The 288,358-nt window shown below is 42.2% G+C and overlaps 1 protein-coding gene and 1 pseudogene across 5 annotated transcripts in view; both read right to left on the minus strand.

The window, feature by feature from the left end:
* Positions 1-113,143: 113,143 nt before the first annotated feature.
* LOC127543109 (AN1-type zinc finger protein 4-like) lies at positions 113,144-237,015 on the minus strand (annotated as a pseudogene).
* A 6,815-nt stretch (positions 237,016-243,830) lies between these two features.
* GPR50 (G protein-coupled receptor 50) overlaps positions 243,831-288,358 on the minus strand; it is a 137,190-nt gene continuing 92,662 nt past the window's right edge. For 3 of the 5 annotated variants that reach the window (XM_051968687.1, XM_051968685.1, XM_051968683.1), the window contains 2 exons: positions 260,111-260,308; positions 243,831-244,851 (listed from right to left, as the gene is read on the minus strand). In XM_051968687.1, the coding sequence (XP_051824647.1) occupies positions 243,983-244,851; positions 260,111-260,297 (1,056 nt within the window). In that variant the 5' untranslated portion in view covers positions 260,298-260,308 and the 3' untranslated portion in view covers positions 243,831-243,982. Of the gene's footprint in view, positions 244,852-260,110; positions 260,309-262,378; positions 262,475-281,200; positions 281,542-288,358 lie in introns of those variants that run through there. The other 2 variants (XM_051968686.1, XM_051968684.1) reach the window with 2 other exon arrangements.

The following is a 288,358-nucleotide window of genomic DNA, read 5'->3' on the forward strand; positions in this document are numbered from 1 at the left end:
GAGCATTAGATCACTTCCAAGTAATCTCCCTGGGGAAATTGTGCATATTGGTGAATTTTAGACAGGGAAATGGCATTGAAGGGCCTTCTCCTTTACAAGTTCCTGTATTTTCACCAAAAAAATTCCTACTGGGGGATATACTCCTGTTATCAAGATTGAAAAACAGGAGTCAGTGATCTGAAAGAAGGCCAGTAGATCACCTCCTAGTAAGGTTCCTGTGGAAAACAGTGCACATTGGTCGATTTTCCACAGGGAAATGACAGATAGGAGTCAGTGATCTGAAGGAAGGGCATTAGATATGCTCCAAGTAATCTCGCTGGGAAAAATAGAGCACATTGGTCGATTTTCCACAGGGAAATGACAGATAAGAGTCAATGATCTGAAAGAAGACCATTAGATCACCTCCTAGTAAGGTCCCTGGGGAAAATAGAGCACATTGGTGGCTTGTCCAAAGGGAGATGACAGATAGGAGTCAGTGATCTGAAAGAAGACCATTAGATCATCTCCTAGTAAGCTCCCTGGGAAATTAGAGCAGATAATTGGATTTTCCAAATGGAAATGACAGATAGGAGTCAGTGATCCAAAGGAAGAGCATTAGATCACTTCCAAGTAATCTCCCTGGGGAAATTGTGCATATTGGTGAATTATAGACAGGGAAATGGCATGAATGGCCTCCTCCTTTACAAGTTGCTGTATTTTCACCAAAAAAATTCCTACTGGGGGATATATACTCCTATTATCAAAATTGAAAAACAGGAGTCAGTGATCTGAAAGAAGGCCAGTAGATCACCTCCTAGTAAGGTTCCTGTGGAAAACAGTGCACATTGGTCGATTTTCCACAGGGAAATGACAGATAGGAGTCAGTGATCTGAAGGAAGGGCATTAGTTATGCTCCAAGTAATCTCGCTGGGAAAAATAGAGCACATTGGTCGATTTTCCACAGGGAAATGACAGATAAGAGTCAATGATCTGAAAGAAGACCATTAGATCACCTCTTAGTAAGGCCCCTGGGGAAAATAGAGCACATTGGTGGATTTTCCAAAGGGGGAGATGACAGATAGGAGTCAGTGATCTGAAAGAAGACCATTAGATCACCTCCTAGTAAGCTCCCTGGGAAAACACAACAGATTGGTGGATTTTCCCCGGGAAAATGATTTTTCATAGCCTCCTCCTTTACAGGGGCTTATATTTTCATCAGGAAAACTCCTACTTGGTGATTTACTCCTCCTTATCTACATTGAACAATAGGAGTTAGTGATGAGAGAAAAGGCCATTAGATCATCTCCAAGTAATCTCCCTGGGGAAATGGTGCATAGTGGTGGATTTTACACAGGGAAATGAATTATTGGGCTCCTCCTTTACAGGATCCTGTATTTTCACCAGGAAAACTCCTACTTGGTGATATAGTCCTGCTTATCTAGATTGAAAAATAGGAGTGAGTGATCTGAAAGAAGACCATTGGATCACCTCCTAGTAAGCTTGCTGGGGAAAATAGAGCACAATGGTAAATTTTCTACCGGGAAATGAGAGATAGGAGTCAGTGATCAGAAGGAAGAGCATTAGATCACGTCCAAGTAATCTCCCTTCAGAAATTGTGCATATTGGTGAATTATAGACAGGGAAATGGCATTGAATGGCCTCCTCCTTTACAAGTTCTGTATTTTCACCAAAAAAATTCCTATTGGGGGATATATTCCTGTTATCAAGATTGGAAAAACAGGAGTCAGTGATCTGAAAGAAGACCATTGGATCACCTCCTAGTAAGGTCTCTGGGGAAAACAGTGCACATTGGTGGATTATCCACAGGGAAATGACAGATAGGAGTCAGTGATCTGAAGGAAGGGCATGAGATATGTTGCAAGTAATCTCGCTGGGGAAAATAGTGCACATTGGTCGATTTTCCACAGGGAAATGACAGATTGTATTCAGTGATGGGAACAAAGACCATTGCATCACGTCCTACTAAGCTCCCTGGGAAAACAGAACAAGTTGGTGGATTTTCACCAGGAAAATGATTTTTCATAGCCACCTCCTTTACAGAGTCTTATATTTTCATCAGGAAAACTCCTGCTTGGTGATTTACTGCACCTAATCTACTTTGAACAATAGTAGTTAGTGATGAGAGAAAAGGCCATTAGATCATATCCTAGTAATCTCGCTGTGGAAAATAGAGCACATGGGTGGATTTTACACAGGGAAATGCCGGTGATCAAATCCACATTTCTATATGGATGTATTTCACCAAGGACTTTATTAGGTGTTCAAGATCCTGTGCTACTCTAATCATCATAGCTGCCTCATTTGCAGATTTGGCGATATTCACCAGGAAATTTGTGAGTAGGTAATCTAATGGTGATTTTTCAGATCACTGACTCCTATTTTGCATGTTGGTGTATTTTCACCAGGGACTAGACAGTTTAAAGACCCTGTGCTGCTCTAATCATCATACCTGCATCATTTACAGATTCGTGCATTTTCACCAGCAATTTTACTAGGAGGTGGTCTATGGCTCCTTTTGAAGATCACTGACTCCTATTTTGCGTCTTGGTGTGTTTTCACCAGGGACGAGACTGGTTCAATATCCAGTGCTTTTGTAATCATCATTACTGCCTCATTTGGAGATTTGTGAATTTTGATTAAGAAATTTGTTACTAGTTGACCTAATGGTCTTTTTTCAGATCACTGACTCCTATTTTGCAGCTTGGGGTGTTTTCAACAGGGAGTAGAGTGTTTCAAGATCCTGTGTTGTTGTAATCATCATAACTGCCTCTTTTGTAGATTCGTGAATTTTCAGCAAGATATTTGCTAGTAGGTGATCTAATGGCCTTTTTTTAGATCACTGACAAATATTTTCCATCTTGGTATGTTTTCACCAGGGAATAGACTCTTTGAAGATCCTCTGCTGCTCTCATCATCATAGCTGCATCATTGAGAGATCCGTGCATTTTCACCAGCAACTTTACTAGGAGGTGGTCTATGGCTCCTTTTTAAGATCATTGACTTCTATTTTGTATCTTGGTGTGTTTTCACAAGGGTGTAGACACTTTCAGGATCCTGTGCTGCTCTAATCATCATAGCTGCCTCATTTGCAGATTTGGGTATTTTCACCATGAAAATTGCTACTAGGTGATCTAATGGTCTTTTTTCAGATCAATGGCAACTATTTTGCATCTTGGTGTGTTTTCACCAGGGAGTAGAGAGTTTCAAGATCCTGTGTTGTTGTAATCATCATAACTGCCTCATTTGCACATTTGGGCATTTTCACCAAGTAATTTGCTAGTAGGTGATCTAATGGTCTTTTTTCAGATCTCTGGCAACTATTTTGCATCTTGGTGTGTTTTCACCAGGGAGTAGAGAGTTTCAAGATCCTGTGTTGTTGTAATCATCATAACTGCCTCATTTGCATGTTTGGGCATTTTCACCAAGTAATTTGCTTGTAGGTGATCTAATGGTCTTTTTTCAGATCAATGGCAACTATTTTTCATCTTGGTGTTAATAGACTCTTTGAAGATCCTGTGCTGCTCTCATCATCATAGCTGCATCATTGAGAGATCCATGCATTTTCACCAGCAATTTTACTAGGAGGTGGTCTACGGCTCCTTTTGAAGATCATTGACTTCTATTTTGCATCTTGGTGTGGTTTCACCAGGGACTAGACTAGTTCAATATCCAGTGCTTTTCTAATCATCATAGCTGCCTCATTTGGAGATTTGTGAATTTTGACCCAGAAATTTGTTAGTAGGTGAACTAAAGGTCTTTTTTCAGATCACTGACTCCTATTTTGCAGCTTGGGGTGTTTTCAACAGTGAGTAGAGAGTTTCAAGATCCTGTGTTGTTGTAATCATTATAACTGCCTCATTTGCATGTTTGGGCATTTTCACCAAGTAATTTGCTTGTAGGTGATCTAATGGTCTTTTTTCAGATCTCTGGCAACTGTTTTTCATCTTGGTGTCTTTTCACCAGGGAGTAGAGTATTTCAAAATCCTGTGTTGTTGTAATTATCATAACTGCCTCTTTCGTAGATTCGTGAATTTTCAGCAAGATATTTGCTAGTAGGTGATTTAATGGTCTTTTTTCAGATCTCTGGCAACTGTTTTTCATCTTGGTGTCTTTTCACCAGGGAGTAGAGTGTTTCAAGATCCTGTGTTGTTGGAATCATCATAGCTGCCTCATTTGCAGATTCGTGAATTTTCAGCAAGATATTTGCTAGTAGGTGATCTAATGGCCTTTTTTCAGATCACTGACAAATATTTTCCATCTTGGTGTGTTTTCACCAGGGAATAGACTCTTTGAAGGTCCTGTGCTGCTCTAATCATCATAGCTGCATCATTGAGAGATCCATGCATTTTCACCAGCAATTTTACTAGGAGATGGTCTACGGCTCCTTTTGAAGATCATTGACTTCTATTTTGCATCTTGGTGTGGTTTCACCAGGGACTAGACTGGTTCAATATCCTGTGCTTTTCTAATCATCATAGCTGCCTCATTGGGAGATTTGTGAATTTTCAGCAAGATATTTGCTAGTAGGTGATCTAATGGTCTTTTTTCAGATCTCTGGCAACTGTTTTTCATCTTGCTGTGCTTTCACCAGGGAGTAGAGTGTTTCAAGATCCTGTGTTGTTGTAATCATCATAGCTGCCTCATTTGTAGATTCGTGAATTTTCAGCAAGATATTTGCTAGTAGGTGATCTAATGGCCTTTTTTCAGATCACTGACTGCTATTTTGCATCTTGGTGTGTTTTCATCAGGGACTAGACTGGTTCAAGATCCTGTGCTGCTCTAATCATCATAGCTTCCTCATTTGGAGATTTGTGAATTTTGACCCAGAAATTTGTTAGTAGGTGACCTAATGGTCTTTTTTCAGATCACTGACTCCTATTTTGCAGCTTGGGGTGTTTTCAACAGGGAGTAGAGTGTTTCAAGGTCCTGTGCTACTCTAATCATCATAACTGCCTCATTTGCATGTTTGGGCATTTTCACCAAGTAATTTGCTTGTAGGTGATCTAATGGTCTTTTTTCAGATCTCTGGCAACTGTTTTTCATCTTGGTGTGTTTTCACCAGGGAGAAGAGTGTTTCAAGATCCTGTGTTGTTGTAATCATCATAACTGCCTCATTTGCATGTTTGGGCATTTTCACCAAGTAATTTACTTGTAGGTGATCTAATGGTCTTTTTTTCAAATCAATGGCAACTATTGTTCATCTGGGTGTGTTTTCACCAGGGACTAGACTGTTTCAATATCCTGTGCTTTTCTAATCATCATAGCTGCCTCATTGGGAGATTTGTGAATTTTGACCCAGAAATTTGTTAGTAGGTGACCTAATGGTCTTTTTTCAGATCACTGACTCCTATTTTGCAGCTTGGGGTGTTTTCAACAGGGAGTAGAGGGTTTCAAGATCCTGTGTTGTTGTAATCATCATAACTGCCTCATTTGCATGTTTGGGCATTTTCACCAAGGAATTTGCTTGTAGGTGATCTAATGGTCTTTTTTCAGATCAATGACAACTATTTTCCATCTTGGTGTCATTTCACCAGAGAGTAGAGTGGTTCAAAATCCTGTTCTGCTCTAATCATCATAGCTGCATCATTGAGAGATCGTGCATTTTCACCAGCAATTTTACTAGGAGGTGGTCTACGGCTCCTTTTGAAGATCACTGACTCCTATTTTGCGTCTTGGTGTGTTTTCACCAGGGACAAGACTGGTTCAATATCCAGTGCTTTTCTAATCATCATAGCTGCCTCATTTGCATGTTTGGGCATTTTCACCAAGTAATTTGCTTGTAGGTGATCTAATGGTCTTTTTTCAGATCTCTGGCAACTGTTTTTCATCTTGGTGTGCTTTCACCAGGGAGTAGAGTGTTTCAAGATCCTGTGTTGTTGTAATCATCATAGCTGCCTCATTTGTAGATTCGTGAATTTTCAGCAAGATATTTGCTAGTAGGTGATCTAATGGCCTTTTTTCAGATCACTGACTGCTATTTTGCATCTTGGTGTGTTTTCACCAGGGACTAGACTGGTTCAAGATCCTGTGCTGCTCTAATCATCATAGCTGCCTCATTTGGAGATTTGTGAATTTTGACCCAGAAATTTGTTAGTAGGTGACCTAATGGTCTTTTTTCAGATCACTGACTCCTATTTTGCAGCTTGGGGTGTTTTCAACAGGGAGTAGAGAGTTTCAAGATCCTGTGTTGTTGTAATCATCATAACTGCCTCATTTGCATGTTTGGGCATTTTCACCAAGTAATTTGCTTGTAGGTGATCTAATGGTCTTTTTTCAGATCTCTGGCAACTGTTTTTCATCTTGGTGTGTTTTCACCAGGGAGTAGAGTGTTTCAAGATCCTGTGTTGTTGTAATCATCATAACTGCCTCATTTGCATGTTTGGTCATTTTCACCAAGTAATTTGCTTGTAGGTGATCTAATGGTCTTTTTTCAGATCTCTGGCAACTGTTTTTCATCTTGGTGTGCTTTCACCAGGGAGTAGAGTGCTTCAAGATCCTGTGTTGTTGTAATCATCATAGCTGCCTCATTTGTAGATTCGTGAATTTTCAGCAAGATATTTGCTAGTAGGTGATCTAATGGCCTTTTTTCAGATCACTGACTGCTATTTTGCATCTTGGTGTGTTTTCACCAGGGACTAGACTGGTTCAATATCCTGTGCTTTTCTAATCATCATAGGTGCCTCATTTGGAGATTTGTGAATTTTGACTCAGAAATTTGTTAGTAGGTGACCTAATGGTCTTTTTTCAGATCACTGACTCCTATTTTGCAGCTTGGGGTGTTTTCAACAGGGAGTAGAGTGTTTCAAGATCCTGTGTTGTTGTAATCATCATAACTGCCTCATTTGCATGTTTGGGCATTTTCACCAAGTAATTTGCTTGTAGGTGATCTAATGGTCTTTTTTCAGATCAATGATAACTATTTTCCATCTTGGTGTCATTTCACCAGAGAGTAGAGTGGTTCAAGATCCTGTTCTGCTCTAATCATCATAGCCGCATCATTGAGAGATCGTGCATTTTCACCAGCAATTTTACTAGGAGGTGGTCTACGGCTCCTTTTGAAGATCACTGACTGCTATTTTGCATCTTGGTGTGTTTTCACCAGGGACAAGACTGGTTCAATATCCTGTGCTTTTCTAATCATCATAGCTGCCTCATTTGGAGATTTGTGAATTTTGACCCAGAAATTTGTTAGTAGGTGACCTAATGGTCTTTTTTCAGATCACTGACTCCTATTTTGCACTTGGGGTGTTTTCCACAGGGAGTAGGGTGTTTCAAGATCCTGTGTTGTTGTAATCCTCATAGCTGCCTCATTTGCATGTTTGGGCATTTTCACCAAGTAATTTGCTTGTAGGTGATCTAATGGTCTTTTTTCAGATCTCTGGCAACTGTTTTTCATCTTGCTGTGTTTTCACCAGGAATTAGAGTGTTTCAAGATCCTGTATTGTTGTAATCATCATAACTGCCTCATTTGCATATTTGGGCATTTTCACCAACTAACTTGCTAGTAGGTGATCTAATGGTCTTTTTTTCAAATCAATGGCAACTATTGTTCATCTGGGTGTGTTTTCACCAGAGAGTAGAGTGTTTCAAGATCCTGTGTTGTTGTAATCCTCATAGCTGCTTCATTTCCAGATCCGTACATTTTCAACACTAATTTTACTAGGAGGTGGTCTATGGCTGCTTTTGAAGATCACTGACTCCTCTTTTGCATCTTGGTGTGTTTTCACCCGGGACTAGACTGGTTCAATATCCTGTGCTTTTCTAATCATCATAGCTGTCTCATTGGGAGATTTGTGAATTTTGACCCAGAAATTTGTTAGTAGGTGACCTAATGGTCTTTTTTCAGATCACTGACTCCTATTTTGCAGCTTGGGGTGTTTTCAACAGGGAGTAGAGTGTTTCAAGATCCTGTGTTGTTGTAATCATTGTAACTGCCTCATTTGCATGTTTGGGCATTTTCACCAAGTAATTTGCTTGTAGGCGATCTAATGGCCTTTTTTCAGATCACTGACAAAAATTTTCCATGTTGGTGTGTTTTCACCAGGGAATAGACTCTTTGAAGATCTTGTGCTGCTCTCATCGTCATAGCTGCATCATTGAGAGATCCATGCATTTTCACCAGCAATTTTACTAGGAGGTGGTCTACAGCTCCTTTTTAAGATCATTGACTTCTATTTTGCATCTTGGTGTGTTTTCACAAGGATGTAGACACTTTCAAGATCCTGTGCTGCTATAATCATCATACCTGCCTCATAAAAAAATTCTTGCATTTTCACCAAGAAATTTGCTAGTAGGTGATCTAAGGTTCCTTTCTGAGATCACTGACTCCTATTTTGCAATTTGGATTATTTCAACAGGGAGTTAAGTGTTTTTTTTTTTTTCCAAACACACCTCTTATAAATTGTGGCCTCCTACTTTTCAGATGTTAGCATTGTTATCCAGAGGTTTACTAGTTGGTGATCTAATCCACATTTCCAGATGGGTGTATTTTCACCAGGGACTTTACTGAGTGGTGATGGAAGGCATCTTCTATAGGTCACAGCCGTCTCTTTTAACAGATTCTTGCATTTTCACCAGCAACTTTACTAGGAGGTGATCTAAGGCACTTTTTTCAGATAACTGAAAGTTATTTTGCATCTTGGTGTGTTTTCACCAAGGAGTAGAGTATTTCAAGATCCTGTGCTACTCTAATCGTCATAACTGCCTCATTTGCATGTTTGGGCATTTTCACCAAGTAATTTGCTGGTAGGTGATCTAACGGTCTTTTTTCAGATCTCTGGCAATTGTTTTTCATCTTGGTGTGTTTTCACCAGGGAGTAGAGTGTTTCAAAATCCTGTGTTGTTGTAATCATCATAACTGCCTCATTTGTAGATTCGTGAATTTTCAGCAAGATATTTGCTAGTAGGTGATCTAATGGCCTTTTTTCAGATCACTGACTGCTATTTTGCATCTTGGTGTGTTTTCACCAGGGACTAGACTGGTTCAAGATCCTGTGCTGCTCTAATCATCATAGCTGCCTCATTTGGAGATTTGTGAATTTTGACCCAGAAATTTGTTAGTAGGTGACCTAATGGTCTTTTTTCAGATCACTGACTCCTATTTTGCAGCTTGGGGTGTTTTCAACAGGGAGTAGAGTGTTTCAAGATCCTGTGCTACTCTAATCATCATAACTGCCTCATTTGCATGTTTGGGCATTTTCACCAAGTAATTTGCTTGTAGGTGATCTAATGGTCTTTTTTCAGATCTCTGGCAACTGTTTTTCATCTTGGTGTGTTTTCACCAGGAGAAGAGTGTTTCAAGATCCTGTGTTGTTGTAATCATCATAACTGCCTCATTTGCATGTTTGGGCATTTTCACCAAGTAATTTGCTAGTAGGTGATCTAATGGCCTTTTTTCAGATCACTGACTGCTATTTTGCATCTTGGTGTGTTTTCACCAGGGACTAGACTGGTTCAAGATCCTGTGCTGCTCTAATCATCATAGCTGCCTCATTGGGAGATTTGTGAATTTTGACCCAGAAATTTGTTAGTAGGTGACCTAATGGTCTTTTTTCAGATCACTGACTCCTATTTTGCAGCTTGGGGTGTTTTCAACAGGGAGTAGAGGGTTTCAAGATCCTGTGTTGTTGTAATCATCATAACTGCCTCATTTGCATGTTTGGGCATTTTCACCAAGTAATTTGCTTGTAGGTGATCTAATGGTCTTTTTTCAGATCAATGACAACTATTTTCCATCTTGGTGTCATTTCACCAGAGAGTAGAGTGGTTCAAAATCCTGTTCTGCTCTAATCATCATAGCTGCATCATTGAGAGATCGTGCATTTTCACCAGCAATTTTACTAGGAGGTGGTCTACGGCTCCTTTTGAAGATCACTGACTCCTATTTTGCGTCTTGGTGTGTTTTCACCAGGGACAAGACTGGTTCAATATCCAGTGCTTTTCTAATCATCATAGCTGCCTCATTTGCATGTTTGGGCATTTTCACCAAGTAATTTGCTTGTAGGTGATCTAATGGTCTTTTTTCAGATCTCTGGCAACTGTTTTTCATCTTGGTGTGCTTTCACCAGGGAGTAGAGTGTTTCAAGATCCTGTGTTGTTGTAATCATCATAGCTGCCTCATTTGTAGATTCGTGAATTTTCAGCAAGATATTTGCTAGTAGGTGATCTAATGGCCTTTTTTCAGATCACTGACTGCTATTTTGCATCTTGGTGTGTTTTCACCAGGGACTAGACTGGTTCAATATCCTGTGCTTTTCTAATCATCATAGCTGCCTCATTTGGAGATTTGTGAATTTTGACCCAGAAATTTGTTAGTAGGTGACCTAATGGTCTTTTTTCAGATCACTGACTCCTATTTTGCAGCTTGGGGTGTTTTCAACAGGGAGTAGAGTGTTTCAAGATCCTGTGTTGTTGTAATCATCATAACTGCCTCATTTGCATGTTTGGGCATTTTCACCAAGTAATTTGCTTGTAGGTGATCTAATGGCCTTTTTTCAGATCACTGACAAATATTTTCCATCTTGGTGTCATTTCACCAGAGAGTAGAGTGGTTCAAGATCCTGTTCTGCTCTAATCATCATAGCCGCATCATTGAGAGATCGTGCATTTTCACCAGCAATTTTACTAGGAGGTGGTCTACGGCTCCTTTTGAAGATCACTGACTGCTATTTTGCATCTTGGTGTGTTTTCACCAGGGACTAGACTGGTTCAATATATCCTTGTGCTTTTCTAATCATCATAGCTGCCTCATTTGGAGATTTGTGAATTTTGACCCAGAAATTTGTTAGTAGGTGACCTAATGGTCTTTTTTCAGATCACTGACTCCTATTTTGCACTTGGGGTGTTTTCCACAGGGAGTAGGGTGTTTCAAGATCCTGTGTTGTTGTAATCCTCATAGCTGCCTCATTTGCATGTTTGGGCATTTTCACCAAGTAATTTGCTTGTAGGTGATCTAATGGTCTTTTTTCAGATCTCTGGCAACTGTTTTTCATCTTGCTGTGTTTTCACCAGGAATTAGAGTGTTTCAAGATCCTGTATTGTTGTAATCATCATAACTGCCTCATTTGCATATTTGGGCATTTTCACCAACTAACTTGCTAGTAGGTGATCTAATGGTCTTTTTTTCAAATCAATGGCAACTATTGTTCATCTGGGTGTGTTTTCACCAGAGAGTAGAGTGTTTCAAGATCCTGTGTTGTTGTAATCCTCATAGCTGCTTCATTTCCAGATCCGTACATTTTCAACACTAATTTTACTAGGAGGTGGTCTATGGCTGCTTTTGAAGATCACTGACTCCTCTTTTGCATCTTGGTGTGTTTTCACCCGGACTAGACTGGTTCAATATCCTGTGCTTTTCTAATCATCATAGCTGTCTCATTGGAGATTTGTGAATTTTGACCCAGAAATTTGTTAGTAGGTGACCTAATGGTCTTTTTTCAGATCACTGACTCCTATTTTGCAGCTTGGGGTGTTTTCAACAGGGAGTAGAGTGTTTCAAGATCCTGTGTTGTTGTAATCATTGTAACTGCCTCATTTGCATGTTTGGGCATTTTCACCAAGTAATTTGCTTGTAGGCGATCTAATGGCCTTTTTTCAGATCACTGACAAAAATTTTCCATGTTGGTGTGTTTTCACCAGGGAATAGACTCTTTGAAGATCTTGTGCTGCTCTCATCGTCATAGCTGCATCATTGAGAGATCCATGCATTTTCACCAGCAATTTTACTAGGAGGTGGTCTACAGCTCCTTTTTAAGATCATTGACTTCTATTTTGCATCTTGGTGTGTTTTCACAAGGATGTAGACACTTTCAAGATCCTGTGCTGCTATAATCATCATACCTGCCTCATAAAAAAATTCTTGCATTTTCACCAAGAAATTTGCTAGTAGGTGATCTAAGGTTCCTTTCTGAGATCACTGACTCCTATTTTGCAATTTGGATTATTTCAACAGGGAGTTAAGTGTTTTTTTTTTTTTTTTCCAAACACACCTCTTATAAATTGTGGCCTCCTACTTTTCAGATGTTAGCATTGTTATCCAGAGGTTTACTAGTTGGTGATCTAATCCACATTTCCAGATGGGTGTATTTTCACCAGGGACTTTACTGAGTGGTGATGGAAGGCATCTTCTATAGGTCACAGCCGTCTCTTTTAACAGATTCTTGCATTTTCACCAGCAACTTTACTAGGAGGTGATCTAAGGCACTTTTTTCAGATAACTGAAAGTTATTTTGCATCTTGGTGTGTTTTCACCAAGGAGTAGAGTATTTCAAGATCCTGTGCTACTCTAATCGTCATAACTGCCTCATTTGCATGTTTGGGCATTTTCACCAAGTAATTTGCTGGTAGGTGATCTAACGGTCTTTTTTCAGATCTCTGGCAATTGTTTTTCATCTTGGTGTGTTTTCACCAGGGAGTAGAGTGTTTCAAAATCCTGTGTTGTTGTAATCATCATAGCTGCCTCATTTGTAGATTCGTGAATTTTCAGCAAGATATTTGCTAGTAGGTGATCTAATGGCCTTTTTTCAGATCACTGACTGCTATTTTGCATCTTGGTGTGTTTTCACCAGGGACTAGACTGGTTCAATATCCTGTGCTTTTCTAATCATCATAGCTGCCTCATTGGGAGATTTGTGAATTTTGACCCAGAAATTTGTTAGTAGGTGACCTAATGGTCTTTTTTCAGATCACTGACTCCTATTTTGCAGCTTGGGGTGTTTTCAACAGGGAGTAGAGAGTTTCAAGATCCTGTGTTGTTGTAATCATCATAACTGCCTCATTTGCATGTTTGGGCATTTTCACCAAGTAATTTGCTAGTAGGTGATCTAATGGTCTTTTTTCAGATCAATGACAACTATTTTCCATCTTGGTGTCATTTCACCAGAGAGTAGAGTGGTTCAAGATCCTGTTCTGCTCTAATCATCATAGTTGCATCATTGAGAGATCGTGCATTTTCACCAGCAATTTTACTAGGAGGTGGTGTACGGCTCCTTTTGAAGATCACTGACTCCTATTTTGCGTCTTGGTGTGTTTTCACCAGGGACAAGACTGGTTCAATATCCAGTGCTTTTCTAATCATCATAGCTGCCTCATTTGGAGATTTGTGAATTTTGACCCAGAAATTTGTTAGTAGGTGACCTAATGGTCTTTTTTCAGATTTCTGGCAACTGTTTTTCATCTTGGTGTATTTTCACCAGGGAGTAGAGTGTTTCAAGATCCTGTGTTGTTGTAATCATCATAACTGCCTCATTTGCATGTTTGGGCATTTTCACCAAGTAATTTGCTTGTTGGTGATCTAATGGTCTTTTTTCAGATCACTGACAAATATTTTCCATCTTGGTGTCATTTCACCAGAGAGTAGAGTGGTTCAAGATCCTGTGCTGCTCTAATCATCATAGCTGCATCATTGAGAGATCTGTGAATTTTCACCAGCAATTTTACTAGGAGGTAGTCTACTGCTCCTTTTTAAGATCATTGACTTCTATTTTGCATCTTGGTGTGGTTTCACCAGGGACTAGACTGGTTCAATATCCTGTGCTTTTCTAATCATCATAGCTGCCTCATTGGGAGATTTGTGAATTTTGACCCAGAAATTTGTTAGTAGGTGACCTAATGGTCTTTTTTCAGATCACTGACTCCTATTTTGCAGCTTGGGGTGTTTTCAACAGGCAGTAGAGAGTTTCAAGATCCTGTGTTGTTGTAATCATCATAACTGCCTCATTTGCATGTTTGGGCATTTTCACCAAGTAATTTGCTTGTAGGTGATCTAATGGTCTTTTTTCAGATCTCTGGCAACTGTTTTTCATCTTGGTGTGCTTTCACCAGGGAGTAGAGTGTTTCAAGATCCTGTGTTGTTGTAATCATCATAGCTGCCTCATTTGTAGATTCGTGAATTTTCAGCAAGATATTTGCTAGTAGGTGATCTAATGGTCTTTTTTCAGATCAATGACAACTATTTTCCATCTTGGTGTCATTTCACCAGAGAGTAGAGTGGTTCAAGATCCTGTTCTGCTCTAATCATCATAGTTGCATCATTGAGAGATCGTGCATTTTCACCAGCAATTTTACTAGGAGGTGGTCTACGGCTCCTTTTGAAGATCACTGACTCCTATTTTGCGTCTTGGTGTGTTTTCACCAGGGACAAGACTGGTTCAATATCCAGTGCTTTTCTAATCATCATAGCTGCCTCATTTGGAGATTTGTGAATTTTGACCCAGAAATTTGTTAGTAGGTGACCTAATGGTCTTTTTTCAGATTTCTGGCAACTGTTTTTCATCTTGCTGTATTTTCACCAGGGAGTAGAGTGTTTCAAGATCCTGTGTTGTTGTAATCATCATAACTGCCTCATTTGCAGATTCGTGAATTTTCAGCAAGATATTTGCTAGTAGGTGATCTAATGGCCTTTTTTCAGATCACTGACTGCTATTTTGCATCTTGGTGTGTTTTCACCAGGGACTAGACTGGTTCAATATCCTGTGCTTTTCTAATCATCATAGCTGCCTCATTTGGAGATTTGTGAATTTTGACCCAGAAATTTGTTAGTAGGTGACCTAATGGTCTTTTTTCAGATCACTGACTCCTATTTTGCAGCTTGGGGTGTTTTCAACAGGGAGTAGAGAGTTTCAAGATCCTGTGTTGTTGTAATCATCATAACTGCCTCATTTGCATGTTTGGGCATTTTCACCAAGTAATTTGCTTGTAGGTGATCTAATGGTCTTTTTTCAGATCAATGACAACTATTTTCCATCTTGGTGTCATTTCACCAGAGAGTAGAGTGGTTCAAGATCCTGTTCTGCTCTAATCATCATAGTTGCATCATTGAGAGATCGTGCATTTTCACCAGCAATTTTACTAGGAGGTGGTGTACGGCTCCTTTTGAAGATCACTGACTCCTATTTTGCGTCTTGGTGTGTTTTCACCAGGGACAAGACTGGTTCAATATCCAGTGCTTTTCTAATCATCATAGCTGCCTCATTTGGAGATTTGTGAATTTTGACCCAGAAATTTGTTAGTAGGTTACCTAATGGTCTTTTTTCAGATTTCTGGCAACTGTTTTTCATCTTGGTGTGTTTTCACCAGGGAGTAGAGTGTTTCAAGATCCTGTGTTGTTGTAATCATCATAGCTGCCTCATTTGTAGATTCGTGAATTTTCAGCAAGATATTTGCTAGTAGGTGATCTAATGGCCTTTTTTCAGATCACTGACTGCTATTTTGCATCTTGGTGTGTTTTCACCAGGGACTAGACTCGTTCAAGATCCTGTGCTGCTCTAATCATCATAGCTGCCTCATTTGGAGATTTGTGAATTTTGACCCAGAAATTTGTTAGTAGGTGACCTAATGGTCTTTTTTCAGATCACTGACTCCTATTTTGCAGCTTGGGGTGTTTTCAACAGGGAGGTAGAGTGTTTCAAGATCCTGTGTTGTTGTAATCATCATAACTGCCTCATTTGCATGTTTGGGCATTTTCACCAAGCAATTTGCTTGTAGGTGATCTAATGGTCTTTTTTCAGATCTCTGGCAACTGTTTTTTCATCTTGGTGTGTTTTCACCAGGGAGTAGAGTGTTTCAAAATCCTGTGTTGTTGTAATCATCATAACTGCCTCTTTTGTAGATTCGTGAATTTTCAGCAAGATATTTGCTAGTAGTTGATCTAATGGCCTTTTTTCAGATCACTGACAAATATTTTCCATCGTGGTGTGTTTTCACCAGGGAATAGACTCTTTCAAGATCTTGTGCTGCTCTCATCATCATAGCTGCATCATTGAGAGATCCATGCATTTTCACCAGCAATTTTACTAGGAGGTGGTCTACGGCTCCTTTTTAAGATTATTGACTTCTATTTTGCATCTTGGTGTGTTTTCACAAGGGTGTAGACACTTTCAAGATCCTGTGCTGCTCTAATCATCATACCTGCCTCAAGGAAATTCTTGCATTTTCACCAAGAAATTTGCTAGTAAGTGATCTAAGGTTCCTTTCTCAGATCACTGACTCCTATTTTGCAATTTGGAGTATTTCAACAGGGAGTTGAGTGTTTTTTCTTTCCCTAACACACCTCTTATAGATCGCGGCCTCCTACTTTTCAGATGTTAGCATTGTTATCCAGAGGTTTACTAGTTGGTGATCTAATCCACATTTCCAGATGGGTGTATTTTCACCAGGGACTTTACTAAGTGGTGATGGAAGGCATCTTCTATAGGTCACAGCTGCCTCTTTTAACAGATTCTTGCATTCTCACCAGCAACTTTACTAGGAGGTGATCTAAGGCACCTTTTTCAGATAACTGAATGTTATTTTGCATTTTGTTGTGTTTTCACCAGGGAATAAAGTGTTTCAAGATATCTGTGCTGCTCTAATCATCATAACTGCCTCATTTGGATATTTGGGCATTTTCACCAAGTAATTTGCTAGTAGGTGATCTAATGGTCTTTTTTCAGATCTCTAGCAACTGTTTTTCATCTAGGTGTGTTTTCACAAGGGTATAGACACTTTCAAGATCCTGTGCTGCTCTAATCATCATACCTGCCTTATACGAAGATTCTTGCATTTTCACCAAGAAATTTGCTAGTAGGTGATCTAAGGTTCCTTTCTGAGATCACTGACTCCTATTTTGCAATTTGGATTATTTCAACAGGGAGTTAAGTGTTTTTTTTTTCCCAACACACCTCTTATAAATTGTGGCCTCCTACTTTTCAGATGTTAGCATTGTTATCCAGAGGTTTACTAGTTGGTGATCTAATCCACATTTCCAGATGGGTGTATTTTCACCAGGGACTTTACTGAGTGGTGATGGAAGGCATCTTCTATAGGTCACAGCCGTCTCTTTTAACAGATTCTTGCATTTTCACCAGCAACTTTACTAGGAGGTGATCTAAGGCACTTTTTTCAGATAACTGAAAGTTATTTTGCATCTTGGTGTGTTTTCACCAAGGAGTAGAGTATTTCAAGATCCTGTGCTACTCTAATCGTCATAACTGCCTCATTTGCATATTTGGGCATTTTCAACAAGTAATTTGCTGGTAGGTGATCTAATGGTCTTTTTTCAGATCTCTAGCAACTGTTTTTCTTCTTGCTGTGTTTTCACCAGGGAGTAGAGTGTTTCAAGATCCTGTGTTGTTGTAATCATCATACCTGCCTCATTTGCATGTTTGGGCATTTTCACCAAGTAATTTGCTTGTAGGTGATCTAATGGTCTTTTTTCAGATCTCTGGCAACTATTTTGCATCTTGGTGTGTTTTCACCAGGGAGTAGAGTGTTTCAAGATCCTGTGCTGCTCTAATCATCATAGCTGCCTCATTTGCAAATTCGTGAATTTTCAGTGAGATATTTGCTAGTAGGTGATTTAATGGCCTTTTTTCAGATCACTGACAAATATTTTCCATCTTGGTGTCATTTCACCAGAGAGTAGAGTGGTTCAAGATCCTGTGCTGCTCTAATCATCATAGCTGCATCATTGAGAGATCTGTGCATTTTCACCAGCAATTTTACTAGGAGGTAGTCTACTGTTCCTTTTTAAGATCATTGACTTCTATTTTGCATCTTGGTGTGGTTTCACCAGGGACTAGACTGGTTCAATATTCTGTGCTTTTCTAATCATCATAGCTGCCTCATTGGGAGATTTGTGAATTTTGACCCAGAAATTTGTTAGTAGGTGACCTAATGGTCTTTTTTCAGATCACTGACTCCTATTTTGCAGCTTGGGGTGTTTTCAACAGGGAGTAGAGTGTTTCAAGATCCTGTGTTGTTGTAATCATCATAACTGCCTCATTTGCATGTTTGGGCATTTTCACCAAGTAATTTGCTTGTAGGTGATCTAATGGTCTTTTTTCAGATCAATGGAAACTATTTTGCATCTTGGTGTGTTTTCAACAGGGAGTAGAGTGTTTCAAGATCCTGTGTTGTTGTAATCATCATAGCTGCCTCATTTGCAGATTCGTGAATTTTCAGTGAGATATTTGCTAGTAGGTGATCTAATGGCCTTTTTTCAGATCACTGACAAATATTTTCCATCTTGGTGTCATTTCACCCAAGAGTAGAGTGGTTCAAGATCCTGTGCTGCTCTAATCATCATAGCTGCATCATTGAGAGATCTGTGAATTTTCACCAGCAATTTTACTAGGAGGTGGTCTACTGCTCCTTTTTAAGATCATTGACTTCTATTTTGCATCTTGGTGTGGTTTCACCAGGGACTAGACTGGTTCAAGATCCTGTGCTTTTCTAATCATCATAGCTGCCTCATTGGGAGATTTGTGAATTTTGACCCAGAAATTTGTTAGTAGGTGACCTAATGGTCTTTTTTCAGATCACTGACTCCTATTTTGCAGCTTGGGGTGTTTTCACCAGGGAGTAGAGAGTTTCAAGATCCTGTGTTGTTGTAATCATTATAACTGCCTCATTTGCATGTTTGGGCATTTTCACCAAGTAATTTGCTTGTAGGTGATCTAATGGTCTTTTTTCAGATCTCTGGCAACTGTTTTTCATCTTGGTGTGTTTTCACCAGGAATTAGAGTGTTTCAAGATCCTGTATTGTTGTAATCATCATAACTGCCTCATTTGCAGATTCGGGTATTTTCACCAAGAAATTTGCTAGTAGGTGATCTAATGGTCTTTTTTCAGATCTCTAGCAACTGTTTTTCTTCTTGCTGTGTTTTCACCAGGGAGTAGAGTGTTTCAAGATCCTGTGTTGTTGTAATCATCATAACTGCCTCATTTGCATGTTTGGGCATTTTCACCAAGTAATTTGCTTGTTGGTGATCTAATGGTCTTTTTTCAGATCACTAGCAACTATTTTGCATCTTGGTGTGTTTTCACCAGGGAGTAGAGTGTTTCAAGATCCTGTGTTATTGTAATCATCATAGCTGCCTGATTTGTAGATTCGTGAATTTTCAGCGAGATATTTGCTAGTAAGTGATCTAATGGCCTTTTTTCAGATCACTGACTCCTCTTTTGCATCTTGGAGTATTTCAACAGGAAGTTGAGTGTTTTTTTTTCCCTAACATTCCTCTTATAGATCGCGGCCTCCTACTTTTCAGATGCTTGCATGCTTATTCGGAGGTTTATTAGTTGGTGATCTAATCCACATTTCCAAATGGGTGTATTTTCACCAGGGACTTTACTAAGTGGTGATGTAAGGCATCTTCTATAGGTCACAGCTGCCTCTTTTAACAGATTCTTGCATTTTCACCAGCAACTTTTCTAGGAGGTGATCGAAGGTTCCTTTTTCATATCACTGACTCCTATTTTGTAGCTTTGTGTATTTTCACCAGGCTTTTGAGTGTTTTGTGATCTAACCGTCCTCTTATAAGTCAGGGCCTCCTACTTTTCAGGTGCTTGCATTTGCATCCAAGGGTTTACTATTTTGTGATCTAATCCACCTTTCTAGATGTATTTTCACCAGGGACTTTACTAGGTGGTCATGTAATGTTCCTCCTATAGCTCCCAGTCTCATCTTTTACCAGATTTTTGCATTTTCACCAGCAACTTTACTAGGAGTTGATCTAAGGCACCTTTTTCAGATCACTGACTCCTATTTTGCAGCTTGGTATATTTTCAACCGTGGAGTTGACTATTTAGAGATCTAGTGCTCCTGTAATCATCATAGCTGGATACTAGGATGTTTGCTAGTTTGTGATCTAATGGTCTTTTTTCAGATCACTGACAACTATTTTGCATCTTGGTGTATTTTCCCACGAGAGTTGATTGTTTCAAGGTCTAATCCTGCTCTAATCATCATACCTTCCTCATTTGCAGAATCTTGTGTTTTTAGTAGGAAGTCTACAATAGGTTATGTTAGACTCCTTTTTTAGATTACTGACTCCTATTTTGCAGCTTGGTGTATTTTCAACCAGGAGTTGACGATTTTGACATCTTCTGCTGGTCTTATAACTCACAGCCTCCTCCTTTGTATATTCTTGCGTTTTCCCCTGGTTTGGACTGGTTTTTGATCTGTTCCTCATTTTGCTGATGGGTGTATTTTTTACCAGTGAGTTTACCATGTGGTGATCTAATGATCCTTTTCTAGCTCATGGCCTCCTCTTTTACCAGATTCTTGCATTTTCACTAGGAAGTTTACTAGTAGGTGATCTAAGACTCCTTTTTCTTATCACTGACTCCTATTTTGCATCTTGTTGTATTTTCACCAGGGAGTTTAGTGTTTTGTTCTCTAACACTCCTCTTATAGTTCACAGCCTCCTAATTTTAAGATGCTTGCCTTTTCATCTAGGGGTTTACTAGTTGGTGATCTAATCCTCGTTTTCCTGATGGGTATATTTTCTCCTGGGATTTTATTAGGTCGTGATCTATACATGTTTAATATATCACAGTACATCCTAGATACAGTATATGTGTGCATAACAAAACAGTCCTCTTTTTTACACAAGAAGAATCAGATTTAGAAGGTAAAAATAACCCGGGAAGAGAAACAAAAATGCAAACACTTTACTCTCATTTCCCAGTGTTCATTCTTAGGGTATAGCTGCTTTTGTCCATCATTGATCAATTGGAAGTGAATTAGATCTTCTCTTTGTCAACCAAATCCACTTCCATCTGAAAACATCCTCATACTCTGTTATTGTTGAAGTATATAATGATCTCCTGGTTCTGCTCATTTTACTTAGCATCAGTTCATATAAGACTCTCTATGCCTCTCTGTGTTCATCCTGTTGGTCATTTCTTACAGAACAATAATATTCCATAACATTCATATACCACAATTTATCCAGCCATTCTCCAATTGATGGGCATCCAATTCATTTTCCAGTTACTAGCCACTAGAAACTGGGCTGCCACAAACATTTTGGCACATATAGGTCCCTTTCCCTTCTTTAGTATCTCTTTCGGGTATAAGCCCAGTAGTAGCACTGCTTGATCACAGGATATGCACAGTTTTATAACTTTATGAGCATAATTCCAAATTGTTCTCCAGAATGGCTGGATGTGTTCACAATTCCACCAACAATGTATCAGTGTCCCTGTTTTCCCACATCCCCTCCAACATTCTGCATTGTCTTTCCCTGTCATTCTAGCCACTCTGAGAGGTGTGTTAGTGATGTTGCATTTGTCTTAATTTGCATTTCTCTGATTAATAATTACTTGGATCATCTTTTCATATGGCTAGAAATAGTTTCAATTTTTTGTCTGAGAATTGTTTGTTTATATCCTTTGACCATTTATCAAATGGAGAATGCCTTGATTTCTTATAAATTAGTCAATTCTTTATATATTTTGGAAATGAGACCTTTATCAGAACCTTTGACTGTAAAATGTTTTCCTAGTTTATTGCTTCCCCTCTAATCTTGTTTGCATTAGTTTTGTTGGTATAAAAATTTTTCAATTTGATATAATCAAAATTTTCTATTATGTGATCATAATGATCTCTAGTTCTTCTTTGATCATAATTTTTTTCCTCTTCCACAGGTCTGAGGTAAACTATCTTCTATTCCTCTAATTTATTTATAATCTCATTCTTTATGCCTAGGTCATGAACCCATTTGGCATCATCTTGGTATAGTGTTGAGTGTGGGTCAATGCCTAGTTTCTGCTATACTAATTTCCAACTTTCCCAGCAATTTTTGTCAAACAATGAGTTCTTATCCCAAAAGCTGGGGTCTTTGGGTTTGTCAAACACTAGATTATTAAAGTTATTGGCTGTTTTGTTCTTTGAACCTAACCTATTTCACTGATCAACCAATCTATTCCTTAACCAATACCAAATAGTTTTGGCAACTGCTGCTTTATAATATAATTATAGATCTGGTACAGCTAGGCCACCTTCATTTGATTTTTTTTCATTAATTCCCTTGAAATTTTTGATGTTTTGTTTTTTCATATGAATTTTGTTATTTTTTCTAGGTCATTAAAATAGTTTTTTGGCAGTCTGACTGGTATAGCGCTAAATAAATAGATTAGTTTAAGTAGTATTGTCATCTTTATTATATTTGCTCGCCCTATCCAAGAGCATTTAATATTTTTCCAGTGGGTTAGATCTGACTATTTGTGTGGCAAGTGTTTTGTCATTTTGCTCATATAGTTTCTGATTTTCTTCAGGCAGAAGCTGGAGGGGTCCTGTCCTCTAGATATGGTTAAGTACTTTCCCATCTAAGATTACCTCCCATCTATTCCAGATGTGTACCCTGTTATTTACATTTTATCTCTCACACTAGAACAGCAACAGTTTCTTGCACATAGTAAGTGTTTAATAAATGTTTTTAGATAGACTTGAATCAGGGTACAGGTTGGATTTGGTGACTGCCGACATTCATCTGGACCCCGACATTGTGTCGTCAGAAAATAGGACAAGTCAGGAGCCCAGGCTGCCACTAAAATGAACTCTCAAGCTGTCATGTAAGGCTTTTGAAATACTAGCATTATTTATTTCTGGGAGAGAAAAGGAATATGAGTCAGGACCCCTGGGTCTTAGTCCTGGCTCGGGTTGTGTGACCTTTAGAAAGTCACTTTTCCTTAGTTCTAAAATGAAGGGGGAGGATGGTGAGCTGATCTGTAACAATTAAAGTGCCTTCCAACTCTGACATTTTATGATTCCGTCCTGGTCTCAGAGTGCCACACAGTCCTAATAGGCTTCTGCCGCCTTCCACCAACGCTTCCAGATGCTTATTTGCGTTAATACCACCCAATTCTCCAATGTTTTGCAAACAAACGAAAGGCCAGAGTAAGTTAGGACACAGGTGGCAATTTATTTTTCTACTTTTGCTGTTTTGTATTAAAATTCCAGCTTAATTGGGTGAGACGTGACCAAGTTACCTGATGCGTGAGAGGCAGATGGCAGAGAAGGGGAAGAGGAATGTTTGTGCAGCTTTGTAGTTGGACCAATAGGAAGGGGGAGGCAGCACCTTCCACAGGCCCAGGTCCAGGCCTTTCCTGAAAAGAAGGAAAATGATCTTCCACCTCCATTTCCAGCCCTTAAAAAGTAAGAGAAGTGTCTTCAAACTTCAACCAAAGAGAGAAACCTGGTCCTAATAGGCCAGGTAATTTTGATAGAAAAATAACAAAACACAAGTTTGCTGAATTCAACCAACCAGTTAGTTAGCAATTAACTGCTAACTGAGTTTTTCAAAATGAGTAAATGTATGGGTGTCTGCCTGGACATAGGCACTTCTTTTGGTAGCTTATCTGCTTGAAGCTGTCATTTTAGGACTGGTCATTTACTGTCGAGTCATGGGCTATGCATTTGACCTGAAGACCATGCAACTTTGGCAGATCACGATCTATGGCCAGAAATAATGCCGTGATGTTGGATGGCCATGTTTACTGAATGTCCTGTGAAGGAGGGCATTATATGAGCCCTCTAATTATACCAAAATCATTTAGGAAAATGATGAGTGTACTGCTGGGAGGAGGTGTGTATCTGTGTAATGTTTTCCTGTCTTCCTAACAGGGACTGGTCAGTGGGGTAGTGAGGTGGTGGTACCTATGTTTTGTATGGCCAGGGGAGGAGATTAGTAAAGAATGAGTGTCTCTGTTCCTCCTCTTGCCCCCCCTCCCTGGTCTTCCAAAGGGATGTACAATTCATTGAAATGAAGGTATCTGGCAAAACTCTCAGGGGGGCCCTGTTCCTCTACCCTCCTTGAATCAGGCTTTTAGTGTTTGTGTCCACTTAATTTGCTTGCCTTAAGCAAAATGATGACTTTGTGGTTGCTTGGTCTACCTTCCCGACAAGGGTCTCTATAGTATCTGAGTTTTTCCAGGAGTGATGTGATCGACTGTGCCGAATGAACAGTTTGGAGTTGTGATGTGAATTTGGGAGAGTCCTTTAGAGCAAGGACATAAATTGGTCAATACCTCCAGATACCAATTCTGGCAATTCACTGGAAGGTCAAATACTGAAGTTTAAATACTTAGGCCGCATAATAAGATGGAACTCATTGGGGAGAGACCCTGATGTTGGGCAAGACAAAGCCAAAAGAAAAAGGGATGCAAGAAGATGAGTGTCATGTAAACAATTTAAAATGAACTTGGACTTGGAGAGAGAGAGGAAGATAGGCCCGGTGTGCTATGGTCCATAGGGTCACAAAGAGCCAGACATGACTGAGAAACAGCGGTTCCAAAGGCCTTTTCTCAGTCTTTCAAAAATGACCTTTTTTTAAAGGTGTATTTGACACTGTTGACCAATGTCTCCTCCTATTGGATACTCTTCCAACTGCCTGCTGATCACCTCTACTTTCAACTTAGCATTTCTGAAACTCATTTTCTCCCCACTCTTAGGGGGGAAATTGCCCCATCCTTCAGGCTTTTCTGCTATTGTTAAGGGTACCTCCATTCAATCATCCTTGAGGCTTCCCACTCTGATCCTCTACTATTATATCCAATCTGCTGTCTCGCTAGCATATTCCAAACTTGTTATCTCCTCTAAAGACCCATAGCCTGTGTGATGGACACTCAGGGCCATCAGTCTAGTTCCGAGCCTCATCACTTGTCATGTCAATCAGGGATATGTAACTATGTCAGCAGCCCCAAAGCACTGGCAGAACTCACGAGTGCCACCCAAACTGGTTAAACTATCAGTGGAAATATTGAACAAAATAAATAGAACATAGATACCATTACATTTTCAAAGCATGCCAGTAAGTGGCCCATAGAGAAGACATTCTGTTTGAGTTTGATGCTGCCGGCCTAATCTTTGCATTCGGCTTCTGTCTTGTCTTCCTGCCTCTACAACCTATCCTTCATAGAACTGCCAAATGGACCGTACTAATGAGAAAGGTATCATGCTCTAGTTGATGGAAGGCTGGCTAAAGTGTCGGGAAGCCCTGGGTTCAAGGGCGGCCTCTGAAGCAGACTGGTTGTGTGACCCTGGCCAAGTCACTTAACTGTATGCTGCTGTTGTTGATGCAGAGCAGTTGTCGATCTGCCTTGACAGAGGACGTTTTCTTGCCAAGAACTCTTCCTACCAATAAAATCTCAGGTCTGGGACAAAGTAGAGCCACAGAACTCCTTCCCCAAACCTTCCCTGATTTCTGTCTGCCCGGTGGCTATAATATAAGCTCTTTAACCCGACATTTAAAGCTCTCAAGATAATATTGCTCCAATCTACTTTTTCCCCCAGTTTCATTTTGTACTTCCTCCCCCTCATATTCTCTGCTTTCGCCAAAGGATAATTAACTGATCTCATCTTGTTCTTTCTCAGCTTTGTGCCTTCATGCACAGCTGTTCTCTGTGATCTCTGTGCGTGAAACACTTTCCTCCATATCATTGCCTATTCAGATATCCCTATCCCTTCAGCATGCCGCTGCCTACAGCCAAATGACCAAAGTCTCCCTCCACCAACTGTCGGGCGGAACTTTGGCTCTCTCCTGGGCCCTTATCCCCCTGTTCCTTGGATTTTGCATCTTCAAATTGTACCCGTTTCCCCATTCCCATTAGATTGTACGCTTTTTGAGGGCAGGGGTTATGTGATTTCATCTCAGTCTCCCAAGCCCCTAGCATGGCACCTTTAGGAGCTTTTAAAATGTTGGATTTGATTGAAATGAGGGAAAGGGCATGTTAATGCGAATAATCAGTCCCCAGTGAAGATGGCAAAGGCCCTTTCCCAGCAGCACATTACAATAGCTGCCAGATCCTCAAAACAGAGATATAGAGGTCAATAGGAAATGACTAAAAATAATGGGGGTGGGGTGGATAAGAGAAGCATTGAGGCAGAAGGAGGTGATAGAGGAATTGTTCTTAGCATCAAAAAGAGCTGGATTCAAGTGCTGCCTTAAAGCATAGTAGTCGGATGACCACAGTCCCCAGCCTCTGACTAGTAAAGGGCAGGGGCATCAAACGTGCATGTTGCCCCAAATTAGATTAAAATGCTGTTGAGAAATGGGTAACAAAATAAATGCAAAACAAATGCCATAGAATAGAGAGGTTTTTTTTTAATAGATGTGGTTTTCTGAGTCAATATGCAGCCAGGCAGGAATCCTTATGGAAGGCTTCCAGGCTTAGTTTCTATTTGCCTTTGACATCATCTGCCCTGGATGTAATTCTCTTAGGTGGATGGCATATTGGGCCTGGCATCAAGAAGACCCGAGTTCAAATCTGGCCTTAGATCTTGCTAGTTGTATAATCTTGGGCAAGTCACTTGACCTCTCTAAGCCTGTTTCCCCATCTGTAAAGTGGGGATTAATAAGAAAATCTTATTTTCCAGGATCTAACCTTGAAAGCACCACATAAATGCTACAAGTTGAAGAATTGCCAATCAGTTTTCAGCAGATGGGGTCTCCACACTTGGAGCTGCTACCAGTGATAAAATTATAAGTCTTGGGGGGAACCCCAAAATGATCTTGTGTAGGAAGAAGATAGTACAAATTTAAGGGAGAGGCTTAAGGAGTGAAGAAGGTAGAATTGATTGATAAAGTCAGTGGAGGAAGCTTGAATATTTTGTGAGAAAAATGTTTATTACAGTCTCGGTCATGACTATTATAATCTAACTGATAAGAGTTCACATATAATCAGATAGAAAGCATGTTGGACTTTGTTTAAATCTGCTAAACACTTGAATGTTTACATAAATACTTGAGAATGGATGCCATTGTTTATGTTTTAGAAGGTATAGAAAGTTTTGGTAAACAACAGAATTAAATGGAGATAACTAAAGGGCTTCTCTTAAACATGATGTTTTCGGGTTTTTCCCCAGAGAAAACACTTGTGATAATGATATATTGTAACAGATCCATCAACAAGTAATCATTGAGCACTGATTACATGCTAAATGCTGCATTCCAGGATTTGCTTTCCTTTGTTTTTGTTGGATTTCACCAATGGGGAAAACTTCTGGTGTGGGAATTTCACACTCTTTCCCCCCCCCCCCCGCCCCCAACACACACAGATTGACAACTCCTGTATCATTTGTAAATTTTAGAGAGCTGGCTGGGGCACCGAGCAGTCGAGTGCCAAATGCTGTACGGTTCAGAGGCAGACAAATCCAGGTCTTGGGCCTCCAAGGAACTATGGATGCTGCACTGGGCAGTGCTACATTTAGTGCCGAAAGCCATGGGTTAGAAGTATAAAGGGTGTTCTCTGTCCACCAGGACCATTTTGAAATCACCTTCTTTTTAGCAGTTCTTACGCTCCAGCAATTGCCTGGCTTTCTTACCTAACCATTGCTACCACCTGTTGTTCCAGAGCAATGGAAAAGAACACAGTCTCCTAGATCTCCTTCCTCCCACTCCTGTCCTTGGACACATTCACAGTCCGATCACTCAGACCTTTGACTAATCGAGTCCCAAGAGCCTGGTGCATTAGCAAGAAGCGTCCTGTCAAATCTCGGGGTCTCTGGTACAAGTCATTGCTCACAGGACATTTATATCTGTCATTATAGTTCGAATCCTAGGACACCTGTACCAATTAAAGGGATGAGAGGAAATGTCGCTGGCATTTGGCTGGCTCATTCCTCCAAGGAAAACCCTAAGATAGCCGTTAGCTTTTCAGCCTGCTCTGCTTCTTGGCCCCATCAGTCTGATGGTAGTAGAAAGACAATGGACGAGGAGGTGTCCAGAGTGGGGGGGTGCCTTTAATTCCATTCAAGACAGTGAGCATTTTTATTAAGTTAATTTATAAAGTTATTATTTTATTAAGTGTACTCTGGATTTAAGGACCAAAATAACTGGCCCCTGTTCTCAGAGTTTCCATTCCACTGAGGTTCAAAACATGGTTCTGTTAACTGGTACTTGTGTGACCCCTGGGCAAATCAATTTCCTTCTCTGGGCCTCAGTTTCCTCAGTTTTAAAGTGAGGATTTGGAATGAGAATCTCTTAAGATCTCATTTATTCAAAATCCTGTGGTGCAGTCGAAAAAACATAAAATCTTGGCTCTGGCATGTTACTCTCTCAGTAATCTTGGGCAAGTAACTTCCCCAACCTGGACCTCGGTTACCTGACTATAAAAAAAACTAAAAAATATGTTTAAAAACCTAAAAAAAGGTATTAGACTAGATGAATTTTTAAACTCCCCCTTTACTTTTCTTTCTGAATTAAATACACTTGGTGGTTTTTCTTTTTCAAGAGAAATCTGGGGTTGTTGGTTTTTTCCTCCCTGCTTAGATATTTTATTCATTGTGGTCCTCAGCATAAGCTGGACTCTCCCTGACTGGCTGCACAATGTAATCTGTTTTGCTCCTTGTTTTGCCATAGCTGCCCTTTCCAAAACCTCAGGGGCTCCTCTTCCCTGAAATGCCCTCGATCCCAGGAAACAAAGTCCTGGGACCCCAAAGAGGGGCAAGGATGGAAGCTGGGCTCACTGTGCACTTGCCTCCTGCATTCCAAAGCCACAATGAGATGGGCAAGGGGTGGGAATCGACCATCGATTGGCATTTTATTGCTTCTTTTCCCCCTTTGTAAGTGACTGGGCCCCAGCCATCTTTGAGTTATAGAAATGATGGCTCGTTCCATCTCATTATCGGCTTCTGTGGTTGTTGATGGAGGACTCCTCTAATTTAGGCAGTAGTGTACCCAAAGCGAGCGTGGTTCCCATATGACCCCTTCGAATGAGGGGGCTGAAGCGGAACCTGCTGTGTTCTTTGTTCTTGTCCCCATCTCGACCACCCAGACAGATTCCCTGGAGAGCTGACTGAGTGGAGGAGACCCTTTTCCCAGGTTCAGGACTCAAAAGTTAGGCCAGTGAAGTGGCAATATTGAGAATGTACTGTCTCCTCTTCGGATTAGATCCTGTCATTCACAAGATACTTGAGTTTGTTTATGGCTCCATTTTCGGTTTCCATTATTAGAACAGGCCCTAGGCAGGTTCTTAAGCTGCCTTTGCTGCCCGAATGCATGTATTGTTCGGCGCATCATTCCAGCAGGGAGCCTTCTCTTAATCTCCAAGAGTGGCCCTGACTTAAATTAGGGGGACTCAGAAAAATGTAACAATAACACCAACCAAATTAGACCAGAGGAAGGCCAAAGACAAGAGGCCACCCAGCAAGAGAAAGCATTTCTGTTGTTAAGGTATTGTTGTTCTCCATGGGGCTGCTGGGTCCCAAGCAACTCTGTGCTCTCTATTTACTGGAAGGCACCAAAGAAAGCCTCTGCCTCCCCAAAGACTCGAATCGGTTGTTGGCCTTCATTGGAAGAATTCCAAAAATTGTATCACCCATGTTAGTCAAGTTAGGGTGTCGATTGTGGCCGATTAGACCAGTGCAAGCTCAGAAGGCTCTGCCGCGAGTCAGACACATGGTCCCTTTGAACATTTGACTGGATTCTATTCCGGACAGGGTCGGGTGTCGGGTCTCTAGAGAGGGCTTTGAGGAGGGTGACCAGGTTGAGAGAGCCTCTGCTAGAAACTGGAAATTGAATGGATGCCCATCAATTGGAGAATGGTTGAGTAAATTGTGGTATATGAATGTTATGGAATATTATTGTTCTGTAAGAAATGACCAGCAGGATGAATACAGAGAGGACTGGCGAGACTTACATGAACTGATGCTAAGTGAAATGAGCAGAACCAGGAGATCATTATACACTTCGACAACGATATTGTATGAGGATGTATTCTGATGGAAGTGGATTTCTTTGACAAAGAGACCTGAGTTTCAATGGATCAATGATGGACAGAAACAGCTACACCCAAAGAAAGAACACTGGGATACGAATGTGAACTATTTGCATTTTTGTTTTTCTTCCCAGGTTATTTCTACCTTCTGAATCCAATTCTCCCTGTGCAACAAGAGAACTGTTCGGTTCTGCAAACATATATTGTATCTAGGATATACAGTGACATATTCAACATATATAGGACTGCTTGCCATCTGGGGGAGGGGATGAAGGGAGGGAGGGGAAAAATCGGAACAGAAGTGAGTGCAAGGGATAATGCTGTAAAAAAAATTATCCGGGCATGGGTTCTGTCAATAAAAAGCTATTTAAAAAAAGAGAGAGAAAGCCTCTGATCCCAAAGAGTATCAGTTGGAAGTACTGGGGAGGTTTAATATAGTGAAAAGAAAAGACTTTGTTCAGCTACTTGCAGGAAGGAGGGGAGAAGAGAAACTACAGAGAGGTCCATTTAATTCCTTTGGGGGACCAGTGACAGCTGTCTTGAAATAGAATGGGTTTGCCTTGGGAAATAAGTACTTCCCTTTTACTAGAGATATTTCTTTTTTATAATAGCTTTTTATTGACAAGATATATTCATAGGTAATTTTTCAGCATCGACAGTTACAAATCCTTTTGTTCCAACTTTTTCCCCTCCTTCCCCCCACCCCTTCCCCCACATGGCAGGTTGACCAAGACATGTTAAATATGTTAAAGTAGAAGTTAAATCCAATCTATGTATACATGTCCAAACAGTTATTTTGCTGTAGAAAGAGTCGGACTCTGAAATAGTGTATAATTAGCCCGTGAAGGAAATCAAAAATGCAGGCGGACAAAAAGAGAAGGATGGGGGAATTCTACGTAGTGGTTCCTAGTCATCTCCCAGAGTTCTTTCCCGGGGTGTGTGTAGTTGGTTCAGTTCATTACTGCTCTATTGGAACTGATTTGGTTTATCTCATGGTTGAAGAGGGCCACATCCCTCAGAATTGACCATCATATAGCATTGTTGTTGAAGTATCTCATGATCTTCTGGTCCTGCTCATTTCCCTCAGCATCAGTTCATGTAAGGCTCTCCAGGCCTTTCAGAAATCATCCTGTTGGTCATTTGTTACTGAACAATAATATTCCATAACATTCATATACCACAATTTATTCAGCCATTCTCCAATTGATGGGCATCCACTCAGGTACCAGTTTCTGGCCACTACAAAGGGGGCTGCCACAAACGTTTTGGCTCATACAGGTCCCTTTCCCTTCTTTAGTATCTCTCTGGGATATAAGCCCAGTAGTAACACTGCTGGGTCAAAGGTATGCACAGTTTGATAGCTTTTTGAGCATACTTCCAAATTACTTACTAGAGATATTTCTTAATAATATTTTATTTTTCCAAATAAGTTTTCAACATTCACCTTGGCAAAATCTTATCTTCCAATTTTTTTGCCTCCCTCTCCCCACTCTCCTAGACAGCAAGCAATCTGATATAAGTTAAAGTAAATGTGTGCAGTTTTTCTAAACATATTTCTATATTATTCTGTGCAAGAAAATTCAGCTCAAAGGGGGGAAAGACACAAGAAAGGAAAACCCAGTAACAAAAAGTGAAAATGCTATGTTTTAATCCAAATTCAGTCTACTGGCGATCTTTTGCACAAGGGTGGAAACTCATTCAGGGGAAATTTCAATACAAAAAAAAAAAGATATAATGGGTAGATATGAGAGAGTCACAGGATCCAGGGGAAAAAGAATAGGATTTTGCAGGTCAGAGTGTGAATAGGATTCTTTTGGAGGGATGGAATGCGGTGACCTCTGGGTGGTTGTTTCGACTCTGAGATTGTGACCCTCTGACAGAACAGAGCTATGTTCAATGCTAAGTATTCCCATTGGTGCATCTTCTCTATGTGCATCAAGTTTGGGGTAGGATGGGCACTAGCAAAATTAGGTATTTCTTATACTTGCTTTTTAGGTGCTACCTATCCATCTAGTATTTGTTAGAGAGGCATAGAACATTCATTTGACTTAGATGGCCTTGAGGCCATCTAGTCCAGTCCTTTTCCTTTATGGAGGAGAAAAAGACAAAGGCCTAGGATCACACAGCTAATAGTGGTTAAGCTGGGACTACCACAGAATGTCATTTCCTTTTGTTCCTTGAAACCCAAATCCTGACTCTGGTTCCTCTTGTTCCCGGTATAGACCCTGGCCCCGGCCTCTTGAGGTTTATTTTTCTTTGTGTGTTCACCAAGAGGCTGTGTTTATCTTAAATATGCTGTTTTTCAGCTCTCATCCAGGGACCATCATCTGTCCCTTAAATGTCAATGGTTTGTTCCATAGGGTGGCCCCCTCAGCCTCAGAAGTGGTGGGACCTGATCCTGATTAGGAAGCTTGCCTTTTCCATTCTGGCCAGGCTTTGCTAATCCCCCAGAGGTATTTGGTATCCTTCCCTCCTCACCTTTTTAGCGAGGAGCCAGGCAGGTGTTTGCTTTGCTGGGACATTTCCTGGAATTAGCAGCTAGGTAAGAAAGAACTCTTAATTTCATTAAAGCCATTAAAAATTAAATTTTAATCAAATTTGGAGAACAGTCTATTCATCCCAGCTGCCAATCAATTGTAGTTTGTAATTAAGTCTTCATACAAGAGAACATGAAAAACGATCTCAAAACACAATTTATTAGTGCAAAGGACAAATCTTGAGGGTTGGCTGATTAGCTTCTGGAGGGGGTGTTGCTCTCTGCAGGGCCCAGGACAGATGAGAGAGATGAAGTCAGACCCACCTGTTTCTTTAGTCCCAGGTCCTACCTCAGCATGGGGTCCTTCCTCTCTTTCCCCTCACTGATAATTGAATTCCATCTTTCACATTTTAATTTTTTTCTTTATACAATAGAGATAGAAGTACAGATGCGGCAAGCTCTCTGGTTCCTTTGAGAGAAATTAAGGACATAGAAAAGCTTGAAAATATCCCCCTAAACTAGGAGAAACTTGATTCATTTCCTTCTTGATTGCTTTTTACCCCAAGAGAGAGACTGTGTATAGAATCATTGATGTGTAAAAGTTGGAAGGCATTGTAGATGTCACCTAATCCTGACAAAGAAGGAAATTGAGGCCCACAGAGGGCATGGGATATGATTTAATCTTCTGTGGGAATAATTGGCAGAGTGGGGATTTGGACTCGGGTGCCCTGAGGCAAAATACCCCAGAATCTGGTCTCTTTCTACATTGGATGGCTAGGTGGTATAATGGGTAGAGCACTGGGCCTGAAGATGATGAAGGTTCCATGGAACCATGATGTTTCCCCCTATTCCCTCACACAGCCCCAAGCTTTATTTAAAAACAAAAGGGGTTCCTTGAATCTAGTAGAATGTTTTTCTTACTCCAAAGGCCTAATTCACCTGTTTTGCTCTCAGATTTGGCAGTAAAATCAATGGAGGCAAAATGTTCTCAGAAAAGATCTGCACTTTTCTGATCCTGGATGGTCCCAATTCTTAGGCACAAAAAGAGACAGGCTGCAGGCAGTGAGCTCTGCCCAGATACTGAGGCTCAGCGGCCACCTTGAAATTGTAAACATCTATCTCCAAGTTGAGCAATTTGGGGCCCCATTTCCAGATGGCTCCTTGCGTTGATAATGGCCATATCTCCTAAGACAGCCTCAATACCCATTTTACTTCTCAACCGCACTTACAATTTCTGGTTGCTGGGTTGCCGGGTTGCCAACGGCAACAGTGTGCTTTGAGCTAGTTAGTGCAAATTAATCTGGACCAGGTGCTCTAATGGGGTCTGAGTCTCCTGCCTGACCCCCCCTCCCTGGAACCCCAGGGGTTCAGCCACCTCATCTCCCTCACCCCCAGCTGGGCTCCTGGTGCTTGGAGGAAGAGGGAGAAACTTCCCATTCCTTCCCATGACCAGGACAGGCAGCCTCTGCTTGGCTTTTTCCAGACCACCTGTGTTGTTAAGCTTCCTGGGGTGAAATACAGCCTTGGGGTTCAGTCAGGAAAAGAGCATTTAGAGGAGCCATCGGCCCCTCTCATTTGCTGATAGGAGGATGTGTATGAGGGTGCTTTTGCCTGATGTCTCGATTTGGAGCTGCCTTGTGGTCTCTAAATCAGGAAGGAGTGCCCTCCCCCTCCAGGAACTATGAATTTAGACAGGAAAAAATGTATTTTTTTTTCATTTTTACTAGCTTCTAACTGAAATTTAACATTTCTTCCAATGATTTAAAAATTTAGAAAAGGGGTTTCAGAGTGCCTAAAAAATGATCCTCACCATCTCCCAAAGTTAAGAACCTCTCTACTACAGCTCATGTAAGCCATTGGAGAAAGACCCAAGAATAGATGAAAAATGGAGTGAGAACACATTTGATTTGAAAGATACGATCGTGTTAGGGAAAAATGAAGATAAAATCCAGAGCATGCAGTTTCTATGTTGGAACAATGACTCTTAAGCAGATCATGAAATTGGTGGAGTGAACTCCTTCTGTCACTATAGATTGCTAACTCTATAGCTTTTACAGACTTGGAAAGATGTATGGGGAAATGACAAGGAAAGTGACTTATATAGGGTCATAACTCAGACACTTTTGCCAGAGGCCTGGACTTGAACCCCTAAGCAGGCCATCTTGACTTGGGGGGCGAGCCCCCGCATGTTTCAATTTCCTTGGCCTTATTCTTTATCTCTTTTACTGTGTTCATGTCAAAGATGACGAAACAAGCAAAAGGATTTCTCCATGCATTTCCCTCCCTCAGATGTAAGTCTATTTGCTCTGGGTTGGAAAAATTCATCTTCAATCTTGATAAGCTTTAAGTATTCTGGGAAAGCCAACTCTTCTCCATGTTCCTCACAGAAGTGATAGCTCATAGGATCAGGGAATGAAGACTAGAACCATTCTTGAAAACCATCTAGTCCAATGTGTACATATATTGCATTTAACTTCTACTTTAACATATTAAATATGTATTGGTCAACCTGTCATCTGGGGGAAGGGGTGGGGGAAGAAGGGGAAAAAGTTGGAACAAAAGGATTTGCAACTGTCAATGCTGAAAAATTACTCATGCATATATCTTGTAAATAAAAGGCTATAATAATAATAATAAAAAAAGAAAATTAAAAAAAAAAGAAAATCATGTAGTACAGTGGTTCTCAAAAATATGGCCTAGAGAATCCTGGAAGTCTCTGAAATCCTTTCAGAGGAACTACTAAATCAAAATTAATTAGTCTTTATAATATAGTAAATATCCATAAATAAAACCCAGATAAACAAATTCTTTGGGCAAATCCTCAAATGTATAGTATAAAGATACTGAGGACAAAAAGTCTGGGAACCACTGACCCAGTCCAACACTCATTTCCCGGATCCAAAGAAAGGAGAAGGTCTTTTCCAAAATCCCATAAGTAAAATGAAAGTGTGAAACAGAACTAGGATTTGAATCCCCAGGCCCTTAGCCTCCAAATTCAGCTCTTTCTAGGCCACAAAACAATTGGATAAAAATGACATAGCACATTTGTCTTAATCGTAATCATTTTGAGAGGAAGATGTTTTTCTCTCATAAACATGGCAAGACACATTGCTTTGATAGAGATTATTCCAGAGAGGGTTGTAAACTAGTTGGTATGCTTTGTTCCTAAGGCCACACATGAATAAACTGGGGAACAATTGAAACGTCCAGGTAGAGCCCTTGCAATGTATTTCCTGCTCAGCCCAGTCCTTATACTAGTTTGGGGAGTAGGCTGGTACACCTACAACAAAATTGGGGTCATCAGAGTCAAGAAAACACATTCCTAGCTGTTGGGAGTATGCGATCTTTAAAAAAAAAATCTGAGAAGCTCACAGGACAGAGATTATCCCCATTTGATAGATGAGAAAACTGGTGCTTGGAAGTTAAAATAATTTGCCGGTGAGTAGCTGGGAACTGGAATGACAATCCCTATCTTCCGAATCCAGTGACATCCTCACTCTCCCACTGCCAGTGGGAATAATGCAGAAAACTTAATAGTGTGTGAGAAAACTCTCATCACAAATTCATTGGGGTTTTTAATGTGGATTTAAAAAAAAGAAGAAATCAGTTTGCTTTACCCTCTGGCAGTAGTAGATGGATTTAAGTATTCTTTGTCCTTAATTAAAGGAAGGTTTTAATTTAAGTCCATTTCGACTTCAACAAGCATCTCTTCAGTGTCTGCTAGTGCCAGGCACTGGGGACCCAAAGAAGAGTTAAGGTAGAGTTGTTTTTTGAGTAGTTTGTACTTCCAAAGGGCACAGGTGATCCTCCACATATATACTCTTTTTAAATCATTTCTAAACGGATTCTCTTTGAGCCTACCAGGGCATGGTGTTCTTCCTGACCAAAAGCATGATTTGACCCAAGGAAAGGCCAAAATCAAAATTACAGTTGGTTCGTTTGCTTCCCACTCAACCTCCTTCGCAAACCAGGAGTAGTCCAGGCTCAAGACAAAATCCTCCCTGTGAACTTTACAGAGTAGGAGATAAGGCGTATTCGGTTTTGAAGGAAAGGTGCCCGGGAAACGGGATCTAAGTAAGCCGAAGTGTCCCCTGACATCATCTGATCCAACCCCCCCAGTTTATGAATGAGGGAAAGTGCCTTGATCAGGGCATGGTGTTCTTCCTGACCAAAAGCATGATTTCACATAACTAGGTGGGAATCAAACTGGGGTCTTCCTCTTTTCCAACATCACCTGCTTTACTAATTACCCTTAATTCCCTCAAAGGGCACCTGAAGCCAGGTTAAGTGACCACAGTTTTGATTTTCAATCAAAACCTTGGCGTCACTATTAAAAGACGCTGACTTTGTTGTGGGAAGTTGGACAGGCACTAAAAACCATTTCCCCAAAAAAATAGGGAAATAGGGAGTATGGAAGATAAAGAGCTTCTACTCCCTTGGGGCTTCCATTCCACTTGGGGAAGATTTTGCATTCACACAGTTAAAGAGCAATTACAAAGCGGTTTGTGAGCTAGGGCACAGCATTGTATAAACTTGAAGGGCTTGAAGAGGAAGTAGGGGAGTGGAATGAGAAAGGGTTAATCCAGGAAGACTCAAGGAGGAGGGAGAAAACAGTCATCTATCAAGTGTGGACAAGGAGTTAGTCATTCTATATTAGAAAGGAAGGGCTGTTCTGCCGAAGAGATAATGGCCCTCCGAGGGCAAAACTAGGATTTGGTTGGGGGGAAGGAGGGGGACATTTATAAATTTGATATAAAGCAGTGCTTCCTAAGAAAGTGATTGATGCGTTGACTCAAGACTTCACCCCGTGATGTCATTGGTCCTTTTTGAAAACAGCAACAAAAACAAAAATTCTGAACTGCCCCAGACTACAATAGGAAAGGAGAAGTCCTTCACTGGACACCTTTGAGCTGAGTCCCACAGCTGGAGGACCATTTGTTGTATTTTGCCAAGTGGACTCCCCTGTTCAGGTGCAGGTTATAGTAGATAGTGACCAGCTGGGATTCATCCCCAGGGTTCTTTTAGAAACACAATAAGAACTCTTTCTGTTATTGTTTGCTCGCATTTTTGTTTTTCTTCTCAAGTTATTTTACCTTCTTTCTAAATCTGATTTTTCTTGTGCAGCAAGATAACTATATGAATATATATACATATATTGGATTTAACATGTTTAACATGTATGGGACTACCTGCCATTTAAGAGAGGGGGTGGAGGGAAGGGGAGAGGAAAAGTTGGAACAGAAGCTTTTGCAAGGGTCAGTGCTGAAAAATTACCCATGCATATGTTTTGTAAATAAAAGGCTATAATAAAAAATTGAAAAATAAAATAAAAAATTAAAAAATATGATACTATGGAAAAAAGAAACAGTAAGAATTGGGGATGCTGTATGGGAGGGCAGAGTGATATTTGTGGGGTACTTCCCCAAAGGAATGACTTCACTACCAGGATGAAGAGAGAAAATGCAATGAATGGAGTTAAAAGTGGAAAGAGCCCTGGTCTGAGAGTGAGGAGGCCTACTGTCTGCCTTTTTATATACTGAGGCAGTGTCTGGCACATTAGTTAGGTACTTAATAAATGCTTGTTCCCCTTCCTTCCTCTAGAAAGTGCGTTTGGTCTAGTTGGTCTCTAAAGTTTCTTCTGTCTTAAGGATCTTGACTGCAGAGTTGTGGCTGGGGCCTGGAGGGAACTCTTTGGAGAGATGCTTTTACTTCCCCTTGGTAAAAGTTGGACCAACTCTGAACCTGACACTTCTCTGACGTGTGCTCTATATATGGGCTTTCCAAGTTAGGAAGGAGATACACTTAGATTTGAGAAGCTATCTCCATTCAGTGAACTCTACAAGTGATCAGTTATCCAGCCTCTCTGAAAGCCCCGACTGAAGGCCCTCTCCTCTTGAGAAAGCGCATTCCATCCTGTCAGCTGTGCTTGCTAAGAAATTTCTTCTCGCCGCAAACCTAAACTGGGCCCTTTGCAACTTCTGCACTATAGACCCAAAGAGAACAAGTATAGATCTTCATCACTGTGATACCCTTTGAGTACATGTTGCCTAGGCAGCTTGCCTCCTCCCTTCCCCCCCCAACTTCATCAATTCCTCCTATGACATGGGAACCTCCTCTTCACAGAGCTGCCCTGGTAGAATTGGCCTTGGAGGGAGCCATGTCTTGACCCCATACTTTGACCCTATGGCCTCTCCAAGCTGATTGAACCCAACCATTTGGTTTTTATAGAGGAATAAATTGAAATTCAGGTAGGGGTGGTTACATGCTAGCTCTGAGGAGCAGTATTCATTCAGGGGGCCCTCAGCAGGCCTTGAGAACACCCCTCATATGTTAAGAGAAACATTAGTTTGGTAATGAGCTTCTCCAGTAAATTGACAATTACCAGGCTGCTCTGTACTTGTGGGCACAAGTAGAATGCTTGAAATGAATGAGACCCACAAACCTGTGGCACAGGGTACCTTCTGGGATTAGTTTTCAAGGTGGACACCATTTGGGGGAAGAACAAAGCACCACAAAGATTACAGATGGATAGGCCGGGCACTCTGTTGTCGGACCCTTTCTCTCGGCCAGAATTTGAATCATACACAGCATTTCTATAATACCCAGCCAACCAGGCTCATTAGACAAATGGCTTTTTATTTTAAAAATGTTTTCATTTACTTACTAGACTACTAAGGGAGCAATTGGAGCCCAGAAAGTAATATTGGACCCATTTGGAAAAGCTCCTAATGCCCGCTGCTCCAAATAGCATCAGCTTTTCATTTTAAAGAGACAGCTACCAATGTGCAGGAAACACATTAGATCTTTCTTTTTGAAGGGGATCCCTCCACAATGAACTGGCACTTGTGAGAGCCTAAGCTCCTGGGAGGTGGAAAGCCAGCATTTTGTCACAGCCCAATAACCTTGAATATAAACTGAGTTTTTCGGGGTCAAAAATAGGTTGGTTTTTTTTTTCTCAAGACTATGGGGAACTGAGAGACCTATACCTTCGCCAAATAATCAGAAGAGATCTGCTACATAAAAGTGAGATTAGGTTCACATCAGTCAGCTTGTATTGGGAAATGTCAGCAGATATAACCGATAAGTCAAGTTCTTGTTACTATCCGGGCTTGGGTCGGTACTGATGGGACAGCCAAGAATGAAAACCAAAGAGAGAAGACGATCAGCAAGTTCTATAGGTCTGGAAGAACAGGATGGAGTCGAGTCCAGCAATGGGTAATGACAGGAAGTCTAGACAGGGAGAGGAAGACAAATGGCGTGGAAAGGTCCAGATGAGCAGGTGGTCTAGTAGGCATGGAGAGGAGCCAGCCACAGAAGCTATGATTCAGTGGCAGGCCTGCAGTTCCCAGGACTAGGCCCCAGTCCTAAAGGAACAGACTCGAGATCAAGTTGGAGGCAAGTTTCTAGGACTGGGCATACCGTGTGGGGGCTAGAAGTTCCTGGTACTGTATGGGAGGTCAGAGGGGGCGTCAGTAGCAAGGCTACTTTGGATGGTGACTCACCTGAAGTAGGGATGCAGAGGGTCTGTAATTTCTATCTGGGGACTGACTGATCCCTAAGCTTAGGGCACAGCAGGTGGAGTTTCATGGCCCCATCTGGTCAGACACCAACCGTGAGCCAGGTGAGTCATTAAAGTTCTTTGCAAAGTTTGTGTTCTGTACAGTTCCCAGCTTGTACTTAATCAGTTTGTTCTAATTAAATCATATTCTGGTCACTGCATTTGAAAAGGAAAGGATGGTGGGCAGACAGAATGTTATGCACGTGTATTAGCTAAAGGTACGAGACTTCTCAAGTTCCACTCTGGAGGTGAATTTAATAAGGATAGATTTACAGCTTTTGACGTACACATAGCTGTGGGATAGTAGGTTAATTAGGTGAGATGTCCTTTTTGTCCTGTCGCCCCTGGATCCATTAGGGACTGGGCTGGGGCCAAACTAATAACGCTGAAGTTTCCGGGTGGGGCGCGAAGACCCAAGATGGGTCATTACTGGCAAATCTTTGCACCCCAGGTAAACGACACAAAGGAACCTCAAATCTGCTTTGTAATTAACTATGTGAGACATAATTTGAAAAGAGATTGAGATCAGTTCAGCTGAGCAGTGTAAATTTAATTAACTTCAATGCTGCTAGGGTACCCGTGTTAAATTTTGACCACCTTTCATTTTGGCACTGTGGGACAAAACCCTCCCTATTCACTCTTTTGACTATGGTTCTGGTCCAAGACGGTGCATTTGAAGTTTAAAGCGAGAAGATGCAGAAATGGGGTTTAATTGACCGATGAGTTCACCCAATTTGTCACGTTCAGTGAATTGAGCAAAAGGGTGTTATTTTAAGGCAGGCTGTGAGGCTTAGTGGTGCCTCTCATTCTTCCACGTGAGTAACATCTGGGGATAGCTCCTGGATATTGCCTTGGCCTCCCATTTGTACCTTTTGTCCCAGTGATACTACTGCTAAGTATATACCCCAAGAAGGTTGAAAACAGAACGGAAGGCACCATGTTTAACAAGTTAGCAGCGCTTTGTGTGGTAGGGGAAAAACGGAGAACCGAGCGGTTGACTCCTTGGGGAATAGTTGAATAAACTTGATTGATATGAACGGAGTGGGATACTTTCCATTATGAGAATTTCTTATGGGGAATTCAGAGAAATATGAAATGATGCAGAGAAAAGCAAGAGCCAGAAATCAAACTCCAATCGATGAACTCTCAGCTATATGGACTCTGAAGAAGTCAGCCAGACCCCTTTGGCCTTTTGTTGGAGAGGTGGGAGAATATCCGTTTTGCTCCACTGATGTTATAGGGGAAGGATCACTGAATGGGGGTGGCCTATTAAGAAATCTACGTGGTTAAAAACAAAAGGCAAAATCCCCCAACTCAGGTCAGGTGCTGCTGTAGCTTCTGTCATTCAAAGACAATGAAATATAGAAATGCTTGGAATGAGACCTTCAGTATTTTCAAGTTGGAAGTAGGTGATGCTCTCCCTTAAAGCAAGCAGACCAGATTATTGGGCAGTGTCGTACGTCTCTGGGACGGGGGCTCACTGACCTCTAAAACTCCTTCCGGCTGTAAAGTCACGGAGGAACCCATAAGATAAAAGAATGGGTGAAATGATGTTGATTTCCCTCTAGATGCCTTCAAACTCATCTTGCCACCCATGGCAAGCAATTAGAGCTGCTTCTTCATGGGAGCGGACAGGGGTGTATTGATTCTATCAGGACAGGCCCACTCCTTGCCAAACAGCCTTGATAAAGTGTTCTTCAACTGTCCATCCCCTCCCCATTACGGCAGCTGTTCCAGACCACCTGGGGGGTACTGAGGTAAGCTTTGTCTCTCTTGGGTTCTGACACTTAACTGCTAAGTCCTGTCCTCCCGGTACTGACTGTACCAACAGAACAAAGGGTGCTTTTATTTTCTCTTACCAAAGCCTGCCGTGCTACCACTGGGGTCTTGCTTGCCTAGTGGGGACTACAGTTCCTGACCTCTGTCTCCCTCGCCCTACCCAACACCTCACATTGCATCTCTGCGGTCAAGCTAATCAAACCTATACCCCACAAAGTCATAAGAAGCCAACAAACATTTATTAAGCATTTATTACTTGACAGTGACTAAGAACTGAGCATAGAAAGGGAGCCAAAGCAGGCCCTACTCTTGAGGAGTTTATGTCTAATGGGGAGGGGGGGGAATAACATGGAAACCACTATATATACAAATAAGATATATACAAGATTTGGGGGAACTAGGTAGTACAGTGGATAAAGCCCTGAAGTCAGGAGGACCTGAGTGTTCAAATGTGGCCTCAGATGCTTAACACTTCCTAGCTGTGTGACCCTAAGCAAGTCACTTAATCCCAATTGTCTCAGAAAAACAAAAACAAAGAACAACAAAAAATCAACAACAAACAATAATAAAAAAGATATATACAAGATAAACTGTAGATAATTGAGAAAAGGCAATAGAACTAAAAAGGTACAGGAAAGGCCTCTACCTTGCTTTAGACTTTCTTGCCCAAGCCCCGATGGCTGTTCTTTTGAACATTGCCCCCTTCCTCTTGAAAAACTGGGACCGTGGTCTTGCCTCATGAACTCTGAGGCTTGATAGGTCTTCTTGATAAGAACCGATCTCCTGATCTAGAGCCCCGACCTGCTAGATAGATGGGCATACGCAGTCTTCCAGGTCACAGCTACTGACTAATCATCTCTAGTCCTAGCATTGGTTAGCTCTGGAATATTCTTGATGTAAATGCTTTGGTCCAAATCAATCAATGGCCTCTACAAGATAGAGGCAGGATAAAGGCATGTACCTTGGAGCTCAACATTGGAAACTGGTTTCAAGGAAATGGCTATTGGAGCAGATGACTTTGTCAGTCCCCGTGAACTGTCCAGATGGCCCAGAAAAAGAGCTTTTAAGGAAGCCAGAATACCCTGTTAGCCGCTTAAGAGTCTCCTTAGGCCTGCTGCCCAAGCAACCCCCTGAAGGCTCCTGAACGCCTTACGAAAAGTTGTTAACGGGTCAGGGATATATAAAGAGGTCATTTCTGGAAGCTGGCACTGGAGATGTGACCTTGCACAAAATTGGGCCCTACAGACTAGAATTGAAACTTCAGAAATTTTAGGAGATGAGACAAAAATGCCAAAGAAAATGGAACATTAGCTGAAGGACTGGGGTTGTTTGCGCAAAGGCTGGGACCAGGACAGATCTGTTTTTAACCCTTCAAAAGGATGTCACATGGAACAAAGCTTCTTAAACTTTGGGTTTTGATGCCATATGGAGGCTCGTAATTGAATGTGGGGGGTCACCGAAATAAGATTTTTCAGTCAATGTTGAATTTCTATACCTATTTGGTATACCCATATATCCAGAGTCATTTAAAACTTTCTCAGGTTAGGGGCAGCTACATGGTGCAGTAGATAGCACGCAGGTCCTGGAGTCAGGAGGATCTGAGGTCAAATGTGGCCACGAACCTAACCCCAATTGAGGGCCCCCCCTCAAAAAATTTCCCAAGTGAAAAGGGGTTTTGAGTAGAAAAACTTTATGAAACCCAGACATAGGAGGATTCAGCCTTGTAACTTGGCCCCCGAGAGCACGTCCAAGATTCACTGGTCAGGCAGATTTCAGCTTGAAAAGAAAGAAGTTTTTTCTAATAATTAGACACTCATTTTATCATGAGAGGAGCAAAATGCTTGAGGAGAGCAGAACATTTCACAGAACCCAATTATACATTGACAACTAAACAGCCCACTCTCGGGAACAAAAAAAAATTATATTAAATGGAGATGTACAGCAGTGGCCTAATCATCTCGTCTCCCAGCCAGAGCAGAGAGACATGGAACAAGGACTTTGTAAGAGGGAAATTTGGAGAGTACACCACCTCGGGATTCAAGACCTTTCTTGCTTGTCTTGCAAATTGCTCACTGAGCCTGATGAAGAGCCCATTTGTCTCCTCAGATGGACAAGAAGTACATTTAGTGTCTGTTCTTTTAAATTTTTTTTCTTTTGCTTCAAGTTGAAAATACTTGTTCCCTGATTGACTAAAGAATTAAAAAACTTTTGGAAACAGAAGTGAATAGATGGAGGCACGGGGATGGGGGAGGGTTCCTTTGCTGCAGGAGAGGCTTCCTCAGCATGCTTTAATACAGGGGATGCTCTCTCCTGGATTTTATTCTGCTCAGATTGCCACCCCTTCCCGCCAAGAGAACGTAAACCTCTTCGAGGCAAAGATTATTGGGTTTTGTCTTGATGGTCTTGGCCCCAGTTTGATTGGGGGGCTCTCAAGATACGATTTCACTGGGGTGGGGGAATTCTGGTATAGAAAGTGCCTTCTCTCCAAGCAGATCCCCAGTTTGTAAGAATCTTGGACAGCTTTCTGGGGCAGAAAAGGCTTGAACTCTTGGCCTTTCTAATCTGTGCCTCCTATCTCAGCTGCTCTTAATCCCCTCCCTCCAAAAATTCTATATATGATTTGGTATCTGCTTGTATGTATTTGTTATCTGCTCATATACGAGGTGTCCTAAAAGTCTTAGTGCGGTTGTAAGCTTTAATTACTCTTTTAAGCCAGTTGTTTCTTCAGCTAGAAGATAAGCTCCCTGAAAACAGGGACCCTTTTTTGTATGATGTACTTTTGTATAATGTATAATGTACCCCCCCCCAGCCTTCAGCAGAGTGCCTGGAACACAGGAGGCATTTAATAAGTAATTGATTTCTGACCCCAAGGCGCCACTTCTATCCTCTCACTTTCAGCATCACAGACACCCCAATATTTGTGGGATTTAGGGGTGGCTTGATAGTGCAATGCATTAGAGTACTAGCTCCGAAGGTCAGGAGGATTCAGATGTGATCTTAGATACGTAAGCTGTGTGATCCTGGGAAAGCCATTTAACTCCAAGTGCCTTGTAAAAAAGAGGGGGGGGAAGAATATTTGTGGAATTTAGATGAATTTCCCCTTTTTAAGGCAGGAATTTGAAAGTTTGGGAAAGCTGAGGCTGGGGCAGATGGAAAGTTGCCATTGGCTCCACTATGTTGGTCTGGACCCGCCTCCCCACAGGAAACTGATGGCTGGTTTAAGAAGGCAAGTTGCTTCCTAGAGCTGAGCCCCTAAGCCCAAAGGTTGGGGAGGACATATTTCTGGCCATGTGGGGCCTGGGTTCTAAAGGCATCAGCCTGAAATTGCCCTGAAAAGAGCAGAGTTGACACAGCAGTTCTGATGGAGTGAGTGGACAAACTTCCCCTTACCGAGAACAAGGACGTGGTTCCTCTTCCTTGACTTGCCCTGTCTCTGTTTGTCCCTTCTCTCTGATGTGGAGTTCCCCCCCTACTTCCCTCCCATTGTCCAATCACCCCAACAAGTGCAGTGGAAAGAATTTGGGATCTGAAGCTAAAAGAGCTGGATTCAAATCCCGACTCTATTTTTACTGTATGATATTAGATAGACGTGGCCTCTCTGGGCCTCATTCTCCCCCTGGGAAATTGAGACCCCCAAGGCTTCTTCTAATTCTAAATTGGCCTTCCCAAGACACCTAGACTTGGTGTCCCAAGTACACATACTGATTGTTTTTCTTTCTAAGATATAGAAGCTTCCACTGAGATAAATCAGGAGAAAAATATCTGGGGGGACTTCCCAAGATGGAATTGTGTCCGTTTTCTCTAAGACCCCTCTCTTTACCATAATTGTACCCTCTGCTTTCCCAGTGAGGTCGAGGTACTTAAACTTTTTAGTGCCCTGAGCTTCTTGGGCAGACAGAAGCCTAGGGACATTTTCTCAGAAGCAGGTTTTTCAGTGCATAAAATAAAAAAGGGAAGATCACAACGGAAATCAAAAGGTCTCGATATAGCGATGGCAATTACAACAGAATTTGTTTTTCAAAGGAAGTTTTCAGGGACCCCAGGTTAAGAAGCCCCATCCCAAAGGGGTGAAATGTAGAGCCAAGTCTGACTGGTCCTCTTAATCGCCAGCTCTTCCTGAACTTTATTGTCTCCTGGGAGATGTATCACTGAAGCATCCTTCTGCTAACTCCCCACTTCCATCCCACGCTTAATATACGTTTAGTGTTAATGAGTTATGTACCTCTCCAGATAAATTCATTGGAGGACCAAGAAGTTTCCTTAGTTTTGTGTTAGCTTCTTTGCTTTGGGGTCATTTTTATCACAGGAGATAGTGTGAATAGCAGCTGGCACCTAGTAGAGATTCAATACGTCCCTTTAACAAATGTTTATCACCGGGCTGTTACGTGCTAGATCTTAACAAGATGAAGTCTTTCAGCAAATGTCACGGGTAAGGCCTACTGTGTACAAGGCCCCTGTGTGGAAGACATGGGCCTTCTCCTTGGGAAACTCACAGCCCAGTTGGGGCCAGGGGGGGAAGGGGGAAGGGGAGGCATGTACAAAAAATTAATGAGAATACAAGACAGGATGTGGAAAGTATCAGAGGCCAGGTTCACCCTGCTGTGCAAGGTCACAGGGAGAGACCTCTCCCAGCTTGAAGGAAATCCAGGCAAGTTTTATGGGGAAGGTAGAAGAATTTGAGCTGGGGTTTGAAGAATGGGCAAAGCTGGGAAAGTAGGGGGAAGGGAGGTAAAGAGGATCAAATTATTAGTGAGATTTAGGCAGCTCAGAAGGAAGGAAAGAAAGCGAAAGGACTCTAGTGTTCTTCCACGAACGATGAAAGAACAGAAAGAACACAAAGAACTGCCGTTGCCAGTGGGTTTTAAAGTTGACAAGAGTTTTATGTCCCTCGTTATTCCCATTTTATAGATGTGGAAACAGTGTGCAGAAAAAAACAGCCACTTATTTTAAGCCCAAGGTAAATGTGGGAGGAGCAGATCCCTCCACAACTACACTTATGGTCCTAGCCTGGGCTTAGCTGCACTCTCCTACCAGTTGGACCCCCAGAAGGCCAGGTAAAGGCCTTAAGACTGGGTCTCTGTCTCCTGCCTCGCACTATGTACAGTCTTTGTCCTCAGCCTCTGGTGGGGAACTACTAACCCAGAGTGTTGAATGCTCACCCCACAAGACCCCATTTTCTCCCATGGGGTATTTCTGAACTACCCCCAAGATCAACTGCTGAAAGGAGAGAAAGGAGGAGGGAGAAAAGGGGAGAAGCATTCCTCTTAACACTCTACACAACCCTCGGTTTCCAGAACTTTTACAAATATCTCATTGATCCACACAACTACCTTTTGGGGTGGGTGCTATTCTTATTTTAACAGAGGAGGAAACTAAGAGAAAGGTAAAGTGATTCGTCCAGAAGCAGAAGTAGGAAGTGTCTGGGGTCATATTTGGACTCGGGCCTTGGAATTCCAGTCCTGATGCTGTCAGTTTCTTTCCCGGGTACCTTAGCTTTGAATGACCAATCCAAATGTTCCCCCTCCACCTTTTACTTGACAACATTTTCTGCATAGGGCATGAGGCCATTCTTTTTTTGGTAAGCCTGTACTCTTTTTCAAGCTGACCTCAGAGCCAGAATGACTTGGATTCAAATTCTAGCTTAGGGGGTTTGATCTCAAACAAGTCACTTCAACTCTCTTTAGTCTATACAACTCTTAAGATTGTAAATTGCCAAGTTGATGGAGAGAATTTCCTCTTGGGGAAGTCCCCAGGCTCCATCCTAACTATCTCTCATGCTGCCTTCTTCCCCCTTCCTTTCTCCCTTTTTCTTGGTTGTCCTGCTGTAAAGATTTTTGTCCGTTTTCATTTTTCTCTTCCTCACCTTAAAAAAAAAAAGTAGTTTCCCTTTCCTAAGTCCCTTCTCATTAGGGAGAAAAGTGAACACAAGATGATGCTGTTTCCATGCATTGGAGAGTTAGGATTGGGAGGGGGTGATTGTTTTTTCCTCTGGATTTCTTTTTTTCCACAAGCAATGAATGCCTCGTCTAGGATTGCATCTCTTCATCACTGTTGGATGCCTAGTATTTCCAATAGTCCTGTGCTTTTCCATGGTTATTAAAAGCCATTTGGTTAAACTGTACATTTATGCATGGCTGGCTTAGCCTCGCCTGGCTCCATACAGCTCTAATAACCCCTAGTGGCCCATAACTTGACCATCTCATATTTTGTTTTCTTTCTCAAATTTCCTCAGCTTTTATTCCAATCAGAGTCACTGCAGGAGAAAAAATACATATGCGTCTTTTGTCTCTGTCTTGTGGACAAAGTATAATATTCATGGTTTCCCTACAGCTGGAGACTGTAAAGGTCAAGCCCAGTCTGTCATCCCTTTTTTTGTACCTCGGGAAACTGAGGTCCACACAGGGATGACCAGATAGAGGGCTGGAGAGGGTTTCAGAGATTATTTAATACAACTCCATCATCTGACTTTCTGTGCATAATAAATGTTGTTATTATTACTAGCTCAATTTGTTCATAAATAGCGATTTAAAGTTTATGAAACAAAGCTTTTAGGGCTGAGAGGGACTTTAGATATGATCTCATCTAATACCATTTTATTTTTTTAAATCATAAGTTCTCTCGCTACCTTTTTGTCTTCATAGTAGCTTCATTTCTCTCTCTGCCTTTCCTTAATAAAGAAAATCAGATCCAGTGGACACACTGACTACATGTGGGAGAATCTGCAGCATTCTGCACCTCTAGCAGACCCCAACATTACCAGTAAGTGGGGGGAACGTCCTCATCTCTAACCTGAATGATTAGCACAATTGCTCTGTATAAGCTTCATCTTAGGCAATATTATATATCATAATTTCTTGGTTCGGTTGACTTTGCTCTTCAAATTCACTGTGTTTCTCTGGATTTCTCCTATGTCCAACCTTTTTTTATGGTGCCATCATATTTGATTATTTCAGTCATATGCCACAATTTCTTTAGTTTGAATTAGCCAATCAGTGGGTATGATTCAAACTCAATTTATAGAAGAGGAAATTGAGAGTATAGAAAATGAAGTAGGATCTAATGGAAGTTATCTTGAGTCCAAATATCAGGGCTTCAGGTGGGGACTAGAACCCGGGTTTTCTGGTTCCCAGGCTAGAGCCCATTCTTCTTCAGTAGTTTATCCCACGAGATTTGCACTATGTAGTCCCAGTCCTTTCTTGATAGATGTTTTTATTGACATGAGGAAAATGAACTCAAACCTATTTAAGAGCCCCTATGGTGAAGCCTTTTGGTAAAGTAAATCTTGCAAATCACTTCCCCTCTCTGGACCTCATTTTCCTTATCTGTAAAATGAGGGGATTGGGCTAGATGAGCTCTAAGCTCCATTCTAACTTGAGACGCTATTGTTTCTCCTTTTCTCCCAAATAGACAGCTTTTCTAAATTGGGGCTTTTGTATGTTGGATTTTCTAACCAAGGGGTCCATCTGTAATCCAAATATCTTTGCAATCACTGTTAATTTTCTTAAGTGAGGAATAGAAAAAAGCACTCTAGTTAGACCAGAGACCTGGCAAAACTTTTAATACCTTTAAAACCTTAATGGGGAAGAGAAAGCAGGAAGGGGCCAGAGAAGGGGGGGGGGGGGCGGGGAAGCAGGGAGAGAGAGACAGAAGCAGAGACACACACAGTGTGTGTGTGTGTGTGTGTGTGTGTGTGTGTGTGTGTGTGTGTGTGAGAGAGAGAGAGAGAGAGAGAGACAGACAGACAGACAGACAGAGAAGGGGGGGGAGAGAGAGAGAGAGACACACACACACAGAGAAGGGGAGGGAGGGAGAGAGAAAGAAATAGCATCATCAATTATGGAGAAGGAGCCTGGGCCCCTACGTGTTACAGTAATAAAAAGGAACATTTATTGAACAGATCAGTTTCAGCCTGGCAATTTATCACATCAACAGGGAGGAGGAAGAACCACACACCCTCCTTGTTGAGCAGGCAGGTGAGCACCCTCCCATCCTGGCTTTTGGAGACTGGCCGGGAGCCTCGGCTGCATTTGAGTTGAGTGTTCACATTTTGTCAGCCCCATAAATCACCTTCACATCGAAAAACTTTAAATAAGATAATTTTCCCCGAATAATGGACCAACATTCTCAGCATTTAGCCTTCTGAAGACATAAAACAGCCCGCATCCTCTCTTGCTAGCCAAATCAATCACTTTGCGTTTCAACATAGGATAATTATTAGGTTCGTATATTCCAAGACTCTAATATTTCGATTGAAACAATGGAGGGTGATATCAGCTGGGTTAAACTAGAAAGAGACGGCCCAGATCATGAGAGGCAGCAGGTGGACAATTCAGAGCTTTCCCCTAAAGCAGTAAGAAAAGAAAAGTAGAAGGAGGCCCCCTTCCTCCCTCCATCCCCTTCCCCCACTCTGTGGAGGATTTATGGGAAAGGCATGGCTAAGGAGGTAGGGAGAGCTGGCTATCTGCACTGGGGGAAGGGGAGGTGGGAGGGGGGACACAGCAGGGAGCTCAGATCTGCTTCAGTACCATAGTCAAGTCTAGTTTTTCAATAAGAAAGCTGCTGTCTGGGGCAGGTGTCCAGGCTGTTATGAACAAACACCTGGGTGTTAGGCTAACTATATTAAATCGGGTGCTTACTGGCTCTAATTAAATTAGAGTTGGATTATAGAATGATAGAATGGTAAATCTCATGGACCAGCAAAAAGCATGCTGGATTTGGAGTCAGGATTTAGGTTCTTGGCTCTGCCGCTAATTAGTTATATGATCTCTCTTTGGTCCTCAGTTTCTTCTTTTATAAAATGAGGAGGTTACAATAGACCTCTGAGGGCCCTTTTAGCTCTCTAGGATCACTGTCACGTAAAGTTCCCATGCTACTCTTCCCAAGGCTCTGAGGGCCTTCTTCAACCTCTGCTCTGGCTTCTTTGAAAGCATTCTTCCCTCCTCCATGTTAGCTCACAGAATGGGCTTTTTAGGTATTCCTTGATCTCCATGCTTGAGAGCTGGGAAATCTCTAAAACCCATGCCAGAGGCATTATCTCGTCCTGTAGTCCAGAAGAAGGTGATCGATCAGGCTGGAGCCTGTCCAACAGATCTCGGGTACAGTGGGAGGTACCTTGGGCAGGGAGTTTGGAGGACCAAGATTACTAGTTCAGTCTTTGCTACTGACTGTTTGATCTTGGATAAATCACTTCAGTAAGTAAATTCAACAAACTCCGGGTTTCTTAGCAGACCACACGCTCAATCTGAGCTGACGTGTGCCTCCAGCCAAAAAAAAAATCCCTAATATGATCTTGGACTGAGTCAGAAGTAAAGGTTCTGGGGATAGAGAGGTGAGAATCCTGCTGTACTTTGCCTTCATGAGCACTCATCTGGAGAACTGTATTCTGTTTTGGGCATTTATAAATGAGAATTGGGACAACTAGATGACCCAATGGGCAAAGGGACCAGCTCTGAGATAGCTGAGTTAGTCACTTTAGCCAATTGCCTTGCAAAAACGATGAATGAATGAATTGGACTGGCCAGAGGGGAGCACCCAGGATGGTAAAGGGTGTTGCGTTCAGGTTACATTAGAATTGGTTAAAGGAGACAGAGGTGTTTAACCTATAAAATGGAAGAGTGGGAGTGAGGGGACAGGAGAGGGGATAGTATTTGAAGAAATCAAATCTTGATGAAGGACTATAGTGAGGAAAACATTCTGGACTCCTGCATGTTCTCTAGAGTCTGGACCAGGAGTAACAAATTATAAAAATAAAAGTAAGGTTTGATGTTGAGGGGGAAACTTCTCTGAGGGTAGAATGAATGCCTAGAAAGGTGGCAGGGTCCTCCTCCTTGAAGATCTTCAAGCGGAAGCCAGATGATCCCTTGAGTCTGTTATACTATGGATTCCTTTGGGTGGGGGTTGGACTGATGGCCACTGAAGTCCTTTTCCAGATCCAAGCCATGATTTGGTGCTTAAGTGTATAGAGCTGTGCATGTGTTGGGTGGCTGTGAGAGTGAAGAAACTGAGATGAGCAATAGTCCCTGTCCTCTTAGAGCTTATGGTGTCAAATTCAAATAGAAATTGATCCCTGAGGGCTCTATATTGACTTAGAAAAACACGATATTCCTTTGAATAGTCCAGATGTGAGTTTGACATCTGGCTGGTGGGTTAGACACTGAAATAATTATTAGAACACACAGGCTTATAAGAGCAATATGTTAGAGAAGTGCCGAGTATGGTACCATATGAGGTCTGTGGGAAAGGAGAGAGTGGAAGAGGCCGAGGAAAACATTTCAATTCAAATTGAAAATAAGGGCATAAATTCAACAGGTGACAAGAGGCAATAGAATGAGCAAAGGCCTAAAAGTGGGAGAGCTCAAAGAGAGTTGTCCAGTTTAGCTGGCAGTACCTTTGAGGATGAAAGTAAAATGAGATAAAGCTAGAAAAGCAGTGCACCTCCAAATTGAAAGCCTGGAATGCTAAGTAAAGGCCACCAAATTTGACCCAGGACCTTCTCCATCAGGGTGAAAGCTTCTCTCAAAAGACTTTACCCATACCCTAAGATTTCTAGATAATGTCACTTCCTCATGTGTGCTTGGTTACTTCTTCCACAGCTTCCTTGTTCTGGTACTCTGAACACATGATTAAATGGACTCCGACATTGTTCCTGGATGGGGAATTTCAATCTACTCCCCTTTAGTCCCACTCACCATCGTTGTAACTTTTCTGACCAAAATGCTCCTCCCTGGTCACTGCTCTCCTATGTGTTTTCCCCTATTTAGGAGGGGCTCCTTAAAGGCAGGCAGTCTCTTTGATTCTTTGTTTTAAGAGGATTTTGCATTCTTTCATTAGAGAATAAAGATTCTGGAGCAGAGAAGGGATGCAACTATCTCTGTATAAGAAAGATTTCAGGCAATCCTCGGGTCCTCAGTTTCCATCTTTGTATAAGTTAAAGGGTTGGCAGCTCATCCATTTCCCCACGAACAAGGTCATTCTCATCAGAGACACTGGTGCCTTGGGGTATCTGCATTGTAGTCACAATATAATTCATAGCTTCTCAATTAGCAACTTGGAAACTATTGCCAGAAATGATGTCATATAATGGAAGTGAGGATCATTTATTTGCCTTCATTATTTTTCCAGGGTTTAAAATCTATGGAACTTGATCTTTAAAAAATGATCTGCTAAACTTGAAAGAACATTCACTCTTTATCCCAAAATCCACTCATACAATTCTGAGAGATCTTGCCATGACAATTAATTAAAAAAACCAATTGGGGAGGAGGGGACTGGTTCTCTTCCCAAGGACACTCTTGGGGACATAAAAAAAGAAGTCGACAAGGTTCCAAGACACAAAGGTGGCACTGTCACAATGCTTTGCCGAGACGTGGGTTTTTTTACGGAGGAAATGCCTCACAGGGTTGGTTTGTAAGAGATGTTGACGTGGAGCCTAGTTGAGCAGCTGCCAATCGGTCTATTTTTTATTTTTATTTTTGGGTGATACAATTAGGATTTGAACTCGGAGCACCTCTTCTGAAGTCAGGAGGACCTATCTTCTGCACCATCTAGCTAGCCCTTCGAGTAACTTTAAAAGAAGGAGAACTATTTAACCTCTAACCATTCCTAAGATAATTGGTTCTGAGCCCTTGAGCCCTATCTTGTCCAATCTTTTCATTTTATGGATGAGGAACAAGCCTAGAGAAGGGAAATAACTCAGAGGCACAATATGAACCCAGGGTCTTCTAATTCATGAGCCAGTACACTTTTCTAGCATACCACAGTTTAACTAGGGCAGGCTAACTGGAGTTCTGCTCTGAGTCTACGCCATCCAAGGGTGACGTTGCCCACATGCCTCTTAACCCCAAGGTTCCAGAATTATGGTTTTATCTTTCATGGAATCATGGAGCCTTTTGACTGTGGATTCTCTCTGTATGTAATGCTCAATATCCAAGGAGAGCTCACAGTGGAGTCAAAGGCTAATGGCATCTCTGCCTCTATGTAAATTGAATTCCGCTCTGCTTCTTCCCCCCTCCCCCACCGCTTCTTCCCCCCTCCCCCACCGCTTCTTTCCCCCCAGGGCCCTAAGACCTGGTATGGATCTGTAAGGGAGATGTGTCGATTCTGAAACTTGAAATGATGGTGATTGGGTATTGTCAAGAGGTATGCTGGGAAGTGTTTAACAACTAGCTCCCAAGACACACGTGGAAGATGAATCAGCATCATTAACATTTTCTCTATCACTTTATTAAATCTAGAGACAATCAACAAAAACAATAAATCAAGCCCTAATTTGTGGCATTTGTTCATTTCTAAGGTGTAAAATGCTCACCCCCAATATTTAGCATTTGCCTCCTGGAGTCTGGTTTTGACCAATTCAACTGAATTTGACAATCTATTAAATGCTTATTATTTACAATAAGCATTTTTGCCATCAGGACCATATCTAAGAAGTTGGCATTAATCAGGTTCAAGGTGGGGAAAAAAATATTGGCTTTGGGGTTGGAAAGCCTTGGCTTGACTCTCACTTTTGCTGCTATTACTGGTGGGGCCTTGCTAAAGCCACTTAATTTCTCTGGGTCTCAATTTTCTTCGCAAAACGAGGGAGTTGTTCAGTTGTGTCCTTTACAATTTTAATCCTATGGTCCCAATCATTTGGGGTCACATGGAATAGGTAAAATATGAGGGGCTTCTAGCTGGAAGCCCAGATCTCAAATGGGGAGATCCAGTGAGATTACAGCTCTTTGTCATGGTAGATGGGTGTATAGGTCAGTGGAAAAATTGTTTCAGTTTGAATCGGGAGACCTGGGTTCAAATTCCAGCTCTGCTTTTTACCACCTGTGTGACTATAGAACATGTCCCTTTTCTCTGTCAGATGAACAGGGTCGGTCTAGGGTAGTGGCGACAAATTCAAATAGCATTCTATCTCTATGGGCTGCATCTTGACTTGTTCTTTCGTATCTGACTCTTAACTAACACATTGAGAATTTTCTTGGCAAAGACACTGGAGCGGTTTGTCTTTGCCTTCCCCAGCTCACTTTACAGAGGAGGAAACTACGGCCAACAAGGTGAAGTGAATTGCCCAGGGTCACACAGCTAATAAGTCAGATTTAAACTCAAGAAGAAGAATCTTCCTTATTTCAGGCCTGGTGTTCTACCCACTGCAGCAGCATCTAGCTGTCCTCCATTAAAGAGTTGTCTAGTCCAATTCATATCTAAAAAAGAAATCCTTTGACGACAATCTTGGTGAATGGTCATCTGACCTTTGCTGAAATATGTCCAATGCAAGGGAACTCACTCCTTCCTGAGACGTCCCACTTAGGAATAGCTCTTAGTTCAAAATCCCATTCAAAATAACTCCAGAATGCGTAAGATAGTCAGCCATCAGTCTGCCAAGTACATTCGATACTTGGATATATTCAATTACAAAATGTTCCTTAAAGAAATAAAAAACAACTCAAATAGCTGAAGGAATATTGAGCATGGTGGGCTGGACCAATAGAATAAAGAATTACAATAGGACCAAAATTTAATTTACAGCTTTAGCTCTATACCAATTAAGTTACCAAAAGAGTACTTTAAAGAGCCAGACAAAATAATAACAAAATTCATGTGAAAGAACAAAAGAACTAGAATATCAAGGGAAATAAAGAAAAAATTAGCAATGAAGGGGAATATGACTTCCAGACTTTCGGCTATGTCATAAAGCAGCTACCATCAAAACCATCTGTTACTGGCTAAAAAACAAGTATAGATCAATGGGAACAGACTAGACAACGAAGAATTAGAAGTAATTGAACTTAATTTGGCATTTGATAAACAGAAAAATATAAATCACCTAGGAAAAGACTCCCTTTTTGATTAAAAAGTACTTCTGGAAAAACTGAAGTAGTCTGGCAGAAATTAGACACTGACAAACATTTTGTACCATATTCCTGAAAATCAAATGTTCAACCTGAACATTAAAAGATCACACCATGAAAAATAAAAAGTAAAAGAGGAACAAATCCCATGCTTTGAAAAGCACAGTTGTGGGTAGGGGGTGAGTACTTCACCAAAGAAGAAGGGATAGAGGCAATTGCAAATTTAAAAAAATAGATTATTTCAGTTGCATGAAATAGAAAAACAAACAAAATTTAGGTAACTGACATCATAGCAGTAGATTAAGAAAAATGTCTGCATATGGAATATCTTTAATAAATGTTCAATATGCATGATTTAGAGAACCGAGAGAAATCATATGATGCTAAGCCATTCCCTAATAAATAAGCAGTCAAAGGATATGAATGGAACTCCTCAGCAATTTTAAGCAATTAACAATCCTATGAAAAAATATCCCAAAGCATTAATAAAAGGAAACATACAAGTGAAAACAACCCTGGGGTTTTACCTAATCCCCAGCAAATTGGCAAAAATGGTACTAGTCACTTTGAAAGGGATGTGAAAGGACAGGTTCACTGTCGCATTGTTGGCTGGGCTGTGAATTAGCTGCAAGAATTCTGGAAAGCAATTTGGAATTATGCAAACAAAATAATGCAAAAGAAAGTTTCTAAGAATATCGGAAGCCTTTGATAGAGATTTCATTGCTGGCTTTGTACAGACCAAAATATTTATTGTAGCACTTTTGTGGTAGCAAAAAAAACCAGGAAACAAAAAATATGCCTACTAATTAGGGAAGTACTAAACAAATTGTGATATTGACTGGAATGGAATATTATTGCTGCATTGTAAGAAATGACAAATGTTCTGAATACAGAGAAATATGGGAAAATACATGAAGTGATACAGAGGCAAACAGCCAAGAAAAGTAGCAAACACAATAACTAAAGCAATGAAAATGGAAAGGACAACCCCAAAACAATTGAAAATAAATTCTGTGAACTCATAAACAACAGGCTTGAACCCAAAGACTCACTTTGAAGAAGAGGTGGGACTCCATAGGTGTACAACATTGTATGCAACATTAGATTTTTCCAATATGTCGATAGGTTTTGCTGATTTCTTTTCAAAGAAAATTCTTTTCTAAGAGATGGCTTTAGACAGTGAGGAGGAAGGGGAACTTAAAGGGGAATTATCAGCATAGTTCTTTTTTTAAAAGATGGCACTAAAAATCTTTTAAAAAGAAAAAGTTCTTGCTCAAAATAAACTGCTATTAATTAGCCTCTATGCTTGCCAAACTACACTTGCTATCTGCTTCACCTTGGATATGTCATTAACCCCTTCCTCACCTGCTACATGAGAGGAGTGGACAAGATAGTCTCCCAGATCTCTTCCAGATCTAAATCTCCCGTTTAGGAAAGGTACACATCTGCATCATCTCCAATTTCCCATGCTAGTTGAATCCTGACATTTTGCAGCTGAGTTATAGATTATCAAGTACTGCTCCCCTGCCTAGCCACAAAGGGTAGAAGTGTGGTACTTGGGAAATTGACTTCCCTGAGTTTCTGGAAGACCCCGAATGGACCAGTTAGCTTTACTCTGTCTCCCGGCTATCGAGCAAACCCCAGATATTAACCTCTCCTCTTACAAATGGGACGAAGTGAGGGGAGGTATGGTTTGCCACATATGTGTTCCTCCTGAAGCCAGTTCCTGATAGAAACAATCCTTCCACCCGAACAAACTGCCATTCCTGCCCTCTTTTCACCCAGGCTAGACTAGGCCCTAGTACTTTTGAAAAGTATTGTGGAAGAAAACTTGAAGCCTTTAGGGAACAGCCTTTTGTGCAGCCTTTTGTTTTCAGAAGAAGGAGGGAAGAAATTGTCTGATGTTTCCACCCTACCCAAAATTAATTCAATCAGCTTACTTTCCTTCAGAGGCCTCCCTGAAACCAGAAGCACCAGAAAGAACTAAAGAAGAAAGGGTTGGAGTGGGGGGCCAGCCATAGGTAATTATGGAACACTTTCAAAGACAGGGGAAGTGTGCTTAGAGCCCTGCTAGCAAATGTTAGGCCCATAATTGGAGAGAGCCAAAAGAGTTATGGGAAAATAGGCGAACTGTTCATAGCTCTGGGGTCTGAATCTTCAATTCCCTCCCAAGATTATATTGTTAAGTTAGAGCCTTGAGTCAAGATAACTGATTGGTGGCTGCCTCTCCTCCAGACCTTTACTTAGAAGACTGGGGGGTAGCAGGAGGGGGGGAGGCAGAAAAGCTTCTGGCAGACTAGGCCTTTTAAAGTTTGTTCTAGGAGGAAAAACCACACAGTGCTCCTGGACACTCTCTTCCAAGAACCAGCCAGGGATAAAACAGCCCATGATTCAGAAATATTGTTTTGGATAGAATTTGACCTTCAAAGCTTTTCATCATAGACCACTCTATGCTGGAGCAGGCTGGGGGCGGAGGGAGGGGGTGCCGCCGGATGAATCTGGCTTTTAGTCAGATCTCTGCCCTAGCTCTTTACACTCACTTGAATGCCCCAGCATGCCCACCTGCTGCAGAGCGCTACTCTCCCCAGCATTTAGCCGACCCCACGTTTACCCATCAAGAGGCATACAACCGCATTGACTCGCTCTTCGCTCCCAATTGATCACTCGTTGGAAACGCTAGCTCCAAACAGCCCTCTTCGTTCCCTAAATCCCAATCAGACGCACAAGCTCCACATCCACATGTGCCTTTCCTTCCATCTCGTCAGCTTCCAGCACCCCAACTGGCTCCGAAATTGCCACCCACCATTTAGTAGCCCCGAGGCTGCTTCCTGCTGCTCCCAAATTCTGGGCCCACACCTGCCAACGCGGGTGCCTCCTGCGGCAGCTTTGGCCACAGTGGCAGATGGATAAGGGAACCTCCATAAACAGGCACATCTAGGTCTCTCTCTGTCCCGCGGCTTCTGTAACTTTTTCCATTTGCAACCTCTTTTTGCCTCTGATATTTTGGTGACCCTGGGTATGCAGATATATGAAATGGGAATACAAATCAAACACTTACTGAGCATAAATCGGAATTCCACAACCCTCACATCTAGTTATGGCACTCCATAAGGGATCGTGAACCCAGTTTCTTAAACTCTATCCCACCCCTATATTGTCAGGATTCTGAGTTTCAGATTGCCAGAAGCAGGCTCAGGGGCCAGCAATTTACTCCTCCTACCAGATCTGTACCAGACAGAAGGCGGGGGGCATAACTGGAGTGTACATTAGTATTAAGCAGCCCTCTAAGAGGCAACTGGGTGGGGACGAGAAGGGGGGTCCCTTAGGAAGGATAGTTACTGGAAATGGTTTATAGAGAATAGTCAACACTAAAGAGGTAGACCACCAACCCAAAGCCAGCTGTAATTGCATACCACTAAGCAGAAGAAGACTATTTTGTTACCCCAAGGGACATGCTAAATTCTTCCCCTTAACTGGGGAAAGAGCCTGAGGAGAGGAGTGTCCACAGGGTGGGATGCTTTCATATTTGTCATTGGGAGAGGCGTACAGAAAAGTCTGATGATGAACCAAATCCATATGGAGGTGGTGGAACACTGGGGCCCTTGAGAAGGAAAAGGAGCAACTGTTGACATCGGGTTATGATGTTAGCCAAAATCCTGATGTCTTTTGGGGGGAGGGGAGTAGGGGGAGGACAGGTATTGAGATGTTTGCTTAATGAAACTCACGCTTGGGGAAGTCTCCAAGGCTCAGGAAGAAGCAACTTTGATGTCTGGATCTCCCAGGGGATTTTCCCTGTGTATTCTGACACATAGGAAGATATCATGAGCAGTATTTGCTTCCCACCCCCAACCTCCCCTCAAACTCTTACATTGGGGCCATAATTGGTACCTTTCCCAGTAATAAGGGCTCAGTTTTTCAGTACCTTGAGAATCTGTGATGATGATAAGGTCCCAATTGCTCTCCACTGAATAGTTATTTATGAGTCTTTGAGCCGGAAGAAACCCCATTCCAACCCCCCAATTTTATAAATAGTATACTGATACTTTACTCAGTCACGGATTCATAGGCAGTATATCTTAGAGGCAAGATTTGGGGCCAGATCCCAATTCCAAACCTGGTGCACTTTATACCATGCAAAAGTACTTCCTGGGATTGTAGCTCATCATCACCTTCAAGAGCCTCGGATAAAAAGCTTTAAGCCTTCGCAAAGTACATCTTTTTTTCATTTGAAAGTTAACCCAATGAAATTGTATTAAGACTATATTATTATGCAGTCTTATCCCTGTTTTACAGATGAGGAAACTGGGGCTAGGATAAATGAGCCCCCCCCAAAAAAAGACCTCTGTAGAGAGTTGCCCACATAGTTTTCCATTCTATACTTTGATCTCTGTACCTTATTGGGCTTCCTGGATCAGAACTGCCAGAATGACTGGACTGCAGCTGATGTCTGTACTGACTAATTTGTCATACTTTCCACACAGTCCTAATAACTTTCTCACCTCCCGTGATAGCCTCTCATCTTTCTTAGAGCCTCCTGCAAGCTTTTTATTAAATATGTCCAATTGATCCCTCAAGTTACAGAGAGGGCCCTGCTATTCTAATATCTCTGCCCTTGATGTTCATTTCCTGCACAACGTTCAGAACTGGACATTGCTGTCAATTCCTTAGCCACCTGTGGAGGTCCTCCTACCACAACTTTGCTTTAGGAATTGGGAAAATGTGCCCAAGAAGGGAACTCATTATATACTTTGAAGGTTAGATGCTGGGGAGTTGTACTTAGAAGACCCTACTGCTGAGGGGAGAGAGGCATGGACACCAGAAATAGAACAAAAATATCCGTGTGCCCCTTACTGAGAGAATGAAACATGCTGGAATCATTGCCATTTTCCAGATAACCTCCCTACCATGTAAATGAAGAGATTCCTGGGCCTTAATTATCTGGGCTATAGTTAGCTTTCTGATACTCAGGTTTGAAAAATCATTCTTGAAAGCACAGCTCGGATACAAATTCCTACATGAGGAAATTAACAATCCTCCCCAGTTCCTACTTCTCTCCCTCTAGCAATTGTTCTCTACTATTATGTCTATTTTAATAGATGCAGAAAAAGCTTTTTGACAAAATATGACACTCATTCCTATTAAAAACATAGAAAGCATAGGGATAAATGGAGCTTGCCTTAAAATGATAACCAAATCTATCTAAAATGGAGATGTCTATATTGGGCATAAACTAGAAGTCTTCCCAGGAAGATCAAGGTGAAGCAAGGATGCTTATTTTTACCACTATTATTCAGGATTGTACTTGAAATGCTATCTGTGGTAATAACAAAGAAAAAAATGAAGCAATTAGTTTTGTTTCTTCGTTGTCTGTTCTATCACTCTTTGCTGATTCTAGAGAATCAACTAAAAAACTAGTTAAAATAATTAACAGTAAAGTTGCAGGATATAAAAAAACCCATATAAAATATCACCTTTGTCTCACTGAGAAAGTCCAGCAGCAAAAGATAGAAAAAGAACTTTGATTAAAAAAACAAAAGTTGTAAACAATATAAAATGCTTGCTAAGACAAACCCAGGAACTTATATTAACACTCACAAAATACTTTTTATGCAAATAAAGTCAAAGCTACATTAGTCTGTCCTTGATTAAAGGACATAAACTCTACCATCAGTTGATCCAGGGACATCCATGGGACACTGATGGGGAAAAAGTCCAAGCTGGAATTCTGCCTTTGTGGCAATTTCTAGAATGTCTCAAGTTCTAAACTAGCTTGATGATTTATAGTTGGCCATTTATAGATAGTGAACAAGTTTCAGGAACGTTCTTTCTGTGCAACAGCATTTCTGTGTCGGGTCCTTTTCTCACTTGGTCTAAAGCCTATGATTTACTGATTTGAAATTGTTTTCACTTTAAGTATCTGAGCATGTTGTCAGTTACTTTCAGTAAAGACTCGAGGTGACTTGATTTAGTCACTTAGGCCACCCTAATATCTATGTATTCTCCCATTGCTATATGCACATGGTGAACTCCTGGTGAAGGGTTGTTGACTACTTGCCCCTGCTAGAAAGTTGTGTTTTCATTGGCATCCAGGAGCAAATTATCTTGTGTACCCTCTTTGTAGATTCCACCCGCTCTGGCTTTATCCTGCCTCCTGAAACTTCATGGAATGTCTTCTTTCATCTGCCATCTCATTAGTTAAGTTGGGATCAACTAGTCAATGACCCACTTAATTAATCAGCACTACAAGACCAAATCGCCATATTGGATTATCACCTTATAGGCTGCCAAGCAATCAGCTTGAAATGGCCTGGCATGTAGCCCACTGTCATTGCTAACAAAGCTCAGTATGGTAGAAAGAAATGGCCATGGCCTAGTGATGAGGACATTGGAGTTGGTTAAAGCCAACAGCCTTGGGTGCAAGCCCAAAACTGCCACTTACTGTTATTGTGTGGCCATTGGCAGGTCCTTTCTTCAGTTTGGGCCTATATTTTCCTTCTGTTAAACAAGGGAGTAGGACTAAATTATTTAAACTTATTTCTAGTTCTCTACTATGGCTAATCTCAATACTACCTCCCATTTCAGAGGATGTAGCTGTGGGCCAGAGCAACTAGGTGGCCCATTAGACAGAGTGCCAAGCCTAGAGTCAGGAAAACTCCCCTTCCTGAATTCAAATCTGACCTCAGACAATTAGTAGGTGTGTGACTCTAACCAAGTCACTTGATCCTGTTCGCCTCAGTTTCTCAGATGGAGAAGAAAATGGCAAAACCATTCTAATATCTTTTCCAAGAAAATCCTAAATGGGGCTACAAAGAGTCAGGTATGACTGAAATGACTTTAGAATGAACAACAAATAAAACCCCCTAATAGATGCTTTTTTTATTCACCCTGACTGGCCCATCTCCTTGTTCTGACAAACGTTTTTTAAAACTTGGTTTTATTGTGTAAAATGGTACCAGTTAGAGACTCATTTGGGCTAAAAAGAAGCCTCTCTAAAAATACTGATGCCTAGGCAGACCAGGGAGAACCATGAAGAGGATAATAGTTTGGGAAGAGGGCCAATTCATTTCATGCCTAAAATGGCTTAATAGTGCCCAGTGGTATTTTCATAGGCGCGCACACACACACACACACACACACACATACACCCCATAGAGTATAACCAGGAAGACCAACCCAACCTACTTATCTAGAATTGGTTTGAGTGTGGGGCTTTGGCAGACTCATCACAATCAAGAAGAGAAAGCACCAACCATTAGTCTGGCAGTTATATTGAACTCATAAACAGATTCCTACCATTGAGAAAAACATGCAGCAACCCATCATCTTTTAGGGAATGAACAGAGGAAAAAAGCCCGCTTAAAAATGACCCCCATGTTCGTCTGGATTTGAAAGCGTCCTGTGGAAAATTCAAACGAGAATGTCATTAAGAGAGCTAAATGGACTCAGCAGGTTGCATGGCCATCGGGTCCTTAAAAGGATGATGGGAGTAGTGTTTGTAGCAATTCTGTTCAATCTATTGCATTTCTTCATTTTCTGTCCGGGATGGTGGCAAGGCCAAGTAGGATACTTGGGGAACATAGGGATGTTGTATGAGCTGTCAGATTCCCAAGTGAGGCAGTAGACAAGTGTTTTTCTTTTCAAAGTTTTAAGACTCTTCTTTTGACATAAGAGCTGTTTTTAGATTTCACCCCGCTTTTCCCCTCACCCCCACCCTGGCTCCCTGCCCCTGTTGGTGAACCTTCACAGCCTTCTCTCCTAAAAGGCAATAAGCAAAATTGCTTGATAAGAGCAGATATGGTCTTTTGGTCCCTATCACCCCCAGCTTCAACAACTGAAAAGGAAGAGGTTGCCTTTAGAAGAGGTGATTCGTGATTGCCTACACCTTCAGAGACTCGGTGTTGGGGAAATTCTCATTGGAGAGGAGCCACAAGTGCCCAAAGGCCCTACATACAACCTTGCAAACACTTGTAGGAAATGGCCTCTGAGAAGAGAAATTGGGGGAGAGTCAAGATGGTCCTTCACCTTGGAATTAGCTTCCTTTCCTCTCACTTGCCTAAATCAAGAGGGTGTTGACTTGTAATTTTTCTCCTCTAATTATATTACCTTCCTCCTGAAAAGCCCATGTAGTACAATAGTGGGGGCGGGGAGGGCTTAATCAAGAGTCAGAGAACCTGACTGGGAACTCTAGCTCAGTTCCTTTGTTTGGCACCTTTGGCAAGGCACTTGAGGCACTTTCCTATGTAAAATGAGTGGTTTGGGCTAGGAACTCTGAGATCCCTTCTGGCTTCAGCTCTAGGATCCTGAACTCCAGGACTTGGTCATCAGCATTCAAAGGTGTCACCATATTGACATTGGCCAACCCTTCTGGAATTGTGCTTATTTATCATCCCTATCTTGTTCTTAGGGAACATGCAGATCCTTCTGGACTCCCTGCACATTGAAAGATACCTGATGTCAATGTATATAGGTGGCCTGAGGGATTTCTTGAACGTGCCCTTGACTACAAGTCTAGGTGATTGAGTTGAAACTACTAAAATAAAAAATCCTAATCTGACAGGTTCTCACTGTCTGCTTCCTTTTTCATTTTGCAACTCTTTTATATACTACATGGTAACAACTCTTTAATTTATTTCAATTTATGATAGGTACCTATTGTATGCAGAATAGTGTGCTGGGTGCGAGGGACTTAGAAAAAGAAAATAAAACTGCAATCTCCCCACCTTTAAAAGGGATTATTAACTAATAGTGAGGGTAAAACAAGGGACCTGCTTCCAATAAATCTACATATTAAATGTAATGTATGGCAGGTGAAAGATGGAATGACTGAGGCAACAAAGGTTTGATCTTCTGAACATGGGACTTGCCCAAGAGATCTGGCCCGGACCTCCTCATTTAGTCCTGGACCCCACATACAAGGGGAGATGGACTTTTTTATATTTAAAACAAAGTCAATTACTTAAAAGGAAATAATACAAGAATAGGTGATTTGGAGAAAAGATTATTAGGGACTCTCCAAGTTGGGAAGGGAGAGAGTGAACAGGTGCAATTTCCTGAAATCAGAAAAAGAAATGTCCCATTCCCTCCACTACTATCTTTTGATAACCAAAGGAACATGGAAATAATTGATTTTCCAGCAAGGGGCCAGTTTTTCAGGTAAAACATATGGGTTGCTTGAGATGTATAGTTACAAGAACACTTTTTGCATCAATATTTTGAGTCTGAACAGGGAGCCTGGTCAGTGTAGCTGTAGGCCTTTAGTTAAGGGTCTCTAAGCAGCAAGTAGAGATGATCCGGCTTCCCAGCCATGCAGAATTAGGTTCAAACAATGCAATAAGGTTTTCCCCCAATTCCCACAATTGAAGAAAGTTTTCTCTCAAGACAAAAATTGGACTAGATCCATAATCGAAAGGAAAGTGAATTACCTAGCACCAGAATTGAGTCACAAGATTAAGTCAGTGTGGTTCACTCAGTTTCCACGATTAACTCCTTGCTGTCCTAATTCCCCCAAGTGGAGAAGTCAGAAAAGAGAAGGGATTGCTGAGAATGGGACCGCTTCTTGCTAGAAGAAATAGCAACTAGGAAGAAAGAGACTAATTTTAACTGGCAAGTTCCTTGACCTTTGCAGATGCAGGAGAGCAGGAAGGGCCAGTAGGAGAGAGTGATGAGATGGAGGAGCAGTGAGTAGGCCATTTGGGCTAGAACAAAATGACATGAAGGGGATATTTAGCCTGGAGAAGGGAGGCTGGACCAAAGCAGGAATCAGGAATCTAAAGGTTCTTGGGTCTGAAGGATTAGTTCAGCTCTACTTAGCTGAAGAGGCTAGAACCAGGAGCAAGAGCTGGATGAAATCAAGAAGCAAGCATAGGATTGAATAAAAGAAAAACTACCTAATAAGTAAGGATATCTCAAAATAAAATGAATTCTGTCAGGAGGGTAGGACCTTCCACTCCATTCTTCCCTTACTGGGAAATCCAAAGGATCATAGATCCAGAGCTGGATTGTGACTTCAGAGGCCACTTTTTTCCACTCTACTCATTTTACAGAAGAAAAAACTGTGGTTTCGGTAGGTTGTGACCTGTGACCAAAATCACCCAGCTAGCAGGCAATGGAGATGAGATTTGAACCCAAATCCTCTGACCCCAGAGCTAGTGTTCTTACGACTCTATCACACTAATTCAATGTCTGTTTTTTGGCAAGGCAATTGGGATTGTGACTTGCCCAAGGTCACACAGCCAATAAGTGTCAGGTGCCCGAGTTGGATTTGAACTGAGGTCATCACTCTAGGACTAGTATCCTATCCGCTATAGCACCACAGAGCTGCCCCTGCCTCTTTGTCCTTTGAGTAAAGGCCAGGCGACCACTTGGGTACATTGTAGTGAAGCAATTCCACTCTCTAGAAAGGCTGTTTCAAACTTTTACCTCTTACCCCCTCTGTTCTCTTTCCTATCAGCTCCATCCCATTTGCTAAAAGCCACCCCAAATATCCTTCCTTCATCAAACTAAACTTGTCACATCCTGATGGCCCCATGACCATCAATCTCAACGATTTGGTCTTCCAAGTCTTTGTTGGCTGTAAGTGGGTACATGAAGAGAACTTGGAGCAAAAAGTAGTTTAAAGTAATTGAAACAAAATGTGAGCAGCAATGAATGATGCTGTTCCTGAAAGAATATTTCTAATGAAAGCTATTTTGCAGTCTCAGAAGGCTTTCAGTGATTGAATTGGAACTGGAAAAAAAAAGGCCTGAAATTGTCATCCGCAAGACTGGAGAATTAAGTCTTCATCTCAAGCACAAGGACATTTTCATTAATTTGTCCTTTGATCTGGTAGTTAATGAGAAGTTGTGTTAAGTGAGAATTTGTTTATAGAATAATGCTTCTTCTTTGGTTTTACCTGATTCAAATGGAGATGTTTCCCACAGGGTGGGGGTGATGGGAGAAATATAATAAAGACACATTTTAGAAGGCAGGAAACCTTTGAAAATTGCATTAAATAGAAGGGGGGAAACCCTCCTAACTTTCTGATGCAATATTGACGAAAATACTTAACAGAAGAACAATGTCTAAAACCTCATGATAGGTGGGGGTGGCAGAAACCGGTGGTAGCTGGGAGAGAAAGGGCAAAGTATGAGTTCCAGGAAGGTTCGACAACAGATAGCAATCCCAATCGTGTGTGTGTCCGGGGGAGATTCCAGGTATAGGAATCCAGGGGGTGCTTGCTGAATAATCCTTGATCAGATTGAATTCATTAGGAAGAACAGGGATGGGCCTCTCCCCTAAAAGAATTGGGATGTGGGGGAGTGATGCTAAAATATGGTCTGGAGCATAGAGAACAAAGAAGAGTTCTAGCTTAGAGGACCATGTTCTAGTCAGGAGCCCAATCAGCAGTTCTGTGCACATGTACCATGCCTTCCTTGAAGTCAGCAGAGCTTGTGGCCCCAGGGGGTTTTCTTTCTCTTCGAGTCAGCCACAGAATCTTAGCTTTGAAAGGAGCCCACCTCAATGGTCATCTAGTCTCCACTGTGTTCTTCCAAGTCCCCCAAAGAATCCTTGTGATTACCCATTCACAGGAGGGTAGTAGCTTCCATTCCATTCTTCCCTTACTGGGGAATCCAAAGGATCATAGTCTAGAGCTGGATTGTGACTTGAGTCCATTTTTTTTCCATTTTACAGATGAAAAGATTGTGGTTCCAGTAGGTTGTGACCTATGACCAGTCACTCAGCTAGCAGGCAAGGGAGATGAGATTTGAACTCAAATCCTGTGACTAGCCTTACTTTGAAGATTTGTAGTGAAGGGGGACTCAGCACCTCACAGAGAAGGCCATTTCCACTTTTAGATAACCCCCATTAGTAGATTTTTCCTGCTCTCTAGCTTCATTCTGCCTCTATGACTTCCATTCATTTCTCCCTAGTTCTGATCTCCAGGATCAAGCAAAATATGGAGCCACTTTTGGTTGTGGCTACTCCAAACCTTATCTTCCCTTCAGCCTCCCACAGCCCTGGTCCTTGAAGCCGTCAACCAAGAACCTTGCCTTTCAATAGTATGTATACAGCAGTAGCCTTCTGATTGGCCCCCCGCCTCAGGAATCTCCCTACCACAATCCATCTTCCACTCACCTGTCAAAGTGAGATCTACCTCGAAAGGGCGTCATCCCCTGCTTATTGGATTCTAATGTCTCCCTGTCATCTGCAGGATCATCTATAAATTCACCTGCTTAGTATTTTGAGGCTTTTAGACCCTGGCTCCCCCTTACCTTTCCAGCCTTCTTACACTTGACTCCTGTCCATGAATTGTATGATCCAGCCAGAACGGCCTCTTTGTTCCTGGAACACAGTCAGTTTCCCATCTGGGTGCCTTCCATGCCGGCTGGCAAAGTTCTACCCACTCACCTTCTCTCACTTTCCCCAACTTCCTTCAAGACTTAGTCAGCTCCAATTTCCCCTTTTGTAAGAGGCCTTTGGAACCAAGTTCCACTCATAGTCTATCCTTGCTATTTAGCCTCCCAGCTCTTGGCAGATAATAAGTGCTTAATAAATGTTTGTTGAATGACAAGCTCTAGTCGCTTTTTCAGGAGCCATTCCTTCAGATAATTAATGATGGTCAAAGATAAACCTATCCAGTTTCCTCAACCATATCTAGGATGGTATGGATTGGAGGCCCTTCACCATTCTGTTTGGCCTCCCTTGGAGGTCCTCAGGCAAGTCCTGGGACAGCCAGAGCCTATAGATGGGAGAGATCTAGTGACCCCAGCTGAGAGATGAGTATAGAGGGGAATGTTGATGAGGGAGACAGATGGGTTAATCCAACTGAAAAACACCCTACCCGAAAAGAATGTACCAGAAGCTGCGGCTTCACCGAGTGAATCATGCAGAAGCACTTGGAATGTCTTTTGAGTGGCCCTTCTTCTTCTTCTTGGACAGCTCCGGCTGACATTAACTGCTCTCAAAACCTTAAAGCTGCAGCCCTGATTAGGCTCATTTTCAATAAGGACATGAAAATATACCTCTAAATTGCAACTGTGCTCATGATGAGTGCCTCGTGATCTATGGCCAAGAACTGGATAACTGAAGAAACTTTGTTAGTTAAAATAAAAGTTCGCTCTATGCACTTATTTAAAGGGAGAGCTTGCCTGGGTATAGTGAAAGGGAGAAGGGGCAGAATGCCCACGCACACACCCCTTGCCAGTCTGGACAGCTGGGGAAGTGTGAAGTAAACAGCTGGATTGTTGGCATCGGCCTTCATTCCTGCTCCTTAACCAAAAGAAACGCTAGTAGCCATTCACAGTGATCTGGAATAAGATCTTCCCCTCACTGGGCTTCAGTTTCCCTTTCTAGAAATGGCAGAGGATAAACTGGGTGACTAACATGTAAAATGAAAACTTTCATTTTAGAGCTGGAAGAGGTCTTAGAAATAATTTACACATAATAAATAATAAATAAAATAAAAAATAATAGCCCAAAGAGGAAACTGAGGTAGGGGGGGTATTTATTTAGCTTGTGGTCTTAGATTAAGACACTTCATTTCTCAGGTCTCACCTTCCTTGGTAAAATGAGGAGTTTGGATAAAATGCTCTCCAAAGTTCTTCCAGCTCAAATTCTATGATTTAACTTAGGAATGAAGACCAGAGGAGCCTCCTAGAAAGTTGGATGTTTCCTAACTGGAAATGTGACCTTAGAGACCTCCTAACACTAACCCTGGAGTTCTTAACTTTTTCTGGGCCAGGTCCCACCCCAGATGACAGTCTAGGGAAATCTTCAGATGTCCCCTGAGTCATATTTCTAAAGACCTAACATAAAATACATAGACAATTCTGAAGGATTCATGATAGAAAACATTATCTACCTCAGAGATAGAACTGATGGATTCTGAATACAAATTGAAACAGACTATTTTCACTTTATCTTTTTTGTGTTTTTTTTCTTTTGGTCTTTCTCCTTTTATAATATGACTAATACGGAAATAAGTTTTACATAATTGTACATATATAATCTCTGTCAAATTGCTTACCGTCATGGGGAGAAGGGAGGGAAAGGAGGAACGTAGAAAATTCAGACCTCAGAATTGTATAGAAATTAATGTTAATTGTACTGAAATTGGAAATTGGAATTGGAAAAAAATAAAAATCTTGGGGGGAAAAACATAGGATTATAAAGAAAATCAATTCTATTGAAATAGACATTTTTTTTTCCAATTAAAGTTCACAGGCCTGAAATCCGACCATGAGGTCCATGGACCCCAGATGAATCATTTTGCAGATATTCACATCAAGACCCAGAAAGATGTGTTGACCTGTCTGCAATCATAAAAGTAATAAGCAAAGCTCGAAGACGTAGAGGTCATGAGTGAAACCCATGTCTAGTGTTGTTTCTGAGACACAAAGCCACATCTCTTAAGTCACTGTCATTCACCTGCTGAGATGCAGGATGAAATAGATTTCTGATTCTGGTTTTTGTACTACCCCCATTTACTATTGAGTTTGTATGAAATTTAAACCTTTTGCAAGCATTACAGAGAAGCGCAGGGATGGCAAACACACAGGGAGGCCACAGAACTCCTGAATGCCACCTGAACCACATTAAAATGTCATCAGAGAAGATTGAATAAAATAAATAAAAATAGAGCCGAACATGATGTTAATATATGATTTTCTAAGTCAGTGTGCTCCAGCAGGGATCCTTATATTCTATTTTGAGTTGTACACTGCTATTTGAGAATCATCTTTTTCCCCCTCTCATTTCCTTCCTGTCTTCTTTCTTCCTTCTTTGTTTCAACTGACAGCATGACCTATGGTACAGGGTGCTAGATTGGAAATTGGTGGATCTGGGTTCAAATCCCTACGATTCTGTCGCTCACTACCCCTTTGACCTTGGCAGGTCATTTAATGTCTCTGCTTCTCAGTTTTCTGTCTTGTAAAATGACAGAGTTAGGATAGATGGATCTCAGAACTCCCTTCTAGCTCCTGGATCTGGGATCCTATGAATCCCCTTTCCATTCCCCACCTCGCTTTTGTCACTCAAGCTTAAAATCTTTGTGGGGCTTGGGGTCCGGACAAGTTGGGCCCTCACTTAATCGGTCCCTATCCAGAGCCAAACTAAGTTGGGTTTGTGGATTTCCATAGAAGCATATACCTTCCTGATATACAGTGCAATTCCCTTTAGCCTTTCTATTAGATGTTTCTCTGCAAAAAGTACAGCCTTCTGTTACCATATTCTAGACATGAGTCCCATCCCACCAAATCCCGCTGATACCTATAAAATTGCACATTCCTCCTTATAAATAGAATCTCTCTTCTCATTCACCTTATTTACTGCTCCCAATACTCTACATTGCCATATAGACATCTTGAGGCCGTAAATATTCTTCCCTGTTATTCTTTCTGAGGAGTCCCGGGCACCTTATCCACATCTATTCCATGTCGTGCCTGTTGGCCTCCATTGTCCAGCATCCAGGTCCGCCCCAAGCCCCTTGCACTTGTGGGAATAGAGGAGCCTGAGATGTTCCACTGTCCCAATGGGGAAACCCTCAGGCCATTCTTTGCTATTCTCTGCTTTGGAAAGAGAATTCAATCAACCCAATAACTCCTTTGAATTTTCTAGTCCTGTGCAAAGGCAAATTAAATCAGATTGTACAGAGTCTGGTGTGAAAAGTAGGCAGGTTTGCCCAAAATGATACTTTATTGTTGCAAAACCACTTCAAGCAGGCTAGAAACAACTCCAAAAACCATAAAAGGATCCCAATGCCAAGAAAATGTCCAAGAAATACACAGCCAGAAGGGCAGGATTCTATCCCCTGAGGGGAATAACCAAGACTCAGACTCTGATGTTTCTTGCATATAGGCCCCAACGTAGAAGAGTACAGTTGATACAAGTCCTTGGCTCAGGCCAGCCTCTTGGCTTGACAGTCTTGTTAAACTTAAAGGCTGACCGTGCAAAGATGGGGGACTTCAGATATTTCTTTTTAAGTGACTGAGAAACTAGCTTCTTTGGACAATTCACTGGGTCCTATATGGAACAGGATGAAAAATATTGCCTCCACCTGAAGATTTTGTGCCTATGGGGGAGAAATGACTACTTAGCTTACAGCAAATTTCCTGTCACAAAGGTTGGACTGGAATTTGGCAAGCTGATGTGTTGGGCTGTCTCTTGGGAGAAGGCCTGCGTTCAGGGAGAGGCTGCTGACGGACTTTGTTCTTAAGGTGAAATGGCAATCTTTATGTGCAAGTTTTCCAAGATCGGTTCAGGCCCCCTTGCTTGGGGGCAATTATACCATATTATTATACCATTATTACAAAGGTAACGCTCTGAAAGTGAGTTTTGGCTCAGATGTAAACAGCAGATCAATAACGAAGGCAGGCAAATCAAGCTTTGTCTCGGGGCAAGAAAATATATAGAGGTTGCTGACTAGACTTTAATTCCTTCAGCATTGGAAAAACATTAAGTGCTCTTGGATAGGCCGAGCGAATATAATAAAGATGACAATACTCCCTAAACTAATCTATTTATTTAGTGCTATACCAATCAGACTTCCAAGAAGATATTTTAATGATCTAGAAAAAATAACAACTAAATTCATATGGAACAATAAAAAGTCGAGAATCTCAAGGGAATTAATGAAAAAAAAAATCAAATGAAGGTGGTCTAGCTGTACCTGATCTAAAATTATATTATAAAGCAGCAGTCACCAAAACCATTTGGTATTGGCTAAGAAATAGATTAGTGGATCAGTGGAAAAGGTTAGGTTCACAAGAAAGAATAGTCAACTATAGCAATCTAGTGTTTGACAAACCCAAAGATCCTAACTTTGGGGATAAGAATTCATTATTTGATAAAAACTGCTGGGATAATTGGAAATTAGTATGGCAGAAATTAGGCATGGACCCACACTTAACGCCATATACCAAGATAAGATCAAAATGGGTCCATGACCTAGGCATAAAGAACGAGATTATAAATAAATCAGAGGAACATAGGATAGTTTATCTCTCAGACTTGTGGAAGAGAAAGAAATTTGTGACCAAAGATGAACTAGAGACCATTACTGATCACAAAATAGAAAATTTTGATCATATTGAATTAAAAAGCCTTTGTACAAACAAAATGAATGCAAACAAGATTAGAAGGGAAGCAACAAACTGGGAAAACATCTTTACAGTTAAAGGTTCTGATAAAGGCCTCATTTCCAAAATATAAAGAGAACTGACCCTAATTTATAAGAAATCAAGCCATTCTCCAATTGATAAATGGTCAAAGGATATGAACAGACAATTTTCAGAGGATGAAATTGAAACTATTACCACTCATATGAAAGAGTGTTCCAAATCATTATTGATCAGAGAAATGCAAATTAAGACAACTCTGAGATACCACTACACACCTGTCAGATTGGCTAAGATGACAGGAAAAAATAATAATGAATGTTGGAGGGGATGTGGGAAAACGGGGACACTGATGCATTGTTGGTGGAGTTGTGAACAAACCCAACCATTCTGGAGAGCAAGCTGGAATTATGCCCCAAAAGTTATCACACTGTGCATACCCTTTGATCCAGCAGTGTTTCTACTGGGCTTATATCCCAAAGAAATACTAAAGAAGGGAAAGGGACCTGTATGTGCCAAAATGTTTGTGGCAGCCCTGTTTGTAGTAGCTAGAAACTGGAAATTGAATGGATGCCCATCAATTGGAGAATGGCTGGGTAAATTGTGGTATATGAATGTTATGGAATATTATTGTTCTGTAAGGAATGATCAGCAGGATGAATACAGAGAGGCTTGGAGAGACTTACATGAACTGATGCTCAGTGAAATGAGCAGAACCAGGAGATCATTATACACTTCGACAACGATATGGTATGAGGATGTATTCTGATGGAAGTGGATTTCTTTGACAAAGAGACCTGAGTTTCAATTGATAAATGATGAATAGAAGCAGCTACACCCAAAGAAAGAACACCGGGAGAGGAATGTGAACTATTTGCATTTTTGTTTTTCTTCCCGGATTATTTTTACCTTCTGAATCCAATTCTCCCTATGCAACAAGAGAACTGTTCGGTTCTGCAAACATATATTGTATCTAGGCTATACTGCAACATATCTAACATATATAGGACTGCTTGCCATCTACAGGAGGGGGTGAAGGGAGGGAGGGGAAAAATCGGAACAGAAATGAGTACAAGGGATAATGTTGTAAAAAAATTACCCTGGCATGGATTCTGTCAATATAAAGTTATTATTAAATGAAATAAAATTTTAAAAAAAAATTCCTTCAGCAGCATTGAAAGAACTGGCCTTAGTACCAAGTTAGGAAGATATTGAGACATGGATTGGACCTGTGATTTTGCTGATGTAAGAAACTCCCAGTAAAGAAACTCTTAGTCGGATCCTTTCTCTGCAACTTAGTGTCTTACAAGAGCTGTTTAGAGCAGTGAAAGTAAACTAGTATGTATCCGAGTTTAGGACTTAAAGCCAGGTCTTCCTGATTCCGAGAATAGGAGGCTAGCTCAATATCCACTAGCGAGTAAGCAAAGATGAAAATGGGAAGCTGCCAGATGGCTCACTTCTCTTAGCCCATTCCCTGACTTGCCCCTTGGTAAGTGGCCTCCTCAGCAGCAGACTTATGTCCAGAGCTCCATCTCCCAGATTCAGAATGATGCCCCAGAGTCTCTCTCTGCCTCTTTGCCCCAAACAACTTGGCTTAAAAGGTTGATTTGAGGGTATTTTCTGTGCCCCTTGCTCTGAGTGCCAAAGTTTCCGGTTTAGACACAGAATTGAGGGGAGAAAGAGATCTGGCCTCCATGGTTCAGGTGGGAAGTTTACCTTATACAAGTTTCATAGTCAGGGGCCAGTTCACTACATGGATCTACTGATGGAGGTAGTTGACATACAAAAGTGGTCCTCAAAAGCCCAATTCTTTTTCTTTGATGGAAGGGCTGAGAGACTGTCAGAAAATGGCAGCCAATGGGACCTGCCCCTAGGTTGGTAGGATCCGCTCCTTAGTATTGAAGGCATCCAATACTGGATGCTTCTCTTTCAGGCATGCTAGACAGAGAGAGAGAGAGAGCTTGTACTGAGTAGGAGATTGAGCCTCTTTTTCTGAATCTGGACTCTATAGTTCTCCAGGGATCATCAGAACAGTTGCAGAAAGAAGTTGATTTGAAGGGAAATTTGGGAAGAAGAATGGGTGATGTCATGGATGAAAAGCAGGGATGTGTGGGTAATTTCAAAGTTTTTAGGTTTGATTTTTCTGACTAATGCGAAAAGGGTAAAAAAAGATGGCACAAGGGTTGAATGATGTGCATAGAGAAGGGGAGAATGATGGGGAAAGGTGCGTTTTAAGAGGTTGAAGTGACTGATGAGCTTTCTTCATGATTTATTACTAAGGCCCTGGCAGTACTTGGAAAATTTCAGGGCTAATCTTTTGGTAATTAAGTCTGAAAACGTGCAAAAAGCTGAGCCACCAGATTCCCCAAATTAGATATGAGGTATTTGTCATTTGTGAGTGCTGTCGGATTAAGCAGAAACTTTATAGCTCTATGACTTGATACAGTGGAAAGGGCACTGGATATGGACAACTGGGTTGAAATCTCAACTTCGCCACTTGTTGAGAACCACGCTAAATGTGGCAACCCAGAGAACCTGTAAAAAGATACACCTGATCGTACCAATGGGGCGGGGTGGTTCTCCAGCCCCTCCATAGCTTCACTTTAGAGAGACAAAAGGAAAGTTTTATTTTTTATCTTACTCTTTGAAGTAGAGCTGACAGGCCCAAGGAAAGACGGACATAACCCAAAGAGGCAGAAATATCTGGCTGGAGGTCATTCTTAGTGACGCGGATGTTGCTCGAGAAAAAATATGTATGCTTTTCTTTAAACAATAATAATCTTTGCTGGACTTAGAAAATATATAATCTGGGTAGAGATGAAATAAATTGGAGGTACAGATAAAAGGAGATAAGGAAAAGAATGCAATTGCCTCTCTCCTTGCGTCGTTATTGTCTTCACACATGACATGAGCTATTCTGCTGCTCAGAATTAGAGCACAGTAGTCACTAGCAGGTGGCTCCTGTGACAGCCACTAACCTGAATTGCAGCCCCAAGCAAGTCCCTTCCATCCCTGTGCTTCAGATGTCTCATTTCGAAAGGAGGTTGTAATGAGGATTAAGGATTCTCTTTCAAGTCAAGTCAACAGCAGCCTTCCTACCTATCAGGCAGGGTGCTAAGTGCTGGGGATACAAATAGAAGCAAAACAACAAGAAAAAAACCCACAGTCCCTCTCCTTGAGGAACTTGCATTCTAATGGAGGAAGATACACTACCCTAAATCCTATGTAAAATATGGCCTCAAATCCTCTCTGGGCACAACTTAAACTACTGGCTTTGATTGGTATGGTTTCCAAATTCCCATCTTGGAAAGAGAAAACCATAATGCTGATAATAATTAGTATTTATATAGTGCTTTAAGGTTGGCAAAGAGCTTTTCAAATATTAGCTGAGAAGTAGATGCAGCTGTTATCCCTATTTCACAAATGAGGAATCTGAGATTCAGGGATTTGCCCATAGCCACTATGTGTCTGGGGCTATATTTGAACCTGGGTCTTTCTGACTCCAGGTCCATCGATTCAGTCCCTGCTGAGTCATTAGAGGTGGTCATGTGACCTGGTAAACTCCTTTTCCTTCTCTGGGTTCTAGTTTCCTCCACGATATGAGGGAATATTGAGAATCGGATGATCCCCAAGAGTCCTCCTAGCTCAAAGACTGTGTTCTATGAATCTAAGATGGATGTGTAAGGAACGTGAAGTGACAAACACATATACCGTCATCTGCTCTCCGAGGCTAACTTGTGTAGGGAATCTACCCTGAAAATTGAAGAGCAGGAAATAAAACAATAAAAATTTTACTAACGGGCCAATTGCATTATTGTGGTTTGCCAGTAGCAAAGTAGAGTCACCTTAAGGGTGACTTAAGGGTTCTAGCCTTATTATGGCCACTGGCTTGTTGAGTGACTTTCTTCAAGTGCCTTTTTTCTTGGAGCCTCAGTTTCTCCATCTTCATAAGGAGCTCAGAGTAGATAATCTCTTAAGCATCCTTCAACTGATGATGTATAATTTGCATCTCTGCTTTCTCTTACTTAAGTTACTCTTTTGCTTTCTTCCCAGAATGCCAGATGGCTCCTAATAGTTCCCCCTTGAGCCAAATACCTGGTGATTTCCACTCCCCAAATCATAGAATGCTCATGTTTAAAGCTCAGTAGCTGTCCCCAACACTAGCAACCGTAATACCCCAACTCCCATCTCTAACCCCAACATACCAGCTTGCCTGGAGCTGGGAATAGAAGTCCTTTTCTTGCTTTGATCTGCCTGGATCAAAGGTTTTCCCATCCACCAAATTGATGGAGTAGAGCAGAGCTAGGTGATCCTTGAAATTAATCGGCTTTGAAATTATGGCTGACTCCACTAGCTAGCTTTGCATCAGGTACAAGCTCATTGGTACAGATAACAATAACCATCATCATAATACAGTGCCTTTAACTGTACAATATTTCGGAGTCCGATTCTTTTTGTACAGCAAAATAATGGTTTGGACATGCATACTTATTTTGTATTTAATTTATACTTTAATATATTTAACATGTATTGGTCATCCTGCCATCTAGGGGAGGGGGTGGGGGGAAGGAGGGGAAAAATTGGAACCGAAGGTTTGGCAATTGTCAATGCTGTAAAATTACCCATGCGTATAATCTGTAAATAAAAAGCTATTTTAAAAAATAATATAGTGCCTTATAGTTTACAAGGTGCTTTACAGTGTATCTCATTTTATTTTCATGACAATACTGAAGGGGCAGGTGCTATTGTTATCCCCACTTTACAGGTGGAGAAGCTTGAAGTGGGCCAAGAGATCCCTCGTCCAGGGTCACCCAGCTAGGAAGTATTGAGGCTGGTCTTTCCGAGTCTGGCTCGTGGGGCCTTGTTGTAAGGAAGGTGTTCACATCGGTCCCTATTTCCCTCTTGATTGCCCTGCTATCTAATAGCCCCAGATCTGAGAAGAGCACTGTCTTTTTTTCTTTTTCCTCATTTCTTTGAATTGCCCCTGATTAGGGTAGAGAATGAAACGTGGGCAGAACATTCTAAAAACCACCAGCCATCGAGAGGCTTCCATATGGGGGAGGGGGGAAATTAGAGAGCAAATCAATGGATTTGATCCAGAGTGCGCCGATGATCAAATTCTAAATTGGCCTGGGTGGGTACTGGCGAGAAAGGCGCCATTTGGGGTAGACTATGAAGGGTTCTAGGCAGGGATGTGCTAGTAACTGTTTAACTATCAACCCTCCCTCCCCTCAAAAATGTGGCCCTTGACATACTTTCAAGTTTGATCTGCAGTCTATTTCTGTCTCTTTCATCTACATCGTCTTCATCCCTTACTTCAAACTTAGACAATCAAGCAAACACCTACTCCCGGCCTAATTCCTGGCATTTGGTGATTTCCAAGGTATAAATGCGCACACTGAAAATTTACCAATCTCTTCTCCAGTTTGAATTACACTGGAAGATCATACGCTAGGGCCAGGGAGCGTGTGAGTTAAGGCTTATGTACCTCTTGGGGTAGGATTTTTCAAAGGCATTTATACTAGGAAACCTTTTCGATGCTTTAGAATACTATGCGGATCCGTGATTTCATTGGGGTTACCAATACTGTAATCTTTTTCAATTCTATATGGGGATTCTTTACCATCTGTTAGGAGTTCTGCTCCAGGAAGGGATTTTGGAGCTCAACTGATTGCCCTTCCCAGCCAGTAGTCTTTTACCCAGTGGCTGATAGGCGGTGGGACTGATTGAATCTCTCTCTTTCTAATGCACTGGGTATTTAATGAGGATTTGGGAAGCAACACCTGGTCTTTGGGGAAATTTTTTCATTCAATACAAACATGTAAATTTTCCCAAAATGGCCTCTGTAAATGGAAAATTTGATTCTTAATAACCGTGAAGCTATAGACACACCAGCGTTCCCGTGGATGAGATAGAATTGGGTTCCAAATTGGTCACTCTCCCGGGACCCCCATTGGGCTCATTTGCCCGGCACGAGGTCATGCAGCCCCCCAGCTCCAATCTGAGCAAATCAGACTTAGGGGGAAGACGGGGGCAGGGATGAGTTCAGCTAAACCCATCCATCTGCTTGCCAATGTATCTGAGGTCTTACCAGTGTTTGTCTGCTTGGAGAGCCCTGGGACCAAGGCAACAAAAGAGGGCTTAGAGACACAGACACGAGCTGCGACTGGCATTGCAAAGAGAGATAGAGAAGGGAGGGAGAGAGAGAAATGGAGAGAGGTGAAGGGAGGGACACACACAGAGAAAGGAGAAGGAAAGAAGGCGACAGGGACGGGGAGGGTGGTATGGGAGAAGGAGGGAGAGCACAGTACAGCCCCTGATGAGGTGGGGAGGGGGCAAAGAAAGAAAAGGGGGATGATGCAGCCTTCGGGCTTCCTGCAAGCAAAGGGAGAGTTGGATCTGGGGGGAAAAAAGGAGAATCCCTGAAAGAGAACAGAAGAGCTTCTGCCTTTTTGCCAGGTCCCTTCTGTCCAGAGTGTCCAGCCTAAAGGTTAGAGGTGAAACCCCCATCCTTATGCACCCCCGGCCCTCTGTGAGGTCAAGGGGGAGCACCGCCCCTTTGGAAGGGATGGGTCACTTGTGGTCCAGGGAAGTCCTGCCACTTAGAGCCGGTCCTGTGTCCCATCATCACCTCCCACCCCATTTGCAAAACCCACAACTCTGGCAGGGAGAGAGGGTGGCAAGATTCCCCTTTTTTCCAATTGCTGTAAGGTAATGAGGTGCCTCCAGAGGACAAGGATGCCGGCAGCCTCTTAACGTTAATGTGGGCACTCGCTCTGCCAACACGGACCCCGACCCTTCAGCTTATGCTCTTCAGAGTTGCTATAGCAACCAAAAAAAGTCATCCCCTGGTAGCTAACCCTTTGGTGATGAGCCTCTCTTAAACTTAACTGGGCTGTCCCTCAGATGCCATACACACAATCTATCACAGACCCAGACTTGATGGTTTTTGAGCCTGGAAGGACCTGCTAGATCATTCCCTGGCATGGCCTTTAATAAGCCAGGACACCTCCGAGACATAGTGAAGCCCTGGAAGACGTCAGTGGAGAAATAATCAACAGAGGAAGGGAATATGTATTTATTTGTATCTTAATTCCACTAGAATGTGTGTGTGTGTGTGTGTGTGTGTGTGTGTGTGTGTGTGTGTGTAGATGGGGTTCCAAAAATCTTCATGTACTTGCAAACTGTTAAAGCTGAATTTTGCATATATGCTGATGTAAAACATATCTAGAAATAGTTTAGGAGTAGATGTAATTGTTTATGACCATATAGAAATGTTTATATCAGTGCTTTAAGGATTATGAAGTGCTCTACAAATATCTTTTTAGATCCTTACAACAATCCTGGGAAGTAGTTGCTGTCCCCATTTACAGCTGAAGGAATGGAGGCTGAGATTAAATGACTTACCCAGGCTCACACTGTGTAAGTGACTGAGTGGGGATTTGTAGTCAAGTTCCCATCTCTAAATCCAACACGCTATTCCCTATCCCACCTACTTGCCTGATGCATGTGTAAGAGTTTACAAAACATATCTTTCTTCTTAATTAAGTCTGATTGCCAGTGGATTTATAGGGCAAAGTTTACCAGGATAAGGGGCAATACCTCAGTTTAAATCCCTGGTCAGGCACTTGAGCAAGTCATTTAACCAGACTGGGTCTCAGTTTCCCAATCTGTACAATGAACCGGTTGGATTGGATGGCCTCTCTGGCCCTTTTGGGCTCTCAATCTGTGATATGTAATACCTTGCTTCATTTTTCAAGCTTTTCTCTTTCCCCCCTCTCTCTTACCCACCAAGGGAAGGCCTAGAATCTTAGGATAGAGAGGACCTCAGAGGTCATTCTTCCAAAACTCCTGCCACCATCTTCCCCCCAAACCCAGCCTGGTGGGTCAATAGACTAGAAAACTAGATGGTCTGTGGGAGATCTAGGTGGCACAGTGGGTAGAGCACCAGCCCTGAAGTCAGGAGGACCTGAGTTCAAATGTGCTCTCAGATACTTAACACTTTCTGGCTGTGTGACCCTGGGCAAGTCATTTAACCCCAACTGCCTCAGAAAAAAAAAAGAAAGAGAGAGAGAGGCGAGGGGGGGGGAGGAGAGAACTAGATGGTCTGGTAGAGGCAGAAATCCTGCAGATGGTGGTGTGTCAAGGAAAGACCCAGACCCAGCGTGATCTCCCTCCCCATTCACTCTCCCCAGTGTCCTTTCCCAGCAGACCTTTTCCCTCATGTCACAGCTCTACCTTAGTAGCACCTCTTACTTAGCTGTCTGTTCCTTTCCTATGCCGAGTTCCCTATGCTTCCACACTATCCACAACTCCTGCTCTACAGTACCAGAGCATACGGTGCCCATTGGCACAGGCCCTAGCCAAAGAAACGTCTTAACTGCATACCTATCCCTTCCAGCAGGTCGTGAGGTCCTTAGTGGCAGAGTATGGTTCGGTTTGGGTCTTTGTATGCTCAGAGACTGTTACAGCACCTGGCACACTGTGAGAGGAGTTGAGATTTCAGATATTTTTTTGGTGTAGGGAAATCCCTCATTGGAAGGAGCCGACACACTGGGAAGTGGCTTGCCCACCGCAGTTCACACAGTCTCTAGCCTCTGGTCTCCAAGCTTTGCTGCATTTCTCCCTGCCTAAATTAAGTGCTTAATGAAAGCCTGTGGGATTTTTGTTGTTGTTGAAATAAATTAAATTTTATTCTGGCTAAGGGTGGGGTATAGTGGCAGAGTATCTGGAGGTGGGAGACATCAGTGTTCATTGTAGTCGGGAGAGATCTACACTGGGAACGAGGAGAACGAGATTGTATTTGGAGTCAGGATTTTTTGAGTTCAAAGATCAACTCTACCTTTTCTTACAGTCTGTGACTCACAGCAAGCTCTCTGAGGCTCAGTGGGCTGTCCGGTCAGATTGAAGGCGTTGGACCAGATAACGTTTCAAATAATATCCTCAACTTTTCAATCACTCTACGTTCTTGTGTCCCGGCTCCGAGTGCCGGTTTTGATGCTCGGCACAAGTCCCTTCTGTTTTCTCGGTTGGGCTGTTGTTTTTCCATTACGTGGTATTTCATGTTCTTTTACATCCATGCTACATTTTCCACGAATTTCAGAAAAACAAGAGACAGAAATGGCTCGGTGGATTAACTGTTTAATCCTTAACTGAAATACAATCTGGGTACAGCCCCCTCGCCCCCTCTCTCCCCTCCGACTCTACTGCCACCAAAAAAAAAAACCCATAAAAACAAAAAGCCCAACGCCTACTGCACATTTCCAGTAACACATCCCTTTATGAATAATATCGAAGGCGATCAACTTTCGGTAGTTAAAAATGATTGACGCTGTTCTAACACGTAATCCCATTTTTGCCTAGGAGGCAGACGGATAGTGTCTTTGACAGATCCACTGAAGACACTGTCCTCTTGGCTACCTGGGTCGTAGCTTGATGTTTAATTAAAAGATTAAGAAGCATTTTTTTCCTTCCACAATGTACAACATAATGTGGGGGGGGAAGCAGAAGTCAGATTGCCCCGAATTCATAATTTTACCCCCCCATTGATCAGGTATTGTGGAGGACTTGGAAAATAGGCTAGATCACTGAGGGCTCACCTGCCCTCATTTTGAATGGAGAGCTTTTAAGAATGGTTCTCTTCTTCCTATGTCATCAGAGGGGGCTTCAATATGCGAGAGGCTCTTGACTTCATTCTGAGAACTCCTACAAACTAGATTTCAGTGGAACTTGTCATTAAGAATTTTTTTTACCTAATTGGGGGCAGGACATGGGGAGGGAGCAGAGAAGGCACTATAATGACCAACCCTTTCATTTTACAGAGAAAGAAACTGAGGTCCAGGAAGATTAAGAAGACTTGCCCAAATGTCTTGTGTAGGGAGGAAAGGGCAAAGTGGGATTAAGCCTGAAGTCTCCTGATTCTCAGATAGCTTTTCTCTGCGGCCTCCCAGCTGCCTCCTTTCGTTCAGTGTCCTGTCAAACTCCGTCAGACTCTCAGCTGTCACTTGAGGCCAGCTCCCCCTGTGGCCTCTTCAGCTGCTGTGGGTTTGAAAGTCAGATAACCAAGTTGGTTGAAATTGTGTGCGTAGTGGGCTCCGAGTAAGGCTGGGCCAGCAGAACCCACTGCCGAGTTCCAGGACATTGGTTTGGCCTTTTCCAGGCTTTGTTTTTGCTTCTTTCCAGGTTCTGAAGTTCTGGCAAATTAAGGCCCTACCTCTAAATAAATGACATGGGTCTGGGCCTGGCTGACTCCAGATAGGTCATCGGACCACGCTGTTAATCCACATGTTGAATTGAGGGTGATGTCCATGACTTCAGTGCTCTAGCAATTCTCTGATCTCATCATTTGGGGTCAGGGCAATGGGGATGGGTCTCCAGGAGAGAAGATGGGCCCAAGAAGATGGGGGGAAGTCATGTGGAATCAAGAAGTCCTTGGGGATAAAGAAGGGAGAGAGGGACATCTGTCAACACACATACACACACACACACACACACACACACACACACACACACACACGCCAACCATGAGTAAACAGCAAACATACTGGAGAGCAGTGGGGGAGATGAGACAGCTTCAGACAAAGAGGCAGGTTTCTTATATTGCCTGGAAAGCACTAGGGGAAAGCTTCACTGCACCGTCCTAGTTCCATGTCTTCCTTGGTGAGTTGGTGAAATCTTTTAAGGTGATCTTGTCTCTTAGCTAGGAGTCTTTGTATACCAAACAGGATCCATTAAGGGGTGTGTCCTTAAAGTCTGGGATCTGCCAGATGTTTTGGTGAACCATCAGAACAGGATGGAATGGGGAAATCCTATTAATGTCCCTTCCCTTCCCTACTTTACCTAAGCCACTGAGCCCAATCTCCCCTCGTTTGAGGAATGAGCCCAAAGCTCAGAGAGCTGGATTTGGCCCAGTTCACTCAGTCAACAAACAGTTGAACCCAAGGCCTTGGACTCCAAATCGAGGGCTCTTGTCCCCACACTACAGAAACCCAGAAAGATTATGAGGAGAATTACAAAGGTCTGATTCCCTTCCCCCTTCCATTTGACAGATGAAGAATCTAAGGCCCGGCAAAAGGTAATAAATGGCCAAGTCTGGCTTCAAACCCAGTGGTCTTGCCATTATGTCCTCCCCCCCATAACCACACCCCCTGCCTCAATTTCATCCTTTCTAATCTAGGGCAGATGAGCTGGCCTAAATAATTTGAAAGCCTCTTCTGACTTTCAAGGTAAAAGATACATTTTCATATAACTCAGACTCCCTAGCTACAAATCCAGGACTCCCACTATATACCTCTTCCAACTCATTGAGCTTCCCACTTCGAGCCTAACCTTGTTCATCACAATCACAGGAGGGGGAGGGGGAGCTTGGAGTAGCTCTGGAGAGTGTGTGGTGTGCTGGGAGGGCAATGCTGCTCAGGGTCTTTCCAGGGAGGGTGTGTGTGTGTGTGTGTGTGTGTGTGTGTGTGTGTGTGTGTGTGTGTGTGTGTAAGGGAGGGGTGTTCAAGTTCTGCCAAGGAGATCGCTATTCAGAATCTCTCCAGCAAACCCCACTCCAGCTAAAGCCAATGGCCAATTTCCAGAGGCCAGCAAGGAGCGCATGTTGAGAAGCGTTTGGGGGAGGTGAGCAACAACAAGCAGGTATTTGTTTTTTTCTTCCTGCCATTGAAGTTCTGTCTTAGGAAGTAAGTGGCATTTCGGGGTGCTTCGACAGGCTGCCAGTTGATCTTGCTGTTTATAAATCACCGGTTTTATGTGGCCTAGGACATACCCAGGTTTAATATAAACCCTATTAAATTCCAGCATCCAAATGAATTTGAATGTGTGACCAATAACTTATTTTCCCATTTTTTCAGCTGATTGAATTATACCCTATAAATCTGCATAAGTGAGCCTCATTGGTCACTGGTCCCCATTCACTATCTCGAAACATCCATAAAACTGCTGCTGGTGTGGAGCTGGGCCTGGGTGAGTTCAGGATTGAATCCCTGGCCCCCCGGGGCCTGGGTTTTTCCCCTCTCTCCTCCTGCTCCTGCAGGTGGCAGTACAGCATCTTCCATATTTCTCACTGTCATGGGAGCTGAAATTTGAGTTGTGCAAGGCACCCACCCTGGTCCCCCAGTTGAGTCTGAATAGACATCTCGGAGACAGAAAGGAACAGATTTGCCTCTTGTTGATGTGCTTTGAGCCTAGCAACATGGCAACCAGCAGGGTGAGGTATGTGCTACTTGGAAAAGCATCACAGATGGAAGGGGTCGGCTTTTTGCTGATGACGCAGGTTGGCTGACACTGAACCCCACTTCAAGTAAGGGACACCAGAGAGGCATGGGACCGCTCCGGAGAATGCCTCCCACAGCATATCCTGATTACCCTCTTGGGGTCTACTTTTGATCCCTACCGGCAGGCGGGGGGGGGAGGGAAGTGTGAGCTCAGGCAGGCCAGGAATCCCTTCCCTTCCTCCCCTCCCCTCCCCAGAGTCCATCATGCTCAGACATACCATGTCAGAGGCACTAAAAACACCCTTTGCAAAGGTCAGCTTCCAGACAAGCCAAGAGGATGAGAGAAATTGAACCCACCTACTCAGAAGAGCCACAGGCTCCACAGTTGCTTTTGCTTTCCCCTCTCTTGGAGTCATTGCAGAAATTACTTGGGAAAAGTAATTTCTCCTCCCGAGGCCCCTGTCCATATAATGGAGTCTGGTGAGATGGCCTTCAATTCCTTTCTTTCCTCATCTGATACATTGTGCTCGAAGGTCAGCCATACCTAATGTTCCATGTCTCATGATGTCCGATGCTCTGTGTAATCGAGTCCCTTCCAGCCACAACATCCCTACTTGCTAGGGCCCCTTCCATCTCTGGCTGCCCACAGTCCAAGGCTCTCCTCCTCCCGCTCCCACCCCCCCAGCAAGATGGAGGCCACTAGTTTACAATTTGGATTTGGGAAATATAAAGCATTAGCCACGTAACCTCAGGCCCGTAAGAGCCAGCCAACCCCCAATGTTGACACCTTAGTGATGAAGCTGAAAAAGGGCGCCTTGATCATTAAAATTTGAAGATTCTTTTCCAAACTAGTGTTAACGGCAAAATTAGTTTTTCTCTTCATGATATATGACTTAATCTCTCTGAACTTTATAGATGTGGCCTGAAGAATGCCCAGTTGGAAGGGGGGCGGGGTAAAGCTATTTATCTTTTCATTTGCTGTTGATAGCATTTTTCCCCTTTTTAAAATTTTTATTAGTTTGGAACTTGAATACATAAAGACCAAAAAAAAATCTTCATATACACAACACAACCTAAAAAGAAAATTCACTAGAAAACCATAAATTTCTATTTCATGCTGTTTCCTTTCTTCTTCTTCTTTTTTTTTAAAAAAAACCTAGTAAGTACTATTTGGCCATTTTCAAAGCTGCTGTTTATAGCATTCATTTGCAAGAGAATTGATTAGATGTGGTTGCCGTGAGATAAATTTCCCAGGAGACAGTGAGTGTGGTGGTATGGAAAGAACATCGGATTTAGAAATGGGACCCGTGTTCAAATCCTCTGTTCTGTAACTTACTAGTTTTGTGATCTTGAGCAGTTCAGCTCCTTCCAGGCCCTCGCTTTCTTCATCTATAAAATTGGAAAGCTGGACCAGCTCCACATAGGGAGGGAGTGCTGCAGAAATAGGAGTTTTCCGAAGGGGAGTAGCCTGTGTGAAGTTAATTCCAGCAAAAGCTAGCAGGCTGAGCTGGGAGAGACAAAAAGTCGGGGCTTGTAGCTCCCTAACTCTGCCTTTCCTGACAGATCCAGCTGGAGAACTAAATACAGTAAGAGGGGGATCATCCCCCACCAGCACCCCCAAGAAAGCTTAGCGTTCACTTATTCTGACCACATGGTCAGGCCTTTTAGTGGAAATGATTTTAAAAGGTAGTCCTGAGTAAGGGAGAGTATGCATTGGGGGGGGGCGGCTCTTAAAGGGGGGAGAAATCACAACAGGTTGAAACTTTGCCCTGCAGCTGTTTGGAGAGACCTGAGCCAGCCAGTCATTCCCCTCCTCAAACCTCCCCAGAAAAGCCATTCTTAAATTACATAGGGTTTAGAACTACAGGGGCCTTCGAGATTATTTAGTTCAATCCCCTCATTTCACACAGGACAATATAGGATCAGGGAGTTTGAGCTGGGAGGTCTAATTAAGGGTCATCCAGTACGCTGGGTGTCAGGCTCCCAGCGAAGCCCCAATCAGATTGATGTAAGTGGGAAATGTTTAGCAAATTCAATGAAAATGCAAAAAAAAAAAACAAAAAACCCAAAGAATATCTAATTTGAAAATGAAGCAAGACATGCAGCCTGCAGGGATCCTTATGGATGAATGGCCCCCTGTTTCCAGTGGAGTTTGATGCCACTGCTCCAGTCTGGTGTTTTCTTAGAGATGAGGAAACTGAGGCTCAAGGAGGGGTGAAGTGACTCATGTGTCCGGATTGGGGTTTGATCCTAGCTGGAGGGCCCAAACTCTGCCCACTGCTCTCTCCTACCCTCCTTCATGTTTCTGACCAGAGCAGGAAAAAATGTAAAACCATTTAGGGCTTTAAGCCAATGGCTAAAATATTCTGTGATCATCTAGCAGGGGCTTTCTGTATCTATTTTTTAAATGTTCATAATTATTTTAATATAACTGGTTTTCTGGGTAATCATGTGGATTTTATTTTATGCCTCTAAAAACCTCATGGGGAGAGAGGGGGGAAAAGTGGGAAAGAGATTTCAGAACTTAAAAATTAAATTAAATTCAAAACAACAACCAGAAAAATCTCAGAAAAAGGATTCATAGACTTGACCAACCTGCCCAACAGTTCCAGAACAGAAAAAAGATCCAGGACCCCTGATCTAGTCCACTCTTCCCCCCATTTTACAGCTGAGAAAACAAGGACCAGAGGAGGGAAGAAATTTCTCCTGAAGGTTAAAATTGTTATGTTGTTAAATCTAGATTCTATGCCATTAAACAATCTCAATCTCTCTCTGTCTCTCTGTGTATATTTTTATATTCATGCACACTGAATATTTACCCAATTTGGGTTTTTATGCTCTAACTGGAAGAGACCCACAAGGGGATGGAAGGGCTAGAAGGTGGCAGCCAGGTGTCTTTCCCCCTCACCCTCACCCTCCTTTGAGGCAGAAGCCTGAATCCCAATAAGGCCAGCCACAGGTGGGTGAGGGAACATAGCTTAGCCCCCCACTTGAGGAGTCCTTGCCTGTTCCCTTTTGTCTCCTTCTGCCCTGAAAGGAAATTTGCCCCCACGATAGGCTCCTGCTTGGGTCTGCTCACCTTGCTCCTATTTCACACCATCCTCAGAACAGGAGGCTGGAACAGTAGCCTAAGGTTTCTCTAAATTAGCTTCCTAGTTGGGGGATGGGGGCAAAAGGCCCACAGACCTAATGAAGTAGCCTAGAAGTCCAGCGCCCCCTCCTCCATTGGCAGGTAGGCCCTTGTAGACTTGGTCATCTGCCTCGTCAGCCCCCCGTTTGAGGGGAAGTGCCAGAGGGTCCTGTCCCCTTTTTTCCAGGAAAAAGCACTCCCCTATAAGAGCAGGAAAGATAAGCATATTACTTTGTTAAGAGAGTAAACCGGGTCAATAATTCAGCTGTGTTTCTGTTTTATGGTATGATTTCCATCTAACTACCGCACTTAAAAGGATGATAATAAAATTCTGGTAGCTTTGCTAATAGGTTACCAGTACCCCAGCTAGATGGCACGGAAACCTTGCCCCAGCCTCATGGTTTTCAAAATCACTGGCCAGCTTAGCCTGGGTCATTTGGTGCAATGAGTCAGCCCCCTCCATGGCACTGGGAGAAAGCTTCATCTCCAGAGAAAATCAGCCGCCTGCCTCTTAAGAGAGGCGGCTCAGCCCGATTATTTCAAATAAAATACATGCCTTGAAAGCATGGCAGAGGCTGGCCGGGGTTTGGTTTTAACTTATCTTGACAAAGCCTAATTCACTGCCCCCAAACTTGATCAAGTTCCCTCTAAGCGTCTGTGGGCCCAGACAGATAAGCTGTAATCCTCAGCCACCATATTACCTCTTATCTCTCCCACTTAGGGTTGTCGGGGCTTGGCCCTCTGATGGCTGCTGAATCTGAAGGGGGGTTTATGGGGGCTCCGGCGTCTGTCAGATTCCTCCCCCCCACCAATGGTAATGAACAAACGATTCGGCCCATGAGTCGGGCCCGGAACGAGATGCTGGGAGAGAATCATTTAGCAAAGAAATGCTGCTGGGCCTAAAGCAGGCAATCAGTATTCATCAAGGGCCCTAACTATGTACCCAGGCGCTTATTTGTGCTGTAGCCAGAATCCAGAAAAAGGAAGGGCAGGATTTGGGAGCAGAGATGGCTTATGCCAGGCTGAGTACATAGGGTGCTTTATTAAGTGCCTACTGTGTGCTCGGCCTACTAAGTACGTACTAGACCTTGGGAACCCAAAGGCAAAACCAGGAGTTCTTGCCCTTCGGGACCTCATGTTATATTGGATCCTTCTCCACTCAATATATAGGTGTGCACAGAGAAATACGATTGTGTGTACCCATCCAAAATCTTTTCTAGGATGGGGCAGGAAGGCTAAAAGGTGGTATCTGAGTTGGACTGTGAATGAAACTCAGGACTGTAAGAGGTCTTTAAATTGGCTTCCCAACCGGGGGGAAGGGGGGGGAGAAGGGAGGCAAGGAACCATAGACCTAATGAAGTAACCTAGCAGTCCAGCACCCCCTTATTGGTGGAGGGGGGAGAGCATTCCCATGGGAATATGGGACAATTTCAGAAGTGAATCACGTTCTTTCCTCTCCTGGTTGCAGTGAGGCATAATGGATCTTGGGTTTTTGGGAAGAAGCCTGGGGTTAGAGTTCTGGATCTGCCTCTCCCAGACTTTTTTCTCTGCAAACTGGGGGTAGCAATGTTTGTCTTTCCTATCTCATATAGACCACAAAGGTCAAGAGATCTACAAGTATCAGAAGAAATACAGAGTCCTTCTCACTTTCCATCATAACCTGGTTTCAGCTCTGTGCTTCCCATTGGTTGGGGGTCTTTGGAGAGGAAGAATGGTCCTCCTAAAGGAAAAAGGGCTGCAAGCAGTTGTAGATCTCTGAAGCAAGTGGTTTCTACTTCAAATACTGGGGAGCAGATAGACTTGAAGTTTGCTTTGTTTGGAAAATTACCTTGGAGAATTAAAAGGGGACTGGATGAGAGCATGTGGAGCACTTTCTGCCCCAAGGCTCTGTGGGGTTAAGGGTCAGGTATCCACTGAAGATCTAAGGATCCATCCTCCTCAACTGAGAGAGTCCTCATCTTGCCCCAGATTTGAATGTCTCCATTTCTGATCTAGGAAAAATGCCAAACCACTTGGAGCCTTTCTGCCATCCCCACTAAGAAGGGAGCAAAAAAGTGTCACTGAGCAGCCAAGAGGGATGATAGCAGACCTTCCTATAGTGTTTTCAAGTTTGCAAAGAACTTTGTAAGGATGATTTTCTCTATGGTGCTGCTATGATTGTCAGCCCCGTTTTCCAATTTGGGAATCTGAGGCTGGGATTTGCCTGTGATCACCCAGCTAGAAAATATTAGCAAGAGTAGGATGTGAACCTGTTTCTGCTGACTGTCGGCTTCTTTCTCCTAGTCTTTCACCATGCTTTACCAAAGCATGGCACAGGCTCTGTGCCCTTTACTCATAAAAGGGCCCTTCGATTTCCTCCCTTATTTGCCTTTAATTTACACAAAATTCTAACAGGTTAGGGAAGCTCTTGTCCTGACTCACAGCTTTGAAATAACTTCCAGTTGGCGGCACAGTGGGGAGAGGGCTCACCAGAAACCAAAGGGGTGCCCATCTATTGGGAAATTTTGGAACAAATGAAAGGATACAGATGTAATGAATATGGTTTTTCGGGAGGAAAAAATGATGGAGATAGTTCCAGAGAAACTGAGAGACTGGTATGAGGCTGATGCAGAGTGAAGCGAGCAGAACAAGGAAGACTATTTCTCCGGTAACATGGGAAAGACAGACAACTTTGAAAGACTTCAGAACCCTAATCAATGCGATGATCAATTACAATTCCAGAGAACCAATGAAGACAAATGCTAAGAAGCGCTAGGCTCCGGGTGCAGAGTGAGATAGGTTTTTAAACATGGGCAATCTGGGGATTTATTTTTGGTTAAATGTACATATTTATCACAGTAGTCTTTCTTTTCCCCAATGGGGGAAGAAGTGGGAGGGAGAGCAAAAAGATTTTTGTTAATTAAAAAACAAAAAAGCTTAAAAAAAGATAGAACTGAGAAAGCATAACAGTCTGGAGCCATTTATTCAATGCAGGGGCAAACAACCCTAGACCCACATAAGTAACCAATTATATAGTGTGGTCATAGCTACTTATAACAAAGACCCTGAATTGTAAGATTCAATAAGTTAGAAGAATAAATGAACATGAGTAACCTCTGGTTAGGAAGGATGAAAAGATTGTGATACATTTCTGTTTTGGGGTTTTTAAAACGTCTGAACTTTACAAACACAAGAGAAAAAGATGTCCATATACACAATAGAATGTGATGATGTTAATGAACAAAAATAATGGGGAAAGAGGAGTATATATGAAAGTACCAATCTCTTTGATTTGATCAATTCAGCCTGTTACTCTCCAGGTTTTCCTATTTGTATTTTCTTCTCAATTTCTTTGTGTTTTCATGGTGAGATTTTTAAAAAATGCTTCAGTTAACCTCCTTTCATTATTTTCTTCTTCTTTTTGATAAAATTACACTAGTACCCCTTTGCTCTGCCCCCCTCAGTTCCCTTGTCTAGCAAAACAAAACTGCCATTGGCTATGTCCAAAAATCTATGGTTCTCGTTGTGTTCTCAGTACCCCACCTTTTGAGCCTCCTTCCCCCCCACCTTATTTTCCTTATCTACAAAACCATGAAGTTGGATAGAATAATCTTAAGTTCCTTCCAAATTTGAAGTCCCATGATTCCCTGCTCACTGAAGAAAATGTATTAATTAGATCTGTCCTGAAATGGATATGCTCACAGGGCTTGAGTATCTGGAGCCATCCTTTTCACAGAAAAGCCTCACCTCCAGGCCACTTGCTGTAATTTTAAATCAGCAAGACAACTTTGTTAGGTGGACAGGGAGAGCAGTCCGAGAACTCTCAGATCATTTCAAAGAGTCTGGTAATACAGTCTGAGGGGGCCTCCGAGCCAAAGGCAAAGTTTTGTTGAGCTGGACAACCAGAGAAAGTGAAAAAAGAACTTGAAGCCAATGGGGAAGGCTTGCCAAGAGCTAGGCAGTACTTTAAACTGAGAGAGAGAGCATCCATGTGGACCTTGGGAGGCAGCAGTAGCTGCCAGATGGAAGCAATGGATGGCACACTGTTCCAGATTAGAGACGGCACACAGATAGCCGTAGGGACCTTTGTACACTACTGGGATGTTTGCAAAGCTCTCCGTGGTGGTTGCCCCATTTGGTCCCAAAACAATCCTGTCCCAGAAGGGCTGCCATTCTATTTTCTCATGATGAAACTAAGGTTCCTCCTGGAGGTTGTGACTTGCTCAAAGTCACCCCACAAATAAGTTTCTAACGAATATGGAATTCCATTTAGAAGAATTGCGCATCCAATCTATATTGGATCATTTGCTGTCTTGGAAAAGGAGAGAGAGGGGGAGAAAAATTTACAACACAAGGTTTTGAAAAGGTAAATGTTGATATGTTTTGGCAATAAAAAGCTATGATAATAAAAAAAGGTAAATGTTGAAAACTATCTTTATGTGTATTTGGAAAAATAAGATGGAAAAAAAACCTAATTGGTATCCAAGATGCAATTTCTCACTATTCCAAACAGCTTCACCATTCTCGGGAAAGAAAGGCCTCATCCTCTGAGGTCTAAGTGCTAGTTCAATGTCACTCATTTTACAGATCAAAGATCTGAGGGCGTTAGGAGAAGAGACAGGAAGGGAGAAGGGAGAGAGAGAGCTCCTTACTTCAGAAGGCCAGAAAGACCATCTTTGCTATTTTCTAGGTGGTCTTGGACCAGTCATTTGATGTGGCCAGTTACCTCATCTGGTCTCATTCTGCGAAATGAAGGATTGCATGGGATCACCTCTAAACTCCCTTCCAATTCCATGGCACTATAACAAGGCCTATACACGGTCCTTGACATCATATCACTCACCAACCACTAGCTCAGCTCTTGGCAGAAGCCTCTCACCTGACAGTTTATCAGGTTTCTTCTTTCCTTTTCCACTCAAACTTCTCTAACCAGGACATCACCAAACACTTTAAAATTCTTACCAGATTTTCAACTAAATGTTTGACTCCCAGCTAATTTGAAAAGGACCAGAACTTAAAAGTAAGTTTTAAGTCCTGAGCAGGATCCCAATAAGCTGAGTTTTCCCCTCTAATTTGCTCCCATCAACTAAATACTATATAATGGATAAGTGGAAGCAGTCTCCTAAAAATGCTTAAAAACTAAAGGGCTTCCAAAATTAAGAAGTAATATAATATCAACAAAAATGTCCCAGAGAGACTTCCAAGGTTGCCTTTTAATGAACCATAGATTTCCTCCTCCAAAGGCTAATGATAGAGAAGCATGGTGAGATGCTAATTCATTTAACTAGGGGGAAGCTAGGGCTTTGGATGAGTGAATCCTCGAGGAAGTTTACAGGCCAAGACATTGGGTTGAAGGGAGATAAAAGTAGTCTTAATACTAGGCCTAAAAAAAAGTTTCAAAGGTATAAGGTGGCTGGCTAGACTGAAATTCATCTGAAAAGGATCTGGGAGTTTTTGCTTTATGCTGGAAATATATTTTTAAAAAGTACAAACAACAGTTTCCACTGTCAAGTAGTCCAGTCTAATAGAGGCCCTGGCCAGACCATACTTGGGATATCCCCTCTGGGTACCACATTCTAGGAAGGACATTGACCAAAAAATGGAGAATGTTAAGATGAGGTTCTCAAAATCATGCTATATGAAGATTGAAGATCCTTTGAAGGAAATAGGGATATATGTGTCTAGAGAGCAAATATAGAGAAGGGAATGGAAAGCTTAGAGGTCATTTTGGTGGAGGGAGCAGAGATGATAGCTGTTTTCAACTACTTGAAGGCCTGGCATAAGGAAGAGGGACTAGACTTGCTAGACCTGGCCCCACTTTGTAATGCAAAGAAGTCAAAATAGGCTGTAGAGCTATGCCAAAGTGGAATGGGCTGCCTTGAAAGGTAGTGAACTCCCTGTCACTAAAAGATTTCAAGCAGAGGATTTATGGCCACTTGTAGAAGATTATATAAGAAGGCACTTCCACTCACATATAGAATACGCCAGATGCTGTTTGGAATCCTTTTAAATTCTGAGACAATGCAGTTGAGGAATGGTTGATCAAATTGGGGTATAACATGACGGAAACCAAAAGATTAGATGCAGATTTACACAGACTACAACAATATGTCAAGATACTATTAAATGGTGAGGGAGAGAAGAAATGGCATAGCTAGTAACTCACGTTTTTCTAATATTTTGAAATTTCAAAGCATGGGCTCTGCTCTGTCGATTCAGGATGTAACAGCATCACTCTGGCCCTCCCAACTACTGGCTCACTGGAATGCCACCAGGAAAGCACTTTGTGTCAATTCCACGATCCGATGGACATTTATGAAGCACCCTCTGGGTTCCAGGGCTGTATTGGGTATCAGGGATATAAAAACCTCAATGAAACAAGTCCTTCCCCCCGGCAGATTAATTCTTGAGATAACATGCATACAGCTGATAAATACATATGATTTGAGGAGGAAGGAAGTACTAGCAACTGTGAAGATCAGGAAAGGCTCTGAGTAGAAGCCAAGTGGCTCCTCAGCTGAGCCTTTAGGAGATGCTAAAAGAGATGAGGAAGGGGATGTGGGAATCCCTGGAGGCTGAAAATGAGAATGTTTAAGTCTAGGAAAAAACTAGCAGGCCGGTCTGGTAACCTCAACTTTGCCCTTAGTGACACAGTAGGAGAATTGATGGAACAAGAGGAGAGGATTCTCTACCGGCCCCAAAGCACTTCCACTAAGCTCAATGGAAATGATTTTGACAGCCTGGTCTGGATACAAGAGAATGGTGCTAGAAGAGGCAGCCATGGGGGGAACCTCCACAGTTTGGAATTTCTCTGTAAAACTTGTTGGCAAACACCTGGAACAACACCCGTTGCTTTTCTTCCCCCTTATCCCAAATCATTCCTAACTTCCTAGGAATTAGAGCTCACAGGGACCTCAGAACTCATTTTTAACCTGACTTTGCCTCGTTTCCTGGAGAACATTTGAAGGTCTAAGGTGTTTAGAACTGGAGGAAACCCTTGATGTCTACACTAGCCCCTTCATTTCACAGATGAAGAAACTGACGCCCGAAGGGCTTGAAGAACTTGCCCAAAATGAGAGGCAGAAAGGGGAATTCAAATCCAGGTCGTGTGAATCCAGCTCCCCTTTCCCTCCATTTACCTAGAAAGGACTGATATTCTGAACTGCTATTCATCAGACCAGATCTTCTGAAGACTTGTACAGCGGTAGTTTTGATCAATGCATTTGACTAGTCTAGTTTGAATTGCTACAAGTGCCTGAAAGGAATAGGATGGCATTTAGTCTTCAGGCTGTCTCATACCCCAATTAATTAAAAACTGGAAAACCAACAAATATTTGAAAATTAATTAAACCCCAAAATAAAAACTTTCAAAATTGCAGAGATCAGCAAAATTAAAAGCAAAAAATTATTGAATTAACAAATAAAGATAGGAGGTTTTTTTAAACTGATAAAAGAAACCACTAGCTAGTTTTACTTTTTTTTAAAAAAAAAATGAGGAAACGCAAATAATTAGCATCAGAAAAAATTTTAAATCGAAAAAATGAAAAATAACAACTCAGAAACTCTTTTGCCCAATTATATGTCAATAAACCAAAAAACTTAAAGGAAAAGGATGTTCATTAACAATACTCCTATTTAATATAATTCTAGCAATGCTAACTAGATCAGTAAGACATGAAAAAGACACGGAGAAAGTAGAAATAAGCAAAGAGAAAACAATTTTTGTTTTCGATGATAGGATGTTCCTTAGAGAGTCAAGTAACGAATTAATTGAATCAATTTTTAACTTCAACAAAGTTGTAAGATATAAAATTAATCCTCAGAAATCAACAGCATTTCTGATTATTACCAACAAAATCCAACAAGGACAGAGAGAGAGATTTCTTTCATTTAAAAGGGCTACAGAATAAAATACTTGGAAGTCTACATCTCGAGACATATGGGATCTGTAGGAGTATACCTACAAAACACTATGTGTAAAGACAGACCCAAGTATTTAGAGAAATATTAATTGCTCAATGGGCAGGCTGAGTGAGGACTACCTAAATCACTTTATTCAATACCATACCAGTCAAATTATCAAAAAATTACTTCATGGAGCTGAAAAAAAAAATCTACGTGGAGGAACAAAAGGTCAGGCATTTGAAGAGAAATAATGGAAAAAAGGGGGTGAGGAAGAAAAAAAAGAGCCAGACAATATCAGATCTCAAGCAGTAATCATCGAAATGATTTGGTACTAGTTAAGAAATAGATCTTGGGGGGCGGAGCCAAGATGGTGGAGAAGGCATACTCGACTTTCTAAGCCCCTCTCATACCCTCACTACTAATTACTAAATTGAGCCTCAAAACTAGCACTTGACTGGTAAAATTCATGAAGATTGGAAGTACAACAAATTTACCAGCCGAAGATAATCTGGAAGATCATCAGAGCAGGTCTGTCCTGAGAGGAGAAGCGGGAGCAGGGTGATAGGAGAGGCTAGCATACTGAGCGGACGGGGAAGGGGTGGTCTCCGTGGCTGGAAAATCTACAGCGTGGCCTCTATCACAGGTTGGTTGCTCTGTTGTGGTTGCAAAGCAGTAGACCAGCAGAGAAATTAAAGCCAAAGGTAGAGGGCACTGTAAAAAAAAAAAAAAAAACACCAGAACCTAACAGGATCTGGATATACCCACTCAAAACTGGAAGTGAATGATAAAGCACAGACCACAGCACAGCTGTGCAGCCCATTTTGCAGAACGTGGCTTCGTCTGGGGCAGTCACGGTCTGAGTCACTTCCGGTGCAGAGCTTCCACCTGCTATTGGCAGGACAGCTACCTCCATACACCTATCACTGCTTTGCAGAAGAAGCTGGTAATCTCCTGGCCCTGAAAGCAGAACCTAAAGGCTTTTTAAAAAGGAGTAAAAAAATCAGAAGGACGATTTATAGCCTCTATACAGAAAGAGAGCAGCTTTTCAACCCCGAGGAGACTCATAGCAGACAGTCTCCAGGACCACAAACAAAACAAATAGAGGAAAGATTAGAATGGGAATGAGCAACTGGGGGGACGGGGAGTGGAATCAAATTGCCCGCTCATCTTTTGTGGTCCTCTATATCTGGTTAGGTCATGAATGCTTCCTCTTTTTGTAGATCTAAAACGAAGATTTTTTTTTTGATTCTTTAATTGATATTACTGTTTATGTTGAAATCATGTTCCCTAATCTCTCATTTTTTTGGTTTTATTTGACTGATTCTTGATGTCTCAATGAATCAGTCATTTCTATTTGTTCAGTTCTGATTTTTAATGAGTTATTTTCTTCATTAGCTTTTTTTTTTTACTTCTTTTTGTATATGTCCAATTGAGTTTTTAAATAAGTTGTTTTGCTCTATGGAATTTTTTTTCCATTTCACCAACTGTTTTTTTTTATTGAATTATTTTCTTTTTCCAATTCAACAAATTTCTCTCACAAAGATCTCATTTCCAAGAAATATCTTTAAGGAACTGATCTGAATTTACAAGCAAGAGAACCATTCCTTAATTTGATAAATGGTCAAAGAATATAAACAAGCTGTTTTCAAAGATAGAAATCTAAACTATCAACAGTTTTAAGAAAAAAAAATACTTCAAATCTCTGATCATTACAGCTTAAAGCAATTCTGAGATCCTACTTCCTACTGATCAGATTGACAAATGTGAACAAAGAAAAAAAAATCACGAAAATGATAAAGGTTGGGGAGCAGAAGGAAAACATGAGCATTAATTCATAATTAGTGGAGCTGGGAATTTATGTCACCATTCTGGAATGCAATTTGCAACTATGCCCCAAAAGCCACTAGCCAATGACTGACCCAGCAATGGCACTAATTAGCCGTGTGTCCCCAAAGAGATCTCCAAAAGGCATATGGATGTACAAAAATATTTACAGCAGCTCTCTTTGACATATTGACATATAAATGTAATGAAATGCTATTGTGCCAGAAAAAAAATACTATGGAATAGTTTGAGAATACTGAAAGACTGGCAAGATTGATGCAGAGTAAAATGAACAGAACAGAGTACCATTTGGACAGTTACAACAACAGAGTACAGACGTACAACTGAGTACTCCGATCAACACAATGGCAACAATAATGAATGGCACGATAATGAAACCCGCTACCCACCTCCTGATGGAAGTGGGGGACTCGATGCAGAGAAAAACACAAATTTTTAGACAGCCAGTGTGGGCATTTGTTTTGCCTTTGCTATTCACATTTGTTATAAGGATTATGTTTTCCTTTTTTCCATTGGGGAGTTGGAGTTGGAGAGAGAATGTAATAAATGCAGAACGGAGGCCATCAGAAAGACCCACATATAGGACGCAGCACCTGAGCCGAGTCCTAAAGGGAGCTGGTGTATGAAAAAAGAGAGGTGAAGAGGGACAAAGTGCTTCGGCCATGGAAGGTGGGCTCAACAAAGATACTTTAGATGAGAGATAGGAATGTTATGTCCAAGGCAAAGCAGGCCAGCTGATTTGGTTGGAATGGAAACATGAAGGGGAGTGATATGTAATAATCTGGAAGCGTAGGGTAAGCTATGAATAGAAATGACTTCAAATGCAAAGAAGCTGGCATTTTAACCTAAAAGCAATAGGAAGTAGTCTTTGTTCTAGAGCAGGATAGTGAATTGGTCACATTTCTGTTGTTAGAGATGTTGTGGGAGATAAAGGGCAGGGGAAAGAACTTCTTTAAATCTTGAGTCCTGAAGTTTTCATTTTATGTATAAAGAGGACTAGAAGGGATCTTGGATCTGCTAATTCCTCTGGAGATCTCTTCTGATAGAGGAAGAAACTGAGACTGAGAGAGATGGTACGAGGCCAGAAAGTGACTGACTGGAACCCAAGTTTCCTAGTCTTCTCTCTACTAACTGTTCCTCTGAAGAGAGAAGATGGGCTCCTTCAAAGTAACTTTGTACTCTCTCCATGGCAGATATAAGAAAGGGCTTTCATTAATCATATACTCTTTTCCTTCTACACACCTTCCAGCTCAATTTTTCACTTCTAAGCAAAGAACAAATGATATTGATATAGATATATATATAGATATATATATATACACATATATACACACATATATATGTATACAGAGAGAGAGAGATTGATTTACAAAAAGACTCACAGAAAATAAGTGAAATGCAGAAGTAAAGAAGGTTTGTTTTGCTCTCATTCCTTTACCAAATGGATTGCCTGAACATTTTGCACTGTATGGTGAGGTCCAAGGCCTTCTTCCCTCAGAGCGATTAATTAAATCAGAATTCATGACTCAGATGGATGAGAAGAGACGTTCTCTATGGGCACGATGCTGAGCCCAACTCTCTCCTCTGCTGCTAAATTTCTTGGAAAAGTTGACAGCTGATGCTTCCACTTGCTCACCAGCTACTCTTTCCTTATCCCTTTGCAACTGAGCATCTGCCAGTCCCTACTGAGACTGCGCTCTCAAATGTTACCAGTGACCCAGTGGGCCAATGCAATGACCTTTTCTTTCTTTTTTTTAGGTTAAATGTGTGCGGTTCTTTTACTAATATTTCCATATTTCTCATGTTGTGAGAGAAAAATCAGACCAAAAGGGAAAAAACCTCAAGACAGGGGAAAAAACAAACAAAAAGTTAAAATACTGTGTTTCGATCTATATTCAGTTTCCATAGTTCTCTCTCTGAATGTGGATGGCATTTTCCAGCCAAGTCTCTTGGAATTGCCTTGAATGCCCACTTTGTTAAGAAGAGATTGGCCTTTCTTTTAGCCCTCCACCTCCTTTATCTTTCTGCGGCAGGTGACCGTATTGCCTACCTCTTCCTACTCAATGTTGTCTCCTTTCTTGCCTTTATTAAAAATACTGTTCTGAGTTCTCTTCTTGCTTCTCAAAATACTCCTATCTTCTTCATAGATCTTTCATGTTCATAACTTGGATGTTAGGACCCTTCCTCAAAAAGTTAAAATGCTTTGATTCACATTCATTTTCCATAGTTCTCTCTCTCGATGTGGATGGATTACTCAACCCCTTGAATCCTTCTCTGTAGCATATCTGGAATCCATGCCCTTCTCCGAATTCCTATCAGCCTTCCGACACAGGTCTCACTTGGGATATTGGCTGTTCATTAAAGGTCGGGCCTGAGTATATGTGTCCAGAGCGTAAGGGCCTCTGTTTAAGGGAGGAAATGATGAGGGTCCTTGTGTCTTAGACCCAGCAATGCTTTCTCTTTGTTATGGGGGAAGATGTTGTAAACCGCTCCCCCCTCCCAATAGAATGTAAGTTCTTGAAAGCAGTTCAGTCAGTCAGTCAATAAGCACTTGCTAAGGGCTTACTCTTGCCCAGGTACTGTGCTAAACACTAGGGCTATAAAAGGAAAGTTTCGTTTTCCCCTTGGTATTCCCAATGCTGTAGACTGCACACTGGACTTGGCAAATATTTACTGAATTGATCATAGGTTTATAGGTTTTGATTTAAGGTTCCTTCCAGGATAACAAGTCCGACTCTCTTGTTTTTCCAAATGTGAAAGAGGAACCTAAAGTCTAGAAATGAAATACTTCGTGCAAGGTCACGTAGGTAGTAAGTGGCAGAGCCCGGGTTACACCCCGGTTCTGATTTGAATTTCAGTTGATCTAAAGGCGGTCAATTTCCTCATTGGAATCTCTTAAAGAATCTGAAATCCTCACTTACACCATATCCCTTGTTAGCAAAAGGGTTGGGGACTCAATTCTTATCTCTGATAGATTTGGAGTTTTTATGAAGATTTCCAGGAAGTCTCAGCCTTCTGGGTATTGTGTGAATCACAGGGAAGAAAGCTGCTGTGCCAGGGCCAAAAATCTGACTCCTTTTAATGATGTAACAGAGTAGATGGGTCCCGGGATCTCCATTACCTTACAACAAGCTGACCCCTTTTAATGAAATTACACCATATTAATCATTGAGAATTGGCCAGGGAAGCATGAGGCTCTGCCCCTTGTCTTAGAGTGGTTATGATGCTGGCACCGAGCAGTGAGCAGCCCGCTTTCTCTGTCTGCTTTTGTTTCCTCCCCAGCCAGTACCCCATTAAAGGGCCTCACTCTTGAGGCTCTCTCTTCTCCCCCATCCGGCTTCCATTTTGGTTCCTAGCTGTACTGCCTCATGCAATTTGGTACTTTCCTTGGGCCTCTGGTAACCAGGAGCCATCTCTTATATATGTATATCTAGATATAGGTATATCTAGATATATTATATACATATTCTGTTCAAGTATTTATCAAGCATTGGGCCAGGTACACCCCCCCCAGCCACTGCACCATATTGGGGCTCTCTTCAGTTTATTTGTGATACAAAGCCAAAGGAACATCATGGGGAGTCACAGAACATGCCAGCCCCTTCTCCCAAGGGGCTTGTGTTCTACTAGGGGGATACGACATGAACCCAAGTAAGTAAATTAAAAAGCATATGCTAAGGAATTTCAAGAGGGAGACAGTTCTGATAACCGGGACTGAATCGGGAAAAGTCTCCTTAGAAAATGTCCCCCGAATTGTGCTTTGAAAGAGGCTCAGGATCTTAAAAGAGGTATGAGAAAGGGAAAGGGGTACCCACCACATGGGACCTTTCATCCTACCTTCCCAAGTGTGGGTGTCGCTATGTCTCTCTTTGACACACCCATACATACCTCTCTCATAGAACCTTCCATGACTCCCTATCACCTCAGGGATCTAATCTAGACTTCTCCATTTGGCTCCTTCCTCCCTTTCCCGGCAGGATTCTCCTTTCTTCCTATCTCTGCACTCTACAATCCAACTATACTGATCCTTTAGCCACTCCTTGAATTCCATGCTCCTCTCCTTACTGTGTCTTTTATTTAGCTAATCTGCATGCCTAGAATGCTCTATATCATCCCCATCTCTTTTCTGGCTCTCCTGGTTTTTTTCAAATTCCAGGTTCTGCAGGATTCTTTTCTAAGTCCCCCCCTTCCCCAGTGATCATAGCTATCTTGCACAAATCTTATTTTTATGTTGTCTCCCCCACTATCAGGGGAGTTCTTTGAGGGAAGGGACAGTGTTTTATCTTTCTTTGTATTTCCAAAGCTTATCATGGTGTCTGGCACGTAAAATGCTTAATAAATGTGTGTTGACAGACTGAAGTTATGAATCTGTTATTTGAACCCATGGCTTCCCGAATCCAAGGACAACCCTCTAGCCATTACACCCCACTGAATTCCCAGTGATCTTTCTTTGGCTTTGCTTCAGCTGATAGGTTAACATGTGTGAAATGAGTGACTGTCCTGGATAGCCCACATAGGAGTTAAGTTCAGGTTCTAGTTGAAGGCTTTTAAGGAGAGCCTTTACTTCCCCTCAACGGGAAAGCTTATGCACATGAAAGATAAGCCCTTTGGTGTACTGTATATCTCCACTATGGACATTTTTGATGGGAGGTATACAGTTCTTCATCAGCAACTAAAAGAATATCGATTATACGACTTGAAATTTCTTATATTCTAATATAATAATTATAAATATTGCACTTACAAATGCAGTTTGCATTATTAGGAAGCTTCTAATTGTCATTAGCAAAACTCTTCTAAAAGCTGAAACCTACATGCAAAGGTCTACCAAAACTGCAAATGTAGAATATGGCAATTGCTTTAGGGTTTGTATTTGAACAACCATCTGCTACAATGACTTTATGTCCATGATCCCTTTTTTAAATCAAAGTATTATCATACTAGATTTTGCTTCACTCTTGGAAACAAGAAAGCATTTTAAATGAGTTGAAATTAAAGAAGTACACCTACTAGTCAAGAGGAGACTCTTGGTCTTTGAGGCTAGCCTGAGGAACACAAGTTTTTCTCTGTCCCATATAGGGAACATTTGAAGTTCTTTGAGTCTCTTGAAATGAGAGATGTTGCTTTGGTGTAATGGGGAAGAGCCTGGGTTTTGAAGAGGGAGGACCAATCTTGGGTCCTGACTTAGCAGCCTCCTACCTGAATAAACCCTTTTTGCCGAGCATTAGCCCAAAACTCTTCTGAAAGCTGAATCCCTGTGTTACAGGTCTACCAAAAGTGCAAAGGTAGAATGTGGAGAAATGTAGAAAAAAAGTACAACCACTTTTGGGGGTTGTATTTGAACAACCGTCTGCTACAATGACATTACATCCATCATCCCTTTTTTAAATCAAAATATTCTCATACTAGCTTTCCTTTCATTGTTGGAAACAAGAAAGCATTTTAAATGAGTTGAAATTAAAGAAGTACACCTACTAGTCAAGAGGAGACTCTTGGTCTTTGAGGCTAGCCTGAGGAACACAAGTCTTTCTCTGTCCCATATAGGGAACATTTGAAGTTCTTTGGGTCTCTTGAAATGAGAGATGTTGCTTTGGTGTAATGGGGGAAAGCCTGGGTTTTGAAGAGGGAGGACCATCCTTGGGTCCTGACTCAGCAGCCTCCTACCTGAATCAACCCTTTTTGCTGAGCATTAGCCCAAAACTCTTCTGAAAGCTGAATCCTATGTGCACAGGTCTACCAAAAGTGCAAAGGTAAAATGTGGAGAAATGTAGGGGAAAAAAGTACAACCACTTTTGGGGGTTGTATTTGAACGACCGTCTGCTACAATGACTTTACATCCATCATCCCTTTTTTAAATCAAAATATTCTCATGCGAGAGTTACCTTCATTCTTGGAAACAAGAAAGTACTTTATTGGTAAATGTACTTCTTTAATTTCAACTCATTTAAAGAGGAGATTTGGTCTTTCAGGATAGTCTAGAGAATGCAAGTCTTTCTCTCACCCATATGGGGAATATTTCAAGTTCTGTGCGGTCTCAAAGTGAGAGAGGTGTCTCTTGGTGCAATGGGGGAGAGCCTGGGTTTTGAAGAGGGAGGACCATCCTTGGGTCCTGACTCGGCAGCCTCCTACCTAATTCAACCCTTTTTGCTGAGCATTAGCCCAAAACTCTTCTGAAAGCTGAATCCTATGTGCACAGGTCTACCAAAAGTGCAAAGGTAGAATATAGAGAAATGTAGGGGAAAAGTGCATCCATTTTTGGGGGTTGTATTTGAACGACCGTCTGCTACAATGACTTTACGTCCATCATCCCTTTTTTAAATCAAAATATTCTCATACTAGCTTTCCTTTCATTCCTGGAAACAAGAAAGTACTTTATTGGTAAATGTACTTCTTTAATTTCAACTCATTTAAAGAGGAGACTTAGTCTTTCAGGATCGTCTGGGGAATACAAATCTTTCTCTCACCCATATAAGGAGTATTTCAAGTTCTGTGGGTCTCTTGAAGGGAGAGATGTTGTTTCGGTGCAATGGGGAAGAGCCTGGGTTTTGAAGAGGGAGGAACATCTTTGAGTCCTGACTTAGTAGCTTTCTACCTGAATATACTCTTTTTGTTGACCATTAGCAAAAGAGTGCAAATTTAGAATATGGTAACTGCTTTAGGGTTTGTATTTGAACAACCGTCTGCTATAATGACTTTACATCCATCATCCCTTTTTTAAATCAAAATATTCTCATACTAGCTTTCCTTTCACTCTTGGAAACGAGAAAGCATTTTAAATGAGTTGAAATTAAAGAAGTACACCTACTAGTCAAGAGGAGACTCTTGGTCTTTGAGGCTAGGCTGAGGAACACAAGTCTTTCTCTGTCCCATATAGGGAACATTTGAAGTTCTTTAGGTCTCTTGAAATGAGAGATGTTGCTTTGGTGTAATGGGGGAGAACTTAGGTTTTGAAGAGGGAGGACCATCCTTGGGTCCTGACTTAGCAGCCTCCTACCTGAATAAACCCTTTTTACTGAGCATTAGCCCAAAACTCTTCTGAAAGCTGAATTCTATGTGCAGAGGTCTAGCAGAAGTGCAAAGGTAGAATGTGGCAAAAGGTAGGATAAAAGTGCAAACGCTTTGGGGGGTTGCATTTGAACGACCGTCTGCTACAATGAGTTTACATCCATCATCCCCTTTTTAAATCAAAATATTCTCATACTAGCTTTCCTTTCATTCTTGGAAATGAGAAAGCATTTTAAATGAGTTGAAATTAAAGAAGTACACCTACTAGTCAAGAGGAGACTCTTGGTCTTTGAGGCTAGCCTGAGGAACACAAGTTTTTCTCTGTCCCATATAGGGAACATTTGAAGTTCTTTGGGTCTCTTGAAATGACAGATGTTGCTTTGGTGTAATGGGGAAGAGCCTGGGTTTTGAAGAGGGAGGACCATCCTTGGGTCCTGACTTAGCAGCCTCCTACCTGAATAAACACTTTTTGCCGAGCATTAGCCCAAAACTCTTCTGAAAGCTGAATCCCATGTGTTACAGGTCTACCAAAAGTGCAAAGGTAAAATGTGGAGAAATGTAGAAAAAAAGTACAACCGCTTTTGGGGGTTGTATTTGAACGACCGTCTGCTACAATGACTTTACATCCATCATCCCTTTTTTAAATCAAAATATTCTCATACTAGTTTTCCTTTCATTCCTGGAAACAAGAAAGTACTTTATTGGTAAATGTACTTCTTTAATTTCAACTCATTTAAAGAGGAGACTTAGTCTTTCAGGATAGTCTGGGGAATACAAGTCTTTCTCTCACCCATATAGGGAATACTTCAAGTTCTGTGGGATCTCTTGAAGTGAGAGATCTTCTTTTGGTGCAATGAGGGAGAGCCTGGGTTTTGAAGAGGAAGAACCATCCTTGGGTCCTGACTTAGCAGCCTCCTACCTGAATCAACCCTTTTTGCTGAGCATTAGCAAAAGAGTGCAAAATTAGAATATGGTAATTGCTTTAGGGGTTGTATTTGAACGACCTCTGCTACAATGACTTTACATCCATCATCCCTTTTTTAAACCAAAATACTCTCATACTAGATTTCCTTTCACTCTTGGAAACGAGAAAGCATTTTAAATGAGTTGAAATTAAAGAAGTACACCTACTAGTCAAGAGGAGACTCTTGGTCTTTGAGGCTAGGCTGAGGAACACAAGTCTTTCTCTGTCCCATATAGGGAACATTTGAAGTTCTTTGGGTCTCTTGAAATGAGAGATGTTGCTTTGGTGTAATGGGGGAAAGCCTGGGTTTTGAAGAGGGAGGACCATCCTTGGGTCCTGACTCAGCAGCCTCCTACCTGAATCAACCCTTTTTGCTGAGCATTAGCCCAAAACTCTTCTGAAAGCTGAATCCTATGTGCACAGGTCTACCAAAAGTGCAAAGGTAGAATATAGAGAAATGTAGGAAAAAAGTACAACCACTTTTGGGGGTTGTATTTGAACGACCGTCTGCTACAATGACTTTACGTCCATCATCCCTTTTTTAAATCAAAATATTCTCATGCTAGCTTTCCTTTCATTCCTGGAAACAAGAAAGTACTTTATTGGTAAATGTACTTCTTTAATTTCAACTCATGTAAAGAGGAAACTTAGTCTTTCAGGATAGTCTGGGGAATACAAGCCTTTCTCTCACCCATATAGGGAATACTTCAAGTTCTGTGGGATCTCTTGAAGTTAGAGATCTTCTTTTGGTGCAATGAGGGAGGGCCTGGGTTTTGAAGAGGGAGAACCATCCTTGGGTCCTGACTCGGCAGCCTCCTACCTGAATCAACCCTTTTTTCTGAGCATTAGCCCAAAACTCTTCTGAAAGCTGAATCCTATGTGCACAGGTCTACCAAAAGTGCAAAGGTAGAATATAGAGAAATGTAGAAAAAAAGTGCATCCATTTTTGGGGGTTGTATTTGAACGACCGTCTGCTACAATGACTTTACGTCCATCATCCCTTTTTTAAATCAAAATATTCTCATACTAGCTTTCCTTTCATTCTTGGAAACAAGAAAGCATTTTAAATGAGTTGAAATTAAAGAAGTACACCTACTAGTCAAGAGGAGACTCTTGGTCTTTGAGGCTAGCCTGAGGAACACAAGTCTTTCTCTGTCCCATATAGGGAACATTTGAAGTTCTTTGAGTCTCTTGAAATGAGAGATGTTGCTTTGGTGTAATGGGGGAGAACTTAGGTTTTGAAGAGGGAGGACCATCCTTGGGTCCTGACTTAGCAGCCTCCTACCTGAATCAACCCTTTTTGCCGAGCATTAGCCCAAAACTCTTCTGAAAGCTGAATCCCATGTGCATAGGTCTACCAAAAGTGCAAAGGTAAAATGTGGAGAAATGTAGGGAAAAAAAAGTACAACCCCTTTTGGGGGTTGTATTTGAACGACCGTCTGCTACAATGACTTTACATCCATCATCCCTTTTTTAAATCAAAATATTCTCATGCGAGAGTTACCTTCATTCTTGGAAACAAGAAAGTACTTTATTGGTAAAGGTACTTCTTTAATTTCAACTCATTTAAAGAGGAGATTTGGTCTTTCAGGATAGTCTAGAGAATGCAAGTCTTTCTCTCACCCATATGGGGAATATTTCAAGTTCTCTGGGGTCTCAAAGTGAGAGGTGTCTCTTGGTGCAATGGGGGAGAGCCTGGGTTTTGAAGAGGGAGGACCATCCTTGGGTCCTGACTCGGCAGCCTCCTACCTGAATCAACCCTTTTTGCTGAGCATTAGCCCAAAACTCTTCTGAAAGCTGAATCCTATGTGCACAGGTCTACCAAAAGTGCAAAGGTAGAATATAGAGAAATGTAGGAAAAAAGTGCATCCATTTTTGGAGGTTGTATTTGAACGACCGTCTGCTACAATGACTTTACGTCCATCATCCCTTTTTTAAATCAAAATATTCTCATACTAGCTTTCCTTTCATTCCTGGAAACAAGAAAGTACTTTATTGGTAAATGTACTTCTTTAATTTCAACTCATTTAAAGAGGAGATTTAGTCTTTCAGGATAGTCTGGGGAATACAAATCTTTCTCTCACCCATATAAGGAGTATTTCAAGTTCTGTGGGTCTCTTGAAGGGAGAGATGTTGTTTCGGTGCAATGGGGAAGAGCCTGGGTTTTGAAGAGGGAAGAACATCTTTGAGTCCTGACTTAGTAGCTTTCTACCTGAATATACTCTTTTTGTTGACCATTAGCAGAAGAGTGCAAATTTAGAATATGGTAACTGCTTTAGGGGTTGTATTTGAACAACCGTCTGCTACAATGACTTTACATCCATGATCCCTTTTTTAAATCAAAATATTCTCATACTAGCTTTCCTTTCATTCTTGGAAATGAGAAAGCATTTTAAATGAGTTGAAATTAAAGAAGTACACCTACTAGTCAAGAGGAGACTCTTGGTCTTTGAGGCTAGCCTGAGAAACACAAGTCTTTCTCTGTCCCATATAGGGAACATTTGAAGTTCTTTGGGTCTCTTGAAATGAGAGATGTTGCTTTGGTGCAATGGGGAAGAGCCTGGGTTTTGAAGAGGGAGGACCATCCTTGGGTCCTGACTTAGCAGCCTCCTACCTGAATAAACCCTTTTTGCTGAGCATTAGCCCAAAACTCTTCTGAAAGCTGAATTCTATGTGCAGAGGTCTAGCAGAAGTGCAAAGGTAGAATGTGGCAAGAGGTAGGATAAAAGTGCAAACGCTTTGGGAGGTTGTATTCGAATGACCGTCTGCTACAATGACTTTACATCCATCATCCCTTTTTTAAATCAAAATATTCTCATATTAGCTTTCCTTTCATTCTTGGAAACAAGAAAGCACTTTAAATGCATTGAAATTAAAGAACTACACCTACTAGTCAAGAGGAGACTCTCCGTCTTTGAGGATAGGCTGGGGGAAAGTGCAAATTTCGAACATAACTGCTTCGGGGATTGTATTTGAAGGGCCATCTGCTACAGTGGCTTTACATTTGTCATCGCTTTTTTTTAAAACAGAACATTCTAATACATTTGTATGCACTTTCTCTACTAAAAAAGGAATTCATTAGAAAAAAACCAGGCCTTCCATTTCCCCCCATCCCCAGAATGTGCAACATCAGCTACATTCTAGGTAGCACAACTGTTAGCCCAAATGCCGGGATCTTCTGTCATTCTACTTTCTTAATATGCCTTCTTCTCTATAGACACGGGCCATTCGTTGTGTGGCTCATGCAACTGTTGTATAGAATGGAGTTATAGAGAGAAATGATTCCTTTTACCTTTTGTGGGATCAACAAGTCTCTCCCAGGGCCTACCTGCCAGGCTCCCAAACACAGTTTATTACTCCCTGCGTGCAATTACTCTGAGCAAGACACTGTGCTGTATATGAAGGTAGCGGCCAGATTTACTACTCAAGCTGCTGAGGGCCTTGTCCTTTTGCCGGGTAATGAATTCTCTTATATAACTTGGAGCTTTCCGAAGGAGGCAGTCTAAGGTCTAGCTGTGATATATTCTTAATTGCCCTCCTCAATTCGGGGGAGTCCTATCATTGGGCTCCTTCGAGCTGGCCTCTGAAGGAAGTTAGCTCTAGTCTGTTCATCTCAGAAGGACTTAGACTGGGTTGCCTCGTAGCTGCCCCCCTGCTCAGCACGTAAGAAGGAGTATAGGGAGAAGGAAGCCAAAACAAGTACCACACATGTGTGCATACACGTGCATACATGCACATAGTTGAGCACCAGCCAGGCTGGGGGAGAGGCATATGACAGAACCAGGGATCTACCTAGATAAACAAAACACATAACTTGTTCTTAAAACTGTGTCTATTATTAAATATCTTAATCAGGCAAACTCGGAGAAGATGGCTAATGACTCTTGGGTTTCTTTTGTTTGTTCTGGGAAGTGGCTTTTTTTTTCTTTATCTTTCCAAGCAAACTTCTCCCAGATGTATGTTGCCCTTGCAGCCCCTAAAACTCAATTTCTAGGTCACAAAACCAATCTCTAATCTTGCTTTGCTTTCTTTCTCTTTAATGGATGGAGGAACCATTGGTGCTGTCGCCTGGGTGCAAGGTAACTATAAAACACAGGAAGACATTTCTCTTCTGAGCGTCCAAATGGCTTTAAAAATGCCTGATAAAATCAGAAGGCTCCTTCATTTTAAAGGAAGGGTGGAGGTGGGAAGGGAGCAACCCAGGCAAGAAAACCTTTTTACCTAACCTAAAACCCTCTCAAGAGGCAGCGCACGGAATTGGATGGGAATGAGATGCCTAAGGACAAGGACATCTGAGCCTTCAGGAGAATGCAAAGGATGAGGGATGAAAACTTAGTAGCTGTGATTTAGCACATTGCCATGCTTCCAAGGATACCAGTTGACTTGATGCCCGAATGTGGAATAATCATCGGGGCTATTTAATGCTACTTGAGGCCCTTGGCACACCCTATTCTTAGTGCAGACCAAATTCCCCAGGAGACATGCCCATACTTGGTATGCAGGGGCCAGGTGGTAGTCATATGACTTGGTACTTAGATGAACCCCAGAAGAGGGGGATGTTAAACCCACCTGGGCCAATTTCCAATTTCAAGGCTTTAAGGGAGCCCATTTCCCTTCCTTCCCCAAAAGTGACTGGCTCCCACCTCCTTGACATTGAAACGCTTGCCCCCCAAAAATGAAATTGTCAAGCCTTGACCATGTGTCTTCTCACCAGTGGGAGAAACATGAGCTGCCTTCTAAGTTTGCTCTCTCGTTCCATAGATCCATGACCATAAATACAACTGCTATTAGGGGGAAATGGAGAGAACTATGGGCCAGACGTGCCCAATCAAGTTTTACCCCTCTCCTAAATGTTCTCTTCCTTTTAATTATGGGGTCTTAATGCCTTTCTTTCATGAGAAGACAGAATGGGCAAAGCAATTATTCACTAAGTGCCTTTAAAGCCTTGAGAAGTCTCCCTGAGCCACCTTCTACTAGAACATCTTCAATATCCTCCTCTTTCCCTTCAGGGGAGCCTTTCTGCTGGAGGTCTGCAGACTTCTTCAGGGTAGAAAAGTTCAGGTATGGGATTCATCCCTTCACCAAGGCAGATCACAACCCAACTATAATTTATTTAAGCCTGAGACCATTACTTGAGGTACATCGAAGACAAAAGTGGCTTACAGAATGTCACAACATAAATACGAATTTGTTGGAACTTGTGAAAAGTAGGGTGGCCTAGGGGAGAGAGAGCCAGCCCAGGCTCAAGTTCTGCCTCATACGTACTTGTTGTATAACCCTGAGCAAGTCAGTAACCGTCTGGTACCCCAAGCAACTTTCAGCCAACGTACCAGCCTGCATTGGCACAAATTTCCCCACCAAAGACTTCCCAATCTCAATGAAACCATAGGCTCAATATCTTTCTCATAGCTCTAGAAATGAAAAGAATCTTTGAGGTCAATGCCTTTTTTTTTTTTTTTTTTTTTTTGGAAAATGAAGAAACTCGGATCCAGAGCAGTAAAATATTTTACCCAAGGTTCTATAGGTGAAAGTGTCAGAGGTCACATTTGAATTCAGATGTTCTGAATTCCAAATGTTTCCCTCTTTCTATTATACCACAATGTGCCTTTCTCTGTTGCTTGTTGAGAATACCATCTCCTTAGCTCAGCATTCGAGGCTTTCCTTGATGTCATTTAAGGAAGGCCTGCTGGCCTTCTTTCACATTCTTCCCCATTAGGCTTTCTACCTAAAGCACCATGGACTCTCTCCCCATCTCACCCTCTGTCCTTTCTTGCCTCTCTGCCATTGTCCACTCCTGCATAGTGACAACAAGATTATGCCGTGGCCATTCTGATGGACGTGGCTCTTTTCAGCAGTGAGATGATTCAGACCAGTTCCAATGGGCTTGCGATGAAGAGAGCCAGAGAGAGGACTGTGGGAATTGAAGGTGGCTCACAACATAGCATTCTCACTCTTTTTGCATTTTCTTTTCTTTCTCATTTTTTTCCTGTTTGATTTGATTTCTTTTGTGCAGCGAGATAATTGTATAAATACGTATGCAGGTATTTGATTTAACATTTTTATCATGTTTAACATATATTGTATTACTTGCCCATCTAGGGGAGGGAGTGAAGAAAGGGGGAGAAATTGGAACACAGGGTTTTGCAAGGACTAATATTGAAAATTTATTCATGTATGTTTTGAAAATTAAAAACTTTTTTAAAAAAGACAACACTTTAAAAATACTGACTTAATAAACAATTTTTGAATTATTGATTGAATTATGCTTTCCATTGTTCTTTGGGTCTCCTGTAATCAGGACTCTTCTAAGAATATGGTGTTCTAGAAATACCAGCCCTAAAAAAAATAAACAAATGATAGCCGTGTGACATCACAAGGAAAATACTGGCATTAAAAGGGTTGGACTTTGATCTAGCTTTAAAAAAAATTAGCAATCCATTTGTATTCTCTCCTATAATTATGAGAGACAACATGACCTAGTGTAGAGAGGGTGCCCGTATTGGAATCAGGAAAACCTGGATTCAAGTTCAGCCTTTGATTTTCTCCTCTTCACCTAGGATATCATTCTACCTCTTACTGTAGCAGACACCTCACTAGGACTGTTATGTTGCAGACCAAACTGCCCATGTGCTGTATTGATAGAGGGAGATTCCACATTGGGAGTTCCCTATGCTGATACAATCCTAGAACTGGACTCAGCTGTCTGTTCCTGCAATTTATACATTAATTTTTTCCCTCCCTTCTGTATAATAAATACTTTGAGAACAGGAATCACTTTTTCACCTTAGTACCCGAAGCTCACAAGAACAGGGTATTGTCAGTTGGCCATTGCACAAGGGTTTGTTGAAGCGGACTGTGTGTGGGGATGCCAGTCCCACTGCTGTAGAATATCCTTGTTGACCTTGGCAACACCTTCGGCATCATAAACATACGTGGTGCTGGAGAGAAACCCGTTGCCCATCCGATCAAAAGTTTTTTTGTGCTTTAGGCCTAATAAATGTTCTCACCAACCGTACTATGGGCTGTTCACATAGACATCCTCCAAAGACTCAAGGCCTCGGAGGAGAGGTCATCACACCCCAGAAGCACTGTCCTTCCTGAGTAGTTGGAGCCTTGCCCGTGAGGTCCACTATGAAATCCTGAGCCTCTTTATCTTAGCATTAATGCTGTGACACTAGCTAACAATCTTTCACTGATCTTCCTACCTTACCTTCCTATCTTTGCTTTGGAAATAGTTCTTCATCTAGCAATCAACCTATCCAGACATGTTTATTAAGAGGTTGCTATATGCCAGATACTGGGCTATGCTCTTGCAGGACAAATAAAATGAATGAAACTGTCCCTACTCTGAGACCTCACATTCAAACATTGGGATTTCTTTTACGACCTGGCTTCAGATTTCATCATTCTACTGAAACTGCTTTTCCCAAAATTACTATTGATTTCTTTTTTTGTGTAAATACGTAATATATAAAATATTGTCAGGCTTTTCCAAAAAATGCCCACGAACATTATGTGGAGTTAAACTATAAAATTCTAAATGTACTTAATTTAAATTAACCCAGAACAAAATTATTAATGCACTTTAAAAAAAAAAAAAAAGGACACTTAACCAGATAATCAATATATTTATATGTTAGGACTTAAAGAGAGGTTAAATATGCAGTAATAAAAGCAGGATAAATTACGGAATTGTTTTATTCTGAATCATATAATGAAGAAATCTGACAAAGAGAATAAAATGTAATAACTTCATAAAGAAACACTTTAATATGATTTAATTGGAATTTAACCATAAGCCTCTTTGTTCACTTATATTAACATATTTCCTGACTCTTTATTTAAAAAAAAAAGATGGAGGGAGCACAGTTGGAAGTTCTACACTTTCCAGCAAAATAAGTCATCAGGTTCAGTTTGGGAGGATCTTTTGCAAAAGCTTTCTTTTTTGAAAATGCTGAAGATTTGTAGGTAGTGCAATGGCAGAAATCGGAAGTCTGCTTTCCCCACATGAGCTCTGTGAGTTGTCTCTGCTTCCATTTTGTGCCCCCGAAGCAAGAAAACCTGTATTGTTTACAGAATCAACAGGTTCTTTGGATGTTTTCTTAGTCATTTCTGGGGATCAAGGCAGAGGATCTGAGGTTATGAGTCTCGTGGCATTTGGACTGCCTCTGTGATTTCACTAGAAAACTAATATGTGTTTCTGGTACAGAATACCAAAAAAGGTGACATTAGTGTCCTTCTGAGGGCTTGCTTCACAAGTGTTAGGGAAAAAAAAAACTATAGTTTCCATGGGCTTGAAATTCAACTTTCTTGTAGAAGGCTTATGATGTTTCTCTGGAGCTTTTTTCTCAGCAATCAACATGAGAGACTAGTTTGCCTTCTCTGCCATCTCCCGACCGGTGTATTATTCTGCCACATTTTCTTCTGCAGACAAAGCAAACTTATCCGATTCTTCAATGGCACACTACTACACATCTGAGAAATGGGACTGTATCTTCCTCAGTTTTAAATACTTAAATTTTCTGAGGAGATTTGTGTGGACAGAGATGACATGAGAGGGAGCACTGCATCCAGGAAGGGTTGTTTGGTATTTTCTAATCCAACATGGGATGCTTTAGATGGTAATTTCATGCTACTGATCAATTGGGAGAGCATGGTGCTTTCCCACTAGTCTTCTTCCTTAAGGAAACCAGTAGTGAAAGATGGCAGGACTGGCCATCAGCAGTGGCCAAAGTAGCCAAGGCTGAAATTGTATTTTTGGGAAGGGTCAGCAAGACATCAATTCCCAGGTAGAAGGAGGCAGAACTGTGTCTGGTAGATGGGCGTACTTGACAATCTGTGACAGGTAGCCACTATTGAGTCTTTGGGAGGTCAGAAACCATGGAGGGGGTGAGTTTTTCTCTTAACAGTTTTTAGGTGTTTCACAGAGGTTCGTGGTCTCCATTTTTGCTTCCAGCAGTTTCATTTTATTCATAGTGATTGAATTTTTAATTATCCCTTGCCTAGAGGGAGAACACTCAGTTTCTTCATCATCATCATCATCTGAATAAGAATTCATATAATGGTGAAAAAGTGCCATCTCCCCTATCTGCAACATGGGAGAAATTCAACTGATCTCCTCTGTACACCAAAAAGGTGACTCATTTGTCTGTCTTATACCTCCTTGTGACTGGAATCCATAGTCAGCCATTTGCCAAAGAGGGCCTTCCGTTGGAACTTTTCTTGTATGTTAGTCTGCCATGTATAGCTGATACCAGCTTTAAGATGCACCTTCTGAAATGTTGTAAGCAGTCAAGCAAAATCATCTTCAAGCTCCGGGTTCTTTCTAATTAAATGTTACCTACACATAGGTGGGCCTTGCAGTTTTGGGATTTCAACATTCATGGAAATTCCACTTTTAAAAGGTAAAACCTTCAACTTGAAGCACATTTATATCAGAGTCTCAGTGAAGAGCTCTTTAGCCTCAGAGGCTTGATTAGGGGCAGTCAGCCAGCTGAACACTCTCCTAGAAACAACTTTAAAATAATGCCTCAACTCTAATTTAGGAGCAACAGAGCCAACAAAGGTCAGGGGTTGGGGAGAGAGATTTTTCTGGCCTAAGAAAACTTAAGAGGTAGGCATGAGCCCGGAATGCCTGAGTGGAGGTATGGTGGACATCTTCCCAGAGCCCACACGGGCAGAAGCTGGGGCGGGGAAGCAATAGCTTTGGTAGCTCTCAGCCTAAAGACAGCGAGGGGGTCAGACAACAGCTTACAAAGAGTTTAAAGGGATCCCCTTTCCAGCACTGGGTGCAATTGCCACTGATGGGCAATTTTATTGCCTGTATTCATTTCCGAGTGGGTCACAAGGGAAGGGGCCCTGGTCACAGTACCAAAGCAGAAAGGGATGCTAATGGATGCAGCTACGGGGAACTTAAGGGCCCTTCCTTGGTAAAACCAGAGTGCAGATTGGGAGAGCAGTGGACATACCTTTCCCAGAATCACATGTAGGAAGCACTGAGACAAACAGGGGATGTGACTTATACCATTAGGAAGAGTTCAAATGTGATCTCAGACACTAGCGGTGACTGTGGTCCAAAGTGCCATCTCCCCCATCTGCAACATGGAAGAAACTCAACGGATCTCCTCTGTACACCAAAAAGATGACTCGTTTGTCTCTCTCAGATTCATTGTGATTGGAAACCATATAGTCAGCCATTTGCCAAAGAGGGTTTCCACTGGAACTTCTCTAGCATGTATTAGTTTGCTATGTATAGGTGATACCAGCTTTAAGATGTACCTTCTGGGAAGCAACAAACTGGGAAAGCATTTTTACAGTCAAAGGTTCTGATAAAGGCCTCATTTCCAAAATATATAGAGAATTGACTCTATAAAGAAATCAAGCCATTTTCCAATTGATAAGCAGTCAAAGGATATGAACAGAAAATTTTCAGATGAAATTAGAACCATTTCTATTTTTACCTTCTGAATCCAATTCTCCCTGTGCAACAAGAGAACTGTTTGGTTCTGCAAACATATATTGTATCTAGGATATACTGTAACCTATTTAACATGTAAAGGACTGCTTGCCATCTGGGGGAGGGGGGTGAAGAGAGGGAGGGGAGAAGTCGAAACAGAAGTGAGTGCAAGGGATAATTTTGTAAAAAAATTACCCAGGCATGGGTTCTGTCAATAAAAAGTTATAATAATTTAAAAAAAAACAAATTAGAACCATTTCTACTCACCTGAAAAGGTGCTCTAAATCATTATTTATCAGAGAAATGCAAATTAAGACAACTCTGAGATACCACTATACATCTGTCAGATTGGCTAGAATGACAGGGAAAGATAATGCACAATGTTGGAGGGGCAGGTCTCTTTGTAGTGGCCAGAAACTGGACACTGAGTGGATGCCCATCAATTGGAGAATGGCTGAATAACTTGTGGTATATGAAGGTTATGGAATATTATTGTTCTGTAAGAAATGACCAGCGGGATGATTTCAGAAAGGCCTGGAGAGACTTACATGAACTGATGCTGAGTGAAATGAGCAGAACCAGGAGATCATTACACACGGCAACAACAAGACGATATGAGGATCAATTCTGATGAAACCCTCAACCTGAGAGGATCCAGATCAGGTCCAACTGATCAGTGATGAACAGAACCAGCTACACCCAGTGAAAGAACACTAAGAAATGAGTGTGGACCACAACATAGCATTTCCACTCTTTCTGTTATTGTTTGTTTGCATTTTTGTTTTCCTTCTCGGGTTGTTTTTTTTTTTTTTTTACCTTCTTTCTAGATCCGATTTTTCTTGCGCAGCAAGAATATGTATAAATATGTATACATATATTGCATTTAACATAACAAATTTAATATGTATGGGACTACCTGCCATCTAGGGGAGAGGTGGAGGGAAGGAGGGGAAAAGTTGGAACAGTAGGTTTCAGTGTTGAAAAATTACCCATGCATATGTTTTGTCAATACAAAGATACAATTAAAAAAAGATGTATCTTCTAAAATGTTGTAATCATTCAAGCAAGAATCAATTTTGCTGTTTAGGGGAGCAGTTGGGAGGAAGGGGGGAATTTGAAGCACAAGGTTCTGCAAACATGATTGTGGAAAACCATCTTTGTATATATTTTGAAAATAAACTATGATTTTTACAATGTTGAAAATTATATGTGATTTGGAAAAAAAAAACAAAATGCTATTGAGAAAAATGCTTGCTTTACTCTGCAAATTTAAAATAAAATTTAAAAAATAATAAATTTTTTTAAATCTCAAGGGAAACCTATGAAAGGCTTTTCTTGATGTCTTCCAGTGCTTCTCAGCCTCCCCACTCTCCAGAAATTCTTTTGTAAATTTTTTCTATCTGATTATTTGCTTCTCCATCCTAGTCCAATGGAATCTCCTAGAGGACAAAGACTATTGCGTTTTTTTCTTTTATATCCCCAGGTCTGAGCACATGCCTAGCAAACTAAGGTACTTAATAGATGCTCAAGGGGCTGAATTCTCAAGTGTTCTACCATGCCCAAGAACTGGTGTCTTTCCTCTGGTTTAAACTTTCTCCTGCACTCTCTTTAACAAGGAATTTTAACTTGGGGCTTCGGGCTTTAAAAAAAAAAATTGGTTTCCTTTCTAATCCTGTGTGTTTTCTTGTGTGCATTTAAAAACCACAGTCCAAGAAGTCGGGCCCCATAGGCTTTCCCAGAATGTGAAGCCTTATGTGGAGACTCTTCATTTGCTTTTTGGTTTTCCTTCTTTCCTCTAATTTCTTCACTTATTGCAAAGCTTCTCAGCTGCTATTTGTAAGGGTTGAGCTTGCCTTGGGTGTTCAGGGAGGGAGGCCATCATATCAGGTCTTTTTTTTTTAACAGAATCACAGCATCTGAGAGATAGAAGGTCCTTGGTGGCCATCTCTGCCACTTACTGCCTGTGTGACCTTGAAATATTGGCTCACCTTGAGTCTTTCAAACCCCCCAGATCCCTTTCAGACAAATGGCTGTCTAGCTATGTGTGCAAGCATTTAATTTACTATCTGGGAGTGACTTTGACATTGGATGGTAGGGAGAGGCATCTGGGAGCAGCACCCTGCAAGGGTTTATTTTTATCAGCTTGGAATGGGCCATACCAGATAATGTCTCTGCCTCAAGATTTCTGACATGTGAGCCCTGCAAAAGGGAGGACTAGGAGGGACTCGAGACTGCAGTCGGGGTTCTCCAAGTCCTGATTGGTAGCAAATCATCCCTTGTCTATAAAACTTTTATCACCCAAGACCCTTACTTCTTAAAAGTTAAGAGAATGTGGTAGAACTTGGGTCGACGGACATGAGCCTGACTGATGTGAAGTCTCTCTTGGAGCTAGATTGATATTGCCAACAGACCTCCCAAAGAAAAAAACTGCCCGGCTGTCCAGCCGATCCCCAGTGGAGGAGCTACAGGAACAAATGTGCGACTCCCTCCTTCTTCCCCAGAAGTGAAGAAATGACTCTTTGTGTGGGGAGCAGCCAGGTGGCCGCAGCCCTGCTCGGCAGCTGGGTCCTGAGCTCAAGGGGATGTAGTGGGGGTTGTGGGAAGCGTCCCGGCCGTGGAATCGTAGGACCCGAGTGCCGGAATAGACTCACAAAGAAAGGAAACGGGCCAACCGAGTTGTTCAGATGGATGTGCGAGAGAAAAAAAGAGGTTGTGGAAAAGGGCTAGATTATGTACCCGGAATAGCTGAAATGAATTTCTCAACAGCTGGGAAGTTTGGCAGAACGATGAACAAATTCCTTTCTCCCCTCCTCACCCTGGTTGATATAGGAGCATGGTAGCAACCTGGGGGTCCTGTATGCTGGAGGACCTACCAAAGATAGCCGGGGGGGAAGAGGCTGGTAACTGAAGGAAGACTTGGGCAAACATGGAGATCGAGATGAATGGCCCCTATGAGGCACTGGAAATCGAATCCTTCAATTGGCATGGGGAAGAGAGCCCCAAATGATGGAGAACTCTAATTATTCTTCCCCATTGTGTCTGAGAAACAGCTTGGAGGTGTACTAGTGGTTCAGGGTTAAGTGGTGAGGCAGCAGTCGATCCATTGAGCATTAACTAAGTGCCTACTGTGTGCTAGGCAATGTATGAAGTACGAGGGAGAAAATGGTTCTCAAAAAGCAGAAGAGAGATTAGAACTGACTATAGAAATGTAGGAGTCCTATAGATGTTCCTTTGGGGGCTGAGGAAAGAGGAGAGAGACACAAGAGTCAGAGAAAGGAGAGACAATGCTTTAGGCATATACCCAAAGTAAAAAGGCTGTAGGAGACAGATAAAAATCCCAAGCTAATATTGGGCTCCTTTTTCCTCATTCAAAAGGAGCTCATTCTAACAAACCTTGGGTCTGTTTTGAAAGAGCGATGATGTCCAGGTTGGGAACTGCACATTGTTGGTGTTAGTGGGATAGATCAGAAGATCAACTCTGGACATTCTGTGCCTTCCCTGCAAAGAAATAGGAAAGGGAAGAATATTATCCATATAGAATTGGGTGTAACCTTGGCCATCGAAGCCAACTCCATCATTGTCCAGAAAAGTTGAGTGAATTGTCCCACGTCACAAGGATGATGAGGGCAGAGGCAAGCTTTGAACTGAGGCAAAGATAGACATGCAAGCGGTCTCATCTTTGGACTAGAAGCACTTCTGGAAATATAACAATAGCTAACGTTTATATAGTGCTTTAAGGTTTAGAAGCTGTTACGTAAACATCTCATTTTATCCTCACAAGGATGATCCTAAGAGGCAGGTGCTCCTTTGTGTTATAAGGGCTAACACATCCCAGTTACAGGGATGGCGGAGAAATCATTTGAGATCTCAGGCCAAGGAAGGGAGCAGCCAGGCCCGCTTGGACAGCATGCGATGGTGGAGAGCACACTGGGTCATCAGCTGGGCAAACTCCTCCCCTCCCCCACAACAGCCATCTCGGCATAGCCCTCATCACCTGTCCCTTGGACGACCACAACAACCTCCTCATTGTCTCCCTGCGTCTGGTCTCTCCTCTCTGAAATTCTGTCTTCCAACTAGAACTCAAGGGGAGCTTAGAGTCTATCTCCCCCACACCTGTTGTTTACCAGATGAGGAAACCAAGACTTAGGGTGGGTTGAGAGTCTTGCTTGGGGCTACACAGGCTGTCAATGACCAAGATGCCAAATTGATCATCCGAAATCACTGCTCTGTCCATGGCACTCCCTTACTCAAGAATTTTCATTAGCTCCCTATCACTTCTGGAATAAAACTAATTCCTATCTGACATTTAAAGCCTTTCCCGGTCTATTTTGAGCTCCTCTTTAGGCCACAGGCTTATTGTTCATTAATTGCCAGTTCTTGCCATCTGCCTACCCAAAGTTCAGTGCAATCTAATGTTACCTGCTGGACCCGTAGAGTACTTGCTATCTCCCACCTCCATACCTTTGTATAAGCCATCCCCCACTTTTGAAATGTTCTTGACATTTTTTTTTCATTTCTGTCCCTCAGCTCAGTGGCTGGCACATAGTAGGCATTTAACAAATGTTTATGAATTAAGTCTGAGCTTGGGGAATATGAAGTCATCTCTGCTATAAAGCTTATGCAAGGTAGCATCCCTGACACCCTGGGCTTGAGGGTGATAAGCATTCACCATACGGCATCTGAACCTGGCCCTGCCATGCTACTTCTGGGCCGTCCCCTACTACACTGCCTAGGCTAGCGTCCACTGCTTATCTGGACCTTGGGCATACCTCACCTCCTTCCACCTTCCCCTTCCTCTCTAGTCCAAACCTAGTAATAGGATTATCACAAACGATCCAGAAGTTAGACCCGTCATTTGTCCTATGCCCCTTGACTTCCCGTCTCATCAAACACCACTCTCCCATATGGGTTGTCTTCCTCCTGTTCGAATGTAGCTTCCTTTTGAGCTCATCTCCACATTCCCGGCACTTAGAACAGGGGCCTAACACTAAGTAAGCACTGGCTTGATGCTTTGCCATTCCTACTTCCCTGTATCCCACGAACGAGTGAGCAAGCAAAGCCTGGTGTTGGATGCAGACGACCAGAGGAAGCGGTTTACCTGCCCCCGATCACGTAGGGAATAAGAGGCGGACTTTGATTTGGACCCAGTGTCCCAGAATCCCCAGGCTCTGAGCCTCCAAACTTGGCCCTTGGCCCCTCCTCGTTTTGCCAGCACTCCTCCAACAAGAGCTGACTTCTCCTTGCCGTGTTCTTGCTTCATTCCCATTCCCTAGCTGTTTTATGTTTCCTCTCTATTTTTCCTCCCCAACACAACCTGAAATCCATCTTTTTTATTTCTCCCCTTCACTCCCCCAGTACTCCCTCTTGCTGCCTTAACCTTCTCTTCCAGCCCCAGGAGACCTCCCTGCAGTCTGGCAGACAAATGTTCCCCACACTGCTGTGACACCTCCCCTTGGATCCTCGGCCTGCCTCCCAGGCTCTCAGTTTGAATAGAGATGCCCTTTCTTATCACAGAGATGAGAAGGATGGCCTACTGGGCGGCTTGCTCCACAATAAACTGCTGAATTTTATTCTTGACCTCGGTGCATCTGTAGTGTGTGTGTATCTTGAATGGAAAGGGCCGGATCTGGGATTGAAAATATGACTTGTCACTCACTACCTGTGTGACTACGGGCTCAGATCCCATCACCTCTTTGAGCCTGTTTCCTCATTTGCAAAAAGAGATCGCCAACTGGGCTGGAGCTGGCTCTTGTCAACGACTCAGTGATTAACGGCAATTTCAGTAGACTTGGGGTGGAAAGGGCCATCCGCGTCCAGAGTGCTGGAGACTGAATGTGGATCACAGCATGGTTTTTCACCTTTTTGTTGTTTTTTGTTTTTGTTTTGTTTTGTTTTGTTTTGCTTTTTCCTAGTGTTTATTTTTTCCCTTTTGATCTGATTTTTCCTGTACAGCATGACTAATGGAAATATTTAGAATCACAAGTTTAATAATCTATACTGGATTGTTTGCTGTCTTGGGGAGGAGGGAGAGAGGGAGAGAAATTTGGAACACAAGGTTTTTCTAGGGTGAATGTTGAAAACTATCTTTGCATGGATTTGGAAAAATAAAATACTTTTAAAACAAGGGGGTCCTAGATACTAGGTACCAGCTTCTCAAACTGTGGACTAAATCCCAGATGGGGTCTCACAACTAAATGTGGGAGTCATGAAATTAAGATTATCAGCAAACACTTGATACGTATGTCTCTTTTATATACCTGGGGTCTCGTAAAAATTTCTCCAGTGAAGAGGGAGCAATAAAGAAAAGGTTTAAAAAGTTCTGCTCTAGATGAATGTTAGTCTCTTCCTGCTCTTGGTCTATGTTTTTGCTCCAACTGTATGCCATTTCTATTCCTTAAAGGGAAAGAGCCAGGCAGGTGGCTAAACCCACTTTCCCCTTGCCACAGTTGTCTTTCACACTTGTGGTTTATCAGCGAAACTTGATGCCCATCTGCTACTTTCACTGGGGCTCTTAATACGTGACATCTTTTTTTTACCTTTATTACTCCATGGCTGTGTCAGTGAACTCACCCCTCCTCAAAGTTTCTCCAACAGTCTGGCTTCTTTCCCGCCCCTCACCCCCCACTGTTTCAGGATCTTCAGTGCCTTGGCCAACAAGGACATCCCTTCCAAAGGTGTGCAGTCTATCTGTGGCTGTACATACTATACATCTCTCACCGTTTTCTCTTGTGGGTGCACCACAAAGGGAACCTTCAGCATACTGAGGACCTTTTTCCTTTCCTCTTGACCTCAGAAGAATGACACCGTGACCACATGGGCAACCCATATTGGTTGGACAACCCGTTGTCTGTTTCTCCAGTGATTTTTTTATGTTGTTTCTGAGTCATTTGGAGTCTGTAGGAACCAACTTACGGCCATCTCTCCCCTCTCCATGGCTTCTTGGGTCTTCAGAGACCTCCATGCTACACGACTCATAGCCAGGCAACATCTTTTCTTGATCGTGCCTCCAAAATAAATCCAGTTTCTTCACAGATCTGAAGCTCATGTCAAATTCTTTACTTTCTGGGATTTGAATTTTACTGTAAATCGGTCCCTTGGGTGCTTCCCAATACAATTAAAAGCAGGGTCTCCAGCATGTGATCTCTTGGCAGGCAGCTGCTCACATCCATTGGGAAATGGCAAATCATTCCTGCAGGGGAGGGTCCTCCCATTGTCCTCTGCACCTCAAGTATGCTGAATGGGTTTTGTTCTTTTCCATTCTCCTAGAACTCACATAACAAGCAGAATTCACTTCTTTGCTTTTCTTCTTCCATCTTCCTACAGCTTCTTCCTGTTTTCCCTGTCTTTAAAGTCCCTACATGTACCTGACCACCAAAATGGATATTCTTCTTCCTGATTTGAAAGCAGGTAGGCAGTCTTTCGTGCGCCTTGGTTCAAGTTCATTCCTGATGCTGTAGCTTTTCGGGTAATTTTTTTCTGCTGCCCACAAGATGCTTTTCTTGTTTTCTTGCATTCCAGCTCCTCGGCCCACAATCCACTCTCCCCCTCCCTGCTCGCAGTGCCTTTATTGGCTTTTTTCCAACATGTACAACTCACAGGGAAGCTCATTTTCCCCTTCACAACACTCCTGTAAGATAGGTTGGGCCAGCCTTATCACTTGACAGATAAGGAAACAGAGGCACAAAGAAACCCTATTCAGCCTTCTGCCCAGGTATATATTCTGATTTTCTGACTCCAGTGCCTGGTATATGTGACTTTATGTTCCCTAAAAGCCCTCTGAGTTAGTGTGATCAGGATATAATTTGTAATCACACATATAATCTTTCTCCATGCACTTTGCAGTCACAAACTTAATGTAGAAGCATCTTGGCAGGAAACAAAGAATTTAACAGCTGTTCCAAATGAAAAGCATAAAGTCCAAGCCAACTGAGTCTGAGTGGTGGGTATTCGGGTCACCCTCCTAAGAACCGGATGGGGAGAAACTCCACTCCTGCTTTGACAGACCAAGAAATACTTGATGAAAACAAGACAGTTAAAAAGTGAAGCCTGTAGTTGCCTCTAAATTCTGAGTTTTTACCTAATCCAGTCTACCACTTCATATAGCAGGTTGTTCTGTAATTTCCAGTTTCAAAAGACTTACATGACCTTAGAAGTCAACCAATGTATCCCCTGCCTGAACGATGATACTCATCTACAACATAATTCAGAATGAAATGGTCAATGAATTCAATACAATTCTGCTATATTTTTCCATACATTGATTTTTCTCTCCCTCCTTCTTTATCTTGCTCCTGAACAACAAGGGGAGGGAGGGAAGAAAGAACTAAGGAACAAAGCAAACGTCCACATTGCCCATGGCGAAACGTGCACATCTCTTTCTGCATTTTAAGCCTGTCACCTCTCTTTCAAGAGTGGGGCAATGTAGTTCATCTGTGGTCCTTTTAAATTGTATTTGTGAAAGGAAACTTTAGGTTAAATGTCAGGAAAACCATGCAATCAATCGGATCTATAAATAGAAAAAACTGCATCAAAATGGCAATGGAACACCCTCCACACACACACCCACCCCCGCCTGGAATTCTCTCAAGCGAAATCTGAACCAGTAATAATGAAGGAATCTGTACGTTTCCTTTTATCACAATCTATCAAAGTGATCTGTGGTCCAACTTGGGCACTTGCAAGGCATCTCATAGTTATACTCCTACCAGTTAAGCAGCCATTTGTAATAGGTTACACTGGCGAGTGTTGGATTATAATGATTAATAAAACAAATACAATATCCTGAGATCACTGAGCTTGAAAAATCTCGGCATTGATCCTATCTAGCCTTCTACCTGGTATGAGAGTTAGCTTTTTCTGTATAATCTTAGGAAAGAAAGGGACATCAGAGGTCAATCTTTCCATCCTCTTTGTGAAAGATGGAGAACTATCTAGAAAAGTTCTCGTTAATAGATGGCCAATGTCATTACATTCAATTCAACACATATTGGTTTTAGCTGGGTACAGGGGAAATGTCCACATGCTGGGGAACTAACTTAAAATAGAATGGGTTTCCTGAGATAAGAGATAATACTGCCTCTACCCCCTCTCCTGGAGGTCTATAATTGACAATTGGATTCACAGTCATCATAGTTTTGGTAAGGATTCTTTTCCCTATGGCCCTTCCATTCTCTTGTTGGTTTAAAAAAAACTGAAGTGAAACAACCAATTTCTATATACAAGATGTTCTTTTGGGTAGAATCCGCAAAATGGAGCAGCACATTGTCCAAAAGGGGTGGCTAGAAGCGATGGAGGCAGGATAGGTATTTATGTGTATGATATTCTCATATTCCTTAACAAGCAATTGAAGTCTACAGTACTGGATGGAATTGGTTGAAAGAACAAAAACACAATCATCGGAAGTCAAGCCTATTAGACCTCTGAGAGATTTTATTTCATCTAACGTACCAATCAATATAACAGATGCTTCTCTGATTTCCACTCAAAGATAATAGTGACCTTACAGGTCAACCGATACATCCCCTTTCCTGAAGAAAGGACTTCATCTACAACATAACTCAAAAATGAACCGTCCATTGAATTCATTCTAAATTCAAATCAACAAGCATGTTTAAAAACAATAAATTGCTTTCTTGTTCAACACACACACACACACACACACACACACACACACACACACACACAACCATAAAACAACAAAATATAAAAATGAAATGGTCTCATCAATGTACATGATCAAGTGGAACAAACGCCTGCATTGGCCACATCCATAAATATCCATCTCCTCCTACGTTCATTTTAAGTCCATCATCGCTCTGGTAAGTGGTAAGTTGTGTTTTTCATCTTTAATTCTGTGGAATCCTGATTCTTCACCAGTACTTGCTATCAGCAAATTTACCCTCCATGTCAGGAAACCGCTATGGCATCAGTCAGAGCTAGCCACAAGTATAATGAGCAGCATTTGGAGGAAGTAGTGTCCCTCTGCTCCAGACATGCCTGGAAATCTTCAGGGGGAAAAAAGACGTTGAAAAAATCATCCAGAATTTTTATAGAGTAATATTCCTTGCCCTAAAAGTTTTTCTACATTATTGGCTTTAGATAGAAAGTTTTTACTAACAGTCTACATTTTACAGAATCCACAAAATGTCACACATTGTACAGATGAGGCAACTTAAAGGGATGGAAACATGATCATTGCTTTTCTATTTTTTTAGACTTTGGAACAAGGCAGTTATACATTTGGTACTAATGAATGTGGGAGGAAATTGGTTGAAGAAGCAAAAGTACAGGTTTAGTCAGAGTTTTTACCTCAACCAATCTATCACTCAGAAACACAGCAGAAACGTTGATTTCTCATCTCAGAGATAAGAGACCTCCACAGTTAACCAATCTATCACCCTGCCTGAAGAACAAATAGATCAGAAATGGGTTTTTTTCAGACAGATTAAAGTAATATTAGAAATAAACCACTAAAGTTCATCTGTAATATAGCTCAAAAGTGGAGTTGAAATCAATTCAGAAAGTACATAAAATTTGTCTCCAAATCTGTCCCATCCCCTCTAGTAGAAAAATAATTTTAAAAGAAAAGCAAAGCATCAAAACAAATATAAATGGTCAAGTGAAGCAAATCTCACCAGCCGTGTTCAGAAAGTAATAACTCATTATGTACTGGACATCCAGCCCTTTTCCAACAGGAAGTGAAAAATTCTTCCATCTTTTATCTTGTAGAATTCTTCCCTTCTGTGGGGGACTCTATGGAAGGAGGTGCAAGAAAACCCTTTTTACTATTCAGAGCAATGCATAAGTGTAATGAGCTGCATTAGGTGGCCTCTATAACACCACCATGGAAGTGTCAAGGATAGTCCAGACAGCAATCAGTAGAGATTTGAGAATGAGTTTCTTGTCCCAAACATCCCTGAACTCTTCTTGGCTATATGGCTGAAGGTGCTCCTCCAAAGTCACTATTCTACATAAGGCATCTTTTACACTCTTGTATAAAATGTTATCTAGCATGACTGAGGCAAATGGAAGGCAAGGTGGCAGGAAAAGATTGGGTTTTTTTTCCTTACATTGCTCCTACTGCAGCCAAATAATGGAAAATGGTGATAGCGATGTGCTTTGGATGGAGTTGGTCAGAAAAAAAACAACAAAATATGCCAGATCATCAAACTGAAAGATCCCTGAGAGTTATCCTAATCCAACATCACACCATGGATGGAAATTACCCATTACTGGCAAATTAGATGAGGTAAAAAACTCTTGGAGATCTTGTTAAGGTGGCCCAAGTTCTGCTTCTTGTTTTTTTTTTTTTATCAACTTCTTCATCCACCACTCTGATATGACAAGCTACAACTGAGCGGTTCAGTAGAATGAGCATATCCCATAGATCCCATAGTAAGGATCCTTTGACATTTTCCTTCTTCATTTAGGAGAATGGAATAGCTGACCTTCAAACCCCTTGTGAGGGTAAATGAAACCGATGGTCAACATAAAAAGTCAGTTCAGCATGTATTAGTTAGCAACAAATTGAAGTTACTTATGTGCATGGAAAATATGTAATTGGAACTAGCTGAACACAGTGGGTTTTCCAAGATGGCAGCCCTTATGCCCTTTTCTTATGAGAGATTATCAAAGTCATGATCTATAATCATCAGGGGTTTGTAGCATAGCTTCAGGTTTAGCTATGAAGCACTTTACTAACATCCTCTATGGTCACTATTCTTTGCACAGAATCTACAGAATGAAGAATATTGTCCATAGGAAGTGGACAGAGGAAATGGTTAGAGCAGTGATTTTACTCTGATTAATACAATAATCTAAGACATTTCCAGAGACTCACGATTAAAAAGGCTTCATTAGTTCTCTTTGGAGGTGAACAGCTGAGTCTAGATTAAAGCAGACTTTTTTTTTCCACTTTATTTTTCTTGCTTTATTTCTGGCAACATGACTGAAAAATGTTTTGCGTGATTTTACATGTATAATGGGTATCATATTTGCTTGCCTTCTTGACAGGTAGGGGAAGAAGGGAAAGAATTTGCAAGTCGGAATTTTTAAAAATGAATGTTAAAAATAATTTAAGAGGTTGTCACTTTTCCTTTTGATATGCTCCTTCTTGTGGGATACCAAACTGTAGCAGGCTGTACTGCTGAGTGTTTTGTGAGGTTGGTGCAAACAAGAATATAATCATAACAGATCTACAAGAGCTCCAACACTTCGTACATAATCTAATTTACCACACTCTAATTTCTGAGAAAGAAAATTGTATAATCACTAGAGTGCCTGCAAAGGTCACCCCCTATCCCAATGAATGTATAACTCAGAAATGAATGGCCAATTGATGATGATTAAATTCCATAACTATCTTTAAAAAAATAACTTCCCCCTGCCCCTAACATACACAAAGATATACACAAATACTGTTCAACAATAAAAAAATGGCATGACCAATGTACATATACACAGTTGATGATTCGGATCCCCTCGTGGCCCCTGTCCAAAAATGCACCACTCATTCTGCATTTTCTAAAAAACACCTCTATCAGCATGGGAATGTCATTCTTCACATTTGGTCCCCTAAAATCTTGGTTTCCTACATGTATGTCATAGAGCTAAATTAAAACTTGACATCAGGAAACCACTCGACATCGGGAGCTACATAGGAGTTTAAGGAGGTAAATTCAGAGGTAGTAGTAGGTAACAGCTGCCCCCAAAATCACTACGATTTTGTGGGAGAGGAAAGGAAGAGGAGAGGATTACTAATCATCCGGGACTTGACAGGGTAGAGTTCATCATCCCCATCATCTACAAATGCATAGCTATTGAGCTGGAGGAATCTTCTCCAGCTGCAGCTAGGGGACAAGATGCAACATTTAACAACTGATAAATTGTTCACCTAGGATGTGCAGAATGTGTGGTGGAAGGGATACTAAGGTTTGTCTTGTGCTCCTACAGAGGCAAATGGGTTGGTTGGCAGAAAAAAAAAGTTTTAATGAGTTAGATGAGCAAACTGAAAGATATCAGAAAGTTGACCTTATCCATACTCTAGAATGGGAAGAAATATCATGTTGTCAATTCTCTGCATGAAAAGTTATCTCAGAAGATTCCAATTCTGTTTCTCTATGTGGAAGAGGAAAATCATGACTGAAGTAAAAATTGGATGGTCAGTGGTAAAAGCATTCATTTCAGCCTAAGTCTGAGACGATTTTAGATTAGACAGAGAAACCGGCTACATAATTAGAGCCAACTTGAGCACAATGGGTTTCTCAAAATGGAAATTCTCAACTTCTCCTTTCACAATGTGTATATCCACAATCATCACAACAATGATAGGGTAGTGATCTGTTTCTGACAGTGTCTTTGCGTTTGTGATTATTTAGTAGCAAAGGTTTCGAGCAATAGGATGTCTGGATACTATTCTTCTTTGTGTGAAATTTACATAACGCAAGATATGTCCACATGAGGTGGCTGACTGCATTTCCCTTTGATATGCTCATTTTTCTGAGCTGTCCAAATGTGGTTTTGTCCCCCCAACATCATGATATGCTTTCTAGTACTACAAGACAAACAGGTACAATCATCAGAACTCCAAGGTTGTTTACCTCATCTGATCTGTCAGAAAGTAGATTGGCCATCTTAGAGACAAAAGTTACTCAGAGATCAATCCATCCAACCCCCTTGCCCGAAGAATCAAGCTCACGGAGAAAGAAATAGACAACTAAACTGAATGAGGGGAAGGGCAGTGGGAGAAGGAAATAAGTGTTTATATAAGATCTACTATGTGCCAGGTACTATATAAAGTCCTTTTCGCAATATCATCTTATTTGATCCTCAGAAAAACCCTGCCAGGGTAGAAACTATTAAGTTGTTCATGAAGTATGCCAAAAAGCATAAACTTGAACATTCTCTGAAACTTACCCCTCAACTCCTCCACCCTCAACAGGCAGATGTACACACACACACAATGTAGCAAATGTAATTGGCTCATGAGGGTACTTGCTGCACCTGACCATGTCCCAAAATGCTCAACTTATTTTGTCCTTGATGACTGCTACATCTCTACCCTGATCAAGGTGGCATTCCTCTTTGGTGCATGGAAATCTGGATACTCTCTTGTGTAATTTGAGAGAGCCAAATTGAGACTTGATATCAGTAAAACTCTCTTCAGACCTGTGAACGAGAATAATGACCTTCCTCAGAAGTAGAGATTCCCTACCACAACTCTAAGAAAAACTTTAAAGGAAGTCTGAACCAAAAATCATCTGAAGCATTGAAGGGTAGAGCTCCTTTGTCCCAAGCATCTCTGTGATCTTGGTCATCGGTCTGGAAGGCTTGTCTCCCACTGCCACTGCTGCACATAATATGACGACTTTATTATTATCTATAAAATGTCACATTTGTACAGCTGAGGCAAATGGAAGGAAGGATGGTAGGAGAGCTGGCTTGTCTTCTTCATGCTCCTGTGCATTTGAAAACCGAAGCAGTGGTATGCTTTGGATGTATTGGATGGAAATGCACACACATGTGTATACACACACACATACACACACACACACACACACACACACACACACACACACACACACACTTTTTACCTCACCTAATTCAACACACAGCAGTGGTTGATTACTATTCTCAAGAGAACACAACCCTCAGAGGTCAACCAAGCCATCCCCCTGCCTGAAGAATGAAACTCATCAACAACATAGCTGAGAAATGCATGGTTAGTTGAATTGAATTAAAAGGGAAGGAGTTGTAGGAAATAATCAATTACAGATTGCCAACTGTGTGCCAGGCACTCTTAAGTGCTTTTAACAAATATTATCTCATTTGATCCTCTCAACACCCCCCTCCCCCCGTGAGATAGATGCTACTATTAATTATATTCAATTTAGGGAGTATGTATAAAAAAACAAACAAAAAAAATTAACTTTCACTCTTTCCAGAGCTTCCCCTCTCTCCACCTCACTACAAACATGCTAGAGAAAGTCAGCCATCAGAACAAATGTACAAAGTCATCACGGGCCATGTCCACAAATTCCCATTTCATCAGTCATTTCACACCCATCAGCTCTCCTTCAGAAAATGAAGGATATTATTCATCTTCTTTCATCTGAAATATTTATCCCCTGCATATTTCCTAGAGTTAGATTTAGGTTTTATATTAAGACAACCTTCTTTACATTCAGAATGCACGGATATAATGAGCTGCATTAGGGGGCATTAGAGAACCTTCTTTTCTTCCCCACCCCCGTGCCACCCCACCATGGAGATGTTCAAGGAAAGTTTGGATCACAAATCTTGGAGAGGGCAGGTGGTGTCACCGCAACCATTTCCCAACTCTAGGCTATGTGACTAGAAGATTCTTCTCCAAAAGCCCCAATTGTACATAATACAACTTTTATGTCAATATACAAAATGTTGTATTCAGTACAATGGAGGCACATGGAAGACATGGTAGCAGGACAGAGATTTCCTTGTGTGTCCATTGGAGAAGCAAATAACTTAGAAAAGTTGCCTCTCGGCTCCTTTTCCCCTAAATAAAAAGAAAGATATCAAAGTCAGAAATCGTTAATGTAAAGATATTCAGTTGAGCATGAAAATTTAAGCAACAGTCCTTGGACAACTATCCAAATAATTAGAGGTAGCCTAAAACAGTACTTATGCTCACCTCTCACCAGAGGTCATCAGTCGGTCTGGATGCAAAATCATCTGGGGTCTGTTATGGTACAGTTCCCTCCCCCAAAAGTCCTTTCATGTGCTGGAGTCTTCCGTACTCTTGTGTAGCACTTCAGTTTAGCTATGAAGTACTTTCCCTCCGTTCTCCATGTGTTCCTCTTTGTAGAGAATCTACAAAATGAAGAATATTGTCCATGTGAGGCAGCTGGGGAAACAGTTAGAAAATCATTGCCTTCCTCTTTAAATATGCTCATTCTTTGGAGACACCCAACTGTAATGTGGGAAACGAGAGAGTGAAGGTCCTGGAAACAACAAAAGTGAGAATGGGGGAAACCAGGCTTACAAGGTCTCCCAACAATTTTCACTTCATCTAATCCAACTCACAGTTGTGATTCTACTTTCCAATCACTGAGATCAAAAGGAATTCAGAGATCAAAGAGACCTCGGAGATCAACCTATCTATTCCTTTACCTGAAAAATGGGGCTCATCTACAACATGGCTGAGAAATGAATGATCAATCGAATCGAATTAGGGGAAAGGAAGGTGTCAAAGGGAATAATCAATTACAGATTGCCGACTGTGTGCCAGACACTCTTAGCGCTTTTTGGGAATATTATCTTATTTGATCTTCGGGAGCCCCCTGTGAGGTAGATGCTGCTACTAATGATGCTTCAATCAGGAAATATATTAAAAAGCCATATCTTTCACTCTATTCAAATCTATCTGTTCTCCACACACCTCCCAAGTCACAAATAGACATTGTACAAGCAAAAAAAACCAAATAAATAAGGCACTGTACGAGAAAAAAAAGTAAATAACAAATAGACACCATACAAGCAAAAAAATAAGTAAAAACAAATAAGACACCTATACAAGTAAAAATAAAAAAAAGACAAAAGTCAAGTGAAGCACATCCCCTCCCCTCACTGGTCATGTCTAAAAATTCAGTTTATCACGCATTGCACAGATATCAGCTAGCTTTCCCTCAGGAAGCGAGGGACATGCTTTTATTTTATTTTTTTAAAATAATCTGGAATGCTAGTCCACTGTGTGGATTTCAGAGGCAAACTTGGACTTGATATCAAGAATACCCTCTTGACAGAATCTTGCAAAAGTACACTTAGCTGTATTTGGTGGTAGTAGAGACTCCCTACAATGCCTCAGTGACAATGCTCAAAGAAAATTTGGACCAAGAATCACCAGGGTTTTCAGGGCATAGTTCCTTATCTAAATAAATATTGATCTTTGAACTCATTGCTATATGGCTAAAAAGTTTTTCTCCAAGGGATGTACAACACAACTATCACTGTACAGAAAATGTTGTATCTGGTACAATTGAGGAACATGGAAGGCAGGTGCAGATCAGATGGGTTTTTTTTTTGGTTTTGTACTTTTCTGCAGAGCTAAGTAACAAAATGGTTATAGTGGTGTGCTTTGGGTAGCATCAGTTAAAAAGTAAACCCATCTTATACTGGAATCACCAGGCTGAAAGATCTGAGAGCTGTCCCTATCTAACCTTGTACCCAGAATGGGAATGCGCTTTTATGTCGTTTATTTTCTGGCAGAAAGTGATTTGATAGGTTAGCTATTCCATTTCCCTAAATAAAGAGGGAGAAGGAAAATTTCAAACAAACTCAGAAAATGGACGGTCAATGAAAAGATATTCCATTTAATATGTATTAGCTGGATGGTCAAAATAGCTAAGAAGTCATTGGTCAATTGGATTGAATTAGAAGGGAAAGAAGGAAAGAGAATAAGCAACTATAGATTGCCAACTGTACGTCAGGCACTTTGAATACTATCTAATTTCTTTATAACTTGTACATTAGATGCATCATATTCGCATTACCTCTTCATTGGGAAGAAGCTTCACCTTTTATCTTCTGGAATTCTTGACCACTGTCTACATGAAAGCACAACTTAGGCTTGATGTCATGAAAACTTTCTTAACATTCAAAGCAATGCACAAGTCTAATGAGTCGCATTAAGTGGCAGGAGAAGCTCCCCTCTAATACCACTATGAAAATATTCCAAGAAAGTTTGGAAGAACAATCATTGGAAGTTGGAGGGAACACAGCCCTTGTTCCGACTGTCCCTAAACTTTTGGCCATTTAGCGAGGAGGTTTCTCCAAAAGCCACTACTGTACATAATACAACTTTTAGTACAATATACAAAATGTTGTATCAGGTACAATTGAGGCACGTGGAGAATGCGATAGCAGGATAGTTTTTCATTATCCTTCTATAGCCGAGCCAAAATTGGGAAATGGTCATAATAATGCATTTTGGATGATGTTGGCTACAAAAGAAAACCATAATGTGCTGAGATTGAGATCACCAAGCCGAAAGAGCTTTTGAGAGCTGTCCTTGACCATCTACATTCCTAGGACAGAAATTAGCTTTGTTTTTTGTTTGTTTGTTTTTTTGATAATAGCTTTTTATTTTTCAAAATCCCTGCAAAGAGTTTTCAATCTTCACTCTTGTAAAACCTTGTGTTCCGTATTTTTCTCCCTCCCTCCCTCCCCACCCACCTCCCCCCTCTCCTAGAGGACAAGTAATCCACTATAGTTTAAACGTGTGCAATTCTTCTGAACATATTTCCATATTTATCATACTGCACAAGAAAAATCAGATCAAAAAGGGGAAAATGTGAGAGGAAAAAAGCAGGCAAACAACAAAAAAGGTGAAAATCCTATGTTGTGATTTACATTCAGTCCTCATAATCCTCTCTCTGGATGTGGACGGCTCTCTCCATCCCAAGTCTTTTGAAATCACCTTGAATCACCCCATGGTTGAAAAGAGCCAAGTCCATCACAGTTGATTATCATATCTTGCTATTGCTGTGTACAGTGTTCTCTCAGTCCTACTCACTAAACTTAGCATCAGTTCATGTAAGTCTCTCCAGGCCTCTCTGAAATCATCCTGCTGATCATTTCTCATATAACAATAAATGTTCCATTACATTCATTTATCATCATTTATTCGGTCATTCCCCAACTGATGAGCATCCACTCAGCTTCCAGTTCTTTGCCACTAACAACAAGGGCTTTAGCTTCATGCTGTTGATTCAGTATTAAAAGTTGTCTCAGAAATCGGCTTTTTTCCCCCTAAATGAAGTAGAAGTAGGAAACTGTTAAAGTCAGAAATGGATGGCCAATGGAATGTTATTCAAAATCAGCATGTGTGAGTTAGGGGAAAATAAGTTGCATACCGGAAAAATAACAAAATCATTAGAACTAGCCTAAAACTGAGTGGATTTCCCAAAAAGGACAGTACTTTGGCTCTTGTCTCATGGGAGACCATCAGGGGAATTGTAGGAGAGATCCTTTATATCAAAGTTCTTCTAGACTCTTGGTTATTGAGTTACAAAATTCCAAAGAACTTCACCATATTCTTTATGGATACTATTCATACACAGTAACTACGTAGTGAATATAAAGTATCTACTTTGTAGATACGAGGTAGATACTATATTCACCATGTAGATATCACTAAGTGTGCATGTGAGACAAGCTAGGAGAATGGTTTAAAAAAAAATCATTCCTCTTTTCCTTGATAAACTCTTTCTAATGAAATACCCAACTGTAGCTTGGAATACTGGGTGAATTTATGGAAACTGAAGTTCATTCATGGGAACACAGGGTTATAAATCAAGGATATTTACCTCATTTAATCCACCATACAGTAGGGGTTCTATGAGTTCCAATCCCAGAGTTCAGAGGGACCTAAGGTCAACCTAATGTCCATTCCCCTGCAGAAAGAAAAAAAAATCTCATTTACAACATAGTTCGGTAATGGTCAACTGAATTGAAAAGGAAAGAGAAGGGAAATAGAAGATAAATAAGCATTTAAGTAGTGCCTAAGATTTGTCAGACACTGTATTAAGCATATTTTACATATCTCATCTCATTAATTAATAGCATCTCAGTATTTTTTTAATTCAGTAAACTCAATTCAGGAGGCATATAAAAAGCATTATTTTTTCATTCTTTCCAAATCTTCTACCTCAACCTGCCCACACACAGACCCACACCATATAACAATTAAAAAAAAAGAAAAATTAAATCATCCTAATAAATGTATACAGTCAAATGAAGCAGATCCTTTCATTGACCATATCTACAAATTTCACAGCTTTTCATGTTTTGTACATCTGTCGCCTCTCCTTCAGGAAGCAAGAGGACCATTTCATCCTTTATCCTGTGGAATCCTTCTCCTCTGTATAGATTTCATAGAGACAAATTTAGTATTGATATCATGAAAAATAGTGTACTGCACAATAATAATGAATTTCATTAGTTAGCAATGGCACCATGGAAATGATCAAAGAAAATGAGGACCAATAAACCGCTGGTTGGAGAAAGGCATAGTTCTTCACCTCCGTCATCCCTGAAGTCTTGGCAATCTTGCCTAGAAGGTTCTTCTCCAAGGGCCACAATTGTACATGACACCACTTTTATTTTTATATAAAATATGATCCCAAGTACAACTGAGACACATGGAGGTCATGGTCACAGGATGATGGCATTTCACTATTGTGCTCTTAATGCAGAACCAAATACGAGAAAATGTTAGCAACGGTGTGATTTGGGTGACCTTATTTGAAAAACAAGGCCAGAATATGCTGGGATCAACAAGAGGGAAGATCTTTTGAGAATCATCAATATCCAGCCTCACACGTAAGATGGGAATTGGCTTTGTGTTATCAATTCTCTATCTGGAAAATGAGCTCAGAGATCAGCTATTCCACTCTCCTAAATGAAGGAGGAGGGAAATGTCAAACAACAACAGAAACGAACGGTCAGTGTAAAGTTATTCAATTCAGCATGTATTGGTTAGAGGCAAACTGAAGTCACAATACTATAGGAAAATACCCAGATAATTAGAGCAAGCCTAAATAAAGCAAAAGGAGTTTCCCAAGATGATACTACTTTCCCCCATAATTTCAGGAGGTCATCAGGCGAGATCCAAAATCATCAGGGATTTTCTAAAGCAGAGATTCTTTCTGCTAAATCTTTTCACAGTCTGGTTGGTTAGCTCCAAAGCACTTTACCAGCATTCTTTGTGGATCCTAATCTTTAACACCAACACAATCTAAAAAATGCAAAATATCCCCATCAGACCACTGTCAGAATAGTTTGTCTCTGAAAAAAATGAGCATATCAAAAACAAAGCAGAGATCTATTCTAATGGGTACCAATTTTGAGTGCTGGTTGAAGATGGTGGAAAGCACAATGATGTGATTGTGGCAACAGATCCCCCACGTGATTGGTCTCAGCTATTGGAAGTTATAGCAGCCCTAAGGGATATCAAAGGTCAACCACTCCGTTCCCCTGCAGCAAAAATGAAGCTTAACAGAGAACATAGCTGAGAAATGGTCATCTGAATTTAGGAAAAGGGAAGAAATCAACATGTATATGGCTTCTACTATTTGCCAGGCACAGTGTTTTAACTGCTTTACATATATTGTCTCATTTGATTCTGACAGCCACCCTGCCAAGTAGAGCATACGATTAATTAAACTCGATTCAGGAAATATGTTAAAAAAGAAAAAAACAACACTGAATCTTTCCTGTCAACCTGCCCATGCACAAACATGTAACAGTAAAAAAATTTAAAAGAGAAAAAGTAAACCATCCTAATACATATAGTCAAGTGAAGGCAATCCATTGACTTCATTCAAAATTTCACAACTCCCAGAGCTTATGTACCCATCACGTCTCTGGCAGGAGTGGGGTCTTCATCTCTATCCTCTAGAATACTGGGTCTGTGTGGACTTCACGGAGGCAAATTTTGACGGTAGAAAAAAAAATGCCCTTTTGACATTTCCCGCAAGTGCAGCCCATTCTTCTTCTATATGACAAAGGGCACTCCTTATGAAACCAGCATAGAAAATGTTAAAGGAAAGTCTGGATCAACAATCAGCAGAGTTGAGGCAAGAACATTTTCATGTCTCAACTCTCTGTGAAGTCTTAACTATCTGGAAAGGTTTTTCCTCAAGAGCCACTCTTGTACATAATACAACTTTTATTGCACTATACAAAATGTTGTATTAGGTACAAATGAGGCACATGGAGGGCATCAGGGAAGGACAGATGATCCTTTATTTTTATGTTCCTACTGTAGCACCAGCTAATGGAAAATAGTAATGGTGTGTTTTCGATGGGATTGGTTATAGAACAAAACTCTTAATATGCTGGGATCACCAAGCTGAAATATCTAGGAGGACCATCTTTATTCAATCTCACACCCAGGATGGGGCTTTATGTGGTCAATTCCCTCTGCTGCAAGTGACCCAAGGGGTCAGCTGTTCCATTTCCCTAAACAAAGAAAAAGAAAATGTCAAAGTCAGAAATGGATGGTCATCATAGAGGGATTCAGTTCAGCACATACTGGTTAGAGGCAAATTTGTTTCAAACTGGGAAAATATCCAAATCATTAGAGCTAACCTAAAACAGAATGGGTTCCCAAGATGGCAGCACCTATGCTCTCCTCTCCCAAGATTATCAATCAGGAGTCTGAATCCCAAATCTCATTGTTTGCAGAGAAGACATCCGCCCGACCAAAGTCCTTCTCCATAGTTGTTTGGCTGCAAAGCACTTTTCCAACACTGTGGACACAAGATTTCTTTCATCAGAATCTACAAAAGGAAGAACAGTATCCAAATGGAACAACTGGAATAACAATTAGAAGATATTTGGTTTTCTCTTTGATATACTCATTCTTTTCATTTTGGGGGAGGGGAGTATTAAGTGACTTGCCCAGGGTCACACAGCTAGTAAGTGTCAAGTGTCTGAGGCTGGATTTGAATTCAGATCCTCCTGACTCCTGTGCCAACTCCTAGTATACTCATTCTTCTGAGCTCCACAATTGTAATTGTGGCTGTACCCATGAGTGCTAGATGAAGTTGGTGAATGCCACAAAAGTACAATCCACCACATGATAGGGGTTCTACAATTGTTTTATGATTCCCTTGGACACCAGAGCAGTACAGTGAATAAAGCCCCAGGCCTGGAATCGGGAGGACCTGAGTTCAAATCCAGCCTCAAATACTCACCAGCTGTGTGAACCTGGGCAAGTACTTCATTCTGTTTGCCTCTGTTTCCTCATCTGTAAAATGAGCTGGAGGAAGAAATGGCAAATCACTCCAGTATCTTTGCCAGTCCCAAAGTATCAGACGTGACTGAGATTGAAAATCATGTTATTATTCTTCAGAGACCAAAAGGACTTGAGAGGGTCAACTAATCCATTCCCCTGTCTGCAGAATGAAGCTCATTTACAAGATAGCTGAGAAATGAGCGATCAACTAAATTTAAGGGAAGAGAGAGGAGGAGGAGGAAGGGAAGGGAATAAATAAGCATTTGTGTAAGGGCTGCTATTTGCCAGGCACTGTGCTAATGTGTTTTACACAAATTATCTAATTTGATTCTAGCAGCCACCCTGCCAAGTAGAGCATACTATTAATTAAACTCACTTCAGAAAATATGTATAAAAGCATTAACTTTCATTCTCTCTCCATCTTTACCCACATCCCAGCCCACCTACAATCACAACCTACGACCGTGAAAAAAAAAATCTTCATAGGAAATCTGCATGGCCAAGTAAACCAAGTGACTCCAAGGGCTGTGCCCCTAAATCAGCAACACATTGTGCATTACCTCACTCTTGGGAAGAAAAGGACACACTGTCTTTTTAGCCTCTGGAATCCTTGTATTATGGATTTCTTGGAGGCAAATTGGGGCTTGATGTCATAAAAAATCTTGACATTCAATGCACAGATATAGTGTTCTGCATTAGAGAAACCCTCCAACACTACCATGGTAATGGTTCAAGGGAAATTGGGACCAACAATCATCCAACACTGGAGAGGAGGGGGCACAGCAATATCGAAATTGTTGGCAATTTGGCAAGAAGATTTTTCTCCAAGAGCCTCTGCTGTACATAATACAACTTTTATAACAATATACAAAATGTTGTATCAGGTACAACGGAGGCACGTGGGGAACCTGGCGGCAAGATTGTCTCTACAGTAAGAGCATTGACAGTGAGGAATAATCAAAGGATGGAAGATGAAAATAATGGTGTGTTTTGGGTGGTGGTACTTGAACAACAAAACCAAAATATGCTAGTTCTCACCACCAACCTGAAAGATCTTTAAGAGTGTTCTTTCTCAATCCTCATACCCAGGATGGGAATTATTTTTATATTGCTGATGATTTCATGGAAAGTGACTCTCAGAGGCCAGGCCACTCCATTCCCCTAAATAAAGGAGAGAAAAAACAAATCAAAATCAAAACTAGACTGTCATTCTAGAAATAATTCAATTCAGCACATAGAGGTCAGGAGCAAACTAAGGTTACCTAATGGCAAAAGGTACAAATAATTAGAGTTAGTCTAAAAACCAGTGAGGTTCCCGGGATACTTACACTGTCCTTCCAGTGTTGGTCATCCCTCAGATTCTGGATCCAAAATCATCAGTTGTTGTAGGAGAGAGCCCTTTTGAGCTAAACTTGTTTAATACTCTTTATGGGTTAGCTACAAGGCACTTTTCCCAACATTTTCTCTGGACACATCTCTTTGGGCAGAATCTGGAAAGTAAAGAACATTGTCCACAAAAGCCACTGAAAGACCCACAAAAGCCACTGAAAGAATGGAGAGAGGATCATCTTTTTTCCTCCTGTATAATCTTTCTGAGATACTCAGCTGTTGACTTGGAATACCAGACGAAGTTGGACAAAACGTTTGATCATGAGAAAATAGACTTACCAGATTTCCCAACAATCTCTACTTCATCTAAGCAAACACAAAGTAATAGTGGTTTGGATTTCCAATCTCAGAAGATGAGAGCTGCCTGAAGAATGAAGCTCATTGATAATAATATAGCTAAGAAATGAATGATTAACAGAACTGAACTTTAAGGGAAGAGAAGGATTAAGGGAATGAAATAAAAGAGAATTTTTTAAGAGTCTTCTTTTTGCCAGACACAAAGCTACACATCATCTCATTTAATCCTCATAATACTTGTAAGGTAGAAGCTACTATTAATTAAACTCAATTCAGGAAGTATGTCTAAAAGCATTAACTTAGATTCTCTCTCAATTTTCTCCCTTAACTCCCTCACCCCAGACACACACACACATCACGTCACATATACATACACACACGCTCACTCTACAACAATCATCATAACAAACACGTGGTCAAATGAAGCAAATCTACTCATTGGCCTTGTCCACAAATTCATATTCATTTTTCAGCCATCACCTCTCCATTGAGAAGTGAGGGCCACGCTTCATCTTTTATCCGCTGGAATATTTGTCTTCTCTGTGGATTCATAGAGACATATTTAGACTTGTTATGAAGAATACCCTCTTGACATTGAGTCACATACAAGTATAATGAACTGCCTCTACATAAAGCCTTCCCACACTGCCGTGGAAATATTCAAGGAAAGTCTAGAAAACACAAACATCATGGGATTGAAAGGGCACAGTTTGTTGTCCTGAGCATCTCTGAAGTCTCGGCTGTTGGTTTTTCTCCAAGAGCCACTATTGTACATAATACAACTTTCTTCATATTTATAAAACGTTGTATCGGGTACAATTGAGGCACATGGGAGGAATGGTGGCAGAAGAGATGATTTCTCACTGTTGCGCTCCTAATGCAGAAACAAACATTGGAAAACGGTCATGATGCTGTGCTTTGGATGGCACTGTTTGAAAGACAGCTGAAATCTCCTTCAAGTTGTCCCGATCCAAACGAACAGTCAGGATGAGAATTAGATAGATGTTTTACAGTCATAAAAAAGAAAAACAGAAGAAACTTACGTGGTCAAGTGAAGCAAATCCACTCATTGACAGTGTCCAAAGATCAACACCTCATTGGGCCTCGTACAACCATAATCTTGCCATCGGGAAGAAAGAGACACACTTTATCCTCGATCCTCTGGAATCCTCCTATGTGAGGAAGGCTTTCACCGAGGTAAATTTGGGCTTGACATTATGAAAACTTTCTGGACATTTAAAACAACGCATCAGTGTAATAAGTTGTTAGATGGCAGTAAAATCCACTTCAACACCACCATGGAACTGTTGGAGGAAAATCTGGACTAACAATCAGTAGGAGTTGAAGAGGGCCAAGTTCCTCGTTCTACCCATCTCCTGGCTACTGGACTAAAAGGTTCTTCTCTAAGCTCCAGTATTGTATGTGCTATGACTTTTATCACAATGTGTATGTGGTATGAGAAGAACAGCTGTTTCTTGTTATGCTACTAGTGCAGAATTGAATGAAAAAAGTATTAACACTCTGCTTTGGACAATATTGATTGAAAAACACATCCATAATATGCAGGGATCACCAATCTGAACCATCACTGAGAGCACTTTTCTCTCTCTAACAATTCTAACAATCGGGATGAGAATTGACTTTATGTGGTTTGATTCTCTGTGTGGCAGGTGACTTCAGCAATGAGCTATTCCACTCCCCTAAATAAAGAAAAAGAAGGAAGATGTCAAAAAAAAGTCTGAAATGGATGGTCAATATAAAAATATTCCATTGTGAGTGTACTGGTTAGAGAGAAATTAAATTACATGCTGGGAAACTATCCAAATAATTAGAACTAGCCTAAAACGGAATAGGTTTCTCAAAATGGCAGTACAAAGCATTTTCCCAATACTCAATCTTCTTTGAGCAGCATCTACAAAATGAAGAATAATGACAACATGATTCTACTGGCAACTGAAGAATGAGCATGGCAAGGAGTAAAGCAGAGACCTACAGTTGTAATGGGCAATACTCATGAGAACTGGATAAAGATGAGAATATCACAAAAATATAATCATGTGAGAACAGCCTTGTTAGATCCCCAAGAGTAAATAATACTGTGCACCACACAGTAGGGCTGCTATGATATGCAGTCAGAGACCAAAGACACCTCAAGGTGTATTCTTCTGCACGAAGAATGAAGCTTCTTTATAATAAAACTGAGAAGGGATGGGGAAAGGGAATACATACTATTTAGCAACTATTTCCCCCACAAAGTATCCTTCTAACAACCTGCCAGGTAGATGCTACTATAATTTAAACTCAACATAGGAAGTACAAGTTAAAAATATTAACTTTCATTCTCTCCAAGTTTTCTCTTTTAATTCCCCCCCACACACCCTGTTTCATCCGACTATGAATATTATGTACAACTCATTTTTTATATCCATCTGATCTCCATCGAGGTCCCCATATTTAAGATGTCAAATCTCAGTTTGGCTATCAGGAAGACCCTCGTGACATTCAGAACTATACACAAGAATAATTACCTGCATTAGGTGGTAGGAGGGATACCTATCCCCACCAACACAGAAGACTTTTGAGGCATGTCTGGACCAACCTGGTTTTAGAGGAGAGAGTTCCTGATTCCAAGCATTTCTGAATTCTTGGTTGTTAGGAAGGTTCTTCTCCAAATGCCTCTGTTGCACATTATAGGACTATTTTATCGTATTATATAAAATGTCACATTTGTACAACAGGGGCAAATGGAGGGCATGGTGGCAAGAGAAATGGAAGATCTGAATTCATGGTCCTGCTGCAAAGCCAATCTCTTCAAAATCTTAGCAGTGGTACACTTTGGATTGTGTTAGTTAGAAAAAACTACAATAGCCTAGAATCAAGAAGCTAAAATAAAATCTAGAACTTTCCTTATCCAATTCTCACCAAGAAAGGATTTTTAATTGACTTCAGAGGACAACTACTCCATCAACGTTAAAGTAGGTGAAGGAAGAAAATCTAGAACTTAATTCAGAAATATACGATCATTTAAAAGGTTTTCAATGCAGTGTATGTTGGTTAGAGGTAAATTTAAGATAAATGAAAGGAAAATGTCCACACAATTAAAGCAAGCTGCAAACCAATGAGTTTACCAAAGATGGTAGTATTTAACCAAGAAAATGATAGGGTAGTGATCTGTATCCAATAGTATCCAACAGTGGATGTTTAACTGCCAAGTTCTTCACCAGCAGCCTCTATGAATTTTATTCTTCTTGTTACAGAATTTACAAAGTAAAGAACTTGATCCACATGAGTCAACTTAGAGGAACAGTGGAAAGAGCATTCTTTTTCTCTTTAATGTGTTTATTCTTTTGAATCACTTGAGTATAGCTTAGAATACTAGGGAATGCTGGAATTCTTTTGGAAAAAAGAAGTTGTGGAAATCCTGATTGGTTGAAGATTCATCTCCAAATGCCACTGTTGCACATGATGGGACTATTTTATCATAAGACACAAAATGTAACATCTGTACAACAGGGGCAAATGGAGGAAATCATGGCAGGGTAGATGGAATGACTTATTCATACTGCTCCAGAGTCAACCATCTGAAAACTGCAGCAATAGTGTGCTTTGGATTCCACTGTGAAAATATATATACTTCCTAGGATCACCAAATGGAAAGATATGAGTGTTCTTTCTTATCCCACCTCACAGCCAGAGGCGAATTAGCTTTATGTTTTTGAATCTCAGCAAGTGACCTCAGAGGACAAAAATTTCATTCCTCTTTAAAAAAAAAAAAAAAGGGGGGGGGGAGGAAGAAAATCCAATAATGGGAATATAGGCTAACTGACCAGGTTTGATTACATCAACTGGTCAACTAGAGACTACTGTAAATTAAACTCAGTTCAAGAAGTATGTATATAAAAAGACAACTTTTTATCCTGTTCAATTCTTCCCCTTTCACCATGTCCAATCACAAACACTGTGTACAATGAGTAAGAAAAGGAAAAGTATCGTATGTGCATCGTATTGCATGGTCTGATGAGGTGAATCCTCTCAGTGGCCATAAGCAAAAATGCACAACTCATTGTGTATCTGATGTGTATTGCATCCCTTCCAGGAAACAAAGCATAATATCAACTTTTAGCTTGTGGGAACTCTTGTCTGTACTGATTTGACAGAGGAAAGCTTAGGCCGATATCAAGAAAACCCTCTTGTACGACTATATTAAGCTGCATTATATGGCAGGAGAGGTCCCTTCCAATACCATCATAGAAATAATCCAAGTCTAGAGCAGCAAATCCACAGGCATTGGAGAAGAAAGATTTCCTTGTCCCAACCATTCCTGAAATCTTGGCTATGTGGCCAGTAGTCTCTTCTCCAAGGCCTACTATTATACATCTGACCAGGTTTTAGAAGCAGGGGGTTGAATGGCTCTTTCAGGAGTCACTTGGGCACAAAAGATCTTGCTGAAGATCCTGCCCTGTATGACCAGTAAAAATAGATTGCACAGGGGAAGGAAGGGCATCCTTCTTAGCCTAGAGGAGGCCTAAGAGAAGTTTCCACTGGCTAGTCTGGAGGTTAGTCTCTGAGGACATTACTCCGCATTAGCTTAAATAGAATTTTCTGATCTTTTGCATGGTTGTAACAAAAACTCCAAATTAGAAAATATTAGTGGATTTTTTTAAAAAAGAAATCTCCTTTAAACCACACTGCCTGAGAATACCAGTTGGGTTTCCAACAGTTACATCAGTAGCTAAATATTCTTAGATCTTGAAAAAGTTGAGACCTTATGCAAACATATTTCTAAGAAGATCTCCCTCTAGGAACAGGCAGATGACTAGGCCAAATATTCACCTACCCAATGAAGGAAAACAGTCATTTACCTAATGACTACACATTTTCAGATAAAAAACATCAAGATTTTCTATTTGCATTTTGCTCATGGCTTTTAAGCTGACCACCTGCTCTGAATGTAGGCATTTGCTACAAAAGAAAAAAATATATATTTTTATTTCTAGGAAAAAGCACCTTTAACTCTTTGACTTCAGGTCTGTTGCCAGTCAATAATGCAGTAAAAATTTCCCCTCATAGCCAGACTCAGAAATGATAAGGTGGGAAACCGAGTCAAAAAGCTACAACCTTAAGCAGCAACCTAGCTCCCAGGATAATATCCCTCTGAGTAACTTAAGGCATTTCTTTTGAATGGTGGGATTACTGGTTTTTTTGATCCATCAGACAATCATACTGAAATGCAAAAAGATATCAGTTATAGTCCCAAGAGACTTTCTCTCAAATGGCTAATTCCCATATCAGAGGCTAAAAAAAAGACTTACAAATCATTCAGGGTATGCTTTCTTTTCACATGCAGATGAACTTAAAGAACAAGGATTTCATTGCTCATAGGCAGCAGAAAGCACAGACAAATCTACCTAGCTGCAGGAAAATGACAGGTTTTGAAAATCCTGCTTTTAGGTATTTTAAGAAAACTGAAGATCACATGATGAGACCATGATGCACTGAACAAATATCAGATAATTTGCTGAGGCCAGATGGAAACCATGTCAGAGGTAATCATTTTCAGAGAATTTACAGTTAATTAAAATTAAAAATCTGTAACAAACTTCTCTTAAAAGTTTCTAGCATTGCTAAAAATTAGAACTTTTTTGATACAGCATCATGAATGACGACTTTGCTTTAAAACTACAAACTTGAAAAAGTAAAAGCATTCAACATTATAGACAAAAGCTATCCCTTGAAACAATAGAAGCAATTTAAAGTTAAAGATTTTCATTTAACCAGCAGGGGATCTCAGCCAAGGGCTGAGCAGGAATGGGATTCTTTTCACCTCCCCCATTCTGTGAAAGGGCGGGGGGAAGGGCACTCAAATCAGGGTCTTGGACACTTTCTCCATTCTGTGAAGGGGGGCAGGGCATTCAGTTCAGGGTCTTAGATACTTCCCCCATTCTGTGAAGGGTTGGGGGAAGGGTAGCCAGGTCAGGGCTCTCCACACCAAGAGAGGTGGGGGGCAAGGAATATGCCCTTAAATTCCAACTGATTTAAAATAAAAGTGCAGTACAGTATTCAATCCCAATTTCGGATAAAACTGGATTTTTTTCTTGGATGAGAATTTCACATTCCATACCAAGAACATTTCCTAAGGTTTATGATCTTGCTGGCTGCTAGAAAAATACAGTTCTGTTTGGGATTTGGGTTTTTTTCCCCCTACTTCCTCTAACCTGAGAAAGAGGCAGGGGAAAGAAGGACTAACATCCAAGAATAAAATCCATCTAAAGTCTTCACTGTATCCTCCAGTCTCTACAATAGCAATCAGTTTTAGGTTTTAAAAATCATTCATTTCAAATAACTCGAGAATAATTTATCCCAGTACTACAGTCTTAGAAAGAACCCAGAAACTCAGTTAATAACTATCTTCTGAGAAGATTCATCTGATAATCGATTGGTTTTTTTGGTAAAGAAACAAGACAATTCTGAAATTCAGAACCTAGGTGACAAGTAAATAATGGTGAGCTGAGTTTTTACAAAGCACACGTGCAACAAGGCTGACAAAATTTTAAAACAAAGCTCATAATTTTACAATTGCACATACACAATTTAGGAAGCAACATTACACCTTAGACATATTTCATCTGATTAGGAGGTACAAACATGTGACTCAGATTTTGCTTAAAAATCAAACACAGATTTAAATTTCCAGTAACAGTATTTCAATATTTGCACACAAATTTCCAAGAAGTTACATCCAGAATAAACAAGTTAATGCACTGGTTAATAATTATCTTGTGCAATTCTTTCATACAATTTTAGAATGAGAATTCCAATGTAAACACACAGCCCCAAAATTTAGGGTGGCAGAAAACTGCCCTTGCCTATAGTCGGGATTGAGGAGAGAGGGTGCAGGGTGGCTGAGGCGATGAGTCACACATACCCCTTTACACACAGGCGTGAGCACACATACAGACAGAGACAAGGGAGAGGAACATATGGAGTTCCCATTTCGGGTGCAAGGCCTCTAAGAAGGCCTTAAGAAATTAGCAACTTTAGGACTGCGGGGAAGAGAATCGGAGAATTTTGGACCCAGGTGTCCCGCTGATAGCAGCGCAAAACGTTTCACAGTAGGGATTAGCCTACCTTCCACGCCACGGATGCAGAGGAGTTCCATCATAGATGTTGGGGTACCAGCAGAAACAGCAATAAGGGACTTCAATTTCACAAATCTCCCTAAGAGAGAGAGAAGTATGGGAAACGCTCCAGAAAAGGGTTTTTGTCCTTTCTGCAGCTTTCCTGGCAGTCTGAAACCAGGCCCGCAGAGGGCTTTCAGTCATGTAAATTTGGCCCACTTAAAATACAATAGGCAATCTTTGGTAAGCAGACAGAGAAAGCAGAGAGTGTCCCAAGCAACTTAATGCAAAGTCTAAATAGCAGTTCTCCAACTTTGAAACTATTTCTGTGGATCTATATTGGCCAATTCTGGATTTACAGCAATGTCTGGGTTTTCTTTTTACCTTGGCAGTTCAAAACTTTTCCTATCTCTGAGGTCTTTAGGGTAAAAGCATCGTCCAGAAGGACTGAAAGATTGGGGCTGAAGGAGGGGCTCACAATCTGAGGTCCCATCTCCAGTAAAAGTAAAGGAAAAGGCAGCCACAGGCCTCCCTCCCATTTGGCTGAAAGCCAACAAACGGCTATTTGCATAAACCCAGATATAATTTCAAAGACAATGGGGTCCTCCCGGAGGAGGAGTCAGAGAGTTCTCTAACCTTAAATTTTCTCAGGTGTTCTCCCAATCAAAAAACACCTTTGAGAAAGAAAGTCCCAGACCCACCCTCTCTCTAGCTGACTCACACAGTCCCAGCTTCCCAGGAAAAGTGGAGTCACCAAAAAAAAAAACTTAAGCTTATTGGAAAGTGCGACCCAGAGCAAGCCAGTTCTGCTTATTTGGATCAACCCGATTCCCCCCCCCCCAAAAAAAAATAGGCCTTCCAGGAAGCCCTGCTACTCTGGAGGCGTGGGACTTAAAATTGGGGCGGGGAGCAGGACTCCCTTACACGTAGGCAGAGAAGGCCAGCGATTGCCAGCAAGTCTCAGGCTAGACTCCAAAGGCAATCTAACAAATTAGCAATTCTAAAATTTGGCCTAGAGCAAGCAGTCTGATTGCCCACAAAATAGTAAAAGAGAGATAAGGAAGATAAATTACAGTGGGAATTTTTTACTGGAAACTAATGAGGAGCCAGGGAGGTAAGGTTTTAATTCTCCACTTTCCTTAGCTAGAAGGTAGACCCTGGGGCTGTGACCCATCATTTCCTCCTTTTCTACCTTTTTTGAGAACAAGGGCTGGAGGAGCCAGGAACCCTGGCTGCTTCAAGCTGGAAAGGGGCGTAGCTCATCATGTCAATAAAGTTAATATTTTACAACTAAAAGAGAGAGCTACCTTTCTGACCATGTGGCAAAGACTAGTAGACTCAGGACCCTGAAACTTAAAGGGTCACACCTTTCTACTTACTTGGGGGTCACAAGAGGATATGAGGAAACTGAGGCCGCATGGGGAGATTTGGGGGGAGCCTACCTTGTGGGAAAGGCTAGACATAACCACAAGCAGCAGAGCTCAAACAGGGTGGCAGTCAGGCCAGTCTTAGGCAACCATTCTCCCCTCAAGGGAGGAGAAGCTTAATTTCAGAAAAGTTAGGTTAGCTTTGTGTGGGACAATAATGTCCACAAAAACAGGCTCTCAGAATAAGAAAAAGCAAAAAGGGAGTTATTAAGCTCTCCCTAGAAAGAGCATCCCCCACCTGACAAGGTGTCAGGAAGGCCTGCAAAGCATAAACCCCAAAACACCAGATTAAATAGCCTGAAAGCAAAAGCTCCGCCTCCCCAGTCACCACCCCACAGGCTGGCCTTTTCTCCCATTGTTTGGGGGAGTCCAGGTTTACAGTCTAATCCCAGAAATCTAGCCCAGAAACAAAAGAATACTAGTCAATAATAATAAACTCTTAATTTGTTTCCCTAGATAACTGCTATACAAGCAGATATCTTGAAAAAATAATTATATAAGGTATCTTGTATAACATATATTGGATTTAACATATACTTTAACATATTTAACATGCATGGGACTACCTGCCATCTAGGGGAGGGGTTGGGGGGAAGGAGGGGATAATGTGCAACAGAAGGTTTTGCAAGGGTTAATGTTGAAAAATTACCCATGCATGTGTTTTGTCAATAAAAAGCTATAATAATAAAAAAAAGATATCTTGTATAAGAGAATTCAAAGTTATCATCACCTTTAAAAGAAGTACTTAAATGCTAATGAAGAGATGGTGGGAAATAGGAGGGGACAAACACTTGCAATTTAGCTCTATTTGCTATTATAAAGTCTAAAGTCATAATTATCATTTAAGGCTATATTCCCACGAGAGTGTCTTCACTCAGTTAATTCCTCACAGTTTGAATTTTAAAGGTAGGCTGTAGAGAAGCAGGAACAAGAGCACAAAGATGGGAGGAGCACAGATACAGGAACAAATAGAAAGAGTGCTTTTTAAAATTTTCAGATGGCCAGATATTATACTAGTTCCCTTTGCAATATTGAGGACACAAAGATTCCCTAAAACCCCAGATCCCACCCTTAAGCAGAGAGAAGTAGGGATATGTGTTTTTACAAACAATTGTCCTCAGAAAAGGCAATAACCTCCCTCCCCTCTCATTTTCAGGTCCAGCTCTAGCTATCCAGTGAGCTAGACCGGGAGGTGGGGGGTTGGGGGGGAGAGAGAGGAGGGGGAGTCAGGAGCCACAGAGAATGAATGTTCCTGGCTACAGATGGGCTAATCAATAACTCAAAAGGTTTTTTGAAGATACCTAGAAGTTGGTGGGTGGACTTCAAGGGTGGCTAAAGATCCTTCCTACATAATCTGGGAATTATCTGATAATAGCTAAAATAGTAGTAATAGTGTTCTTTGAGTATCCTTTGTTGAAAAACAAAAATTATAATATGCTGTGATGGCCACACTAAAAGACTTCTGTGAGTTGTCCTTAACCAGTCTCAATCCCAGGATGACAATTACCTTTGTGTTGTGGAATCTCAGCCTAGACTGTGACCTCAGAGAACAGCTGTTCCATCAGCCTAAAAGAAGAAAATATAGAGCATGATTTAGAAATGGATGGTCACTTGGAAGGTTTTCAATTCACCATGAATTGGTCAGAGGAAAAGTTAAGGCAAATGAAGGGAAAATGTCTGTATAATCAGAGCCAGTCTCACACAAAATGGATTTCCCAAGATGGCAGTACTTAGGCTCTTCTCTCTTAGAATACCAATCCATAGTCACCATGGAATTGATAGGGCAATAATCCCTATCCTACAGTGCCCAGATATTCATAGTTATTTACTGCAAAGGTCTTGCCCAAAACTCTATTCATTTTTGTAATGAATTTACAAAATGAAGACCACTGTCCACATGACGCAGCTAAAGGAGCGGTGGAAAGATGGTTGCTTCTCTTTGATATATTCATTATCCCAATTTTACCTTCCTACCCAAACAACTCTGAAATCCTAGATGTCTGAATAGAAAGATCATCTCAAAATACCATTGTTAAAAAAAAGGATGTGACTTAATCTCTAAAATGTCACATCTATACAAGAGGGGCAAGTGATGAAAGGCATGGTGGCAGGACAGCTAGATTAGCTTAGTCATGCTCCTATGGCAAGGCTGCCCAGGTGAAAATTATAACAATGATGTGCTTTAGGATGGCCTCAATTTAAAAACAAGAACAAACCAAAAAAACCAAATACTGTAGCATAGGATCACCAAACAGAAAATTTCCAAGTTTTCCTTATCCAACCTCACCTCAGAATGAGCATTATCATCATTCAACCTGCACAGTAAACTCAGAGGACTGCCATTCTATTCTCCTAAAAAGGAGGAGGAAGAAAACTTACAACATACTTTAGAAATGATGGTCACTTGGAAGCTTTTCATTCCATTCAGCGCTTGTGATTAGTTAATTTCAATTCAAGAAGTATGTAAAAAAGCATTAAATATCACTCTCTAAATCATCCCCTGCAGTCTCGACCGACACAAACACATATTATACAACTATAGAAAAAAGAAAACCTTTCATGACAAATAAAAATGGTCGAGTGAAGCAAATCCTTGTGTTGGCCATGTCCAAAAATGCACAACTCGTTTTGTATTTTGTGCCCATCGCATGCCCTTAATCAAGGGATTTTTTGGCCTCTGGAATCCTGGTACTTTGTGGATTTTGTGGAGGTTACCTTACGAATTGATGTCAAGAAAACCTTTATGACATTCAGAGCAACACAATATACACGTGTTGTACCTGTGTACAATGAACTGCCTTAGGTGACAGAAGACATAGCCTCCAATATCACCATGGAAATATTCAAGGAAAATGTGGACCCAAAATCATGAGGGCTTTGACTCAGAGGGCATGCTTCCCTGTCTGAACTCCTGGCTATCTGGCAGAAAGGCTCTTCTCCAAAAGCCACGGTTGTATAAGGTGCAACTCTTATCACAATATATAAAATGCTGTATCTGATACAACCGAGACACATGGAGGGCATGGTAGGAGGACAGTTGATATTTTTTCATTGTTGTGTTCCTACTGCAAAATCAAATAATGGAAAATGGTAGTAATGGGGGACTTTGGATGGGGTTGGTTGAAAAACAAAACCATAATATACTGGAATCATTAAGCTGAAAGATCTCTGAGAGTTTTCCCTGTCCACCCTCATTCCCACAATGGAAATTAGCTTTTTACCTCAGCATGAAGAATGACCTCAGAATCTATAACATAGTTTAGAAATGGATGACCACTTGGAAGGTTTGCAATTCAGAGTGTATTACAGGCAAATTTTAGCTAAATGTAAGCAAAATGTCCACATGATTGGAGTCGGTGTCAAACAGAATGGGCTTCCTAATATGGCAGTACTTAGCCTTTCTTCTCAAAGAATATCAAACCATAGTCACCGGGGGCTTGATAAGGTGATAAAACTATGTGCAATACTGCCTTCATATTCAGTTTATCTACAAAGCTCTTTACCATCAACAGCCTTGTTCAATGCTATTCTTTATAACAGAATTTTCTAAATAAAAGGACATGGTTCACATGAGGCAGCTGGAGGAATCAGTCGCTTTTCTCTTTGAAAGACTTCTTAACCTAAGCTACCCAATAATATTAGAGAGTGCTGTGTGAAGTTTGTAGAAATAATCATGCGAATGCAGAACCCTACAAAATCTCCCACTCATTTTTCATCTAATCCACCACACAATATTGGTTCTGATTTCCAATCTCTGATACCAAATAGACCACTGAGATCAACCAGTCCATCTCCCTGCCTCAAGAAAGGTTTAAAAAACCTATCTGTTGAATTGAATTAAAGGAGGAAAAAGATAAAGGAATAAACAACTCTAGGTTTCTAACTGTGTGCCTCATTTGATCCTCATAATCACTTTATAAGATAGATGTTACTATTAATTAAAAAGAAGCATATAAAAAAGCATTAACTTAACTCTTTCCAAGCCTTTCCCCTTACCCACATCATTTCATGTAATACACATGATAAAAGAAAACAGCAAAAATGTAAGTAACTTTTAAAAAAAGATATAGGTTGCATAACAAATCATGCAATCATAACAAATGTACAAAATCCAATGAAACAATGAAACCCTCACCAGCCTTATCCAAAAATTCACAACTCATTGTGCATTCTTAACCCATCACTTTTCCATCTGGAAGTTAGGGGATGCTCTCACTTTGATTTTTTTCTCTGGAAATCTTACCCACCGGGTGGATTTCACAGAGACATATTTAAGCTTTATGTCAAGAAAACTATTTTGATATTCAGAGTAATGTGGTAGAGATTCCCCCTCGAACACCACCATGTAAATATTGAAGGAAAATCTGTACCAAAAATCATCAGGGAATTGAGAAGGCAGGGTTCCTTGTCCTGACCAGCACTGAACTACTGGTTATCTGTCAGATTCTTCTCCAAGAGCCTCGGCTGTACGAGATGCAACTTTTATCACAACACATAAAATGTTGTATCTGGTACAACTGAGGCACACGGAGGGTACGGTAGGAGGAGAGATGATTTTTCTTTGGGCTCCTCCTGCAGAAGTGAATAATGGAAAATGGTAGTAATGGTATGCATTTGATGGAGTTAATTGAAAAATTTTAAATATTAACCTGGAATCTCCAAGCTGAAAGATCTCTGGGAGTTGTCCTTTTTCAGACTCATCATTTTGTTGATATTCATTGGTGTGAAATGACTTCAGAGGTCAATTTTCCCATAGCCCTAAATGAAGAAGGAAAAGGACAAAATCTTGACCAAAGTCAGAAACAGATAGTCAGTGGCACATGTATTTATATATTGGTTAGAAACAACTTTTAACTTCCAACTTTAAATTGCAAAATATCTAAATAATTAGAGCTAGCTCAAAACGGAATGAGTTTCCCAAGAGAGCAGTACTTATACCTTCTGCTCAAGTGCAGTCGTCAGTCAGGGATATGGATCCTTGGTCATCAGGGTGTTCTCCAAAAATCTCTCCACATTCTTGGTCATTTTATCATTTTACCAACATTCTCCATGGCTGCTGTTCTTCTTTGCACAGAATCTATGAAATGAAGGACATTGTCCACATGAGATGAATGGAAGAACGGTTAAGTCCTTGATTTTCTCTTTAACGTGCTCATTCTTTTGAGATACACAATTGTAATGGTCAGTACTGGTGGGTGCTAGATGAAGTTGGTGAAAACCACTATGAGAACATAGGCCTACAAGATACTTAGAGGATTTACCTCCTCTAATGCACCAGAGTAAAGCTGCTATGATTTCTAATTTTGGAGACCAAAGAGACCTCGAAAGTTAACCCCCCGACCCTGCCTGAAAAATGAATCTCATTGAGAACATAATGAAGTGAATGAGCAGTTGAATTGAACTAAGGGAAAAGTGAGAGGAGGATGGAATAAGCACTTACTTGGGAGACACTGAGAAAAGCCCATTTTACACATTTGATCCTAACCACCATCCTGCTAGGTAAAGGCTATGTACTCCTCATTAAATTCAATGCAGGAAGTATAGTTAAAAAAGCATTACATTTCACTCTGTAAATCATCCCCCTCAGTCCCAAGACACAAACACATACTATAAAAACGTGAAAAAAAGAAAGCCAGTGCAGGCATTTACTTCAGTTGACCATGCTCATTTGACATGATGCTTATGTCCAAAAATGCACAACTCTTCTTGTATTTCGTGCCCATCACATACCCTGAATCAAGGGGCATGAGTCATCTTTTAGCCTCTGGAATCCTGGCACTGCGTAGATTTCATGGAGGCTAACTTCAGATTCGATGTCAGGAAAACCCTCAGAACTGCGTTAGGTGACATGCCCTCCAATATATCACCATGGAAATATTCAAGGAAAATGTGGACCAAAAATCATCAGGGCTTTGACTGAGAGGGCATGCTTCCTCATCTGAACTCTTGGCTATCTGGCAGAAATGCTCTTCCCCAAAAGCCACGGTTGTACAAGGTGCAACTCTTATCACAATGTTGTATCTGATACAACCGAGGCACATGGAGAGCATGGCATGGTAGGAGGTGATGATTTTTCATTGTTGGGCTCCTAAGGCAGAACCAAATAGTGGAAAACGGTAGTAATGGTGGGCTTTGGGTAGAATCACCAAGCTGAAAGATCTCTGCGAGTTTTCCTTATCCAAGCTTTTTACCTCAGCATGAAGAATGACTATAGAATCTGACATAGTTCTGAAAACAATAGCTTGAAATTCTATTGAAATAGAATGCTAGATGAAGTTGCTGGAAACAGCAAAATACAGTCAGAGGAACACAGGTCTTCTCATCTATTCCACCACACAGTAGTAGTTCTCCTTTCCAATTTCGGAGACTTCAAAGATCAACCAATCCAAGCTCCTGCCTCAAGAATGAAACTCATGGAGACTTTGGTTGGGTAACAAATGATCAATCAAATGTTAAGTAGTGGAAGGGAGACAGGTCAACTCTGCCAGATATTCTAAACACTTTTTACAAATATTCCCTTGTAATTGAACTCAATTCAGAAAATATATAAAAAAAATTTAACTTTCTGTAAATCTTTTTTTTTTCCTTTAACCACACCTATCTCTGTCAACAAATGATTTAAAGAAAAAAGGAAATTATCATAACAAGTGCAGAACATAAGTAAATCTCCTTTGGCCATGTCCAAAAATGCACAAGTCAGTAAGCGTGGTACACTTATCACCTCTCCATTATGAACCAACAAGCATGCTTTATCTTTTATCTTCTGGAATCCATCTTCTCTGTGTGGATTTCATGGAGGAAAGTTCAGCTTTGACATCAGGAAAACCCACCTGACATTTAGAGCAATGCACAAGTATAATGAGCTGTACTGGGCGACAATAGTGATGCCCTCCAACACAGTCAAAGAAATGCTTGAGCAAAGTCTGGACGGACAATTATCAGAGACTCAAAAAGGGACCATTCTTTGTCCAAACCATCTCTGAACTCTTACTTAACTCCACATGGCTGAAAGTTCTTCTCCGAGAGCCTCTATTGTAAATAATAATTTAATGATATATAAAATGTTGTTTTTGGTACCACTGAGACACCAAGACGGGTCATTTTTCATTGTTATCCTTCAACTACTGTTAAATAATAGAAAATGGTAGTACCGATGTGCTTTGGATGGCATCGGTGGGGGGGGAAAACCCTTAACTCCGATTACCAAGAAGAACAATCTGATCCAACCTTCCACCCATAATTGGAATTAGTTTTATGTTGTTTTATTTCAGCCTGTAGAATGACCTCAGATCACAGCTGTTCCATTCCCCACAAAGGTAACAGAAAAGGAAGAACATTTAGAACAAAGCTCTCAAATGGGTGGTCTACTAGAATATTTTCAGCTCAGCATCTATTGGTTAAGAGGCAAATTTGAGCTGGATATAGCGAAAAATGTCCCCATAATTAGAGCTAGCAGCAAACAGAATGGGTTTCTTAAGATGGCAGTACTTTGGTCCCAGAATTGATAAAAAGAGAAGCAATCTTCATGGAATCAATAAAGTTGTGATTGATTGCTGACAGTACTTCCACATTCATGGTTGTATAGTTTCAAAGTTCTTGACCAACAGCCTCTTTTTTTCTTTCTACAGAATTTACAAAATAAACAACATTGTCCATATGAGGTGGCTGGAGAAATAGTTGGAAAGATCACTGTTTTTCTCTTTGTTAGTTCTTTCTTTTGGGCCACCCAGGTCTATCTGGCATGATTGTGAATAGTTCATGAAGTTAACAGAGTCCAGTCTTGGGAATGTAGGCCTATGTGATGTCCAGCAATGTTCCATTATCTAATCACACTCTAAGATGTCCAGGTTCAGAAATGCGAATGTCCTCAGAGAGCTAATACATATGCCTCAGAAATGAAGTCAGTTGAATACAATTCAGTTCAAGAAGTATGTTTAAAAACAGTAACTTTCATGCTCTCCAAAAATTTTCTCAGCCCTAACAAATTCACACACACACACACACACACAATAACAACAATAATAAGATGATAATAATAGCAAAAACTATCATTAACCACATATATAGTTGATGAATCAGATCTCCTTATGGCTGACATTTTAGAGGGTAAATAGAGCTTCCTATCCCAAGTACCTCTGAAATCCTGTCTATTTGTCTAGAAGATTAATCTCCAAATGCCTCTGTTGCACATGATGTTACTTTTATCACAATCTATAAAATGTAACATCTGTACAGCTGGGGCAGATGGAGGGTGTGGTCACAGCAGATAGGTTTGTCTTTGTGATTCTCCTACTGCAGAGCCAAAAGTTGAAAATTGCAACAGTGGCTGGTGTGCATTGGATGATGTCACTTGAGAAAACACAATGCCGGTGATTGTCAGCCTGAAAGATCTCTGAGAATTGTTTTTATCCCACCTCACAACCAGGATGAGAATTAGCTTTCTCGTTAACTTTTCAATGTTGTTGAACCTCAGTGTGAAGAGAATGACCTCAGAGTACAGCTATTCTATTCTCCTAAAATAAATAAGGAGGAAGAAAATCTATAATATATCTCAGAAATGGATGGTCACCTGGAAGATTCTGAATTTAGCATTTATTGGTTAGAGGAAAATTTAAGGTGGATGGAGAGAAAATGTCCATATATTTGAAGCTAGTCTCAGAAAGAATAGGTTTCCCAAGATGACACAACTTAGACTCTCCTCTCAGAGAAAATATCAATTCATAGTCATCAAGGAATTGATAGTGCAGTGAATGTTGCCTCTATTTATTCATGGTTGTTCAGCTACAGAGCTGCAGACCAACAGCCTCTATGGCTACTCTTCTTTATACAGAATTTATAAAATGAAGAACTTTGTTCATATGAGGCAACTGGACAAATTGGCTGAAAGATCACTGCTTTTCTCTTTGAGGAGCTTATTCTTCTGAGCCAGTCAGTTCTAGTTTGCCATATTGTTAAGTGCTTCATGAAAGTGATGGAAACCAAAGTGCAATCGTAACAATCACAGACCTACAATACCTATCACATTTTTACCCCCTCTACTCCAACACATAGGGTTTTGTGACTTATGATCTCAGAGATCATTCTTGGGCCAGAAGAGTGAAGCTCATCTACAACTTGGCTGAGAAATGATCATTTGAGCTGAATTAGGGGAAAGAAAGGGGGGGAAAGGAAATAAGCAATTACAGTTTTCCAAATGTATGCCAGACATCCTGCTAAATGCTTTTTACAGATATTATCTTATTAAATCCACATGACCACTCTAGGAAGAAGATACTACAATTAATTAAACTCAATTCAGAAAATGTCTAAAACTAAGAAAGTTAACTTCTATTCTCTCCAAATCTTATTCTTCTCCCAGCCCCCCGCCCCCCCCCCCCCCCCCCCCTCTCTCTCTCTCACACACACACACACACACACACACACACACACACAATAAAAAGAATAAAAAAAGAAAAGAAAAAGCCATCTTAACAAATATAAAGCCAACTGAAGTAAATTCTCTCAGTGGCCAAGTGTAACAACTCAAAACTTTTTATGCTTGGTACTCCCAATATCTCTTCATCAGAAAGTAGGGGTCCACTTCATCTTTTATTCTCCAGCATCTTTATTCTCTGAATGGATTTTGTGAAGACCAGTTTAGACTTGGAGGCAAATTTAGACTTGATAAAGAAAAACATCTTCATATTCAAAGCTTTACACAAGTATGGGTTGTATTAGGTAGCAGTAGAAATCCTCTTCAATATGATAGAACTGTTCAAGGAAGATCTCCACCAACAAGAGTAAGTAGTTTGAGAGAGTAGAATTCATTTTCTGGATCACCTCTGAACTCTTGGTCATCTGGCAAGAAGGTCCTTCTCCGAGGGCCCCTATTGTACATGATACAGCCTTTTATCATAATTTATAAAGTGTTGTATCTGGTACAGTTGAGGCACATGGAGTGAGGCCATAATATAGGGATAGATGATTTTTTTTGTTGTGCTTCTACTACAAAGACAAATAATGGAATGTCAGAGTAATGTACTTGTTTAAAAATAAAAAAGACCCATAATATCCTGAGATCATGAAGCTGAATGATCTCTTCCATTCAAAAATCCAGGCTGGGAATAGGTTTATGTTTTCAAGTTCTCGAATCAGAAAGTGACCTCAGAGGGTCAGCTAAATGAAAACCTAGTGGGAGGAAAACTTTGGATCAAGTCAGACATAGATGGTTAGTATAAAAATATTCAATTCAGAAGCTATCGATTAGAAGCAGGTTTCATAGAGGAAAAAATCTGTCCTAATAATAAAAGCTAGCCTAAAATTGAATGGGATTCCCAAGATAATAATACTTATATCCTCTTCCAATGGGAGATCATCAGTCAAGAGTCTGGATCCACAATCAAAGATTTGACAGGGTAGAGATCCTTTCCACAAAAGTCCTTCCACTCTTGGTTGTTTAGCTTCAGTACACTTCACCAACATAATCTGTGGACAGTATTCTTCACACAAAATCTACAAAATGAAAAACAGTGTCCATATGAGGTGCTTGAGAAATGGTGGTATTCGTTGTCATTCTACTGAGACACCCAATTGTATATAACAGTATCGGTGAATGCTGAATGAAGCTGATGGGGAAATCTCAAAAGTCCAGAAAATGAAATAGGGGCCTATGAAATTTCCATCAGGTTTTTTACCTCAACTAATTCATCACACAGTAGGGGTTCTGTGATTTCCAGTCTCAGAAACAAAAGTCACCTCAGAGACCACCCAATCCTTCTCACCCTGCCTGAAGATTAAGCTCATCTATAACATAGCTGAGAAATGATCAATTGAGTTGAATTAGATTCTAATTCAAGACTGTTCTAATAGGAAGAAGGGGAGGAGATTTAAAAGTTCTAGATTGCTAGTTGTGTGCCAGGTACTCAATATTTGTCAAAAGAGCTTAATAATCTCATTTGAGACTCACAACAACCCTGTGAGGTGAAGGGGTACTACTAATTACTCTATCTAGGCAGTATAGATAAAAGGATCAACTTTCATTCTCTCCAGATTTTTCCACTTAATCCTACCCTGCCCCCTTCCACAATGATTTAAATTATAAGGGAGAAGAAAATCATAACAAACGTACAAAGTCAAGCGAAGGAAATCCTCCACTAGTCCTGTCCAAAAAGGGACATTGTGTTCATTATGCATTGTAGCTCTCCATTAGGAAGTGCTGGACATGCTTGCTCATTTATTCTCTTGAATCCTTGTCCTTTTGGTGGATTGCATAGCAGCAAATTTAGGTTCAATGTAAAGAAAACTCTCTTGACATGCAGAACCATGCACAAGAACAGTATGCTGTATTAGGGGCAGTAAACATCCTGTAAGACATCACGGTGGAAAGGGTCATGCAAAGTCTGGATCATCAGGGGTTTGAAAGGACAGAATTCCTTGTCCCAACTAGCCCTGAACTCTTGGCTATCTAGAGAGAAGATTCTTCTCCAAGGGTCATTATCATATGTGAGACAGCTTTCATCGCAGTATATACAACATTCTACCTGGTGCATGGTACAAGGCACACGGAGGGCATGGTGGTAGGATATGGTATTTTTCCTTATGTTTCAACTGTGGAGGCAAATAATGGAAAATTAGAGTAATTTGTGCTTTGCATGACATTGGCCGAAGGAAGACGTGTAAAATCCTGGGATCATGAAGTTGATAGATCTCTTAGTTGTCCTTATGCAAGCTCAAGCCCACAAATACGTACATGTGCACACACACATATATACACAATGCAACTATTTCTTTAAAATCAGCTTAACACTTGTGTGTGGTCAAGTGAATCAAGTCCCCTCTTTGATCATGTCTGAAAGTACATGCTTCATTTTGCATTTTATGACAAGGAGGACAGTCTTCATTCATCTTTGATCCACCCATCCTCCATAGTAAACTGATATCAGGAAATCCTCTTGCCATTCAAAGCTATGCATGAATTTGATCATCTGCATTAGCTAGCAGTAGGGATTCCCTACCCCTACCAACATGGAAGACTTCAAGGAAAGTCTGGGTCCTAAATCTTCTGGGTTTTAGAGGGTGATATTCCTCATCCCAAGCGTCTTGGAAATTGTCATTGTCTGGCAAGAAGGTTTTTCACCAAATGCCCCTGTTGTACCTGATGTGACTTTTATCCTAAATTATAAAATGTGACATCTGTACAACTGGGGCCTGTGGAGGACATGGTAATAGGAGAGATGGGTGGTGTCTTTGTCGTGCTTTTACTGCAGAGCTGATCTCTTGAAAACTGTACCAATGACATGTTTTGATTAACTTCATTTGGAAAACATCCATGATATCCTGAGATCAAACTGAATAATCTCCAATAGTAGATCTTAACCAACCTCACACTCAGGATGGGGAGTAACTTTAATATCTTGAATCTCAGCATACAAAATGACCTGAAAGGTTAAATCTTTAATTCCCCTAATCAAAGAAGGAAGAAAAAGGTCTTGAACATAACTCAGAAATGGATGGTCAATGTAATGACCTTCAATTCAGTTTATATTGCTGGTGAGCAAAATTAACCAAGATAGAGGGGAAACACCCGAATTATTACAGCTTAGCCTGAAACAGAATGAATCTCTCCAGATGGCAGTACTTACGCCTTCTTCTCACAGGAGCTCATAGGTCAGAGACTTCCTTCTACATTCTTACTTCTTTAGATACAAAAGATTAGTGTTCTATAATGTTTTCTATAATTCTCTATAATGTTGGTAAAGTTCTGTTTGTGTAGAATGTTCATAAAGTAAAATTTTGGCCATGTGAGGCAGTTGGAGGGGAAAAAAAGATCACCGGTTTTCTCTCTGAAACACTCGTTCTCATCAGCCATCCTCCTCTTCTGATGAACAAATTTCATATGCAAAAAGAGTGGGAACAGGCTTTGTCTTGTTCAATCTGTGTCTTCAGAGTAAAACTGTTCCATTCCTCTCAGTGAAGCAGAAGAAGGAAAATCTAGTAAAAAGTGCAAAATGTATGGTCAGTTCAACTTAGCATGTATTGGTTCAAAGCAAAATTAAGCAGAATACAGGAAAAATGTCCAAATAATTAGAGCTACCTCAAACTCGGTGGGTTTCCCAAGATGATAGTACTTAACTGTGGATTGATACTCCGGTTAACTGCCAATGAAGGGAAAAGTTATCACGGGATTGACGTGGAGAGATCTGGATCCAACACTGCCTCCATGTTGTTGATGTTCAATTGCAGATTCTTTGCCAGCAGCCTCTATGGACACTGTCCTTCTTTGCACAGAATTGACAAAACGAAGAACTTTGTCCACATGAGGCGGCTGGAGGAATGGTAAGTAAAAAAATCGTTGCTTCTTGTTTTGATTTTCTCATTGTTCTTAGCCAGGTAACTGGACACATGGATTTGCTGGAGACAATAGAAGGACAATCATAGCAGCTCCAGTTTTTTACCTAAAGTTTCCATGTGTTCAAAGTCAAGAAGTGAAAGTGTCCTCAACCAACTAACTCAAGCCCCTGTCTGAAGAATAAAGATCAACAACACAGTTCAGAAATGAATACAATTCAAATGATCAAACATGGCCCATGTTAACTTTCACAGTCTCCAGATCTTATCCATCAGAATACACAAACGCATTAGGATGAGAGAACAAGAAAAAAAATTATCGTATCAAATATTCATGGTCAATGAAGCACAATGCTTCATTGGTCATGTCAAAAAAAATTAACAACTCATTTTCTTTTTTATCTCCATTATCACTTGTCAAGATGGGAGGGGAATTCCATTGAAAATCTAACCTTCTCTGTTTATTTAAAGAAGGCAACTTAATTTTTTGTCAGGAAACCTCTTGACATTCAGAGCTACACACAAGTAATAGGTGACAGTAGGAACTCTGACCTCATCTCCATGGAAAAATTCAAAGAAAGTCTGCAGTAAAATCACAGATCAACCAGTCTATCCCCCCCCCTTAACTGACAAACGAAGCTCGTCTACTAACTTAGAAATGTATTTATTGAATTGAAGCAAATTAATTTGACCTTTTATTTCTAAGCATTCTCTCTCCAAATCTTCACCCCACTTTGCCACACAGAATTATAAATACTGTGGAAAAATAACCAAAAAAAGGGATAACAAGTGTGAAAGTCACTGGAATCAAATTCCCTCATTTTCTAGGTAACAAACTTCCCCTCTTATTTTGTATTTTCTGCTTATCCCCTGTCTATATGGAGTGTAATGGCTTTTTTCATCTTGGATCCTCTGGTCAAAATCCAGGTCTCCTCTATATCAACTAGAATTGGGGGCCACCAAACCATACGGATCCCTGCAGTAGCATATCGACTTAGAAACCACATTTTAAAAATTATCGATTTTTATTGTATTTTTATTTATTCTGTTATAAATATATATTTTAATCTGGGTTGAGCTGCACTTGGGGGTGTTGCAGACTGCATGTACCATCACATTTGATTTAATAGAATCAAATTTAAGCTTGAGGTCAGGAAAAGATTCTTAACATTCAGATTTATACATATAGATAACAAATTGCAATTGGAATTATTAGAGACCACCCCCTCTCCCACATCTCCTTAAAAGTATTCAAGAAAACTCTGGACCAACTATGATTAGGAGTTTTACAGGAAAGAACTTTCTGTCCCAACCATCTCTGAACTCTCAGTCCTCGGGCTGGAAGGTACTGCTCCAGCAGCCACTTTTACACAAGATGCAAGTAGATCATAGCTTCTAAGCTAAGGGCACATTGAGAAAATGGTGGCAATGCTTTGCCCCAAGAATCCTACAGCAGTTTCAAACAAAGGAAAATGATAGCAACGGTGTACTTATTTAAAAAAAAAACCCTGCGATCCAGCGCTCACAAAACTAAAACACTTTTTCCACTTTCACAACAGGTTAAGAATTAGGTTAATGTTGTTTAATCTAGGTTTGGAAAGGGACCTTAGAAGTCACCTATTCCATTCAATTAAATGACAAGGAAGGAAAATATTGACCATAATTAAGGCACAGAGCTAAGTAAGACATGAAGGATTGGGGAGGGTGGTGTTCAATTCAGCACATATTAGAGACAAAGTAAGCTTCATGTAGGCGAAATGTCCACATGATTAGAGCTAGCCTAAACAGAAAGGATTTCCTAAAATGGATGCAGGGATGGTACTTTATACCTCGCAGGGAGGCAGCAGTCTGGATCCACCTGGAGAATTCTGGCAGCGTAGAGATCCTTTTCCACAACAGTCCTGCCACACCCTTGATTGTTTTAGCTACAAAGCACTTTTACCAACATCCTCTATGGACACTATTCTTCTTTGTACAGAATCTACAAAATGAAGAATAGTGTCCACATGAGGCGGCTGGTGGGAAGATCTTTGCTTTTCTCTTTGATAAGCTCATCTTCTGAGCTGCTCAATTTTAGTTTGTAGTACTGGGAAATGCTGAAAAAGTTGGCAGAAACAACAAGAGTCCCGAGAACTCGAGTCTACAAAATCTCCAACAGTGTTTACCTAATCTGTAAAGTAAAACTGATGACTATGATTTCTAAACTAAGAGAGAATAGTGACCTCAGAAGTCAGTCAATCCATCCATACTCTTTTCCTGTGGAATATGAAATTCATTTACAACAAAACTCAAAAATCAATTTTGAATTCTTTGGAATTGAATTTAAATTCTTTTAAATTTAAATTCAAAACATATTTCAAAGCATCAATTTTCCCTCCTGTTTTAGCTCCCCCAAAACACACACAGACACACAGCATAAAACAAAAAGGAAAAAAGAATTAGATCTTACCAAACACATAGTAAATTGAAGAAAATCCTCTCATTGGCTAAGTCCAAGAGTACCCTTCGCCTTCATTTTAAATCTATGGCCTCTCTGTCGAGCGCTGAATGGTGTGCTTCATCTTTCGTTCCCTGGAATCTGGTGCTCTACATGTATTTGCTAGCACAAAATTCAGGCTTAATGTCTGGAAAAACTGTGGTTTCAGTCAAAGCTATCCTTAAAGTATAATGAGCTGCATTCGGAGGAAGTAGGGTGTCCTTGGCCCAACATCTCTGGAAGTCTTCAAGGAAAGTCTGGAAGAACAACCATCTAGTTTTTCAGGTTGCTGATCCTTGTCCCAAAGGTCCTTCCCATATTCTCAGGTGTTTGGCTGCCAAGTTCATCGCCAACAGCCACTATGAACAAGGAGCTCTTCAGGAGAGAATTCACAGAATAGAGCACCTTGTGCAAATGTGGCAGCTGGAAAGGATGGAGGCAGGATAGGGGCTTTTCTGTTAGATCTGCTTATGCTTCTGAAAGACCAATTGTAGCCTGCAGTGCTGGAGTAAGTCTGTTGAGAGAGGGTTTGACTTCCCACCATTGTACCTTTACTGTTAGGCAAATCAGAGATTTGACCTCATTTAATGTACCAATCAGCATATCAGATGCTTCTATGACATCCAGGAGGCTCAGAGGTGACAGTGACCAACGCATCCTCTGTCTTAAATAAGGTCTTTCACAACATAAGTCTAAAATGAATGGTCAATTCAATTCATAACTACTTTTCTTTTTATAAACTTTAGTTTTGTTAGCCTGCTACTTCGTTCCCTCACCCCAGTTTAAAAACGACAAAATAAATAATAGATCACTCATAAGAAACATACGCTCAGAGTAAATTCCCCAACTGGCCAAGCTCCAAAACAAATATCTCATTCTGAATTGTAAGTCCACCGACGCGAAGTCAGGAGGTAAAGAGCAGACTTCATATTAGTCCCTTTGAATTTTGCATTTGTGAGAAGCAAATTTGGGCTTGATGTCAAGAAAATCTTCCCAGCGTTCAGAGCTATGCAAAAGGATAATAAGCTGAATGAGAAGATAGGAGGTATATGCCCCTTTTACCTAAATGATAGTTTTCAGGGATAATCTGGACAAACAAGGATCACAGATTTTAGGGGTTAGTGAACACCATTGCAAACCTCTCAGAGAACCTTTTGGCCCTCAAGTCAAGATTTCAAACAACTAGTATTACGTGAGATGCGATGCTTACCAAAATCTATCAAATGCGCCATTTGGTAAAACTGGAACATATGGAAATGGGATATTTCATTTACTTTCGTTACGTTCCAGCTGCAGAATCCACCAGTGGAGACTTGAGACAGAGGATGGCGTTGGTTGGGGGGGAAAACCTAATACTTGGGAATCTTTGAGTTAAAAGAGCCCTCTGACAATAGACATATCCAGTATGGCAGATACCTTCTTGTTATAGAATCTCAGAAAAAAAAGTAATTTTGAAGGCACCTCTTTCAATTCCCCAACGGAAGATAAGTCTAGAGCAAAGCATAAAAATGATAGTAAATGCATTTGTGTTCAATTCCACATAAATTGGCTCAAGGCGAATTTAGGTGGAATTTATGGAAAGCTAGCCAAATAATGAGGGTTATTCTAAAGCAGAATGGGTTTCCTAAAATAGAAGGGGAGCCCTCCTTTTTCCCTGGAAATAACTGAATCCTAATTTACAATCAAAGGTGGAGGGGGGGGTGTTCCTGTAGCCGTCATTATCCACACAGCCCACCTGTACTTCCTGTTCTTTAGCTGGCAAGTTCTATTCCAGCAACTGCTATGCTCCTTTATTTGGGGATTTTCCACAAAGTAGAGTGCCTTATCCAACTGGGGAGAAGGAACAGTGGCAGCGTCAGGGCCTTTCTGTTTCCTTGTCCCAATAGCCCCTCCAAACTGCTAGTGGTTTGCCTGGAAAGTGTTTTCCCAACAGCCTCTATGGATAAGGCCCTTACTTTGACAGAATCCACAAAATAAAGTGCCTTATCCAACTGGGGCTGCTAGAATGGGTAGTAGCAGGGTAAATCCCTATCTGTAGAAACACTCATGGTTTTCATCTACTACTTGTACCCTGAAGTATTAGTGAATGCTGGATGAAATTGAAAGAGAAATGTAGTATCTCGTGGGACTGAAAGAGAGAAGCAAAAATCATATGACCTCCAACTTATAATATTCTTAAGAGCTTTTACCTGATCCAGTCTTCTATGCCATGTAATATATCTTTCTGTGATTTCCAATCTCAAATGTGAAAGTATGATTTCATAAATCGATCCATCCATCCTCAATGTGAAGAAAGCTCTTCTACAAAGAAAACAAAAGAATTGGTCAGTTGAATCCAATTAAATTCAACAAGTCTTTTTATATGCATTTATCTTCTTTCTCATAATCTGTACTCATGGTACAATGCTGACATAAGTAAAAGTAAAATCCTAATGTCAGATATACTTAGAAAAATCAAAGACCTCAATGACCATGGGCCCATCGCATATCGATTCCAAAGAGAGTAGGGGACTTCATTTTCATCCTCTGGAATCCTGGTCCTCTCCAAGTATTGAGAGGCAAATTTACATTACTCTGGCCCATCAATCAGCAAGGGGGTTTTATACAGTAGGAATCTTTTCTTGTTCCATCTGTTCCTTCATGGTGTTGGGAGTTTGATGGAGGATGCTACCAAAGAACTTTGCAACCAAACAAGTTGACCTTTGATCAGACTCCCCAAAATAGAGTGTCCAAAGAGAACAGTTAACAGGAACGGTGAGAGCAAGCAGTTGAAGCCTATTGTACCGGTGAGTGCCAAAGGAAACAGTTGAGATGTCTACTCATTAGAGTCCTAACAGTATTTCCATACTCTTCATTGTTAGCTACAGAGCACTTTACCTTATGGCTTCTTATGAACCTTATCCTTCTTTGCCCAGAATCTACAAATTGCAGAACATTGTCCTAAAGGGGCAGGTGGAGGGAGGGTAAAAGGATCATTGTCTTATAGAGAATTTATAAAATGAAGCACCTTGTCCAATTTGATTGGGAAGGAAGGTTCCTCACCCCACCCCCACCAAGAGAGCCGATTTTCTCTTTCAAATACTCATCTTTCCGAATGACGAATACCAGCCTATAATGCTGGAGGAAGTTGGCTGGAAAAGCATTAAGTATAATCATGGGACTAAAAGCATGTTACAGACATCACAGAGACCTTAGCTCAACTAATGAATCAATCAGTATAGCTGATGCTCCTATTTTTTCCATTCTCATAGGCGACAATAACCTAAGAGTTCAAATAATCCGTCTCCTTGCTGAAAAAATAAGGATCTTTCACAACATAGGTCAGAAATAAATGGTCATTTCAATTCAATTCTACATGATTATTATAAGCATTTATTTTCTCATCTTCTCACTTCTTACCCCTCCCACATTTCAAAACAAGAACAAAAAGTAAAAATGAATTCTTCATAATATCATCAATGAGGAAAAGTCACTTATTCATCAAGCCCCAAAACTTCATTCTAAAAGGTAAGCCCATCAGCTTTGAGTTGAGAGGAGAATGGTTTAATTCATCTTTGGTTCCCAAAATATTGGTACCCCAAAATACATAGAAGAGGTAAATGGAAGCTTTATGGCATAGATACTGATGTCTCTCGACATTCAGGGCTTGCTTAACAGAGCAGGGTCTCCTCACCAACTTCTATGGAAGAGTACAAGCAATGTCAGGATAAAAAATCAACAAGGATTTCAGAATATGGTTAATGTTTCTTATCTCCACCACCTCTTATTCTTGGCTACTGAGCTGCAAAGGTTTTCTCCAATAGCCTCTAGTGTACAAGATGCAACGTTTCATAAAATCTAGAAAAAGAAGCATCTGGTACAACTGGGGCATATGGAGAACATGATGGCAGAATATATGATTTGTCTTACTTATGCTCCTAATTCAAAGCCCATCAATTGAAACCAGTAGATGTATGTATTAGATGGAATTGGTTCAAAAAAATAATAATATCACAAATAAATCTCTCTGACAGTGGACCATATCCAACCACGAACTCGGTATTGTGTTGTAGAAACTCAGGGAAAAAAATTAACTTCAGAGGCAACTCTTTCATTCTCCTAAAAGGACAAGGAATCAAGTCAAGAACATAACATAGAAGAACTGTACAATGAATACAATTAAGTTCAATTCCACAAATTGATGAGAGGCAAATTTTAGTTGGAAAACTGGAATGAGCTATTCTAAAGCAGAATGAGATTCCTACAAAGACAATACTGCTCTCTTCACACCCTTAAAGGTTTCCAGCAGTGTCTGGATGCATAATCATCAGCTCCACAATGACCCTCGACTCAACAGGGACGTCTATATTTCTGATTATTTGGCTGGGAAGTTCCTTGCCAACAACCATTATGGATAAGTCCTTATTTTGGCAGAATGCACAAAATGGATTGCATTATCCAGCTGGAAGGGCTGGAAGGAATGGTGGCAACATTTGGACCTTTCTGTGACCTTGTCCTAAGAGTCCCTCCGTACTCCTGCTGTTTGGCTTGAAACTTCTTTGCTAATAGCTTCTAGAATAAGGTCCTTATTTTGGCAAAATCCACAAATTAAGAACGTTTGACCAAGTTCCACTAAAACTTGAGCTAATGAAAGGAATGGTGGTAGGACAGTGGCCTTTCTGGTAGATACGCACATATGTCTTTGCCAACCAACTGTTCTCTGGAATACTGGGACAAGTGCTGGATGAAGTTGATTAAAAGAACAAAAGTTCAATTATGGGATGTCAGGCCTGGAAGATTCCTCAGAGTTTCCAGCTGATCCAATCCATCATTCCATACATAAGAGTCTATGGTTTTCAGTCTCAAATGCAAAGGTGACATAAGTCAATCAATCCATGCATCCATTCCTGGCGTTAAGAAGGTAGATCATCTACAATAAAGAATAGGAATGAATGGCCAGTTGAATTTAAGTTCAGGTGAACAAATATTGTTAAATGTATTTATTTTTCCTTTATCACTTCCCACACCACACTGTATTAAATTGCCAAAAGAGAAAATAAAACCTCAGTACCAAATATACATAGTCAAGCAGCAAATTTCCTTCATTGGCCATGAACAGAAATGCAAATCTCATTCTGTATTTTCAGTGCACCATTCTATTTAAAGTGAGGAAGGAGTCAGATCTTTGGTCCTCTGGAACCATGCTGCCCTTTGTGTGTGAGAGGGATATTTCAGCTCACTATAGCAACAAGTGTACTATCAGTAAGAGTACATTGAATTACAAGCGTGAGGACTTCTTTCCCCTCTAAATGGATGTCATCAATAACAGTATGGGCCAACAAAAAGGGTTTCTATAGGGTAGTAATCCTTAATCCAACAGGCCCTCCATATTCTTGGTTGTTCAGCAGCCATGTCCTTTATCTGTTGATAAAGGACCTCTAATTGTGCAAGATATCCTTTGGGCAAAATCCATAAAATGGAGTCTGTTGTCAACATGTGGAGGATGGAAGGAAGTAATGGAGGCTAGATAGGGGCTTTTCTGTTTGTGATACTCATACTTCTGAACCAACCAGTTCTGATCTGTACTAATGAGTATTGAAGGACACTAATCAGTAGGTTAGTTGGTTAGCAAATGGTGTCTCAACTCTGCCTCTCTAATCTTGGTTGTTGAGCTCTATGGGCCTCTATGTTCAGCCTCTATGGACCAAATATTTCTTTGCACAAAATTTACAGATTAAAGAACATTGTCCACATGAAGCAGCTAGAGGAATGGTAGGGGGACTCTCTGTTTTCTCCTTGATATGTTCACTTTTCTGAGTCACCCAGTTGTAGCTTGTGGGACTGTAGAGTGTTAAATAAAGTTGGAAGAAACAAGGAGAGTTCAGACCTAGGAACTTGAGTCCAAGATTTCCATTTTGATCTAATACACTACACAATATAGCTATTGAGGCTATGATTCCCATCTTAGGTGACCACAGAGGAAAAACAATGGACCTCATGTTGAACTGGATTCCATTGACCATTCTGAGCTAAGTTGTAGAAGAGCTTCATTCTTCAAGTAATGTTTTAAAAGAATTTACTTTCTTTCTCTTCAAGATAGGGGAAGCAGAAAAAAAGGAAAAAGAAAAAGAAGAAAAGAAGGAAGAAGAAAAGCAACACATCAAAAGTAAGACATTAAGTGTGTAACAAGTACCCTTATTGCCCATGGCCAAAAGTCCCCCTCATCTTATATTTTAAACTCATCACCTCTTCTATTAAGAGGTGATTAGCTTACTTCCTCTTTTGTCCGTCAGAAACCACCTACTTCACCAGTACTTGATACTAGTGAACTCACTCTGAAAAAATGTGCTATCAATCCAAGCTAACTGTAAACATAATAAGTTGTATTAGGGGAAGGGATGATTTTTCTACCTTGACATCCATGGAAATCTTCAAGGAAACGTCGGGGCCATGATTCAAGTTTTCTCGGGGTAGCAGGGCAGTAATATTATCCCAAAGGTTATTCCAGACATGCAGGCATTAGTCTTCGGCAGTATTTGCCAACAACCCCTATGGACAAGAAGCTCGTTTTGATCTAATTCACAAAAGAGAGCACTTTGTCCATAAGAGGCAGATGCAATGGATGGAGGTGGGCTAGGTGCTTTTTTGTTTGATGTGCTCAGACTTCTGAAAGATGAATTGTAGCCTGTAAGAAGAAAAGTACAATCATAGGTAGTCAGGCCTGTTATACCTCTCAGAGGCTCATCTAATGCACCAATCAGTGTACCCGATGCTTTTATGATTTGAACTCTCAGTGATAACAGTGGCCTAAGAGTTCAGTTAATTCACACCTAGACCTAAAACAGAAGTTCTTTTTTTTACAAGATGGGTCAGAAATGAAGTCAGTTCAGTACTAGTCTATAATTATTTACACAAGGATTTATTTTCTCCACTTTCTGCTTAATATGTCTTGCCCATTTCAAAGCAGTAAAAAAAAAAAAAAAGGAAGAAAAAGAAGTTTCTTGTAGTAAGTATACATTGGAATGAAATAAATTCTCTCAAACATTTTTGAATGAGGTTAAGCTTGTTGAGAGGAAAAACCTCCTGATATCCTGATTTATAAGTATAATCTGCAGGAAGAAGTAGTATGGACCGCCCCCCCCCCACAGGTCTACACTTTGTTGGAAGTATTCAAGGAAAATCTGGACAAATAAACATCATGAGTTTCATGAAATAGTTATTGTTCCTTAAACAAACCAATCTCTGAGTTCTTGGCCATTAGACTAGAAGGATTTTCTGATAACCACTATTGTAGAAGATGCAATGTACCACATGCTATATTTTAAAGATTGCGTGAAACAACTGACATGAAGGGTAGGGTGGCAGGATAAAGTGTTTATTTGGTTTTACTCTACTTAAAATAAGATTTATTTATGTTTCTGATTAAGCACCTGCCAAGTGAAACCAGTATCAAATTTATGTGCTTGAAAATGTTAAAAAAAAAAATCAAAATCATAATACCCAGGGATCTCAGAGCTACAAGATCTTTGACAGTGGGTCTTATCCAGCCTTAAATTCAGTATGGGACAAACTGTTGTTGTAGAATCTCAGAATTGAAAGTAATTAATTCATGTAATTGGAAAAATAAAATACTATTGAAAATGTTTTAATTTAAAATTAAAAAAAAAAACTTTCATTTCAGGATTAGTGCTTTCCCCCAAGAGGAAAACAAGGACACAAGGGTAGAAGATAGGTGAATGAAATTCAATTGCAACATGGATTGGCAAGAGGCAAATCTAAGTTGGAATGTGTTGAAAGCTGTCCAAATAATGAGAGCTATTTTAAAGTAGAATGGGCTTCCTAAGATGGCAATAGTGCCCGCCTCACCTCATTACAAGTTTATTTAAGGTATTAAGCAGCATCTGGCTACACTATCATAAAGGACTTTTCTTTGGTAGCTATCCTTCCTATAATTTGGCTTAAAAAGTTCTGTGCCTCTATGTATGCTCTATGGGATAAGATAAGGTCCTTATTTTGGCAGACTCCACAAAATAGAGTGCCTCACATAACTTTTCTGCTAAGAATTCCAGTTGGGTTTCTAACAGAAAGGCCACTGTCCCTTCTAAGTAATTGTACCCCAAAGTACTGGTGAGTGTCAGATAAAGTTGGTTAAAAAAACAAAAGTTGAATCATGGGATCTCAGGCCTGGAAGATTCCCCAGAGTTTTCACCTGATCCAATTCACTAATCAAAATAAGATGCCATGATTTCCAGCCTAACCTATCCTCACTGGACACGGTCAGAAATTCTGTCCCAAAGTGAAGAGAAGGCTCCATCTTTGGAATCATGATCTTCTCTATGTCTTCATGAGAGGCAGAGTACCAAATAGATTCAGCAGTCATTAGGAGGTTTTTTTAGGGGAGTGATTCAATGTTGGATGAACCTCTATACTAGACCGTTTGACTGTGAATGTCTTATGCAATAGAGGGTGTTGGTATAGAACTTTAAAGTTTGGACAGAATGCACAAAATGAAGTCTGTTATCCAAATGGAGTGGCTGGAAGGGATGGAGGCAAGATAAAGACTATCTCTTTAGAATGCTCAGATTCTTGGAACCAACCAGTTCTAAACTGTTCTATTCTGGTGAGTGCCTAAGGAAGCAGAAGCTCACTGGATACTCACCAAGGGGTCAGTAAGTTGGTAAAGCCATGTCCCAATTACTCTGCAGATAAACAACCATGAGGCTGGAAGTACTTTACCAACAGCCTCTATGGACCAAATTCTTCTTTGTTCATAATCTACAAATTGAAGAATGTGGTCCACAGAAGATGATTGGAGGATTAGAGCATTACTTTTCTGTTGGATATTCTCATTCTTCTGAATCACACACATGGAGCTTGCTCTCCTGTAGAGGGTTAGATGAATCTGATGAAGACAACAAAAACATAATCAGGAAAACTCATGCCTACTAGATCTATAAGAATTTTTACTAAATCTAAACTCGAAAATGAAAGTGATCTTTACAATCAACTACCTGACTGAAGAAGGCAGTTCATTTACAACATCTCAAAAATATATCACTGAATTCAATTTAATTCAAATATATTTAAAGGTATTGATTTTCTCTCTAACTCATTTTCTCTCTCTCTCTCTCTCTAACAAAAATAAAGAAAAAAGCATTATATCTAATGATCCAAGTATCCTCCATAATAATGTTCTACAATGGATAGCTAGTTCTGCATTTTAAGTTCACCACATCTGTCAAAAATTGAGTGTTGAACTTCCTCTTTGGTCCCCTGGAATCCTGGTGCTTCACCAGTACTTGGTAACAGGAAATTTAGCCTTGACATTTAGAAAACTGAGCTACATGTAAAAGTAACTTATAGGCACAATGCGCCATATTAAGAAGTATTACTCCGCCACCTTGACATATCTGAAAGTCTCCAAGGAAACTCTAGAGAAACTTATGTAGGGTTTTATAGGGTAGTGATCTTATTTAGATGTCTTTCTGAATCCTCAGTATTTCACTGCAAAGTTCTTTGACCAGACTCTGTAGAAGTTACCCTTCTGTAGAGAGTCCAGAAAATAAAGAACCTTGTCTAAATGGAGTGACTGGAAGAGATGGAGTTAAGATAGGGGCTTGTCTGTTTTGACATTTTCATGTATCTGACTGAGCAGTGTTGTACTGGAGGAAGTCAAGAGAATGAGTGGTAATGATGATGATGATGATGATGATGATGGTGAGAGTCCTGTTAAACGTCGTAGAGATTTTACCTAATCTAATGCACCAATCAGTATGGATTCCAGTGACCCCAAAATTCCTCTAGTCAAAAAAATGGGTTTTTTTTATAACAGAGAAGAAATGAATCATTACTTCTACTTAATTCAATTCTTCAAGGATTTCTACCAGTATTTACTTCAAGTTCCTATGTCATGCTCCTCCTCCCCCATATTTAAATACAAAAAGAAAAAAGAAGTCCCTTGTTTAAAAAAAAAAAAAAGCACACTTGAAGGCATTTCCCCTTATTGAATATGTGCTAAAATGTATATCTTCTTCTGAATTGTAAGCCCACAAGCTCTTAGTTAGGAGATACCCAGAAATTTTACCCCTGTCCAAATCTTTGTGAAAGGAAAATTTATGCTTTATCTGAAGAATATCCATTTGACGTGCAAGGCCATCCATAAGAATAAGCTATACAAAGAGCATGTATAAGGACCCACACACACACAAAAACACCCTCAAGGGTTTCAAGTAAAGACAATTAATCACTGGGTGTTTCAACAGATAGTTGTATTTCATGGGCCTACCATGTTGGAACACCTGGATATCCAGCTGGAAGAGGTTTTTCTCCAACAGCCTCTGTTGCACAAGACGCAACGTTTCATACAGTCTAGAAAATGGAGCATCTGGTACAACAGGGGCACATGGAGGGCATGGTGATAGGATACATGGTTTGCCTTAGTTCTGCTCCTACTGCAGAAGCAAATAAATTTGATGAGTGGAAAATGTTAGATGGCATTGATTGAAAAGAAAACAAATAACATAATACCCAACAATGACAAAGCTGAAAGATATATCTTACAGCAGATTATACCCAATCTCAAAGACAATATGGGAAATACCATTTTGTTGTATTAACACCAGAAAGGAAAGAAACTTTAAATCTCAACTTTTGTAATCTCCCTCAAGAACAAGAAGGTAAGTCTAGAACATAGCATAGAAACACATGGTCATTGTAACTACATTTAATTCCATATGCATTAGCTAGAAGCAAATTTAAATTGGAGTGTATGAAAAGATGTCTAAATAAGGAGAGATTCTAAAACAGTATGGGTTTCCTCAGATGGCAATAACCTCTTCCTCACCTCCATGATGATCTTTCCAAAAGGATCTGGATGTAGTCATGACAAAGTATTCTTCTTTGTTAGCAGTGTCTTCAGATTTCCATTTGTTGGGCTAGAGAGTTCATTCTCAACAGCCTCCAAGGATAAGGTAATTTATTTTGATAGAATTCACAAAATAGAGTGCCTTATCCGAGTGCGGCGACTGGAAGGAATGGTGGCAGGACTGTGACTTTTCTCTTGCCTCAATCCAAAAGTCTTCTTTCCCAACAGCCTCCCAAGGACAAGGCATTTATTTTGGTAGAATCCACAAAATAGAGTGCCTTATCCGAGTAAGTCTGATGGTAAGGGATAGTCACGGGAGCGCCAACTTTGCTAGGTACCAATGGTACCCTGAAACCCTGGTGGGTGCCAGAGGAAATTGGCTGAAAAAGCAAGCTTGTAAGATTCCTCAGAGCATTTACCTGATCCAGTCCTCCAGTCTGTAAAGTACAACACTTTATTATTTCCAATCTCAAATGTGAAAGTGACCCTACATGTCAACCCATCTATTCCTGAAGATGGAAAATGAAGAATCTTTAAAAAAAAATCAGAAATGGCAAATTGAAATGTAATTAAATTCAACAGAAGACTTTTAAATGCTTTTATTTTATATTCTCTAACTGCCCACACCCCACTGAACAAAACTTTCAAAGTAAAAAATTAAATCCTAATGTCAAATATATAGAGAAAGATAGTCCAAGGAAGGCTATGATCTCATTGGCCATATACATAAATGCAAATCTCATACAGCATTTTAAACCCGTCTTCTTTCTGTTCTGAGGTGAGTAGGGGGCTACTTCTTTGGTGTCCTGAAATCAAGATCCTTTTTATGAATTTATAAGGCAAACTTAAGGGGCAGATGGGGGTCCATTGTTGATCAACAATCATTGGGAGGTTTTTTAGGAGAGAGATCCTTAGTCCCACATACCTTCCATGCTCAGTTCTTTAGCTATAAAATTCTATGCCAACAGCTGTTGCACAAGACTTTGGGCAGAATCTACAAAAAGGAGCTCATTGCCCAAATCAGGCGACTGGAAAGGCTGGAGGCAGGAGAAGGGCTTTTTTTTGTGATGGGACCAACCATTTACAGCTTGTAGTACTGCTAAATGTTGGCAGAAGCAGGATGGACACTATACAAGAGATTAGTAAATAGGCAAACCATGTCCCAACTATGCCTCAAAACTCATGACACTTCACCAACAATCTCTCGTTCAGAATAGACAGATTGAAGAACATGGTGCACGTGAGACCGTTGGAAGAAGAATGAGAAGAATTAGGGATTGTTGCTCATTTTTCTGAGCCATCCATTTGTAGCTTGTTGCCCTACTAAAGTCTAGATGAGTTCCTCTGATTATGCTTTTGTTATCTTCAGTGGCTTCAAGCATATGATCTCCAAACTCATCTATTTCACCAGATTAGTGGATCTATAGTTTCCTGAAGCAAAAATGAAAGTGACCTCAAATTAAACTTCTCCCCCCTACAAACAAGCTCATAACATAAAGCAAAAATGTTCAACTGAAATCAAGTCAATTCAGCAAATATGTTCAAAAGCATTACGGCCCCTCTCCCTTCCCCTCCCCCCCAAACACACTGCATATCACCAACAAAAAAAAAATGAAAATCATATCAAATGTATTAAGTCAAGTGAAACAACACTTCCCATTGGCCATATTCCAAAATGCCCATCTCCTGTCGGGCAGTAAGAAGTGTGTTTCTCTTTGGATCCCCCTGGAATCCTCTCTTACTATTAATTAGCAGTAAATATGGCTTAAAGTCGGGGAAACTGTGCTATCAAATTAAGCTATAGTTTAAGCATAATTAGCTGACAGATGAGGAAATAAGATTTTCCAACCCTGAAACCTCAAAGTCTTCAAGGAAAAATCCATATGAACTGTTATCTGAGTTTTTTTCTCCTTATTCAAGAGGTCCCTCCATACTTTCTGGTGTGTTACTACAAAGGGAATTAATTGCCAGTAGTCCATATGGACAAGATGCCCTTTTGGAGAAAATCCACAAAATAGAACACCTTGTCAGGAGAGGGACTTTGGTGTATAATAATCTCATGCTCGGCAATAAGTACTTGGAATCTGTAACACTGGAGGAATTTGCTTGAAAGAGTCTAATAAGTATAATCATGGCAAGTCAGGCCTGTTAGACTTCAGCTATTTCCTCTCATCTAATGCACCAATCAGTATAGCGAATGCTAAGAGAATAACCTGAAAGTTCAACTAATCTATTCCCCTAATTAAAAATAAAGGTCTTTTATAACATGTCAGAAATGAATTGCTTTTTTCAATTCAAACCAATTCTTCACATATTTTTACAAGGATTTATTTTACCGAGTTCGCATTTCATTTCTCTCTATCTCATTCCTCCCCCACATTTGAAGACAAGAGAAATATATGCCAGTGAAATGCAGTAGTAAATATCCTTATTAGATCTAACCATAAACATTTATCTCATTCCAGAATGTAAGTCCATAAGCTCAAGAGGTCAGAGGTCAATAGCGTATTTTATCTTTGATCCCCTGGAATTTTGGTTCTCCATAAGTAATTGTGAGAGGCAAATTAAGGCTTGATTTGAGAAAGCCCCTCTTGACCTCCTGAGCTATGTGTGCTCAAGTATAAATAGGCTACATAATGAGTGACATGGGACCCCCTCCCCCCACACACACACCTCTCAATGGAAGTGTTCAAGAGAAGTCTGGGCAAATTAATCATTAGGACTTTCGCGGGGCAGATACTATTTCTTGGCCCCAGCATCTCTGATCTCTCAGTTATCAGGCTGGAAGAATTTTCTCCAGTAGCCACAGTTATACAAGATGCAACGTTTCATAAAATCTAGAAAATGGAGCATCTGGTACAACTGGGGCACATGGAAGGTATGGTGCAGGATACATGATTTGTCTTTCTTATGGCCCTTATTCAGAGCCGCCCAGTTGAATATGCTTGCAGAGATATATGTGTGGCATTGGCTGAAAACAAAAATAAAAATGGACAATAAAAATGACAATGGACCATATCCAACCTCAATCCCAACGTGAAAGAAATAGAAATATATGATGAATGCAGTCATGTTCTAGTTCACATGCACTGGCAAGAGACAAATTTAAGTTAGAATGGATACCAAAATGTACAAATCAAGATGTTTATTTAAATCCTAATATGGCAATAGTACTCATCTTACCTCTTTGATGGTCCTCCAGCAGAATCATCGAGGGTGGGTGGGGGTCTCATAAAAAGCCATCCTTGTCCCAACGGTGCCTTTGAAAGTTCAGCTGTCTGCATCGAAGTTCTTTCCCAACAGCCCCCTAGGATAAGGTGTCTATTTTGCCAATAATCAGAAAATAGAATGCCTTATCAGAGGGGGGCTACTAGGCAGTACAGTTAACTTTCAGCTTCCTGGTTCCAATGGTGCCTCCATACTGGTGATGGTTTTCCTGGAAAATTCTTTCCCAACAGTCTCTATGGATAAAGTCCTCATTTAGAGAATCCACAAAACAGAATGCCTTATCTAACTGGGACTTCTGGAAGAGATGGAGGCAGGATAGGGGCTTTTCTATTTGTGGTGCTCATTACTTCTAAGACAAAACTTTTTTTTATCCTGTAAGGTAGAGAGTGCTTGAAGAAGATCCTGGATAGACTCTCATCACGGGGATAAGCTAGCAAACCATCTCCTAAGAGTTCTTCCAGTGCTTCTGATTGTTTAACTGCAAAGCACTTCACCAACAGCCTCTATGGACCAAATTCTTCTATGTTTGCAATTTACATATTGAAGAACATAGTCCAGATGAGGCAGATGGAGGAAGGGTAAAAGGAATTCAGGTTATTGTGCTGCTTTCCTCTTAAATATGCTCATTCTTCTGAGCCATCCATTTGGAGGTTGACCTACAGAAGGCAAGAATAAGCTGATGAAAATAAAAGCAATCAGGAAAATTTGGGCCTATGAGAATCAGTATTTCCCTCATCTGATTCAACAACAGACAGCAGACCTGGTAGGTCTACAGATTTCCCAAATCAGAGAAGAAAGTGACCTCAGAGATAAAACAATCCTTTCCTCTACCTCATTTACAACATAAAGCCGAACTATTCAACTCAAACCAATTCAATTTGTATTTAACTCATTAAGTATTAATCACTCTCCAATCTATACACAAATACACACATACACAATGCAGATCTACATCTCCAAAAAAGGAAAATCAAACCATCATATCAAATGTACCCAAGTTGTGTGAAGCAACACTTCCATTGGCCTCATCCCCAAATGCCCATCTCCTGTCAGTGGTGTTTCTTCTTTGGACGCCCGGGGTCTTCATGCTCTCCCACTATTAGCACCAAGTTGGGCATAATGTGGGGGAAAACTGTGCTATCAATCCAATCTATCCGTATGAATGATGTGAAGGAAGAGAAAGGAGGATTTCTCCACTCAGAAATCTCTGAACATCTACAAGGAAAATGGAAGGGAATTGTCCTCTTGGGTTTTTTTATGGGGCTATACTCATCCTGAAGTTCTCTCCATACTGTGGCTATTTCACTACAAACGTCTTTGCCAAAAAACCAGTGTGGACAAGAGATTGTTTGGGGGAAAATCCACAAAATGAAACACCTTATCCAGAAGGGGCAACTGGAAAAGATGGAAGCAGCACAGGGACTTTTGCATATAATATTCTCATATTCCTCAATGAGCAGTTGAAGTTTGTAGCACTGGAGACATTGCTTGAAAGAATATAAATACAGGCATGGGAAGTTAGGCCTGTTAAACCTCAGCCATTTCCCTGACAAAAAACAGTCGTACTTTCAGGTTATTATTTAAGTAGCACACTAGCATCAATATGGTACATTAGATGAGGGGAAATGGCTCAAACAAAAAGGTCATTCACAAGATAAGTCAAAAGCAAATTCTTAAATTAATTTCAGTTCAATTCAGTTCTTGATGTATTTTTATAAGAATTTATTTTATCTAGTTCCCCCATCAGTTCTCTCATAAGACAAGAAAAAGTAGAAATAAGTCTTTTAATAAATATGCAGTCAAATCAAGTAAATTCCTTCATTAAATCCAACCATAAGCAAGCATCTCATTCTGAATTGCAACCTTATCAGCTCTTGAATGAGAGGTCAATAGTGCACTTCATCTTTAATTTTCCCCATGTATTTGTGAGAGGTAAAATTAGGCTTGTTGTGAGGAAAGCCCTCTTAACAGGCTGAACTATGCTAGTACTTGACGAGTGAATAGGGACCACCCACACCTCAATGGAAGTGTTCAAGGAACGTCTGGACAAATATTCTTCTAGGGAAAGTTTCAGAGAATAATTAGTGTTTCTTGGCCCCATCATCTCTGAACTCATCACCACTGGGCTGAAATCATTTTCTCCAATAGCCACTGTTGCACAAGATGCAACGTTTCATAAAATCTAGAAAATGGAGCATCTGGTACAACTGGGGCACATGGAAGGCCATAGAAGAAGGATACATGGTTTGTCTTATGATCTTTATTCAGAGCCAACCAATTGAACATGTTTAAAGAAGCATGTGTTGGATAGCATCGGCTGAATAGATCACAGCATAATACCAAGGGATCACAGAGTTACAAAATGTCTCTGACAATTGATGATATCCAACCTCAAACCCTGTATAGGAGAAACCAATTTTGTTGTATTATGTATATTATTTGTTTTGTATAGAAAGGAAAGTAATTGCTGAGGTCAACTCCTCCATTCCCCTCCAAGAAACAAAGAAACAAGTCTAAAATATAGTTTATAAAATGATGCTAAGTGCAATTATGTTTCATTCCAAATAGATTGAGTAGAGTGAATGGCAGTAGTACTTTTCTTACCTCCTTAAGGGTCTTTCAGCAGAAGCCTCCAGGGGCTTTCTTCAATGGCCATCTTTGTCCCAATAGTGGTTTTGTACTTGCAGCTCTTTTACTGGAAGTTTTCTCCGACAGCCTTTAAAGAAGAGGCATTTATTTTGGCAACATTCACAAAATAGAGGGCCTTATCCAAATAGCACTACAAGGCAGAACAGTTGACTTTCAGTTGCCTTGACCAACGGTATCACCATAATGGTGATGGTTTGGCTGGAATTTTCTTTCCAACAGCCCTCAAGGAAAAAGTGTTGAATACCTTATCTAAGCAGTTCTGCTAGGCAAGCTGATTGACTTTCTGTAGCCTTCTCCCAATGGTGCCTTCATACTCATGATGGTTTGCCTGGGAAGTTCTCTCTCAACAGGCTCTTTCTCAGCAGCCTCCAAGGATAAGGTAATTTATTTTGGCAAAATTCACAAGATAAATATACCTTATCCAAGCGGGGCTGCTGAGCAGACTAGCTGACTTTCTCTAGCCTTGACTAATGGTGCCTCCATACTGTTGGTGGTTGAGATGGCAAGTTATTTCCCAACAGCCTCCAAGGATAAGGTAAATTATTCTGGCAAAATACACAAAATAGAGTGCTTTATCTAAGTGACATTACCACGTGGGCTAGCTGACTTTCTCTAGCCTTGACCAATGATGTCTCCATAGTGTTGGTGATTCGACTGAGAAGTTCATTCCCAACAGTCTCCAAGGATAAGGTAAATTATTGTGGTAAAATTCACAAAATAAGAATACCTTATCCAAGCAAGGCTGCTGGGCAGGATAACTGACTTTCTCTAGCCTTGACCAATGATGTCTCCATACTGTTGGTGGTTTAGCTGGCAAGCTCTTTCTCAGCAGCCTCCAAGGATAAGGTAATTTATTTTGGCAAAATTCACAAGATAAATATACCTTATCCAAGCGGGGCTGCTGAGCAGACTAGCTGACTTTCTCTAGCCTTGACTAATGGTGCCTCCATACTGTTGGTAGTTTAGATGGCAAGTTCTTTCCCAACAGCCTCCAAGGATAAAGTAAATTATTCTGGCAAAATACACAACATAGAGCGTGTTATCCAAGCAAGGCTGCTGAGCAGACTCGCTGACTTTTTCTCTAGCCTTGACTAATGGTGCCTCCATACCGTTGATGGTGTAGCTGGCAAGCTCTTTCTCAGCAGCCTCCAAGGATAAGGTAATTTATTTTGGCAAAATTCACAAGATAAGAATACCTTATCCAAGCGGGGCTGCTGAGCAGGCTAGCTGACTTTCTCTAGCCTTGACCAATGATGTCTCCATACTGTTGATGGTTTAGCTGGCAAGCTCTTTCTCAGCAGCCTCCAAGGATAAGGTAATTTATTTTGGCAAAATTCACAAAATAAGAATACTTTATCCAAGCGGGGCTGCTGAGCAGGCTAGCTGACTTTCTTCTAGCCTTGACCAATGATGTCTCCATACTGTTGAGATTCGACTGAGAAGTTCTCCAAGGAGAAGGTAAATTATTCTGACAAAATACACAAAATAGAGTGCCTTACCCAAGCAAGGTTGCCACGTAGGCTAGCTGACTTTCTCTAGCCTTGACCACTGATGTCTCCATACTGTTGGTGATTCCACGGAGAAGTTCATTCCCAACAGCCTCCAAGGATAAGGTAAATTATTCTGGCAAAATACACAAAATAGAGTGCCTTACCCAAGTGGGGCTGCTGGGCAGGCTAGCCGACTTTCTCTAGCCTTGACTAATGGTGCCTCCATACTGTTGATGGTTTAGCTGGCAAGCTCTTTCTCAGCAGCCTCCAAGGATAAGGTAATTTATTTTGGCAAAATTCACAAGATAAGAATACCTTATCCAAGCGGGGCTGCTGAGCAGGCTAGCTGACGTTCTATACACTGCTCCTAGTGGTACCTCCGTATTGTTGATGGTTCTACTGGGAAGTTTTTTTTCCCCCAACAGTCTCCAAGGATAAGGTAAATTATTTGGGCAAAATTCACAAAAGAGTGCCTTACCCAAGTGGGGCTGCTGAGCAGACTTGCTGACTTTCTCTAGCCTTGACTAATGGTGCCTCCATACTGTTGATGGTGTAGCTGGCAAGCTCTTTCTCAGCAGCCTCCAAGGATAAGGCAATTTATTTTGGCAAAATTCACAAAATAAGAATACCTTATCCAAGCGGGGCTGCTGAGCAGGCTAACTGATTTTCTCTAGCCTTGACCAATGATGTCTCCATACTGTTGGGATTCGACTGAGAAGTTCTCCAAGGATAAGGCAAATTATTCTGGCAAAATACGCAAAATAGAGCGCCTTACCCAAGCAAGGTTGCCACGTAGGCTAGCTGACTTTCTCTAGCCTTGACCACTGATGTCTCCATACTGTTGGTGATTCCACGGAGAAGTTCATTCCCAACAGTCTCCAAAAATAAGGTAAATTATTCTGGCAAAATACACAACATAGAGCGCCTTATCCAAGCGGGGCTGCTGAGCAGACTCGCTGACTTTTTCTCTAGCCTTGACTAATGGTGCCTCCATACCGTTGATGGTGTAGCTGGCAAGCTCTTTCTCAGCAGCCTCCAAGGATAAGGTAATTTATTTTGGCAAAATTCACAAGATAAGAATACCTTATCCAAGCGGGGCTGCTGAGCAGGCTAGCTGACTTTCTCTAGCCTTGACCAATGATGTCTCCATACCGTTGGTGATTTAGCTGGCAAGCTCTTTCTCAGCAGCTTCCAAGGATAAGGTAATTTATTTTGGCAAAATTCACAAAATAAGAATACTTTATCCAAGCGGGGCTGCTGAGCAGGCTAGCTGACTTTCTCTAGCCTTGATCAATGATGTCTCCATACTGTTGGGATTCAACTGAGAAGTTCATTCTCAACAGTCTCCAAGGATAAGGTAAATTATTCTGGTAAAATACACAAAATAAGAATACCTTATCCAAGCAAGGCTGTTGGGTGGGCTAATTGACTTTCTCTAGCCTTGACTAATGGTGTCTCCATACTTTTGGTGGTTTAGCTGGCAAGTTTTCTCCCAAAAGCCTACAAGGATAAGGTGAATTATTCTGGCAAAATACACAAAAGAGAGTGCCTTACCTCAGTAAGGTTGCCGCATAGGCTAGCTGACTTTCTCAAGCCTTCTCCCAGTGGTGCCTCCATACTGTTGGTGGTTTAGTTGGGAAGTTGTCCCTCAACAGCCTCCAAGGATAAGGTAATTTATTTTGGTAAAATTCACAAGATAAGAATACCTTATCCAAGCAGGGCTGCTGAGCAGACTAGCTGACATTCTATAGGCTGCTCCTAGGGGTACCTCCATATTGTTGGTGGTCCTGCTGGGAAGGTTTTTCCCAACAGCCTCCAAGGATAAGGTAAATTATTCTGACAAAATACACAAAATAAGAATACCTTATCCAAGCAAGGCTGCTGAGCAGGATAGCTGACTTTCTCTAGCCTTAACTAATGGTGCTTCCATACTGCTGGTGGTTTAGCTGGCAAGCTCTTTCCCAACAACCTCCAAGGATAAGGTAAATTATTTGGCAAAATTCACAAAATAAGAGTGCCTTACCCAAGTGGGGATGCTGAGCAGGCTAGCTGACTTTCTCTAGCCTTGACTAATGGTGCCTCCATTCTATTGGTGGTTTAGCTGGCAAGCTCTTTCTCAGCAGCCTCCAAGGATAAGGTAATTTATTTTGGCAAAATTCACAAGATAAAAATACCTTATCCAAGCGGGGCTGCTGAGCAGGGTAGCTGACGTTCTGTAGACTTCTCCTAGTGGTAGCTCCACATTGTTGGTGGTTTAGCTGGCAAGTTCTTTCCCAACAGCCTCCAAGGATAAGGTAAATTATTTGGCAAAATTCACAAAATAAGAGTGCCTTACCCAAGTGGGGCTGCTGAGCAGACTAGCTGACATTCTATAGGCTGCTCCAAGTGGTACCTCCATATTGTTGATGGTTCTGCTGGGAAGTTTTTTCCCCAATAGCCTCCAAGGACAAGGTAAATTATTCTGGCAAAATACACAAAATAGAGTGCCTTACCCAAGCAAGGCTGCTGAGCAGGTTAGCTGACTTTCTGTAGCCTTCTTCCAGCGGTGCCTCCATATTATTGGTGGTTCAGCTGGGAAGTTCTTTCTCAACAGCCTCCAAGGATAAAGTAATTTATTTTGGCAAAATTCAGAAAATAAGAGTGCCTTACCCAAGTGGGGATGCTGAGCAGGGTAGCTGACGTTCTGTAGACTTCTCCTAGTGGTAGTTCCACATTGTTGGTGGTTTAGCTGACAAGTTCTTTCCCAACAGCCTCCAAGGATAAGGTAAATTATTCTGGCAAAATACACAAAATAGAGTGCCTTACCCAAGTGGGGCTGCTGAGCAGGCTAGCTGACTTTCTCTAGCCTTGACTAATGGTGCCTCCATACTGTTGGTGGTTTAGCTGGCAAGTTCTTTCCCAACAGCCTCCAAGGATAAGGTAATTTATTTTGGCAAAATTCACAAAATAGAGTGCCTTACCCAAGTGAGGTTGCCACGTAGGCTAACTGACTTTCTCTAGCCTTGACCAATGATGTCTCCATAGTGTTGGTGATTCGACTGAGAAGTTCATTCCCAACAGTCTCCAAGGATAAGGTAAATTATTGTGGTAAAATTTACAAAATAAGAATACCTTATCCAAGCAAGGCTGCTGGGCAGGATAACTGACTTTCTCTAACCTTGACCAATGATGTCTCCATACTGTTGGTGGTTTAGCTGGCAAGCTCTTTCTCAGCAGCCTCCAAGGATAAGGTAATTTATTTTGGCAAAATTCACAAGATAAATATACCTTATCCAAGCGGGGCTGCTGAGCAGATTAGCTGACTTTCTCTAGCCTTGACTAATGGTGCCTCCATACTGTTGGTAGTTTAGATGGCAAGTTCTTTCCCAACAGCCTCCAAGGATAAGGTAAATTATTCTGGCAAAATACACAAAATAGAGCGTCTTACCCAAGTGACATTACCACGTAGGCTAGCTGACTTTCTCTAGCCTTGACCAATGATGTCTCCATAGTGTTGGTGATTCGACTGAGAAGTTCATTCCCAACAGTCTCCAAGGATAAGGTAAATTATTGTGGTAAAATTCACAAAATAAGAATACCTTATCCAAGCAAGGCTGCTGGGCAGGATAACTGACTTTTTCTAACCTTGACCAATGATGTCTCCATACTGTTGGTGGTTTAGCTGGCAAGCTCTTTCTCAGCAGCCTCCAAGGATAAGGTAATTTATTTTGGCAAAATTCACAAGATAAATATACCTTATCCAAGCGGGGCTGCTGAGCAGATTAGCTGACTTTCTCTAGCCTTGACTAATGGTGCCTCCATACTGTTGGTAGTTTAGATGGCAAGTTCTTTCCCAACAGCCTCCAAGGATAAGGTAAATTATTCTGGCAAAATACACAAAATAGAGCGTCTTACCCAAGTGACATTACCATGTAGGCTAGCTGACTTTCTCTAGCCTTGACCAATGATGTCTCCATAGTGTTGGTGATTCAACTGAGAAGTTCATTCCCAACAGTCTCCAAGGATAAGGTAAATTATTGTGGTAAAATTCACAAAATAAGAATACCTTATCCAAGCAAGGCTGCTGGGCAGGATAACTGACTTTTTCTAACCTTGACCAATGATGTCTCCATACTGTTGGTGGTTTAGCTGGCAAGCTCTTTCTCAGCAGCCTCCAAGGATAAGGTAATTTATTTTGGCAAAATTCACAAGATAAATATACCTTATCCAAGCGGGGCTGCTAAGCAGACTAGCTGACTTTCTCTAGCCTTGACTAATGGTGCCTCCATACTGTTGGTAGTTTAGATGGCAAGTTCTTTCCCAACAGCCTCCAAGGATAAGGTAATTTATTTTGGCAAAATTCACAAGATAAATATACCTTATCCAAGCGGGGCTGCTGAGCAGACTAGCTGACTTTCTCTAGCCTTGACTAATGGTGCCTCCATACTGTTGGTAGTTTAGATGGCAAGTTCTTTCCCAACAGCCTCCAAGGATAAGGTAAATTATTCTGGCAAAATACACAAAATAGAGCGTCTTACCCAAGTGACATTACCACGTAGGCTAGCTGACTTTCTCTAGCCTTGACCAATGTCGTCTCCATACTGTTGGTGATTCGACTGAGAAGTTCATTCACAACAGTCTCCAAGGATAAGGTAAATTATTGTGGTAAAATTCACAAAATAAGAATACCTTATCCAAGCAAGGCTGCTGGGCAGGATAACTGACTTTCTCTAACCTTGACCAATGATGTCTCCATATTGTTGGTGGTTTAGCTGGCAAGCTCTTTCTCAGCAGCCTCCAAGGATAAGGTAATTTATTTTGGCAAAATTCACAAGATAAATATACCTTATCCAAGCGGGGCTGCTGAGTAGACTAGCTGACTTTCTCTAGCCTTGACTAATGGTGCCTCCATACTGTTGGTGATTCGACTGAGTAGTTCATTCCCAACAGTCTCCAAGGATAAGGTAAATTATTCTGGCAAAATTCACAAAATAAGAATACCTTATCCAAGCAAGGCTGCTGGGCAGGACAGCTGACCTTCTCTAGCCTTGACTAATGGTGCCTCCATACTATTGGTGGTTTAGCTGGCAAGCTCTTTCTCAGCAGCATCCAAGGATAAGGTAATTTATTTTGGTAAAATTCATAAAATAAGAATACCTTATCCAAGCGGGGCTGCTGAGCAGGCTAGCTTACTTTCTCTAGCCTTGACCAATGATGTCTCCATACTGTTGGTGATTCGATTGGGAAGTTTATTCCCAACAGTCTCCAAGGATTAAGGTAAATTATTCTGGCAAAATACACAATATAAGAGTGCCTTACCTAAGTGGGGATGCTGAGCAGGCTATTTGACTTCTGTAACCTACTCTTAGTGGTACCTCCATATTGTTGGTGACTTGGCTAGGAAGTTCTTTCCCAACAGCCTCCAAGAATAAGGTAAATTATTATGGCAAAATACACAAAATAGAGTGCCTTATCCAAGCAAGGCTGCTGGGCAGGCTAGCTGACTTTCTCTAGCCTTGACTAATGGGGCCTCCATATTATTAGTGGTTCAGCTGGGAAGTTCTGGCAAAAGCCACAAAAATGAGTGCATTTTTTGAGTGAGGTTACTGAAAAGGATGGTGGCAGGAGAGTTGACATTCTTTTAGATTCATACTTTTAGATTCGTCTGCTAAGTATTTTTTGTGAAAGCACTAGTGAGTTATTAATAAAGTTGCCTGAAATTAAAGTAAAATAACATGATCTCCAACTTGTAAGATCCTCAGAGCTTTAATTCAATTAAATGCTATCCAATAGGTATTTTAAAATATTTTAAGACGTTCTATTTCTCAGATTTGCATGATCTGATGCTAAGTGAAGTGAGCAGAACCAAGAGAACATTGTACACAGCAACAACGAGACTGTGTGACAATCAACTGTGATGCACTTGTCCCTTTTTTAAAAAAAATAATAGCAAGTAATTCAAAATAGGTTAAACATGTGCATTTTTTCTATACATATTTCCACAATAATTATGCTGCACAAGAAAAGATCAGAAAGGGAAAAAAAGCAAGCAAACAACCAAGAAAATGAGAAAATAATGTTGCGATCCACATTCACTCCCCATAGTCCTCTTTCTGGATGCAACAAATCTATGGACTTGGCCCTTTTCAACACTGAAGTGATTCAAGGCAATTCCAATGGACTTGTGATGGAGAGGGCCATCTGTATCCAGAGAGAGAATTGTGGAGACTGAATGTGAATCAAAGCTTAGTGTTTTCACTTTCTATTGTTGTCATCGTCCTTTCTTGCTTTTTTTTTCCTTTCACCTTTTGATTTCATTTTTCTAGTGTAGCATGACAAATATGGAAATGTTTAGAAGAATTGCATGTTTAATCTGTATTGGATTACTTGCTGTCTCAGGGAAGATGGGAAGTGAGGGAGAAAAATTTGGAACACAAGGTTGTGCAAGGGTGAATGTTGAAAACTATTTTTGCATATATTTTATAACTAAAAAGCTACTAAAATTTTTTAAAGATCTCATTAATTTCTCATACTTTAACTATAATTAATTCTAAGAAAAGAAATAAAATCCTAATGCCAAATACACATAGAAAAATTATGCAATTAACCTCATTGGCCATGTGCAGAAGAAATAGAAATCTTATTCTAGACTTTAAGATTATCTCCTCTGTTCTAAGGTGAATAAAGTGCTATATTGTTGATCTTCTTGAATCATGGTCTTATTCATAGATTTATGAAAAGCAATTTCAAATCAGTATAGACCACCAATGATGTGGAGATTTTTAGGGGAGAAATCTTTCATCCCTCCATACTCCCTTGTTTGACTATCAACTTCTGTACCAAGAGTTTCCATTGTACAAGATTTGTTTGGGCAAAATCCACAAAATGGATCCTATTGTGCAAATGGGGTAGCTGGGAGGGACAGAGGCAGAATAGGGGCATTTCTGTCTGCCACGATCATACCTGTGGGACCAACCATTTACAGCCTGTTGATTGTCCAGGAAAGCAATCCGGATGGATGCTCACCAAAGGATTAGTTGTTTGGCAAACCATGTCCCAATTGTGCTTCCAACTTCATGGTTACTAAGCCACAGAGCACTTTACGCCTCTATGGACCAAATACTTCTTTGTGTAAAATCTACAAATTGAAGAACGTGGTCCACATGAGGCAGTTAGAGGAAGGGTAGAGAAGGAATTGGGGTGAGATTGCTGTTTTTCTCTTGGGTCTGCTCATTCTTTTGAGCCACCCATTCCTAGGTTGACTTTCTACAGAGGATTAGATGAAACTGGTGAAAACAGAGGCATAATGAGGGGAACTCAGGCCTAGAAGTACTCGAAGAGTATTTACCTTATCTTCACCAGACAACAGACCTGCTAGGTCTACAATTTTTAGAACCAAAGAAAAGTGACCTCAGATGTGAAACAAATCCTTCTCCCTATCAGAAGAACCAAGCTCATCTACAACATTGAGCAGAAATGTTCAATTTGGTTCAGTTCAGCAAGTAGATTTAAAGCATTAACTTTCTCCCCAAGTCACACACATACACAAATACAAACACACAAAACATATTATATATCACCAACCAAAAAAAAAAAATATGAAAACCTTCATATCAAATTTACCTAATCAAGTGAAGCAACACTTCTCATTGGCCACCTCCCAAAGTGCCCATTTCCTGTCAGGTGGTGAGTGGTCTCTCTTCTGGTACTCTCCCACTACAAGTTAACAGCAAATATGGCATAATGTCAGGAAAAGTGCACTATCAACCCAAGCTATCCATACATATTGAGCTGAAGCAGGAGAAAGTAGAATCCCCCACTCACAAATCTCTGAAAATCTTCAAGGAAAACCCAGAGGAATTATTAACTAGGGTTTTCCATGTTCTTGTCCAACAGGACCTTCCACACCCTTGGGTTTTTCACAGTAAAACCGTTTGCCAACACAAGAGGCTCTTTTGGAGAAAATCCACAAAATAGAACACTTTGTCCAGAAGGGACGGCTCGAAAAGACAGAGCCAGGGACTTTTGTGTATGATATTCTCATATTTCTCAATGAACAGCTGGAGTCTGTAGGACTGGAAGAAATTGTTTAAAACAACTTAAGTACAGGCATGGCAAGTCAGGCCCGTTAGAACTAAACTATTTTACCTCATTCAATGCACTAATCAGCACAGCAGATATTAACATGCTACTCAGAAAACTAATCCCTTCCTCTGCCAACAAATCCACAGGTCAGAAACGAATTGCTAATTCAATTTCTTTCAATTCAATTCTTTAGGTATTTTTACAAGTATTTTTTCTCTAGTTTCCATTGCATTTCTTTCTGTCCCATCCCTACCTGACATTTGAAGACAACAAAAAATGAAGAATAAATGCCTTGTAATAAATATACAGTCAAATGAAGCAAATTGGTCTTGTCTTTAAATATTTATCTCATGTTGAATTACAAGTTCCATTAGCTCTTGGTCAGGAGGTCAATAGCATACTTCATATCTTTGATCCTCAGGAATTTTTGCTCTCCCAAGTATCTGTGAGAAGCAAATTTAGGCTCGATGTACAAAAGTCCCTCTTGACCTCCTGAGCTACATACACACAAATATAATAAGCTAATGAGGAGTGACTAGAGATCATGTACACATACATCCATGGAAGTGTTCCCAAGAAAAGTCTAAATAATCACTAGGGGAAGGTTTCAGAGGATAGTTAGCAGTTTGGGCCCCCCCATCTCTGATCTCTTATCAGGTTGGAAGGGTTTTCTCCAAAAGTCACCAATCGTACAAGATATAATGCTTCACACAATCAAAACATGTAGCATCTGGTACAACTGGGGCACATGGAGGGGAATGGGGATAGGATAGGTTTATCTTATTCTCTTTATTTAGAACCAACCAATTGAATCCAATAGTCAAGATATATATTGAATGGCGTTTGCTGGAAAAAAAAACAAAACAGGGCACTCAGGGATCACAGAGATGAAAGCTATCTATGACAATTGACCATATCCAACCTCCAACCCAGTAGGGGAGATACCTTTTTGTGGTAGAATCTCAGAAAGGACAATTAACTTCTGAAATCAGCTCTTTCATTACTTCGACCCAATATAAGAGTCAAATCTAGAACAAAGCAGAGAAATGGATAGTGAATGTAATTATGTTCAATTCCACATATACTGGCAAGAGGTAAATTTAAACTGGAACGTATGGAAAGACGTCCAAAAAGAGATAAAGCAAAATAGTTTTCCTGAAATAGCATCGGTACCTTCCTCACCTCCTTGATAGTCTTTCTAGCAGGATCTGATGGACAATCTTTATGAGGTTTTCTTTCCTTGTCCCAAAAAGGCCTTCAGACTTCCAGCTGTTTGGCTTGAAGTGCTTTTCCAACAGCCACCAAGGATAAAAGGTGTTTATTTTGGCAAAATTCACAAAATAAAATGCCTTATCCAAGGGTGGCGGCTAGAATAGATGGTGGTAGGATAATCGACTTCTGGTTGCCTTGTTCCAATAGTCCCTCCAAACTGCTGGTAGTTTGGCTGAAAAGTTCCTTCCCAATAGCCTCTACATAGAGAATCCACAAAATAGAGAGTCATATCCAACTGGGTCTCCTAGAAGGGATGGTGACAGGAGAGTTGACTTTCCTTTAAAGCACTTGTAAATGCTGGTGGAAGCTGACTTGAAAGAACCATAGAAAAACCATTTTATGTATAGCTTGTAATATTCCTTGGGGTTTTTATCAGATCCAGTCTTCTATTCTGTACAATATATCCTTTGTGATTTCCAATTTCAAATATCAAAGTGACCTCACAAGTCAACTCATCTATCCCTGGTGTGAAGAAGAAATCTGATCTACAAAAGATCAGAAATGAATGGTCAGTTGGATTTGATTAAATGCAATTCAGCAGATGTTTTTAAATGTTTTTAATCCCCTCCCCCACACACACATACACATTTGCCATATCCCATTATGCAAAACAGTCAAAGGAAAGAAAAAAGTAATACTAATGCTAAATATTCATCATGGTCAAATCATGAAAATGCCCTTATTTGGGCATGAGTAGAAATACAAATCTCATTCAACATTTTAAGTTTATCACCTCTCTGTTCCAAGGTGAATGACTCTAAATGGCACTAAATTACTGGATCTTCTGCAATAGTGGTCTTATTCATAGATTTATGAGAGGCGATTTTAAGACACTAAGGACCAACAGTCGTGAGGTTTGGGGGAGAGAGATCCTTCATCTAATCCACCTCCATACACAGTTGTTTGGCGGACAAGGTTGGTGCCAAGAGCTCCCATTACATAAGAAACTCCCTTTGGGCACAATCCACAGAATGGAGTCCGTTTTCTGAACGAGGCAGCTGGAAGAGATGTAGGCAAGATAGGGGCTTTTCTGTTTCTGACATTCAGTACTTCTGAGCTTCTCGATTGTAGCTTGCAGTCCCAGAAAGGAGTAGGTGAAGTTAATGCAAAGAAAAGCAGAGTCAGGGGAAACTAAGTTCTACAAGATCTCCAAGAACGTTTACTTTATCCGATTCACCAGACTGCATAGCTAATGAGTCTGTAATTTCCGTGAATCAGAGATGAGAGGGACCTCAGAGTCATACAATCCATTCCCCTATCTGAAGACTCAAGCTCATCTACAACATGAAACAGAAATTGTCGATTGAATTCAGTTAAATTCACAATTCAGCATGTGTTTTTAAAAGCATTAATTTGTTCTTGTTCTCTCTACATATACACATATACATGTGTACATGTGTACACACACAGAGTACATTTTTTTAAAAAGAATATGAAATTGATCATACTAAATGTGCTTAGATAACTGAACTAAATTTCATTGGCCACATCCAAAACTGGTCATCTCATGGCCAAGAAGCATTCTTCCTCTATGGTCTCTTAGTATTGCTAGCATCATCAGTATTGCTAGCAGCCACTTTAGCTTTGATGCCTAGAAAACTGCTACTAATCCCAAACCATTATCTGGGATTTTCTAGGTTAGCAATCCTGTCCCAGGACGTCTTTCCATACTGCCACTCCTTCAAAGTTCTTTGCTAACAGCCTCTATGGACAAGATGCTCTTTTGGAGAAAATTCACAAAATGGAGCATCTTGACCAAAAGGGGTGGCTAGAAGGGATGAAGGGATGAAGGCAGCATAGGATGCATTTTGTGTACAGTATTCTCCCACTTCTTAATGACCAACTGGAGTCTGTAGTACTAGAGAGAGCCGGTAGAAAGAGCAGAAGCATAATCATTAGAAGTCGGGTCTGTTAAGACTTCTCAAAGATCTTACCTCACCTAAGGTACCAATCAGTAAAGCAGATAGTTCTTTGATTGTCATTGTCATTCAGAGATTATGGTGACCCCAGAGTTCAATTAATTCATCATCCTCCTGAAAAAAAAAATTAAAGTTGCTTTAAAACATTGATGAGAAATGAGGTTAATTTTTTTCAATGTACTTATAAATACATTTAACAAGTCCTTCTCTTTTCTAGTTCCCGTTTCATTCTCCATCTCCCATTTAGATATCAAAAAAAGGGAAAAAAGAAATCCCTCATAACAAATATATAGTCAATTGAAAAAAAATTCCCTCATTTTTCCTTTCGAAAACATGTATGGTATTCTGAATCGTCAGCCCATCAGCTCTTTGTCAGTAGGTAAATAATGTACTTCATCTTTGGATCTCTGGAAATTTGCTTCTCCCCTAGTATTTGTGAGCAGCAGTTTTATGCTTCACGAGAAAAACCTTCTGGGGCCTCCAGAGCTAAGCACAAATTTAATAAAAGCTGCATGATGTTGAAATAGGGACCCCTTCCAAACAGACACACACACACACACACACACACACACACACACACACACACACTCCTAAATGGAAGTGTTTAAGGCAAGTGTGGACAATCATTATAGGATACATAGGATAATTAGTGTTCCTTGGCCCCACCATCTCTGAACTCATGGCTCTCGGGCTAGAAGGGTTTTCTCCAACAGCCACTAGTGCACAAGATGCAACATTTCACACAGTCTCTAAAATGCAGCATCTAGTACAGCTGGGGCACATGGAGGGCATGATGGCAGGATAGATGATTTGTTTTTAATTATGATCCTTATTAAAAGTCAACCAGTTGAAACCAATACAAAAAACCCTCACTATACCTACAGATCTCAGAGCTGAAAGACCTGACATTTGACCATAAGCAACCATGAACTCAGTATGGAAGACAGCTTTTGTTTGTATATGTTTAGAAAAGTTAAGTAACTTCAAAGATTAGCTCTTTCATTCCCCCAAGGGAACAAGCAGGCAAGTGGAAAATGCAATATATAGATATGGATGGTAAATGCAAGTATATTCAATTGCACATGAATGGGCCAAGGAAAAAATTTTAATTTGAAATGAATGGAAAGTTGTCCACATGATAAGAGCTATTCTAAAGCAGAATAAGTTTCCTAAAATGGCAGTTAATGCCTTCCTCACCTCTTCCAAGTGTTCCAGCAGGGTTGGGGACTGGATGCACAATCATCAGGGCAGTTTTCTTCCACAGCCATCTTTGTCTCAACGATCCCTCTATACTTCCAGTGGTTTGGCTGAATGGTCCATGCCAACAGCTTCCATGGATAAAGTCCTTATTTCAGCATTATCCACAAAATAAAGCACTTTATCCAAGTGAGGCTGCTGGAGGTGATCAGGGTAGGATAATCACCTTTCTAACGACTTGTCCCAACAGTCCCTCAGTACTCTGCTGGTGCTTTGGTTGCAAAGTTCTTTCCCAACAGCCTCTGTGGATAAAGAGGAACAGGAGAACTGAATGATCTGTTCATACTTCTCTGCCAAATAAATGTATCCTGAAGCACTGATGAATGCCGGATGAAGATGGCTAAAAGAAAGAAGGAAAATTGTGATCTCTGGCTTATGAAATTATTCAAAGCTTTGACGTGATGCAATCCTTCGTTCTGGAAGTAGATCACTCTGTGATTTCCAATCTTAAATGCCATAATGAATGCACGGATCAACTAATCCATCTCCCTTGTAAAGAAGGAACATCATCTACAACAAAGGTCCGAAATCACTGGTTAGTTGAATTCTACTTAAATGCACTTCAAGTATTTTAAGTTTATTTTTCTCTCTTTCTCATTTCTCACACCCCATACACAACTACCTAAGCAAGGAAAAAAATAAAATTCTAATGCCAACTATACCATGGAAAAATAAAGTAAGTGTTCTCATTTAGCCATGTGTACAAATACAAGTCTCATTCTGCATTTTAAACATCCCCTCTATCCTGAGTTGGTACAAACAACAAAAACATAATAAATGGAACTCGGGCCAGCTTAACAAGATCTCCAAGAGTTTTTATCTCATCTAATTCATCAGACAGATCTGACTGATCTATAATTTCTAGAAATCAAGAGATAAAAGTTATCTCAGAGGTCAATGCAATTCATCCCCTGATTGAAGAGTCAGTCAAACCCATCAACAACATGGGGCCATAATCAACTAAATTCATTTCAGTTCAACAAGTATAAAAGTACTAGCTTTCTCTCCAACACACACACACACACACACACACACACACACACACACACACATCAATAACCAAAAAAATTGCAACCAGTGTTTATCAAATGTACCTACTAAAGTGAAGCAAAACTCTCAGTGTCCACATCCCCAAATAGCCATCTCCAAGAGGTGACTTGTATGCTTTTGTTCCCCCAGAGCCTGGGGCTCTACCAGTACATGTTAACATCAAATTTATTCTTGATGAGGGCAAAGCTATGCTGTTAATCCAAGATAGTTAATCCAAGATAATACATAATAAGATGTATTAGAGAGAAAAAGACTTCCTCCATCCTGAAATCTGTACATTTCTTCAAGAAAAATCCAGAGGATCTATTATCCAATTTTTTTTTTAGGGTAGGAAGCCTTTTCCCAAAGGTCCCTCCACACTCTTGGGTATTTCCCTGCAAAGATCTTTGCCAACAGCCTCTATGGACAAGATGCTCTTTTTGGGAGAATCCACAAAACAGAGCACCTTGTCCAAATGAGGCGGCTGGAAGGGATGAAGGGAGGATATGGGGCTTTTCTCTTTTATACTCTCATGTTCCTGAATGACCAATTTTATCCTGTTGCAAGAACAAAAGTAAATTCATGGGAAATAAAGCCTTATAACCTTCTCAGAGAATTTATATCATCTAATATGTCAATCAATGGAGCAGACATGTCTATGATTTCCATGCAGAGTTGACAGTGACCTAAGAGTTCAATTGGTCCACCTGCTTGCCTCAAGAACAGGTCTTTTATAGTATAAGTCAAAAATGAATGACCAATTTGATTCTATATATACTTTTATAAGCATTTATTTTCCCTAATTCCCATTTCATCTCCCCCCACCCATTAATTGAAAGCCATAACAAAAAGAAATCCTTTATAATAATCAACTTAAGTAAGTTCATTTATTAATCCTACTCCAAAGCACATCTCATTATATGAAAAGTGTACTTCATATATTTATCCATCTGGGATATTGATTCTCCCCAAGTATTTGTGAGGGACAAATTTAGGTTGGTCCCTTCTCCTCACCATCTCTTGGCTATTGGCTAGCAGGTTCATCTCCAATAGCCACCATTGCACAAGATGCAACGTTTCAGACAGTCTAGAAAATGGAGCATCTGGTGCAATTGAGGCACATGGAGGGCATGGTATATGATTTGTATATTTTATATCCTTACTTTAAAGTCACCTCATAGAAATTGATATCAATGGTGTATGTAGGATGGCACTGGTTGGAAAAAAAAAAAAACAATATGATATCCAAGAATCACTGAGCTGTGACGGTTGACCATATTCAAGTATTTTTACTAGTATAATATCAGAAAATTAAATAACTTCAGAGGAACACTTCCATTTCCCCAAGAGAATAAGGCATCAAGTTCTATATGTTATAATCTAAATATAGTATAAAAATGGATTGTGAATGGAATTATATGGATTTACCTCTAAACAAACCACAAGGAAATATATACGTTGGAATGAATAGAAAGGTATTCAAATAACAAGAGCTGTCCTAAAGCAGAATGGGTTTCCTAAAACGGCAGCAGTGCCCTACTTACCTCCTTGAAGGTCTTCCAACAGGTTGTACATTCTTCAAGAGTTTCCTTGGGCAGCCATGTTTGTCTCGATGCGTGTGGTAGTTTGGTTCTTCTGCCAACAGCCTCCTTGGATAAGGTCATTATTTTGGCAGTATTCACAAAATAGTGCGCCTCATCCAAGTGGGGCTGCAGGTAGTTGGAGTAGAGTAGTTGACTTTCTGTTGCCCTGTCTCGATGGTTCCTCTACACAGTTGTTTGACTCGAAAGTTCCTTGCCAATAGTCTCTATGGATAAGGCCCTTACTACGATAGAAATCACCAAATAAAGTTCCTTATCCAAGTGGGACCATTGGAGGGATAGTAGCAACCACTTGTACCCTGAAGTACTGTCAGTCCTGGATGAAATTGGTTAACCAATAATAGTCCGAACACGAAATCTCAGAACTTAAGATTCTTCGAGAGTTTTCATCTGAAGTAACCTTGCCATGCCATCATCCTATGATTTCTAATTTCAAATGTGAAAATGGCATCACAAGTCAACTCATTCATCCCTGGTGTAAAGGAAGCTTATCTAGAAAAAGACGAGAAATGAACGATCAACTAAAGTTAATACAATTCAATGAGTAATTTTAATTGTTTCCTCTCTTTTCCTCTCATTCATTTTCTAAAGCTCAGTGTACAAAAGTGCCAAAAGAAGGAAAAAATATAATCTGAATGCTAAATATATAGTCAAAGAAAGGAAATATTCTCATTTGGCCCTGTGCAGAAAAGCAGATTTCATTTGACACATTTTTAAACCCATTCACATCTCTGTCCTGATGTGGATATGGGAGAGAAAAACCTATCATAACAAATATACAGTCAAGCAAAGCAAATAACCTCACTGGCCATGTCTGTAAATGACCATCTCCTCCTTTTTAAGCCTATAACATCTCAGTTATGAAAAGGGTAATATACTTCATCTTCATTTCTCTGGAATTGGGCTTCTCTTTATGTAATTGAGAGAGGAAAATTTAGGTTGGCTGTCAAGAAAATCATCCACTGTTCAGAGATATGGGTAAGTGGAATGAGCTACATTAATAAAGTAAGGGACCTCCACATACCAAAAAGTCTGGAGGAGGCAACTGTCAGGAGTTTTGCAGAGTAGAGCTCCTTATCCCAACCATCTGTCTCAAAACCTTGGATTGTCTGGCTCAGATCTTCTTCAGGAACAACCACCATTCCACAAGATGCACTATTTTCCACTGTCTATGGAATGTAACACCTGCTACAAATGGAACAGACAGAGGGCATGGTGTCAAACCAGGAGGATCACTAAGACTCCAACTGCAGAGACAGTCGATTGTAATCTGCACTGGTTGGTATGTTTCTAAACAAATCTAAACAAATTCTGGTACCACATAGCACAAAAACCTGGATGACTTGAGTCTTATCCCCTCACCCCCAATATGGGAGGTCACTTCATGTTGTCAAATCTCAAGAGTAGAAAGTGACCTCAGACATGAACACTCCTCATTCATTCGACAAAGAAAGAGAAACATCTAGAACATAGCTCAGAAACGAATGGTCAAGAAATTGCATTCTATTCAACGTGTATAGGTTAGAGGCAAATTTAAGTTTGACATATAGAGGAGACAGATATGCAAACAAAGAGAACTTTCCAGAGCAGAATAAATTTCCTATGATGGTCATAGTGTCCCATTCCTTCACTGTCAGTCCAAATACAATATGAAAGCACAATCACATAGAGGTTTGAGAAACACAGTCTTTTGTCTCTGAACAATCTAGCCATACTCTTCTTCATTTCCTGCAAAACTCTTAGCTTTTCAGAAGAACCTATGACATAAGAGGACCTTATCCACCTAGGGCAGCTAATTATGGAGGCAGCAGAGTTGCTTTTCAGTTCAAATTGGTCATGTTTATAAATGAATAAATTATAATTTATTGTTCTTGTGAATTCTGAAGTTGGTTGAAAGAGCAAAAATAGAATCATGGGAACTTAAGCATAAGCTTGTAAGATCCCTCAGAGTTTTTACCTCATCCAGTCTGCTACAGCAGGAGCTTCTACAATTTCCAATCTCAGAGATGAAAGGGATCTCAGAGGTCAATCAATCCATCCCCCAGCTGGAAAATTGTTCATCTACAACAAAGATCAGAAACGAAATGTCAATGGAATTAAATTGAAATCAATCCTGCAGGTATTTTTAAAAGCATTTCTTTCCCCTCCCCACTTTCCTGACTCCAACTGAACAAAAAGCAAGAAAACCATGGCAACTAATAGACAATGCATTTCATTCTCCATTTTTATTATCAGCATGACCAGCAGGTAGTAGTTACTGTGCCTCGTCTTTGGTCCTCTGGGAAAGGTGCTCCACGTTTATGTTTGACTTCAGGAAAACCATCTTTTTGATCAGAGCTGTCCATAGGCAGAATGATCTGAATTAGGATGAAGGAAAAGGACTCCACCTTCCAGGAAGTGCCAGTTCCAACCAAGTTCCAACCATGCAAAGTTCCCTTGTTCAGCCATCTCTATTCTCTCTGGGTGCTGAAGTTCTTCTCCACCGGCCACTGTTGCACTAGATGTATCATTTATTAAATAGAAAATGGAACACCTGGTACAACTGAGGCAGAAGGAGGGCACGGTGAAGAAGAAACAGCTGTCTCTTAGCTGTGCTTCTCTTGTGGAGCCAACAACTCGTAACTCGTCCACTGGGAAGCATCTGCTAAGTTTGATTTTTTTTTAAAAAAAGCAAAGTCATATCTGGGGATGACCAAACAATGGGACTTATCTACATTGTAGACTCAGAGGGATGTCCCATTCCTCTAATGGAGGAAGGAGAAAAATCTCAAAGACAGCTTAGAAATAGATGCTCAAAGCAGTGACATTCAATTCACTATATATTGATCAAAAGGAAATTTCAGAGGAATGTGAGGGAAACTATCCAAATAATAAGCGCTACTCCCAGGTAAAGGAGCAAATACTGCAAGCATCCAGAAAGCAATAATTCTAGTATGATAGAGCCAGACTAACACAAGATTTAGCAGCTTGTACATTAAAGGATCCGAGGGATTGGAATGATATTCTGGAGAGCAAAGGAGCTAAGAATAGAACCGAGAATCGCCTAGCTAGCAAAACTGAGTATGATCCCTGGTGGGGGGAGGAAAGGAATGGATAGTCAATGAAAGAGGACTCTCAAGCATTCATGATGAAAAGACCAGAGCTGAAAATCAGACTTTCCAAGAAAATCAAGAGAACCAAATGATGAGACATGGCCTAAAGCTGAATAGGCTTCCTAAGAGGAGAATAGTACCTACCTCTCCCCACTGGAAGACTTCAGACAAGAATCTGGATCCACAATCGTCAGAGATTCTGGAGGAGCGTGATCCTTCTCCAAACAATCCTCAGTTGTTTGGCTGCAGAGTTCTCTACCAGCAGCTTCTCTAGACCCCATTCTTCTTTGTGCAAAATCCACAAATTAAAGAATGTTGTCCACAGGAAACTACTGGAGGAATGGTGGCAGGATCACGGATTTTCTGATAGATGTGCTTCTTCGGAGGCATCCAATTGTAGCTTCTAAGACCAATGAGTGCTAGAGGAAGCAAGAGATAGCAGAACTAAAATCCTGGGAACTCAGGCCTATACGAACTCTAAGAGTTTTTACCAATTTAATTTGCCACACAGCACACTGGGACATTCACCAATTCAGAAATAAAAGTGATCTCGGAGGTCAACCAATCTACCCTCTTGCTGGAATAAGGAAGCTTATCTACAACACAGCTCTGAAATCAACAACTGAATTCAATTCAAATCAATTTGACATGTGTTTTTAATTAAATTTTTTTCCTTTATGACTGCCCTTGCTGAACACTGTACAACAGTGGGAAAAAAATGAAACTATTATGACAAAGGTATACATCTCACTTTAACCCCATTATGCCTCTGTCAGAAGATGGATGGTCCTCTTGAATCGTGGTTCTCTCCATAGAGCTATGAGAAGCAAGTTTGAGAGCTTGATGGCAAAAACAAAAAAGAACTTTGCTGTGGGTCAGAATCCAAATTAAGATTAGACATGAGCTTAACTGGAGGCAGGATATGCTCCTCCAAACTTTCCGGAAAATCTTCACAGGTAGAGTGTGCAGGAATAGTCATCAAGGGTTCTGTAGGAGAGTAAACCTTGCATTCCTATTTGCTCGACTGCAAAGTTCTTTCCCAACAGCCTCTATGGCTAGGATCCTCATTTTGACAAGATCTACAAAAAGAGAATCTTAACCAACTGAGGCGGTTGTAAAGTTGCTTTTCTCTTTCATAGATCCATTCTTCTAAATCGCCTAATTGTAGCATGTAGACCTGGTGAATGCTGGGTGGAGTTCACTGAAAGAACAGAAGGACATGATGGGACTGAGAGCATTAGGATCAGAGTACAGGAGGTGTTTTTTTTTTTTTAATTTCTAATCTCAGTGATGAACATGACCTCAGAGATCAACCAATCTATACTCATCTTTAAAAAAGAACGGAAACAATTCAGTCCTACATTTATTTTTAAAGCATTTTTCCTTTCCCCTCAACACCACTTCCACATACCCAAATGAACAATACCAAAGTAGGGGATATCCACCTACCTTGAAGACTTTAAGCAAAGTCCAAATGAGACAATTATGGACTTTATAACATTGTTCCAACTGTCTCTGAACTCTTGGTTTTCTGGCACAGATGCACTTCTCCAAATGCCGCTATTGCACAGGAAGTACCTTTTTTAGCAATCTATAAAAGGTAACATCTGGTACAACTGGGGCAGATGGAGAGTATAGTGCCTGAATATAGGCTTCTATCTGTTAGTTACTCTTCTACTGCAGAGCCAGTCAGTGGTAAATGATAGCACTGGTGTATGCTGGATAAGGCTAATTGAAAAATGAAACATCCCGAGATCAACAACTCAAAGACATCCCAAGAACTGACCCTATCAAACCTCATATCTAGTATATGGCTTTTGCTTCATGTTGTAGAATCTCTGAGTTAAAAGTAACATCAGATCAGTTTTTCCATTCCCCAAACCAAAAAAGGAAATACATCTAGATGAAGCTCAGTAAATTACACTCAAAACATAACATGCTCAATTCAACATATATCGGTTAGAGGAAAATGTAAGATTAATCAATAAAATAAACTATCCAAGTAGTAAAAGCTATGCTAAAGCAGATTGGATTTCCTAAAATAGGAGTCAAATCCCCATTACCACTGAGTGTCTTCAAGCAGTGTAGAGATGACCAATCCCAAGAGGTTTTAGAGAGGAGTGCTCCTGATCCAAACAGTCCCTCTAGGTTCTTGTTTCTTTGGCTGCAGAGATCTTTGCCAACAGCCTCCATTATACAAGATATTCCTTTGAATGGAAACCACAAAATGGAACACCTTGTACAATGGAGGCGGCTAGAAAGGATGATGCCAGAGATAGTTGCTTTTCTGTTAGATGTGTTCATATTTCTGAACCCATTGTAGCCTGCAGATGATGGTTATGAAAAGATCCAAAGTACAATCATGTCCACTTCCAAGCAAAAAACTGCTAAGAGTCTGAATGAAGATTGGGGCACACTATTTTTCAACTTTCTTTTTATATTTTTTTTTGTTTTCTTTCACCACATGATTAATATGGAAATGTTTTACACGTGTGTAACCTACATAAATTTGCTTGCCTTCTCAGGGAGAGGGAACAGAAAGGGGATAAGGGATGGAAGGCAGGAAAGGGAACCAAAATGTACAAAAATTAATATTAAAATTTGTTTTTACATGTAATTGGAAAAAATGCTATTTTAAAACACAATTAAGGGATACCAGCCCTGAAATTTCTGAGATTCCTTTTTAACTTCATTCAATCCACTACCCTGTATAGAAGATGATTCTATGATTTCTACTCAGAGATGGGAGGATCCTAAAGAGTTCGATTTATTCATACTCCTGCCTATACATCCAACATGGCGCAGAGATGAATGGTCAGTTAAAGTTGATTAATTTCAATTTTCTCTTTATTTTTAAAAGCATTTATTTTTTCTTCCTGCCACTTCCCCATTCCTACTAAACAAAAACAACCATTAGGAAAAATACAGAAAATGGTCACAATGAAGAGACTTACTTAAACAAAGCAAATCCCATCCCTGATCAGGTTCAGGGATGCTCATCTTGTGTGCATTTTCAGTCCATCAGCTCTCAATCAGGAGGTGGGATGGTGTTCTTCATCTTTGGCCCTCTGGAAGTGTGGTCTTCAAGTATTTCTCAGTGGCAAATTTAGGTTTCCCGTCAGGAAAACTGCTGCTCATCAGGCCTGTCCAACAAAAAGAACAGGTTCTTCATGAGAATGCGGAAGAGACCCTTCACCTCCCTGGAAATCTGGACACGCAATCATCAGAATTTTTAGAAGATAGTGTTTCTTATCCTTATCATCTCTCTTGCTTGTCTACATAGAAGGATTTAATATGTAAAATCAGGTGTAAGTAGGGTAGCAACAGTCATCTCTTCATTTTTCTCCAGTAGTAAAGGCAGCTAACTGTGAAATCTGTCCCACCCGTATGTATTTGATGAGTCTCATTGAAAAAGTCAACATAATACCTTGGGATCACTGAGTTAAAAGACCTCTGAGAATTAACCTTGTCCAACCCCACACTAAGGATGCAAGGTGGCTTCCATAGACTATCGGATCAATTCAAAGTTAAAAGCAAATTAAGTTGCAATGTATGGCAAGCTATCCAAATAATAAGAATTATGCTAAAGCAGAAAGCCTTTCCTGAGAAGATTAGTTTACTCTCCTTACCTCCCTGGAGTCTTCTAGCAGAGGCTCGAATATACAATCAATGAGGGGTTTTACTAGGTAGCCCTCTTTGTCCGTTTTCCTGCTCCTTTAGCTTAGAAGGTTTTTGCCAACAGCCTCTATGGATAAGGTGCTCATTTTGACAACATGTACAATAGAGTACCTTATCCAGCTGAGGCAGTGGGAAGGGATGGCAGTATGAGAGTTGCCTTTGTATCACATTGCCTCAATATCCATTTTGCCAGCAGCCTCCATGGATAAGGTACTTATTTTGGCAAAATTCACAAAAAAATCAAGTGCCTTATCCAAATGGAGCCACAAGAAGGGATGGTGGCCAGAGAGTGGCCTTTCGGTTGCCTCGTCCCAACAGTCCCTCTACTTCTGGTTGTTTGACTAGAACATTCTTTGCCCACAGCCTCCGTGGATAAAGTGATTATTTTGGCAAAATCCACAAAATAGAATGCCTTATCCACGTAGGGCTACAGGAAGATATGGTGGCAGTCTTCTTTGTTGCCTTTGTCCCAACAGTCCCTCCTCCACACTTCTGGTCAGGTGGCTAGAAGACTCCTTGCCAACAGCCTCTGATTATAAGTCCCTTACTTTGGCAGAACCCACAAAATCGAGTACCTTATCCAAGCTGGGATGCAAAAACACACGCTGGCAGGAAAGTTGACTTTGTTGCCTTGTTCTGAAGGTCTGGTCACACTTCTGGTCATTTAGTTGGAGGAAAATTCTTTCCCCACAGCCTCCGTGGATAAAGTGATTATTTTGGCAAAACTCACAAAATAGAATGCCTTATCCACGTAGGGCTGCAGGAAGACATGGTGGCAGGAGAGTTGTCTTTCTGTTGTCTTCTCCAAACAGTCCTTCCACACTACTGGTTGTTTGGCTAGAAGACTCTTTGCCAACAGCCTCTATGGACAAGGGCCTCTTTTTGGAAGAATCCACAAAATGGAGGACCTTTTCCACATGGGGCGGTTGGAAAGGATGCTAGCAGGGTCGTTGTTTTTCTGCTTTATATACTCAGGGATATATACTTCTGAGCCGACCAATCATAGTACATAGTATTGCTAAGTCTCAGATAAAGCTGGTTGAAAGAAGAAAAGTTCAATGTTGGGAATTCAGGCCTATAAGTTCTCTCAGAAGTTTTAGCTTTTAGATCCAAATCACCACTCAATACAGTAAGCAACTCTGATTTCCAATCTCAGAGATAAAAGCAACTGAGAGGTTCACCAATTCATCCCCCCGCCTAAAAATGAAGCTTTTCCACAGCACAGCTGAGAAAATCACAGCTATCCACAAAGGGAATGAAATTCACTTGGAGGCTGTAACCCCTCCATGCCATCGCCTTAGTAGTTCTCTCAAAATCTGGATAAACAATCACCAAGGGTTTTTCAGGGTAATCCTCACCATCTCTATAATCTTAATTGTCTGGCAACAATGTTCTTTGTCAATGACCTCTATTTCCCAAGATGTTCATTTTCATGTATTCTATAATATGTAATATCAAGTACTACTAGTGAGCGGGAGGGAATGGTGGCAGGAGATGGGCATTTCTTGGTTTTGCTAATACAGACAATTAATTGAAACTGTAATAGCACATTGAAGGGACTTCATTGCATAATTGGAGGGAACAGAAAAGGAGAGAAGGGATGAGGTAGAGTATGAGGCACATTGATCAAATCCACAGGTAATAAACAGTAAAAAAGATAACTCCAATAGTTTCTCAGAAAAAAAGGGCTACAGGAAAATGGCTGAGGTGATAGAAAAAGAAATTGAAATAGAGAGAAAAATACATCCTTTGAGAGAGTTTTATACCTCCACAGACAACATGCTGGCTTAGGAGAAAGGAAATCAGAGCTCCTGGGAGCAATTGGTATCAAGAACAGTGGGAGGACATCGACCTAAGGGAGAAGACTGCACAGAAAATTCGGGAAAAAAAAGAATCATGGGGAGGAGGGTTTAGAACTGGGCCAGACAACTTGGGACACAGGGAAATTTTCTACCCTCGGACAACCTCTATTCTCATTACTATCCTCAGGAATTGAAATTTCTAAGAATAAGCCACAAGAGAAAATGAGTAAGAAGGACAAGATCTATTAGGCATAAATCACTTAGAAGAAACTCAAACAGTGAATATTTAATCCTACGATAAACACAGAAAGACTAAGAAGGAAATAAGTATAAAGGAATATAGAACAAAGAAGGGTTTAAAATAGACAGAAAATAGAATGAAAACAAAGTATAGATATTTTTCAAGGAAAAAGCACAGAAAAACAAAGTACTACTAGACAAAGGAAGTTGGAGAACATGGAAGATTTTAAATTAACCATTTAACTGAGAAGGGAGGAAAAGAAAGGAAGAATCAGATAACTAAATACAAGAAAAAATGAATTTATAAGCCAAATTCTAAAACTGGGGAAAGGAACACAATTGGGAAGGGAAGGCAGAGTTGAGGCTGAAAGACAGCCTGTGGGAATAAGGGTTCCATAAAGTAGATTAAGCAAAATTAATCATAGAGATAGAGTACTAACTAAAAAGAGAAATGGTAACCCCCCCAAAATCTTAGAGTCACAAATGGAATAAGACCTATTTCTCCCAATTTTAAATGTTTATAATTATATTGTAATTAAAAATACATAAGGAAACTACATTATTAAAAATACATTAAATACATTAAAGACCTTCAGTCTTAGTGCGTTAAACAGCAACTCATAATAACAATAACTATGTGAAAAAACAATGATATCTATATTAGCAAAATTTAAAATTGTGTTAAACATTCATTTTAATTTACAAATCTAGTGAATAACCAAAACCCAAAATAAGTACATAAAAAGAAAATACTGAAAATTAAATTTATTCAATTAGAAACTTAAAAATACTATAGAAATTACAAATAAGACTAAAGCCTAGATCTTTGAAAAGACTAATAAAAATCGAAAGATGTATAACTGATTCAAGTATAAATTGATTTTAAAAGGATAGAAAATCAACAGAAGAAGAACATGAACAAGGTAGAATAACAAAATCAGAAGAAATTTTAAAAATTATAAAAACCTACTATGAACTGTTTATCTGACAACAAAAAGTAACAGAGAATCACCATATCAAAAATAAACTCTCAAAAGAACAGAATACTACATATCTTAAACACCAGTCTCAGAAAAGAAAAGAAAACAAGCCATAAAGGAATCATCAAAGGAAAAGCCCTGATGAATGTAGAGAAAAATTCTATGAACTTATTAAAAATAAATGATGCAATATTGTACAAAATATTCCCAAAAAAATTAAAAAAGAAAGCACTCTTCAGATCTTTTGAGACAAATATAATTTTAATACCTAAACAAGAAAAGGATAATTATAGAACATTATCATTAATCAATACTTATTCCAAATTTGTAAATAAAATACTGTCAAACAGACTAAAGCAATTTATTCAGGAACTTATTTATTATTATCCATTGGATTTAGACCAGGGATACAAATTTGTTTAAAATTAACAACTAATTCATCAATAATATTAAAACAAATATATCCAGAACCACAGGATTATTTCAATAGATGCAGAAAAAGCTTTTCACAAAATATAATATGTATTAATGCTAACACCCCTTCAAAGCATAGTCATAGAGAGATCATCTCTAATACCCTAAAAAGTAGATAACTAAAACTAAAATTAAACATCTACAAAGAGCATGCAGTAGAAGCTTTCCTAGTAAATATGCATTTCCCATTATTATTATTTTTTTGATATAGTTATAGAAATTCCAGCAATAACAAAAAGAGAAATTATAAGGATAAAGGTAGATGGAGAAAAAACTATCATCATTTGCTGATGACATCTTAAGTTACTTAGAAAATCCTAGGAATTTTGAAAAATCTGTAAAAGTAGAAAAGGGTATGTGAGGGTGTGTGTGTGTGTGTGTGTGTGTGTGTGTGTGTGTGTGTGTAAAATTTCATTCAGAGATTTACATAGTGAAAATTTGCATCCTCTTGTACCATCCTCTTTTATGCCACCCAGAATATATGGAAATGCTTATTTTTGTTTAGTATTTGTTAAGTTTAGAATAAAAACAAAATGAGTTTTTTTAAGTGTATAGTAGCATGAATTGTACTTGAGAAAAATCATATTTTTCAGGAAATTAGGGAAAAAATGTTATCGCAAGTTTCTCCCAAAATATCTCTTTTCTAATTAGATATATAGGAATCGGAATCAAATTTACAAAAAGAAGCATTCTCTAATTGATAAATTGTCAAAGGATATGAAACCCAAGCTATCAATAACAATATGAAAAAAAAATCTTCTAAATCACTAATAATTAGAGAAATTCAAATTAAACAACTTGTATCATCTCATACCCATTTAGTTGGCTAAGATGACAAGTGGCTAGACAACTACACTAAAATACTGTTGGTAGAGCTAGGCTAATCATTCTGGAAAAAAAATTTTAAAATTTGGAACTATGCACAAAAAGTTATTAAACTGTTGCTTTGTTACTACCTACTCTTGACCCCAAAGAGATCAAAGAAAGAGACATCTATCTATATGTGTGAAAAATATTTAGAGTAGCTTTTTTTGCTATTTTTGCTATAAAAAATAATTTTGAGTGGATGTCCCTTCACTGGGGAATCGCTGAACAAATTGAAGGTGAAGGTAATGGAATACTGTTATGCCATGAAATAAGCAAGGAAATGGCTTCCAGAAAACCTAGGAAGACTTTTATGAAGTGATGCAAAATGAAATAAGCAGAACCACCAGGAGAGCAACTTACACAATAACAACAATATTATAAGATAGTTAAATTGGAAAGACTTAGCAACTCTGATCAATACAGTGGCTAATTATAATTCCAAAAGACACATGGTATCCACCTTTAGAGAGAAAGCTGATTTTCACCTCTTTTTTTCTTTATATTTTTTGGGCAAAGAACATAGTTAATGCAGGAATTTGTCCTCCAATACAGAAATCTACAATGGCTTTTGGTTTTCTTGCCTTCTCAACAAGTGGGGGAACAAAAGGGGAAGAGAGAATGCAGAACAGAAAATAAATTGAATTTAAAGGAAAAAGAGAAAATTTTCATGCATTTGCTCTTTGGGATCACCACTGTTTTAGGGCAGGTAACTTGATGAACCTGGGCACCAAGACTGACGCACAGAAAAGATTTCTGAAATAGCCACATTGAGCCAAAGTTAACCTGAGTGCTGGAAAATAGTAGTTTCCATTATTTGGAATGACAACGGACTCTTGACACAAAGCTATCCTCCTCTCCCTCACTTCTGCCAGTCACTACAAGCCATGCTCAAGGAAAGGGATTTACAGGATTTCAGATGGACTCAGTCCCATTGTTTAAAACCCTGCAGCCCCCAGAAGATTTCATTTACAACGAGGCAAAGATCCAGTGATTCTTTCCAGGAAAATCCAACAAATGCTCCTGGAGCCCCCACCTCTCATGATTGGTTTATAAAGTTTCATTGGTATTAAATTAAGTTCTCACAAGCAGCTCAGAGAGAGCACTTTATAAATAATACATCTCTGCAGCTGACCACAGCTGGGAAAGTCAATTAATTCAGTTGAATTTGCAAATCAATTCAGCTTTGGAAGGAAGTGAGCCTTATTCAACAGCAACCATGGAAAGAGTACACCTTCCTTCCATTTATTGGGTCCAAAGTAAGCCTGGGTTTGTAGTTTGTTCTAAGAGTAGAGAATAATAATCTTCCAGAACCCAGTCCTACTACTGTAACAGGAGCTGACCAATGAGGATCCAGTAAGAGGCAGGGGATCCACGTGAAGACGCAGTGAAGATGCTTCTGTAAACTTTTGATGAATTGCAATGCAATGCTCTCCATTTCAGAGCACGTACAAATATTCTATAGCTATTTCTTGTTCATTCATTGCATGGTTAAGAGGATCCTTCCAGTTAGCTGCTCAGGTAGAAACATACCCTACTGGAAGAACTTCCACTCTTTCCTTCCTATTGGCCATGAGGTCTAAGGTCAACTCTCTAAGCTCCAAAGGGCTGGCCCACCCGGTCCCTTGCCCCACCATTAGAGACATTAAATTTTAGAGACATCCAAAAGATGGAAGCAAAGGTGGGTAAGGGAAAATGAACGTGAAAGTGTGGTTCAATCTCAATAGGAATGTTTTCAGGAGCACTAAAGCTTGGAGTAAGAAAAGAAAGCCCCCAAAAACAACCCAAAAAAAGTTCTTGTTTGCTTTGTTTGGGGTTCTTTTTTATTTATATTGATGAAAAGATGAAGATCAAAGAAGGGGGGAGGACCATTGCCGAGATGGATGAGGCTGTGGCAATGATGATAGATAAAAGACAGCTTCTCAGCTCTCATTTTCTTTCAGTTTTCTCTGCCAAGGAAAATCATTTTGAGCCTGAAAAGGACAGACTGAATATAACTAATAAGGAATTGAGACTCAAGATAAATGATAAGAGAACTACTAGCTTCCCTTGATGAGTTCCAGGCAAGTTGCACTATATCCCCAAGGTACTGGAAAAAGAACTAAGAGTTTTGATTGCTGAACCACTGTCATTGATCTTTGAAAGATGAAAGAGAATAGAAGGTGGGGGAACAATTTTAGAGAAGGGATCTTTTCTAAGTTAAGAAAATGTATCTTCAACCTATAAGCCCGGGAGTTTGACTTTCCTAAGGGAGGAAGAGGGTGAATTGAATAAAGCAATTAATCACCACAACCCACAAGGAAAGTAACTAGCAAGATACCGTGTCAGACACCTTCATCAGGTGAGACTACCTGTCTATTCAATCATCGACATAGAAAAGTTCTTAATCCATTTGGAAGGAGGGAAATCCATTGGGGAAAAATAAGACAATGCTAAACAAAGTACATTAGTTGGTTCAAGAGTCCTTAGTAGTCTATAGGGCTTGTATGAAAACAGAAAGCTAGTTCGAGACACAGCAGTCCAATAAGAAGTCTGCCCAGTGGCAGAACAAATCCAGCTAAGAAATGGATAAGGAACGCCTAGGAAACAGAAGGAGGCAATTTGATCCAAAAAGGGCCACCGACATGCCACCAAGAACAGGTCACGCCAAACTAACTTCAGTTTATTTTTTCCTAAATTGACTCGACTGGTAGCTCAATGGAATATTCTAGGTCTAACGTAGCTAGATTTTATCAAATGATATGACAGAATCTTTCATGATGTTCTTATGCAACCCACAGATGATCCCAAGAAGTGGGATGGGGCTGTATAGAGGAGATGGTAGCATCCTAACCATGACTTGGCATTTTGGTTTGTCCCAGGGTGAGGCAACTCTACCAAAAGGTACTTTCCTCTTCACTCTAAGCTGCGTAAGGGTCTCAATATTCCATGGTCCACACTTCTATTACCTGACTCACTCTAGAAGCTTGAAGTTCAGATGGCAGTGGTCTACTACCACTTTAAACCACATGAATTTTACTAGGTCTCCAGTGAAAGGCCAAGTGACCTATGGGTACAAATCTTTTTTTTCCCTTTAATAACATCCTTGAAAGGTTTAGTGAATAGACCTGGACTCAAATCCAGCTTCTGACACTTATCATCTGTATGACCCTGGATAAATTACTTAATCTGTGAGCCTTACTTTCTCATAGGTAAAAATGGATGGGCTGGGGGTAGGAGTAAACAAAATGACCTCAAGGATTCCTCCTAACTCAAATCTGCTCCTTGCTACCTACCTCTTGCAAAAGCCAGAAGTTGTAGGTCTGTATTAGTAAAGAGAGATTCTACCCGAGAAGTTCTCCATACAGCTAAAATTAGAAGTCCAGATTAAAACAAGCACCATCCTTAGAGTATAATAATGACGAACATTTATATAGCACTTTACGAATATCTCCTTTTCTCCTCATAACAAACCTGGGAAAGAGGGGCCATTATCATTCTCCTCTTACAGAGGAGGAAGTGGAGTCCCACAATTTGTAAGTGTTTAAAGCTGTATTTAAATTGAGATGTCTCCACTTTCCAGATTCAGAGTTCCATCCCATGTACTACACCTAGCTGCCTACAGACAATATGGTCTAGGTAGGGAGACTCGCTCAGGCAAAGTGTACGCATGGGGAGATTTCTTAACTCAAAAAAATTCATCAAGAGTGTATTAGATGTTGTAAAAAAAATTATCCTGGCATGGATTCTGTCAATACAAAGTTATTATTAAATAAAATAAAATTTTTAAAAAAAAGAGTATATTAGAATGCCTATTGTCCCTGGCCTTCCCCCCCCCCCCAACCTGGCCAGTGCTAGATTGAATCTCTCTTTGTCACTTTGAGGGATAGAAGATGGCACCGGAAAGTTGGTCTTATTTGCTTTTCTCTGATTAAGTAGTTTGAATAATTTTCAAGTGATTATTAGCAATTTGGGTTTCCTAATTTAAGAATTACACTTAATCACTTACCCACCAAAAAAAAATAGGCCTTAGTCTTATAAAATTCTGAATTCTTTATAGAATCTGGATGTTAAATTTTTTTTTTACATAAGATCTGGATGCTAAAAACTCCCCAGACTCCCCACTCCTGCATCCCCACCAATCTGTTTCCTTTTAAAAAACTTCCAAATTGTATTGTATCAAACTCCTTTACTCCATATAATCAAATTCATCTCTTCCATCTCCTATAAGTTCTTTCAGTAGTTTGAGAAGATTTTCCCCCCTCTCTAGTGTTGAGATAAACACATCATTCCTGTTTCTTCCCTTTTTTTTAATGTCTTGTTTTTGCAAACATTGATCCAACTGGAATTTATTGTAATATAAAAGGCAGCAGAGTATGGTAGACAGAGAACTCAATTTGCAGTCGGAAGACCCACTTCCAGATGCCAGCTTTGTTCCTTTAAAACCCAAGGGATTTGAGGCATGAAATTTTCTCTCTGTAGGCCTCAGTTTCCTCATTTTCAAAATAAAAGCATTAGATGAGATGACCTCCAAAATCCTCTCCAGTTCTGAATCCTTGGGTCTCAAATGCTGTGGTGTGAGGTGGGAATTTAAATATGTTTTTCACCATCTGATTTTCAAAACCATTATTCATATATATATATCCCTGTTACAAAGCATATATATTCTTTCCCCTATGCTTTGTAACAGGGATCTATCAAGCCCAAATCTATTATCTGCCTTTGCAAAGGATAATAATCAGAGCTGCATTTCTATGATACTTTCAAATTTTCAAAGCACTGCATATCTTATCTCATTTTAGCCTAATGTGAATTAAGTTCCATGGGTATTATTAGCCCCATTCTATAGATAAAGAGACTAAGATTCAGAGAGGTCTGGCTTTGGATAGGCCTAGAGTACAGGAAAACCAAGTTCAAATCCAGCCTCAGACACTTACTAGCTAAGTGAATCCGGATGATTCCCTTCACCCTGTCTGCCTCAGTTTCCCCATCTGTAAAACGAGCTGGCAAAGAAAATGGCAAACCACTCCAGTATCTTTGTCAAGAAAACCCCAAATAGGTCACAAAGCAGAGTCAGATGTGGTTGAAACCAACTGAACGATAGTTTTGGAGGGTGACAATGCTGGTAGAAGCCAAGAGGTTGGATTTCCATCAAGGTCTTCCAGACCCCAAACCCAAATTCTCCATCTACTCTACATGCTGGGTCCCATGTAATATAATCTGACAAACATCTGTTGATCGCTCAACTCTAGGCAATCCAAGCAACTGGCTTTTCTTCAACACCTACTTGGGGCTAGTGACTGAGGGCTACAAGAGGCTACAAGTGCTTCCATTCTAGGTCATGAGGTATTCTAGTCATGGTGATAAGAAATGGGCAATATCAAGCTCACCTTTAGCTGATAGGATTCAGAGCTTAAGCCTTATCATTGTACTGAGCCACCCCATTTTACATTTGAAGAAATAGAAAGGGGTCATCAAGCTAGCCAAGGGAAGAGCCAATCCTAGAAGCTGAGCACTCTCATTCTCAGTCCAAAGCTTGTTCCCACTGCACCACACCTACAGAGCTCCAACTCACATTCAAAGTGCCAATCATTCTATTCTATTCCACAAATTTTGATTAAGCCCCTATTCTGTTTGAGAATTGGAAAAATAACAGTCCCTGTTTTTGAGGAGCTTATTATCTGAGTTTGAGAGAATCAGCCATGTACACAAAGGTATGATGTAAAGATCAAACATTTTGAAAGCAAAGGAAAATTGCCCAGAGGGATCCCGGAGGGGGTAGCACTGAGCTGGTCTTATCTTACTTCCTCTAGCACTCTACCCAGCATCCCACAGCTTCTTCAAACAACAGACAGGAGGGAGAGGAGTACACAGACAAGACCTCCTGGCAGAGATCATGCCTTAAGTACAGAAGACTGCGTATGTTGTCAGACATGGCCAACATGTCAATTTGTTTTGCTTAACAACTGAACTTTTTTGTGGGGGTGGGTGGTTGGCACTTGTTGGGAAGGGACAGGTTGTTTTTTTTTTTTTTAAGAAAATCAATTGAAGATTTTCTTTAAAAAAAAAAAAAAAAAGCCCAAAGTGTATCTCAAACTGTTGGGGGTCCCCAGCTCCAGAAGCATCAGGGAGGAGGCAGGCTCTGCAGGAGCCCCAAATCCCTCTGGGCTCCAAGATGGCTTTATTCTCCTGGAGCCGACTCCAAGTGACAGTTTCAAGTCAATGTCAACTCAAGGTGGGGGAGCTGGAAGGCCCACAAGTCCTAAGAGAATATGAAACCCCCATCACAAGGAGAGAACACTCATCGTGGCCTGCTTCCAAAGCCTATTGAAAGCTAAGTTAATGTGAAAAATCTCTTTAATTCCCTTTTCAATTATTGCAGAGCACAGGGCTTCAATCCATGTTCTTTTCTGTTATGAACAATTCAACTCGGTTTCCAGTAATCCCCGTGCCTCTCACCTCCATCTGCTTCATTGGAGGGGGCGGAGGTCAGCCAGGGGAGATCTTTCTCTAACCCCACACCTATTCCCATGACAACCCAGTAGAGATGGTTATGCAGGAACATTACTAAAGGCTGTGTGTGTGGTATGGTCTGGACTCTTGGGAACAAGGGCCAGGGACTTTCCGGAAAAGAGAATGGGCTTCCATTCATTCAGGGGCAAAGGGCTAAGGGTCAGATGGAGAGACCCCGAGGCTGGCAAAGAGGGAACCCCAAAAGCCATCCAGGATTCAACAGGAAGCACATACTTTCCCATGATTGCCCTACCTTCTCTCGATCTTCTCTCCTTCCTTCTTTCCACGTCTCCAGTCGTTGCTCAGTCGTTTTCAGCTGTGTCCGACTCTTGGTGTTCTCGTCTGGGTTTTCTTGGCAGACACTGGAGGGGTTTATCATTTCCATCTCCAGCTCATTTTGCAGATGAGGAAACCGAGGCAAACAGGGTGAAGTGACTTGCCCAGACTCCACATGGCTATTAAAAGTGTCTGAGGCTGGCTTCAAACTCAGGAAGGTCGCTTCTTCCTGCCTTCGGGCCTGGCACTCTATGCACTGCAGTGCCACCCAGCTGCCCCTTCCATCTCCCTGCAGAGAGACTAGACTTCCAGCCAAGCCAAACTCAGGTGGGTAGAAGATCGTGGGATGCATTTGGTTTTTTCCCTTTTCAATTTCTTAGAGACAAGGAGCTTACATTTAAAGAGGGGTTTCTTCCCTTCTCTGCCTCAGTTTTCTCAACTGTAAAATGGTCAGGTCAGCCTAAGAAGCCTTATGCCTCTGCACAGACGGAGACATGGAAAAGACCTGAAATACATCTATCACTTAGTATTTCTACCCCATTTTACAGATGTAAAAACTGAAATGAAAGAGGGGAGATTGCCAGGGTCAATCTAAACAAAGCCTTCTGTCTCAAACAGAATACGATCAAGCTCTTAGGATCGTTTACTTAACACTACAAGGCACTTTCCTGCCCCTCAAACACACATGCCCCTTCTCAACGTTAAAACAGACACCCACATTTCCAGCCAAGCTGAGGGGAATCTTCTGGAAAGAAATTCTTATTATGTAAATAATTATCCCCTCATTTCTCATTCTTTGGTTCAGTTTTGATGCTCCTATTTGACAGAGGTTTGGGCAGATGACTCCCAGACTTTTAGGAAGGAGGCTAAGAGATCTGGTAACTCCCCTCATTTCATAAAGGAGGAAACTGAGACTTACAACAGGGACCCCCACTGCTTGGACCCGGTGGACTCTGAATCGTCTTTGGGATTGCAGCTGTGGCCGCCTAATAGCCCTTCCCCAGGCCCCACCCCCATCCCAAGGACCAGCTCTCACCATCTACCATGGGCTGCTGATTGGGCGAGTCAAACACGGACTCTCCCAATATCGACCTTCAATGAACATTGTCTTTGAGTATGAATGTTTGCAATCAAACACCTCAGTCAGGTTTAATGTCATGTGGCCAATTCAGCTCCCAGTGGACGTTTTACTCATCAGGCTGTTTGGAAATGTCTTGTCATTTTCAATTCTGCTTCAACTACCCTTGCCTCTTACTAGCTGTGTGACCTTGGACAGGTCTTTAATTTCAGAGCCTCAGTTTTCCGATCTGTCAAACAAGGGGCTTGGACCAGATGATCTCCAGGGTCCCAAGTCTATGACCCTAAGTCAAGAGAAAGCTCGTTTTTGTGCTGAATACAAATCAGATACCTTATTTTCATTCTGTTCAATCCACCCAGAATTTATAGAGTGCCTACATTGTGCCAGGCACCAGGCCAGAAGTCCCATCATTTGAGGAGCTGACATTCTCCCAGGGAGAACATTAACAACTGAGAAGGGGAGGCTGGGAAGGGAAGGTTTACCAGGAGGTGACCCCTGAACTAAGATTGAAAGACACAAAGCAAAAAAATTCATAATCATCATCATCATCATCATCATAAAGAAAAACTAAAAGAAGAAAAAAGGACAAAGCTTCTGAGGGGTGGGAAATGAGAAAGGGTTCCATGGTAGGCGGTGGGGCAAAGCCTGCAGAGACACGGAATCAAGTTCAGGGACCATCTAGGTGGCTCCTTTGCTTAAAGGATAGATAATGTGTATAACTTCCAGATTTATTCCTTGCTTCTTGGGCTTCTAGAACACTATACTACCCTCTTATTGAACCACTTTTGATCAGTACTCTTTGGTCCCTGGCTAAGTGACTTGTCCAGGAACGTAGAGCTTCTGAGACAGAGACAGAATTTGAAAGTGGGCCTCCTGTACTTAGAAATCACTGGATTAGAGACCAAAGTCCTGAGTTCAAATCTTGGCTGATCTTTTTCACTTGGACCAGATGCCCCGACCTCTCTCGAAGCTCAGCATTCTTTTGAGTAGGTCGCTATAACGGTCCGAGAAAGTCACTGGATTTCCATCAGAAATCTTCTAGACCATCAGCCTTTTTTATCAAGACCAGCTTCCAAACATTTCTGTCCCGCCACCCATGGTCCAGCCTACCACAGTATCTTCCACAGAGTAGGCATTGTGGACGGTTGGTCACGTCAGCCCTTTGCTTTCATCCTGAACAGCATTTTCACGGGAATCCTACTTTGGGGGCCTAACCTGGGATAAAAATGTGGATAATTCTCCCTCACCTACGCAGATGGGCAACTGTAGAAAAGAGGCTAGTTAGTAAGTATAGTGATAGGTGAAGGAACTTGCCCCGGTCACAGAGCCCACAAGGATCGGGGTGGGACTTGATCCCATGTTGCCTCAACACTAATGAGCATCCTTTTTCCCCTTTTGACTTAAAAGAATTTTTGAGAAATCTTGAAACAACAATCTCTACCAACAAGAAAGCAAGCAGCCTTTGCTATCTATCCTAGAGTGAATCTAACTGCTATAAAAGCAGCTGGGAATGGGGGGAGGAGGGAGGAGGACGGCACAGATGGGACCCAGAGAGGGAGAGGAGGGAGCATTTCAAGGTCTGTCTCGGTCCTTCCCCTAATCTCTCCCTTGTTGGCTTTCTGCATCTCTAACTTGAATGCCGAACCATCTTGTAGATGAATGTCAAAATCCAGAGAAGCGTCGATTATGGCAGAAATGCCATTGTCCTTGGAGCTCTTTGTCAATTCATCAGCTAAAATAACTGCTCACGGCTCAGTCAATTGAGCTGTGCTTTTGTCGTCTGATGGTCGGCGACCCATTCCTCCCACCTTGTTTGCATTAGCTGGGGCCATGATGCTCCTCAGCTACATGGCTGTTATGGGTGTTATTCCTACAGTTCCTTTCTGTGACCTTGGGCAAGTGGTAAAGGCAGAGTAGATCCAACCACTGCCTCTCAGATGCTTAACTAGCTGTGTGATCTTGGGCAACTAATTCACTTTTAACTTCATTTTACAGATGAGGGAACTTGAGGCACAAAGAAGTTGAACTCCATTGCTTCTAACTCTAATTCTATGATCTAAGTCACTTTTCTCTGGGCCTCAATTTCCTCCTCTGGGACCTGTACAAGACAAGAGGATCAAAGGCAGATAACTGAGTTCAAACCCAAGAAGGTGGCATGGTCTGCTAGAACACAAAAGCCCAAATGAACAAGCCAACAAGAATTTATCAAGTGCCTGTTATGGGCAGGGCGCTGTTCTAGGTGCTGAAGGGAAATAAAGACTACATTTGAAAATAGTCCCTATTTAAAAAAAAAAAAACTTACAATAGTGACCATAATTCACTCTGCTCAAAAATCATTCTACTTGCATAATAAATGCCTATTACTTTAAAAAAAAAAAAAGGAAAAAAGAAAAGAAAATAGTCCCTATACTCGCAAAGTGGGGCAGGGTAAATAACAAATAAACAGGTAAGGACATATGTGTTAATCTTAGGAGGAAAATGGAGAGAGTATGAATAACTAAGGGGAATCAGAGAAGTCTTTCCATAGGAGAACAGTAAGAGCTCAATACAGAAAACAAAAGTTTAACTGCAGTTTCTACACTCTCCTACTTCTGTGACCAGGTAAGGCTCTTACTGTCTCCCCACCTCAATTCCCCAGTTTACATGGCCTAAAGGACTAGTGTCCTACCCACATGGAGTGAAGAGCTTCAGACTTGGTAGATGTCCTATAACTCTGTACCCATTTTGACAACGAAGGCCACCCAAGGTCTACCTGAGCTGGGCATGAAATCCTTCTTGGGTATCTTTCCCTGCTGAGGCTAAAGAAACCTCTTTTTAAAAAACTGATGAACGACTGCCAAGTGTCTCATTTTGTCCCAATACTGCACTGGGGACAAGCCCAAGTCGGGCCCCGGGCCACCACAGGAGGTTAGGTCCAACCCTATTATATATTGGTTCTAGCTGATGCACTGGATGATTTGGGAAAGAGGAGGCTGGGATTAAAACCAGTTAGGGGAGTGTGGGACAGGAGCTAGGTGAAGGTGCTGGAAAGGGGATATTCATATCTTTAATTCATCAGAAAGTACTAAAAAAAAGGCAGGCTATGGTCTAGAATGAATTTTTACTATTAAAATAAGTTTCAAATCCATCCTAACCCATAAGTAAGAGATGTTTGAAGACAGCCTCCCAATTCCAGATTTCCAAGGGGGAGTGGTTCACCAGAATTCCATGGGTACTTTTCCCTGGAAAGAGCTTAAAAGCTCTGGGGAAGAAGTGGGGAGTCCCCCTGGTCCAGGCTCCCTTACAAACATTAAAAAGCTTCCCTACTGGGCTCCGGGGAGAAAAATGGCATGATAATTCAAGGCCCCACTATAATCCTATGTATTAGGGAGAGAGAATGGCAGATTAGGGCTCTCCTGAGAAGGAAGAGTAAGTGAGTCTGAGTTTAAAAGACTCGATTATAGAGTGATAGAGGAATTCAGGGGAGGGCATAGGGTGAAGCAGCAGGAATCAGAGTTGGCCAAAAAGGCTCCCTGAAGGTGTGGGAGGAAGGGGATGGTTTGAGTGGGTCTTTAAGGCATTGCCAGGATTTCAGAAGAGAAGGCATTTTAACCGCAGTAGGACTGAGTTGAGGGAGAGAAGAAGGGGAGCCCAAAGTAAGGAAGGCTGGCCTGGCTGGTGAGAAGAGGCTTGTGGTCCACCCACATTGGCTGGCCAGGGCAGGCATTGCCAAGGCTAAACCCAAATCCAACTTGATTCTCCTCAGGCCGGTACCACTTCCAAACTCCTCTATCCATTGTCCATTCTCTCATACTATATTATACAAGGCCCCAGAAACAAGACAAAAATTAAAAACTTTCCTTTAGTTTACGTTCTACAGGAAGGGAAACCTTTTGTCCACAGATAAACAAATACCCAAAAAAAATGTCAATATATAAAGTAATGGGAGGGGAGAAAAGAGGGAGAAGGAGCACACTAACTAGGGGAACGAGAAAAGGCTTCTTCTAGAAGACAGAATTTCAACTGGGCCTTGAAGGGAATCTGAGATTCTAAGAGACTGATGCAAAGGCACGGAGGTGGTAGATGGAATGGCACCTACGAGGAACAGCAAACAAGATAGCTTGGTTGGAACAAAGTGGGCAAGTAGGAACAGTGTGAGATTATTCTTCTTACACTCCTCTTTCCCAGTCATTCCCTATATATTAATTAGTCACCTAATCCTGTCCATTTCTCCTTTAAAATGGCTCTCACACGTGCCTCCTCATCTACTCTGACCATCTTACCACATTTGTCCCCTCCTCTCTATTCTGACTGCATCCTAATCCATCTCAAGGCGAAATTACTGTCAGAGTTATAGCTGACCTCCGTTTCCAATCTCCCTAGCCATCCTGATACTACTACTAGATCTGATCACATCCGTCTCCTGCTCTAAAACCTTCCCTGGCTCCCCATTGATGTTAAGCCTAGGCTGGCTTTGCCTAATACCCAAAGCCCTAAAGCATTGAATCTCACCTCTTACTACAAAGGTAAACTCTGGGGACCTTACTAATCTGGCACCCAATCTGTCTTTCTAGCCTTACCTCACCCAAACTAAACCAAATCAGTCCCCTTTCTATTCCTCCCCTTTTCCCAGAATTCCAATCATTCCCACCTCAGTGCTTTTGTTCATGCTGTGCCTCTACCCAGAATGCTCTCCTTCCTTTCTCCAGAAGTCTTTCTTAATCATCCCTGCCCACAATAATTTGGTCATTCAGCAAATATTGATTAAACGCTGACGGATCTTTCCATCCCCTGAACTCCCCTAACATTTACCATCTCTGTCCTACCCATTAATCATCTCTTACCCAATACTGGGAATTAAGTTGTATGTCTTACTTCCCTGACCAGACTCTTAAGTTCTCTGAAGATCATGACTGTGGTTTATCAGTTTCTCGATTCCACGTGCTGCCTAAGTCACTGCTATGCACATAGTAGGTGCTCAATAAATCCACATTGAGGGAATGGATGAATAAAGAAGGGACTTTGAATGCTGGTTAAGATTGAATATAGACTTAGATTATCGGAGCAAGGGAGGGATGTGACCAGTGTGACTTCTTTTTTGCAAGAAGTGATCAATCAGGCAGGGATGCTAGAGGGTAAGTCTGTCTAGACTCCTGTCCAAAGGGATTTATTATGAGAAGACTCAGAAGATCCACGCTATACCATAAAACATCATCCTGTAGCATGCGTGGCCTCCAAGGAGAATATTAGAGCTAGACTCGAGAGAACTTGAGAAAATTAACTACACAAGAAGCTCACGGGTTAGAGCTGGCAAGCAAAGCGTGCTACAATGGAAAGAATCTGTTGTCAGAGAATCCGGGATGAAATTCTGCTTCTCCCGTTCACTGGCTGGGTGAGCTTGAGCCAATAGTTTTTCCTCTAGATCACAACCTCATCCTGTGTCAAATGAGGAAGCTGGATATCCAGAGTCCCCTCCGGTTCTAAATGTTTGAAAATATTCAAAAGACTGAGACCCAGGGAAGGAAACTGTTCCCCAATGGCACATAGTGGGTCAGTGGCTGAAAGCTGAAGCCTCCATCCCCCCACACTTTGCCGCCATGGTCTGAAGATGCATTGCCAGCCTCATCTGTGGTTTATCCCCACACGGCTGTCCTTTCTAGCCTCCTGCTGCCTTTATGGGACTATTAGTGCTCCTGGCTGGAGGGGGAATAGCCAGCGATGCTTTCTCAGTCCATCAGCACGGTTGTTAAGCAATCAGTGTTAGATGAGAAAGAATATGGGCCTCGAAAGTCAGAAACAGGAGCGATTCTCACTCCTGCTATCTCCAGTCTCGTCTGGCCCTTTCGTTCTCTATTCCTCAGTAGCCTCACCTGCTTACACTACCTACTCCGTCAAGGTGGTATGAGGACCAAGTGAGGGAATGCATGGGAAACGCTTTACAAACCATAAGACACTACATAAATGGCAGATATTCTGGAGGGAACATAGTACGGTGGAAAGTATGCCATTCTGGGAGTCAAGAGACCCAGTTTCAAATCTCAGCTCTATCACTGTCAGATTTTATGTCACTATTCTGGGCCTCGATTTTCCTCCCCTATAAAATGGACCTAATACTATATATACTTAATATCTTCAAGATATTCTTCAGAAATCTTCAAACCATTATAGTAATATGGCCTATTGTTATTAAGAAAATCTGGGCAAGTGAGAACTTCATCCTGTAAAAGCTCTCTCTCCTGGCTTATTTTAACAAGAGGCCTCGACAGTATTTAGGAAGCCTGACCCTTTTGTGCTCAGGAGAAAGGAGAATTTCCTCAGAACACTGAAAGCGATGTGTCCATCGTGCTTCAAGAAAATCCATTTCTAGGAATCTGCAAAATACGTTCCCCGATAACAACTGCCTTCATCCTCAAGCACTGCGCTGGGCACCTTTGGCAATACCAAGTAAGACACGGGCCCTGCTTATAGAGAAGACGGGACACTGACATTATGTTAAAAGCTCGGTCCCACCTGGAGGATTTCCAAGCCCTTTCCTCACAATCAACCTCAGAAGTAAGATTATCCCCATTTTACAGGTAAGAAAAATAGAGGCCCAGAAAGAAAAGATGTGACTGGCACATAGATACCGAGTGTGGAGTTTGATCCAGGACTCAAGTCCAGGACTTACCGATTCCCAAAACATCCCCCACAGTGGGCGGCCCCTGGGAAAGAGAGCTGCGGCAGAGGCGCCCTGCCAAATGTGTGGTGGGTGCAGAGAGAAAATGCAGCAGGAATCCAGAGGAAGGAGAGGTCTTCAGTCCTATTAAACTAATTGAGTCTGAGAGAAGGCCAGAGGATCCGCAAGACATCGTAATTAAATGAAGCCGATCGATGCCAGCCCTTAGCAGCAGCAAAACCTCCAAAGCCATTGGCTGGGACGGGCACAACTGCTCTGTTTGAGGAGCCGCAGAAATGAATTACGGCTGCAATTATGCAAGTGATAAAATGCTCATCTAAATGGGAGCTGTCAAGACTTCATTTGGTTAAATGCTCTGCCCAGAAGCAGGCCACCAGCCGCTATATCATTGCCCGTTTTTCTGGCCTGTGGTCCACATGATTAATGAGGACCCTTCTGGGCTCCTCTAGGAAAAAGGCAATCCCACTACTCAAGAGGGTGGAGGTTTCCAGCAAGAAGGGGGTGGAGCTAGTGACTCTGCCATCCATCCCTGAAACGCCTTCCCTCCTTCTCCAGCTTTGAATCAGAAGGTTGAAAGCAGGAAGGTGCCTTTTGAGCTCTTTTGCCCAAGCCCCTCATTATACAGCAGGAAACTGAGGCCCACTGAAGAGAAATGATTTGGGGACACAGATAGTAAGTAGGAGGGCAAACCGACCAGCACTAAGGATTATCACCCTCTGCTACCATTACAGGTGAGTCCAAGGAAGCCATCCCAGGTAAAGGTCAAATGATAGGATTTAGAGCCGGAGTATCTTAGATGCCTCAGTTCCCTCGTCTGTAAAATAAGCTGAAGAAAACGGCAAATCACTCTAGAATCTTCACAAAAAAAACAAAAAACAAGAAAAACACCCAAATGAGGTCATGGGGAGTCAGACACGACTGAAAATAGAAGACTGAACAATAACAATCTTAGATCTTAGAGGGCATCTCACCTAAACTCCCTCGATTACAGATGAGGAAAGTGAGGCCCAGAAAGGAAAGACTCTGTCCATGGTCACACAAGTAGTGAATAGCAGGATTAGGAAGAGCTCATAAAATGTGCATGTCATTTAAAGGTAATATATTGCATGATAGAATCTTTTTTTTTTAAAGATCTTAACAGGACACAATAATGTGAAGCTTAGAAAAAACTATTAAATATAGAGATAAATGTGAAGGTCATATAGTTGGATTCAAAAAACCATCTGCCCGAGTAGAGGATGGAAGGTGCTTGGCTAGTTCACCAAAAAAAAAAAAAAAAAAAAATGGGGAAAAGGGAAGAAGTGAAATCAAGTGAACTGCAAGGTCAAAATGAGTCATGTGATCTGGGGTATACTATCAGAAGCGGGGTGTTCAAAACGGAAGGAAATGAGAATGAATAACCTCTGATCTGGTTAGCCCACATCTCAAGTATTGTGTTTGGTTTTAGGCACTCCATTTTTAAAAGGATGTCACTAGATCGGGAAGCTTCCAGGAACTGGCAAGCCTCAAGAACATCAAGAACTGAGATTGAGCCTGAAGAAGAGAAGACCAAATACATGAGGGAATCAAGGTAAGATTTTCTCTGCTTGGACCTTAGAGGGCAGAGCAAGGAAAAGCAAGTGGAAGGGTCAAAGGGGTAAAGAGCCAAAAATCGGGCAGAACATAAGGAGTACAGAGATCGATTTAGGTTTGGCATCAGGTAAGTGAACGAGGCCCAGGCCCCCCTGGACTGGAGAGGGCCCCGGGCCCAACTGTCAGAAAAAGGAAGAGGGCAAGAGCTTGCAAATTATGGACCCGGTAAGCTACTTTGGATTCTTGGCAAAATTCTAGGTGAGCTAATTAAAAGGATGGATCATGAGCACTTAGAAGCACTTAGACTTAGAAGAATCCAGGGATCTTGCTCTGGAACATGTCCTGCCAGCCTTAATTTCATTCTTTTTTTTGGACAGGGTTGCTAGATCAGGGGAATGCCCCGCAATGCCTGGATTTCAAACTATTCACTGTTCCCTCCCATTATTTTTGTGAATGAGGCAGAAAGACGGAGGCCACACAATCATCCAGTTGGATGGAGATGTTGAATTTGTAAGACCATCCCAAGCAGAAGCAATTTCACATCTCTAGCCTCTGATCTGAGGCCTTTCCTCACCTCCACCCTTAACACTTGCTCCCTCCTCAGATTACTTTGCCACTTTCTCTCGGAATGTCGTATTCCTTCCTCCCTCTGCTTCCCCTAGTAAAATGTGAGATATGTAAAAATAAGGGTTACTCATGTGTATGTATACACACACCACAAAGTTACACGCCCGAAGCCGTCAACTCAACTGTTCAATTTTCAGTATGAAAATCTACATCTTAGCAAACTACAAATAGGGGCTTCGTTTATTTTGTTAATTGTCTAAACTTTAGTACTAAAAAATATTTCTAATGCAGATTAAATCGGTGTGTCATGGAAACATTTTTAGTAGACCCAACATCCCCCTCTAAATATGTTTGTATGCATACACGGGTATATTATCGCTTTGTGTCTGTATCCCCATTGTCTTAGTCATAATAGCTACTGAGTCAATATTTTTTAACTGAGCCGAAGTCAGGTAGCACATCTCCCCTCAGCCTTCTCTTCTTCAAACTAAACCCTCTCATGTCCCCTCAGCATGCTGGTCACTCTCTAATCTGTTAGTCTAGAAGGTGATCCTCAGAATCCTCTTGATGGGCTCTGTCCAGGTCAGAGGACGACGGAACTACCAAGAGGAAATCACTTCCTGTTTCTGGGACCTAACTTCCTCTTCTGGCAAATGCCTGGGACACTGTCCCTGAATGGTGAAGTGAAGTAAGGAGGTTAGTTGAGGGTCTAGAGCCATTAATGAAGAAGGCCAGAAAGCCCCTTTGACTGTTCTTGTGCTTCCTTAATGTAGCCTAAGATAACACACACAGTCTGGCTGCCCTGACTCTCCTTAAGTGGAGACTCAGCTCTGGGCTCCTGCAGCCAGCCAATGGCTGCTGAATGGACTAGGTTAGCAGCTCAGTGGTGGTGGCTGCAGAGAGCCATGCTGTGCTTTAAATGGATTGGAAAGAGGAGCAAATTGTGTGGACTGAGTTGTACCCATCCTGTGTCTCGTTCATTCATCCAGCCACAGGGACGTGTGATATTGTTCATTCGACTAACCGACAGGAAGTGCCCGCTATGCATTGGGATGCGATAAGTACTGGGGATACCAATGATAGGCACTGGGGATACCGACGGAAAAGACTCTCCCTATCCTCAAAGCTTTCCTGGGGTGGGATGCAATAGTAAAATGATAAGCAAATAAATACAAGGGGAGAAGGTAATCAGTAAGCCTTTATTAAAGGCTTACTGTATGCCAGCCCAGGGGATAGAAAGACAGAAAAAAAAAAACCCACCCCCTTGTCCCTGTCGTCCTGGGAGCTCACAGTGGACTCTGCTTCCAAAACCTCCCTCTAATCTACACCTTTGTCCGAGTTCCCACTAACTTCATGGCCTCTTGCACAAAGACTAGCCTCATTTCCAATTCAGTACCATTGCCAGTGTAGCATTCTAGTTCGGTGCCCCTACCCAACTAGCAGGGTGACCGGAGCCAAGTTACTTACCCGATCCTCATCTGCAAACTGGATATACTCATATATCATAATATGGTTGCAAAGCTTATGACTAAGAGGAATCCTAGCACAAAGAGAAGAAGGAAGCCTTGGGTTGAAATCTTTCGAGAGGACTTCCTTCCCCCCCCCCTCCACCCCAGGGGAACCCTGGTAAGTCACAGAACCTCTCAAAGTCCCAGGTCATTTCCAACTGAAAGGCTTATCTGCTTTTAGTAAAGATGTTTATCGCCTCTCCACCAAATGCTCTCCCTCACCTCCTCCAGGGGAGCCCCCCTACCTTTTTACAATGCAAATGCTCCAGGCCCAGTAACTCAATTTGTTTTTTTCAATTTAGAGGTGAATTATTCCATGGGAGGATTTCTTCCTAGGGTGTCTGGACTCTGAAAGCCCAAGGGTTAGAGGATGTGGGAAGGTCAAGAAGGAAAGCACAACAGAAAATGGAAGAGGAAGGGGCCGGCCTCAAACAGACTTGGCTGACACGAGAAGAGACCATCTAGTCCAGTTCTCTCATTATATAGAAAGGGAAACCAGGCCCACCAGAGAGAAATGACTTGCCCAAGATCACATGGCAGAGCAGGCGTTCAAACCAAGTCCTCTTCACTCCAAAGTCGGTGTTCTTTCTACCGAGTTCTCAGACACATTTTGGAAAAGAAGCACAGAACCTATTTTGTGCTAAGATCAGTCAACTACTACTTCCAAAGTACTGAACTGTGCGTGGTACCGTGCTGAGCACTAGAGATACGGGAGGAAGACAAAAACCCAATTCCTGCCCTCTAGGAGCCCCCGTTCTGATGAGGAAATAACTAGGTGCATACAAGATACAGACAAAGGAGGAAGCTAAGCTCAGGGGGATAAGCTGCGGAGGGGAGGGGGAAAGGCCTCCAGCAAAAGGTAGGAGGCAGAAATAGAAAGGGAGAACATAACAGACAAGGAAACTATGCCAAGCCGGAGTTGGGAGATGAAAGAATAGCAAGAAGGATCGTATGGCTAGATCAGAGTGTGTGTAGGGGGGTAATGGGTAAGAAAACTGGAACAATAGAGAGGGGTCAGGCTGTGAAACAGGAGGCCTTTATATAGCTCCTGGAGGTAATAAGAGAGCCATGCTCACATCTTTCTATGCTCAGGTTTGACCATGTCACCCCCTCTCTACAATAAATGGCTCCCTATCACCTCCAGGATCAAATATAAGATCCTGTTTGGCTTTGAAAGCCCATCATAACCTGCCCCTCCCTCCCTTTCCAGGCTTCTTACGCCTTCAACACCTCCCCCACCATCGCCCAGCAGCCATCCCCACAAGCACACTCTGAGATCCCGAGATACTGTCCTCTTGCTGTTCCTCAAAGCTGGCACTTCATCTCCTGGCTCCAGGCACTTTCACTGGCAATTTCCCATATCTGGAATGTTTTCCCTCCTGTTTCCCCCCCTCCTGGCTTCCTTCAAGTCCCAGCTAACAATCCTACCTGGGGCAGGAAGCCTTTTCCCATTCCTCTTCATCCGCAGAACCTTCCCTCTGTTGCTTATTTCCACTTTATCCACTTGTTTGTACACCATCATCTGCCTGTTGTCAGACTCCAAGCTCCTTGAGGGGTAGGGGTGTCTTTTTGCCTTGGATGCTCAGCGCGGCAGGGAGGGGTGACATGGTCAAACCTGAGATCTTTTTAAATCACCTTGGAAACTGAGGCTGGAAGAGGGAAGGCCTTGATGCAGAAGGCTGTTGCAACTGTCCAGGCACAGGTTAATGAGTCCTCCTGAACTAGAGTGGTAAGTGTGTGGAAGGAAAGGGACGTAAATATTGAGAAGGTAGAAAAGACAAGTTTTGTATGGGGGGGGGGGGGTAAGGGGACAGAGGGGAGAGGAGGGAAGAGCAGGAGAAAGAGAGAAGGACAGCACTGAGGTTAAGAGTCTAGGGGACCTGGACTATGCCGGTGCCCTGCCCTAGAGAGTCAGAGAGGCCAGGGATATGCTGGAGCCAGCTCAAACCAGCCGGAGCCCATTGTTAAATCTCCATGGGAGGATTTGTTTTGTAGATTGTCTGCACTTAAGAAATTGAAGGAGAAATTATTAAAAATGCAGATTTCACTTGAAAGAGTGAATTTTCCCCAACAACCAGTAGCTAAACAATTACCAGCTTGCCCCCTGCAGTTGGGCAGTTTGGAAAAGGCTAGTGGGTGGAGGAAGATAAAAGAGTTCTCTTGAGAGAGAGGATAGCCAGTCGTTTGTGATTCCACACTAAAAGCCTAGCCACAGGGGAGTAAAGGAAAACCAAGGTCAGCAGACAAACACTGACCTTGCCAAGGGAGTAGCTCGGCAGCCCAGAACCCAGGACCAAGATGGGCTCCACGGTCTGAGGGACAAACCAGCTGAGCTGTGGGCGGTGGGAGATTCATTCAGAAGCTCAGTAGCCCAGGAAAGACGTTTATTCGGGGGAGGAGGATAGGTAGGGCTGGGTTATTAAACAATAGCACCACATAGAGCAAAACTTACGTGTGTTCTTTTGACGTTACTTGGAAAAGTACTGGACTAAGAATAAGGAGGCCTGGATTCCAGTCCCAGCTCTGACACCGTATGTTATTGGGCAAGACGCTTCCTTTCCTATGTGCCTCAGTTTCCCCATTTAAAAAGGGGAAGTGGATTAGCTAGATGGTCTCTAGGGCTTTTCCAGCTCTGACTTTCTAGAAATCAATGGTTTAATATTTAACATGTATTGGTCTACCTACCATCTGGGGAAGGGGGTGGGGGGAAAGAAGGGGGGAAAAAATCAGTGGTTTATAGCAGGGGATATGGGAAAGTGCTTTAGGAAGAACACTGGGTACGGAGTCAGGGGACTTGGATTCCAACCCTACCTAGGTCAGCAGCCCAACTTGCCGTGTGAATTTAGACAAGTAAGTCTCCTGTGACACCTGCAAATCACATATTGATAAGTATCTGAAACCACATTTGAACTCAGAAAAGATGAGTCTTGCCCACTCCAGGCCTGACACTCCGTCCACTGCAGCGCCCCCTAGCTGCCACGTGGCCTGCAGGGCTCTTTATGTACTATTTAGTGGCCCCGTTTCTATTTGAGCCTACCCTAGTCGGTTTACTGCCCACTCCCACCTCTTTGTGCGCTCTGTACATGAGGCGGGCATAGAGTTCTAAGGACCCAGGGACCAATCGCTTTGTGAGGTCACACTCCAACCCAACCAAAGAGGTCGATGTCTCACGAGGGTGAACATGGACCTCCTGAGAGGGCGAGAAGAGCAAAGTCATCCTCCAATCGACAATCAATTAACAGGGGTCAGAAAGAGAACGTGGACCTCAGGACCCAAAGCTCCACGGTGAGGAAAACAGAAACCTTGTGACACTAGAAGGTCACTGCCTGAGGAAGAAGCAGAATGGGAGAAGGAGGGAGAGAGCTTTCTATTTTAATTAATGAGCCTGGCTAACTTGGTGCAAAGCCAACAGACTAGAAGCCCACTCTCCAAGACGCTAAGTTGTAGAGCAAGTGCCCTTCTAAACCTGTAAGGGGAGGCTCCTCATTACGACTTCCTTTTGCCAGTGAAATCATTGATCTGGGGGAGGGGGTGGGTGGGAAATAAATCATGTGTGCTTGAAACATTCATCAAGAAAAGTGGGAGCAGAGAGTATGAAGAAATTACTAGGACTAACGTGGGGAGACAAGACCACATGGGAGAGGAATAGGAAGAGGCTGGCTAGCCCAGCTCCCTCCATAATGATAGCCAAGATCTCACGAGTGCACCAGACTGGGGCAGTCAGAGAGAAATCCAGAGAGAAACTGCTACCTCGTCTTTCTAGCCTAAGGTAACCAATTCTACCAACTCAGGGCTGACTAGAGCAGAAACTGAGGCAATAGCTCTGAATCAGGATTGTGCCCCAGGGTTCTGAAGAAGACTGGGCCAACAGCCCAGGACCACGAAATTTGATCCTGGACTCGGCACCACCCTGGGAAAGTTAATGTTGCCTACGCTGTAGTTAGGCAGTTCCTCACAACTAACTCCTAACAACTAACAACTGGGACCACCCAGGAAGACAGTGATCAGACTGAGCCCTTGATCTGACTGAGTTCACAGGAAATTTGCAGTTTCCTGTGATCCCTGAAGAACAGAGCACTCAATACCTAAAGAATAAGGCAGCAGAAACCCAAATAAAATAGGCCAAGACTATTAGGCTGCCACAATAGTTCTGATAGAAGTGCAGAACCTGGCCCTAACACCAAGTCTCAGTTTGGGAAGTAAAGCTGGAAACGGAGAATAACTCCAAATCACTTAGAAGTGTGTACCCTCAAAAAGCAACATCACAACAGTTTGTCCGCCAGATCAACTGGAATCCATCGACAAATTAAAGCAAGAGTTTGAAAATGAGTTTGAAATAATCCTAGAAATGAGAGGGATAGAGCAAAGATTGGAAAAGAAATGAGTTTCAGAGGAAAAGCTTGGAAAGAGAATCAACGGTTTGATTCGGTGAGTCCATAACACAATATTAAAATAACCAAAAGATCAAAAAAGCAGGGAAGAAAAATGTGAAGTAGTAGCCCTTTCTGGAAAACAACTGACCCCGGAAGAACAGATCAAAAAGGGATAAATCCAGAATCACTGGATTCCCTAGAAAGCCAAGACCAAAAAAACAAAAAACAAAAAACAAAAACACAGGTCTAGCCATCGTTATTATTTAAAGAAATAATGAAGGAAAAGTGCCCAGATCCGGTAGAATAGCAATAATAATAGCTATCACTTATGTAGCTCCAGAGGCAGCTGTTTTTGAATAATTCCCAGCTAAGTAAGGCCTTTACATTTTAAAATAAAGTTTGATTGTTATTTTAAAATGCAAAATCAATTCTTGGCTGAGGGGGGGGGAGGGAGGAGAAGGCCAAGAGAATCGGCCCCTCAGGCCATAGTCTGCACAATCTTATTCTAATGTAAGAATCCTAATGGCTTCAGAAGTTAAAAACAAAGTCAAGTAAGACATTTGGTACGTACGTATATATTATTTTATATATGTGTGTGTGTATACATATATATGCATATACATATACATATATACATATATATATATATATATATATATATTTTTTTTTTTTTAAGAAAAGGGAAGAAGGGGAAGATGGATAAGAAATGGGTTCAGGCCAGCCTTCCATCTACCATCTATGTGAACAAAACAGTTTAGTGGCACAACTGGAGCCACAGGGGAAGTCTGAGTCTTAGTCCTTTTGTGTCTGGTCATCAAAATCTCTCTTCCTTCAATTTCTGCTCTTGATCTTTCTGCTCTCTGCGGGTACAGCCCTCAGAATCGGGGAGAACTTCCTGCCCATCCTCCACTGCCTTTCGAGTTCCAATGTCCCATTTCCACCACCCACGCTCCTGAGATCTAGCCTAGATCTCCCCTACTTGAGTGACTTCAACTCTTTCGCGGTCGTCCTCTTCTGGACATAGTCCGGTTTGTGGACATCCCTCTTCAAATCTGGTGCTCAGACATGATCCGAACAGGGAAATGAACACCTCGCTAGGGCCTACTTGTCCAAGTGAATTGAGCCCTGACTACATTTCACAAGATGGCTAATGAAGCCGATATGCTTCTATGACTATATTCTATTTATATTACCGTCTATTTCTAAAATGTGTACTATGACTTATAAGGTGGGTATGGCCCAACTCCAGCAGCTGATACCTCGCCAGTGTGGGTGTTCCCTCGACTGCAGCCTGTCCCCAGAGGTTCCCTCAAACTCTTCACTAGGGGGCCGGCCACCCAAGGGGCTCTGACCAACCTTGGATACAAATGGAAGCTAGGATTGCCCCCAGGTCCCGGGCTCCTCTCTCCATGTGTCCTGCCCAGCTTCTCTTTTCCTCTCCGATATCACTTCTCCTGCATATCTGTCCTGGTCTATGATTTGTGGCCAGCTGCTCATGCCCACCCCGGGCCTGTTAGCTGCCAAGCTTGATTGCCCAGTCTTGTCCCGGGACAGCTGATTTTTATAATCCCCGATATAAAACATTACATTTAATCCTAGAAAATATCATCTTGCTGACCTGCAGCCCCCCATTTCTAGCCTGTTGAGATTAGACTCTGCCCTGCTTAGTTGAGGAAAAGCATTGAGATCCAGAAGGGAAGGGAAGAGAAGGGAAGCAAATGCTGTGAAACTAGCAGGGACCCAGGCAAGAGGGAAAGGCTCGGGAACTAGGCCTTAACTAGAGTCTATGGCGATGGTGATAACTGAGTCCCCAAAATAAAGTTCTTAGGACAGAGACTTCAGGATTGGGGAAGGGGAGGCTCTAGATAGTGGAATGGACGACAGGGGCCTAGAGAAAAGAAAGGCTTCACTTCGGTCCAATCACCCCACTTTCTCCCTCCCTTCCCAGAGTGCTTAGCACAAGCAGGGGCACAAAACACGCTCAATGAATTTCAATGGACTTTCTCAGGGGCCACGCCCAAGGAGCTTAAGAGGAAGGTCAGAAGGGATATCTGGAAAAAGGGGGCCAAGGGAATACCCCGTTGGTACAACGGAAATACAAGGAAATACAGGAATGCCCCGTTTCCCTTGAGTGGAGGTCTCTCCAAGGCTTATGGGAGTTCAGCAAGGAACTCCTCAATTATGGGGGAGAGGAAGGAAGCGGGGTACAATTTTCTGCTTTGGATGAAAGCGGTAGAACTTGGCCCTCATCTGAACTGGATTTGGAATCGGAACCCAACGCCGGACTTGAGCTCCTTTAATTTTTCTGTGTGACCTTGTGCCAGTCACTTCAAACCCTCCGAGCCTCCGCCCCCCATAAAGTAAGACTTCAAGGACAGGATAATGTGAGGGTCAAATTCTTTGTCCTTGTCCACAAAGAGCTCTCAGAACTCCCATCTAAATTCATTCTCTTTGCCCCTTAATCCCTCTCTCGGCCTCCTTCTCAATCGTGGTGGAGGGCGCCACCGCTCTCACCGCCCTTACCGCCCCCCCCCATATCCAATCTGTGGCCAAATCCTGTTTCTTCTGCCCTTGTAACATCTCTTGGTAGAACCCCCTTTCCTCCAGCACCCCGCTACAGCTCCTCACCACCTCCCATTTGGACTAGAGCGCAAGAACTCTGGGAGGGCTGCCTGGCAAGTCTCCCCACCCCTTTCCCTCACTCCCCCCTCACCCCCACTCCAGTCCAGTGATCTCCCTAAAGTGTACGGCGACTCGTGGGACTCTTCCCCGCCCCCCCCCAGCCCCACCCCATTCAGCAAGGTCCGGGAGCCCCAGTTCCCTCCAGGATCAAATCTGCAACGGTCCCTTTGGCTGGGATAGCCTCTCCGAATGCAGCCCCTCCTACCTTCCCAGCGCTCTTTCCCAGGGCCAAGGCACTCCTCCAGATTCCGAGCATTTTCTTGGGCCGTTCCCTATTCTGGACCGCTCTCCCCTCTCCTTTCTGCTGCTGGCTTCCTTCTAGCCTGGGCTAAAACCTCACCTTCCGCCCGAAGCCTTTCCTGATCCTACTTAATAGATTAGTGCCTTCCCCCGGTAGATTAGCTCCAATTTATCCCGTCTGCATCTTGCTTGCAAATTGTCTGCCCCATTAGATTGCGATCCGCTCGAGAGCAGGGATTAGGGATTGTTTTCTCCCTTCTCCCTATATCCCTCCAGCACTTAGCACAGGGCCTAACACTTACCTAATTGCTTAATAATAAATGCTTTCCAACTGACTCCTCGTTGTGCCCCCCCCCAGCCCCGTGCTCCCCTTTCTCTAACTTTCTCTTCCAGCCAGCCAGCCTGGAACCTGGGGCCAGCCGAGCCTCCCAGCCTCCTCTGTCTCTCACCCCCACAGCCAATCTGCTCGCACGTTCTGGCAATCCCGACTTGGAAACGTCTCTTATATGTGTCCTCTCCGCTGACACTGCCGCCACCTGTTGCAGGCCATCATCTCCCTCCCAGCCTCGTCTCCCCCCTCACCCCCCATTCCAGGCCATCCCTCCCCTCAGCTCTCAAGTGTTCTCCTGAAAATGCAGGGCTGACTCATATGACTCCCTACCCCACCCCTTTAATCAACTCCAGGGCCCCCTCCTCTTCCCTCCGGGATTAAACATGAACTCCTCTCTTTGCCTCTGAAAGCCTGTCCTAAGGCAAGCCCTCCTTACTTTTCCAGGCCTCTCTATGCCATCCCAAAGCCTGCCTATGTGCAGACTCCCAGCTTTTCCGCCTGGAATACTTACTCTGCCTCCTCATCTTTTTTCTCCGACTTCCTGAGAGTCCTTGTAATCTCAGCTACAATCTCACCGACTACCAGAAGTCTTTCCCAGTCCCTCTGCCATCCTAATGGCTTCCCTATGTGCAAGTCTCCCCTTTATCTTCTCTAGAAGATATTTGTGCAGAGCTTTTTGCATGCTGTCCCCCCACCTCATGAGTTTGTGAACTTCTTCGGGGCAGGGACTCCCTCCCCCCCCTTTTTTTTTTCTTATTAGTGTCCGATACAGAGCTGGCTGATTGATTGCTTCCTCTCCTACAGAGATTCCAAGGCGGCCCCGGAGAGGGGATGGTATGACCACAGGCTCTCTCCACAGAGAAATTGGGGGCTGGGGAGGAGAAGGGGAGTCATGGGGGCTCAGGGAGCATTCTAAAAGCTCTAGCTAGGAATGTGATCTTTGACTACCTGAAGAATTCCCAGGAGACCTGAGGCTGTGGTCACAGGGTGGTAGGGCCAACTCTGAGCTGGTGAAGGTAGGGAGTTTCCAGGATCTCGTGAGGAGTCCCCCACCCACCCATAAGTTCCATAAGGGCAGAAGCTATTTTGGGTGGGTCTCTCTCTCCCCAACACATAGCTCAATGACTGGCCTATACATAGTACACTTAAGTGTCTGCTGAATGAATGAAGGCCGCTGGTGTTCGGGAGGTCTAGCTGTGGATAAGGGGTGGGGGCCGGAAGCCGGAGGATTAGTATGACTACGTCTAGAACTGGAAGGGGACCTTAGAGAATACAGCTAGAGAGCTGATCCCTCCCCTGTGTCCCCCCCCAATGTTACAGATGAAGACCCTGAGACCGAGACCGAGACTTACCTGAGAACTTCTAAGTTGCGCCTTGGCTTCGGGTCCGATTCCAGCCCAGCTGGGCCTGGTCCCACCTCTCGTCCCTTTCACCAAACCTCACTGCCCAGGAGTCTGGGCAGATTGAGGCTCAGCAGCAGGGAACAGGACCCCAAGCAGGGCTTGGAGGACAGAAGCAGGATTCTAGTTCCTCAGAAGACTGGCCAGGGCACGGGGGCTAGGGCTTCGGTCCTGAAGGAAGGGAGTGGAGGGGCAGGGCCTTGTGGCTCTGGGACCCGAGCAGCTCCAGGATGGGAGGCGGGCCAGCCAGCTGACTCTTATAAGGGAGAGAGCTCCTCCGAGCTATGAATAAGACCTGAGCTATGAATGAGAATGAAGACAACAGATTCTCTGCCTGAAGCCAGCATTTATCGTTACCTGGGACGGTCAGGGGGCGGCTGGGGTGGGGGCGGGGGGCAGGGGCAGTATTGTGTAACCAGGGGAGGCAGGTCGGCCTTCGGCAAAGGTGTTTAGCTCGCCAAGGAGAAGTTACCCGGAAGCCCCCACTCCCTGCAGGAATTAGGAAAACCATTATCTCTGCCTGAAGTCCACGGAGGAGGCCTCTTTCCCTACCCCCCCCCCAACCCCAATCCAGGGTTTGGGTCCTACCCAATCCAGCCTGACGTTTTTAAGTACCTACTATGCACAAACCCCCCATGCTTGGAGGTGAAACCCAGAAACCAAAAGTGCCAAATGAGCAAGGGGGGAGGGGAGGAGGAAGTGGACAAGACAGACAAAAGAAAAATAAAAAAAGAGAGCACTTACGACTTGGATACCGGGGAAGGCTTCGGTGGGAGGCGGGAGCCATGGAGCATTCAGGTGGAGGTACAGGAGTCCATTCCTGCCGGGCATGCGTGAGGGACAGCTGGTACGTGAGATGGGCAAGGCAGTGTTGCTGTAGGACAGAGCTCCTTTGCCTTTTGTGGGGGTTGGACCTCTTGGATAGTCTAGTTAAGCCTAGGGTCCGTTTTCAGAAGGTTTTAAATATAGCAAATAAAATGCATCGTAATACAAAGGAAACCATTTGTATTGAAATATAGTTGCCAATACATTTAAAGGCTTTAACATTTTCCAAGTTGATGGCCCCCAAGTTAAGAAGTGGGATGGGCGGGGAGGGCAGACTGGGGAAATTGTCCAATTAACTTGAGAAGCTTTACAAGTTTGGGGATCTCCAAGGGGACCTAGGATTGAAGAACTTGCACATGCGCAAGTGACTCATTCTAAATTTGGTGTGGAACAATTGGAGATTAATTGGTTGTTTGGGACCGTTGTGGGACGAATTCATGCGGTCTGAGCCACTCCTCTGTCAAAGTCTCCATCACAGGCTTTGTCTTTTTCGCCTATTTTGTCTTTGCCCCCTCTTCAGATGGATCCAGTTATGAACCTGCCGCCCCCCCACATACACCCTCACCTCCCAGGAAGGAACCGCTAATGGCTGTCTTAAAGCAGAACCATGGAATCATTCTGTGTTCTGATCCACACCTCCTAGAGAGCGGCCTTCTGGACCCCACGGTCCCAGCCCAGACAGAATGGCGTAATTTCCAAGCTCAAGAGATGACACCCCGTGCAGCTGGGAGCCACATGCGATCTTGGACTGAACAGAGCCTCAGTGCCCAGGATGTGGGAAGTGGCCTCTATCCAGGGCCAGCTTACCCTACCCCTGAAATGTTGGCCTTAGTTCTGGGCTCCGAGGCCTAGGAAAGACTCCCATGGCGAACCGGAGGATCCAGATGTAAGCAGTCAGGCTGCTGGGAAGTCTTTAAGTTTACACCATACGGGGGACCGGCGGAAGGAGATGGGAACAGAGAACCCCGAGTAACCTTGGGGGATCCAATAATGGCACGGCCTCCAGCCAGGGCAATGGGCTGCGCCTGGCCAGAGGGGCTGGTTAGCCATCTTCAGGAGCGCAGTTTGATAGGAGATTCTATTTTAGGTGTGGGTTTGATAAGACAGTGTCCCTTCCGGCTCTGAGTTTCTGAGGCAGGGTGGTGAGGAACCCCAAACCCCAGGGTTCCAAAGCATGGCCTCGCTTACCTAAATTCAAAAGTTTGAGGAAGCCTTCAAAAAAGAGAAGAGGAATTCTGGGCAGTGCTCACTTCTTGGAGAGAGGTGGGGTCCACTTCTGTGGCCCCTAGGGCTAGCAGGGAGAAATAGCAAGGTAACTGGTGAGCCAAAGAATGGTCTTTGCCCTCCTTCCGTACCATGGATTATTTAGACAATAAAGGGACGATGGGCGAGGGGTCCTCTCTGCAGCAACTCCATTTTGCTTTCTTTCTGGATGTCTAAACTCTTAGAGTAGTACCAGAGGGCTGAATCCCTGTGCAGGGGCATGCTGGTAAATGTTTCATTAACAACCAGCTCTCCAAGGGGGGAAAAAAGTACTTGTGACACTTTTCAATTTAATCTGTGATATTAAGATTTTGTCCATCACTCTCTTAATGAAGTCCCGGCGATCAACAAAACGATAAATCAAATTCTGATATGTAACATTTGCCAATTTCTGAGGTGTAAATAATGTTCGTGCTGAAAATGTCACTATCAGCTGGGGTTTGAGCTGGCTAGAGCACAGCTCTGTGCCTGTGTGGGTACCTGGATGAAGGGCGTGGGAAGGAAGGTGATAATGAGACTCACCTGAATGTTGGAAGGATGCTTTTCTACTGAATTCCAAGGGAGTCCAAGCCCGGGGTAGTCCCATATAGTTGGAGACCTGGATTCATCTCTGGAGCAAAAGCAGGATTCACCAGAATGCCAGGGGGTTGCCCCGCTAGCAGCTGCAAATCTCCACCCCCCTGCCCACAAGGGGAACCCAAGGATTCATTTAGACTGGGTGTGCCTCTGAGCCTCTCCCGATGGAAAAAGAAGGTAGGATGGAAGAGAAGGGTTGTACTGATTATGGGCCACTTGGGGTCCCTTCTATCCTGGGCCATTCAGCATTTTCTATGGGGTGAAATAAAGGCTGTCCTAGATCTTGTTAGCGTGAGGGGAAAGGGAGTGTGGGCACCCTTTGACCCACATCTGTGGAGACCTGATGACGAGCTTTAGTCAAGCTACCTTCCAGGATGGGGCAAAGCAAGTGAGAGCTGTTCTCTGGAGGCTACACCCGAGACCGAATCCAATCTGTCTAAACCCAAAGTTTGGGGTGTTTGGGGCACTGGACCCTGAGTTCTATTGACTTGGGGGAACAGTCTAACTGGAAAATAGGATGTAGAGAATAGGGAGAAAAGCGAGTTAAGATCTTGTCACAGAGGCAATTAGGACCCACTAAAAACTTTTGAAAAGGGGAAGTGACATGATTAAATGTGTGCCCTAGGAAGATTGTTGTGGCAGCTGAAAGGAGGACGACGGATGGCATGCCCTGGTTATGAAGGGCTTCTCCACCATGGGATCTCACGTCCCAGTTCTGAGGAGAACTGGCTGTGTAATCTTGGATAAGTTAGTGGGGTTAGTCAGTTAGTGGTGGCTTGGACTCGTTGAGGGCAGCCTCAACGATATGGTGGCACATGGATTTTGGTTTCCCGTCAACCATTTTGGTCCCATCCTTTCCCAGATTCGGAGAGCTTATCTGTAAGACAGGGGGACTGGATGAAAGCAGGGGTTCTTAACCTGGAGTCTGTGAATATTTAAAAGCAATTATTTTCAATGGAATTGGTTTCTTTTCTAATTCTATGCATTTAATTTCATGCATTTGTCAACAACAACATTTTGAGGAAAGGTCCATAGGATTCAACAGACTGCCAGAGAGTTCCATGACACAAAAAAGGTTAAGAACGCCAAGACTAGTATGTCCCTCCCAGCCATCTTCGGCCACTACGCTCCAGATCCTTCCCTTCCCTTCCCCACGAGAGTCCTAGCCCCCAGTCTCCCATCATCATAGGGCCCTTCAAAGTCTAACTGATGGGAGAAATAAATTCGTACAAATGTTTTGATGGCCAATTTTGTCCCAAAGTAGAATGGGCTGCTAGGAGCAGTAGTGAGTTGCCCCTCTCTGTGGGTGTTCAAGCAAAAGTCAGAGGACCACTTGCTGGTTGATACAGCGGAGGGGTTGATTCTAAAGTTCGGGTTGAATTAGATGGCCTCCGACGGTCCTTCCAACCCTCAGACTCAAGTTCCAACTTGGGTACCGATTGTCATTTTACCTCTCCTAGCCTCAGTTTCTTCAGCTGTAAAATGACTAGAGCTATGAGAATCCATTCACAGTCTACTCCATAGGCTCCCTTAGGAGGAAAGCACTTTGTAAACCCTAAGGCTGCAGAGAAATGGGAGCTGGGAGAAGGAGTCCATGGTTCTTTCTATCTGAGAGAGTTTTTTCCTCCTTGCTAGTCTCTGCCTCTGCCTCCCTAACAGGTCAGTGAGACTCCACCCCCACCCTCCCCCTCCCCAAGTACCCAAGTGTTTCAAGGAAGTCAATCACACCTTTTTTTTGTTGTTTTTTCTAATGCCACGAAAATACGTTTTATTGTTACATTAAACACACACTTTTTAAGGCAGTTAGATAATAAAAATCCAGTGCTTTAAGGCATGATTTCATATAATAAATCCAACTCTAATAGAATTCTTTTAAATAAATTTAAATTTTTTATTCTTCTCTCCTGACTTTTATGAAAGAATCACTATCTAGGTTTTAATATGGTGCTGATCTCTCAATCCTGTCCATCGATCATCTCAACTATCCAAAATTCTTGCCATTCAATGTCCCAGGGACAGCAAAGTGAGTGGCAGAGCTGAGAAAAGAGGTCAGAGTGGGGACCCCAGCAGCTAAGAAAGCCATTAGGAAACACTAAGGTTAGCACCCCACATTCTCCCAGCCCAGATAGGGGCTGGAGGCCAAAGGGGTATAGACTAGGGGCCAGGTTTCTGAAGGACCACCATTCTTCTGGGCTTCTCTAGGCTCATTCTCCCGTCTGCCACCTTCAGCCACCAAGTTCTTGGTGCTTTCGGGTCCGAATCCTCTCACACTCTTCCAGCAGTGACAGATGGATCCACGGCTCAGCTGGTCGGCTTCATAGGGACCGTGGAGCCATCATCTCCTTTGGTTTTCTTCTTCTTCTTCTTTGTCCTCCCCCTTGGGCTCAGGTGGAGGAGGCAGTTGGAGATGGGGTTCATTTGAATGGACTCCCAAACGGGTATTTTCATTAGGGTTCATTAAAGTGCCATCTTCTTTGGGGAAAATCCACAGGAACAGAGAGAAGATATGAGGGAATTTGTACATTTGTCCAGGTGAGAGCCATTGGGTGAAGGAGAAGGGAGTGGAGTGGGGGTTGTGGCCCTAAGGGAGTGAAACAGTTGGGGTGGTGGCCTGAAGTGAGATTGAATCCTGGCCACCTCTAAGAAAAGAGACATGACCCCAAACAGTGCAGTAGCTAGAGGGGAAGAGTCTCTTAGCAAATGAGATGGCCTTGAATTTCTCCGAACAAAGAAAGCAACCTTACAGAGCTACATAACCACAAAGAGAAAGGAACAAGTCTGATGAGTGTTCCTGGTGGTTGTTCCTTAGAATGCTTGGTGAATGAAAGAAATGAATTTAACCACTAAGAAAACAATTTTAAAAAAAATCTAACTAGGAAAATCAGTGGGCCATAACTAGATTTGTTTTTCCAGTGTGTCTGAATTGAAGATTTGTTGAAAAAGAGAGATTAGAATTCATCACATAAATAAAGGAAAGATATGTCCTTTCCATATTAATACTTTTTAAGCAATAAATAATAAATAGATGTGTGTGAAAATCTGTTCTTTAAATACTTCTTAAGCAATAAATAATAATAGGTATGTCTATTTCACGAAGAAAGGAGATTATGCTCCAATTTGGTGGCGGATTGCCTCGAGCTGGGACTCTGAAAAGTGCCAGTGGGGCAGCTCTCAGGTTGAATCCCAAGTACAGATCTGTATCTGAGCTCTGCCTACATGCTGCTGTCCACACTACTTCCCCGTAACACCTACTGTGCAGAGGCCATTTGAAAAGTCACTTCGTTTCTGTGAACTAAACTTCCCTGCTTTTCTTCCTACTCCTCCGACCACTCCTACTGACCATCCAGGTCATCAGACAGACTGGTTTTCTGCCTGGGAACTCGTCACTCACTCCCCAAGTGGCCTTCTACTCGCATCCTTTCTCTCCATCTCTTAGCTTCTTCTACTTCCTCCCTATTCCCCTCCAAATAAGGTCATGGACAGCGATCTTTTCCTTCCTTTGTCCATTTAATTCCACATGAATCAACATTATTATCATTATTACTACTGGTTTTGTCTAGTACGTGGTAAAAAGTCTGGACATGGACAAGACTGATGAAGATGGGCTCTGTTTGTCCCTCTTAATATCTCCCTGTGGCAGAAACTGAGAGGGATGCTTCCAAGGAGGACCGGCCACTATCCAGTGAAGCATCCCTGAAATTAAGCTTCTACTCCAAAACTCTTTCGAAAATTTGATGATCTCATTTGTTTTATTTTTTACGCCCGGTCTGGGAAAGAGAAAATGGACGGGGCTCTTTTATGGTTTCAAGATTCAATTAAGAAAGTATAACAGACTCTGCTTGGGACTGTCCTCTACCTTAACTTTCCGGGAAAAAACAAACAAACAAACAAATCAAGCACCTCCCAAACGTGAAAGCCAGTGCTTGCTCAGATCTAGGCACCCCACTTTCAGATGCTCTCGTTAGAACGCTGCCCTGAGGGGGGGGTTGAGGGTCGGGAGGAAGGGGGGGGAATGAACACTTAGGACCTTTGGAGAACAGCAGCAGGAGGAAGGAGCAGCAGTACCGTCTGCCCTGGGGGATTCTGCCTGATGGCCAGGACTGGGGAAAGTGTTCCAAGCCCCTCGGGGCACCGTTCTACTCTTCGACTGACTGACTGACTGACTGACTGACTGGTTCTAAGAATTAAGTCAGAGGTGAGCTTCCCAATTGAATTCAGTAGACATCAGAGTAACTTTTTGCAGCTGAAATTTAGGAAAGATGCCATTCGTTTAAAGTACTGGATTATCTCACCGGCTTCCGTGACTGCCATTTGAAGCACAGGTGGGCCCGCTTAAATATGTGTAAATTCACGCTCACAAAACAGATTACTAGGCTGTCATATTCATGCGACCAAAAGATACTTCATTTACAAGAAGGCTTTACCACAAGCTTCCCTTAGGAGCTCCCCCGAGTATATCAATTGGTTATCTACAAGAGATAACTAGCCACTTAACAAAGAGGCTGGGGGGAGCAGGGAAAACAAAAGGGCAAGAGAAAATTAGCTTGGGGAGCCATTGCCAAATGAAGATCAATCGGAAAGAAAGCTGAAGTAGCTGGGAAATTAGAATGGCAAACACTGGGGAACTCGAGTTCCCTAAATTGTATTATGTCTTGTTAAAGATAGGCTACTATTACGCAAAGTATAAGGTACACTTGCACGATGAGCTAAAACACACTCACTAATTTGTACTTCTAAGCCTGCTGATGTAACATGTGTAGTGTGTAGGTTTATGTCTAGTATATGTGTGCATGCATGTGCACATAGGGGTGTGTGTATATACATGTTCATAGAAGGGGTACGTTGTGTGTATATGTTCATATAAGGGGTGCATTGTATGTACATGTTCATATAAGGGGTGAGTTTGTATGTATATGTTCATATAAGGGGTGCATGTGTATGTGTATGCAGATAGGGTGTGTGTGTGTGTGTGTGTGTGTGTGTGTGTGTGTGTGTGTGTGTGTGTGTAAAGACTGTGTCGGAGCAGGGAGAAGTACGGTGCATCAAGCAATTTAAGCGTATAGTATGCGGAGCAAACTTAGAACTGGGACCTGTCACTTAGCCATCACTAAGGACACTGGGTGAGACTTGGTCTTCACAGGTAGGTGTCGCCTTGAATGCGCCTGGCCCGGGCGTAAGTCGGCTTGCGTCTCATCCTCATCTCACGGATTTGCTCCTGCAGGTCAACCACGAAGTAGTAGGCCGTCTCCTTGGTGTCACGGACGATGCGCTGGTATTCCTTGCGGAAGTTCTGGTTCAGCGTGCCGTAGATCATGGCGTTCACACAGCTGTTGAAGTAGGCCAAGTAGTAGCTCCCAATGTATACCCACTCCGGGACGCGTGGTCCCATGCCCAAAGGATCGAAGACCCCGGCAAGCTTCAAGAAATTCAGCGGGCCCCAGCACAGAGCGAACAGGACGAAGACCAGGAACATCGTCATGAAGTTGCGGATGTCGACCAGCATGAACTTCGGCTTGGTGACCTTGACCCGATGATTGACTTGGAGGACCAGGATCCAGATCTTCAGGTAACAGAACGCCACTACCGTCAGGGGGATGAGGAAGTGGAGGGCCGTCACTACGAAGGTGTAGAAGGTAGTAGAAGTGGGGACAAAGGTGCAGGTGTAGACCGTGGGATTGTACTGCACGGTGGCCACGAAGTAGTTGGGGATGAGAGCCAACAGGGTCATCAGCCAGGTCACGATAAGGATGAGGATGGTATTCCTCTCAGTGAAGATCTTCTCATACAGGAGGCTATGGCAGATGTAGCAGTAGCGGTTGAGGGCTATCACCATGATGTTAAAGACGGAGCTAACAGCGCTAATGCTGGTAAGGAGGCCGCTCAGTTGACAGTGGAGTTTTCCCATGGTCCAGCCGTTGTTCAAGATGGCAATCAAGGTCATAGGGTAAGGATACACGGCAACAAGCATGTCGGCCACAGATAAACTGATTACAAAGACGTTCCCTGGAAAAGAAGGGTAGGGGGAAAAAAAGAAACAAAGAAGGAAAAAAAGAGAAGAAGGAAGAAAAAGGATCAACTGAAGAGTATTCAAATCTCATTGAGTTAGACTAATTAACAGAAAAGGTCAGTTGGAATTAGACAAGGCCCGAAGGATATGGAGAGAAAAAAATTGAAAGCAATGAAATTCAGAGTGGATAGTACTGTAGAGAAAAAGACACTTGTTCACAGCTAATGGAATCGCAAACTTATTGAGAACAGATATGGCAGTCTATAGTACCAGACCCCTCAAAAACCCATCATCCAATGCCCAACCCTCCTGTGATGAGCTCCATATTTACTTAGCTTGGTCCTCAGGAAACAGAAACCTGACGTTGAACAGGAGCAGGTCCTATCCTCAAAGCTTTTCCACCTCGGTGGACTTGCAAATATTGAGGCTTTCCAGACCTGGTACACATTGTCCCACATTCTGAGTGTTTCACTGTCTCCCACCGCTACTTCCCCTCTCCCAACATGATGTGGGCAGGCATTGCAATTTTCATAGATGACAGGGCTATGGGCCCTATATCCAGACCTCAAACAAATCCCCATAACCGTGCTTCCAAAAAAGGCATATATTGAAACCAAAGGCTCCCACTCTACGAGATCAATTTGAGATCAAATTGTGTCCCATTTTCTGAAAGCTGAAATGGAGTACTCTGGGCAGCTTGAGAGAAATAAGTGGAGGAGGAGGAAGAGAAGGAAGAAGAGGAAGAGAAAGAAGAGGAGGAGGAGGAAGAGGGGGAGGAGGAGAAAGAAGAAGAAAAATGAAGGGTGCTTAAAGACAAACTTGCCCCTTCCCACAGCCCTGATAACATGGCTCCATTTCCATGTTCAGAATTGTCCTCATTGCAACTGGAGATTTACTTTGCCTAGCTTTAAATAAGTGAGTTCTTCTTTGAAAATCAAGAATGCTCCCTGCCACAGGGCTGGACTCCAGATCCAGAGCCAGGCGGCTTAATGAAATTCACAACCATGCAGTCTGAAGGATTGCACACTCCTCTGGACTATCATTAAGACAATGACAAAAATATAACTAGAGATAAATGGTCACAAAAGAGCATTAGGGATGCCATTTTCTTAAAAAGCTTTTTTTTTTTTAATGGGATCAGATATAAATGGGGCGGAAGTATAGGAAAGAGGAAAAGACTATGGCAAAATGGTTTACAGGCTACGGCGCCCCTAAGCTACTTCTTCAGATGAAAGTAGACATTTAAAGAAGTCCATTAACTCTTTGAGGATACTAAGGGTCTTTGCTGTTCCCACTAAGGATGCTTGGAGCCAGAGACGGCGGTCAAGAAATACATTCCGGTGTTCTTCCTCACAGGATCGTTCTCATTTCCTAAGATATCAGCCTTCCCTCCATTTCTATGTGTTTAAATATGGTCACCTTCCCTTTGCTTGGGGGGAAGGGCACTTAAGAGGAAAATGACAAAGCAATTTCCCTTTGTCCAGTAATCAGAACCGGGACTGTGGCCCACAAGTTTTTCATCCAGGCTGGGCAATTAAGTCCATTAACCAGGTCCTGATTAGACAACCCACCAAAGCTGACTCTGGAGCAGTGACCTATCTTTCCCTTTGACCTTCCCTAGTCCGGAACACCGCCTGCAAGGTTAGCATAACCAGTTAAGTGAAGCTCGCCTTCCAATGAGACAATTTGCTTCTGGCACATCCACTGAAGCAGTACAGCCTTTGGATGCAGACTAAGGATGGCATGATTAAAGATCGTTGATGCTGGTAATCGATCAAGGGCCACTGCTCGATCTTTTTGCATATTACCCTTTTCTGTGATTGGAAATAAATTCCCAGCACCCAGACTACCACCAAAGCTCTGTGGTATAAATCAAGGTCACTAACTCTTGTTCTAAGAGTCACTCTTCTGAAGAGGATTTTAATCTACAGCAAGAGAGCAAAGTGCTTTAAGACTGATTTGGAAATTTTTGTAATTTGTCAGTCCTTTGCCCGCTTGTTTTGACGCCATCATCAGCCTGAGTGGAAGCAGCAGCAGTTATTTGGTTACTTGTGCTGTGCTTCAGGGCCTGAGAAGGTGACATTTGATTTAGAAACGCTCAATCTTGATGTTCCCAATTTCTCACTATAGTCTTTCTACATCTACAAGCGCCTCTCTCCATTTCCCAGGAAACATTCTAAGCAGAGACCGGGATCTTTTCTCAGTCTCACATTGCCTAGGCTACACAGATACATAGACTCCTACTGGATGTCAGAGATGGTTGGGACCTTACGAATCAGCTAGTCCAAGCCCTGAACTTGTCAGAAGGGGAAAGTGAGGCTCAGGAAGGCTGATTTGCCCAAATGGGTAATCAAGGAAAGAGGTGGCATCTGGCCATTGTTTTTAATTTGGGGCATAGAATAAAGTAAAAGTTCTATGGATTAAAGAGAAATGGAGGCCAAAAGGAAAAAAATGAGAAGGGTGTGAAGATACTATGAAAATGAAGAAGTAGGTGTAGGGGGGAGGAGTTTTGGGGGGAGGAAGAGGATGTAGCCTGCAGCATGAAAGTACAGGAGGAAAAAATTTGTGAAATGTAGTCCCAGGAAAAAAATTAGAGACAAAAAAATATTTAGCAGAAAAAAAAAAAAACACATCAGGACTCTACTCTTAGAAAGCCATTAGCATTAGCATCTAGTTTATGGTTTGCCCATTAACAGAGTCCCTATCTAGTCAAGCACACTCCAGATTATCTGTCCACTAAATCTTGATGGATTTATGGCAAGCTATTTTGATTTTGGAGCCTGCTCAGTCGTCCACATTCAGCTATCATAGCTACCATCCCCAGCTTTGGCTATGATCCTTGCCTTGGGCTGACTACAAGCATCCTAGCTACATGATCCCAATGAAGAGGGGGGTGGAAGGGGAGAGGGCAAAGTGCCCTGGTCACTGGAGATTCATCTAAGCAGGGCCAAAGCTCTTCAGGGGAACTGTCATAAAACATAAAAACGTTTCAAAGAATATAAAGATAATAGAAAAAGACACTAATTTTTTACAGAAAAAAAGATTGTTTTTTTTTTTTACATATTCCTGCTATTTCCATTCTTTCTGTTATTGTTTGCACTTTTGTTTTCTTTCTCGGGTTTTTTTACTTTCTTTCTAGATCTGATTTTTCTTGGGCAGCGAGGTAATTGTATAAATATGTATACATATATTGTGTTTAACATATACTTTAACATATTTAACATGTATTGGACTACCTGCCATCTAGGGGAGGGGGTGGGGGGGAAAGAGGAGAAAATTTGGAACAGACGATTTTGCAAGGGTCAATATTGAAAAATTACCCATAAATATGTTTTGTAAATAAAAAGATATAATAACAATAAATAAACAAACAAACAAATAAATAAATAAGTAAATGAGTGTTCCTGCTAACCAGGTCTTAACCTATGAAATGTTAAGTTTTATCCTTGGAAAAAACGGAAAATAGAAACATTTTCAAATACATTTTAAAAGGGACTGGGGATGGGGGTGGGGGGAAGAGTCTAGGAGAACCCAGCAAGTGGTCTTCATATGGGAATAGAGCCAGAGGAAGAGAAGGATTTTAGAAGTTATCTAATTACACACACACACACACACAATTCCTATCTCAATGAGAGGTGAGGATGATAAAGTTGAAAGTGACTATTGCAAAAGTGATCAAGCCTAGTTTCCTTTTGCTGAAGGATCTTGTTGATCAAGTCAAGAGATAACATAGGACCCTGGCAATGGAGAAGAGAATTCTGGCCGCGGGATCTTGGACACATTGCTTTTCCTCTCTGAATGTCAGTGCAAAATGGACTGACTGATCTCAAGGTGCTGGAAGGCTGGGAAAGGCAGTTTTGTCATCCCAGCATGTGGAAGCCTTTCTCCCTTCCCCTTTCCCTCCCTAAAGGGACAAAGCCTAGACAGAGCAGCCTTTAGTTAATATCTAAACAAGAACCTGAGTCTGGGCAGGACCAGCAGAGGTTGTGGCCCTCAGAACTAGCCTCAGTCATTTATCTGAGGAACCTCTTCCTATACTTCCCAGTTACTTCTCTCCCCCCCCCCAACCCCCCAAAAGCACCCATAAAAGCTCAGGAAAGATAATACCCACTTGTTTTGCATAAATTTACATAAATTGTATAATATTTATACCTAATTACAACTTAGTAATAAGTAGGCAGATCATTAAATAGGTAGCATGTTAATTTGCATATTAATTATTTTTCCCCCATTCATTCAGACCCTCCCTGAGCACTTGGGCCGGGCTGTAGGAAACAGAAATCTCAATGGGTCCCAGTCCCTGTCCTGAAGAAGCTCCCCATCTAGTGGGGGGGAGGGGGGGAGGGGGGAGAAGTAGAATGGACAGCAAAATGGGCTTAGAATGAACAGAGTCACGTTTTAGCCCCTGCAAATGCCTCCCTTCCTTCCCCCTCTCAGGGCCTCATCTGCTTCCCCCAGCTGCAAAAAGGGGGGGGAGGGGGCTGGGGGAGCCGAAGGCACAGGCGGGAAGGTTGGATTAAAGGCTCTCTCAAGTCCCTTCCAGCTCTGACATTCTTTGAATTGACACGTACACAAATAACCAGAAGGTGTATTTAATTACAAACACTCTACTTTGTCCTGGATGTTCAGGCTTCATAATTTGTGACTTGCCCCTAGTGTGGCTGTCAGTGCACAGCTAAAAGAAATTCCAGGGGAAAAAGCTATGACCATTTAATGGGGTAATTTCTGGTGTCGGGAGACATTTCTGAAAATATTCCTGCAAGATGGAGTTTGCTCATTGAAAGACCTTTGTTCGAAGGGGAGGGGGGGAAGCAAGAGTTCTGCTTGCTGGAATGAGAGTGTGGGGGGGAGGGCAACTAACGCTGAGCTGTGTATTTGAAAATCAGTTTTTAAAAAACAGTTCAAGTGTCATGGACAAGGAGCTGGATGGCTTAATCTAACAGCATTCATTCCCAATGTTTTCATTTTCTTTTCGTGTTTTTTTTTTCCTTAAATGCCCATTTGAGGAGATGAGTGAAAAGGAAAAATAGGGAAAGATAATGAGGGTGAACAAAAGAGTACCTAGCAAAGAGACCGGGGAACAGTAAGTGTCCAGTAAATGTTTGTTGAATGAATGAATGCATTAATGAATGCATGCAACACTGTCCTACAGCAAATGAGAACTCTCCATGGAGGAAGGAGCCTTGCAAACAGACTGGTGGTCCCTAAGGCAGATGAGGAGCACAAAATTCGGAAACGACTCATTTGGGTTTCTCGAGAGGGTAGGGAAACTGGCTGTAACTCTGGGAGAGCAGCAGAATTGCCATTACTTGTCTGCAAGGTTGCCTGCTGGCTCTTACACTTCCCAACTAGAAACATTTCCTAGCCAAGCTCTCAGAGGCGGTTTAATTTCATGCTGAGAATTTACAAACCGCTACAACAGATGTAAAGCTGTAAGGAGTAATTACACAGCTACTGCTTACCCAAGCAAAACCCGGGTTTGCATCTTTCCTGCAGATTAATCAGTGAGAAAGAAAAATGACAGTAATTGATGGTGCAAATTACGGCTACAGGGCGATGTATTTAATGGGGGCTCTGAGAAGTTATGGGACAAATTGTCACTGCAAAGTCTCCCATCAGCCACAAATGATTAGGCAGACTTGAGCTGGGCTGGCCCAACAGGTTGACAGCCAGCTTCACAGAATCACAGGGCCGGAAAGCTCTACAGAGGCCATCGAATCCAAGCCATGACTGCCCAAGAATCCTCTCGGGCATCAGACCCACCAGAGTGGTCTAACAGCCTCTGCTGGGAGACCTTCACTGAGGGGACCCTCCCGAATTACCAAGGCAAACCCCTCGACTCTGGCAAGGCTCAGCTTGTTAGGAAATGGACCCACAAGTGCCTCCCACAACCTGCTTGCAGCAACTTATTGCACCTAGCTCGGAACAGTTCTTTAACAACTCGAATGAATAAATAATAATTAGTGAACCAAAATATAATAGCTGACAGAGTGGGTTCACATCTGCTATGTGCTTTTACATACATCATTTCATTTGATCTTCACAGTGCTCCTGGGAGGTGTTATCAGTCCCATTTTATAAATGAAACAACAGAGGCACAGAGCCGAAATGTCCTTGCCAGTAGTCCAAAACTAGTGTCAGAGGCGAGTCAAACCCAGACTGCCTCTGCAGATTCTATCCCTAGCACTCTCTCAACTCCATTTTGCCATTATGTCTCACACATCATCTTTCTGTTGTTGTTCTTACTTTTGGTTATTATTTTTTTTAATTATAACTTTTTATTTACAAAACAAATAATGCATGGGTCATTTTTCAACACTGACCCTTGCAAAAACTTCTGTTCCAACTTTTTCCCTCCTTCCCTCCATCCCCTGCCCTAAATGGCATGTAGTCCCATACATGTTAAATATGTTAAAGTATATGTCAAATACATTATATGTATACATATTTATACAGTTGCTTGAACATCATCTTACACACACACACACACACACTCTTGTCCTCCTTTATTCTGGACACTCTGCCTCTATTAATGGAGCCTGAGTTTTCATTCACTTTTGTTTGTTGGCCATGACCAAAGACTGTAAAAGGATGAAACTACTAAAATTGACAAGGTTTAGACTCTATTATTTTTTGATACGATAAGGCTCATAAATTTGGAGCTGGGAAAGATCTCAGAAGCCATCTAGTCAAGTCCCCTCTTTTTTAACAGTGGAGGAAACTGGGGCCATGGAGGTTAAGTAATATTTGCCCAACATCACACAGGTAAGAAATCGCAATCAGAATTTGAACTCAGTACCATAATAAGAGGTTTTGATCCAGTACTCAACAATCTAACATACTAATCGCATTCTTGCTAGGATCAAACGACACCAAGAAGTTGTAGCTACATGGAAGGGCTGTCACAACAAATGAAACTGAATATATCTTAACAGGCAGGAAACGATTGGTTACCTACGAGGAAGTCATTTCAAAATCATCTGTCTGTGTACAGGCAGATTAATGGCCGATTAGAGGAAAGTCCCAAATCAATACCAAATTAGAAGAAAGGCAAAGATAAGAAGGTACTGCGTGCACTTACAAACAACTCCAACCTGACTGATTTCAATAAACTGTTGTTGACCATGAAAAATGGGAAATGGATAAAAGTAAAGACATTGATTTTGGTTATCACTATTTGGACAACTAAAATATAAGTTTAAAAAAATTATATTTAAAGTTTCTCCTGTGTATTCTCATTTTCTTGTCTATATCATAAAGAATTCTTCTCTTCCAGAGCTAAAGCTAGGTGTGCAAGAATTGTTATCTTCTATATGGCACTTCATGTTAGCAACCATAAAATATATATTCACCATAGGTGCCTGAAGATTATCAAAAACTCCTGAAGTATTAAAAAAAAAAAAAACCACCTCGGCACAAAATAGACAACTTCCTGGTTGTTGCTGTATCCTCACAAATCTCTGAGTTACATGTGAAGTGAGTATTATCTCCATTTTACAGATGGAGAAGTTTTAAAAGGCAAAGAGATTTGCTCACAGGCACAAGGCTACTAAACAAAGTACTGGAGGCAGAACTCAAAACCCAGGTCTTTGGACTTCTAGTCCACCACAAAAAGTAGCACTGAAAGGAAGGAAAGACAGGGGAGGAAAGGAGGGAGAGATAGAAAAAAGAAGGGAGAGGAAGAAAGGAAAGAAGGAGGAAAAGAAGGAAGACAGGAGAGAAAGAAAAGAAAGAAGGAGGAAGGGGGAAAGAAGGGAGAGAAAAAGGAAAGGAAGAAGAAATGGAGAGGGACAGAGAGAAAGAAAGGAAGAGAAGAGAAGAGGGGGGAGAGAGAGAGAGAGAGAGAGAGAGAGAGAAGAAAGAGAGAGAGAAGGGGGGAAAGAGTAAAGAAAAAGATGAGAAAAGAAACCAAAAGGGGCAAAGCATGATTTAAGCAAGCCTTCCTGCACAAGTCACCAAGAGCTAGTCTTCCCCAGCCTGGGAGGGACTGTGCTCCCACACAGCAGGGCTCAGTGGAATTAATATTTTACTCAAAGGAGAGGGTAATGAGTTCTAATCCTCCCTATTTCTGGTGCAGCCGTGGGCAAATTTCTTACCCTCAAGGAGGCTCTTGTTAACAACTAGCTCTTGGAACTGTTGCCAAGCATAAAAGGAGCCAATAAAATGGAGTGAACAGCGGGTCAGCAATCCTAAATGCTCTCTAACAGCTCAGAATAAAAAAAATTCTGCTTTATTAAAAAAAAAAGTCTCACCCAAAAACTGAGCTTTCTAACAACACTTTTTCCTCAGTTCCAGTGCCAAATGTTGCAACAGGATCAAAGCTATTGTTGAGAAGTAAATTCAGAAAGTCACTACCTGCTCCAGAAAGGGGGAGGGGGGAATGTGGATAAATCTATATTATCAGCTCTACAATTTCCACACCAACCTTCTCTAATCTTGGGGAGGGTTTTCCACTGGGATCGAATTTTATGCCCTCGGTTACAAAAACCCAAACTGCTTCGGTTAGAATGATCACTTCTCTAGGCAAATGTTCCAGAATAAAAAGAAATCCTCGGTCCTAGGTACTAGTAAGATTTTCATCATATTATTTTTCCACTGGCCCCGAGAAGATTTTTTCTTTTTGAACCATTTGGACCCGGGCAGACTTAAGTACAACAGCATGGCAAAGGGAAAAGAGAAGCCCCTGTCTGGGCTCTAAAGAGCTGGGGGGTGAATTTTGCCTTTGCCGATCACTAGCTATGTGAGCTGGAGCTTTTTCTGAGCCTCAGTTTCCTTATCTGTTTAAAAAAAAAAAAAGATGTAGGGAGTAAAAGTGGGGGGTTGAACTAGGTGACCTCTGAGATCCCTTCTAGCTCTAAATCTAGGACCAGACTGGGCTCCAAAGACCTGCCTTCACAGAAACATAGCGTTTGTTTCCCGTACAATACATTCAAGAGAGTTGCTGACTCCCTAGAAGGCATTTTCTCAATTCATTCTGCACCCAGCCTGCCAACTTCATCTAAAACAATTAAGTGGATTAGGGAAGCTTTAGCTCAAGTGAAATTTCACAGCACAGCCTGAGGTTTGAGAGAAAGCCAAGAAGCAAAGCCACACAGTTAATGACAGGGATCGAGGTGATGTCCTTATCACTCAATGGGGGAAAAGAAAGAAAGAAAGAAACCACCAAAATCGGCTCGAATTCGGCTCTTCTTTTACACAAGAGCCCAAATCTGGCCCAGTTTGCACAGGGCGCCTGTGTCATAGCCCACAGCAGGCCATCTTGCTGAACCCTTCTGAAACACCGTTAAAACTGAGCACACACTTCCTCGCCCCGCCCCACCCCCATCCTTCCCCCAGGCCACAAAGGCCAGGGATGTAAAGGACACTTCCCCCCGCCACCTCCCCCCACACACACACACCATAAGCCAAACCAATCAAACACTTAAAACTTTTCCATAAATTCAGCACAACACATTGACATCCGGCATGATATTCTCCGGAACCTCACAAAAGGTGATCCCCCACTTCTTTTTTTTCCAATCTTCATTTAGCTCAGCATATTTTTAAATAATAATAAATCCCCCTCCAAGAAATTCATTTGTTTGCTCCGGGGGAAAAACAAATGGCTGAAAAGCTCTTTCAGATTATAATCAAGGAAGGATGGGGGAAGGGGGGCGAGGGCTTTAGAGGGCCCCACCACGGAGGTCCGAGGTGCTCCAAAGCTCCATTTGGTATAAACAATGTCCTTTCCGAGGATGAAAAACCTGATTTTTATTTTAAATTTAAATTTAAAATTCACTGACGTGTAATCTACATTAAACAGCCGGACACGTTGGCTTTATTTTCTCCCTTAATATTTTAATATGTTGGAGGGAGCTGAACTTCGGGGAGACAAGTTAAGGAAAGAAAATTGCTTTTGGAGTCTGAGAACCTGGGTATGAATCTCAGCCCTGCCATTTACTAGCTTAATGACCCGGGCAATGCCCTTAACCTGCCTCAGCCTCAGTTTCCTTCTCTGTAAAAAACGGCGTTCTTCACCTTTTTGGTATCATGGAGCCCTTGGGCAGTCTGATGGCATCAGCCTATGAACCCTTTCTCAAAATCCCCAAATAATCATAAATTTTTCAAATGCATAAAATCAAATACATAAGATTGCAAAGAAAATCAATGATATTGAAATACAGTTATCCAAATACAAAAAACAAAAACAATTTCACAAACCCCGGTTAAAAAAACCTTTGTCTTCAGACCATAAATCCTTGCCTAGAATAGAGCTGAGAACCCTTGAATTCATGGTGATGTGAAAATTAATTGAAAGGCCATGTCTATATAACCACTTGTTACAGTGGCTTGCTTTGGGGGGTCCCCCCCCAAGTGAATATATGAATTCGCTGGAGAGGACCGTGCTTAGGCTGGTGACAAGCAAAAATCCCCTCGTACTCGGACACGCGGACCCCCAAAAGGAGGGCCGAGATCTCTGCAGCCCTAAAACGCAGGCCCCCACATGCTGGAGCTCCCAGAGCACGCCTGCCTTAGGATGGACATGGCAGGGGGCAGCGAAGAGAAAACCTTGGGAAATGCACCATTTCCCCTCCGCATCGCCGCAGCCTGCCGGCTGCCTTCGGCCTCCTTCCGCTAGCCAAAGACCACTCAGATCCTGCCGGCCACAAGCGGTCCGGGCGCAGCCAGCAGTCCAAGCCCGAGGCCGCCCGAGGCCGCCCGAGGCCTCCCGAGGCCCCTGCACCCTGCCGCTGCAAAGGCCAAAAGCAGGGCCTCGAGAGGCCTGCAGGGATTTGGCGTGACGCCTTTCCATCAACAAGTAAATGCATCTCCTGTTTGTCACTGCAAGCATCTCCCCCTCCCCCTTTGTCACCTTCTCCTTTCTCTAAGTACTGTTCCCATTATTTGCAATGATTTCTACACAGGACTGTTGCTAGGCAGTCATATAAGCTATAGTACCATCATCTGGGGGTGACAGAGAGGGGGAGACAGACAGAGAGAGAGAGAGACAGAGAGAGAGAGAGACAGAGAGAGAGAGAGAGAGAGAGAGAGAGAGAGACAGACAGACAGACAGACAGACAGAGAGACAGAGAGAAGAAGGAAAAAAAAAAAAAAAAACCCGGGCGAGGATAGAAAATCGGCCGGGGGTGCAGGCTGCAGGCTACTGTGCAAATGAAAAAGCCAACGGGAAGCTGGAAGGGGCAAGGAGGGAAACTGCAAAATGACTGCCCGACCCTGAAAGTCTGCTTTCAGAGGCGATTTCTGGGTGGCTGAGGCTTTTCACCAGGCCAAATGCCCTTCCAGTTGAATCACATTGCCTTCCTGCTCCTCACTTCCCCAGCCCGGGAAGACAACAGCCGGTGTCTGACTGTGGGAGCAGCCTGTTAATTAAGGGATGGGGAGTGGAAGCAGGCCCGAAGCCCCCACGGCTTCTGTGAAGGGGAGGGTCGCCCAGCGCCCAAATCCCATTCTGCCGTTTTGCAGGGGCAGCGGCCGCCTCTAGGGGATTTTCCACAAATGCACAGAAGAGAGACCAAAAAGGGAAAACGAGCCCCACTGGCGTGTGGAGGCGGCTTGGGTGCCCGTCCTAGGGGAAGGTCCGAACCGGGAGACGGGGGCCGGGGGGAGGGAGGGGGGGTGTTGGCCTGAGATCTGCCACCTTCCCAGAAGCTGGAGCAAATGTCGAGACTCGGCTGTTTTCTGGGAAGATTCTGCCCCCCTCTGGGCAGCTTTTAAGTTCATTCATTTCAGCGGCGAGGCTCGTTGGCAGCTGTGCCTCGGCAAGCAAGCTCGCTCCTGAGGGGCAGTGGGCACCGATCTCCGGCCCCGACTCCCCTGCCCCCTGGCTGCTGCTCAGCCCAGCTCTAGGGGTGGGGGGTCTGGCCCACTCTGATCTTCCCCGGGGCTCCTCACCCCGCCTAGGCATGAGTCCCGGGCACTAACTGGGTGGCTCTCACTGCATCTGGAGCTGGGGGCTGTGAGGAGCAGAGCTTTCCTCCCCGATTTTAGGGCTCAGAGGGCGGGGCCTACTCGAACAAGACTCTACAAGAAGGGTCTCACATGGCATGGGCCTCAATTTCCTCACTCTGGAAAATGGGTGGGTCAAATGCCATGCACCTTGCCACCTGCAGCACTGCCCTGTATTCAGCTCACGTCCAGACACAGAAGTGCCCGATTCCTCCCAGACTCTTGCTGGGCTCCACCCCTCTTCCCCCAGACCTCTGCTCGATTCCTGGCATCCCCAATCCTATAGCAAGGTTGTCTAGACCCTACTCTGGCCACCGGGACTCTGTCATGGCCACTGGAGGGAGGGGGGTGATTCTTGCCTCAAGATGGCCAGATACCGCACTGGGGTGTGCCGACCCAGGACGTCGTCTCTGCCAGTGCCGAGACTGGCCAATCAAAGCAAGGTGCGTGCCTCGGTGCACTGGCCGAGTGCTGTCATTGGGCTCCCTAGGGAAATCCGGCCACTCTGCTTCCTTCCCACGGCCATCAGGGTCCCTCAATTTCCTTGCCAACTGTACCCCTGTGAACCCTCTTGCTGGAACTGCTCACCTCCCTTGCCCCACAGCTCTACCAGGTTTCCAGATTATCATCATTGCTTTAGAGCTGGAAAGGACCTTAGAAGTCATTTAGTTTTCAGCCCACCTCACCACACACACACACACACACACACACACACACACACACACCCCACACACACACACCATACACACACACCACACACACACACACACACACACCATACACATACACCACACACACACACACACACACACACACACACACCAACCACACAATACTGGGAACCCCAAAACAGACCCTTATTTTGAGCTTTCCCAAATTCCTCTACTGGGCAGCACCTATATTCACCTAGTTCCTAACCCTTGCTCTTTCCAGGCCCTAGTTCCGCAAGGGATTGCTATGTATGAATAAATGGCTGCTCTCTCTCTCTACCCCCCCCCCCCATCTCTCTGCTTGGAGACACCAGCTCAGCAACCCTTTTCTATAATCCTGATGCTCATCTGCAATCTTAGGAAGGTTGTGGGGTTCCACAACCTAACTTCACCCCCACATTTATTAGGGGGAGGGGTCACCAGCCTCTTCCCTCAAATTGACAATGGGGTTCAGATTTCGGCTAGATTTAACTCTGCTTTTCTCTCCAACCCCAGGCAAGGACAGTGCACCCCCTACCACCTGAGCATTCTGAAATGTAGTGGGAGAAGGTCTCTCTGACCCCTTCTCCAGAGGAGCCCATACTTAGGTTCCTTTTAGCCCCAGGGGTAGCCCGGAAGAGACCCCCTACCCTTAGACACCCGGACATTTACTAAGGAAGGGGACAGAAAAGACACTACCCTCCCTTCTACAGAGGAGCACATACGTAGGCTAGGTTCAGTTAGGTTCTGTCCAACCCCAAAGCCTGCAGGGACCCCCTAACAACTTAGACATCCTGATATTTAAGGGGGGATGGTGAGAAGGCTCTTTGTACCCCACTCTCTGCAAAAGAGTTTATACTTAGGCTGGATTCAGCTGAGCTCTCCAACCCCAAGGGAAGCCTGCAAGGACTCCCAAGTCAGATACCCCAATATTTAAGGGATCTGCTCCTCCTCTGCAGAGGAGGGGATATTTAATATGGCTTCTGTGAGGCTCTCTCTGCAAACCCTAGGAGAAGCCTAAAAGGTCCCTTTATCCACTTAGATACCCCGAGATCTGGGGGGGGTTTTGCCCCTTCCCCTCTGCAGAGGAGACCACTGGCAAGATCAGCTCTAGATGCCAATAGGGTTTCTGTCTCTGATACCAAATTGACCAGTAAGAGACCGTGGTCCCTCCCCGAATTATGTAGTCCCCCTATTTCCCGAGTGTGTTTTTGAGTCCCCCTCCCACGGGGCTCTGCAGCATTTTGGCTCTATTCCCTGGCTTTTGCCAGCCCAGCTCTAGGAGGGTGAGTGTGCCCATTTTGCGGACCCGGGAGTGGGGGCCACAGGACTCAACCCCAGTCTATCCCGGCAGACCCTGGGAGCTTTTTCCAGCGGTGAAACAGGCACCGGAGTCAACCCCCGCCCCTAATTTGAAGTCCTGGGGAAAGGGGAAAGGGAAGGGGGAGGGGAAAGGGGGGAAGAGGAGAATGGGGGAAGGAGCTGCCTCTGCAGCACGGCACTTCAGTCAAACACACACTTTTTCTTTCTTTTCTTTTTCTTTTCTTTTTTCCTTTTTCAATTTCAAGCCGCTTTTCAGACGAAGGACTCTTCCAAGCCCTAGGCGAGGGAGCCTGTCTCCCAGATGTCTTCCCAACCCCAAGCCGCAGACCCCCGTAGGGGCTCGGCGACCCCCACCCATCCCACTTCCTGGCTCTGCCCAGCTCTCCGAAGCCCTGCACTTAATTAATTTCGCGCTGTTCGGCTGTGGCAGCCCCAGGCAGGCAACTGGCCTGCCCCCAGCCTTGGGACCCTCTAAGGGTTTAGAGATCGCTTCCCAATCAAACCCAGACACATTTCCTGTGCTTTCCCCGGCGTCTATTCGCAGCCTGGGCACTTACCTGGGCTCCCTCCTGCTCTGGACGCCAAGGAGAGCGGCTCTTCTGCCGGCCCCAGCCGCGCGACTGGTGTGTGTATGTGTGTGGGGGCCCCGAGGACCGGAGGGGCTTTTCCAAGCCCCCTGGGGGCTAGCTTTGCAGCCAGCCGCTCCCAAGCCCCTAGGCAGCCTCAGCACTTACCTGCTCAGCTCTCTGCCTCTGTCCGAGCTCGGGATGGCAGTCCCCCGCCCCCCCATCTCGGGATCCCCAGAAACCTAAGCTCAGACACCCCGCCATTTCCTTGGAGGAAGAATCTCTTCGCGCCCCCCCCCACCTCCCTGGGATTCAAGCTCCACGAGCCCTGGCTGCTATGCGGCCCCACGGGCGCCGCAGGCTGCAGTTAAGCCGGGGGCCCCGGCTCCTTCTCCGGGGGTCGCTCCCGTCCCACGCCAGTCCCGTGGCTCTCCGGAAAAGGGGCTCACTTCGAATTCCTCTCCTCTGAGAGGCCGGGGAAGGTGCGAACAGACTCCGGCCCGATCCTACTGGACCCCAGCTCGAACCCCCCCGAGTTCTCCCCCCCAACCCCGGGCTGCCGGCTGTATGGAGCGAGGGCAGGCGGGCGCTAAGTCTGTAAGGTTCCCCTCCCCGAGGGCTTATGCCGGCCTGCCGTCGCCGGGACTTGGGGACCGAGGCGAGCAGCAGGATGGGGGCACGGCGCGCAGGGGCGCGGGCCACGGGCCCGCAGCGGGGTGCGGGCGGCTTACCGAGGTTGCGGAGCCTCTCGTTCTTGGTCACGGCAGCTATGACAAACGAGTTGCCCACGAGGTCCATCACGATGGTGAAACAAAGCAGCAAGGACAAGAAGCTGGTCAGGAATATGTTCTGGGGCCGGGGGGTCTTGGGCTGCCACCAGTCGGGGATCGTGGTCGTGTCGTTGTGAGCCGCCTCCATGGTGCTGGAAGCTGGGGAAAGAAGAGCCCGGTGAGAGCCGTGCCGCCGCCGCCAGCATCCCCCCCCCCCCATCCCCGGGCCAGGATCCCGGCCCCTCGGCCGGGACTCCCCGGGCTCGCCCGAGTGGAAGGCTGCCGGCCGGCGGCCGGCTCCCCTAGCTCCTGCAGCTCCCAAGTTCCCTCCGAGGAGTCGGCGCCGTGGCTCCCTCCCGGGGAGGCAACTTTGCTTTCGGCTTTACCTGCTCCCCACCCCGCTTGTCTGCAGACTCTCCCACCTTCCAGCCCTACAGAGCTCGAATTTGCCCCGCACCGAGGATTTGTCTCCAGGGCGTGGTGCCTGGGAGCATGCCCCTAGGTGTCCGAGAAACCGGAGCTTTGGGGCTCCTTGGCGGCGCCCTCCCGAAGTGGCGCTTCCCGAGCCCTGGGAGAGGCTCCTGCCGCCGCCGCCGCCGCGGGCGCACTGAGTGCCGATCCCACAGCCCCTCAGTCTAGCTCTGCCGCCTGCACAGAGTGCGGGCTCTTAAGCCCTCCCCCTGGTGAGCGCAGCTGCCGCTCACAGAGTGCGGGCTCCTGCGCCCGGAGGAGGAGCCCGACCGCCGCGCACAGAGCGCCGCCAGACCAGTGGTGGGGCCCGAGCCCTCAGCAAGGGCGGTGCCGCCTCGCGCGCCGTGCCAGGGCAGCGCCGGACTCCGGGGCGAAGGGATGGTCGCTGCCGCGCGCGCGCAAAATGCCAGGGCCGCTAGCGGGGGCCCGCGGCTCCCGGGAAGGGCGCCGCCGCCCCGAATAAAGTGCCGGAGCGCCGCCGGGGCTCCTCAGCCTCGGCCCCGAGCACCGCAGCCGTGGCCAGGGCGCCACCGGGACTCCGCAGCCCCCACGACGGGCGCCGCCACAGTGCACCAAATGCCCCGTCCCCACCAGGCTCCGGAGTTCCCAGCAAGGGCGCTAGCGCGACCCAGAAAGAGCCGGGGACTCCGGAGTCTCCTGGACGGACAATGAAGCCGCGCGTAAAACACCGGGGCATCGTCGGGGCTCCTAAGTCTCCGGCGCCGACAATGCCGCCGCACTTAAATTGCCGAGGCATTGCCGGGGCTCCGGAACCCCGGAACCCCGGGAAGGACACTGCCGCCACAAAGAAAGTGCAGGGGGTATTGCCGGGGCTTCGGGGTCCCGGGAAGGGTGATGCCCCTGCACATAAAGAGCGCGTAAAGTCCCGGGGCACAGCGGGGGTCGGGGGGGAGATCCGGAGTCCGAGAAGGGGATCCGGGGTCCGGGAGGGGGATCCGGGGTCCGGGAGGGGGATCTGGAGAGGGAAAGGGAAACGGGGGCCGGGAAAGGGAATCGAGAGTCGGGAAAAGGACTCGGGGGCGGGAAAGGGACTCGGGGGCGGGAAAGGGACTCGGGGCCGGGAAAGAGAATCGGAGGCCGGGAAAGGGAATCGGGGGCCGGGAAAGGGAATCGGGAACCCGGAAAAGGATTCGGGAACCGGGAAAAGGAATCGGGAACCGGGAAAAGGAATTCGGTGTCCGGGAAGGGCGCTGCCGCCTAGCATAAAGTGCCGAGGCATGGCCGGGACTTCGGAGTTCCTCGGGAGGCAGATGCCTCCTCGCTGAAAGTGCCGGGGCATTGCCGGGGGATCCGGACCCCCGGAAGGGGGGCTGCAGCCGTCCCGGTACCGGCTAGGCTCCAAAACCGGAGCGGAGCTCAGAAAGCATAGGGAGAGCAGACTCTGTTACCTTGCTCCCACCCCAAGCCCCAAACTCCCCGGATCCGATTGCGGGGGACCCCCGGACGCCTCTTCCCCTTCCGCTTCTCTTTCCCTTTCTCCCCGTGAGGAGGACGGGGAAGAGAAATCTAGTCAGTTATCCAGCTACAACAAAATAAATTAATCCCCGTCCTCCCTCTTCCCCCCGGCCCGCTCTGCAGCGGCAGCCGGGCGCAGTCCCCGAGACTGCTGAGCCGCTGGGCCAGCCCGCCAGGGGCTTCGGAAGGCAAGCGGGGCTGAAGCGGCGGAGCTTCGCGAAAATCCCCCGGCCCCCGCCCCCGCGCCGGCTCGCGGCCCCTCGCCGCGGCCTCGGAGCTTACAGAAGGGGCTGTAATCCCCGGAGGCAGCGCCCTCCTGGCCGGAGGCGCCGGTCACCGCAGGCAGCAAGTCCCCCAGCAGGCGAGACGCGTTAGGCAGAAACATCGCTGCTGAACTGAGCCGGCCGGCCCGCCCGGCCTTTTATAGGGACTTTACCACCTGACTTCCGACGTAATGCCTACGACATCGAAATTAATGACAGGGGCAACCTCCCAAACACCTGTAAGCACTTAAAGCCCCTTGGGAGACCTTTGGCCACCCCCCCCTTTTGGCAGAACTGACCTGGGAGGGGCTGGGACCGTCCCGGCTCCCTTTGCAGAGCCGGAGCGGCGATCCCGGCCGGCTCCCGAGCTATTCACGGCCGCGGGGCTGCGCCTGCTCTTGAAATGGGCGCCTAGGTCACCCCGGGCCGGGAGAGGCGGGGAAGCTCGGCTACTCCGCGCCCCTCCTAGCAGTCCCGCTCGCCCAAGCCAGAGGGAAGTTCCAAAGGTCGCGGGAGGCTTCCAGGAGAGTCGGCGTGCCCCGGAGCCCTGCGACGGGCATAGGCCCGGTCCCCCCAACGGCCTCGGCCTTCGCACCTAACCTCCTCTCCACGTTTTTGCTTCCACTCATTGTCTTCCCGAAACGCGGTAGCTATCCAGCGAGAGCGAAGCCGGGGCCACGCGGAGGCGGTCCGCTGAGCAATGAAAAGCTCAACCCCACCCCACCCCTTAAGGGATCCCCTGGGGATTTCAGGTGGGACCCCACCCCATCCTCCCAACTCGGAACTTCTGGTCTCTAAAGGGCTCGAGGCACCGAAAACCAAGAGCTCTCTGGGCCAGGGGGAGCCAGAGTTAGAATTCCAACTCCCAGAAGCGCCAAGCACCCTCCATCCAATGGGAAGCCAGAAAGCTCCGCCGTCCACTCCCGAGAAGGGACACGGAGATGTTCAGGGTTCAAGTCCCGGAGAGCCCAGAAAACCATTTCCACTTTTCCTTGGAACTCACTACATGAATTAAAAAGGAAAACAAATCCTAACCAACTAGATGTCTGTCCCTTTTCATTCTCAGACAGAAGCTCCAACTGCCTGGGTGAGCATGGAGCCCCCTCCCCAATAGTGGGTGGCCCCAAAGTACCCCCAAATCGTTCTTTTAATGGATCCAAAAACTTCTTTCTTTCTTTGCTGAGGCAATTGGGGTTAAGCGACTTGCCCAGGGTCACCCAGGTCAGATTTGAACTCAGGTCCTCCTGACTTCAGAGCTGGTGCCTAAAACTTTTTTTTTTTTAAGTGTTCACAGATTTATTAACAAAGAAACCAAACTCAGTCGCTAAGAAACAAATTTTGGTTTGGGAACTTGGGGCGGGCAGGGGAGATCTTAGAGATAAGGTGATTTAATTAAGCAGAGTTAATATTGGAGCCATAAGGAACCAGATGAGAAATTTAGTCCCAAGTCATTATTTTAAATGTGAAAAACAGCATCAGAGAGGTAATGACTTGGCCAGCATCACACAGCAAATTATGGAAGACCAGAGTTTTTGAACCGAGGACTTCTGGCTTAAGATCAGAATCTTGGATGCGCCCCAGACCTTTGAGCTTCCATGTATGTTAAGGCTAAAACCTACTCCAACCCTTCATTTCACTTTGTTTGACTTGATTGACTTAATACAAATGTTATTACCAAAAGTTAGATTTCATCAGCCAGAATGTAGAGGAGGCCTGAGATAACACTTAGTCTCCCACCCCCACATTTCCTATAAGGGGAAACTGAGGACCAGAGGTTACTTGTCACATAGGAAATGAAGAGGAGAGGGTTTTTCGGACCAGATTCTCTCTCTCTGGCTCCAGTTCTCTTTCTGTGTCCTTAAATCATGTTTCCAGCCTGCCCTCTTAGAGATTCAAGTAATGGCTAATTGGAAGAATATTACTACCATTGAGTTGGCCAGAGCTCAGAGCATCATACTTCTAGAGCTGAATGGGGGTCTTCGAAAATATTTAGCTTGGTTCCTCTTATTTTATAGGTAAGAAACCTGAAGAACAGAGAGGGTGAACAATCTGGCCAGTACTACACAGCAATTAAGTAACAATACCAGGGTTTTAAGTTCTGGTCCTCTGGCTCCAAATCCAGTTTTTCCCCCGGAACCGGGGGCTTTAAAGCAGGACTATTGTGGAGAACTTCTAATGCAATGAGAAATGTTGATATTCTTTTGTTTCCAGTCTTGCAAAATGATTTTTGTTATTGCCACAAATTAGCAAGAGTTCCTAAGATCACAGTTTGGGAGTTAGAAGAGACCCTAGACAATATTTATGCCAAGGACTTCCTTCATTTTACACAAGAGGGAGCTGAAGAATAGAGACTGGTTAAGTGACTTGGCCAAGACCACATGGCAAATTTCCCGAGTGTGATTGTTGGCACCAGGTGGTAAAAGATACCTTGGAAAGTAGCTACTCTAATTATCCTTCCCTTCTTCCTCTTCCTCCCTCCCTCCCTCTCTCTCCCTCCTCCTTTCCTCCCTCTCTGTGTCTCTATCTCTGTCTCTCCAGTCCTTTCTCCTCTTTCTCTCTCTGTGTCTTTCTCTCCCTTTTTCCTCTTTCTCTTCTCTCTTTTGTTCTTTCTCTTCTCTTGGTCTCTGTGCATCTCTTTTTCTCTTCTTTTTTGTCTCTTTTTCTTTCTCTTCTCTCTGTCCTCTTTCTTCTTTATCTCTGTCTCTCTATTCTCTTTTCCCCCCTCTCTCTTTCTTTTTTTTTTTTTCTCTTCTCTCTGTCTCTCTCTTTCGATTCTTTTTTTCTTTCTCCTCTCTCGGTGTCTGTCTTCTCTCTCTTCCCTTTCCCTCCCTCCCTTTTCTCTCTTTTCTCTTTCTCCCCCTTCTCTGTGTGTGTGTCTGTTTTTTTGTCTCTGTCTCTCTTTCTGCTCTCTCTCTTCCCCACCTCCTCTCTTTCTCCCTCTTTATTTCTTTCTCTCTTTTTTTCTCTTTCTCCTCTCTGTCTCTGTGCATCTGTCTCTTCTCTTTCTTTTTTCTCTTTCTTCTCTCTCCCTTCTCTCTCTTTCCTTTCTCCTCTCTCTTTGTCTCTCTCTTCTCTCTCTCTTTTTTCCTTTCTCCTCTCTCTGTGTCTGTGTCTCTGTCTCTCTCTCTTCTCTTTCTCCTCTGTGTCTGTCTGTCTGTCTGTCTCTCCCCCCTCTGTTTCTGTCTCTCTCTTTCTCCCTTTTTCTTTCTTTTTTCTCTTTTTCTTCTCTCTCCTCCCTCTTTCTCTCTTTTTTCCTTTCTCTTCTCTCTGTCTCTCACTTCTCTCTCTTTTTTTCTCTTTCTCCTCTATCTCTCTGTGTGTCTATCTGTTTGACTCCTCTCTCTTTCTCTTCTCTCTCCTTTCTTTCTTTTTCCTCTTTCTCCTCTCTGTGTCTCTCTGTCTCTTTCTGTCTTTTTTTCTCTTTCCTCTCTTTCTACTCTCAGTGTCTGTTTGTTGGTCTGTCTCTCCCACCTCTTTCTCTTTCTGTCTCTATCTCTCTGTTTTCCTGTCTCTTTATTCTCATTCTCTCTCTCTCTCTTTCTCTCTCTCTTTCTCTCTCTCTCTCTCTCTCCTTCTGTCTCTCTCTTTGTTCCCTTTTTCCTCTCTGTCTGTGTGTCTGATTTTTCTCTCTTTCTCTTTCTCTTCTCTGTCTCTCTCACTTTCTCTTTTTTTCTCATTCTCCTTTCTGTCTGTCTGTCTGTGTGCCTGTCTGTTTGACTCTTCTCTCTCTTTCTCTTTCTTTTTTCTTTTTCTTCTCTCTCCCTTCTCTCTTTTTTCCTCTTTCTCCTTTCTCTTTGCTTCTTTCTTTCTCTTCTCTCTCTTTCTCTTTTTTCCTTTCCCCTCTCTCTGTCTCTGTGACTCTCTCTGGCTTTCTCTTTCTCCTTTCTGTGTCTTTCTGTCTGTCTCTCCCCCCTCTTTCTCTTCTCTGTCTCTACCTGTTCTGTCTTCCTGTCTCTTTACTTTCTCTCTCTCTCTTTCTCTTCCTCTCTCTCTCTCTCTCTCTCTCTCTCTCTCTCTCTCTCTCTCTCTCTTCCTTCTCTCTCTCCCCTTTCTCTTCCTATTTTCTTTAAATATAGATAATCTACATCTTAGGGCAGCTAGATGGCACAGTTGATAGAACACCAAAAGAAGACCTGAGTTCAAATCTAGTCTCGAACATTTGACACTTACTAGCTGTATGACACTAGACAAGTCACTTAACCCTGATGCCTTGCCTTCCCCCAAATATAGACAGAAAGATATCTTAATTTTTTTTCAATTGCCAAAAATTAGATGAGGTGATTTAATCAGAATTTAGAAAAGCAGATTTTCAGCTCAAAGGGGGTTCTTAGACAACAGTTCAATCCCTACATTTTAAAATTAAAATGAAAATATTTTATTATTATTATTATAAATTAAGGTGTTAAGATTATCAATTGAGTCAGATTTCGTGAAATCATTATTTCTGAAGGGAAAAGGTCCTTTTATGTTGTTCATTTGTTACTCCAACCTCCCATTAGAGGATCAGAGGGGTTAGGTGACTAAGCCAACATCACACAGTACAGGAATGGCAAAGCAGATTGCCAGCTCAGGTTCTCTAGCTGCCAGTCCGAGCATGTGTTTCATGCACTGAGTGACTTGAAGCTGGAAGAGACTTGTAAATCAGAGATTATTTTAGATAGTTTTTTAGGGGGCAAAATATTTGAATGATGACTATAAATGAGCTAAGGGGATTTAAGTAGCCAGATGAGATTAGTCGTAGTCATATTTTTTAGAGCTTATTGAGATCTTAGACATAATTTGGTATAACCTCCCTGTTTTCCATTCAAAACCAAAGAGAGATTAGGTAATTTGCTCAAGATCACACAGCAAGTAAACGGCTTGCCTGTAAATGAGAATCTGGACTCACATTTTCTTGCTTAGAGTCCAACTCTGGTGCCTCGTACTCAGTGGGTCCAGGAAAGCATCTGGTATAATATACTTATTAGATTTGGTTTGATTTGGGTCTTCATTTTTTTTACAGGGCACCTAAGTGGTGCAGTGGATAGAGCACCAGCCTTGAGGTCAGGAGTTCAAATCTGCACTCAGACCCTTAAGACTTCCTAGCTGTGTGACCCTGGGCAGGTCACTTAGGCCCAATTGCTTCAGCCAAAAAGAAATTATTTCTATAAATTAAGTAGCATTAATTAGCCAAATTTCATGGAATCATGGGTTTCATGCCCTTCTCAACAGAGGGGATCGGGGAGGAAGGAAGGGAGAGAATCTGAAACTCAAAGTTTTAAAAACAAATTTTTTTTAAATGCTTTGCATGTTACAGGGAAAACAAAAATATATATTTTTTTAAATTACACAGCAAATGAGTGGCAAAGGAGATTTTGATCCCAGGGGCTTTGCCTCCCAAGTTTTTAACTTCTCTTTCCTCTGTACTTAAGGATTTAGAACTGGGCGGGTTCTTGGAAATCATCTAGTCTTTAGGTGTTTCTTGGTTTTGCTAAAATATTTTAATGGTGACTATAAATTAGCTAGGAGGATTTAAGTAGTCAGAGGGCTTTGGATCATATTTTTACAGCTGGTAGGGATCTTAGCCATCATTTAGTCCAAGCGTCTTATTTTACACTCAAGGAAACTAAGAAACAGCAAGATTCCGTAACTTTCCCAATATCACATAACAAGTAAAGGCAGAGAAATGGTTCTGGGCTCAGATTCTCTTGTTCAGGGCGCAGCTCTCTCACCCCTGTGCCAGTGGACCTGGGAGTAGATCGGATGACATAATCACTACTGCTTTTTTTTTTTTTAATTTAGTATGTCTATAAATTAATCAACATAAGTTAATTAGTCAAATTTCATGGGAATATAGATTTAGAAGCAGTAGGGGCCTGAGACAATATCTATTCCAATGAAATCAACTTGCAGAAGAGAAACTGAGGATCAGAGAGATCAAGTGTTTTGGCCAGTGTCGCACAGAAAGTAAATATCAGAGCAGGGGTTTTTTTTTTAAGACCAGGTTCCTAATCCAGAATCCTTATGATAATTTCTTCTTCATAGTTTGTTGGGGTTTTTAAAAAATATTCATCATTATTATAAATACTTTGAGATTTCATTTTATAGATGAGAAAACTGGAAACCAGAGATGATACGGCAAAAATGATAAAGCTACAAAAATAGCAGAGGATCCTTTTTTCTATCCCTTTTCTCTGACCCCACATCTAACTTCTTGTTTTAGTTTGGTTTTATTTTGTTAAAATATTTTCTTATTGTTAGAAATGAATGTTTATTTTGTCAAAATATTTTTATAATGACTAGAAATGAATCAACATCTCTTAATTAGTCAGAGTTCATGGAATCATTTTTTTGAGCTGAAGGGGGCCTTAAATATTCATCTTTTAATCCAATTCCCTAACTTAACAGATATGGACAATGAGGATTAGAGAGATAGAGAATCTGCCCCAAATCACACAGCATATGGGTGGCAAAGCAGATTTGAGCCTAGCTCTTCTGGCTACTATTCCCATTCTCTTTACCATGCTCTAAAGGATTTTGAACAAGGAAGAAATGTCGGGAATCATTTAATTCAATTTCCTTGTTTTAAGTGGATTTTCCCTTTTTTCCTTATTACTATAAGTTAGATAAATTGGCCAAATTAGCCCAAGTTCATAGGATCATATTTTTAGAGCTGCTGGAGAGCTTAGCCATCATTTAGTCCCACCTCCTCATTTTATATGCAAAGAAACCAAGAACCAGACAGGTTAAGTGACTTGCTGAAACTCAACCTGCAAGTCAATGTCAGAACAGTGATTTGGAAGTTAGATCGCCTACCTCAATCTCCAGCTTTCTTGCCACTGTAGAAGAGGTTTTTGGAGAGCATCTAAAAACCTGGCGAAGCATCTACTTGGATCTAGAGACTCTATAAGATCAATCAGCTTGGCACTTTTCATAAAATAACCTTAGCAGTATTCTAGTTGGGGGGGAGGGGTCTCAAATTTTAAAAATTATTTCCATTAATTCCAATTAATTATGATTTAATTAATCAGGGTATATTAGCATGTAGTGTGGGGACTGGTAGGGACCTTAGACATGATCTATTCTACCCAACTCATTTTGCAGAAGAGAAAATGATGACCAGGGTGGTTATGTGAATGGCCATGGTCTCAAAGCAAGGAATTGGAAAAGTCCATTCCAAGAGACTGGAAAAGTCTGGCTTCTCTAGTTCCCATGCATGTTCAGATCCTAAGCAGGAAGGAGTTTCTAACCCTACTCTGGTATGATCCCCTTGTTAGCTTTCCTCCTTTTTAACCTATATTTTTTATTCTTACTGTAAATTAATTAATGTGATTTTTAAAAAAAAGACAGAGGAAGATATTTAATTAGAGGCCAAAGGATCATTATTTTAAAGTTAGAGGATACCTTAGACAAGCTGGAATTGTGGTCACTAAACCATACAGAAGGACCCCTGTCGGCCACCGTATTAATTTTTTAAAAACACATATTGACATTATCTCTGTCCTGTTTATTTTTATTTGCCCATTTATAGTTGAATCTTATTGAGGCCACATGGGAATGAGGGATCATGTTTTGATAACAGCTGGTCCAATCCCCTCATCTGCTAGATGAAGAAACTGAAAAGAATGACTTGCCCAAGATCCTCAAGTACCCATTTCAACTCGAATTCCTATGTTTCTTTGGACTCAAGAGATGGGAGGGGATTTTGCAGTTTATCTGTTTCAGCCTCCTCTTTTTAAATTTGGTTTAAGACTACTACTAGAATTGTTTTATTATTATTATTATTCCCCCAAATTTTCTAAGGTGATTTAGTTGGTATCAGCTCCACGTTGAAAGGCTTTGAGTTGGAAATGTAAAAAAGTTTCCCATCATTTCTTTTCCACATTGAATTCCTCTTTGTTGTCCAGAGCAAGATCCAGAATTGCTATTTTCCTTATCACCTTTTCAAAAATTAAACTGTTATTAAGACAAGCCAGAAATTGGTCAGGTGTTTGCTCCAGTAGGCTCCCAGATGGGTAACATTTCCAGTGGTGCCATATCAGGCTCAGGGGTACCCGAGAAAAAACAGTAAAAACAACCCACTCGGTGTCTACTTAAAGATCCCCACTGCTTGTGAAATCAAGATGTCTAGAGATATTCCAAAGTTTTTTTAAAGAACTCTCCAAATCTCAAAATAGAATTAATTTCCCAAAATTACTTGTTTTGAGAGAAGGGAGAATTCGCCATTCTAGCTATTTGGAAGGGAGGGTTTAGAAATCCTTTATATGTGGCAATTCTCCCGGTACCACATCAATTACCACAGGGTACCACTGATCATCTCTCGGGGGTACCCCTAGGACCCTAAGGAGATATAGATGAGGTCTCGGAATCTGACTCCTCGGTTGGAGCTGGAGTTGGGATAAAGATGCCCCAGAGCCATGTTCAGTTCCATTCAACAAACATTTGTTTCAGTGTCTGCCCTGAGCTAGGCATTATATGGGTAGCTGGGGATACAGAGAAAAGCACAGTCATTCTTACTTTCAAAGGGCTTCCAGTCTAGAAAATGTACACAAGTAAAGACAAAGTAATTTCAAGAGAGAGTATTAATAACCGGCTGGGGATCTGCAGCCCCTCTGGAAGAAAGGAAGACTGGGCCAATGGGAAAGTAGACTGGGCACAGGGGACCCTGGGGAGCAGAGAGGGGACTTGTTATCAAACTAGAGAAAGTAGCAGCAATGGGTCTAGGGTAGCCATCAAAAAAGAACTATCCAATGAAAAGAGATTCAAAGGATTTAGCGACACAAAGGAGTTAATATTACCACTATGAAAAATAGTGAACATTTTAAAAAGTGGAAGCCAGTTGGATATTCTTGTCCCATAATGCACTAAGACACTTGAAGATTAACAAGACAACAGCTTGGGAAAGGATTGAGAAAGGATACAGAGTCCCTATGAACTCTCATGTTCGAGAATGTTAATAAGAGGCGCCATGAAAAGGAGAGAGGCATAAAGAGATCAGTTCAATCTAATCATTTCTATCTGGGAGCTCATACAACCTCAATTGTGATTAATAAAAGCTACCTGGTGCCACCATATTGGTATGAGGAAGCAGAGTAAAAATGAACCTGCTGATCTGCCAGGTACCTGGGGGAGGGAAGAAAGCCAGGGCCCTCAAGATGATCTTGATCCTCAGAAATGGCTTTGCCTGGTTGGCCTCTGGCACCCTGCCATCTCCCATCTCACCCCCAACCACATTCCATTCTCCACAACAACACTCCCCGGCCTTAGCTCCCAGACACCTGGATTTGAATCCCACCTGTGACATATGCAATTCCCAGCAACCTGTTTTCTCTCTGTAAGCCTCAGTTTCCTGATTTGTAAAATCTGGATGGCAATACTGCCCTCGGGCAGCTTAAGGTGCTAAGAGAAATGGTATCTGTAATTGGCCTTGCCCAGGAAAAGGCGGACAGGTTTGACTTGAAGGGGAAAATCTCCCTCGGGGAGGTTTGTTTGCCTTTTGGCTCCACAAACTGAGTTATTTCATAATGGGGTGTTTTGAGCCATAGATGTAACTAAAGCAGGCCTCCTCTTCTGGGCAGGGTAAGTCCTCAGGCACTGATCCTGGGAGATGGCACACATGAGACATGGGGCCTTCCCCGGCAGCTGGCCTGCTCATGGGTGAGCTGATACTGGAGAAAGCCAAGAGCACTTAATCAGACACATGGCCCTTGCTGGTGACAAGGGTTCTGCCCTGGGGGACGCTAGACAGGGTAACACTGAACCCAAGGTGCCGCTGGGGATGTTCTCACCTTTCTCACATCTCACCTGCTCCCAGATCATGCAGAAGCCTGCTGGACGGGGAATACCAAAGGCAGCCTTTTTTTTTAAGGAACCAGCTAGGAGGGTGACATCATTCAAAAATAGTACTCTGCATGGCTGATGCTGCCTGCTGGACCCATTTTATACCAAGCGTTCCTATCTGTAGAGCATTTGCAGGTTGCCAAAGGGCCACCCATCTATCCATTATCTCCTTCGGCTCTCAGTGGCACCTCTGTAGGGCAGAGGGGTCAAACACATAGCCCCGAGGAGCTCCGTGTGCCCATACCATTCCCAGGGTAGCTTCAAATGTCGTGGGGAAATAGTTATTAAAAGAAATAAAAATACAATAAAGCAGAGATAACATCCCAAGTCAATAGCCTGCAGCGATCCTTACGGATGGAATAGTGATACCCATTTCTACTAGAGTTTGATACCATTGCTCTAAAGGGTTTATTATGATGATGGTCCCCATTTTCCAGGTGAGGACATTGAAGCTTTAAAAGGGATTAGATATATATACTTGTATTGGATTTAATATGTACTTTAACATATCTCACATGTATTGGACTACCTGCTAGCTAGGGGAAGGAGTGGGGGGAAGGAGGGAAAATTTGGAACAGAAAGTTTCCCAAGGGTCAATGTTGAAAAATTACCCATGCATAGGTTTTGTAAATAAAAAAAAAAGAGAACGAAAAAGGACAAACAATAACAACAAAAAGGGGGATTAGAAGAGGTCTGACCAATTTTGAAAAAAAAAGAATGCTGAAAAAATGTTGTTTATGTGTTTTTGAGAAAAAAGAAAATTCAAATGAAATATTAAAAAAAGAAATCCCTTGCCCAGGATCACAGAGGTAGCAAGTGGCAGGGATGGATTTGGGTCTGGACTTCCAATCTCAGGATTCCCATATTGACTACTGACTTCTAACTTTGAGTCTGAGAGAGTTTATGGAGGTGTGAAGGTGCTACATGGCCTGCCTCTAGTCCCACAGCTTCAAAAGGTGACAAGGGTAGGTTTTCAACTCAGGTCTTCCTCACATCAATACCAGTACTGCATCCACTATCCTATATGATGTCATTTAGAGTACCTGAGATCTTAGTGCGAGGTAGGCAAGGCTCACACTAAGCAGAGGCTTTGGGAGGTTCTGGGTGGGCACTCAAGACACCCAGGGCCCCAATTCAGAACGTGAGTGATTTCCTTATTATTGGGGCTGGAGGCAGGGGAGTTTCCATCCCTTTTATTCTCTAGCCACTGTCCTTAGGAGCTAGCAAAGGGCACGTTGCAGAATGTAGACTGCTTTGAAGAGCTCTGCAGCAGCCCAGCCTCTTTCCGCTCCCAGGTCTTGTCCCCGGCCTCCTTGGGCAGACTTGGGCAAGCGCTGCTGTGCTTTGGCTTCATGAGGTTCCGTGAGGGAGACTGAGCCAAATGGCTGAGTTTGTTAATCTGCAAAGTGCCCTCTGGGCAAAGACCTGGGATCAGCAATCGAAGAGGGCCATGCCAGCCCTGGTGGTGCAGTGCAGACCTCTTGAAAGGGGGATTCAGCTTCCCAATTCTAAAGGAAAAGACCTATAGAGGCCCCAGAGGATTGCCTTCTATTCTGTCACTATGGAACCCTTGGACAAGCCACAGGAGCTGCAGCTCATTAGAATGAGAGCTCACAGAGCCCTTGGAGGCCATTTAATCCAAGCCTCCCCATCCTTATTTTGCAGATGAGGAAACTGAGACCCGAAAAGGACAAGGAGGTTGCCCGTAGTCAAAGGATTTTCCTTCAGGTCCTTTGACCCCCCAAAGTCAACACTCTCTCCATTGTCCCATGCTTCCCCCTCTTCTCCAGACTTCAGTGTCCTCTTCCAGAAAATGGAAAGGGGAAATAGACGTCTCGGTTGGTGTCTTAGAGCCTCCAAGCTGTGGCATTCTAGGATTCCTGCTAGATGACTGGAATCAGGGCCACCCCCGGCTTACCATGGGGCTCGTCTGTCCTGAGTTTCTAACCATCTTATCTTTCCCCTTTTCCATGTTCTTTAAATATGTGCCTTTCTGTCTTCAGGCTGCATGGCCTTTTACCCTTTTGCTGCCAACTAGATGAGCCAAGGCCTTCTTCTGGTCTCCTTCCAAGTCCCACTTCCTCTTTGAACTTTCTCCGATTGAACAGAAGCAAGGAGATTGAGTTACTGCAGCAACCCAACCCGACCCAACCCAGCGAACATAATCGCTCTGCAGATTGTACTCAATAGTCAGTCAACAAGCAAATGTTCCCTTTCACGTAGAATGGAAAAGCCAACATAAAATCATGTAAAACAAAATTTAGACAGGCGATGATGGTGATGGGGAAAGAGAGACCGTCAAAGGCCACCTACAGAGGTAGGGACTTGAGCTGAGCCTAGGAAGGCAGAAATGGAAGGCCAGAATATGACGCCGTTTGGCACACAGTAAGCACTTAATAAAGGTTTATTGACTGACTAATACTACGTAGGCATGAAGATGAGAGATGAAGTGTCTTGAGGAACAAGAAGGCCAATGAGGAGAGGAGTAGGACAGTCTAAAGAAGACTAAAAAGGTAGAAAGAGTCTAGAGGGTGAAGGGTCTTCAAAACCGGGTAGAGTATTTTCAATTTGATTCTGGTGGTAATAGGGAGCCACTTTTAGTTTATAGAATTGGGGGTGATGGGGCAGGGAAGGGATGTGTGTGACATGGTCTTCTGTGTACTTTCAGATCCTAGCATCCCAGTATAGGATGGATTGGAGGTGGGGCGGGAAGAGACTTTAGGCAGAGAGACTAACCAGAAACACACACTCTAAAGCTTTTGAGCCATAACTCCATTGCCAAGCTCGTGCCTTCTTATCGCCAATTACACGCTTATAGTATAGCCACGAGGCAGCTAGGCCACGATGAAGTGGATAGACTGTCAGGCCTGGAGTCAGGAAGACTCATCTTCCTGAGTTGAAATGTGACCTCAGACACTTCCTAGTTGTGTGACTCTGGACAAGTCCGTTAGCCCTGTTTCCTCAGTTTCCTCATCTGTAAAAGGAGCTGGAGAAGGAAATGGCCAACCACTCCAGTGTCTCTACCCAGAAAACCCCAAATAGGGTCACAAAGAGCTGAACACAACTGAAAAACGACCGAACAGCAAAGCGAAATCCCAGTCTCTGCATCGTCAGCACCAGCTGGTTTTTGTTCTAAATTCTTCTCCTGCTAAGGGTCCTCATTATTTGTTTTCAGTGTGGATATACTGGCTCCCTATGTGATCTTGGACAATTCATTTCCTTTCTCTAGAAGTGGAGCTGGGGGGAGGGGTGGCGATCAGCTCTTTGTCCTAAGGTGGTAAGTTGGTCCATGTCTTCCCTAGCCCAGAGCCACCACTCCCATTCCCTGCCAGTAGTTTCAAATTCAAATAGAAAAGGAGCCACTAAATCATCCAAAAGGATACCTGTGGGCAGCATATTGACTTAGTTTTAATGTTTTATTGGATTCTTATTTATTTTGTGAGCTATTTCCCAATGACATTTTAATCTGGTGCTAGGGAGTCCTAGGGGACCCCAGGTTCCAGCAGCCTGTGTTTGCCACCTCTGCCCTGAGAGTCCTGGCCCTCCTCTGGTTTGCAGAGAGTCACGGGATGCTGCCGGGGCTGGTATGTCTTTCTGCTCCGCATCGGGACCCTGTGCTCCCTCCTACCTTCCACCTCAATTGGGATCGGATGTCCCCTCTTCTGCCTTGCCCTCAGTCTCCCAGGCTGCCAAATGAAGGACTTTGATTAGATTGTCTCCAAGGTTCCTTCTGACTCTCACATTTCCTTCTATTCTGTCCTGCAGATGATCATTGATTCTCAGTGAGTAATGTTTGGGAAGAATATTTTTCTTTTCCATCATTTTTACTTTACCATGAACCACTGCTACATCTCCCTGGCTCACAATCAGCCAGCAGCCTCGTTTTCCTGGTTTGAAGGTAAGAGTTTAATCAGCCTAAGACGTTGCTGGCTCCTCTCCATTCCCCCTTTCCCCCCCCCCCACCTCACTATGGCTTAGCCCCAGTCTATCCCAATAGCACATGCATCCTAAGCACTAGAAACCAATCGTTGAAAATGGCCTCACTCTGGCCTTGCAAGAATACAAAGCTATAATATGAAACCCACTTTAGCTGCCAAGAAGGAGCTGTCTCACAGGTAGTGAGTTCCTCATCACCGGGGGTGTTCGAGCAGAGTAGAGGTCAGAGAGTCAAATTCTCAAGGAAGGATGATGTAAAAAGGATTCCCAAATCAGGCAGATGGTTGGGGTTTATGATCCCCAAGGTCTCCTCCAACCCTGAACTCCTCCGAGAAGCCAATCGCTCAACCTGACTTTAACAAATGGACTCATTTGGGCCACTAAGAGAAATCGATAATAATTAGTGAACGCCTCTGAGAATATCTAGTGCCACAATTTCTCCCCTGTGACAGGAGTACTGTGTTTAAATTTTTAAGCAAGTTATTCACAGGGTGGATGTCGGGAGCAAAAAAAAACCAATGCGGCCTAGTGGCTATCGTGCCGGACCTAGAATTGGGAAGGCCTGGAGTTTCAATCCTGCCTCAGACAGTTATTAGCTGTGTGACCCCTAATTTCTCCCTATATCGAATGGAATCAATGGCATGTGCTTTGCAACCGTTAAAGTTCTCTTAAGGGAGCATGACAGGGGAAGAAGGAATCATTCATAGCTGTTTGGGGCTCAAGTAGGAAGGACATTTCAAGGGAAGAGCTTTTTTTTTCCTTTTAAAATTTTCTATTCTGTACTTCAATACCAAAAAAGAGAATATGTCCATAGATAAAGTGGAACAGAAAAACTATTCTGTATAGTTTGCTTAAAAAAAAATTAACTTGTTACTTTCAAAGCTATCCTGCTTATCTGTGTTTCCTTCTAGACTTCCTTTGCTTCTCCTCTGTGCATTTTAAAAAATACTTCCATGACCCTATTTTCCATTTTTCCCCACCTAATAGTATTTTTTCAATTACATGCAAAATAGTTTTCAGCATTCATTTTTGTAAGATTTTGAGCTCCACATTTTTCTCCTTCCTTCTTTCCTTCTCTTTTCCCCAAGAGAGCATTCTGATATAGGTTATACAAATATGACCTTATTTTCTTTCTTATCCTTCTTCCTTCATTCTTTCCTGCTTCCTCTCCTCTCTCCCTTTCTTTTTTCTTTCTCTCTCTCTCTTCCTTTCTTCTTTTCTCTTTCTTTCTCTCTCTTTTCTTCCTTTCTCTATTTTTCTATCTCTTTCTTTCTCTCTCTTCCTTTCTTCCTTGCTCTTTCTTTGTTTCTTTCTCTTTTCTTCCTTTCCTTTTTTCTTTCTCTATTTTTCTCTTTCTTTCTTTCTCTCTTCCCTTCCTTCCTTTCTTCCTCTTTCTTTCTCTTTCTCCCTCCTTGCCTTCCTTCTTCCCTCTCCTCCTTCCTTGCTTCCTTCTTTCCTTCCTTCCTTCATTTCTTTTTTTTCTTCCTTCCTCTCTTTCTTTCTTTTTTTCCTTCCTTTCCTGTTGGCAACCTATCATTAGATACCTTTTCACTAATTTCCCCCTTCAACTGAAAAAACCCAAACCAGAGCCTAATTACTAAGCCATTTTGAGAATGAGGCTTATGTACCACTGATGCCAGCCCAGGGCTTCCCTTTAGCTAGATAGGACAATGAGGTTACTGGGTGGCGGACATGCTGCAGGAGACAATGGGGCTAGCGACGAGCTCCTCTGCCAACTGGAGCATGGGATCGGATTAGAGTCAGCGAGGACCGCAGGGACCAGTTTGTCCAAGCCCTTTAGAAGAGGAAACTGAGGAAAGTGAGAATCATAGATCTAGTGCTGGAAGGGACTTCAGACTTTGTGGAATCTACTCATCTTCATTTTACAGATGAGGAAACTGAGGTACAGACAGAAAGTGCTTGCCCCAAGTCAGACTGTACTGGGTAGCAAAGGGAGGTCTAGAACTCCAAATGCAGGTCTCTTTCCCCTGACATCACGTAGGAGCTGGCCAAAGCCTTCAGCATTGTTGGCAGGGGCATCCTGGAGCCGGCTCGAAGCAGCTCACGAGAGCCCATTGTTAAATTATTATTAGCGTATAGATCTCAGAAATCGGCAAACATTAAAAACTGGGCCTTGATTTGTTGTTCCATCGATTGGCTAGTATGAAGAGAGTGAAGGAGAAGGCTGCAAATTAAGCTAAGATGTTGGACTTTTTCCAAGAGCCAGGTGTATGTCAACATATCCTAGCCCATTCTCACGGTGGGGCAATGTGGCGCCAGGCTCTAAGAAGGCCGGCCCGTGCTGTTGTCTAGTAAAATAAGGCCCGGGCCTACTGCCGGTCAAGGGCAGCGTGTGTTGGACAGGATACGGTGGGGGACAGGCCCAGGAGGCAGACAAGCACATTGAAGTCCTGCCTCGGGCACCTAGTAGCTAAGTGCTCCTGGGTCAGTCACTAGCCTTGAGGGAAGTCTCATTTTCCTCCTTCCTAAATGGAGTGGGGTAGGATAAGGATCATCACCCAGCACAACCTGAGGGAGGGCTCCGTAGGCCCCCGGTCGAGGCCCCTCCCTCAGCAGCCCCAGGGCCCACAGGCCCTAGTTAATGGGCAGAAGGTCAGAGGGGCCTTGGCATTTCTGGCTGATTATCATCCGGTACATCAAGGGCATCTGAGTCCCTGTGGGAGGCTGAAATATGCTCGGGACTGCATTCCTCCCCCAACACCCATTTATCTGGCTGCCAGGACAGCTTTCCCAGTGCGGGGAAGAGCCCGATCAGCCGGATTCCTGGAGCTGCCTGCAAGCCTGGCCCCGCCCCCCGGGCCGGAAGCAGCTGCCTGAGCTGTGGGGTTCTGCTGCCCCCAGCTGGGCATGTCCTCAGAAGAAGGCCACTTGAGGCATGGGCTGGGGGAGGCGCCAGGGGGGCCGGAAGGGGCTCCCCTCACTCCAGGCTTGCCGCCCCTGTGGTCCTAGTAGGGCTCAGGAAGCCTTAAGCAAGCAGGTGTCAGAGTGGGGATTTCTCCTTCCATGAGGGCAGAATGAGAAATAAACCTGGCATCCGGTACTGCCTCTGATGCCTGCTCCCTGTGGACCCTGGGCAGGTCATTTCACCTCTGTATTTCCCCCAATTTCTTCCTCTGTAAAAAGAAAGCGGGGTAGGTAGGCAGCAGCACAGTGGATAGAGCACCAGTCCTGAAGTCAGGAGAACCTGCGTTCCAATCTAGCCTCAGACGCTTAACACTTCTTAGTTGGCTGACCCTGGGCAAGTCACTTAACCCCAACTGCCTCGGCAGGGGGAAAAAAAAGAAGACTCTGGCCTCCCTGGCTTTGGAGGTCCCTTTTGATCCTATCTATGATCCTATGATGCTAAGAGATGATGGAGATCCATATTTAGTGCCTGGGGCAAAATCGGGGGGGGGGGGGGTTATACAAGAAGAACTCCCTTCCCCTTCCTCCCCCAGGTAGGATAAAGTCATTTAGGGACACCTCATGGCATAGCTACCCAATGGGAGAAGAGAACATGGGGACTCAGTGGGCTGAAAAATGGTGGAAGAATGATGCCGGAGACAGGTGATCCTGGGAAACAGCCATGACTATCTTAGGTAGGGACAGACAGGGTGAAGCTGGAGGACCAGGAGATACAGGATCAGAAGACTAGAAATCTGCCTGAAGGAGAAAGAGGTCTACCTCCACCATTCTGGGACAAAAGTTCACTTGCCCTTGACGGATGGTCCATATTCCCATTGGCCCACTGCTCCAGACTGTCTTCTGAGATACCTCACACAAAGCTCCTTAGTGGGGTCCGGTGGCCCTGACACTCTGAAGCCCTCCTACTTCTAATATTATGGGTGCTGGAAACCCCCCTACTTCTAATATTATGGTGCTGGAAGCCCCCCTACTTCTAATATTATGGGGGGTGGTTCTCGGCACACAGAAATGGATCAATGGCAGACCAATTGCCCCCACTATTTCTCGTTACTCTTCTTGTCTACATGGGGTGGGAGAAATGAATCAAACTCCTCAAGGCCACAGTTCCTATTTCTTTCATCCGAGGTCATCAAGCCTGGGGGTGGATTTCGACACAGAAGATACAACTTAAAATCAGCTACTGTTTCCATCTCTTCCCTGGAAGGACAGCTGGGAACCTGAAAGATCTTAACCTTGAAACTGCCTATGGGGCATTTCCAGGCAGAGGACAGGGTTTTGGGGGAGGTTCAGAGAGGGTTTCTGAGCAGGGCCCCTTCCTTGCTGATTTCTTGAAGCTGCCTAGAATGGACCGCTTTGGCCAGAAATTCTCAAAGCTTCCTGGGGTCCCTGGGAGGGACCTTCCTGTCAGGACCATTACCCGAGCAGCTCGGCATTCCAACCCCACCTCCATTTGCTGACTGGTCCCTGGCACACAGCAGAAGAATCACAAAATGGCCGAGCCGGGAGGAGCCAGAAAATTAATGAAGCAGCCGGAGGTGGCAGCTGATCATCGGTCAAGGTTACGGAGCTGGGAACCCAAATCCAATTCCGGTCACAAAATCAGAATCGGGGAATTTCGGAGTTAGAAGGGATTTCAAAGGGCCATGTAGCCCAACCCAGACCTGAAGGAGCAGTTCTTCCGATCCACAGTTTCACAAGCTTCTCAGCTCTTTCCTTTACTTCCTCCCATCTCCAACCCCGACCTCTCTCCTCAACAGCCAGTCGGTTACTAAATCCTGTCATCTCTCCATCTTCACCATGTCTCACTTCAGTTCTCTTCTCTCCACTCACATGGCCACCCTCCTCACTTCCTTGAACTACTAGAATAACCTCCTAATTATTTCTGCCACCAATCTCTCCTTTTTAACCACCTTTTCTCCACATCACTGCCAAGCTGATATTCCTAAAGGGCCAATCGGATTCTCAAGAAGCTTTGGTGGCTCCCCATTGCTTTTGGGAAAGAGTATAAATTTCTGTTTTACATTTAGAGCTGTACACAACTGGGCTCCAACCTACCTTTCCAAGTCGGCTGCGACATTATTTCCTTTCACAAACTATGTTCCAGACAAACCAACCTACTCACTGTTCACCATATATAACATTTCATTTCCCACTTAAATACCTTTGTACAGATGGCCCTGGATTCCACGCGTAGAACACTGCCGTTCTTTGTCTCTGCCTCCTGGAACCTCCAGGTCCTTTTAAGGTTCAGTTCAGGGTGTTAGTACTCTACAGGGGGGAGGGAGGTATGGGGTGTTCAGGAGAGCTTGCCAAGCCCTTTTCTCGGCAGCTCATCTACCTTTGGCATCTGCTTGACCCCCCAACTCTCATCTGTGGCTCCAAGAAGCTGGAGCATACTAAATAGCCACACCCCCATAAAACTGTCTCAGCAGACGGGGTTAAACAGACCTCAAACCTGTCAGTTAATAAGAGAGATGACTTCCCCTCAGGTGAAGTCTTCCCTGGCAGAATAGGTGGATAAGAACAATTTGTTCCAATGGGCACGGAGGCGGTAGAAACAGGTATTGTGGAGGGCTTAGAGCTCGGTCAGGCATGGAAGACACCAAGATCACCCACTGCATCCTGGACCATCGCCAGGAAGCATAACTTTTGCCCTGCCACTGGGCTCTGATGACGCTAGAAGAGAGAGTGAGGCCAATGGCTCCATGCGACTTTGGTTCACTTGGTTCGCTTAAATCCGATTCGTGAGCAAGTCAAGACATCACCATGATGTCATAGGTGCTCTTCAAAAGGAAAGACAACAGTGAGTCTTTTCTCGTGTATCTTTGTATTTTGAGGTCAGGGAATATTCCGCTTTTCTCTTTATTCCCCAGTTCCTAACATACACAGGTACTTAATAAGTCTGCTGATTGATTGAATAAAAATCTCACCTACACCCATCCCAGACCAGTGGTCATCCAACCTCTCCTTAAAGATCTCCTGTGAGGTGGGGGAATTCCCTACCTACCAAAGCAGCCCATTCCACTTGAGTTGACCTTAATTGTCAAGAAGAATTTCTTTCCATTGAGCCCAAATTTTCCCCAGCCTAACTTCTCATCTCCTCACCCTGCCCTCTAAGACCCAACGGGCACAAGTCCACTCCCTTTTCCTCCAGATATCCCTTCAAAGGCTAGACAACACTAGTGTTTCTCCCTGGAGGCTGTTCTTCTCCAGGCTAAACCTTCCCACTTCCTTTCCATGATCCTTCAACGAGATGCTAAAGAATGGTGAATTTGGCGTTAGAGGGCCCAAATTGGAATCCTGACTCTTTGACTCCCTGGGAGACCTTGGGCAAACCATGAAACATCCCTGAGACTCGGGTGTCTCGCCTGGAAAATGAGACCCCCAAAGGCTGCTTTCAGTTTTCAGTTCGTGAGCCCTTCCCCCTGCCCCTCCTGGCGGCTCTCCGCTGGATGTCCTTCCTCAACTGTCCACAGTCCTCGAGGCCGCCCATAGTCCCCCCACCTACAACAACACAAGCATTCATTCATAGAGTTGCTGGATCGCAGATCATGGGATCTTTAATTTAAAGATGAACAGAACTTTTAGGCTAGATTCAACTTCCTTATTTGACCGATGAGGAAACCAAGGCACAGAGAAATTAAGCAATTTGCTTAAGGTCACACAACTAGTAAGAATCTGAGGTAGAATTCTATCTCAGATCTTTCTGACTCTAAGTTCAGCCTCCAGACATTCGATGAGTACTCTATGCCCAAGGCCATGATCAAGTACAGAGGGTGGGGGGGGGGGGAGAAATCATAGAACATAAAATACAGAGTATTCCCTGACCTTAAGGTCTAACTCGGGCCTCTGGCTTTCCTGGGCTCCCGTGAGCTGCCGAGACATATTGGAGGCTTCCCAGGAGGTTCCTATCTTTTGGGGGTTTTCAAGAAGTTTGCTCTTCACCACCTCAGCAGATAAATGTGGAGCTGATGGTTGCCTGCTAACAGGATGATGTCGTTAATATATGTCACACCTGTGCTGACACTTGTCATCCACTCTGCTTAATTCATCATATTTAAGAGCAATTTTTTCGCTCCCCATGGTGGCAGTGTGAGTGCTGCCGACACAGATTTCCTCGAGCATAAGCAAGAACCAGCCAAAATAATTAGCACTTGCTATTTTGCAGCTTTCAAAATCTGAACAAGACTTTAGGGGAGGTGGTTATAGACCAGATTGGATGAGGACGACGCCTCCAGTGGGATAACTGTCGTCAAGGACAGAAGGAAACATTAATGAATTCTGGCGGACGATCGGGTCTTCCCTCCTCTTACACAAGCTGATTGCTCGTTAGAATTTTATTTTTTGAGGTAGCGACACCATGGTGGGCATCTCAAAGTAGTCCCTCTTGGCAAACTCCCATCTTTCTGGTTCTCTCTAACCTCTACTTGGGCTCCTAGAGTCTTCCATCGGATGCAGGGGACTGGGCCTACCCATGGAAATCCCCCGATACACTTTCCAGTCCCGAGTTGGCAGCCTCATGTGCCTGGAAATATCAGTGACCCCATTGTAGGCCCCTGGCCTCTGGGGAGAGATGAGCTTGCCATCTAATCCTGGTACACAGCTAATCCTGAATACCACTGGCTTAGCCAGGCCCTCGGAAAGCCTCTGGCATTCCCCCTTCTCGTCTCCCCTAAAGAGCCTGACTTTGGCTGGCTTCTGTCTCCTGACTGACTGCCACCACCTGTTGTTCCCCACCCCCACTCCCCAAGATCCCATTGCAAAAGGAGAAGGAGCGGCTCAGCTTCTGCTGGTCCCAAGCAAGCATACAATCCACCGTGGAAAACCGACCATGGACTCTTGATGGGAAATCACAAAGAATAAAGCAAAAAAAAGAGAGAGGAAAAGCTCACAAGTGCTGGCAGTGGGGGCAGGGCGGGGAAGGGAAGGGGAAGACAACTTCCCAGGGCCTCAGTTTCCTCATCTCTGAAATGAGCGGGCTGGTGACCAGTGACTTCCCTTTTGATTCCGGATCCCTGATCCCATGAAGAAAGCTATCAAAAGGAAAAACAAAATAACCTTCTGAGGAATAGCCACCCTGGCTTTGCTTGAAGGTGAAAGATGAGAGAAGTTCCCAGAATCTCTTCCCTTTCCTATGCCTCCTTTTCTTGGAAGGCAGCCCCACCCAAGCTTTTTCTTACACTTTGGAGAGGCTATTCCTGGTCTCAACTGCAGAGCACCAGGGGATACAGGACTGAATGGGAAATTGGGATATCAATAAATGTAACCTTCTAATAAAGAATACAAATTCTTGTTGATTTGATGGGAGTTTCCTGTCTCACTAGGTTCAACTTGGGGGGAAGGGGAGAGAGGAGGAAGCTGCCTTCTACTCATTGAATTAAACAAGTATCTACCCTTAGGAACTAGAGCCTAAAGGACATCCTCTAGGGTGTGTGGGACCTCAGACGATTTTTTTTCTCCAAGCCCTTGTTCATATAATAACCAGTTTGATTGAAACATCTGTTACAAGATTCATGAACCCATGTGAGCTATAGTGATTTACTGATAAAGCTTTAGACTAACTAGCTTATGACATTCACCTTTTATGATTTAGACTGTCTAAATTCAGATTATTCTTCTAGTCCACATGAGTAGGCCACTTGAATCCCAATTCCATGCCCACTCTTGATAGAGCGAATCCCCTCATTCATCCTCTTGACCATTAAAAACACTGCATTATTCTTCTCATATTCCTCCATGATGGTTCCCTCACTCCTATAGTCAATATGCCACAAAAATCCAAAGCTTCGTTTTCAGAAAAGAATTTTCACCTTCATTCTCCAGCTGATGCCCAGAAGTTACAATAAATGCATCAAACAGCTCACTTTCATTTCCCAATAATACACATTCCAAGAAAAGCAGAAAATATCACCCTTTTGGCAACAGCATGTATCTATGTGAATAAAAACATTATCATAGATCATAACTCTAATTTGGCACATTTCCCTGCAAAAAAAAAAAAAGGCCCTTCCTAGTAGGGTGCTAATAATGATATGCATTTTCATGGACTAGATCGTTTTAGAGATAATTATTATTGTGTTTTACAGTAAACCTTAAATTGCTATTGTAAAATATTTGTTGTGTTGGAAGTACAAATAAAACAGGGAATGAAATGTCAATATTGTCTTTACGCTGTTTTGTGAAACCTCAGACACAGTAGCTATCTTTTTTGAAATTAAAATAATAACCACTTGGTGTTACATATACAAAGCATATCAAAATTATAATTTAAGAAAATGAAATCAAGTGGAACTTATCACCTAATTGTTGATACAAATTCATGATAATATTTTCATACTAAATCCTGATATACTTGGGTGGGGCGGGGGCGGGGAGGTTTACACTGCATGACAGTTTAAACACACAAAAGTTCATATTTAAAATATTTAGGTCTATACAGAAACTCTCCGTAACAGAAAACGCCATCCTATCCAATAATACCCGCACTTTGATGGTAACCATGTGTCAATCTTTCCCTTTGTTAGACAGGAGAATCTTTAAGTTAATTATCTATAGCGAGATTTATGACTACAAAATATTTTTTGACAAATTTGAAAAAAATCGTGGTTTATTTTGTGAATTTTTAAGAGAGTACCCAGAATTTTTAAGCAGCCAATGAGGGACACATTAGAAATGCTAAGAACAAACCCAATATTTCAAAAGCAGTTAACTGCTTAGAACATAAGACAGTGTGCTCCCAATATCAATATTTAAGGATTAATATTCTGTTTAAAGGTATCGGTACGTATATAACCTATAGCAGATCGCTTGCTGTCTTGCGGAGGGGGGAGGGAAGGAAAACATTTGGAACACAGAGTCTTACAAAAAGGAATGTTGAAAGCTATCTTTACATGTATTTGGAAAAATAAAATACCATTGAGGAAAAAATAAAGATTAGATTCTTAAGCTGAAGTATAATATATGGCATCTCATTTCCTTTCTCTGTGGCTTAGCCCAGACTGTATACCCCATGCCTAAAATTCTCTCTCTCCTTCCTCTACCTCTTCAGTCCTCAGCACCTTTAAATCTCAGCTGAGTTGCCATCTCTTAAGAGAGCTTTTCTGATTCCCTTAATTGGTAGCTCTACTTCAAATCATGTATATTTTAGTTTGCCTGTACCTGGGAACATGTTGCCTCCCTCTTATAAAAGACTTGTTTGTGCTTTATTCTTGAAGAAGATTAATGACAAAATGTAACGTCACAGAGGACAAGGATAAAAGGTGATTGTTCGTCCTTCCTTCACTAAGAAGACCAATGACAAAATGGAAACTTATGGGGGGAAAGGTCTTCCTTTTATGTTTTTTGATCACTAGCAAGAGGAGGCTCTTAATACATGCTTATTGTTGAGGCACTGACACTATAAAAATAAAGATACAATTCTTCATGGAACTTACCAGTTATGACGTGTGTGCAAATAATAATAATGAAGAGTAAGTCATGACAAGAAGAGCTCAAGAAGAATTTAGGTGGGAGAAAACTTAGAACTAGCAGGTTCTCCCCTGAACCTTGAGGGGAAAGAAGACTTTTGATACCTGAGACACCAAAGACAAAAAAAGCCAGCAGAAAAAGTTTGGAGAAACACTCCTGATGCTAGCTGGCGGGAAGAGAATTGTAGAAGACTAATAATGCAAACAAAACGAAATCGCAGCAATACACAACTTCAAACAAAATACGGAATGAAATGTATAAGACTGCTTGCCATCTGGGGGAGGGGGTGGAGGGAGGGAGGGGAAAAGTCGAAACAGAAGTGAGTGCAAGGGATAATGCTGTAAAAAATTACCAGGCATGGGCTCTGTCAATAAAAAGTTATAAAAAAAATATGGAATGAAACCACTACCAAGAAAATAGAGGTTAAAAAGCAGCAAAACTTCTGATAGGGAGTGTGTGTGTGTGTGTGTGTGTGTGTGTGTGTGTGTGTGCCATTGTAAAGAAAGAGCTGCTCCTGAAGCCAGGAAACATGGGTTTGATGTCCTGACTTCTCCATACCTGCTGTGCAGACCATCCCCCCCCCAGGCAATTCAAAAATCTCTCAATGCTCTAGGTAATTTCCTAGGTCTATAAATTGCAGAAAAGATGAAAGCCAGCATTAGTAGGGGGGGATTTCCTCCTTTAAACTAATGAATTCACCTCTTTGGTCCCTATCCTAAAAGTCATTACTCTGATGAATATAAAAATGTTCACTGACTTATGATCCACCATTGATTGTTGTCTTGAATTTCTTTCAATAAAGTAGTTAAAAAATTCAGCTGCTAGTGAATTATATAAATGAAATCATCTGAATGATTAATTACTGATCTATTTATCATTTAGAAGTCTGCCCTAGCAGCCAGGACCTTTGCAGTTTTTAAAAAATAATAAAGCATGTTTAATCATACTGTTCTCACAAAAATTAATATTTTAGTGAGAGCAAAGAGGTTTGTGCCATTAATAAATCACAATCAAATAGCATAAAATTGTTTGTTTCATTTTCATTTTCTTTTACTGTTTTTGTATATGTTTATAATATATTATATGAGAATAGTAGCACATGCATGTCATTTATGAATAAACTATTTTTTTTTTACTGATAGGAGAGTATTGTCAAAATCATGTAGAGAATCCTGGCTTGAGGCACTAAGAGTTTAAGTGACTTGCCCAAGATCACACAGCTAGCCAGTAGCAGGGGCCAGCCTCTTCTCCAAAACTCCTGACATATGCTTTCTTGCAGATGGATTCCATCCATTTCTAGTCCCCCCCCCCCCCATTTAAGCAACAAGGGAAAAAAGAGTCTGCTTCCAAATACAGTATTTCTGAAATTTCAAAGGTAAGGCTTTAGACATTTAGACCAGATGGTACAGTAGATAGAGTGGCCAACTTATAGTCAAAATATTGCCCCCCACACTTACTAGCTATGTGCTCCTAGACAAGAAGCACATTTCATTTCACTTTTTTCATCCTCACTTTTCTTACCTGTAAGATGGGAATTATGGCACCTACCTCACTGTGCTGGGGGACTTACTCTCCAGGCAGTGAGCCAGGTTCCTCCCACCCCAATTTTAATAATTGCTTTGTGCCTATGAAGAAGGGGGTCCTAATAGAGGTTTTGAGGCTTATCTCAAATGTTAAATGGATTTCATTTTTTCGTTTGTGTGGATGTTCCTTCTACTCCAAATAGCAACCTTTTTGTACTTTAATAGACCACTTTTATAAAATTATCAGACTCCTCAAAGTATATAGACTTCTCAGAAGTTGCTACTGACTGCAGTTTCTGTATAGATTTCTAGCCAGTACATATGCCCAT

This window comes from Antechinus flavipes, chromosome X (assembly GCF_016432865.1).
Source record: "Antechinus flavipes isolate AdamAnt ecotype Samford, QLD, Australia chromosome X, AdamAnt_v2, whole genome shotgun sequence".
In the NCBI taxonomy this organism is placed as follows: domain Eukaryota; kingdom Metazoa; phylum Chordata; class Mammalia; order Dasyuromorphia; family Dasyuridae; genus Antechinus; species Antechinus flavipes.